The sequence below is a fragment of the Sceloporus occidentalis genome, unplaced genomic scaffold (genome assembly GCF_023333645.1).
Source record: "Sceloporus occidentalis isolate IW3139 unplaced genomic scaffold, rSceOcc1.0.p SCAF_9, whole genome shotgun sequence".
NCBI lineage: Eukaryota > Metazoa > Chordata > Lepidosauria > Squamata > Phrynosomatidae > Sceloporus > Sceloporus occidentalis.
In genome coordinates this window covers 10,749,596-11,028,450 of record NW_028316989.1, presented here as the reverse complement: position 1 = coordinate 11,028,450, position 278,855 = coordinate 10,749,596, and the positions used below count along the sequence as shown (strand labels likewise).

At 48.3% G+C, this 278,855-nt stretch overlaps 15 protein-coding genes across 34 annotated transcripts; 7 read left to right on the top strand and 8 right to left on the bottom strand.

Moving 5' to 3' along the window:
• The first annotated feature begins 32,291 nt into the window (after positions 1 to 32,291).
• Positions 32,292 to 36,374, top strand: LOC149306899 (uncharacterized). Its single transcript, XM_089538223.1, has 8 exons — positions 32,292 to 32,442; positions 32,551 to 32,687; positions 33,152 to 33,326; positions 33,534 to 33,708; positions 33,799 to 33,937; positions 34,932 to 35,117; positions 35,947 to 36,088; positions 36,213 to 36,374. Exons 1-8 carry the CDS (start codon positions 32,292 to 32,294, stop codon positions 36,251 to 36,253), a joined length of 1,146 nt encoding a protein of 381 aa, XP_089394349.1. The 3' UTR covers positions 36,254 to 36,374.
• A 168-nt stretch (positions 36,375 to 36,542) lies between these two features.
• LOC149306898 (BUD13 homolog) lies at positions 36,543 to 44,523 on the bottom strand. Its single transcript, XM_089537753.1, has 11 exons — positions 44,381 to 44,523; positions 43,304 to 43,400; positions 42,609 to 42,693; positions 42,374 to 42,431; positions 41,009 to 41,679; positions 40,525 to 40,877; positions 40,181 to 40,292; positions 39,438 to 39,576; positions 38,693 to 38,877; positions 37,906 to 37,987; positions 36,543 to 37,336 (listed from the first exon to the last, which is right to left on the bottom strand). The coding sequence occupies exons 1-11, from the start codon at positions 44,521 to 44,523 to the stop codon at positions 37,243 to 37,245; spliced, it is 2,019 nt and encodes a 672-aa protein (XP_089393879.1). The 3' UTR covers positions 36,543 to 37,242.
• A 1,799-nt stretch (positions 44,524 to 46,322) lies between these two features.
• Positions 46,323 to 54,113, bottom strand: ZPR1 (ZPR1 zinc finger). Its single transcript, XM_089537678.1, has 14 exons — positions 53,885 to 54,113; positions 53,248 to 53,409; positions 51,624 to 51,714; positions 50,754 to 50,824; positions 50,059 to 50,145; positions 49,808 to 49,930; positions 49,467 to 49,520; positions 49,244 to 49,310; positions 48,857 to 48,927; positions 48,675 to 48,764; positions 48,254 to 48,364; positions 47,846 to 47,932; positions 47,593 to 47,658; positions 46,323 to 46,934 (listed from the first exon to the last, which is right to left on the bottom strand). The coding sequence occupies exons 1-14, from the start codon at positions 54,062 to 54,064 to the stop codon at positions 46,800 to 46,802; spliced, it is 1,395 nt and encodes a 464-aa protein (XP_089393804.1). The 5' UTR covers positions 54,065 to 54,113; the 3' UTR covers positions 46,323 to 46,799.
• Positions 54,114 to 54,718: 605 nt separating this feature from the next.
• Positions 54,719 to 64,947, bottom strand: APOA4 (apolipoprotein A4). Its single transcript, XM_089538221.1, has 6 exons — positions 64,798 to 64,947; positions 63,725 to 63,851; positions 62,081 to 63,050; positions 59,643 to 59,709; positions 58,907 to 59,021; positions 54,719 to 57,789 (listed from the first exon to the last, which is right to left on the bottom strand). Exons 1-6 carry the CDS (start codon positions 64,847 to 64,849, stop codon positions 56,847 to 56,849), a joined length of 2,274 nt encoding a protein of 757 aa, XP_089394347.1. The 5' UTR covers positions 64,850 to 64,947; the 3' UTR covers positions 54,719 to 56,846.
• A 3,260-nt stretch (positions 64,948 to 68,207) lies between these two features.
• On the top strand, positions 68,208 to 71,926 carry APOC3 (apolipoprotein C3). The gene is made up of 4 exons (XM_089537993.1): positions 68,208 to 68,256; positions 69,968 to 70,043; positions 71,180 to 71,303; positions 71,611 to 71,926. Exons 2-4 carry the CDS (start codon positions 69,986 to 69,988, stop codon positions 71,702 to 71,704), a joined length of 276 nt encoding a protein of 91 aa, XP_089394119.1. The 5' UTR covers positions 68,208 to 68,256; positions 69,968 to 69,985; the 3' UTR covers positions 71,705 to 71,926.
• Positions 71,927 to 73,913: 1,987 nt separating this feature from the next.
• Positions 73,914 to 80,565, bottom strand: APOA1 (apolipoprotein A1). 3 transcript variants are annotated; one of them, XM_089537596.1, is made up of 4 exons: positions 80,549 to 80,565; positions 76,939 to 76,999; positions 76,421 to 76,577; positions 73,914 to 74,909 (listed from the first exon to the last, which is right to left on the bottom strand). In XM_089537596.1, exons 2-4 carry the CDS (start codon positions 76,979 to 76,981, stop codon positions 74,282 to 74,284), a joined length of 828 nt encoding a protein of 275 aa, XP_089393722.1. In that variant the 5' UTR covers positions 76,982 to 76,999; positions 80,549 to 80,565; the 3' UTR covers positions 73,914 to 74,281. The 3 variants fall into 3 exon arrangements, with proteins under 3 accessions (XP_089393722.1, XP_089393724.1, XP_089393723.1); XM_089537598.1 differs by lacking the exon at positions 80,549 to 80,565 and adding an exon at positions 77,711 to 77,863; XM_089537597.1 differs by lacking the exon at positions 80,549 to 80,565 and having other exon boundaries at positions 76,939 to 77,388.
• A 684-nt stretch (positions 80,566 to 81,249) lies between these two features.
• SIK3 (SIK family kinase 3) lies at positions 81,250 to 148,290 on the bottom strand. 6 transcript variants are annotated; one of them, XM_089537590.1, is made up of 25 exons: positions 147,845 to 148,288; positions 113,003 to 113,119; positions 109,628 to 109,691; positions 103,520 to 103,681; positions 101,780 to 101,904; positions 101,379 to 101,502; positions 99,181 to 99,299; positions 98,652 to 98,762; positions 98,399 to 98,548; positions 97,999 to 98,076; positions 97,770 to 97,879; positions 96,927 to 97,080; positions 96,418 to 96,573; positions 95,491 to 95,561; positions 92,708 to 92,845; positions 89,586 to 89,736; positions 89,143 to 89,268; positions 88,906 to 88,991; positions 87,404 to 87,513; positions 86,754 to 87,078; positions 85,287 to 86,185; positions 82,563 to 82,711; positions 82,240 to 82,372; positions 81,670 to 81,844; positions 81,250 to 81,339 (listed from the first exon to the last, which is right to left on the bottom strand). In XM_089537590.1, exons 1-24 carry the CDS (start codon positions 148,247 to 148,249, stop codon positions 81,687 to 81,689), a joined length of 4,221 nt encoding a protein of 1,406 aa, XP_089393716.1. In that variant the 5' UTR covers positions 148,250 to 148,288; the 3' UTR covers positions 81,250 to 81,339; positions 81,670 to 81,686. The 6 variants fall into 6 exon arrangements, 5 of the variants coding, with proteins under 5 accessions (XP_089393716.1, XP_089393720.1, XP_089393718.1 ...); XM_089537594.1 differs by lacking the exon at positions 147,845 to 148,288 and adding an exon at positions 129,035 to 129,055; XM_089537591.1 differs by having other exon boundaries at positions 81,254 to 81,339; positions 81,666 to 81,844.
• Positions 147,842 to 166,259, top strand: PAFAH1B2 (platelet activating factor acetylhydrolase 1b catalytic subunit 2). 3 transcript variants are annotated; one of them, XM_089537599.1, is made up of 6 exons: positions 147,842 to 147,862; positions 159,406 to 159,493; positions 160,660 to 160,749; positions 161,821 to 161,937; positions 162,249 to 162,371; positions 163,145 to 166,259. In XM_089537599.1, the coding sequence occupies exons 2-6, from the start codon at positions 159,413 to 159,415 to the stop codon at positions 163,421 to 163,423; spliced, it is 690 nt and encodes a 229-aa protein (XP_089393725.1). In that variant the 5' UTR covers positions 147,842 to 147,862; positions 159,406 to 159,412; the 3' UTR covers positions 163,424 to 166,259. The 3 variants fall into 3 exon arrangements, with proteins under 3 accessions (XP_089393725.1, XP_089393727.1, XP_089393726.1); XM_089537601.1 differs by lacking the exon at positions 147,842 to 147,862 and adding an exon at positions 158,673 to 158,777; XM_089537600.1 differs by lacking the exon at positions 147,842 to 147,862 and adding an exon at positions 158,868 to 158,981.
• A 1,409-nt stretch (positions 166,260 to 167,668) lies between these two features.
• On the top strand, positions 167,669 to 188,097 carry SIDT2 (SID1 transmembrane family member 2). 3 transcript variants are annotated; one of them, XM_089539132.1, is made up of 27 exons: positions 167,669 to 167,916; positions 169,993 to 170,114; positions 170,826 to 170,990; positions 171,264 to 171,309; positions 171,724 to 171,825; positions 172,123 to 172,206; positions 172,764 to 172,863; positions 175,373 to 175,438; positions 175,570 to 175,663; positions 176,674 to 176,735; positions 178,390 to 178,461; positions 178,735 to 178,809; positions 179,018 to 179,065; positions 180,447 to 180,565; positions 181,142 to 181,215; positions 181,338 to 181,404; positions 181,726 to 181,799; positions 182,067 to 182,190; positions 182,951 to 183,068; positions 183,303 to 183,439; positions 183,745 to 183,853; positions 184,448 to 184,524; positions 184,703 to 184,749; positions 184,903 to 185,008; positions 185,181 to 185,291; positions 185,636 to 185,749; positions 186,425 to 188,097. In XM_089539132.1, the coding sequence occupies exons 1-27, from the start codon at positions 167,731 to 167,733 to the stop codon at positions 186,485 to 186,487; spliced, it is 2,562 nt and encodes an 853-aa protein (XP_089395258.1). In that variant the 5' UTR covers positions 167,669 to 167,730; the 3' UTR covers positions 186,488 to 188,097. The 3 variants fall into 3 exon arrangements, with proteins under 3 accessions (XP_089395258.1, XP_089395259.1, XP_089395260.1); XM_089539134.1 differs by lacking the exon at positions 167,669 to 167,916 and adding an exon at positions 169,098 to 169,219; XM_089539133.1 differs by lacking the exon at positions 179,018 to 179,065 and having other exon boundaries at positions 167,670 to 167,916.
• Positions 188,098 to 189,533: 1,436 nt separating this feature from the next.
• LOC149306890 (palmitoyl-protein thioesterase ABHD10, mitochondrial-like) lies at positions 189,534 to 192,211 on the bottom strand. The gene is made up of 5 exons (XM_089538621.1): positions 192,131 to 192,211; positions 191,198 to 191,391; positions 190,963 to 191,074; positions 190,489 to 190,626; positions 189,534 to 190,204 (listed from the first exon to the last, which is right to left on the bottom strand). The coding sequence occupies exons 2-5, from the start codon at positions 191,365 to 191,367 to the stop codon at positions 189,806 to 189,808; spliced, it is 819 nt and encodes a 272-aa protein (XP_089394747.1). The 5' UTR covers positions 191,368 to 191,391; positions 192,131 to 192,211; the 3' UTR covers positions 189,534 to 189,805.
• A 2,152-nt stretch (positions 192,212 to 194,363) lies between these two features.
• On the top strand, positions 194,364 to 202,818 carry TAGLN (transgelin). Its single transcript, XM_089537415.1, has 5 exons — positions 194,364 to 194,449; positions 197,920 to 198,134; positions 199,744 to 199,921; positions 201,136 to 201,238; positions 202,111 to 202,818. Exons 2-5 carry the CDS (start codon positions 197,955 to 197,957, stop codon positions 202,253 to 202,255), a joined length of 606 nt encoding a protein of 201 aa, XP_089393541.1. The 5' UTR covers positions 194,364 to 194,449; positions 197,920 to 197,954; the 3' UTR covers positions 202,256 to 202,818.
• A 524-nt stretch (positions 202,819 to 203,342) lies between these two features.
• On the bottom strand, positions 203,343 to 223,900 carry PCSK7 (proprotein convertase subtilisin/kexin type 7). 6 transcript variants are annotated; one of them, XM_089537404.1, is made up of 16 exons: positions 223,303 to 223,449; positions 220,004 to 220,567; positions 219,578 to 219,712; positions 217,963 to 218,128; positions 216,406 to 216,496; positions 215,629 to 215,683; positions 215,250 to 215,388; positions 214,066 to 214,166; positions 211,474 to 211,641; positions 210,208 to 210,315; positions 209,387 to 209,489; positions 206,723 to 206,879; positions 206,501 to 206,595; positions 205,933 to 206,026; positions 205,096 to 205,213; positions 203,343 to 204,811 (listed from the first exon to the last, which is right to left on the bottom strand). In XM_089537404.1, the coding sequence occupies exons 2-16, from the start codon at positions 220,511 to 220,513 to the stop codon at positions 204,410 to 204,412; spliced, it is 2,442 nt and encodes an 813-aa protein (XP_089393530.1). In that variant the 5' UTR covers positions 220,514 to 220,567; positions 223,303 to 223,449; the 3' UTR covers positions 203,343 to 204,409. The 6 variants fall into 6 exon arrangements, with proteins under 6 accessions (XP_089393530.1, XP_089393531.1, XP_089393534.1 ...); XM_089537405.1 differs by lacking the exon at positions 219,578 to 219,712 and having other exon boundaries at positions 223,303 to 223,450; XM_089537408.1 differs by lacking the exons at positions 219,578 to 219,712; positions 220,004 to 220,567; positions 223,303 to 223,449 and adding an exon at positions 219,318 to 219,571.
• On the top strand, positions 223,102 to 234,653 carry RNF214 (ring finger protein 214). 4 transcript variants are annotated; one of them, XM_089537411.1, is made up of 16 exons: positions 223,102 to 223,202; positions 225,031 to 225,180; positions 226,110 to 226,635; positions 227,531 to 227,590; positions 228,068 to 228,208; positions 228,778 to 228,917; positions 229,215 to 229,283; positions 230,009 to 230,105; positions 230,365 to 230,453; positions 231,284 to 231,374; positions 231,813 to 231,911; positions 232,136 to 232,512; positions 233,430 to 233,568; positions 233,734 to 233,835; positions 233,961 to 234,056; positions 234,369 to 234,653. In XM_089537411.1, the coding sequence occupies exons 2-16, from the start codon at positions 225,041 to 225,043 to the stop codon at positions 234,432 to 234,434; spliced, it is 2,232 nt and encodes a 743-aa protein (XP_089393537.1). In that variant the 5' UTR covers positions 223,102 to 223,202; positions 225,031 to 225,040; the 3' UTR covers positions 234,435 to 234,653. The 4 variants fall into 4 exon arrangements, with proteins under 4 accessions (XP_089393537.1, XP_089393538.1, XP_089393536.1 ...); XM_089537410.1 differs by lacking the exon at positions 223,102 to 223,202 and adding an exon at positions 224,245 to 224,347; XM_089537412.1 differs by lacking the exons at positions 223,102 to 223,202; positions 233,961 to 234,056 and adding an exon at positions 224,244 to 224,347.
• Positions 234,654 to 237,287: 2,634 nt separating this feature from the next.
• Positions 237,288 to 251,016, bottom strand: LOC149306886 (beta-secretase 1-like). Its single transcript, XM_089537414.1, has 9 exons — positions 250,620 to 251,016; positions 244,932 to 245,020; positions 243,548 to 243,764; positions 243,076 to 243,213; positions 242,632 to 242,766; positions 241,904 to 242,005; positions 241,152 to 241,301; positions 240,796 to 240,967; positions 237,288 to 240,228 (listed from the first exon to the last, which is right to left on the bottom strand). Exons 1-9 carry the CDS (start codon positions 250,947 to 250,949, stop codon positions 239,987 to 239,989), a joined length of 1,575 nt encoding a protein of 524 aa, XP_089393540.1. The 5' UTR covers positions 250,950 to 251,016; the 3' UTR covers positions 237,288 to 239,986.
• A 5,789-nt stretch (positions 251,017 to 256,805) lies between these two features.
• LOC149306885 (kunitz-type serine protease inhibitor PILP-3-like) lies at positions 256,806 to 259,859 on the top strand. Its single transcript, XM_089538220.1, has 3 exons — positions 256,806 to 256,902; positions 257,798 to 257,962; positions 259,855 to 259,859. The coding sequence occupies exons 1-3, from the start codon at positions 256,806 to 256,808 to the stop codon at positions 259,857 to 259,859; spliced, it is 267 nt and encodes an 88-aa protein (XP_089394346.1).
• Positions 259,860 to 278,855: the final 18,996 nt, after the last annotated feature.

The following is a 278,855-nucleotide window of genomic DNA, read 5'->3' as shown; positions in this document are numbered from 1 at the left end:
AATCACATCACCTGCCAGCCACAAAAAGGAGCTGCCAGGGAGGAGTGCTTCCTTCCAATCTGATTTTGTTCAGATAAAAAAATGAAGGGAAAAACCAATTTTGCTTCTCACTCTCAACCGCTGTCAGCAGGATGCAGCTACACAGCTATGCCTGGCGTGGGAAACGGTGCACACTTGTTGCTAATGGCTACATTTGCAGGCAAGCGGCGGCGAAAAGGACTGCGGCAAGTGAAGGAGGAGATGAAGGCGGAAGGGAAGCAGGGAAGAGGTTCAGGCCCACAGATCTGCCTCCATGCACCCATGTTTCCAGTTCTCTGGTCCTCAGCCCCCTTCCCCAGTTCTCAAAATGGGGTGGAGGAATCTCAGGGTGAGAGCAGTGCTGGAAAAGAATTGCATGTGTGAAAGAGAGAGAGAGACAGATGATGGATAGATGGATAGATGTGCAGCTGCTATAGACTCTCCAAAGGGGATCCACCTGCTTTTAAAACAGAAAGTCTTTAAAGAACTGCTGGGAGTATTGTACTGTTTTAGTTGTCTTGTTTTTAAGTGCTTTTACTGTATCTAGCCTGTTTGTTTTAGCATGAGCTTCCATGCATAGCAATCCACAGTTTTAGGAAGTGGGTTGCAATCCAGAGAAGGTCATGCTAAAACAAATTGGTGACTCTGCAAGGGTTCATAGGATTCTTCACACACACACCTACAGAGTACCTTTTATACATTTTGTGTATGTCACTTGGCTACTCCAGGACCAGAATGTGTCCTGGGATTTCATTTAAAAAAGTGAATCCAGGGCAGGGAGTTGCTTCGCAAGAGTAGCAGGCTGGCTTTATAGAGTCACCTCTCTATTCTGTTCCCTTTGTTTAGCCAAACATTTCACAACCTGCATGGATCCAAAGGTTTGGGGGGAGGGAAAATCTCCAGGAGAAAAATCCCCCCAAAATGTCAGAGCGAGACAGAGAGAGAGAGAGAGAGAGAGAGAGAGAGACTCCTTCTCCTTCAGATGCAAAAAAAGTGCAAGACCTTTTTCTGAAAGAAAAAACAACTTGGTTTACCCTGCCATCAGGATATTAGACAGCTAAATAGCAGTGTGCCTGTTTCCTTCAGATAACCAGCTCCCAAGGAGGACCCTAATTGTCCCTGGAGTCCCTCTGCCTCCATCTGCACCGAGTCGGTCGTTTACCGAAACATATACATGGCTAAATAAAAATCCATTTTCCAAGTCAAAATTCTATTCTTATCAGAGTTCTGCAAGAGGGTTGCAAGCGGGCCGTGTTAATTGAGGCTTTGATGTCTCTTGGAGGGGGACTCTAATCAGCTCCACAAAAGGAGCCCAGGCTGGGCATTGTCTGCAGGAGGATTCACCCAGAGGCAGCAGCCAAAAGGGGGAGGCAGGGACCCCCAAGTGGGGGTACAGGGGCAGTTGTGGGTGGCCTTCTCAATGGGAAACCCAGCTGAGGCCTCTCATCTCCAGAGTCAGAAGGGCAGAGAAGGTGAAGCTGGCAGACAGGAGAGAAAGGAAGGCCAGTATCTTCACTGTTGAAGATGTAGAAAGAGATAGATCCCTCCACCATGAAGGAGTGCTCTTGTATGAGTGAAGAGGGATGGTGGCTCCCCAACTTTGATCCTTTGCTCCCAGAAGTCTTGACTGATAGCCAAGATGCCTGGGGCTATTAAGAGTTGAAGTCCAACACATCTAGAGGACAAAAATTTGGGAATCACTGGAGAATGCAGTCCAGGATGTCCATGAATCCATTCTTGGGTTATAGAGCTGTCCACAGTGCTGACGTCTGTGCCACCCAAACTTGTTCGTCATCTGTGTTAGCTCCCTTATAGTTCGGACTACAACCCAGAGCAGAGTCGGCCAGACCCATTGATGTGTGGAAGAGCATCATGTAAGTCGTCTTGCGTGCCCAAGGGGACTTTGAACTTGGGTTCCTCCTCCATCAACACTCTACCAAAATACTGTGCATCACAACCCTTTGGAAAACCCAAGGCAACAATTTGCTTTTGTTCACCCCAAAATCTCTGCCCTGTTATTTTGTTTGTTTGTTGTGCCAATGCCAGAACAGTAGAGCTGCTACTGCCTGCTTTTGTGATGGCATTTCATTCATTCATTCTCATTTGCAGATATTCTATTTCTGTGTGTGTGTGTTTGTGTGTGTGTGTGTGTGTGTTATACTTTTCAATGTGAGCTGCTTTGAGAGCATTGCGTCTCAAAGGCCACCTATGAATACTGTAAATAAACACATAAATGAATGGGTCTATTTGGGAAATAAATAAATAGCCTCACCAGAAAAGTGCACAAAGCACGGAGCAATAAAAATCATAAGCCGATAAGACAATTTAGTACAAAACAGTTATTAAAACCCATTAAAAGGATGCAATAATGTGGCTGTAAGATTTCCCAATAGCAGAAGACATTGGAAAGGTTTTATAAATATTTTCACCTCATGTATAAAATGTTGCAAATACAGAAAGAGAGAGAGAGAGAGAGAGAGAGATACCAGCTGAGATCCTATATCATGCTTGTGTCATGTGAATTTACACACACATAATTACACAATGGTAGCACAACACCAGCATGGTGGAGTGTGGTGGTCAAGCCAATGTGGTGTATTTATTTCATTATTTAGATTATTTGTACTACACTCTTCAACCACAAAAATTCTAAGAGTGGATTACAAATGTTAATTTCAATCCATGGAATAGTGGTTTGAGTGTTGGACTCAGACACTGGGAGGCCAGGGTTTGAATCCACACTTGGCCACTTTGGCCAGGGCACTGCCAGGCTGGGGCATCACAATGGGGTGCAAGGATGCAGACCGTATCAGGCATCACCTCAGAAAGGGGTGAATGCCTCCCGGTGTGGCATGTACCACCCTGCCTCCCCATGAGTAGATCAGGACTCCTGAAGGTCCTGGAAAGGACACAGGCCACCTGCCCAGATGCACCAAGAAGGCTAGCTGGAACACTGTTGGCATGCCATGGCAAACTCCTGGAGACCACCCCCTTTTGTTGAATGGCACTTGGACCCCTTTAGGAGTTGCAAAAAGGCAGGTAGACCAGAGCAACCCAGGACCCTTCACTTGCCCTGGTCCACCAGCCATTAGAACCTTGTGGTGGAGTCTCCTTCCTTGGAGGTCTTTAAACAGAGGCTGGACAGCCAGTCAGAGGTGCTTTGATTGTGTGTTCCTATATGGCAGAAGGGGTTTGACCAGATGGCCCTTGAGGTCTCTTCCAACTCCATGATTCTTCCATAGTGGCCCAATCTACACATGAGGGCCCTGCTTCCAGAACATGGTCATGGACTCTGACTCAAAGACTGAAGCATCTGCTGCAGAAACAGAGCAAGAGGGGGTTCCAGAGCCACACTTCTCAGAGACAGACCAGAACGCAGGACTAACTCTGGCAGAGAGTCCTGCTGCCCATTCAGATACAGAAGACCACTTATCTCTACTTACCCTTGCCAAGACAACAGAAAGTGGAGGGCTTTCAGAGAAATTATAACAAGCATCCACTAATTAAGCATCACTGCATTGAGCTGATTATCTATACATTCCCAGCCCTGATCTCTAGGAGTTATCTGACCTACATGGCTCCCCATCCCGTTCCTGAACTCTGTGCTGACATGGACTGTATTAGTTGACTCTGGATGCCATGTACCTACAGAGCTTTGTAAATAAATCCTGATGATGATGATGATGATGATGATGATGATGATGATGATGATGATGATGAACCTGACTAGGATATTGCTGGACTCTCTTGCTTGACTTGAAGCTTGTTGGGCCTTGAGGCTTATATTTACTAAAGTAAAGTAAGTACTATTTAAAATAAAATAAAAGTTTATCTCATTGAATGTTAACATGTACTAAAACGTATTATATTTAATTATTTTCATAGAATGTTTGCCACAGGCAGGTTTATTTTCTCTATTTTCATTGATTGTATGTCCAGCGCTGTGTAAATTTACATGCAATTCAGTAATTCATGCACAAAGGAAAGGAAAGCTAATGCATGCACCTAATAAACAGGTGCATCCCACAATATCCCATAGCTTACATCCCAAAGTTGCTCACCGGGTCAAATGTATGCACACACCCATGTACAACATAATCTGCACCTTTGCACCATTAACAATACAGCATAGATCTCCCTATATGACCACACACAAAAAAAACTGTCCTACATTCAGATATCACAAACTCCTAGACAACCTTCACACCATCAGGACAGCAGCTTTTCGAACGATAACATGGTTTTTCTTTAACCATTTTGGCCCGTCTTCTCCAGCAATATCCTCTAGCAAATCAAGCAATTCCCTTCTTGGGATGTTTTCAATCTGTTTTATGTTGATTTTAATTAAAGAATTTGAAACCGAACAAACAGTTCGTAGCAGGTGGCTACACAAGTGTGAAATAAGCAAACTGTTTTATCTGCCACAAAAGTCCGCCAGTAAATTTCTTCAAATTAATCTGAGCCTTTGAAAAGCCGGTTGATTCCGACTGAAATGTTCCATGATCTGGTCTCTCTGTTTCCAAAATATTTCTGTCTCCATCCCCCATTTTTAGGGATTGTCTGTCAAGGATAATTGTGGTACTGTTCTGAAAAACCAGAACAAATGGTCACAGTCCTACACTCATGCATACGTTCTTCTATGGGAACGACTAGACATTTTTTGTCAAATATATAACTTACGTTCAAAGTTACAGAAGTGGAGTTGCAATGCAGTATCCAATTTCCCTTCTTTGGCCTCTGCTTCTATCAATTGCTGCAAAGTGCAAAAGTAGTGCAAATGTTAATGTGGCAGAGAGGAGAGGCAAAAGCAAAGTGCTGCAGCCTTTCCTAATTTGTTTGTTCTTCCACATTAATAACCTTTGCAGTCTTGCCCACACTCTCATGTTCTTTTAATACATATACCCTAGTTTCTATTTGTGAAATAGAAAATGGCGGGGAAAACCCAAAACAGAAGGGGCCAGATGTCTACCTCTGGTTTTGATAAATATTTCCCTATATTAAACAAGTCAAAGTGGGCTGCTATCTGTTTAAAAGTCCAGGGGAGAGAATTGTCCTTTCTTTAGGATAGCAAATGATGCCTTGGCTAAACCAGGCTTCACCATTCCCCAAAGCGTTGAATCACCAGAAGGGATGTAATCCTCACAATTGTTCTTTCATTTTAGCAAGAACGAACAACTACTGTGATGTTGTTCCCATTGCAAGAGATTTGCAACAACAACAACAACCTGGGAGGCTGGTCTGTGATATTTCCAAGTCGGGCTTTTTGGGTGTGCAGAAAAATAGTTTATCTGCACTGTGCACAGGAAAAACCTAGTTTTTGTGCCAAAAAAAAAACCCTCAAAGAGTGAATTTTCTGTGTGGATTTTTTTTTTCTCCCCTGCCTCATTTTTGGCACAGATAAAACCACATGGTCAATTTTTGCACAGTAATCTTGACTATGAAGGAACTCATTGCATGAAGGATTCTCATTGCCTAGGTTTCCCAATGTTTAGGAACTCCTTTTTCACTAATGACTATTCCTTCCATCTCTGCTACTATCTGGCCTGTCAACCAACCTGGAATATGGAAGGAAGGAAGGAAGGAAGGAAGGAAGGAAGGAAGGAAGGAAGGAAGGAAGGGGTGGCAGACCTGCTTGCCTCCTCCCTGCTCAGTCCTGAAGAGAGTCTGCCTGCATTCTGGCAAGGTGGCCTTTCTCTGCAAACAAGGGCCCTCTTTCTGCATTAACCTTGAGGATACAAAGGCAGCAAAAAGGCCCTTTATCTCAGCAACAGGCTGCGCATGCTAAACAGCCACCAAGGAGGTCCCCAGTGCCCACAAGAACTTCTTCTAGAAAGCTGGTGCCAAGCAGAGCTACAGGTGAAACAGAGGCAAGCCCAGCCCTTGTTCCCCCTTAAGCAGCTTTGATGCCCTCTTTCGACAAATCAGAAACCTGATAAGCATCTCTCTCTCTCAATCCCTCTCCATCTCTCTTAGCGAAAATATCAGTTGCAACAGATAAAGTCTAAAGGGAGTGTTCTTGGGTATATTGGGAGGGTAATCATTAGGTGCCACCATCTCATTCCAGCAGAGCACATGGACAGAGGCTGCAAACAGTAGCTATCCTCCCCTATCCTCCAACCGTCCCAAATTGGCAGGGACAACCCCAGCTCATCCTCTGTTGTCCCACTTTTCTAACCACTCTTAAAATACCAGTTTCTCTCTTCTCCAATCACTTCTTCAAAACGTAATGGGAACAACGATCCCCATATGCATCAGCAAAGCAATCCACATCTCCTTGGGACAAAAAATTGAGTGTAAATGCCCCCTGGGGGGGAGGGTATAAAATATCATGGGTTAAGCGGGGGGGTTGGTAGCCACACACACACAGAACCCCAAATGAAAAGAATTTGGTGCAAGTATGGACACCAAGGAAATAACCCATATTCATCCCAGATTATTTTTGTAGTGTGAATGGGTCCCTCTTCAGCCCAGAGAGAGCTCTGTCTTTCACGGAAGCAGCACCTACAAGGGGAGATGCATGAAGTCCCTGCCAGCGGAAGAGCATCTTTGGCTTGTCTGCCTACTCCAAGGTGTTGTCAATGGAGCGAACAGGGCCAGATCTCGCCTCCGTCTTTCGCCAGGTGTGTCAGAGGAGCTCAAGCAAACAGGTAATCTGGAGGTGGCGGGTCCTGGGAGTGCAGCTACACCTGTTCCAGCCCTTGGCAGAAGTCAGGTGGGAGGCTGGCAGGGCATCACCTTTTGCCGGCGCAACAGCAACACAACAAATTAAATTAGCGAAGAGTGAGAGGAGTTCTTGACCTCTAACCGGGCTCCATCCAGGGGGAAGGCTGTTGTCTGTCAGCTTTGTTAGTTGCACAAACACTCAGCAAATTCAACACACCTTCAACCTCTCTTGGCTTCCCCAGAAGGCCTCAGGTTGGGAAATTAGAGGCACAACTTGTGGCTAGCTTCAATTGTGCCAGCCATAAGCTTTACAAGCCGTGAGGCTGCCCTGGGATTCTGCTTCTCCGTTTCTCTCTTCTTTCTTCCCTACTCTCAACACACACAGTCACACAGACACAAATACTACACACACACACACACACACACACGCAATCCCGGGAAGGATAAATACAGAGCAAGAGTCTTGAACTTGCTTTATGGCTGCAGCCGGCCAAACAGACATTAGTCAGAAACCCAGAAGGCATTGTAGTTGTAATTCCAAGTAGGAGCGAACAACCTCCTCTTAACTTCTGCCTAACAGCCAAGTTGTAATAAAATTTTCCAGCTCCATTTCTCCATGTCCCTTCGACAGATCTTTCCTCCTGCAAATCGGCCCTGAATGCCATCTGTGTCTCCTCGTTCCTAAAAAAAAAGAAGAACCAAGGAGAAAACACTAGTCATCTACAGCCCTGGGATATGGCCCATTGGCTCAAAGCAGCATGAGACCAGCACTCCCACATTGCCACTTCTTCAGCACCTATTCTTATTTCAGTTTTCTGATCCAAAGGTCGACTGCCTTTCCCTTTTGCCATTGAAGCATGAGTCCTGATTTATACGAGATCAACATGGAGTCTCCAGAAGCACATTAATGGCATTTTCCAAGCCATTCAAAAACATCCATCCAAACCTGATCAGTTTAAACCATTTGCAGAAGCAGGTGGGATTTTACAAAGAGCCCAGGAACATTGGACAGCTCTCTCTTAGAGAAAGAGAGAGAGAGCAAGGAAAGATATTTAGCCAATTGCAGGAGATGCATTTTGGTACAGTACTGAGGTTATTAGCCAGGCCTGAATGGAAGAAGCTTCTAGAGAGGAAAGACTGGCCCAAAAAAGAGGTACCTCATCACAGCAACAGCACAACATGTTCAGTTTTGCCATGATATCCCCAGAACGACATGAACAGCAGCAGGGGGCGTTCTGCGTGCAAAGTACGCAGGCTTGCCTGAAGTCCATGCAAGATTGGTCTCCCACTGTGCTTCATTTCAGAATCTGGGGGTGTCATTACAGGGTGTGGGAAGAGAGCGAAAGAAACCCAGAACTGTTTGCTCACTGATCTGTGCACCAATTTCCATCAAAACCTCCCTGCTTGTTGCTTCATCTGTCTGGCCCAAGGGGACGATTTAGACAGCGCACCTCCCTCCCGGCAGAGAGAGGAAACCTGCCTGGGCCTGTTTGACATCAAAATGAAGCCCACCCGCCACAACCGCCACTGCCATCTCCTCAGACAGTTCAAGGAGAGATGTGCAAGAAATTCAGAAAAATTCAGAAGCAAGGGCAGAGAGCCTTCTGATCTTCAGCAGAACCTCTCCTCTGGCTCAGGTCTCACTCCTCTCCTGACTCAAACCCCCAAATCAAACCAAGTATGAGCCACGGTTACATTAGATCCTGGTCACAACAACCACTTTATCTGGCCAGATGGTAGGAATTCAGGCCTGATTCCCACTGCCTTTTAAACCAGATCGCAAATTGGTTTGAACCAGTTCAAATGACTTTGGTCCCCACTCGAATCGATTCATTGGAGTGATTCAGAGAGGGGGGCATGTGCTAGACTCATTTAACCCACGTCTTTTAGACACTGATTTTTTCTGTGTCTTTTTGGATAAATCGATTCCGTCCAAATGTGAACCAGTTGTGGATCGGAATCAATTTAAATTTGCCCTTTGGCCAGCTGGAACGGATCCATTTTGAATTGATTCATTCATCAATGTGAACCACAAGTGGGTTATTTTATTTTATTTTGCAGCAAGAAAATGCGATTGGGGCAAATGTAGTGTGAACCACGCTCCGATGTTGAATTGATCCATCAATTCAGACCACACACCGATTTATTTGTAAGTAGGAATGAGGCCTTTATGTAGAGAAAGAAATGCATTTCTGTCCCTGACCCTGATAGACAAGTATCCAAAAAGAATGCCCTGAGTCCTGAGTCTTTACATCCTAATATAGTTTGCCATGACTGCAAAGTACACGCATTGGGTAAATTCGATGGAGCTAACAAATTCTTTTAGACATCAGTTGACCGTTACAGCCTCCTGGAAGGTAAACAAACACTCCCTAGTCTTTGCTGCATAAACCATTCCCCATTTTCTTGGTGCCATTAGAGAACAAAACATGCTGTGCAGCTTTCATGTGTCAACTTGTTCTTTAAAGGAATTTCCATAGCACCAGAATACAGAAGGAACAGAGATGCAAGCATTTTTTTGAGTCAGCACATAGGAAGCCATGATAGGATTCCCCTACGGTCCTACAGTCAGGTTTGCATAGTATAAAACTCTGCAGGTAAAGTTATGCCTTGACACTGGTATGTGACCCTTTTGTGGAATGGGAACACGGCACTGAATGTGCCACCAAATGCACAACCAAATGCTCAGGTTCATCCACGTGCTATGTGCAATGCACATCCATGCACAATGTGCATAATGCACTATGGGATCTGCATGCACAACTCTGCTTGAACTGGATACAGCTGTTCTGGAACAAACAAAAAAGTCCAACAGCTTCCATGGCAAACGTATGTATGTGTATGTATGTGTAAGACATCAATAGGACCCAGCCCAAAGCTGCAATCCTGCATGGCTCATAGTTCTACAACCAGAACCATGATATGCTGAGCCAGTTAGGGCTACCATAGAGCCCTTGAAGCCCCTTCCCACAGCCATGCCATGTTTAGGGGGGGGGTATCCCAGAAGCATCTAGCTATGTCCCTGTATCCATCCACTAAGGTCTGTAGCTGATGTGGTCATTTCACATATGACAATAGGGACACAGTCGGACAATTCTACGATTCCCAGCCCAGCTCTCCTCCAAATACAAATGGCCATGGAAAGTGGTCTTCAGTGGCTCTATAGTAAGTCAAGTAGGGGGCTTTGGTCACTCCAGAAAAAGGAAGAGAATGTCACCTTCTGCAGTGACCAAAAACAGGCAAGCACAGGCACAAGCTTAATTTACACCTGTGCATGCCACTAACAAGATGCCAGTCAGTGTGGTGGGAGGCAGCCTAAAATGCCTGAGGTGTGCTCTTGTTCCTCCAGCACCCTGTGTCTAGCTTTCCTCAACCTACCACATACACACACACACACACACAAATCCCTGCATTCTCTCCTAGCCTCCAGCTGGCTGCTTCTTCAAGAGATCCTCCTGCCAGGGAAGAGGCTGTGTTCTTTGATGCACCTTCAATCATGCACCTCACCTTGAGCATGGGAAGCGGGGGACCTGCCATGCTTCCTCTTGTTGCAAAAAAAGAAAATGAAGCAGTGGCGAGGGGTGAGCTAGTCGGTTGTTGGATGCACCCATATTCTGATAAGAGAGAATAATAACTTGTCAAAGATATATATGAAGTGAGTTTTCTTTCCAGACAGGCTATATATTGGAATAATTTATCAACTGGCTTGGTGCTATTGTATTTGGGGGTGTCTTCAGAGAAGAAGGGATGGACATAATAAAGGGAAGCAAAGGCTTTAGAGGAAAAGGTGTGGGGCGGGGGGTTCCTTTGCACTTGTGCGCGTCTTCATTGCAATGCATGTCTTTATTAAGGGCTTCCTATCTGACTCTATGCCTTATCACGAAGAAGTGGCGATTGACCTTACTAACCAAAGAGGCTGCACTTGGGGCTGGAAACTAAAGAAGAAGCATGTAGAGAAGAATCCCAGTGCTGGCATGCTGCAAAGCCGGCTGGTTGTGTACCCACCAACATTTTGCAGATGAAAACAAAAACACATGTGGCTAAGTGAGGAAGAACACACAAGCCAGGAGAGGCTTAAGCTGGTTGCTCTTGTCTGAGCCTCTTGGGAAGGTCTTTATATTTGTTTTTAGTTTCTGCTTAATTGATTACTATGTACACCTCTGTGTAAATTTACAGTGCTTTACAAGTAAACAACAACAACAAGAAGACTCTGCCTCTTCCCCTCCCTGTCAGGTTGATTGCAACCTACTTTGGATTCTGTTTGCAGCAACTGAAGTAAGAAGAGGACAAAAGAGGAACATGGAAGGAAAAGAAAGAATCTGGGACATCTTATAAGCAGCTGAAAAAGTCAGATGTCAGAGGCTTACTCGGGACCATCCCTACCAGAGCAGAACAATTGGAAGATGCATGTGAGAAAAGCAATCTCACTAAAGCTGACTTATCTCCTCTCCCTCCTTGCCATTCCCTTCTCCAAGGTTGCCAGGTAAAATGATTGTTCAGGGATTGCTTACTGAGCCCTAACATTGCCCAAATGTCATTTATCCAGAGGAGGGCAACCAAAACAGTAAAGGGTCCATTGGAAACCATGCCTTATGAAGAACAGTTGGTGGACCTAGGGGTGTTTGGTCTTGAGACTCAGAGGAGATGCTATAGTGCCCACCTTTAAATCTTGGTGGTCCGCCACCACATGGAAGAGGCAGAGAGAATTTTCCCCAGAAGCAGAGCCAGAAGAGAGCTCTGATCTTGGCTGGGGGGCACAGGTCTTCCATGCAGATGTTAGGATTCCCTACAATCCTACAGTGCAGTTGTGTAGTATAAAACCCTGTATGCGGAGTTATGCCTTGACACTGCTATGTTATGCCTTGTGTGGAATGAAAACATGACACCAGCAAACCAGGAATGTGCCAACAAATGTACAGGCACACCCATTTGCTATATACAATGCACACCCATGATGTGCATCTTGGCTCTGATCTTTGTGGGTGGGCGCATATCTTCCATGTGGATGGTATTACCTGGTACTCTTTGCCCATGCCAATGGGTCATGCCAGCTGTGCCTCTGGCCAAAAAGAGGTTGGCTGTGCCATCCCAGCTCCTGTCAGGCTATGGGATACACCTTGTGTAAATACAAGTGTCTTTCTCTCCATCCCTCCACACCTCTCCTAGCTGGTCTGCAGCAGAGTTTCTCTCCAAACACAGCAGCCATGCAGCTGGAGGGCATCTCCCCCTCTTCTTCTCCCCTCAACCCCAGAGAGCTGCTCCGCTTAAAAAGGCATCAGAGCACTGACCTGTGAAAGAGACAAGAGTCAGGTTTTGCCAGTGGGGTGCATTTCTCCACTCCTGGCCATTCAATCTTCTGCTCTGAATCTTCCGCCTCACGAGGGAAGAGGAACACAACCCAGCTTTCAGCTTCTCTCCCCAGCTTCCCCCTCCTGAAAAATGATTGATGGAGAGGCTGTGGGGTGTCTAGAGGTGGGGAAAGGGGTCACCCCACAGAGCGGAGGTTGCCTCCATTTAGATACAGAGGGGTTAGGTTGCTTTGCCTGCTCAGGACCATCCCAGGCCCTGGGCCAAAAGCCAAGACCATGGCCCCAGGGATCCCATTCTGTGCTATGCATTATGTATCAGCCACAGAAGTGTGCAGCTTGTCATTCAAACCTACAGAGAATGAGAGAAGACAGAGGGAGAGAACCTATTTTCCTGATTGAAAATGAAGATAGAAATCTTTGCTAAAGGAGTTGTTCTCAGATCAGGGTGAAATGAGGGGGCCATTCTTTCTCACTTACTTAGAGAGACAGGAGAAGGAGCATTTAATCTCAGCTTCTGGAAAGGAAGAGGATGCAGAGCAGAGGTACAGCACCGTAATGACTGATAATAAATGAGGGAGCTAACTAAATAAATACTTAGACCCTTTGGAGAGTTTTTGCAAGTTGCAACACATTCCGCATTGTAGCAAGCATTTGCTATCCTAGCTGAGCATTTTTATATGGCTAGTGTTCACTCAAGGGTTCAATTACCCCTCACACACATGTATTCCCTTCCTTCCTTCCTTCCTTCCTTCCTTCCTTCCTTCCTTCCTTCCTTCCTTCCTTCCTTCCTTCCCATTTCCTCCGGAGGATCTATGAGCGCCAGGAACATATGCAGTGAAACAGCCAAATGTGCCCATCCGCAATTACCTGCTCCAGGCCCTGGACACCTGCTAATTATTTTCAAAGAGCCAGATGGCATATTCATTGCATATACACTTGCGCCCATGCCCACACAAACCCCGAGCCACCAACAAAAAGAAAAAGGAAAGAAAAATGGCCTGATTTGCTTTGCAGGAGCTCAGGGATTAGAAGTCAGGTTCCTCGCCAATTAATTAGTAATTACTTTGTTTGAAAAATAAACATTCTGGTAAATAAAAGTCATTGCGTTGTGTGGCAAGCAGCAAGTGGTGCCAGGAGCAAGAGCTGGCGTGGCAGGCTTCCCTGGTCACCATTGCAGCTGAGGAAACGTAGCGAAGAATCTCCACTTAATTTGGGTTTGGAGCAAAGAGGATGCCATCTTGAAGGCAGCGAGGTCAAGAGCCCAGATGAGTAACCTTTATGTAACATGGCTCCTATCCTGCCTTTTGCTGCTGACCAGAAGTGACATTGAGCCAAGCGTGTTGAAATCACTTCCAGCCGTAAATTAATAGGCTTGTGGAGGGTCTCTGGGGTTTGGAATAGACCAAGAAGGCTCCAACATTGGCACCGTGATCTTAGGAGTGCTCTTTCCTCCAGCCGGCTGCATCTATTATCTAACCTGAAAAATGTTCTCTGGGAACCTCCCCATCGCTCCTCCTTGAAGATCCATCTCTGGGGATGCCAGAATGACACACAAAAGATGCTCTCTGTTGTGGAAGCTCCATGATTTTTTCAACCCACAACTAGGGAAAAACACAGAAACCATTTTCCCTCTCCTGGCCTGTTACTGGTAGTGGTGCTCTCCAAGAACCTCTTCACTTCTCTCTTTCAAAGGTGCATTCCCTGCCAGGAAAACTTGCAAAATAAATTAAGATCAAGCCATCAAAATGTTGGTCTGGAACTAGCGATCAATCGTTAAATATGCCAAGCAGCATTTGCAGACATCTACAGCCCAGCCACAAGCCAAGGAAAGCTCATCGATAATCTACATCGCTGCCACAGAGTACAAACAACCTCCAGTGTAGGTGTGTTCTGTTTGCAATACAGAGTCCCTGTTTCAGAAACCACAGTAGTGCAACAGATGTGGATCGCATTCACTGCTGAATGTGCAAGGCTGACACACCGCTGAGCTATTGCAATATGCTGTGTGTTGTTTCACAGCTGTTTCACAATAAAAACATTACACATGCATAATGCAACTTATGTCTGTGTATGCTACTGAAATTATCTCTCCAAAGCTATATTAGGCATATAGCATATAGTCCCAACTAGAGCAGACCCATTGAAGTTGTGCAATGTATATAAGTGTTGAAACACCATGGAACAATTGATCCAGAGGGCCTACTTGAGTTGGGGCTAACCAGTATGATTCAGGCCACAGATGTCCATGCTTCCTTGCAAACATTTTGCCCCAAAAATGCCTTAAAATGCCATCTAGGCACCCAGGAAAGCTCAAACATGTTCCTGTGCCTCCTAGAGAGTATTTTACAGCAACTGTAGGCTGTCTGTCTGTCTGTCTGTCTATCTATCTATCTATCTATCTATCTATCTATCTATCTAATTTTTCCTGGAGCAGATGCAGCCCTCCAAGATCTCCTGGAGGACTAAAGCAGATCCCTTGTCTTCTAAAGTTGCCCACCCTTGACTAAAAGTGACCTTATGAATGAGAGATCTCCAAGATCCCTGGTCAAGAAATGCCCTCCTTAGGCCTTGCAAACTCAAGACAGTTGTGGCTTCCTTGACTCAATGAACCCACCAGTGGTGCAGTCCCCTTTTTTACCTTTTTGCCTTCTACTTTACTGAGCAATATCATCTTTTTCAGTCAGTCACGTCCAAAGTGCAACAGCCTCAGTTGAGTCATCTTGGCTTCTAAGGGGAGTTCAGGCTTGATTTGCTCTAAAACTCATTCATATGTCTTTATAGCAGGCTGTGGAATCCATAGAACTCTCCATCATGATAGGTTCAGGGACAGAAATCACCCCAAAATCATCAACTCAGAAGAGTACAAAATGTAAGGAGAGGAGAGGAAGAAGAAGGCGGTAGAAAACAAGCAGACGCCTAAGTCCCCCGCTGTGCGATCTCAGTGGCTCAATATGAAGCTGCCAAGGAACAGGTACAATTGAGGGAAATGATAACAGCGGTTCATCTGGAATACACAAGAGAAGGTGGGCTTTTGGGGGGAGGAAGCCAAGGTAAGAGTGAGTCTCTGCAAGGCCCCCTTGCCATAATGGAGACCTCGGAGAGGCGGCCTTATAACATGATTTGCCAACTGACAAGTGGCTCTCTCTCGTACCAATTTGGGCCTCTGATTTGCCAGCAACTTTTTAATCCTTGAGTTGTTGTCGGATAGATTAAAGTGTCTGCTTTGATACAGCCCGTGGGATGGAAGCATAAATATATCCATCACTTGTTCTTTCAGCACCGTAGACAGAGATGTCAGGGCCCATCAGAGAGGCTTTTGCTCCGGCAAAAGAGGAGCGCCCAGCATGCAAATCGCTCCTCCTGGCCCTTCAGAATTTTTAAAAATATATATCTGTTATTATTTTTAAAAAAGCGTTATGACAGTGTTAATAATAAAACAATTACAGTGCACCCTTTTCTTATGCAGGGGATCTGTTCCGAACTCTTCCCCCCCCCCCCCCGCGGAAGGCAAAAATTGCGTATGCTCAAGCCCCATTAAAAACAATGAGGCTCTTGCATGTGGTGCAGCGTGGCGTGGCACGCACACCATTGCCTCTTCCGTTGCACGGCTTTCAGCATAAGATGAAAGCTGCGTATGACGCAGGCGCACTGTACAATGTGTTTTTTCTTATTTTACTTCTACCACCCTATTTTCAAAATATGTTATAAAAAATTCACCAGCCCTGTCTATGTCTATCAGGGAAATCTCCATCAATTGTTCTTGACAGCTTATCCACTTCTATTGCTTCCATCATTTTTAAAATCCAGTTTTCTATTGAAGGCATTTCTTCCCATTTCCATTTTTGTGCAAGAAGTATTCTTGCCATTGAAATCATATATAAAATTATTTTCCGATATCTGAGTCTGTCCTTTGTTTGTAGCTTGTGAATCATATTAAGTAAAGCACAGCTCTGGGGCAAATTCATAAGAGATATTAAATATTCTGAAACTCCCAGAATCCATCACCACTGGCGATGCTGGCTAAGGCTGATGGGAGGCGCAGTCCAGCCAGCCATATCCAGAGAAAGTGTTTCCAGGTGGCTCTTATTATAAGGGATGTCCCTTATATGAGCACTGGAAAGTTTGTAGGGCTGGCAAGTGGTCCCTTATTATGCTCTCAGTTCTATGGGTTACAAAGGTTTTTTTCCCTTTTATATAGATCGAACAAGACACCCCCAGAAAATCCTGTATTTTTAGCCTTCTTAAAGACAAAACATGTGTGAATAATGTGATTTAGGAAAATGGACAATATGTTAATTTTAGAGCAAAACGCACAGCTGAGTTATCTGAAATCAATACTTACATTTGGTATTTAAATGGAACACATACTTGCTAATAGCAAGACACTTCTCAGTGCCTTATAGAAGCGGATGCACATTTTTGTCTGATGCTAAATTTTGTGCATGCAATTAATGCAACTGCACTTGGGTGTTCATTGTAAATGGATGTGCATCACACTCTGCACACAGGTGCATATTTCACATGGATGTGCACAGGCATTTGTTTGCGGATTTAGTTTCACATTTGTTCAGTGTTGACATTCAGCGCAAGGGTTGCACAGTGCAATGAATGCATGACTCCACATGTGGAGATTTGCCCTATGCCACCCCCACTAGGCTTTTGGTCCTAGCCTCTGTATTGGGTTTGCTACAATGTCCATGGTGCTCTGAATGTCAGAGGTTGCCAAGGTAAGGGGTTCCTCTGGCATTTCACTTAGTGGAGGGCCGTCCCAACACCATGCCTCCACAATCCCCAGGTTAAAGGTGGAGTTTTTCCAACCGGAAGCAAGACAGCAACGCAAGAAGCGTGCCAATTCCCTGAAGCTGGAGCAGAGAGGGATTTGGGTTGTAATCCTGTCTCGTCTTGGTACATGCTTGGCTGGTTGTCAGACTCCGAGCGCAGGACTGACTGCCGTTTGGGCTGCTGTCAAAGCAAATCCTCCTTACACGGAGCTGTCAAGCCCAGTTACTCCTCCACCATAGTGAGATCCCTTTCCGCTCAGATGGATCCCCAAAGGCCTTTCTCCTCCTCTTCCTCCTCTTCCTCCTCTTCCTCAAGGTGGGGCTGCAAGGCCTGGCAGAGGATTTGGGTCCCAATGGGATCCCAATGGGGTGGGAGGTGCAGACCAGCCAGGGAGGAAACGGAGCTTCCGTCATCTCTTCACCACATATAATACTACCACTCTTCACTACTGCCATGACTAAAGCTGATGCTTTGTTGTTGTTGTTGTTATCTTTGTTATCATCGGGATAACAAATCTAACCAACAGTACAGAGTGTCGAGATGAAGGGAAGTTAGTAGTGCCACTCTTTTCTGTTTTGGTCAGACCGCACCAGGAGGAATACTGTGTCCATTTCTGAGGTCAAAAAGGATACAGACATGACGGTCCATGTCCAGAGAAGGGATGCCAAGATAATCAAAGGTCAGGAAGCCCTATGAAGAACAGCTTAGACAAGTGGATATGTTTAGCTTGGAGAAGAGAAGACTGAGTGGAGATATGAGAACCATATTTCAGTATCTGAAGGGATGCTGTGTAGAAGATGGAGTGAGCATGTCTTCTGCTTCTCTGGAGGCTAATGAGCCAAGATGCTATGAATCTATGAACCAAGAGTGGGACCAAACTGCTATAATTGCATTATGTGGAACCATCCACTCCGTTCCCTCTTGTATGAGGCTAAAAGTTATGTTTCCCAAAGCAAAGCGAGTTGGATTAATCCTGTTTGGGTTCATCTCTAAATCAGCTGCCACCAATGAGTCAGTGGTCTGCATGAAGGGTTCTGATCAAGCCCACCTTTCTGTCCCTCTCTATGCAGAATAAGCCATTCTCACAAGATGAGGTTTAAGGGAATTACGCCTGACTCCTGAATCCTCAAACTGCAATGATGATGAGCAGAAAAGGGATTCTGGTTTCAGCAGAAAGCACAGGCGGACAGTCTCCCTTCACTGGCCATTGGGTGTCAGCCTTGCTTCACAAGAGAATGGGAACATTTGTGTTCCTGCCTTCAGCATCATGAGAGCCTCTTTTGCAAAGAGGGGATGGATGCTACTGGGACCAAGTTTTATTACCTTCCTTTTGGGGTGACAGGGATTGCCACCATTGGAGGGGTCCCCAAGAAAAACTTGCAGGGAGTGGACTTCATGGCTTTCCACCCAGTAATTCTCATGTCTGCAAGTGAGGAGACCTTTCTCAGAGATTAGCAGTCTCCCTGGAAGGAATATATATGGTACTAGAGATTTCTATGTGCCAGATCTGGATGATTGGAGGACTAGGAAAAATACCTTACCATATTGCAGCAGCTTGTCTGCTGAGACACCCAGCAGCCACACTTTCATTGTAGTAAAACCACACTTTGGCAGCCATGGTGTGTCTATGGTGTGTGTGTGTGTGTTCATTGACCAACTTTTCAAGGAAGACCCCAGCTTGAGGATGGGATGTTGGAAGGACCTTCCTTCCTTCCTTCCTTCCTTCCTTCCTTCCTTCCTTCTTCTAACCACTTCCAAGAGGCGCAATGCCTCCGGCTGACAAGAGATTAATTGAAACTTGCTGTCAAAATGTCACCGAGGAAAATGATTAAGTTAAGGTAAGCCTCTTCTCCACATCACAAGGCGCGGCAGTCAGTCCCTAACGGATCCCTCTAGGAAAAGTGCGGAGAGTAATTAATCAAAAAGCTAATGAGAAATGTGTTTTCTTTTCTGGCCTAACCCCACATCATATTCTTATTAGCCAAGGTTATTACAGTCATAATCAGGCATGCTCCAAGTTCAAAAATGGGTTTCCTTGCTCCAGTGCCACCAATTTAGAAAGCCATTAATAGAAAAGATAAGTCCCGATAAGACAAATCAAGAGGCTTTGTGTTTATTCACCTGTCATGTGATTAGCGGCGGGTGTCACTCATCACTGAGCGCCATCGATTGCCTCTTGATTTATGACTATCTGCCCACCTGATGCCCGGCAGCCATCTTCCCATCATGCACCTGGAGTTGGATGTCTGTGGAGAATTATCAATGCCTATGGACTGGTACGCTTCCCCAAAGCAAAAGGAGAACCCATGGAAAAGCATTGTGAGTCCCCCACCCCCAAAAAACAATATATCACCCAGTCAACTAGCATGGCCCTACCTTCTCAGCCTCAAATATTCAGCATTAAATTATTCATTCCTTGTGCCAAGCGAGGCCGACAAGCAATGGGGGAAACAGGCCCTGTCAAATAGTTTAAAGATTTCCAATGTTGGGTTTAAAATGTGTTGCCTTGATTCGTCTTTACTTAGCTGTAAAGAGGTGGAAGGGAAAGTCAGAAAGAGGGATAGATTTTGTGGAACCCAAAGAGAGGGACGGAGGGAGGGAGGAAGCCATCAGCGATGGAAAAGCATTTCCTCAAAAACTGAGGCCCATATTCCTAGCACAGCTTTTCAAACCTAGCTTTTTTAATTCAGAATCTCGTGACCGTCTCGTGAAATGCACCCCAAAAGAAACCCTTTTTAATTGGTTTCTTACCGACAACATCACAGGATGGGGATGCTGGAAGTAAGCTGCCAAGATCTCAGGGCCTGGTCCTTCTTATCTGGTCCTAAGGGTGAAGAGGGAATGCCCCTTCCCACCGTCTCCCCAGTTCTTTCCAGTTCTGTCCCAGCACCATCAGGAAGAGAAGTGCCCTTGCAAACCTAGCAGGAAAGACTGCCTAAAAGCAAAGAAGAAGAAAAAGGAGAAGGAGTAGGAGCAGATGATTCTACCAGTTTGGAAACTTTCCCCCCTGAGCTCTTTCTTTTAAAAAACGGCATGTTCTTCTTTGTCACTGAGGTCAGGGGAAACTAATGTGAAACATACAGCGAAGCTGATCACGTTCATCTGGCAGGAGTGCAAAGATCAGCTAGAGAGAGAGAAAAAGAAAGAGAGGGGCCTACAGAAGATGCAACAGGCCAGCCGGATCAACTCCTTGCCAGCCTGGGTTGCTTCACGGCGCCTCATGAATATGGATGCCCAGCTGCCTTGGCTCCTGCACAGCTGTTTATGGCGTTAGGATAGGAGAGCCAATGATGCCGATCATCAGAAGGGTGTGGGAGCCACAACAGAAGGAGGAGCCCTTGGATGAGAGAGAGACAGATGGGATGGGAAACCCCAGAAACAACAGGCAAAACAGCTGCAGGCAGAGGCAGCAAAGTGGTGCCCCGTCTGGCAAATTCAGAAACTGGGAGCAGAAGACAGTCATGGAAAGACACAGAATCGATGGGTTGCCTTAGTAGAACAGCACCTTCTTCTCGTGTGTCTCACTGTCTATCCCTAAGGTGCAAAGAACCAAGTTCTAACTGGAGAGTAGTTGAAAGCAAAAGCCAGAGGGTCTCCCTAATAAAAACTAACCAGCATTGAAAAACATACCAATATTCCCTTTATAAAATGTCTGGCTTCAACACCTTGGACAGCGTGGAGTTTGAAGAGGTAGATCAGGAACCTCCAAGTTTAACAGAAGGTAAATTAGTTCCTTCAGAACCGCCAAATGGCTTTTCTCTGCTTCCAAAACTGAAACCACTAACAAACCAAAGTGAATCTGAGGAAGTAGACTGAAGCTCATGCTGCCAACCTTTCTTTCAGTGAGTCTCAAAGGTGCTGCAAGACTTCTCTACGTACTGATTCTACAGACTAACACGGCTATATCTTTGAAAACCAAAGTGAAGCCATATTGCAGAGTCCTGAGGAACAACCCCGAACAATACAGTTGCAGCGGCAGGACTATGGAAGACTGCAATTTCCCAGCATAAAATGCTCCTCTTTTTGCAACATTTGGTTAACATGGGATGGTGAAGGGAAAGCGAACTGAATGTTCAATTGTTGATTGTTAGGAACTAACACTTAGATTCCTAGAGTTGGAAGATATCCCAAGGGTCATCCAGTCCAACCCGTTTCTGTCATGCAGGAAGACACCATCAAAGCCATTCCCAGGAGAGGCCTTTTTGTAAATAGGGAGTGACTTCCACTCTTTTCCTGTTGAAAAACAAAAGGCCTCTCCTGGGCCTAAAGTGACCCAGAAAAGCCTAAAAGCATGGAGAAAATGCTCCCATATTCCCTAGAGGACATTTAGGGGGTATTTATGGGCAAAAAATGTTTTATATATAGATACAGTGGGGGATGCAGCCCTCCAAGGCTTCTTGAGGGGCTAATGCACCTGCCTATGTTTCCACCTTTGCCCACCCTTGAAGTGGGGAAAGCATCTCTGGTGAGAAAGAAATCAATGGGGGGGACCATTTCCCAATACACCACATGGCTTCTCCTGCCCACCCTGGGTCCCTTCCATCCGTCCATCCATCTGTCCTTCCTTCCTTCCTTCCTTCCTTCCTTCCTTCCTTCTTCCTTGTTCACCTTGATGAGTTCTTCACATGGAGACAGACAGGGAGACATCCTTTGGTCCCCCTTCTCCGTCTGCCCCCAGCCCCATCCTCAGCTTTGTCTGCCACGTCCGGCTGCTATCAGGGCCTCCATTGTAAATGCATTGTGTGCTGGCTTTGAAGCAATTATCTGGCTGTGGCAGAGCCCTGGAGAAGCTTTGTGTGCTGGAGACAGCAGCATCTCAGGCGCTCATCTTATCAGCCTGCTGTTAGGTTAATGAGTTTTATTGAATTTCATTCCCTGTGCATATGAATGGGCCTCCAGCAAGAAGGAGGGAGAGCAGGACGGTCAGAGCAAAGGTCTCAGCCCTGCCTGCTGCATCCTACACTGCATCCTTTGGGAAGGAGAGTGCCTTCGTCCCTCTTGCAGAAGAGCAATGGAGGAAAACGGGCAGGAGGGACCCCTGAACCCCTTCAAGGTGGCTCAGGCCTTAGGTCAAGGGTGGCCCATTTCCAGCAGCCCTGGGACGAGTCTTGCAACCTCTAAGCCCAGAAATGCTGGAGAAAAAAATCTTAGATGTGACCAGAGCTCCATTTCTGACCTGCTCCCCTATACTTTTCAGAGCTCTCTGCCCCATTTTAGCACAAGTTGTTTCCGACTTATGGTGGAATACAGGCAATTGTATTCCTCATTACCATGCATGGATGCAAGAGTTGGACAGTTAAGAAAATGGACAAAAAGAGAATAAATTAGGGTTTTTTGTGGGATTTCCGGGCTACGTGGCCATGTTCTACAAGAGTTTATTCCTGACGTTTCGCCTGCATCTGTGGCTGAGCAAAATAGGACACCACTATTTTGGTGACTCAATGCTTGGGAGATGCAATGCGTCTTCTGAGATTTAAGAAAAACATGGATGGACATTGCTCCAAGCCGTCATTCACCAACTGGGCTCTTGGTACTTTCTAAGTAGAAAACCCCTGGGCATCATGTGCAAAAGAAGGAGCATCCTTCTAAAAATTTGGGGTCGGAGGAAAGAACATGCTTTTTGGAATGCACTATATCTTTGGTAAAGGTGACCCTAGCATCCAAGCTCCCCTCTGCCACCATGCTAAAGGATACCTTCCCTCCCGACGTGTTTATTTCCACCCAGGCTGCTTTGTAATTTCATTATTTATCTCCCATTTAGCCTTTTGACAGATCAAAGCCTCAGCCGAGGCAGAGCGAGGTGCCGCCTGCATGCAAACAAGCCTGATACATAATTAATTGCCATAAAACAGTTTCATTAGGAGATGGTGTTACGCGGTTGTTTGTCTTAAAAATTTTAAGCTGTGTAAAGAGAACAAGGGGGAGTGTGTCTTTGCCATCCCCACCTGTGTGGGGATTTGCAGAATCGGGCCAGAGAGAGAAAAGGGCCACACACACAATGCACGGTTGTGTGGCAAAGCCTGGGGCCAAAGGGATCTGGGATGCAAAAAGGACTTCGTGTGCAAGAAGAGGAAGGGAAAATGCAACCCAGGAGATCGTCCAATCTCACAGACACTGTTTGCTCCAGATTGCAACAGAAATTAATTTCAAGAGAAAACACCAAACCCTCCAGTAAAACCATCAGACTCACCTTTGTGTGTCAAAACAATCTCCTATATTTCTGAATGCATGAGATCGTTGTTAGAAATGCAAGGTGCTAACACTGAATATGGAAAAGACAGCCCCAAAAGTGCCTTTTCACATTGCACAAATTATAGCATTTGGATCCCACTTTAACTGCCATGGTAAGAATGGGACAAGGACCTGCCCTCCATATTACTGTTTGTAAAGCACCATCTCTTTGACACATCAGAAATACAGGCGTTCCTCCTTATCTACGGATTCAAGCATTCACGGCTTGAAAATGTTTTTCAAAGATATAGTACATCCCAAAAAGCAAACCTTGACTGTGCCATTTTATATAAGGGATACCATTTTGCTATGCCATTGTGTTTAATGGGACTTGAGCATCCACAGATTTTGGTATCCACAGGAGTCCAGGAACCATACCCAGTGGATACCAAGGGCCCACTGTATTATTAAAAATAATAATAACAACAACAACAACAACCCATTGTATGTAATATTAATAATAGTAATATATTGATAATAACCCAATAATAATAATAATAATAATAACCTATTGTGTGCAATAGGACTTGAGCATCCACAGATTTCAAGATTGATAAGAGGTCCTGGGACCAAACCCCAAGGGCCCACTGTATTAATAATAGTAATAATAATAACAACCACAACCCATTGTATGTAATGGGATTTGAGCATCCACAGAAGCAAAACCCAACAGATATATCAAGGACCTAATGTAACGTTTTAAAACACAAAATGGAAAGGTCTTGCAACCCATTTTCTTCCACTTTCTAATCTCCTCCGTAACAGTACCAGATCTTCCCCATCTTTGCTTATTATCTGGTGAGGTTTTGGGGTTTTTTTGTATTTTAATTCTATTAAGAAATGGCCAGGAGAAAGAACATCCATTCTAGATTAACAGGGTTATTAGCACTTAATTATGTGAGGTGCCTGTAATTGAAAAGGGAAAAGAAGGCACTCCATCAATATCCCCAGATTCTCTAAGCTCCTTTGGGCTACTTCTGTAGGGCTTCTTTTTTTTTCCCCTTTTTCTTTTTTAAAAATACTATTCACAAGAAACTATAAATATTAAAACATCTTGCAAAAAAGGGGGGGGAAACTTCACAAAGGCAGCGAGATGGAGAACGCACTTCCCTCTGGATATTCCAGTGCAATGAATGCTTCTTGCATTTACAAATATTCATTAGTGAGGATTTGCTAACTACCTCGATAGCGCACATAAACTGGGAGGGGAGGTTTATTTGCTGGTTTTGGGGGTTGGCGGAGGAGATCTAGAGTAAATATTATTTGTAGGTTTGCCCTGAGCAGTTTTCCCAGCTTCATCTGAACATGAGAAGTGGGCACATCTAACATTGCACTCCATTTAAAATTTTAAAAGCAGCTAGAATAGGCTTCACATTATTGTGGGGCTGAGAAGTCTTAACCTTCTCTTCTCCAGGCTAAACATTCCTCATAGGGCTTGGTGGCATCCACACCTTTCAGCAGTTTGGTCCCAAACCCTGAGATCACTGCGCCAGGTGATGCTAAAGAGTTGATGGCCCTTATCACACATGGGGGGTTTGCAGCTCAGATCCACAGTCACACCCGTTTTAGCAATGCGAAGCATGATGTTTTTTCAAAACCAGATCCAGAGTCACTCCTGTCTAGCAATGCGAATTCACATCAAAATGTGATATTTTACCACACCTGGTTGCCTTACGAATCGAGGGGGAAGCGGAGTCAGTTCTATTCCAAGCAAGTCACGTGATGCGGATGCAAGCAAAGCAGAGTGAGTGCACACTGTATTACCACACCGGAGGGTTCAATGATTCGAATTGGCACCCTTGCGTATGCTCAGTGGGGCTCTGGTAGGGTTGCCATAACTGTCATCCTCCAAACCGGGACAAATGTAAAAAAAAAGTAGGACAAATGTAGGACAAAACTTAGCCGCCCCCAATGTAGGACATATTTTTAAATGGAGGATATGTGAACAACTAAAAAAATAATAATAATTTTAAAAAGCATTAATATAAACACATGTTTCTTAGGCATGCTCAAAATGGAGGACATTTTGGCATTATTCCTTGACAGATGGCAGTAATGTGCTTCCCTTTCTGGCCAACCCCCCCCCCTCCACTTCCAAAACACACACGACAGCACATTTGGGCATTGAACATGGCTTTATTTAACATGGCCTCTTGCATATTTCAGAGGCGTATTGCATAACCAAACTCTTTGGGTTAAACACTGAACATGGTTTCACATGGCTATGCATATTTAACATGTCAAGGTGCCCCCGGTTTCAGGTTTCTTACACCAACTGTACTTCTCAGAAGTGTGTACTTGGTCAAGGCACTTTGATTTTTTCTTCACTGCGCATGAGTTTATAAAAATCGGAGCAACTTACATTGGCCATGCCTGAGAGCATTGCTGGTATCAATATCATCATCATCATCACCATCATTGTCACAACAAGGCAGACTTGTTGGCATTAAAAGCACCAAAAATACACAAAAAACACACTTGTCACACTGTCTCGGCTTCAGAAACAGTGGGCACATGCCTCAGAAGCTGGTTGATATCAATATCATCATCATCATCATCACTATCATTGTCAAAATAAGGCAGACTTGTTAGCATTAAAAGCACAAAAACACACCAGGGTTTGAGCACAAAAAGCCCATCGATTAACATTGGCCAAGTCACACTCTCTCAGCCTCAGAGGAGTAAACCTGTAGTAAACCAGAAGAATTCTATAAAGAAAACCCTATGATAGGTTTGCCTTAGGATTGCCATAATGACTTGGAGGCACACAAGAACAATATGCAAACTGTTTTTGTGTCTCTTTTGTGCTTTTTTGGTGGTTAAATGAATAAAAATACTAATTTTCCTAATCTCTTACTCTTAATACATCTAACAGCCACTGCAAAAAGCCAGAGAGAAGGAGCATGAGGCCTGCCATCTTTTAATCTCATGGAGAATGAAGGGCCATGGCAGCCATTTTGGCCACGGAACGCAGGGCCACGTTCCAAAGACTTCATTTTGAAGCGTTTTCGACCCTATGGATGAGGAGAGAGAATCAATTAAAGAGTGTTAATGAGGGATGTGAGAGGGTCCTGGGTTCACAGGTCAGAGGATGGCAGTTATGGAGGGAGGAGTCTCTTTCTTCAGGCTAGAAGATATTTTTCAAGGTAGCGCTCTCAGCCAGGGATTCCTCCTCCTCCCCCTCTCCCTAAGTGTTGGAAAAAAGGGTACAGCCCATGAGATCCAGGGCCCCAAGTCCCATAACATGCTGCTGGCAGGGATAGGAGTGGGTTCCCCTAGGCTTTTCTACTTTAACAACACAAAGGCCTTGTTGCCTGACTTTCTGGGCTGGAGGGACAGCTGAGAACAACCAGCTGCAGGCCTCTTTGGAAAGAGGCTCTTGCTTCTCCATCAGCAATGAACTGTGCCCAAAGGCATCCCTGCCAAGCCAAGCCTCATTGATGAGAAGGGAAAGCAGGGCAGGTGGGCACACTTACCTGGGCTGGCATTTGCTGCCATCTGCTGGCTGCTCTGCAGGTTGCAGGTTGCATATACTTTGCGATACCGAGTGTGAGACACTTTGCTATTCTCTCCCTGTTATTTTGGATGGATGTGAGAGCTGGATAGCAAAGAGAGCAGATAAGAAAATCAATTCATTTGAGATGCTTTGCTGGAGAAGAGTGCTGAGGATCCCATGGACGGCCAAAGAGACAAAAAAATGGGTACAAGAACAGATCAAGCTTGAACTCTCCTTGAAAGCCAAAGAGGTTCAGATTGAGGCTGTCGTACTTTGGCCATATAATGAGAAAGCATGGATCACTAGAGAAAACAATCACGCTAGGAAAGGTAGGGAGGAAAGCAAAGCTCTGGTGCTGCGAGAAACTACAAATCCCAGAATTTCACAGCATGGAGCAGCGGCAGGTAAAGTGGTGTCAAACCGGATTATTTATGCAGTGTAGCTGTCCCAATTGAGACAGCTGGAGGGTACGCAGGAGCTTCTGAATAAGACCATGGTTTGGCCAGAGAAGTGGACAACATAGCAGCCCCTCTCTGGATCATTTCCCAAGATGGAAGTCCTGTTTAAGGAGAAAGAAGGACCTAGAACCAGCCAACCTAGAACCCACTGCTGTGTTCTCTGCACCCAAAAGTCTTCTCAAAGCCTTGGCAAACCATCCTCTTTGCCTTCTCCTTCCTCCCATCGTCCACATTTCTGGAACGCGCAGGTGAGGAAGATGGCTCCGAGCGAGGAGGAGGACGAACCCACTGGGCGATGTTGTGCACCGGGAACTAAGCCCTTAATCTTAACTAAACACATTACTGATGAGCTCATCAACAAAAATCTAATTATTATGTGTGAGGCCAAGCTTAATTGCTTGTCCTTGACATGCATAATGTGCCACATAAGCCTATTACCCAGTGTAAGCCTATTATTATTATCATCCAGCTCCCTGTCAAAAATATAAAAGTAAAACAGTTAAACATTGTGTTTGGAGGGGGGGATAATAATGGGCCACAATTAACAACCAAACCCCCAATGAGGAATCTCAGTTCTCTATGGCGCCTAGGCTTTACCCAACCATTGACCCAAGGGCATCAAGGAGGATGAGCAATAAAAGGGGGCACTTGAGCGTCTGGCATTTACCCCCCAAAAAAACTTTGCAAAAGGAGGCACAGAGAAGCTCAGAGCCCTTTAGTCCAGTTTATTAAACCCAGACTGTCTCCTTGTTCTGCACTGAGGCTGAACCCCCCGCAAACATGCAAAACTCTGCTCCTGATCCGATTACCTGGATTTCAAGTGTGCGGAAGTGCTACAGAAGCTGCTGTTAAGTCTTCACTTTAATTAACAATTGGCTGATATTCAACTCCGTTCAATTTATGGAAGCCTCTTGCCAAGCTGGCATCTCCAGTGGCAGAAATGGCACCAATGGGCTTGGCCATAAGTCAGAAGCAACTTGAAGGCACACAACAATATATATTAAAAGCAATATATATATATATATATATATATTGTTGTATGCCTTTAAGTTGTTTCGGACTTATGGTGACCCTAATGGGAACTTACCATGGGATTTTCTTGGCAAGACTTGTTTTGGGGGGGATTGCCTTTGCCTTCCTATGACTTCCCCAAGGTCAATAAGTGGGTTTCCATGGCTGAACAGTGATGTGAACCCTGGTCACCAATCATAGGGGCTCTTCAGACCGGCCATTAAGGCCAGCCTGAGAATGGAGTCAGGTCATCGCATCCACATGATGCATGCCCTGACTCTGTCCCCCAGGGCACCATGACACTGCTCCACATGGTGCGTGGCATCATGGCGTTCCTCGGCCACTGCAGCTGCACAACACAGCACTGGAGTACTGTATGGCCGCAACCACTTTTTGTGGCTCCTTTTTGCACCCTGGGAAGTCCCAGTCAGGGCTGCGGTGTGTGGTTGCCGCAGTCCTGATCCAGCTAGGAAAGGCACAGAGTTATGCCATCCCTTAGGTGCCGTGTGTACAGCCCCATAGTTAAACTCTCAACCCACTACACCATCCTGGCTTTCAGCTGGAATCTGGGGGGGGGGGGGTGGTACAATTTCTCCATGCATTTTGCCTTCCTTGGGCCATTTCAACCTTAGGAGATGCCCATTTTTTCCAACAGGAATTGACCCAGAGATCCATGTCCAAGTCACTTCTTATAGGAGGAATGGTCTCTCCTGGGCTTAAAAGTGCCCAAGTAGAGGCATAATGTTCCAAAGTTGTCCCCTATGCCTCCTGATGGGATGTGCGATAAGAGTTATTGGGTAAAATAAACCACAGGACTCCTGACCCTTTAGTGCAATGGTTCCCAAACTTTGGCCATCTGTGTGTTTTGGACTTCAGCTCCCAGAATTCCTAACTGTTGGCCTGAGGTGGTTGGGGCTTCTGGGAGTTGAAGTTCAAAACACTTGGAGGACAAAAGTTTAGTGGTTCCTATTCTGCACAACTATTAAAGGGCCAAGAGTCCTTTCCCTTATTCCACCTGACATAAGCCCTAGTGTTTAGAGACATTTAGGGGGCAAAGAAGTAGGGAGGGCCTTTGGGAGGACAATGGGGGTCACAAATGGTTGTATCTGTTCCTCTGTCCTGATTGTAGGACAGAGGAGCAGATGCAGTTGTATGTCCAAACCTGTTGCACCTTCTGGCAGATCCTGGGCACCCAACCAAGCTCTGGGCAGCAGATGTCTGGGGTCCATCTTCTTTGGGTTTCCAAGCCCTCTTGGTGAGTCATCACAAAGCTCCCCATCCCCATGCCAGCCCAGCCATTGCCACCCCAGGCTGTCCCTTGACCCCATGCCCAATCCCTCCAACTATCCCTTGGCTCCTGCACCATGATCCCTAATTAACGGCCAGTAATGAGACAATCCAGTTGCCAGAGCGGCTCTCCTGCCATGGTCCCTGCCCGCCTCCTGGTGCCATGCAGACTTATCACTACTCGCAGGATGTTTACAATAATTTTTAATTTGTACAATTATTAATCATTTTTTTCTATCTGCTTCATTTGCATAATGATTAGCCTGCTCAGTGCTTGCCATGACGGTGAATGACAGCACTTTAAATTAAATTAAGATTTTAATATCCTTCCTCCTCCACACTTTCCTATGGCTAAGGCTAATCAAAGTCAACCGGCGATGCTGGAGCTGAAGGCGGCAGCTGTCTTTCCAAAAATAGCGCTCAAAAGGGACGTGACGGACGGACTTCAGCGTGGCGCAGGAAACACTTGACGTCTTTGGTCTCCTCTGCACTACTCAGTTATAGCGCTTCAATTCCACTTTCACTACCATGGTTCCATTCCATGGGATCCTGGGATTTGCAGTTTAGTGAGGGAAACCTAAAATGTTCAGCCAGGGAGCTCTAGTGCCTCCCCAAACTACAAACCCCAAGACCCATTCATACTACATTATGGTATTTTGATCCATTTTAATTATCATGGTATGGCATGCTGGGGTTTGCAGCCCTTTGAAGCACTGGAGCTGCAATTTGTAAATAGCTCATTAAATTACAAATCCGATGATTCCACAGGATGAAGCTCTGACGGTGGTTAAAATAAGAGTGTTATAACTGTGTAATGTAAAAGGGGCCTTGGTCTGTGCAAAACGCATAGCAGGGAACAGTATATTTCCTGCAGAAAACTCATCAAATTCAGTTTTACTTGTATGCTTCTCTGAGATCTTGTGATATGGGAATGGTTATAGAAACGTTTTAACAAATAAAATGCAACAACCATCTCCAGAGAGACCACCCTGCCATTTTGCATGCTTGTTTCTCCTTCTCTGGTTTCCAGGAGCAATTCCAGAAGAAGTCTGCCAGAGCAGAGGGCCTCTTTTAGCAGCAGCTTTGACATTCAAATCATTCCTGGCAAAGAGGAGGGGGGAAAAGGAGGGAGATTGAAAGGACCTTAGCAACCGCCACAAACCCTCCCAACCAGCCAAAACTCAAGGAAAATCCCTGCTCCAAATCCCAGTCCTAAACCCTGAGCATTTTAGATTTGCAGCTGCTAGAGCAAAGGAGCCGCTGGATGCATCCCACAGACATGGAAAACCCTCTTTTTAAAGAGTGTCCCTGCGAACTCTGCGACTGTGGGTAAGTGCTATGGAAACCACTGTCCGATGCTGCCCTTTCTATCTCTTCAGTTTGGTCTGGCACTTTTAAAAGCCTAAAATGCACCAGCAACAACAAAAGCCTCTTTTGCTGTCTCCATAGGATGAAGCCCACCCCAACACCAGTCAGGACAGTTGGAGGGTATGGAGGAAGTGGTGAGAAAATAACTGTATTTAGTCATATTGGCATCGTAGGTGAAATCTTGGTAGGTAGGAAAGAACTAGGTAGGTAGGTACTGGAAAAGATATTGAAGAGCAAAGACATACAACTGAACGCTAAAGTCAGGATCATTCAGGCCATTGTATTCCCCATCATCCTTATGTATGGATGTGAGAGCTGGACAGTGAAGGAAGCAGACAAAAAGAAAGTTAACTACTTCAAAATGTGGTGCTGGAGAAGAGTACTTAGGACCATGGACAGCCAAGAAGACAAGCAAATGGGTTCTTGGAACAGATCAGGCCAGGGCTCTCCTTGGAAGCAAAGATGGTCAAGCTGAGGCTATCGTACTTTGGCCACATCATGAGAAGGCATGGATTACTAGAAAAAGCAATAATGCTAGGAAAGGTAGAAGAAAGAGATGAACAGACTCAATCAGGGGGGTTATTATGGGTAAAGGCTTATTGCAGGATCTGGGCAAGACTGCAGTGGAAGATAGGGATTCTTGGAGATGTCTCACCCACAGGGTCACCATGAGTTGGAACCAACTCCAGGGCAGCTAACAACAACAAAGGATGGCTCAAGAGACTCTCGTCTTTCAGGGACTTGGGTTTCTTCCACCTACGAAGGATATTATCGACAGATGCTTATTCTACCCTGACTTAGGGAAGGGACCACCAGGTCCCATTCAGGAGCAGGAAGCCTGGGATGAAAGGAAAGTGGTTGGAAGGCCAAGGTTTTATGGGATGCCTGGCATGGACTTGAGAGCTCTTCCAACCAGAGTCCGTTCCTTCCTTGGTGCCACTTGTCCAACCTGTGCTAAATCCATTCATCCCTTTGTTTCCTCACATTCTAGAACAGTGATGGTGAAACTTTTACAGACCGAGTGCCCAAACTGCAACCCAGACCCCACTTATTTATTGCAAAGTGTCACATCCCTCTGGCTTTCTAGTAAGAAACTCTGGCAAACTCTGTGCTAGGGCGACAGCATGTGTGCCCAAAGAGAGAGCTCTGAGTGCCACCTCTGGCCCGCGTGCCATAAGTTCGCCATCACTGTTCTAGAACAACAGTTCCCAAATTTTGCTCCTCCAGATGTTTTGGACTTCAGCCCCCAGAATTCCTGACAGTTAGCCAAGCTGGCTGGGTCTTCTGTGAGCTGAAGTCCAAAACACCTGGAAGAGCAATGTTTGGGAACAACTGTTCAAGAAGGGCAATGGAGGATGTCTGGTTCTAAGGCTTCCTATGACTTCCAAAGCCACAGAAAAAAATCAAGAAAGTTACTGGGCACCTAAATGCTTGCCAACTTTCCCACACCCAGGATATTTTAGTCTCATGAAAGACCACAAAAGAAGGCAAAGGTTGGCTCCTGTTTTGAAAAACTGCCTGGAAAGGACCCAAATAGTGGCAGAATTGCCCCATCCCACATCCCCCTGGAAACATAAGGGAACATTTGGGGAGGCACAGCCTTCCAAGGTCCCATGATAGTGCCCCAACCCCTGCCAGTTGCCCAACCTTGTACTCAAAGGACAGGCCATGGAGACACCTAACCCTTGGCCACCTGCTTTCTTCTCCTTCAGCCGTCACAAGTGCCACTGGGACTGCCTGAAAAAGCCAGTGCTAGCCCAGTCGAAAAGCAGGCGAGAGTGGCTCTCCCACTACAAGGCCACTTACACATGCCCACCAAGTAAGAGCAGGGGGAAAGCTCCTGGACAGAGTGGGGTGGCTCCTGTCCTGGTTGCCAGGACTTCAAGTCACATCACTCAACTCACCCACTCTCCTTCTCTCTGTCCAGCTATCCAGCCACGCAGCAGCAAGAGGCCGCCTTGCACTCCTCCGCACCCAAATCCTCCCCCGATGGACCTCCAGACCACACAACAGACAGCATTCATGGCCTGGGATCCCAAAGGGCAGCACCCGACAGAGATAAAGGCAAGAGGGAAGGTGGAGAGCACCTCAGAGGACCTTTTCTTTTGGGGCAGCCAAGACAGAACAGAACCCCAGAATCACAGAGTTGGGTCAATACTTTAAGAATTTAGAGGACTGGGGTGAGGAAAGATTATGGCATGGAGCTATTTCCATTCAGAAAAGCAGATGGAAGTTGTGCTTCCTTTGTGCACCTCATCTTTGGGTAGTACCATCTGTTTGGGTTCAAACAAGTAACCATCTCTAGTGTAAAGCTAACAACAGCTGACTGCGGCCTACTTTTATCAAATGCATGGAGTCCTTTTCTCCATAGGCAAAGGATGAAACACATGCATGGCCTACAGGGAGGGAGGGAAGGAAGGAGGGAAGATGAATGTGCCAAGGTTTTGCAAAAATATGCCACCTGCAAGGCCGGGCTGAAAGTCTGCAAGAATGCCGAGTGAGATTCCTAATCAGGCTGTGCTTTGCAGGGGAGTCCTCACCAGCTTCCACGGGAACCATCCCGGAGGCAAGCACCCCACAGCCATTGCCACTCATGGCCACCCGCCAGCCCCCCAGGCAAACGCCCGCCCCGCCTTGTGAAGTACACCTCACCAAGCAACCAGTGCTCCCTGGGACGCAGAAAGGAAGAATCAAATCTGTCAGGTAGAGCTAAAACCAACCTGTGACAGTAAAGGAGCAGCTAAACGCAGTTCTGAAAAGGGGGGAGGGTCTGAAAAATAGAAAAGTTCCTTATTTTATTAATTACCTGCCTTTCTCCAAGAGAGAGCCCAAGGTGGATCAAAGCATAGGTCAAAACTAACTAAAGCTCTGCACACTTCACATGCCAGTAATTTCTTTTTTGCCTTGCAGAAAACGCCCTCGTCTTTGGAGAAAGGCAAGGAGGCATTGCAACCTCTCTGCAACCCACACAAGCTGGATATGTGACCAAGTACCAAAGCGATTTCCCACCACGAAGGTCCTTCCCAGGCAAGGCTGCACCAGCCCTGCCTCCTCTGGACAACCTGGCCATCAACCAATCCTTCAGGTGGGTGCCAGTCATTGGAGGAATTTTGGGGACAAAACAAGCCCTGGTGGTTCCAGCCCAAGGTCCTAACCTTCTTCTGGTTCCACACAGCACCAGTTTCAAGACCGTCCAGAGGGAGAGCTACCGCCGGTGGAACACCTCAGCTTACTTTCATGCCATATTCACCCCACAGAAGGAGCGTCTGGGCAGAGAGAGGGGTGAGAAGTTTGAAGGAGACCCTGCAACAAAGGTAAGGAAAGCACTTAAGACAGTTGCAGAGAAGGGTCTTAGAACTGGGAGGAAAGCTGCTGTACATTTATCCACATTGTTATATATTTTTAATTGTTTCCCGTAGTCCTGTTTTTAAAAGGATAATTTCTTTAAGTGCACCACTTTGAGTCCTTATACTGGGAGAAAGATAGGATATAAGTAAATAAAATAATAGTTTTTAACTTTTGGGGGGCTTTTATCAATATTTTGTTTTAATCCATATTGTAGGACATCCTGGGTCCCATATAGGGGAAAGTGTTTCTCAAACTAGTATCATGTGCGGTGGTCAGGTCTTCCATTGCTCTTCTTAGCTCTTCTGAAGGTCCACTAGCAGAACAAGCGGCCTTTCCCATACAAAAGGCCTCATTACTCACCTGCACATAGTCATCGGCCATCCCATTATGTCCCAGCACCTGTCTTTCAGAGATAAGAGGCAGCCTTGCAATAGGGAGCTCAGGTCTTCAGTTGATATGGCCAATTGGCAACAATTGTCAAGCTTCCATGAAAGTCCTGCAGCAAAGGAACTAGTACATAACCCTTGAGACATCAGACCTGGCCACAGTGACACATGATTTGGTTACACCCAAATCTGTAATTTGGGCGTAATGGCTGTAATGGATTCAACATAAGACTTGCCTTTGAAGCAGGCTCGGAAGCTTCTGTTGGCCCAAAGAGCTGCAGCCAGATTGCTAACCAGAGCCGACTACAGAAAAAACACAGCACCAGCTGCTGATCCATTTCCCAACACAATTCAAAGTGCTGGTGATGACTGGTAAAGTCCCATAAGGCCAGGTCCAGGCTATCTGAAGGACCACATCTTCCCACGTGAACCTGCCTAAACTCTAAGATCTACAGGGGAGGAACTTCTCTCAATCTCACTGCCTTCATAGACATTTGGTGGGAACGCAAGAGAGGGCATTACCTGGCACTGCAAGGAAATGTATTTGCAAGTTCAAGATTCTTCTCTCTTGCAGCTCACACACCTCTTTCCAGCCTCGGCCAAGGGCACAGAGTACTTTAAACGGTCCACCACACAACTGAAGTCACCAACGGCCAAGTTCGATGCCACCACAGCATACAGGTTCTTCTTCCAGGACTGGGGGGCTCGGCCCCGTATTCGACATGGAGACCCTCGGGAAGGAATCCATAATCACTCTTTGGTAAGGCACTCATCAAAGGGTGGTTTTGGGGTGGGTCAATGAAGGAGGAAGCTGGGGTTGAATGATAGCAGACCAGATTAACATTCCTAGAATCCTATTGCCAGAAGATGCCTCATTGAGCCCAATACCCTACAAAATGGAGTAAGTCCAGCTAGTTTGGAGCAGGCAGCTATCCAGACTCTTTCAGCAGATATCAAGAGAAGGAGGCCCCACCACACCTGTTCAGAGGGCTGCATGCCTTCAACCTTATTAAAAGAGTGAAGCAGCAGGGAGCCAGGGCACCTGCTGTCCCTCCAGATGCTGTTAAGGATTGCAATTCCCATTAGACTCCAGCCAGACTGTCCCAGGGTGATGGAGGATGGGAAACATGGTAGGGCCCAGAAACACCATTACAAATACCCCCATCTCTCTGAAATGCTCCAGGTGCTGGGGAAGACAAGTCAAAAAGATGCATTTCCTAAAAGCAGTTCTGTTTGTTTCCTCACTAACCCATGTGAAAGGGGAAATACAGCCATTTTATCTGGGGCAGCCATTTCTCAGAAGCAAAACCCAGGCTCGATAAATTTGTACCCTCCTCCACCTGGAGTCATGGAGGTGCTGCAACATTTTTGAGTTTCTTCCATCTCCGAAGATGAGGAAGCGGACCAACTGCCTCCATCCCCATCTCCCTGCTCTCAGCACTGTCATTTTAGCTGCTACTCTCTCTTCAATTCCCAGCTTGAACAAATGGATAAGAGTCCTTCTCATGTCCATGTATGTTTTTACACTATGACACACACCTGCCACACTGACTTACTGCCTGTAGTTTGGGTATTGTTTCTTCAAACAGGGTCCTTTTGAATGCCAAACCACAACAAGCACTGCATGGCTGCTCAAGAGAAAAAAGAAAGCCAGCTGTCCCAGGCTAGAACCAAACCACACCAGAGAGAGGGAAAGCATGACTTTGCCACTGTCCAACAGGAGGCATACAGGTATTCAGCCAAAGGGAACCATGGGGGGTGGGGGGCGTCCCCAGGTTTGGCTTGAGGGTGATGGGCAGTGGTTGGAACAACAGTGGCAGCCTGAACCAGTTCCGCCTTCTCTTCCCACCTGCAGGCCTATCCCACTTCCTCTCTATTGGTTCCAAAAGTACTTAATCCAGCAAGAAATGTCACACAACCAAAGTGTGAACATGGCAGCCACAAGGACCAGATGCCAGTCACCAAGAAATCAGAATCTTGGATGTTAAAGTGGATGATGGGGCTTGCAAGTTTTAAAATGGTGCTTTCAACTTTTGCTCATGAGTGGGGTTCTTAAGAGTCATTCACAATTTTAAAAATGTGTTCATTATTAAAAAAGTTATAATAGCTCCAGCCCAGTGAGGTGTCATCCTGCTCATTTCCTGCTACCAATATGACACTAGCATTTAAAATATCACACATGTGATGTTTTTGTAAAAAGCTGTTATTTACAAACTGTACGTACAAATTGCAAAGGATAGAAGAAATATTATCTGTGAAGAGCCCTCCCCGCCCCATCCTTGTCCCCTGAGCTGCACGGAATCCAGATTCCTATGAAAAAGTCATTGTATTTAGCTTTTCAGTACACTTCCAAGAGAAGGCCCTCAACAGCAGGCTGTTTGTTCAACTTCTCCAAGGACGCCTAACTAGACACTGCACTTAACTGAGTGCTCCAAGTGCCCAACCGCAAACCTGTTAAGGGCATCAAAAACCCATCTAGCACAACAATACAGCCCAAACCTTCCACACTTGGGCATGAAAGGAAGGTTCACTGAAGAGGTCCCTGCCAAGGTCAGTGGCAACATCTCTTCCTGCTTGGCGAGATCAAAGCTGTTTCATTCAAGTGTTGCAGTCTAGTCAAAAACGTCTGTTCATCCTGGACTTGGGACATCTCCACCAGGACTGACTCTTCCAGTCCTTCTAGCACAGTCTATGCCCCAGGAACCTTATAAGCCTCCCCTTCTGCCGGGCTGAAGCCATTTCCCTGCCTTTCCACGAGCTTCTGGAAGGAGCCTGGAGCCCCTTTGAGTTGTTAGGGACAGTGCTGTGGCAAAGAAGATTGTGCCTGGCAGCAGATCCAATGTGGTGAGCAGGTTCTCCCAGGTCGCAAATGGGCCACTCATTCCTCACATGTCCTCCACACTCCATTTGTAGGCCAGCTCCTGCACAGCCTTCTTGCTGGCAATTCTTGCAAAGCGCTTCTGCTCAAAACCATTTGATCTACAGAGGAAAGGAAAGCAACCAGGCAATTTGTACACAAAAAAACTGAAGACACATGTTTCTTTCACTGAACAAGGGACTCATCTGGGTAGAATTTGTTTAAGGGTCCAATTCTGCCATTGGTCTTCAGGCAATGCTGAGCCCCATCAGTGAAAGGGCTGAAAGGCTTCTCTGCTGTGTATCATTTACTGCATTACTGGCCATCAATAAAGCTTATGCTATGGCAGTAATGCATACCAGTTTTCATCATACTGGAGCTGGTGCTTCAAGAGCCATCTTTGGACTTGGCTCTCCCCATGCCTTCCTAAATTCTCCCCCTAAAACTGACCCACTGCACTCACTTGCCCAACTGGGGAAATGCAACAGTTTCTGATTAGCAATAATGAGGATCCTGTGGACCCTCCCCCTCCCAAAATACATCCCCAATGGGGCAGAGTTCAACCTCCATAGAAGCAGCTTTCTCAGCCATGAGTCAAAGCTGTGTGTAGGGAATGCAGCTGGTACCTATCAGTCCCACCACTGGCACAAAGTGGCATGTTTTGCTAATACTTTCAGAAAGCAAGACTCACCTGTCAACTCCATCCCAGCGATACCCAGGCCAGATATTAAACCTGTTGAGTGGGGGTGCTGGTCCATTATACCTTGGCTTTTCTGAACAGATGAAAGGAAATAAAAAAAGCCAACAACCTTGTAAGAACAAAATATCAGTGAAGCCAGAGCATTATGTTGGTATTGACTTTAAACAGAGACAGCGAAATATTAAATGTGGATCTTAAACTCTAAATGCTAACATAAACTGGCTAAAAGCAACCACAAGACATGAATATAAACCAGCCCCAAAACATATGATATATGGAGAAGACATTGTGGTCACTTGCAATTGTGTACAAGGAACATTTGAAAAGTCAGAAAGCATGACGTTTCCTGGGTGTTACCTACTGTTCTTTAATAAAAAATTTAAAACCCAGCTGCCAGTCCCTTTTGTTGAGGCGCCTAAAAGAGGGCAATGAGAGTGGGCTGTAATTCAGAGAAAGGGGGCAAAAAAGCCCTTGCAGGTTTGCTTGCCATTTCCACAATCCTTTGTTCCTATCAATGTACTGTTTCTAAACCCTATCTATCCTAAGATGCAGATGCCTCAAGAAGTCTATGTTTTTCAGAGTGGCTTTCTAGGGACAGCATTCACTCTTACCCTTGACTGTGGGCAAGATCAGACCATACCTACTCCTGGTGGTTACCAGTTTAACAGTTCTCCCTGGGCTCAGCAGCCTGCCAGCCAGCCAGCCAGCCACTCACCCACCCATCCACCCGCCCACATCACCCCATTGCCAGGAGGGCCGCCCAGTTATGAGCCCTTACCTTTTGTGTCTTTCTTCTCCTTGGCCTTCTTCTTCCTAAGGAAGTCGGCCATGGGGTCGCCTTCTCTCTCCTGCTCCCGCAGCATCTTGTCCAAGTCTTGGTCATCAATGTACCGGGCCAGGGGCTTCTGCATTTCCTTCACAGCATCCTCTACATTCTGCTGCTGCTGCCTGCTCTGTGCGAGGCTGTGAGACACACAAAAATAAAAGCAAGACAGAAGTGGTACAGCAGGAGTTTTTCCCCTTGACTGTTTGCCCATTGTGAATGGGGAAAGAAGGCAACAATGCACTTAGGATATCTTCACACAGTCCTCCTCACAGGGCCGTGATCAGGATGTGTGCTTTGGATGCACATCCAAATGTCCCCAGTATAATCTCTGGTCAGACCAGCTAAAATGGATCATGGAGCAGATATAGAAAAAGACCCTTCTCTGCTTAAGACCCTGGGCAACGAAAAGCAATTAAACTTGCCAGAGCAGAAGCAACAACTGCGTAGCCTTCCACATCCTACTGAACTGCAGCCCTAGCCAACAATGAGGATTGCTGGGAGCTAAAGTCCAACAGCATCCAGGCAGCTGCGTAATTACTATCTCTAGAACAGAGGAATAAAATGTTTCATCTGGCAGAAGTCAGCTGCCCCCATCCCTTGTTGCTACCATTAAGCCTTCCTGGCTTTTCTCTGCCTCCCTAGCCCTTCCTGAGGACCTGAGTCTGATACCCTGAACTCCAGAATCCAGCCAGCTTACCCCTTCCCCCACTTGGCATACTGCTCCTCTCGCTCAGATTTCTCTTCTGCTTTCTTCTGCTGTTCCAGCCTCTCCTGCTTCAGGTCCCTCTTTCGACCCGATTTATCCCGGAAAACAGTTTCGGCATTTTGCGATTGAGCTGAAAAAGGAGCCACACATTCAAATCAGAGCATTGTCATCGTTGCATCACCAAGGCAACTCTCTCTGATTCTGTGCCTCCAATAAACCCTTGCATAAGTGGGTGGGGAAATTTCTGTAGCATCCAGAAAGTAAATAATCAAAGTGAACCATTTTTTTTCCACTTCCAGGTAATATGACTTTCTGGGCTGCAAAACATTATTTCCAGACATCTCCCAAACAAAGGCTGGGCTGTCTACTCCCATTATTGCTACTAAAAGTGTGCTTCGAGGTTAAACTGGACAAGATCCATTTGCATTTCTTCTAGATCTGCTGCCTGTTAGTGTCAATGGGCTTTGCACAACTACTGAAAAACCGACATCCTTTTATCTATAGATTTCCTCTTAGCAGAGGTTTCTCCTCACTTCCCTGCAGGCTGGTAAGTAAAAGAAAATAAGGTCCTTCAAATAACCTGAACCTGAGTCACATAGTGGCCCAGACTTAGTTCTGGGAGAGTCTGATTCAGATCCTGTTTGTGCCACAGATTCACTGGGTGACTTTGTACAAACCAGCCTCTCAGTCTCCCTTCCTGCAACCAAGACAGACAGATGCTGCACAGCACTCACCTTCCAGATGTTTGCTGCTGCTTCCACCCTGCCGCCTCAGGTCCTGCTGCTCCCTCCGTAGCAACTCAGCTGATACCAAGCCAGCCTTGCCACCTGAGAGCATTTGAGGGCCCTGAAAGCCAAAACCAGCACAGCTGTCACACACATAACAGACAAATGCCATCTTTTTGACAGTTCCACCCAAGTGTTAGATGCTTCAGATTCTGTAGTATAGCTGCCTCAACCAAGCAAGGCACTGTCAAGAGCAGCACGTCCCCCAAGCCCAACAACAGTACTGACCAGGCGTACTGAGACTTCCAAACTGAGCTAGAGCAAACCCATTTCCTGCTGGGCACCCCCCTCACCCTTTGGCTGCTGCCCCTCTCTTTGGAGTCCACAGTCCTATGAGGTGATGAACGGTCAGGAGGACTCCTGGATCTGTGGGTTTTCTTTGGGGCCACTTGACCCCTTCGGGGAGGAGACAAATCAGAGTCTGAAGACCCACGGTGCTTCCTTCTGGGTGGAGAGAGATCTGAAGGAGAGTTTTGCCACTGCAACATGTTACGACTGGGCCGTGGTGGGGAGAGATCTGAGTCAGAGGAGGCTCTGGCATTGCCCCGCGGGAGTGAGTGGGAATCAGAACCAGAATCAGAATCGTGCCTCTGGCGCCTCCTTGGGGAAGGTGCTCTCGGATGAGATTTCTTATGGCCTGGAGAGCCTGTGCACAGAAAGACCAGAGTCAGAACGCATGTGCAAATCAGACTGAACATTTTCCAACATTTTTATAAGACCTGGATTATTCAGAGTTCTTCTCTAAAAAAGCACAGCACTTTTCAGAAGACAACTCACCTTGGGAGGATGGCTGTTTTCGAGGAAACAACTGGTCTGCATCAGAACTGTGTGTTTTCTTCCGAGGTGCTGACGCTTCAGGAGTAGCCGGCCTCTTCAGATGGGCCGAGTCCTTCTTTGGGAAGCGCTCCTGCTGGCCTTCACTCAAAGGTCTGGAATTATTTATGCTTGCTCCAGAATGGAGCCTTTTAACAGATAAATTAGGTAAGTTGTGGCAGCTTCTCCTGGGTGGAGACTGATCCGATGAATCGTGGGGGGCCCTCCTGGGAGGAGACTGGTCTGGTGGATCATGGCGGCTCTTCCTGGGTGGGGACCGGTCTGGGGTGTCATGACGGCCCCTCCTGGGTGGGGACCTGTCTTTGGTGTGGTGGTGGCCCCTCCTAGGTGGGGACTGGTCTGGCGAATCATAGCGGACCCTCCTAGGTGGGGACTGGTCTGGGGATTCATGGTGGCCCCTCCTGGTTGGAGACCGGTCTTTGGAGTCATGGCGGCCCCTCCTGGGTCCAAACTGGTCTAGCAAATCATGGTGGCCCCTTCTGGGAGGAGACTGGTCTGGGGAGTCATGACGCCCCCTCCTGGTTGGGGACTGGTCTGGGGAATTATGGCGGCCTCTCTCAGGTGGGGACTGGTCTGGAAAATGTAGTGGGGTTTTTTGCTTTGCAGCTTCTGAACTGGAAGGCAAGGTCACAAGAATGAACACAGTGTAAATTAACCACATCTTGTATAGAGGAGACTAAATTCACCTAACATTTGGTTATCAGATGTGATTTTGCCAAGAATCTTCACCCCGTGTGTGTTACACAACAAGCAGCAGAAAAATTCTGGGAACTGATCTCCTGGCCAAAGAACTCCTTTTGACCATGCAACACAACCGTCCGCCAGGAGCTTCTTCCCATTCACGCAGTGCAAGGAAATGGCATATCAATGGGCCATCATGCACAGGCATTCTTCAAAAACATTCAACAATTAATAATTTTGTATGCTATTCCTCTCCAATGCTATTACTTCAGCCCAAGCCAGTTAAAGACACTCGAAAGAAATTATGTTGGAGACTTACTACCTGCTTTTTAGTGGCACAAAGGCTACACAACCTGTTTTCAATGAGGCTGCAACAAGCTTTGTTTCTTACATTTGACTATTTCATACTGTCAGCAGGTTACAAAAGTTCCTTCCACCCAAAAGGTATTTCTAAACAACTGTACCTACACACAATGCCAAGGACACCTATCAGTAGAAAATTAAATGATCTGGTAACACTTTACCCCCAATACTAAAATAATAATAATAATAATAATAAAATTTAAAACATTAAGTGACAGACATAGCCAAGAACAGAAAATCAGACTACAAACCACTGTTCCTCACCTATTTGTTGATTTTACAAAAGCAGAATGGTCAGTCCTTTGGGTCACTTCATTTTGCTCTAAAGGGAAAAATCAAAATTCGTCTTTACATGTGTCTAAGCCAGTAACTCGTAAAGCGTAATATGATCACCGCAAAGCCCCTTTAACTCCAGACACCAAGATTAAGTCCCCAACGTGGGGAAAAGTCAATGTATAAATAAAAGTACAAAACTTTAAAAGAACAGCAGAATGCTAACCTCCCAACAGCTTCCATTTGTTACTGGTGCGGAATACTTCCATCCATTTAACTTCATCCGGGCGTTCATCAATGAACTCTGCCACCTGGAAACAACAGGCAAAACAAGGGATCCAGACTACATCCATTTGATCCACCATAATGGAACCTCAGTAATACCCTGTCTTCCACTAATTTTATATAGGTATGGACTGTATTAGTTTTATGAATTTGTCTTGTTCATTAATTGATGTAATTTTAGACAACTTGTGCTTGTTGTAATGCTGATTTTATGTGTTGTACTCCTGCCTTACATCAAGATCACTCTACAAGATGAAACATTCTCTAAGCAGGCAAGTTTTTACTCAACGCATCTGTGTGTGCCCAATAGCTTATATTCTGGTGCCTCCCTATGGGAATTATAATCCCACACAAACAACCCTTTAAAAGCATCCAAGTCCTAGACCAGTGATGGCGAACCTATGGCACACGTGCCAGAGGTGGCACTCAGAGCCCTCTCTGTGGGCACATGTGCCATTGTCCCAGCACAGAGTTTGTTACTAGAAAGCCAGAGGGACATGACACTTTGCAATAACTAAGTGGGTTTTGGGTTGCAATTTGGGCACTCGGCCTCTAAAAGGTTCGCCATCACTGTCCTAGACATATCCTTAGTAGCCACTATTACATCCAACTAATACACAGCCTTAAAATGCTCACCACAGGCAAGTCTCCCTCGTCCCCTTCCTCGTCCTCTTTCTCCTGCTCCACAGGAACGCTTTTCCAGCTCGTGTCGTCGTCATCCACTATGCGCATCCTGAGGGCCGAAAGAGAGGGAAACAAATACCCAACTGATCAGCAACAAGAACAGCATCTAAACACAGCTGTAAATCCTGGACCTTTCTAGAACAAGAAGCCTGGCAATGGCATGGCATACTATGCTTCCCCCAGAGCTTCACCTCTATAAGATACTAAACTGTTAGGGAACTCAGAAGTGAGGCTGCTATATCAGAGGACTTATTATTATTATTATTATTATTATTATTATTATTTATTATTATTATTATTATTATTATTATTATTTATTTTTAAAACACTTTTAGATGTATCCTAGAACATTACATATGACATTAAGACAAAATGATGTGACAACGACAAGAGAGAGAAGAAACAGGAAAGAACAAAAACCTATGAGCATTAATAAGGGGAGTGTGAATAATCCAATGTATATACATATAGACACGCACACATATATTTATCTACCTATATATATATATATATATATATAAACACAAACACATATGTATACATATGTGTGTGTATATATATACACACACACACACAAACAGATATATCTATACAGATTTGTGTTATACGTATGTTGAAATATATAAAATACAGATGTTGAATATTATTGTATTATAATTATATATTACTAGGAAAAAATTAGATAATAACGTTTGGTGCATTATTATGTGTTATTTTAGTATTTGTATAACCAATTACAGATAGATAGATAGATAGATAGATAGATAGATAGATAGATAGATAGATAGATAGATAGATAGACATACATACAGACACACACACACAGACACAGACACACACACATATCTTGCCAAGAAAGACCCATGATAGGTTTGCCGTATGAAGGCACACAACAACACTGTCTCAGCCTCAGAGGAAGGCAAAGGGGAGCCTCCTCTGAGCAAACCTTGCCAAGGAAACCCCCACAGAGGTCCACTTTAGGGTCGCCATAAGTCGGAAAGGGCCTGCCCTTCCAAGAAGGTCCCTCACCGGCCCACCGCCGCCTCCTTCGCCCCTTCCTCCTCCTCCTTCTTCTTCTTCCTCCTCCGCCGCTTCTTGGCCTCGGACTCCTCCTCGCCTCCCAAGTAGCGCCGCCGAAGGTACTCCGCCTTCGACAGGCCAGACGCCGCCATTTTAGCACACTGGCCGGAAGCGGAAGTGCCGCTCGGGACGGGAGCGAGGGGAAAATACCATAGAGACGAGCATCTCTATGGTCGGGACGGAGGCTGCGTGCTGCGCGCCCTCTAGAGGCAGCCTCGGTTACTGCCCAAACATTAGTCCTCCGTTCGGACTCCAGCTCCCAGAGTGCCTGACTCTTGGCCGAGCTGGACGGGGCTCCTGGGAGTTGGAGTCCAGAATTACCTGGAGAACCAAAGCTTGGGAATCCCAGCTCCATAATTAATCATTAATTAATAATTATATCATCATCATATGATTGTATGATTCAATCATCATCTTGAATCAGTCCAAATAGCAATAGCCTGAGTTTAATCTTTTTGCCTCCTAGGGCAGCGGTTCCCAAACTCTGGACCTCTTTTGCATCCAAAACACACTGAGGAAATAATCCAGTTTGAGACCGCTTTAACTGCCCTGGCTCAATGCTGGGGAATTCTGGGAACTGTCGTTCTGTGAGACATTTAACCTCCTGTCAGAGAGCTCTGGTGCCTCACTTCCCAGGATCCCCGAACACTGAGCCAAGGCAGTTAAAGAAAGCAGTCTCAAACTGGATTATTTCTGCAGTGTGTTTAAGACCTTGGACTTCAGCTCCCAGGATTTTGTTGGCCAAATTGGCTGGGGCTTCTGGGAACTGAAGTCCAAAACACATAGAATTAAAGTTGGAAGAGACCATAATGGCCATCCAATTCCAGTCCAAACCCCTGCCATGCAGGAACTCTCAATCAAAGCATATCCTGTGACAGATGGACATCCAGCCTCTGCTTAATAAGGGGGACAAGACAATGGGAGATGGCCATCCACCTGTAGGACCAAACTTTGGGAATCACTGTTCTAAGGAGAGCTCAGGCTTGATTTGCCCTTGGACCCATTTATAGGTCTTTTTGGCAGTCCGTGTTATCCATAGACCTCTCCTCCAGCGCTGCATTTCAAATGCGTTCTCTTGCGGTCAGCCTTTTCCAGGACCCAGTATTTGCAACCATACATAGAATTCAGGCAAGAATTCTCTTCTACGAAGTCATGTAAAACTCTCAGTGGCTAGCAGCCAGGATGGCAATGAGCCTCCACAGGAGCTATTACAGGCTCTTGGATGGTTTTTACAACTGCATTTGTACTTTTTAAAAATATCATCAGTTTTAGCTTCCTTAGGGAAGATACTTTTACTAATTATCTTAGTAAGTATCACTAAGTGGTGATTACCTTTCTTGTGGGGTTGCCGGGTGGGGGGGTGGATTTCTGACAGGCCACAGGATTGGCCTCTAGGCAGATGCAGCAAGGCAAATAATAATACTCTATCTAGCTCCACTGCAAGCAGTCTGTCCTCTACTCACCCACCAAGCAAAGATTTTTAAGAGGACATTACCCCAGAATCTACATAAAAGGCCCAGATAAACTACACTTGAGTACCTCACACACAACCAGAGGAAACAATACAGCAACACTGTTTGGGTAAGGCTTTCATTTTTCAACATCAGGACCACTTTTTACATTGAGCAGGGAACTATTTTTTATTTCCATTTATTGAATTTATACCCCACCTTTCTGCCAGGATGGAACTAGACTTGGTCATTACAACCCTATTATCCCTTTAGGCCCTTATTATTTCCTTATAGTACCAGCTCTAGCAAGTCAGTGGTCTTCTTTTTAGCTAATGTACCCCTCGTAGTTTGTAAGCCAAATTGAGTCCCACCTTTGAGGAAAGGGATATAAATAAAGTTGTTCAACATCCTCCTCTCATAGCAAGGCAGTCACTCTTCAATTACGAGAACAGATCCACTTTTTTATTGCTCAAAGTAGGTAGACGAAAAAGACAAACATTTGCAGAAAAGAGGGCAGTAAAGGGCTGTCAATGTTGCAGAAATGGTAGAAATACAAGCCACCATCCATACACTGGACAGGACCCAAAATGCAACCGAGTGCTGAATAACCCAGTCAGACACCAGGAAGACTGCAGTGCCTGGACAAGGGTGGCTCATTTGTACAAAATGGATCCCCACCCAGCCCAAGCCCCAAACAGGACATCAGCCTACAGATAAGCCAGTCAGATTCCAACTCAGCCACAATTCAGCTTTAATACGTAGGCAGGCACTGCTGGCTGCTGACAGTAAGTGAAAATCAGTCTTGAGAGGTACAAACCACAGATGCAAACTACTCCTTCCCAAGGAGAAATCTCTGCCAAGAAAGTTCCTTTCTTTCTCCGTTGGTGTCCTTGGGTTGCACTTGAAGTGGGCTCTTGCTACCGCTTGGAGGAGGGCTCTGCCTCATAGCCCTCCGTCTTCATATCATTGAGGCCCAGCTCTTCATTCTGTTCAAACCGCCGCTCATAGCGTTCCACATTCATCTCGGGGTCTTCCTCAGGAGCATAGACATTCTGTAGGCATCAGGGAGGCCGGGGTAAGCAGAGGCATGACATGGATGCCTTTCCCTCCCAGCCCATAATGCCACCCTGTAACCTTCACTCCTGCATCTCCAATGCCCTCAGTCATCCAGAGATCTCTCCCTCCCTCAAACAACTCTTCCATTTCTTCTGCACAGCCCCCTATGCTTAGAAGTGCATTCGAGAAAACCCAAGCAATGCCACCTCTTGCTTCCTTTGAAGTGCTTCTCAAACACTGTATTCTCTATGATGCTTGGTTCCCATGGTATGGAGTAACTAAGCCCAGGTATGGTATGACTGTAGTTATCTCCTGCTTCTCCCTACAATTTGTCCATAGGCTCTTTTAAGTTGGGATTTGTCCTCTCAGAACTCCTTTATATTACCCAACATGATTTTTCAAAAGGAGCAGGATGCATCCGTTTGGTTTTCCACACTCAGCTATGCAGCTGGCAAGTCCTCAGGCCAATGTTTCAGATTGCTTGTAACCAACCATTTCCTACACATTCCGAAGGATACCCAAACTGGCATCTTTCGATAGACCACTCCACCTATCTCACTTTTACTATTTTACTGCACCTGAGATATACCTGCTGCTTCCAACAGAACTATCTGCTCATGATATTCTCCCTCTACCCTTCCAATTTCACATTACCTGGAGATAACTGTTCCCTGCAGGGTCATCAAGGACAAAATGTACCTTCAGCTGCCCATCCAGGATCTGGGAAGGGAGGAAAAAGGCAGACTCATCAAAGAATGAAGGAAAGAGTTCACCATCCTTTCCGTCTCAGAGAATCAGCCTGTGTCCAGAAGAAGAATCATTCCTAAGTGCCTAAAACTATTTCCAGTCAGGCAACAGCACCACAAGAAGACACAGCAGGGAGCAGGTAAACAGGGAGGTGCCTGACCTGCTGCAGCTTCTTGATGAACGCATGGAGTCTCTCAGTTCTGTCAGGGTTAGAGCTGTCTCCAAGGGTGAAGGGGTTTTTTTCCACCTGTGGAAGAGATGATTCAGTGTCAAGGTGCTGGTCAAGCAGAGTCTCGTTGCCCCTCTTCTTCACAATCACACACACTCCCAGCTTTCTCACTCAACCGTGAATGTTCTGCCAAGATCTCATCAGCCAAGAGGAAGAAGTAACTCCACCAGCTGAAGGGCAGCCAATGAGGCAACTACACTTTTGCTGCTTATTTTCCTTTCCATGATCACATCTTGATTTGACATAATATTTGATAGGCTGTTTTATTTTTCATGCACTATACATAGCTGTGTTAGGTTTGCCTTGAATATGCTGCACTGAATAACAAAGATAGCTCACCAGACCCTGGATATCCTTCAGCAGTCCTTCCAGAGTTGTGAATTTGCCACCCAGGGCTCCCATTCCTAACTCGAACTCTAGCTCTGGAATCTCCACTCTGCAGGTTTCAGACTGTGGACAAAGAAATCTGAATTAGTTTCTCAAAGACCAGAAGCTAGGCAAGTTGGTGGCAAAAATTTGCAAGCCAAAGAACAGGAAAGGTGCACTGCCTTCAGAACTGTAGCACTTTTTGAGACTGGCTATGTGAAAGAAGTTGTGGCATAGACTTTCATAGACTGGGTCTTCTTCCTCAAGTGCATGGACTGTTCATGCATCTGAAACACTCTGCATCTGATGAAGTAGACTTAGCCAACAAAAGCTTTGTGCTACAACTTCACTGTGTGTGCTAATTTCAAAGCTGCTACAAGACTCCTTGGCATACCTTCAGAAGGTCTCTCGTCAGATCCGATGAGTCCGTTACATGAAGGGAGATCTTGGTTCCCAACGGCTCTATGGCTCCTCCTGATTTAACCTGAGGACAGGCAGGCAAACTGTTAAACAGAGTCGGGACAGAGGTGTGGAGTCCAAGAAGATCTCAGTCTGCTCCAGAGCACAAAGCCTCACCTCGTTCGTTCTATGCCCACAGGCATCGCAGTTTGTGGCCATGATAATGACTTCTTTAAAGTGGGGAATCTCTGAGTTGAGAGACGTCAAGGAAACCTATGTTCAGATTCAGGCAGCCAAGTTCACACACACCACCCTGTCTACCACATACAGATGCAAGCCCTGCATCCTTTTTTTACACAAAAATATTGTTTCATTACCTCCATATGCTGTCAGAAGCTCAGACTAACACTTCCAGCCCCAGCAGCATGCATTCTGGCCACTGGTGCAACTCCCTCAGAAGATGGGTATGGTTGCAATGTGCTTTCTGGCCATGAGCAATCCGTCTCCTCCACATGGTCCTACCTGAAGCTGGGTATGTTGCTCTTTCACCAGCTCAAAGGATACGCACCAGCTTCATGTTTGTAATGGCAGGTGCATTACATTCAGAGCAATTTGTGTTGAACTGCAGCACCTGTGACAGCATGCAAGAGAAGCAATGTTGAAGCATTCTTCCAAAGACCACACTCTTCTCAAGTCAAGAAGCAGACTCACCCAGGGAACACTGCAGATCCAACAGGGGCACCTGCTGCTTCATCAGAACCAGCCAAGCAGCAGACCACTCACTCACCTCATTTCTGAGATCATCAGCAGAGTCAGGTGAGTTTTCATGGGGTTCCTCAGCCTGAGAAATAAGACAGAGATTAGAACCACATTCCTTGCCACGCCAACTTAGGAGCTACAAGTGAGGTCAGAGGACAAGAAGCTCTACAGTGCCACAAAAGTTGGAATGATTTCCAGAGGAATACAACTGTGGCATCTGTAGGAGCAAAAGCAACCAAGTTTTAAAGGAAAATTCATTTAAATGTATGCTGTCACTGACTATAGCCCACATTACAGTAGTTCAGAAGTAAGCAGTGAAAGAGCTTTCATGACTCTGCCAAACGCAGATACCCCTTAACTCAATGTCACCTCAATTCCCAGCATGGCTGCCTGCTCAGCAGTTCTCCAGTAATGGGTGACCACCAGAACTTCATCTCGCAGTGGGGCATGAGGGTTCTCCACAAAGCTGTTGCCAGAAGGGTCATCTAGGATCTAGCAGAAAGAAAAGATGTTCATGAGAAAAGCCACCACATCACCCTTCTTGCTTTTGCAGGGAAAACTGGAGTACACACTTGTACAGACCAAATCCTTGCTGGCTGCCCTGCCCAGACAATACTTACAAAAGTGAAGGGTGATTCCACTTCCTTCAAGCGCTTCAACTTGGAGATGAATCCATCTATCTTTTCAGCCAGAGCTGTATCAATTTCCTGTCATCAACAAGAAATAGCTGCCTTTAGCCCAGGAAGAAAGGGGTTACATTTGCAGAAAAGACCAACGTGCAAATCAGAAGCTGTTCCATACCAGGTCACATAATTTGTATACTATAGCTGGGGACTGCCTACTGTTCTGCTGTCGGCAACTGTCCAGAAAGCAGGCTATAAACTTTACCACAGATGTGCTATATGTTATTACTAGGACTATTTAAATGTAGCAGTTAAAGGTCTAACCAACCATATTATGAGCCTATAGAGCTGTTAACAATACTATTCAACAAATTAAAACATTTTGGACAACTGACAATGTCAGAACTACCCAAGCCTCAAGTTCTTTTAATGCTTCCAGATATCATCCAAGTTTTGTTTCCCAAATGTTTTAATAAAAAAAAAACTTTAAGGCAGGCCAGTGTTTGTTTTATACACAGGCTGCTCTTCAATCATTTCTGCAGCAAAAATAATGTTAGAAACTCATTTTAGTTAGCAGTTAATACTTAACCCCAAGGCACATAGCCTGCTCAGCAGCAGCACCCTCAGCCATCCCAGAAACCCAAGAAGCAAGAGGAAAGCACTCACAGATAGATCCCTTGCAAGCCACTTACCTGGCGGCCCGGCTGGTCCTGCTCCAGTCCTGCTATGGCTCTGTCAATTAACCCTTCAAGGGTGGTCAGAGCTGGGAAGAGGCAAGAAGCCGTAAACGTTACTACTCCATTCTCAAGCTGAGCAATTATGGTTTTCTCTCCTGGCTTATACAAATGACTGTTATGACTGGAAATAATGAGTCTGGCTCATTAGCTGGGCTTCACAGGTTAGCTACTTTAGGACTCTGGGCATTAGATTCCCCATGTTGAGATAGAGCCTGGATGACAACTGTGAAGAGAAGCCACCGCAACCTCTGTCCTTCAAAGAGCACATGCCTTCTGTTGCTCTTCTATTTGTGATTCCTCTGTGAAAGTGCTCCCTTTCTCTATTCTACTTCATGTCTGACTTCACGGGGGGGGGGGGGGGGGGGACCACAGCAGCTGTAACTATCACACAAACTGCTGCTGCTGTGGACACCCAGATTACACAGAGAGGTGGCATACACAGCTAAACATCAACACTGTTTTGAAAAGCAGCCATTACTTCAGCAAGAGAAAAACAAGAGCAATATTGTAGGAACAGAGAGAAAGGTTTACCAGAAGTATGGATTCCACAGAAAGTTTAGACAGAAAGGTGTTCCAGAGAGAATCTGGAACACAGAACACTGCTATTTGAGCCAGGATCCCTGAACCCCTTGGCTGAAGCCTCGACTCTGCACAACCCACAACCCCAAAGCCCCCCATGGAACAAGTCCCTTTCACACCCCGAAGTCAGGGCCCCTCCTCTGTGAAAGGCCATCTCGACAGCATTGTGGCTGTGCAAGAAGTTCCAGTGTCCCAAGACTACTGCCAACGGCCCCAAGACATACCAAAACGACCATATATACCCACCTCCCTTCTGAGAAAAAGCAGGGATTTCAAAGTCTAGCTCAGGGACTCTAGCTGTGGCACAGTCAGTCTTCACCACTTCCCTATTCATATCCTGGAGAGAATGATTTACAGGAAAGGTTATGCCAGCTTAAGAGGCCGCCCTGCAGCCCACCCAAAGGGCAGGACCGAGGACAGGCCCAAGGCACCAACTCAAGGGCAGCACAAACCAGTAGATAAAACCATCCCAACCCAGACCAGGCGTGAATGCCAGCCCAGTCATGGAAACTGCGCATCCCTCTGGATATTGAGGCACTGCAAATCCCATCAGCCCTGACCAGCACAGCCAATGGTGAGGAATGCTGGGAGCTGCGGTTCAACAACATCTGGAGGTCTGCAGGATTCCCATCCCTCTGCTAGGCTGCTGTTGAGGAACCTCCAAAAAGCCTTCCACTGCATCAAAAGACAACTCACAAGTAAAAGAGCAGGCATTCTTTAGTCTAACAAATATGACCCCTTGGTTTTAATCTGCACCTTTGGTGGGATATAATTGTATTTGAACCCTTGTTACAGTTTATACAATACAGTCAATCAATCCATGTTTATTGATTAGCCCATGGGCCATCTCAAAATACAACAAACAGAACTGTATATAAAAACTCTATATAGAAATAAATAAAAAGAACATAAAAATGAAATGTGTAAGAGTATATAAATACAATAGGCAATAATACATTAAATAGACATAAAAGAGATACATTTATACACCTTATTTCTTCATCATCCCTGCAATTTGCCCCAATCAGCCCCACTTCTAAAGATCTCAAACGCATCGTTTTGCTTAAATACCGAGCTGTAATGCAATATATTTTTGATTCTTGGCCGCTCATAAAGTATGTTGTTGTAATAGGCCTATCCCAGTGCATTGTTTGTTTAATATAGGGCCTGAGATACAAGTCTCTTGCCTTCTAATACAATTTGCACTTAAACAGTGTGTGTGCTATATCCTCGATTTCATGCCCTTCACAGATACAGTTTCTCTCATTATAAGGCAGTGGTTCTCAACCCGTGGGTCGCGACTCCTTTGGGGGTCGAATGACCCTTTCAGAGGGGTCACCTAAGACCATCGGAAAACACATATTTTATGTGGTTACGAAGTAGCAATGAAAGTAATTCAATTGTTGGGGGTCACCACAACATGAGGAATTGCATTAAAAGGTTGAGAACCACTGTTATAAGGGATGCCATTAAACCTCCCATATCTTGCCATAGTATTACACAATACAAGAACCACAGAATGGAGACCCAGGTATATTTATAGGGTACACCATTTCACAGAGGGTGACCCCCCCCCCCCCACCATACAATTATTTTTGTCCTCCATCCAGATACTAATCGGACCCAGACTGGTTACTTCTAGCACTATTAATGAATCACATCCTTTGAGCTCCTACCCAGCTGGGCTGATGATATCTGATGGATGAAAAGTCACCCAGCCCACAGCGCCAGCCTTGCCAGGAAGGACCGATGCCATGACTCTTAAGCGCAGGCCCACCGCTTTCTCAGGAAGGATTTGGGAGGCAGAGGCGGTGTCGACGCTGGCCTCCCAAGCTGTCCATACGGCTTCAGAGGCCAGGCTCCAACTCACCTGCTTGTTCCGCACGGCCAAAGTATAGCGGACGCCTTGGTCCTGGATCCGGCCGGCCGACTGGATCTCTGTGTTGGTCCAGTTGCAGCTGCCGCAGGCGAACGAACTGACAATGATCTCCTTGAAGAACGGGATCTTGGTCAGCAGCAGCCGGGTCACTCCCTGCGTTCGGAGGAGAGAAAAGGGCCTTAGTCCAAACAGCAAGAGCTCACAACTAAGAAGACAAGGAAGGCCTATTTCCCAGCCTCAGCCTCAGCCTCTTCAGGGGAGGGTCCGCAACCCACTGACTGGCTCTACCCACTTCTGATGTCCTTTCCTCATATTCCAGGGATTGCCAAACTTTAGTGCTCCAGGTGTTTTGGGCTTCAACTCCTAGGAGCCCCAAGGGTCAGGGACACTGGGAGCCCAAGCCCAAAACCTCTGGAGGAACAAAGCTTCTCTGCCCCTACTTTGGAAAGCTTACTGCCCAGGAGGACTCCCCAAACGCCCTCCATTTGAAGCCCGGGCTCATGTTTATATCAGAGCGGCCAGGCACGTCCTCCTTTTCCCGGACACGTCCTCCATCTCGCCCTCCGCTTCGAAGCACGGCTTCACCATCTCCGTTTGTGTTTCCAGCCCTTACGTCTCCCTGGCTCACCTGTCGGAAGCAGGCCATGCAGAGGGACTCGATCTCGGCCGGCTGCTGTTCCTCGTCCTCGGCGCTCAGGGGCCGGAAGAGGCCTCCGGAGGCGGAGGAAGACGAAGAGGCCGCCCCGGCTCTGCCGCCTCCGTCGCCCGGCTCCCCTCTAGCCGGGTCCAGCGCCCGGAAGGCCGACATGACTGCCTCTTTGCCTCTTTTCCTCCTCTCTGGCAACCGACCCGGAAGCGTTCCTCCTCAGACCGGAAGTTGCGCCCCCTCCCTCCCACGCATGCGCGCGCCTCCTCCCCTCCTCTCCCGCCTCCGCCCGTTTCCATGGGCAACCGTGACGTCACGCGGCCTCTCTACTCCCAGGCGGGCTTCAACCCCCAAACTAGGCCTCGGCCCAATAATGGGTGCATGAATGGCCAAAATGGCCTCGCCAAGTTAAATAAAGAGGTTTCCCCTCAGAGAGCTTGGCCAAGGGTCAGGAGGAGGATGTGGGGCCTCCAGGGTTAAGGGCAGTCTACCACAGAGGTAGACCGTCGACCCACATCCCCCTCTTGCCCTCAGAAATGGCAAAGGGTCCCCATTAAAATGTTACTCGGTCACACAAAAGCCATGCACAGTCCACTCAGTATGGTTCGACATGGCCTCTGTATTGGCTCAGTGTGGTTGTCTTAATTCGCATTCGCTTCCCTTTTGTTGTAAAGCTGGTTAATAAACAGAAATAAAAATCATTATTCAGTACACCAGAAATGTGCCTTTAGATTGCTTGGAAAACAGGATTTGACGCCTTTGGCTCAGCAACTACTGCATCATGCGGCAGGAGGATTAATGCAGTTTGACATCGTTTTAACTGCCATGGCTCCATTTGTAGTTTTTTTAAAATATATTTTTATTACATTTTGCAAATTGAAATAAAATACATTGTATATGTGTACAATAATATATTCATTTACATTTAGATTTCACTCCACCCCATTCCTTCCTCTATTCTCTGTCAGAACCGTGTCTATTTGGTTAATCAATTCATCACTTTCTATAGCTTCTTGTTCCTAAATCTTCTTTACATGTATATTTCTATACCCTTAATGCTTCTCTCTCTTTTCTATTTTTAGCAAAGTCGTACTTCAACTTATTATTAATACCACATATTTCCTTCTAATCACAAGTGAAATTGAAACCATATATTGCATTTTAATTAAATATGATACTTGTATAGATCCCTTTATTTTCTTTCATATAACATATCCAGGGTTCCCAATCATTCTTGAACCTATTTATCGACTGTTTTTTTAGAAAGCAACTTAATTTATCTATCTCCATATAGTCATACATCTTTAACATCCAACTTTCCATGTCTGGGACCATCTCTGATTTCCACATTGCTGCCAACAACAATCTCGCGGCACTAATCATATAAAATAGAAGTTTTCCATACTTTCTTTCCACCTCTTCATTCTCTATCATATTTAGCAAAAACATTTTGGGATCTTTATTTATTTTAATCTTGAGTATCACCTGTATTTTTTGTTGTATTTCAGTCCAAAAATTATTTACTTTTTGGCATTTCCACCAGCAGTATATCATATTTCCCACTTCTTTTTGACACTTCCAGCATTTATTTTGGCTATTACGTGCCATCTTAGATATTGTCTCGGGGGTTAAAAACCATCTAAATTGCATTTTGATCAAATTTTCCTGGATTGCATAGTTTTGAGTATATCTGATTCTCTTCTTCCAATTTTTTCCCATTGCTCTGATTGAATATTCTGGCCAAAATCTTGTGCCCATTTAATCATGCAGCTTTTTATGTGTTCCTGTTCTAGCTCTTGCTTTAACAGTAATTGATAAATTTTAGAAATTTCCCACGTTCCATCCTGCATAATAATCTTCTCGAATTCTGTCTTGCCACTCATTTGTAGTTTTATGAGACATTCAACCACTTCAGTCAGAGAGATCTAGTGCCACAACAAACTGCAGTCCCCTTGGTATCCAGGACCACACTGGATACCAAAATCCATGGATGATGCTCAAGTCCCATTATATGCAATGAGGTATTTCTTGTTGTTGTTGTTATGGGCCCTAAGTATCTGTTGGGGTTTGGTTCCAGGACTTCCCCCTGGATGGATACCAAAATTCATGCATGTTCAAGTCCCATTAAACATAATGGCATAGAAAAATGGGGTCCCTTATATCAAGTAGCAAAATCAAGGTTTGCTATTTGAAATTTATATATATATTTAATATGTTTCAAGCCATGGATGCTTGAATCCATGGATACAGAGGGCCAACTCTACAGCAGCATCTATACAGGGCCAAAGGTAATTATCCTTCCACACAGATTCAGGATCTAACCCACAATCCATGGTGGGGACTGATATCTTGGTTTTCCTTTCTATTTCCTTTCTATTTATGCAGCAACATCTAGAGGGCCCTCTATCAGGGTGAAGAAACTGATTTAACAGCCCTTTATTTCATGCACCTAAAGTTCTTCTGCCAACCTCTGTCAGAGGAAACGGTATAAGAGTTTCCATCCACTTTTTCTCTTTCCATCCAGCTGCTTTCTATTGGAGTCTGATAGTCAAAAATCAGATGATACAGGAGATTATTTCTCCTGGACTTGATATGCTAAAACACACCTGTATGTATTTGTGTGGTGAACATGACTCTTTGAATAATGGGATCCGAGATATACCATATTTCTCTAGGTTTTTTCATTTCTGTTTATATTTTCTGCACATGGTAAATCTCAGATCTTTGTCTCTCTGTACAATGGTGTATTCAGGGAGCAGAGAGAATCATCTCACTGCAAAAGCAATGTGTAAAATTTAGATACCTTTTGTCACAACAATAAACACAAGAGCCTGGCATCACCCATGTCTCAAAAAGCCTAAAAGGTCAGATAGTACTTTGCCCTGCAAGCCAAATAGTTCCCAAAAGCAACTGGCCGCCTGGCTGTTTGCACAGGGCAAGGGTTTCAGGAAAGGCTGCTGCTCAGCTCTTTGAGACCCTGGGAAATGTCCTTCCACAGGGAGTCAAGTCTTGCGTGCAAATCCTCCAGGGGTATGGGGTTTTCCTGCAGCTCCCCCAAATAGGAAGGGGGTGTTGACAGCTTGAGCTTCATTTCTCCCATTTCCCTGTCCAGGGCCCTTGTGAAGTTGTCTATTTGAAGGACGGTGTCTCTTCTGAATTCCTCAATCCTTTCCTGGACCTCCTGACCCATAGCATCCAAGTAGGTCCCTGCGTCCTGCCCAAGACTTCTCTGCCGACCAGAGGCGGAGTGCCATGCAGCCAAGATGGTTGAATGAAGGCTCAGCTGTCCTTTCAGGTGCTCCAGGCTTCTCTCAATGTTGAGGTGGAGGTCCTGAACATTGAGGGTCAGCTTCTCAGAGAACTCTTGTATGTACTGGCTGAGTTGTTCCCGAGTGGCGGTGGATTGAGGCGCCACGTTTCTGTGGAGCTCATCTGCACTACGGCGGATCTCACTTACAAGCCGGTCAACGTAAGGGTGGAAAATGGCCTTCACATGGTCAGTGAGAAAAGCCATCTTTTCCCCATAAGAGGTTGCAAACATCTGGACTTCATCCACATTGCCAAGCGAGTGGCTCATCAGGCTGAGGTCAAACCTGACCTGCTGGTGTAGCTCCCTTGCATGCAAAGAGACCTGGCCTAGCAGCTCCTCCATGACAGGAGTCAGGCGGGAACGCAGATTTTCCAACGTCCGGCTGATTTGTTGGCCCACCTCATCCATGTAAGGAAAGAGCTTCATGCGGAGGCCTTCCATTTCCCTCTTGATGAGCTTCTGAAGGCCATCTGCATCTTGGTAGAACCAGGGTTGGAACCCACTGCTCAGTGGGGCCAACTTCTCAAGAATATTGCCCATGTGGTTGGCTCCATCTTGGAGGCGTTCCTTCAAGTTTCTATGGAGGAAGGGGGAAAAAACAATGCACACATCTGCAGAGAGGTAAGATAGTCTTGGAGTCTTGGAAACCCATAATTGTGACTGCTCCCAAGCTGTGAAACACACACACACACACACACACAACTGGGATGTGTAGGGCAAGACAATATTGAGGGTCAGAATCCCATTCTTTCCCAGCGCTAGCTTTGTTGCATTGTTTACTATAGATATGCTTCTGCAACCTGACTTCGTGTTTCTCCAGGTCTCCTTCATCACTCTCCCAATGTTGGAGCTGCTAAAAAAATCCATCTAGACAGAGGAGGAGGAGAAAGCAGGCTAGGCAGCCATAAATAGACACTGTGAGAAGGAGCTGCTTTGACAGAGCCTTTGTTAACTGAGGGATGCCTGTTGCTTAAATCCATTTGCTTGACTCCACTCCTCTGGACCAACAGAAAACAAGCTTGCTCTGTTTTCCTTACAAAAGCAGCCCTTCAGGTATTTGACCATTTGACCAATGGGTCATGCCACCCATTTCATTCTTGTCCTCTTTGAGCTAAACATGTCCATTTCCCCCATCATTTGCCATAAAACCTGGTGGCTTCCAGACCTTTCCCCATCTTAATCATTCTCTTCTGGGCACCTTTCAGATTGCTGACAGCCTTCTTAAACTCTGGTGCCCAGAACTGGATACAGAGCTATTCCAGGCGAGGTTTGATCAAAGCCAAATAGACTGGTCCTGTCACTAACTATAAATCCTACATCTGGCATATTGTGGGGTAATCTGGCTGGCTTGTTTGCTTGCTTGTTTCAACCATCACAGCAAATTGCAGTCGCTCTGTCTCTTTCACACATACACACAATGGTTGCCCCATTTGCAAGTGGACACCACCAGCCCACAGGAAACGCTGATATCGAGAGCTTTCTACTTAAGCACATCACAACTGCTGCTGTTATAAATTATAGGTTATAGAGGAGTTCCTGGTTCTTGCCCCCTCCAAAGATATAGCAGAGTACAACTCCCATTAACCCCAGTCACTGTTTATTCTCCCTGGGACTCATGGGCATTGTAATCTGACCCATCTGGGAGGTGGGTCTAAGTTGGGGAAAGGCTGGAACAGATAGGAAACCCCACTCACTTTGTTGTCCCTTGCCCTAGTTTGAACCTCTGGGCTTGTTCCGCACCATCCTTGTCATGCGTCAATTGACTGATGTAGTCCCCGAAACTGTTCTGCAAAGGGTGAGACTGAGAAACTGCAGGGAGAGAAAGAGAAGAAGGAAGGAAAGCTGCATGTTAGAAAAGCTGCCATCAGTAGGATCACTTCACTTCCCTGGGCCTGCAATAGATTGCACCTGTCCAAAATCACTATTTAATGACAATATTTCCAGTCACGATATGGCATACCTTCCTCTTCCATTATGAGCTGAATATGCCAGTGTTAATCACATTAATAAACAGTAAGATGCATGCATGTTGGAACAGGCTGTCCTACAGAGTGGGTCAAAATTTTCCTAAAGTAACACCATCGGGTATTGTAGATAGCAGATGGGTTACATAAATCCATAATCTGGCAGCAGAACTTGTATTTTCATTTGAGTTATAACTGCAAGGAGAAGAGAAAGCTACTGAGCTTATCAAACAACACAGGATGGATTTAGATTTCTATTACTGAAATCAATATACAAAGATGAGCTCCCAGGGCTGGGTATTAAGGGCACTTTTCCATCATATGTAACCAGACTTATGCACCCAAAATGAAGGATTAATTGCTCAGGAAAGAATCCCCCCGTTCATTCAGAGGTCCAACCCAGAGAGGAACCCAAACCTTCCACCTCCCCAAATGCCTCCCGGTTATCAAAGGAAGATTCTCCAACCTGAGAAGGTCATCAGGAACACTGCTAGAAGTGTCCTTTGGGGGGACAACATGATAATCCTGGGACTCTGCAAAAGAAAAAGAAAGGATGCATCAGTACTGTCACCTCATCACTCTTGAAGGGATCTCCTCTGTTCTCAGACCCAACTGCGGATGGACACCAGCTATGCTGCTTCCATGAGGCAACCCCCTCCTCCATCTGTTTATTCTCCTTTTATACTAAAGGTTCAGCACTGAAGTGTGTTTGCTGTGTTCAGAACCCCAAAGGGGATAGATATAAATTACTGGTGCAGCTATTCTACTCGCAGATGGTGGGACTGTGCCCACTGCCCCCTACCTCTTTGCAGGGTGTTGGCTGCCTTCTCTTGGGTGAATCCTGGGGATGCTGTGATTCTCCTTTTATATAGCGCACCGTCAAAGTGCACAGGGGCCTTTTGGCGCCTTGACTGCAGCCCCCAGCCAGCCTGACTCTCATTCCCTGTCAACACAACGTGGAGGTTCAAAGGCGCCGGTGCGGCTGTGACGTCCCTGTGGCGGTCAGAGGGGGGCCATCGAGCACTTACTGGGCCAGCCCCCAACCCATGGACACGCCTGGGCCAGTGCACCCTCCTCAGCTGTGGACAAGGGCAGCAGATGTATATGTATGTGCTTCCAGTCTCCAAACATCCAGGTCTCTCAGCGGTCAGGGGGTCAACCTCAGTGGCCAAGGTGGAGATAAAATGGGGTCTCTCTTTGCTCTATTCTCTGCATCTGGGGCAAAGCAGGAATGGAGAATGACCTTTGCCTTCCATTTCCATACATAGACAGAGTTTTCCCTCTAACACCCAACCAACTGCAATGGGAAACAGTGGGTACAAACTGGGGACTTCCAAAATGTTCTCCATTGTGAGCATGGCTAAGAAGCAGGGGGTTCTATTTCTATGAGTGTTTTTAGCTTTTGTTTTGTAATGCCCTCCATTTTCTTTGAATACCCTTCATTTTACAGTGCCTTATCTTCCTTTGAGGTCACCCTGAGTAAAGTTCAACAGAAGTCATGGGAAGAGAGTAGACTCAGGGAGAGTTAAGCTTGGGCAAGGTAGACTTGCACCCCTGGCCACCTTGCAGTGGCTGTGCTTAATTCTTTCATTTATAGTCTGCTTTTTACCCAAGACCTAAGATGAGTCCATTATTCTTGGACTACAGCTCCCAAAATCCCCAGCCAAGTGATTCTGGGAGCTTCAGTCCAAAGGGTAAGTTTGCTCTGCTCCTCTCCAAACCCAGGAGGAGACAATTGGGAGCCTTCCATCCATCACTCTGCTCATTCTGGCCACTCTGAAGTCCCCTCTGGGACAAAGGCCTTGGTGACATCCAGCAAAACCTCTTGTTTGTCTGCAAAGAATTGGAACAGGTCAGAGTCTGCACAGCCAGCAAAGTCCAGCTCATCGCCTGTTTCTACGCAGCCACTGACCCTGGGGCATTTTTGGGGAGGGATTTATTTCCTGAAGATGACCTCTGGCCTTTCCCCAACTGGCTTCAGCTGCCTTCCATGGGTCTTCCCCCTTCCCAAAGACAACAGCACCCAAAGCAAAATGGCCAATGCTCCCCAGTCTGGGAGGCTACCCAAATATGATATGGTCATCCCCAAAAACATCCCATTTGTGCTCTCATATCCCATCTCCAGACCTTGCTCTTTTTCTCCTAGTCAGTTTCTTGAACAGTGCAAACAGCCATCCAGATGATAAAGTTTTATATTGCTTTTAATTTAGTTTTTTAAAAAAGATAATTGGTTTGATTGTGTTTTAATATAAAACCTTGCTGTGTTTTTAGTTGTATCTTTTTTTTTAAGAACCATGGTATGAGTCTGGGAGGGAGGTCAAAGCAATGTCTATTACCAGTATTGCAATGGAGGCAACACTTGCAGAACAGTAAATGACAATGTGAATAATCCTATATGTCACTGACAGACTTTTTAAAAAACTATCATTAAATGTCTTTGAGAGTGTTTCATTCTTTGTTTCTTTTTGTGAGAAAAGTCTATGAAATGGGCCTGATCCTACTTTGATCATTCACACTAAGCCGCCCTGCGGACCCACTTGAGAGACAATCCACATATACACAAACCCTTCCAAGAGAGCAAATAGCCACTAACACCATGAAAGAGACAGAGTCACTCTTCTGAATTGCTGAGTTGCTCATTTATTATATCTATTGCATCTGGCCTGTGCCTGCCAGGTGTGCTTGTGTGTACACAAAAGTGCATGGAGATGGCTAGCAGCAGCTAACAGACAAATGGAGTAACAGAGGTGCTCAATCTTTGGCCCATCATGCAGGCATTCTCCCTCCAAGGTTCCTGCGTGATGTTTTGGATTTTCCCTTTCAGATGTAGGTCAGGAGGACCTCAAGCTTTGAAGCCCAAAGAACACTGGAGTCATGGAGTAATAGAAGAAAGGGTGGGTTCTATGAGCTGTCGCTGTCCAAGGAGGGGGACGCTGGTGTTTCCTTTTCCTCCATCTGGTCCACCTTCTGCTTGAGGCTGTTGAAGAAGGAAGCGAGATTGTCCCTCACGTTCTTCTCCAGGAAGCTCAGGTGGTCTCCTGCCCCATCGGCGTAGGGCTCCAATGTCTTCCTCATCTCATCCACCTTCTGCACCAGGAGCTGGTTGAAGTTCTCCCCATAAGGCCCCACTGTTTGACGGAACTCCTCAATGCGTCCATCAATCTTCCCGCTCAGGCTGTCCACGTAGGGGGCCAGGGATTCCTGCAGGTCCTGCTGCAACTTCTCCCTCAGCTCTTGTGCCAGAGGGCTCAGCTTTGCCTCCAGGTCTTCAGCCCCCTTGGAGAGCTTCATCCGCAGCTCCTCAACACCCTTCTTCATTTGGAAGGAGAGACCCTCCAGCTGGTGATTGAGCTGGTCCTGAACGTCCTGGGCGAAGGGCGAGAGGCCTGCACGCAGCTCTTCCAGGGTCCGATCCGCCTCAGCCTTGAGCTTGTTGGCATAGGGGTCCAGTGTCCCCTTGACCGCCGCTACCTGCTGTTCGATCTGCTGCTGTAGCTGGTCAGCGTAGGGGGAGAGGGAGGCTTGGAGGCTGCCCGCGTTCTCACGCAGCTTGGCCTGTATCTCTTGTACCAAGGGCTCCAACCTCTGGCGCAGCTCAGCAGCATTTTGGTTCACCTGTGTGCGCAACTCCTCGGCATAGGGTGTCAGCTGGGTCTGGAGGTTCTGGATGGTGCTGGCTATCTGGCGGCGGACCTCTTCAGCGTGGGGAGTGATCCTGGCTCGGAGTTGGTCCAGCTCCCGCTGGATTTGCTCCTTCACCTTCTCAGAGTCTTCTGCCATCCGACCATGGAGCTTGATGGCAAAGGGGACCACCTGCTTCTGGAGTTCCCCAGCGTAGGTGCTGACAGCCTCAAAATTGTCCTGGAAGAGGGAACTGAGAAGGATAGAGAAGGAGAGATGTCTTGTCAGGTGGCAAGGGGAGCCATGCTGACTATATAAAACAAAACCCCAAGTCCCCCTTGCTGCTGGTAATGATGCCTTTATTAGGCCAACCAAAAGAGCTTTAAGGAGGTTCTTAAATAATGGGATAGAAGCAGGATTGAAACTGTAATCGTATTGCATGACATTGTGGCTAGGCAGTAGGTATCCTGTAATCAATCCGTGCTTCCACCGTTGCTTTTAATGAACAGGAAAACCCCATGAATAGCTGCCAGTCCTGCAGTTAACCCATTATTGAAGTACGTGCCATAGGTCATTAGGGGGTAATTCTGAGAGAAAGAGAATTTAACGGGGTTTGACTGCACCCCTTCCCTTTCCCAATGAAAGCAATACTTCTTGGTGCTGAGGCAGCAACCCTTTAATCTGGTGCACTTTTTCAGCTGCTCCTAACATTTCCCAGCTCCTCTCTCCTCCTCCCACTTTTCTCCTTTGTCTTCAATTGCTGCAAACTGAGTTCACCATTCAAAAGTAGTTTGCATTCATTTAACATAACAAGATGGAGAGGAGGGGATGGCCGTGAAAGAAGGAACATCGTGCTATTGCCTCAGTGTGTAAAGGGGCCCCAAGGCGCTTTCCGCAGCACCACTATCCCCAGGAGCCACTACTCACTTGAGTTGCTTGCTGATCTCCGACTGCTGGAGCTGGTCCACTGTCTCCTTGGCATTGGTGCTCAGCTGGGTAAAGTAATTCCAAACCACATCAGCCACCTGGTCAGCGCTGACCTCGGCCTGGGCCCCTGCAGGGAAGGAAAGAGGTCAGTGTGGTGGACAACCAACATAGGCACCCCTTTGCCACCGGCCCACAAAACTCCCATCATCCTGCTACTTTTGAACAGCCTTGGAGTACACTAAACCACTCCATATGTCACCTTAGATCTAAGCTGTGTATGGTTCTTTTAGAAATTGGAACAGAAATTTTAGCTGAAGGGGCTACTCCCAGATCAGGTGAAATGAGGAGGTTGTTTCTTCTTATCTAATTTGTGTGGCAGGGTAAGAAACCTTTAATTTAATTTAGCCTCTTTTTAACCAGAAGATGGATGCAGAGCAGAGCAGAGCAGAGGGTGAGTTTTACTTTTCTGCCAGCTGGTTTTACTAAGTTGATTGCTATAGCCCCCAAAATGGTACGCAGTCCAATTTTTGAAAAATAATAATAATTGTGGAGTTATTCCGTTTTTCCATCTTCTTCCCTGAGGCAAAAAGAACTCAGTGGAGTTACAAGCAGAAGGACAACAATGCCCTTTCTTCCCTGATTGAGATAGAGCAATGGCACAGTAAAATAGCCCTCTTTCAAACATTGTGGTGCGATAATTGCAATATCTGGGCTGCCCAGTTCCTGACCAAGGGCTTTCACAAACACCTTATCCATTTTACATGCCTCACTTCTGAGATGGCTTTGCTAACCTTGACTTAAAGCCCGAACCTTTACCATTCAGGCTACTTGTTAGCAGTTACACTGGGATTCTTGATTACATTCTGCAGCCAGCAAACTAAGCAAGAAATGGTTCAGTGCTGCATCGCAAAGACAAAGCAGTATTTCAATTCAGTGTTCAGCTTAAACAAATTCATTTAAGCAATGTGGCCTAAACAAACATGGAAAGTGGCATATCTCACAGGAGTTTATTTCCTTTGCTGGAGACCGAGAACAGAAGTTACCCCAGGGAGAATGTCCCCATTCGGAGTTACCTGCAATGATGGCCAAGAGGCCAAGGAAGAAGGCAGCTCCCTTCAGAGACATGGTGGTCTGCGGTGAGCAACTCTTTGTTGGCGTTCCTTAAGGGAATAGCGGTCCTGCAAAAAGAGAGAAGAGCATTAACAGCTTTTGTTGCTGTTGTTTTCTGCTTCCAAGTCCTTTCCGATTTACGGCGAACCTAGCCTACAGCACCTGGTCTTCCCTAGTGGTCTCCCATCCAAGGACTAACCAGGTCTGATCCTGCTTGGCTTCCAAGATCAGAGGGGATCTGATACCATTTGAATGTTCAAGCCCTATAAGGTGTAAAGGTCAGACTAGGTGGACATTGTGTTGCCCACTGAAGCAAGAGGCTTGAGTAGATGATCCCTTTCTCCATGTCCTCTGCAAGGAAAGCATCAGTCCCCAGACCAAAGAGAGCCAAAGGCCCTGACCCAGCATCCATCCATCCTGCCTCCCTCCAGGAAAGGAGAGGGACCCCCATCCAAGGCATCTTCGTCCTAAGCTTCTTCCCATTGTCTCACCTCCTCCAGGGTTCCTTCTGCTCTGCTCTGCTCAGCCTGCCCAACCCTTCCATATTTATAGCCATTTCTCCTGAGGCTTCCACGCAGGCAGGCCGGTGACACATCCTCCAGCCCGGCTTGGACTTTAGCAGGAGCGCAACGTGGAGGGCCAGTGATGGCCACCACCAGGCAGCCTCCTTATCTGCCAGGCCAGGAGGGCTGTTAAACTGCAGCATCCAGACTTTCAGACAGAGAGAGCAAGATTACAGGAGTCTCCAATCTGCTAGGCAGGCAAAACGTGGCTTGGGTGGCCATTGTGTGGCCATAAAAACCATGGGGACTAGTATCTACAGACTGAGAGGGACACCTTAGGAGAGTGCAGGGTCCCCCGGCTTCTCTCTTGGGGAGTGTTTCCATGGACTATGTGCATGCTGGACACCATTTTGAACACCTGGACATGTCCAACCGTGTCTCATTTTGAAAGGGAAATAATAGGGCTCAGAGGGATTATATCAGGAGAGCGGGGGAAACCCCACAAAGTCTCCAAATACAGCTAGGATGCAACCCCGCTTGCAACCCTAGAGAACTGGGTCTCAAAAGCTAGCCTAGACTGAACACACATATACACCTAGACAGCAGCTATCACTCAGTGACAAGGGCTACTTTCTGTATTCCTCATTTTATCGACCACCTTCCCAGTCTGAACAAGATGCCTATTTTTGTCTGATTTGGGAAGCTAAGCAGAGTCAGATCTGATTGGGATTTAGACAGGAGAACCCCAGGAGGCAATGCACATATTAAAAGGGAGGCTTGTTTTTGGAGTTGTTCTGCGGTGCCAACTGCTTTAATCCAGCCTTGCATAGAGCAGACATTTTTTAAAAATTAATTTTATTTCACAACTTTATCCAACAAACAAAATCACCACATATTCCAAACTTATTATTTCACTATTATATCTAACAAACAAAACCATCATATATCACATCTCAACTTTATCATCCCAGCCTCCCTTTCTTCCTTCCATCACTTCTTTCTCTCTTTCTCTTACACGCTCCATTCTTTTCATCCTTCCATTATCCATCTTTATTCTCCTCCTCCTTCTCCCAAACTTCACCCACTTCACCTACTCATCTCCTCCCTTATCCTATTTTCTTCCTATTCATTCAACTCTTTACCTCTCAAATCCTTCAGACCTTCTCTAACCTTCTACACTTACTCGTACCTTCTTAAATCTACCCCTGTCTTTCCTAGATACTTAATCTGCCTAACCCAAACCCTACCCATCTTATATTCTAATTTCACTAAGGATTCTTTCACATCATATTGACTTCTTTCCTCCCTTAGGGCAGACATTTAACGCTGACATCATTCTGTCCCAGCTGTCCTGGTTTATCAGAGACAGTTTTAATTAAATCCTCTGCAATCCCACGTTTTCAGCTGCTTTTAAAAGGTCCCAGTTTCCCTCTCCTCCTTCCACTTTCCCCCTTTTGTCCTGCAAAATGAGTTCAAAGTGCAAAAGTAGTTTGCACCCAACTAATTCAGCAGCAATGGGAAAAGGGGCGGAGGCCCTTTCTCTGCTAAACAGTCATCTCTCGAAGCCTGATGCAACAGAAAGGTCTTCGCTGCCTAAAAACAAATAGCAGAGAAGGCACTGGGTAATCTCTCTAGAGCCTGGGAGCAACTGAGAAGGTCCTGCCTCCCCTTCTCCTATTAGATATATCTATGAGGGATGTGAGAAATGAGCAGGGCCTCCTCAGAAGATCTCAAACATGGACAGGTTTGTATGGGAAAATGCAGTCCTGGGCCTGAGCCACATAGGGCTTCGTAGGTCATCACCAGCACTTTGAATTTTGCCCAGAAACAGATTGGCAGCCAGCAGAGCAGTTGCAACAAGGGACTTAGTTCTTTGGGCCAACAGAAGTTTCCAAACACTCGTCAAAGGTAGCCCCAAGTAAAGTGTGTTCCAATAGTCCAAATATTCCATAAAGCAATATTAATGCAATGGGCTCTACCTCTGAGAATGTCCAGAGCGCTTCCCCACCACCATCGCCAGTGAAAAACACCAATGCAGATGCTATTTGCCTGCCTCCAAGGGTCAGCTTTCCTGGCATTTCTTTTGGTTTCAGAATAAACCTGTTGATTTTGCTGTTCCCTGGGGCCCTTCCAGGATGGAGCGTTATCTCAGGGTCACAGTCCAAGGTGATATGGATTTGATGCACAGGTCAGAAGGGCAAAGCGTAGCTGGGCATGGCAACCAGCAGCAGCCCCCAGGGTCCAACGATGAGGCTCTTGTGAACCTTCAAACCTCCTGTTTTGGATGAGACCAAGACGGATGAAACCTCCAAGTACCCATCTGAATAAATCCCCATCCCATATGCACACCCCATTTGAAGTGCTGAGAAAGCATAAGGCTACAATCTAAGCCCTAAACTGACCAGTTGTGTGCCCAGCAGATAAAACGAAGGACCCAAACAGGGCAGTTGCAGAAAGTTCGAGTGGGAATGGTGGGGATGCTGGGGGGAAGAAACAATGTTTCTTTGGCCTTGCAGTGATGGAGCAGTGTGCAAGCCTCTGAGCTGCACAGAGCTCTTCTTCCAGACTTCTGCAAGGGAAGAAGATTCAGCACCAAGCCTCTGTCCAAACCCACACCTTGGCCCAAGGCTGGCTTAGGGAGCCAGGGGAGGATGATGAGGAGGACAGGGGGGGCTCTTTTCTCACCCTCCAACCATGTTTTCCATTGAGCAAACTGGGCCACTGAATCATGTGCCAGGAGCAATAGGTGCTTCTCCCCCCCCCCTGCATTCCCCAGCTCTGCTCCGCTTGCAGGTCTCTTGGCCGAACTTTGGCCAAATAGCCCCAGCGGCCTGGACAGGGTGGGGGCAGGGGGGTACATAAAGGTCAAGCTGCCCAGGAGGGATCCAGGCAGAGGCTCCTGGGAGGCAGAAGGAACAGGTGAGCTCTGGGGGAGCAGCATGGGGAGCAGGCAAAGTGGGGTGGGGGAAGGTGGGAACCACCACTTGAGGAAGGGCTATTGCCGGCTATAGCCCAGGGGGCAAAGCTTGTATGTATCCCCCCCCCCTTTAATCAGTTTGGAGCCTAGCAGACGTGTAGCTGTGGGGGGGGGGAGGTTATTGCACACACACACCCAAATAAGAATTCTGGCCTCCCATCCTTCAGTCCCCAAATTTCTATCACTGCAGAGAGTGAGAAAGTGAAGATGTCTTCTCTTCTGTTTGCAGTATTTGGTCTCATCCAAGTATCATCTTACCTTTTTTCCTTTTTCTGGGATGCCTAAACTCTGTTTCTAAATGCTCTGCTGAGGTTTGAAGTTTCTGCAAGGCTATAAATTTGGCGGGTGAAGGAAAATTTCATTGGGGAGCAATGGCCAAAATCCAAGAGGCCCCCAGAACAGCACAAGGAGGCTGTGGCAACAGAGGGGCAATTGCTTAGTCTGCAGGGCTGGAGGAGGGGCACAATAAAGGCATTGCCCCCCAATAAGATTTCTGACCCTCCGCTATAGGATTTTCCTTAAATTTCTAGTATTGCATTATCCTACAATTTCAGTTGAGCAATTATCCTTATAGTTTAGGTGTCCAAAGAAAGGAGCAGGCAGAGTGACCCAGGGAATGAGAACAGAGCAAACAGAGGAGTCCCATGTGCAAATGGTTTTCAGTCTCTCTGCAATGCTAGTAATTTGGGGAATGAAGGGAAATCATGATTCATAGAGTTGGATAAGACTCCAAGGGTCATCCAGTCCAGTCCTATTTTGCCATGCAGGAAAACACCATCCAAGCTCTTCCCGTGACAGATGGCCATCCAGCTTCTCTTTTAAAACCTCCAAATAAAGCTCTCCAAAATGTCATTTGGGGAGTATAATTCTTATTTGGAGGGGCCATGCCAGTATTGCTACCTCTTGCAGTCCTGGTGCTTGTTTTTGAGCTGTGCCACATCCAGGAGAAAGGACTGCTTGGGCATGAAGGGGAACCTGCCCGCCAAACCTGAGCCCACTTCCCAGTCCCTCCTGGCCCCAGTCTCCCTACTTAGATTGGCAGAAGCCCTCCCAGGGTCAGGCAAAAAGAGATCCCTTGGCTCCCATTAAATAAACGAATGCACAAAGCTTTGGGGTGGCTGGAACTGGACTCTGCAGCCAGAGACGCCGCTGGGTGGGCCTGGTAAATCTCTCAAGCTGACACTGCAGACTTCCACAGCGCCTCCATTATACAATGGATGATTGTGCTAGAAGGCAGTCATCCATGTGGAAAGGACTTTTCCCAGGGACCTTGCGCATACGTGTCTCGCTGGGCCAATGTGTGTCACTCAAGCTTTGTGCATTTGCCAAACGCGTCAAGGACCAAATGAGCAGAAAACCTTGGCAGTGCTTTGGCAGCAGATTCCTGCATGGCATGGGAGATGCTCCTTGGGGTCCCTTCCATCTTGACCCCTGGAGCCCTGGTTGTCTGGAGGCAAAAGACAAAGATCTTGACCAGGGGCAGGGTTGGAGAGCAAGGCTGGAATGTCCAAGCCACACCTGGATCATGGGATTCAGAGTCCTTGCTGAGTGTCCTCCTTGCACTCAGTCCCCTCAAGAGGAAAAGGGAAGGGGGCTTCTTCTCCCTGGAGGTCTTTTGATGCCCAGTGACATGACTCCCCTTTCCTGGCGCAGGTTCAAGCAAGTGACACAATGAAGGGCCCTCTGCTGCTGCTCTTTGTCCTCCTGGCGCTGATGGCTACTTTTGCACGTAAGAACCTGGAGTGCCCTTGGTCTGGATTGGGACCTACACACATGTGTGCAAGGGGGCAGGATAAGGGGCCAGTCTGCATCCAGATGACATAGCCATCAAGGGGAAGAGAGAAGGGGGAGGAGAGAAAATGGTCTCCCTTTCCCTCCCCATTCAACACTGGCCTCTGGGGGCTTCTACATCAACAGGGAGATGAATCTGCTCTGGGTCCTAGTCTGAACTTTGTAATAGCTATCCACAGTGCTGGAGTCTGTCCTTAACTAGTTCCATATCTAGAGAAGGTCTGAAGTTTAGACTAAAACCCAGAGGAGATTCATCCTCCTCCTCCACCATCAAGGGAGTCACCATCTGCTGCGAGCAGGTGATCCCTCTTGGCTGGGATCCATCCAAAGAACCACTTGAGCTGAAGACCAGCAACTGGATTTCCCAACATCTTTGACTTTTGTTTAATGCTGCAGGGATGGGGTCCAACCCCGACAGGGGTATAACTCTGGATTTTTCCGGCATGTGGGCGGCAGGAGAAGAGGGTTAAGCCTATCCCTCTGGACCATTTCCCAACTTAAATTGCACCTCATCACACTGCTGTTAGAAAAGTTAAAAATATTGTGAGAACTAGGGCCTGAATACACTAAAGGCACCCTGGTTAGTACTTGGATAGGAGATTACCAGCTAATATGGGATGCTATAGGCTCTGTTTCAGAGGAAGCAACTGGCAAACCTACCTGTGAGTCTTCCTTGCCTAACAAAACCTAATGAAATTTATGGGGTCTCCATAAGTCAACAGGTGACTTGAAGACACATTGTGAGATCTGCTCCTGCATCTGCTGCTTCATGAACCAAACACAGGCACCTCTCACAGCTTCCCCATGGGCATTGCTTCTTAGCAGAAGCCAGGAGCAAAACATCTTTCTTCCTAAAAGGGCAGGGGTGGGGAAAGACTAGTTGCCCAGGATAGCCATTTGACTCCCTTCTTGGTCTTGGTGGGCAACCAAGAGGCTCTCCTTGTTCTCCAGGCACCATGGATTGTGCTTAGTGGTCCAAGTGGCAGAGACTGATTTCCCAAGAGTCCTCCCTCCCCAAGAGAGAGAAAGGGGGTGTCCATCTGTCTTGTGTCTCCTCCTTTTCTCCCTCAACAGGGGCCGAAGCACCCCAAGAGGAGAGCCTGGTGGAGAAGGTGCAGATCTATGCCCAGCAAGCTGCCCAGAAGGTGCAGGAACACCTGGCCACCATCCGGGAGTCACAGCCTGCTCAGCAGGCCAGGTGGGTAATGTTCCTCCTTCCAAGAAGTAAAGAGGGGGGCAGAAGAAGGACCCCCACCTGGTGCTTGTGGGGCTACCTAGTGTTTGGCCAAAGGAGTTTTGGTCCCCCAATAACTCCTTCCTCCCCAAAACACTTTGATCCACGACCAGTGCATAGTAGCCTTGCCTCCCAGTCATGGACCACCATCCCTTGGCCAAGGGCAAGCCCTGCAGCCCATAAATGTTAACTGTGGTGGACAATGTGCTGAATCATGTCTCTTTCTCTCACCCCCATTCCTTCCCACCCCACTGCTGCCCATTTCTTTCAGGGAATGGTTCTCACACACCCAGCAGTACCTCAGTCAGTTGAAGGACAAGCTGACCAGTCTAGTGGAGAAAACAACAGTGTCCTCCAGCGCATGAGTTGCTGCTTCAACTGCCTGGCTCTGGGTTGATCTCCCCCAGAAGAGCCAAGAAGAAGGGGTCTCCGTGTAGAGTGTGCATCTTGACTCCTTTCATTCCTCCCACCTTCTCCCCTTTCCTTAACAACACCTCTTTCTTCTCCCCTCCAAACACCTCCTCCTTAGTGGCACCCGGTTGTTCCAGGTGTGGCGAGATTCCCCCCATTAAACTGTACAAACACTCCATCTGTGTGAGTTTCTTGCAGCAGACCAACAAAACCAATAAGGAGGGAGCAAAAGAGAGCCAGAGTGGTGGGATTAAGTGGGTTGAATGCTAGTTGTTGTGTGCCTTCAAGTCCTTTTTGATAGCTGGAGACCCTAAGGCAACCCTATCATAGGGTCTTCTTAGCAAGGTTTATTCAGAGAGGGTTTGTCATTGCCTTTCTCTGAGGCTGAGAGGGTGTGCCTTGTCCAAAGTCACCCAGTGGGTTTTCATGGCTGAATGGGGATTCAGATCCTGGTCTACAGAGTTGTAGTCCAACCCTCAAACCATGACACCATGCAGGCTGTAAGACAGAGGGACTTGGAATTCCAGGCATGAGGCCTAAGGATGATCTTTGGTGATATGATGGGAGCTAGCACTGGCAACGTTGGGAGGATACAGTCAGAAGGGGCAACATGTGGTGAAGTTGTGAAGCACACCACTTTAAGCATTAACCCCGCACTTGCACAGAGTATGCTTTTGAAACCTAAAACACCCAAATCTTAACAAATCAAATAAAAATACCAGAAATTCCTCCCAAGGATATGAGAAGAAGGGACACACCTGAAACTCAGGACCAGGCCAGAAATCTGGTCACTCCAGGGAAACATCAGAGTGGGTTTGCAGCGATCCTAGACTGAAGGGTTTTGACCAGGAGCCGAATTGCATAGGGGCCAAGAGGCTCGCACACGCATCCCCTCTACAGCCAAGGTCACCTGTTCCATTGGCCATCGCTGCTACTATGCTGACCACCCTTGGACTACTCATCAAGGGAAGTACCACCATCAAGTTGCTTTCCAATCTGGATGCCCAAAGAGGAAAGAGGTGGCATGCCTTTCTACCTACCCCTGCCCCCCTTTCATTTTGCTGGCCTGAGAATCTCCAGATTACATCTGCGCAATGCCTACTCCTTTCCAGAAGACAGAATCTGCGGTCTGAGCTCCAGACGCTGCTCAGTTTGGCTCCTTCCCAGAGCTGTCAGCCTGCCCAGCAGCAGTGACCAAGGAAAGGCACATTCCTGGCCAACCGAGGAAAACGGGGCAACTGCTCTCCTTCTGGCGGGAGCAAGGTGGAAGGTGCTCCCTTGCACAGTGCAGGACTTGTGGAGGATGCACCCAGCGATCCCATGCACCCTTGCAGGACCCATACAAGTCAAGAAGTGGCACAGCTTGCTCAAGGCGCCCATTCCTGGCACAGACGGCTCTCTTCATCGACAGAATTGGGTGAAGGTGGGGAGGCCTTCCAAAGCAACACAGAAAGAGATGCTTGAAGAGGCACTGCAAAAATGCACCAGTTTGAGTGTTGGATGAGGAATCTGGGAGATCAGGACCCAAATCTCCTCAGCTCAGCCAAGGACACCCATTTGGTTAAGTCACAGTCTCTCAGCCTCAGGGGAAGGCAATGGCAAGCCTCCTCTGAATAAATCTTGCCAAGGAAACCCAAGGAGAGGGTTCCCATAAAGGTGGAATTGACCTGACTGTGAAAAGTAGCCTTCCTAACACAGGTTAAGATGCTCACTCATGTCTGGGATGCTGGAACCATGGATTTCCTGTGTGGAGAAGGGGTTGGGTCAGTGGGCCCTCAGAGGTCCCAGTGAACCTCTCACTTCTATTCTCCTACAACACTTCTGGGGCCTAAAACAGCCTTCCCACCCTTGCCTAGCCTCATTCCTCCAGGCTTCAGCATTTCTCCTTGTGACTCAGTCTGCAGGCATGCAAACAGCCCAATGGTGGTGGTCCTTACTGGAGGGGGGGAGGCACTCTTCTCCCAGCCCCCTCCTCAGTTCCCTAGCAGGCAATGTGGGAGGGGAGGGGAGGGGGCTTTAGACTGGGGCAACCTGCAGAAAGGAGTAGCTACTGCCCTCCTCCAAAGGCCAGTCTCTGTCCTCCATTGCCCACCCCACCAGGCCTGCCTCCCCACAGCTCCCGGCACCCTTCCCCTGTTTGCAAGGAGTAGACACTCTGCAAAGTTCAAATGCCACAACCTCCACTGCTTTTTTATTGTTATTCTTTGACAAAAAAGAAAAGGAAGAGGGAGAAGAGGTATTGCTTGTGTGAAAGAGAATGTGCGTGCACATGGACACACATGGGCCTCCACTCCAGCTTGGGGGGCACGTGGTGGGACCCTTCCACCCTCTAACTCCCCTGGGATGGAGAGTGGAGTGCTTCTTGCCCCCCAACCCCACCCCTCTTTCTCGCATACATTTCGACACCTTAGGAAAGCTCAGTGGCAAATATCAAAGTGGGAGGGAGGCCCAGAGTTTGAGGTGGGGTCGCTGGGACTCTGGGATTTAGGAAGGGGTTGAGAAGGAGGACAGAGATGGCAGCATCAGACCCACTAGGACTGCTGCTGTTGCTCCTGCTGGGGCCCTTCCAGGCTCTTCTGCACCGCCGCCACAACCTCCAGCAAGCGGGTCTTTGCCTTCTGGACCAAGGGGGCAATATCCTGCCGCAGCTTCTCCAAGATGGGGGCAACCCTCTCCCGGAAATCGTTGACATGCTCCTGGACGCGGGTGTGGTACTGGGCCACCTCGGGCATGCCCTTCTCTTTGATCTCCTGCAGCTTCTCACTTATTTTCTGGCGCATCTCATCACTGTAAGGGGCCAGGTTCTTGCGCAGCTCATCTACAAGGGCACGGGTTCTGTCCCGGGCATCTTCAGCCATGGGGCGCAGCTTCTCCTGCATGGTCTCCAGGTTCTGGCGGGTGAGTGCCTTCATCTCGTCAGCGATGGGTTGCATGCGGATCCGGTAGGCCTCGGCCTCCTGTTGGAGCTTCTTACCAAAATCCTCGAAAAAGGGCTGGACCTTGGCCTTGACTTCCTCCATGTCCTTGGTCAGGGACTGGCGCAGGGCCTCCCAGTCTGCATTGAGTTGAGTCCGGAGGGTCTCCACTTGCGGGGAGAACTCTTCGCGGAACTTGGTCACTGTGGCGCTTAAGATGTCGTAGCTCTCAGCCAGCTTCAGGCTGCAGACCGGAAGGGAAACCAAGTCAGAGGGCAGGACAGTGGTTGAGAAAGCTACTATTTAAAAATTTTATTTATTTAGCATGAGTGATCACAGAATCTCTGGATGGGGGATTTTGGGACTGTCATACAAAAGAAAAAGCATCTCCAAGTTTTGCCAGAACACAGCAGCAAGAAAAGAGCTGGAGAACCAGCCCATCTTTGTCCAGTTGCTCCTTCATCTTCTAATGCAGTTTGCTTTGGGCCACCTTCCTGCCTGGTGTTTGTGTTTGGACCCTGAGCCTTTGCCCTCTGCAAGACTGGAGAACCTCTCCACCCGAGCAAAGCACAGCCACCCTGCCAGGCTTTGGACGTCAAGATAAAAACTCTGCTCCGGTCACATCATCTCTTGAAGAAGAGTAAAGGTTGCTTGCACAGACTTCTCTCCAATCCCTCTAATACCCCAGCCATGGCCCTGAGCCGCCCCTGGCCTTTCACACAAAGACTTCTCTTTCCAGCTTTATATTTTTTTTAAACTTCAATTCAGCATTATATTTTGGCTTTGCAGGCTGGCTTTGCAAGTGTTGCTGTGTTCTCTCTCAGAGTACAGCAAGCTCTCTCTGCCTTTTGTCCAGTTGCTGTGTTCTGGCAAAACTAAAGGAGAGTAACTTTTGAAAGGTAACAGCTGCTAGGATCCCACACCAGCTATTTGGAAAATGTTCACCTATTGAGTTAATGTGACATAGAGGTTTGAGTATTGGATAAGGGAACTCCCTGGGTGACCATGGCCAAGTCACACTCTCTTAGCCTCAGAGGAAGACCATGGCAAGCCTCCTCTGAAAAAATTCTGCCAAGAAAACCTTATGACAAGTTCGTCTTAGGGGCCTCAGAAGTCAGAAACTACCTGAATCATAGAATAATGTTAGTGTTGGAAGGGACCCTCAAGGGTAGTCCAATCAATTTGCATGTAGGAATACTACATACAACTAAAGTACTCCTGAAAAGTGTCTACTCAACCTCTGTTCAAAGATCTCCAAAGGAGGAAAGTCCACCACCCTCTGAAGCATTGCATTTCACTGTCAAACATCTTGAACAGTAAACAAGTTCTTCCTAATGTTCAGTTGGAATTCTTTACTTGCAATATGAGCCCAAGTCGAAGGCATAAAACAACAACACATTGAGCAATCTCTAAATTTTTCTCTTGGGTACTCCTCTTGGTTTTGGTGTGCACCCAGAGGAAGGGTCGTGCCCAGCCCTGTTTCATGGGCCCCTCCTGACTGAAAGAAACTTCCAAGAACTGGGGTGAGCTGCCTGCCAATCTGATCCCTGGCCTTTGGATGACAGCTTGAACAGAGTCCTAGTTCTGGGCAATCCTTGGGACAGCAGAGTGCCCAGGCAGAGAACATTCTTCCCTCCCCACACATATGGGTCCCCAGGAAGAAAAGCAACCCCCACCTCCAAGCCAGATGCTGAGGACAGAGAAAGAGAGAGAGAGAGAGAGAGAGAGAGAGCCTTCCCCAAATACACCACTCACTCAAGTTTCTGTGCCAAGGCAGAGGAATCGAACTGGGCCAGGGCTTCGTTGGCTCCAGCCTTTGCTGTTTCAAAGTAGACACGAACCGCATCTTGGAGGTTCTCGAGGGAGGTATGTTGGGGCTCATCACGCTGCCAGAAGTGGCGAGCCTGGGTTCCTGAGGAAGAAAGGCAACCCACCCTTTAGAGCAGGCCAGAGGGGTCCTCTGTGGAAGGGGCAGGTGGGCACCAAGCCAAGCCTTCCTAGTTTGGCTCCCATGGAAGAAGACCTCCAGCTGGATCCTTAGCTCCAGGATGTCTGGATCATGTACTAAGCTTCTCCCTAGACTGCTGTCTTCTCTCCGTCACCTCTGCTTTCTCCATCACCTCTTAGGAGCTCTGCTTTCCCAGAAGGATACTGAGCACCCTCAGGGCCAGACCCTCGAGTAAGGATCGACATTAAGGCCAAGGATGCCAGCGTTGTCCTGGGGCTCCCCAATTGTTACAGACCCCGATCAACCCATGTGTGTCACTACTTACCGGTGAGGAACACCAGAAGGAGGGTCACTGCGATGGCTCTCATCTTGCAAAGCGTTCCAACCTGGAGGTTGCAGAAAGATTTCAGGCAAGGGGGCAAAACATCCACAGAAAGGTTTTTAAAAAGGCTGGGAAAGGCTTCCTTCATTCCCAGAAACACCCAGGCCCATAACAAAAGATAACCAAGCCCAGGAAAGATGGCAGAAAACCATGGAAGCTCTGTGGCAAGGGGAAATTGCTATGGGCCATGCAAAGATGGGGAAGTTGCCCTCCTGCCCTGCTCAAGAGCTTCTGGGTTGCCTGGCTGGCCACTGTGGCAAGAAGGCATCTGGCTGAGATGGACCTGGTTCAGTCCAGTGTGGATGCTCATCAGGCTTTTGAACATGAAGGGCTATGGATAAGACACACAAGCATCATCCTGGACTAGACCAAAGAGCCATCTGCTTTCAGGTTTGCCAGCCATGGAAGAGAGGACCATGGAAGCTGAACACCAGGAACCGCAGAGGTTCAGCAGCTCATCTCCAGAAGGGCTTGCTGAAAGGCCATTAAGAGTCCATTTCTCCAAGATGTCCCCCTTAGTCATTTGCACTGCTCTCCAAAGATGGTCAGCACAGAGAACAACCCACAGTATCAAGAAGAAGAGGGGTACAGATTCTCAACAAAAGTTTTTCACTGGGTGGAAATGCAAAGAAGGGAAGAAGAGGGGAAGGATGGAGAAATGTTGAGAAGCCCAAGTTGGACAGAGCCTCAGATACTGGGGTTCCCAGTTTCTTACCCGTTCCTTTGCCGTTGGCTGCTCTGCCCGCTGCTCCCAGCACAGCAAAACTCTCAGCTATTTATACTGGAGGTGGTTGTTTATTGCCGGAGATAAGTGAGCACTGTTAAGGGGGAATTCACTCCCAAGCTGTGACTATGATGTGGCGCTTAGAGTTCAAGGATCAAGCACACATCCCCAGAGGGGACAGGCACAACCAAGGAGCAATGGGGTGGGGATGGGGGATGGAGGCAGCCTGCTGATCTGGACCAGGGCCAGCTCTTTGACCTGGATTTGCACCATGGGCTGAGCAGGGACCCCACACCTTCCTGCCTGGATGGTGGCCAAGAGGGAGATTTGCAAGCCCTGCTGGTTCTGTTGTTGTTCTCAAGTGGCTTAAGGACTCTGCCCTGTGTGGGCTCAGCGCTCCCTTTGGGAGAACAACTCCCTAACCAGGCCCTGCCAGCAGAAATCATCTGAGCCATTAGCGTATGCCTGGGATCAGACCCGGACCTGGGCATGATGGGCACAGGCTGCTTGGTTCGGAGGGAAGCTGGCAGGTCTTGGTGCCGTTCCATGCCATCCTCAGCCTCTTGGTGCTTTCAAAGCAGGGTCAAACCTTTCCCTTAGCTCATAAATAATTGGGATGTTTGCAGGACCCACTGCCCACTGAAAGACACGGTGCAACAGCTTCTGAGGCAGGGAAAACAGCATGGAGGGGAAAGATTGTCTGGAACAGGATCCCACCAAGTGTCCCCCATCTCCTTTCCCCAAGTTGACTGATCACATCCTCTTTTGCATAGAATCACAGACTCCTAGAGCTGGAAGAGACCCCAAGGGCCATCCAATCCAACTTCCTTCTGCCATGCAAGACACCATCCCAGTCTTCCCTGTGACAGATGGACATCCACCCTTTGCTTAACAAGGAGGACAAGACGATGGGAGAAGTTGACACTAGCAGTTGTTGCCACGAGGCCTGGCCACTTACTCCACACCTGCCGAGAAAAGCAGACGGAGCAAGTGGTAGGTAGGAGGCCATCTTTAGCCACAGAGGCATTGGCTCTGTCCCCCTTCCTCATGGGAATAGATCACCTTTTCATTTGGCCCCAGCCTCAGATTTTGCCAAGGTACCTCAGGCCAGGGCTACTCAACCATGGTAGCTTATGGGCCAGTCCATTCCATGAACCCTGAAGGAAGAATGTTTCAGCCCATAGGTACAATATGAGACCTGTTCCTGGCACACTGGAAGAACATAGTGTAGGCGCTACTGCCAAGCTAAGGACAAGGCTGGTCTTCCTCATTTCTGGAGTGAGGGCTGTACAACTCTACGCTTATGGGGTCTTATCCAGTCTCAGAGCATTGGGAAGGTGGGCTCCAACTAATCATTGCTCAGGATGGGAAGAAGAGATGGGGGTGCTGGAAGAAGCCATTGCCCAGCATATGGACCAAGGTGATGCCAATTCTGCCTTCATGGATGGAGTTGCTTTCAAGGACTGTGACTTTTCTGCTTCCATTTCTAAGGAAAGAGGAGATTATCAGCCAAACCCTGAGAGAACAGACAGAACAAGAGCCAGAGAGGAGCGAGACCAGAGCAGAGAGTCAACCATAATCATGGGTTTATTTGTCATGATCCCACGTCCAACTAAGTTACTAGTTGCAAATGAACACACACACACACACACCCTTGCAAAAAAAAAAAACCATAACAAAACAAAAACCTGAACTAAGAGTTTGCTGAAGATCTGGAGGAGTTTTCGTTATGTGGATTCTTGTTTTCAGTCCGACAGAAATGAGGGGTGGAGGGAATACTTTGGACATTTCCCAATAACAGAAATAATAGCAAAGTATATCATACATTCAACATATACTGCGAGTATTGATTACTACAATACAAAGCAATGATTTTTTAAAAACCCACAAAAATAAAAAGTGTGATACTGCAAAAGAGGGTGGCTGGGCTAGTCACCTGGTGGCTTGTTTTGCAGGGCTCTGGAGAACAGCCGCTGTCATTGGCTCCCAGGATCATGTAAACAGAAGCGGAGGGGAAGGGGGACACAAACCAAAGGAAGAAGAGTCCAAGGCCATGTTGGTGGGACCCCTCTGAGTGCCTTTGGGTCCCTTCCCTCTGGAGGGACAAGTGGGGAGCCCACTAAGACCAGCACCGTCCCCTCTGCCCTCAGGCTTCCCTGGCAAGGGACCGGTAATGCCAGCATGGAGGTCCAGGCACAAGCCAGCCACAGCCTGGGGTAGTTAAGTGGCTTCAGAACCAGCCCCTGCCCCACTTGGGACTGCTTCATCTCCAGATGCCACGGAAGCCACGGTGGAGGCAATGGGGAGCAGGAGGAGGAGGAAGATGGCGAGAGCAAAAGAACCTAGGCCATGCTGGTCTCACACTTCTTCTGTGCAAATTCAGGAGGGCTGCATTGAGAGAGGTGTATATAGCTATCTATATATATCTATATATCTATATATATTTCCTTTAAAAAATTATTCCAAAAAGAGTCAGTCATAGGAATTTTCTATGGTAGCGTTTTCAAAAGGTCCAAAGGCAGAAAAGATGACAAGATCCTTACCCCCCGCCACAAAGCCCCCACCCCAAATCTTGGGTCAGTCGCAGAAAATAAGGTTCCCCCAGGAGAGAGCAGAAAGGTCTCTGGGAGGCCTTGGCGGGAGGGTCAACGCTCCCAGGGGTCGGCAAGAGAAAAGTCAATACTGGGAGGGCAGCGGAACATTTGGGGGGGAGGAAGCAGCCAAGCGGGTGGGAGGGAGGGAGGAGGGCTTGCGGTCTTCTCTTAACAATTAATTTATTAATAATATTAATATCAATAATAATAACAATAACAACAACAGAACATTTACCAAAAGCAAATTCCTACATGATCTGGAGGGAAGCAAGTTAAAAGAGGAAAGCTGGTTCTCACATGGTTGATCTAAGAAAGAAAAAGAAAAAAGCTGGGGGTTGAGGGGTGTTGAGATGTGTATTTGACAGGAAAAGATGTACAAAAAGAAGGAGGGGAGGGGAAGAGAGAGAACTCTGCAGCACAATGATTTTAAGCTTTAAAAACAGAAATGAGACGCACAAATTAAAGAGACACACAAAAGCAATATTGCACCACTGCTGGGGGGGAGGAAGTCCAAATTGCCACCAGGGGAGGGGGCAGAGAGCAAGGCAAGGAAGGCCGCTGTGACTTTGAGGTTCAGCCCCCATGCCCCCCACAAATACTGCCCCCAGCCTCCCCACCACACTATACCCCTGGTCCAGCCGTGTCGCTGTGCGGGGGAAATACGTCCCAAGCGTCTGCTTATTGCTGGCGGATGGCCAGGGCTCCTCGCCGCCACCTTCCCCAGGCCAGGATGAGCCCCTGCAATGGGGCAGCTGGTGCCGCTTCAATCCAGCTCCCCAGAGAACCCGCCTAATGGGCTCTCCGGCTCTCTGCGAACAGCTGGTATCACAGGTGAATATGGTAATAATGAACATCCAAAAGGAACAAGTACACTGTTGAACTGAGGAAGAGGAGTAGGAGAAGCTGCCGCTGCCATCGCCATCGTAAAATTTCCATCCAGGAGAAACGCTACGGCCATTTGGCGCAATGCTGCAAGATATTGTTGGTTTTGAAATGGACCTTTTTCTTCCAAAGCTGTACATACCCCTACCAAAATAGAACAAGAAAGAGGAGTGGCTGGCTGGGATGCTGCCATTTCTGTCCACTGTGTGCATACAGCCCATCCCATGCCTACCCCTATTCCTGGCACAAAGATCTGTGGAGTGCCACTCACTTGGCCAGGGAATGATGGTTGCCTGCTCCTCTCCACACCCATTCTCCATTTATGTTTATCTCCACTGCTTCCAGGGTCCCAGAAACTAACCGGTGGTTGAGGCAGAGTGGGAGTGGATTAGAACAGGGTTTCTTGGCTTTGGTACCACATGCCCCACCCCCACCCCAGCCGGGGCACTGCCAAGGGCTCCCCACAATACTTACTGTAGCCCACCAGGTCTTTAGACCCCAGCTTGCTCCATCCCAAAGGGAACCTCTGGATGCTTGTAACTCAGGAGGACATCCGTAATGCACGTGGAGGGGTAACAAGAGGCATTCAGGTGCTGGCTGCTATCCCCTAGTGCTGGGTGATCCTCTCCTTCCAAATTATCCTCATAGTCTGAGAAGGAAGAGGGGAAGAGGAGACATTCAAGGCAGCTGCAGGCTCAGTGTCAAGGGCAGCATTCAGCTCCTCCTGGCACTAGGTGGGATTCAGACCCCAGCATGTGCTAAGTAGAGAGGGCACTGCCAGCACATGGAGACAGCCTGCCTTGTTGGACAGAATTCCCTTCACTCAACTAACAGGACAAATAGAGTTGAGTTGCAGGACCAAGTCAGATTTATTTGCACCTCTGTCATTCCTGCCCTGAGGTCCCACAAAGGGAGAAGTGTGGGGCTTACAGGTAATCCCAAGTTTGCAGGTGCCTCCCGCCCCACCTCTTTCCAAGCCTGGATCAAGGCCCATTGAAGGTGCCACTCTGCCTGTTCCATGCCTGGAGGGTGCCCACCGCTCACCTTCCCTCTCCCCATCATGGAGAGGTTGGCTGCCCATCAAGGATGACTGGCTGAGCACAGCGTCAGACATGCGGGCGGAACTGAGCGCCTTCCCTGCCATGAGGCTCATGCCAGGCAGGGTGTCCAACTGCACCTGTGGTTGGGAGAGGGGAATGCATTGTCAGGGTGAAGGGCATTGAGAGAACCCAGCTTCCTTTTCTGAGCAGTGGGGCATTTGCCCAGGAAGTGTCTGAGCCTATGCCTCAGCCAGTGCCCACCCTTCAAGCCGCAGGAAAGAAGATCCTGCCCACCAAGCCAACCACCCGCCTGCTCCCATAACGTACGTAGGCATCCTCGCTGCCCTGAATGGTGTGGTGTCTCTGCAGAGGCCGGGATCTGTGGTGGGGTCCAGGGACAGCCCTGGCCGAGTACGCCCCCAGTGCCTCCGCGTCTGTCATCTCCACCTGCCTGGGCGAGTGCCTGGCCATGGCATCTTTGGGGGGGAGGGAGAAGAGTGGGCAAGCAGAGAAAGAGAGTTAGGCCTTGTGTGGACACCCGCCATTGCTCACCCTTCTGGCCCAGGTGGGAGAAAGGAAATGGAAGTTGGTCGCTCCCCCTTTTCCCTACCTCAACCCTCTTTCCTGCAAGAAGTTGGTGCTTAGGGATACCTATTTGATACCTTGGCCATTGGACTGTGGTGCCCCTGGTATTCAGTTTCTTTCCCTTGCTGTTCACCATACACACAAATCCACTAAGGGAGGTTATCTGGAGTTTTGAGGTTCAGTGTCACCAGTATGCCAATGATACTCAACTCTCACTTCTGTCCATCCAACTCCAAGGAGGCTATTCTGGTATTAAACCAGTGTCTGCTGAGAGGAACTGAATGGATGCTGGCAAACAAGTTGAATCTTAAGCCAGACAAGACAGTCATTAATAAGTCCGGTCAGGAAACAGTAATTCAGCCTGTGCTGGGTCGGGTTGCTGTACTGGGCCTGAAATCTCATCTTCACTCCTTGTGCATACTCCTAGATCCCATCTGGATCTTGGAGGCCCAGGTTTTGGCAGGAGTCAGGAGTGTGCACGCACACACACACAGTTAAAGCCAGTGTTCTAGTTGCACCCATTTGTAGAGATGGCAGATCTGGCTATGGCAACACATGCCTTCATTACATCCCATTTGTGTTCCTGCAATGCTGGGCTGCCTTTGAAAAGGTTTGGGAACTTCAGCAGATTTAAAATGCTGCAGGCAGACTGCTGACAGATCACTCCCTTGTTGAAAGAGCTTCACTGGCCACTGGACCCTTACCGAGCAAAATTTAAGATGCCAGTTATTACCTATAAAGTCCTGTAGGGCTTGGCCTCAAACTGTCTGAAAGACTGGCTGTCTCTTCCTCTGCAAGCCTGCTCAAGTCCTCTCATATTCAAGGGGATTGCTGTCAGTCCCACCAGTCGCAGCTACAGTTGGTAAGGACACAGGAGACAGAGCCCCCTGAGCAGGGGTTGGCCCCCTCTTTGCTCTCTTTTTGTTGACACATGAAGACCAAATTGGCATTTGGATTTTTAACCAGGTAAGACAGAAGGGTCTTTTAAAAGGAGGGTGCTCCACTTTTATTTCCATCTTGTTTATAATGGATTTTAAATTGGTTTAAATATTGTTTTTATTTAAATGCATTTTCACTTCCTCTATAAGCTGCCATGTTCCCATATGCGTGAGGGAGAGAAACTGACTCATAGATTGATTATCTGCCAGGCACAGCCCCACGCCAGCCAATTCCCAACAGTGGGTCCCCTTAGAGGCTGGAAGCTAACAGTCCCTGACTGTAGGTTAACACAGGAGGGCAAAGTGGGGCTTATTGATCCCTAAGTAAATGCCCACCCTCTGCACAACCAGGGCAGAGGGATGCATTGGCAGTACATGCACATGTGTTCTTTTGCCAATGGGCTGATGTACCTGCTGGGAGACTGCCACATAGGAGGCAGCTCCTGGTCTTTGTCCTTCAGCCTTTCCACAGGGCCTCTGCTCCTGCTCCTTCCTCCTCTTGGGAACTCACTGCCAAGTGGAGGAACCGTCCCAAGGGGTGTTGTTCCTTGTTGCAAAGGAGTCCAACCAAAGGTCAGCTTATGCTGTGCTGTGCTGTGCTGGGGGGGGGGGGGGCAGGGGAGGCGGAGTAAAGGCTGCCTTTCTGTCAGGCCTTTCATAGCCTCAGCGGAAGGGAGGCTGAGGAGCAGACTCATAACCAAACCTTACCCACCAGGGATGCAAAGAATGGGCAGCAGGGAGCAAGTAGATGGGTAGCACTTCCCCATGCCCTGGGAAGATGATTCCCATCTTCAGCCAATTCCCTGGCTGCGCAGGCAGAAGTACACAGACCCCACTTAAGAGCTGGCAAATGTGTCCTTCTTGGGCTACAACCCCCCCAAGTCTAAAAAAGGGAAAGGTGCAGCCTTCTAGTGCTATGGGACTCCCTGTACCAGCCCTTGTTAGCCCCAGAGGAATTCTGGGACAATGAGGAACGCCATCCAACTCCACCTAACCGGGGGGAGGCAAGATGGCCAATGATCCAGTATAAGGGTTCTGAGTGGAAAAGCAGAAACAGGATGGGAAATCTTCTTTGTGGCATCACTTCTCTGACTTCACCTGACTCTGGGACTTCCCAGAAGAGATTGATGGATGAGAAGAATCCACAAAACGTCTCCAAGAAGTCCCAGATGGCAACACCACCCTCCTCAGGTCTCTTGGTCCTGCTCCCACCTACTGGGGCTCAAGGGAGTTGCTAGCTCAGGAGCTGGAGGTTCTGCTAGGTTCTGAGACACTGTTAAGCCACTCTGTTCCTCAGGTCTAGCTAAGCCATGTTCAAAGCCATCCAAACTAGAGGCCATTGCCAGGTAGGCAGTGGCCGATTCCCGACTGCCACAGTGGGCACACCTAATTCAGCAGATGAGACCTAGGGCAGGGGCAACAGAACCCTACCCGGTTCCCTTGAGGCTGCCCCTCTGCCTCCAAAGCCAATCCCTTTTGCCCCCCCCCCCTCACCCAAAGCATCCTTCTTCCCCGTCACCAGCCTTACCTCGGCAGGGTGCCTCATTCCGACTGAAGGCAGCTGCCATGTGCTGGTGTCGATATGGATGGGGCCCCAGTTCCTGCTCATGTTTAGCGGTCCCATAAAAAGCATCCAGATCCCCCTGGCCGCCAATGCTTAAGAGCAGCCGGGGGTCATGGTGGTGGTGATGGTGATGGCCACCTTTGGTCTTACTGCCTGGAAAGTTGTCCCTGTCCCCGTCACACAGGCAGTCCACTGCTACTGCCACCGCTGCCTCCTCGTCCTCCTCTTCCATGCTCTCAGAGTGGACCAGGGCGGGTGTGGGGGCATACCCATGGGCCGCCACCTGCTGGATACAATCGTGTTCTCGCACTTTCAGGAGGTGCTGGGGGCTGGTGTGGTGGGGGTGGTGAGCATGGTGGGGATGGTAGGAGTCAGCGTTTTGATAAGGCAAAGAGAGAGAGTGGCGCTCTGACAGTTTCTGAGCCATGCCAGCGACCACGTGGTGTCCACCCTCCCCGTGGCTCATGTGCCGGATCAGTTCTTGGAGCTCCTGCTGCTGCTGCTGCTGCCGCCGCTTCATCAGCTGGGCGACCTCCACCTGGGGCAGCCGCAGGTCTGCGTGGCCTGTGAGCGAGTGTCGGGGCGAGAGCAGGCCCTGTAGGATGTGTGGGACTTGCTGGTGCCGGGTGTAGTCAGTCGGCGTCGGGGACAGCAGGGCCTGATGGAGGGCTGAGGTGGCGTAGTGCTGCTGCTGCTGCTGAGTACTCTGGGAGAAGGCAGGAAACTGCTCCATCGCTGGGACTTTCAATGCCTGCACGGGGGGGAACCCCGTGGCCGGGCCATAGCTGCTGGGAGAGACCCGGGCCTGTTCTGGAAACAGGTGGGGATGTGCGTGCACCTGGTCGTAGCCAGTGGAGGGATACCTGCGCAAAAAAGGGGCAATAATAAGAGGCTTCAGAAGCACAACAGAAGACAGGCCAGGGTGGCCAGAGTGAGGAGGAGTGGAAAAAACAGCAGGACCCCCTCTGTGCTATGGCTTATCCCGAGCCTTCTCTGTGGAAAGTCAGCCTGCTTTGGGTGAAGAAGAGCTATGCAGAGCTATCTGGGCTGACATTATGCCTTTATGCATCCAACTAATGCACTTCAACACATGCACTTCAAACACATTTACTTCAAAACCCACCACCTTTAGAAACTAGGGGATCATTCTGCTGACAGAGAAGCAAAGCAAGGCAAAGCTCTTTATTTCTTTTATGGACTACAGTTAGTTCCCAGGAGCTGCCAACCTGAACAGCCACTTGGATTCTGGGAACTTTACACCCCCACCCCCAAAACAAAGGAATTTTCCCAAGAGTTCTGGGAAAAAGGACGAAGCACCCTGGGTCCAGTGCAAGTTTTTGGCTGGGCAGAATTGCCCATTCTGTACAGCACGATTCTAGATGGCCTCCAGCAGGTGAAGCAGGCATAGTGAACCGCATCCATAGCTGTTACCTGTGTGGCTCCGTGCCATCGGCGCTGAGCTGCTTGGAGAGAGGCCTGGGTCCATAGGCAAGGGAGGCCATCAAGCTGGCACGGTGGTGCATCTGCAACTGGTTGGCACTGGGATTGATGGGCATGCCCCGTCCGGCCTGCAGGAGGCTGCTGCCCATCATGTCTGCGGGCTCCTGCACCTGCATGGCGACCTGCTGCCCCTGCCCTGGCTGCTGCATGCCCAGGCAGGAGAGACCCAAGTTGGGGGGAGGAGAGCAACTGCCCGACTGCGGGAAGATGGCACCATGAGAAGGCATCCCTTGGAACAGTGACTGGGAGGCGCCACCTGCAAAGAGCAAATCATCTCCATTAAAGCCCCGCCTGGCCTGGACAAACATAGCCTGGGGGCTGGGGAGGGCATTAGCCATTCTCACAGTATTAGCCAAAGGACTAGTTTTGGTTGTTACAGCCTGCTGTTTCTGTGTAGTTGAGCCTGAGCAACAATTACAGTGGCTGCAGCTCCTTCGTATCCCAAAGGTGACCATCAGTGGGAAGGGTAGAAAGCCCCCTGAGTGGCTCCTCCTCCAGCACCCAGAAGAATGAGGAGCAATTGTGGTTTAAATCAGGGAGGGGGATAGCCAAGAGTCCCATTCACTGACTGATATGCTTACCATGGCTCTGGTGCACACTGCCGCTGGTGGGAGGGGGGCTGCTGTCTGCCTGCCTGAAGAGATGGTTGCTGGGATGGTTTGGAGGTGGACTGGATGGCTGTATCCGTAACCTGCACAGACACACAGTGAGCATCTTTTTGAAAATGTTGGCCCTTGGGAGGCATCACTGATGCAGAGTGAACGGAAATCTGGAAGGCTCTACTTTTAGTTCATAAAAACTTGAGAGTAGCTGCATGGAATGAGACCAAGCCAGGTCTAACTTGTCCCATGTTCTCTCCTTCCAGCAGTCAAACCAAGGCCCTGATAGAAGCCCGCAAGTAAGACAGGCACACAAAGGCACCTCTTCCTTTTCTTCCCCAGCCTCCAGTACTGAGAAGGCCACTGCCTTCAATACTGGAGGAAATAAGTGTCCAGGATGGCTAGTGACCATGGTTGGCCCTGGCCCTCATCAGCTTGTCTAACACCCTTTCAAAAATCTTCCACATTGATTATGGCCATCACAATGTCTCCTGTAGAAAAAAAAAATACTGTTTTAACTTTGTGGGGTGTGAACTAGAGCTTCTTCCCCACTATCCTGAATGCTTCACCCCTATGTTTCACGGTATAACCATAGGCTTTGTTGTGAGAAGAGCCAGGGGAACCCTCATGTCCTTCCTTTGCACCATGTATCATCTTGAAACTTGCCAGTCTGGAGGGTGAGATGTTATGGCACAGAAGAACCTAAGTTGTACTGCACCATGTGTGGGCTAGCAGAGGCTGCAAGCAACCACACGAGGATGTGCAAATGCCTCGACAAAGTCTGTGTGACATGTCAGATTAGGGGGACAGGAAGAAATAGACACACAGACTGGTAAGGACTTGGCTCAGGAGAAGGCATCCCTTCCTACAGATGATTCCCCCCTTATAGCCTTCCTGTACAAATGAAGGCCCAGAAGTGAGAGGCACTAAGCAAACCCAACTGCTTCCTTAAATAAAAAGGTGTTGCTAGCAGGGAGAAAGCTCAAGGCCTCCAGGACATGAGGGCACAGCCAGCATCTCCCACTTACCTTATTTGAAAGACCATATCTCCCCATATGAACCACCTAGAGCCCTAAGATCTTCCGGAGAAGGCTTTCTCTCGGTCCCACCACCATCCCAGGCTTGCCTGGTGAGGACCCGAGAGAGAGCCTCTCAATGGCTGCTCCTTCCCTGTGGAACTCCCTTCCATGGGAGACCAGGCTGGCCCCCTCACTGCTGGCCTTTCGTAGGCAGGCAAAGACATTTTTGTTTAAACAGGCCTTTTGAGATCTGGCAGGATTGGTTTTATTGGGAGATGGTTGGACTTGGACTTTTTAATTTTAACTCTGTATGTTTTTAAAAAGTTTATACTTGTAATTTTTATATTTTTATGATTTTAATTGTACAATTTTAACTTATGTTTATATATGTACACCGCCTTGGGTCCCATTTTGGGAGAAAGGCGGGATAAAAATAAAATAAAATAAATAAATAAAAAACATTACCTCTGGAGCTGGTGGGTAAGCAGAGCAGGCTGGTTTTCCCCTGGAGCTTGGAGGGGTGGAGAGGGCTGAGGAGGGCAGACACAGTCCTGTGTGAGGAAGAGAGGGACCTCTTGGTTATCCATAGTGGCAGCCACTGCAGATTGAATCTGGTGGGACCTCCATCACATAAAGGATGCTGCTCAGATCCCAGAGGTACTAGAAGACCCGTACGAGAGCCCACCTTGGGCGCCCCAGTACCTGGATCTGCTGCTGAAGGATCTGGTGATGCTGCTCCTGCTGGTACAAGATGTGCTGCTGTTGTGTCTTCTCCAGGGTCCGCTCATCCATGTGGCCCCCGTACATCTTCTGGAGCTGTTCACACTCCTGAAACAAACCATCAAGTGAGGTTCTGCTGCTTCTCCTCTTCAGCAGAATCTTTTTTGCCAAAAATATTTTTGTATTTCTTTCTTTCTTTACTTATTTATTAAAACTTTGGAAAACGGTAAGAGTTGCAAAGAGAACTCAACAAAGCCTGGACCTCCTGGAGCTACTCTCTAACAAAGCTGGTCGACTGCAGGATTACAGCCTCAACTAGTATCATTCCCTGATTGTGGAGGACTGCTCCCACTCCCATGGAGGGGCTACCCACTTTCCCAGGCAGCAGCCCTGGGTTTAGCTCCTAGTCAAACCAAACACCTTACCTGCTGGAGCTGCTTAATGCTGCTGTGGTTGCCCATCTTCTCCAACTGGGCCTTGAACGCCTGGATGCTGGCAGCCCCATCAGAGAAACGGCGAACTGGGGAGAAACGCTCCGTGGGAAGGTGCAGAGTATTGGAGTCCTTGTAGACATAGCTGTACACAGGCACAGACACACAGAGGGTGGAATCCTTGCTCCCTGTAACCTGGGCTCCCCAAAAGCAGGCCAGGGAAGCAGCCACTTTTCCACAGGCCCAGCTTGCCCATTTGTTCTGTGTGCACAAACACCTTGCTCTGAAGCACAACTCTGGAAGCAGTAACTGGCATCTTTGCTTCAACATCTCTTGAATCCATTGACCAAACCCCCGTTCTCAGGTCAGAGGGAACACTAGCTTCCAGGGCCCTTGGCATTAACCTCTCGCTGGCCCTGCAGCATCTGAGAGGAACCAATATGAGTCACTCCAGGACTGAAAAAGGGAGCTGGCTCGGCACTCTTCTTCCCTCTTTGGCACATACAAGGAGCCAACACAGGCAGGAATGGGGAACTGGGGAGGTTTCCCATCCAAAGAAATAAAGAGAATGTCGAATTCCTCAGCACCAGGGGCACATTCTGATGGACAAGACTGGTAGCATGCCAGCCCTGAGCCCAGAAGCAGTAGCATCTGGGTAAAAATGAGGAGGAGGAAGAAGTTACTAGGCCATGGGGTGGGCAAAGCATAGTCCTCCAGCTGTTGTTGGACTGCAAAGCCCAGTGGCCCGGCTAATGGGAAGTCATAAACCAACAACATGACAAACTAACATGAGGCACAGCTCACTTTCCAGTCATCTCAGGAGAAGAGGTATAAGCTGTAGAATCTGAGGCCAGGCCAAAGCAGGCTCCTCTGACTTCTTCAGCACCGAAGCCAGCTCTTCAGACCTGGGCTCTCAAGCAATTTCAGGACCCCCACTCTTCCCCTTGCTCTAGTGCCCCCCTCCCATGATACACAGCCAACTACTTGGGGCACAAGAGAAAGAAAAGCCCCACCAGAAGATACAGAGTGGCCCCAATTCCACAACTCAGCAGGAAAACAGAGGACCTGGCTGTGGGGCACACTTCTTCCTGCTCAGAACATCTGGCCCAGGCTCTAACCACATCACAGCCACCAAGGACTAAAGAAACCAGGGACGGGGAGAGGGGTTTGATGCAGGGCCATTTGGCATGCTTTTGGACTCCCAGGCCAATCTTGCTGAATACTGAGCAAGGGCCCCCAGGGTGGCTTTGGCTGCAGAACTGGCAAAACAACAGAGTGCCCCTGAGACTGTATAGAGTATGCCTCCCTCCCAATGCCAACATAGGACAGGGCAGAGAGCATGATGCATGGCTTAATAACATGGGCCCCTCTGCGACAGACCATAGCCCCCTGCCCTTCCTGCCCATCCCTGTGTCTCTCAGCTGCTTCAACACCAGTGCCAAGTATCTCTTTCAGCTGCCTATGAGAGTCCTTCTGCCCCCTAAAGTAACATCCAGGCAGTTGCTGTCTGCGATGCCATTCCGAACAGCGGAAGAGCCATTCCACGCAAACAGTTGGCTGCCTGGTGCTCAGGGCTGTCCCAGACACAAGGCATGGTGGCTTTGCTGAGGTCTGCGATAAGGCACAAAGCCTCCCCACCCCAGCCTCACTGCCCCTTTGCCAGGCGAAGGTGAGGGGCCCTCGTTCTGACATGTAGGGCAACCAACACCCGAAGGGGCTTAGCTGACCTCCACATGAAGCGACCATCTCCCAGTAACATCATATCCATGTGTGTGTCTAGAGCGGCAGAGCCTTAGAAACTGAGGAAAGGAAAGCTGGTTAACATCCCAGCACGAAAACATATGAGCTCAACCCAGGCCCTGAAGTCAGTGGGAGGCAAATGCCAGGGCAGCTCCAAGAAAGAAAAGGTGCTCCATTGTTCCCCAGCAGCACCTGAAAATATGGTGCTTCCTGGCCTTCTCAACTACAAGGAAGGGGTAGAGAAGAGGCAGTGCCCCCTATCCTTAGCCCCCAGTTTGTTCAGCCTGATGCCACACAGGCTCCCATTCCTGCGTCGAAGCCAGTTAACCCAAAGTTATTTAGGGCCAGCACCCCTTATCTCTGCCTGCTCAGGTTCCAGCGTGGCACCTGCATGACTTCTGCTGGCTCAGAGTTCAGCTGCTCAGGCTGGTGACGTCTCCATCCAGCTCAGCAGCTACCTGAGGACAGAGGCAGAAATGGCTCAGGAGGGAGTGTGTGAATGAAAGGCTAGTTGAGGAAGGCAATCTCGACAGGGTCTGTCTGTGCACAAGACTAATGTCTGATCTGAGATTAGGGGGAGAGAGGGCTTCAAGCAACTTTATCGGTGGCCAGGCTTCCAAGAGCAGCTCAGCCTCTCTCTGTCCCAGCTTCCTGAGAGCTTGTTTTGCAACAGGCAAAGGTCACTCCTGTGCTCCTGCCACAGCGTCCTTCTCTGTCACAACCACTGTTTCTCCTTTCCCCTTCCCCCACCAAGGGATTTCAGCAAGGAAGCACTGCAGGCAAGCACATCCTGCACTGGTGGAAGTCCCATGACAGCTGTTGACACAAATAAGGTCCAGAGGTTCCTCCTCCGCAGGTCTCTCCAGGGGGCATTCCAGGGGTATTTTCTCACTGTGGAAGAGGTCGAACTCTGCCCACCAGAAGGAACTGTCCTAACCACTAGGTACCGGATCATGGATCTTCTGGCAAGGAGGAGAATCAAATCAGGTGCCCCTAGGTCCCTGACACCCTCATGCTCATTCAGGGCCACCCTCTGCTTAGATTCACCTCCAAGGCATGGCAGGGGTCAGAGAGAGCTTGGGGTAGTTGCTCTCCCAAGAGGGCCAACTGGGACATCCCTTCCTGAAAGGCTCCCCACTTTCCTTGCCCTGCCTAGGTGTCTCCAGCTGAAGGGAGGACCCCTGGGGGCTAATGGCAGGAGAGGCCCTGTAGGAAGGATTTCCGGTGGCCAAGCAATGACTTGTTCCTTCACTAGCCTTTCTCTCTCTCTCTCTCTCTCTGACTCTCTCTCCAGGGGATTCGGATGGCCTTTGGCCGCCCTAGTCAGCTTTCCCTGAAGGGCAGCACTCTTCCGAGTGGCCGGTGCCACTACTCACCGGTGCTGATCGGGTGCCAGGTGTGATGCCCGGGAGCGGAAGGGCTGCTGTCCTAGCTGCCTCTGCAAGTCGGGCGGGATTTCCGCGGTGGGGTTGGTCATTGCCAAGGTGTGCCTTTTTGACCTATTGGCCAAGTATCTGCAACAAGCAGGAGCACATTTCATGAGAGGGAGAGGCACGTGCCTGGCGGGAGCGCCAGAGAAGGAGCAAGGTGGGCAGTGGCAGGGTGGGGAGGCACCCCACTGGGCCGCTCTCTCACAAGAAATGCTTAATAGGATTGGGGCTGGGTGCGGGTGGGGGGAACGTGAGAGAACGATTGGCTCTTTGGGGCTGGGGGGCAACTCTAGAGAAAGCAGAAACACCAGCCTACAGAGATTTCAAGCAAAGCAAGGGGGAGGTTAAGAGCAGGCCCACCCGCAGGGCTGCAGCAGGAGAAGGGAAGCGAAAGGGAGGGGGCGGCCTGGACTCTGGCTCTGAGTAGCCCTTACAGTTTGGAGGCCTCTTCCAGGAACTGAAGCAGAATGACCTGAGCAGGACAACTAACAGATATCAGAAGTGGGTCTCACAGGTACTCAGGCAGAAGGGCAATCCCTTCTCCTCAACACTTGGGGGCATTTCCCAGAAGAGGAAAACCCCTGAGTTGCTTTTGGAAGAAATGAGGTGCAAGGACTCTGGCATTGCCCACCCCACCCAGCTAATGGTGCCTAGTCTCAGCTGGGCTGCCAAGAGCACCACCTAGGCTCCATTCCTGTGTACTTCCACTAAAACCTGGACATCTCAGGTCACACCTTCCAAAAGCTTAGGCCCAGCCTATCTGAAAGGTCATGTCTTCCAAAACATGCCTGCCTGAATTTTATGATCCCCAGTGGAGGGCTTTCTCTGAGGCCCACCACCATCACATATACAGCTGGTGAAGACAATGGAGACGTGGCCTTTTTGGTGGCTGCCTACATGCTATGGAATTCCCTCACACGACAGACTTGGGTACCTGCCGTCTATGCTCTCTTTCCACCGGCAAGGATCTCCTCATTTGCCGAGGCCTTGAACTATTAACTGGCCCCTGCAGGAAGTCTTTTAAACTGGGCTGTGCCCCATTTTTACCATCATGACTATGATATTTTAATCTCTTTTCCTACTGTTTTAAATTAAATTGCTTATTGCTTTTTTATTTTAACTTACATTGCAAGCTGCCTTGGGCCCCAGTCGGGAAGAAAAGAGGGAGATAAATCCAGCTGCTGGGTTTCAGTAACAATCAGCCAGAAGGGCCAAATGAGCAACCAGGAAAGATCCCCATCTCCCAAGGAAAGGGGATCTCTCCTGCTGCTTTGCACTGTGGGCCAGATCAGGCAAGGCTCTATCTGGGGAAGGAGTGGGCAAAGTGTGGGGTGCAAGTGCGCCCTGGGGTCAAACAATCCTGATGTAAAAAAGACTGCTTCTGTGCCTGAGACAACTAGGGCAAAAGGGAGGGGGCACTGGAAGTAATTTTAAAGTTATTTTTCACAAGGGAATGCAGATGGGAAGGGCAGTCCTCCAAGGTCTTTTGGGGCCCAGTACAGCACAGAGGTGAAGTGATGGCAGGGACCAGGTTGCATAGACTGGCCAGGTAGAACTTGAGCCATTTCCTGAAGGGCTTGTAACCTGCTGGTGGCCAAGGCTGCCTCCTTTCATGCCTTCTGGGGTGGATCTGGCCATCAGCAACTTTGCTGCAGGCACAGGCTGGATTTCAGGGCTCGGAATCTCCAGCAAGCCTGGGTGTGGGAGGACCACCGGAGAGAGACCAGCCAGGGGTCAGTCCTGTGTTCTGGGAAGTGGAATGGTGCTCAAATGGTGTTCCTGGAAGGTCAATATTTGCATCAACCCACCCACCCTGCAGACACAATGTTGACTCTTTCAGCAACTGGTAGCACAAGGGAACATCCAGTGCAGAGGAGAGGACAAGTGGAGGAAACAGAGCACCCTCCTTGGGAAGAGGGGAGAGCCAGCAGTGTGGAGATCTGACATGTCAAGGGAGTGGGATATCCCCTCTTCCCAGCAGAAGGCAGCCCCCTCTAGGGTTCTACAGGCTCCCAGAAGATGGGGTATTAAGAGCCAGTGATTAGGGGTTCAAAGGACTTCTCTATTACTGCAAGAGGCCCAGCTACCTCACTCACCTAAAGGCATTCCAAGTCTTTGCATCTCCTTTTGCTTTCTCTGCCTGCCTCCTTCTCTGCAGGGGAAGAACTAACAAGGCACCTCCACAAGGAAGTGTTTGCTTCAGGCAAACCCAGACATCTTTACTAGCAAGGCCAGTTGCCAGGAAATGAAAAAGCCTGGTCTCCCCAATACTTGGCAAAAGCTGTGGTTGGGGCAGCCTGCAAGTCTTCCCCTAGGCCACAAGCTCCCAAAAGAGCAGGCTGGATGAAGGGAAGGGCAGCGCAGCCAAGGCCAGATCCCGCTAGCCTTGCAGTTGGATGCTCTAGGACCTGCCAGAGAGCACAGATACAGCCAGAAGCCAACCTGTGGGCATCTTGGTTTTGAGACATATACTTACAGCTGAGCCCTGGATGCTAGTGGAAGTTCTACCTACCCATCCAATCACCAGAAAGAGGTTAGTAGGAAGACCAAGAAAAGGAGCAGGAGCAGCTCAGAGTTGTAGCAGAGTCCATATGGAAAACCAGCTCTCAGAGAAGCAGAGTGAAGCAGAAACCACAAGCCAAACAGATGCCTGTTATTGTTAGGGTAGCTGCCAGACAAGAGAAGGGATCCTCCGACGACAGGAAGGGGAACAGGGGCAGGAGCATTACCTCTGCACAGCCTCCTGGTCTGGCTCTCCGTCTGAACTCTCCTCATCCACAGGGGTCACGGCGGGCACTGCCTGGAGGAAGCAGAAGGGCAGAGCTGGGTTTGACAGAAAGGGTCCTTTCCCCTTACACCAGGTGTAGGCAACTGTGGAAGGCCAGGGGCTATACTGGACCTCCAGAGATCATGGAGAGCCACTACCCTCCCATAGCACCCACCTTTGCAAAAAAAATAAATAACAATACTATTTTTAATCAAGTAATTTCTAGAAGGCATAGAGGCCATTTTCACTACATTTTGGGGCTTTCCTGGGCCATTTTAGGCATAGTAAATTTTTTTTTTATCAATAGGAAGTGAGTGGAAGTAACTGTTTCAAAATTGGCTCCTCCAGCAGTGACTAAATTAGACCAGCCCCTCCCCAATGTGGTGGAAATACCCCATGCCCCCTAGAAGGCATTGTTTTGGGGGTAAATGTTTTTGAATTTTTTTACAACTTCTGGTAGTGGCAGTGCCCTGCACACTCCCCAAAAGCTGTTTTATGGGATTCTGGAGCAATTCCTTTAGACCATTCCTCCTCTCAATATCCTCTCCCCAAGTCATGGAAAGTGCAGCTCATCACTTCCACAACAACAGATATGCTTGGCAGGACTGCCCAAGCCTCAACAAGCAGATTGGCACAGCCTAACTTCCCAGAAAAGCTCCAGAAGAAAAGATAACCAAGCCTTTAAAAGAAGAGCAATGGGGAAATTAGACCCTGGCTTGAGAGGTGCCCAGGAAACACCAGCTCATCCAACACACACTTCTATCACAAGAGAGACCCGGACCATCCTTAGGCTTACCTCCTAAAAGATTAAGACACACAAAAAAGGAGACTCAGGCGATGGAGCTAAAAAAATCAAACTTGTGCACTAGTCCTTCCTTTTGCTACTTACTGGTGTCATGGTAACGAGTGGAGAAGGGCCCCGGGGACGCTTCAAGAGCTGCTGGGCATGCAACTGGATGTTGGCTCCTCCATCTGATGCCCTCCGTCCAAGGGGTCCCATTCCATTCAACAACTGCAGAGTCGGGGGCTGCAACAATGACTGCTCCTGCAAGGAAATACTCTCGTCTCTGCCAGATCCCAACTATGCACTGCAAAGCCAGGAGTGAGGGCAGGGCCCAAAGGGCACGAGTGTGCCACCATCCCTTCAGAGCATGTGCTGGCATGGCGGGGGGGGGGGGGAGGTACTAGTCCTATGGCTTGGCAGCAAAGTCAGCAAAGACTCTGGCTCTCCATACTCAATAACTGTGCTCATCAGGTGGTCTCAGTGTTACTCAGGATCGTCCACCAAGCAGGCCAATGGACCCTCAAAGGAAAAAATAAACCAATATCCAAGGCTCCCTGGCTGAAGCTATCATCCCTGTCTCCTGCATGGAGGGCCTCACCGGTCCTTTGCCATACCTTGTACTCCAACTGGCCCATCGGCTGGAGGTGATGCATGGGCAGCATGTTGGCTGCCATGTTCATGTTTGGTGCCACCTGCAGGAAGGGGGCCTGTGGTGCAACACGAGGGAAGCCTGGCAGTAGCTTCTGAAGATCTTCCATCACCTCAGTGCTGCAAAGACAAACACCGCCACTCACAGAAAGGGCTGGGCAATGCCACTGCTTTACCCAGGTAGTGCCGACAGGTGCAGTTCTCAACTCTGAGGACTGCAAGTGTGAGGACAGTCTGCACACCCACCTTCTTCTCTAACAGTTTCCTGGGCTAACAGTGGCCTGGTCATTTTGTTTCACATATGCATATTGTTAATTCTGAATGAAAAGTTTCCTGAAACTGCTCCTTGTTGTGTAAATCTACCCCTGCTCTTTCCCTGTTATTTCTCCCTCTGATCCAAATATTCCATTAAAACAATGCCCAGGAACACATCAGTCTCCTTAACTGAGGTATAACTGTAAAGGATCATCCCCAAAGTAGGGCCAGGAATCCACAAAGCTACTGACTTGAGAAAGGGATTGTGTTTACCTGCCAGAGGGCTACAATAATGGAGAAAACCCACACCCATGAGTCACCCCTGGATCACCTGGACAGGGTGACCACATTATCAGATGATGATAATAACAATAACAATAATAATAATAAATTTTATTTATATACCGCCTTTCCAACAGATGAAGGCGGTTTACAAAAATGCATAGACAATTACATAAACAATTACATAACAAATACACAACTAAAAATCCATCCCCTTACCTTAACTAAATACAGTTAAATTATTAACCACACGGCTAGCAAAGCAGACTTACCGAGGATCAGCCACTCCCACTGTGTGCCTCCTCATGGAGAGATAGCGGACCAGGGCTTCAGGAGATGGCTCTTCCCCTTCATCTGAATCCAGGTTCATGGTTCCATCCGTCTGGAACAAGGACACACACACACCCACGAATGTTTGTGAGAAGGAAAGCTGAGAGGCCTTTAGGGACACAACAAGGGCAGGTCCCAAGGGCAGGAATCAAGGAGGAAAGGGACACTGACCTCCACAATTTGGTTCTCCGGGTTGATGAGCTGCACTTGGGGAACACTGATGCTCACTGTGTTGCCTCCTTGCTCTGCCTGCAGGGGGGACATTAAGCCAAACACTGAAACCCGCAGGAATCTCAAGGACCATTCCTCCAGCTCAGCTGCCAGCAACAGCAAGGACTGCCCAAATACTCTTGCTGCAGCAGACACACACAAACGCACCAGGATTCTGCCCTACTCTCCTTGCCACGATTCACAGGAGGCTCTACCAGGGATGTTGAGAGAAGGCTCTCATCCCAGGGCTGACCAACCTGCCAGCAATCATTCCCAACTGTACAGAAGGAATGACTTCTCTTCCCTTCTGAGAGGTCATGCCTACATGGCACAAGTGGCCGGTCTCTTGCACAAAACAGACCTGGATGTTGGCAGCTGTGACTGCTGGGAAGGTCATGGTCCTTGGCAGGCCAGGCTGAGTGCAAATGCGCAGATTCTTATGCCTCTTCTGGCGGTCACAGAGTAGGCTGTAGATGGCACTGTAGTGATCGTATGCCTCTGTCCTTAATGACTGAGAGAGCAGGGGAGAGCAAGGAAGAGATCACCTTTCTCTTTCCAAGGCCCAAGGCAGGTCGGCCCCTTTCTCCCCAAATGCCCAGCACTCCCAGAGATACCTGCAGGGTGTGCTCCTTATCCAGACCCATCTCTGCCATGGCCAGCAGCACGTCTTCATTCACGGGCTCCATCTGCCGCTCGATCTTCAGGTGCTGGCACTCAGCTATTAGCTAGAAAGCACAAGACATCTCAGTAGTGGTTACTTGCCCACAAGGAGGAAAAGCAAGGAGGAGAAAGGTGGTTTGGGGTTTGCTGACCATGAATCAGCCAGGGATGCCACCTTCACATTTCTGCACCCAGCAAGTTTTGACACAGGCTCAAGTCCACTACTTCACCCTACTTGCCTGTCCTTCCTCTCTTCCCTCAACCGCTTCCTCAAGCTTAGACATTATATTTCATATCAAGCATGTACAAGAGATTTACAAAACTGATGACATTAAAATTGTACTCCTTATGGTGTAACACTGGAGTGGGGGAAGGGGAGGCAAAGCTTCCCCTTCCCCCACTTGCCACAAAATGTGGAAGGTGCATGCACACACTCCACACGCACACACACACACACACCACCCATTCTGCCAACTTACTTACCGTGTCAAACTCAGTATCCACCTCCCCAAGCTTCATCCACTTGTGCTTGCAGATCTGCTCCATGGAGAGCCGCCTGCTTGGCTCCAGCACCAACATGTGGCGGATCAAGTGCTCGCACTCTGAAAGACAGGAGCCAGAGGGTACACTGAGGAAACGGAGGAGCCAGGCTGTGGCTGCCAGTCACACTCACCTCCAGCCACAGGACATTTCAGCAGTAGGGAGGGCAGATGTTCAGTTCTGGACACTCACAAGGTACGTGTGTATCTCAGGAAACCCTCTGCCACCTCCTACTCCCTGTGGCTGCATCCAGTCCAACTCAAGAATGCTCCACCTCAATGTGGCCATGAGGCATTTGGTCCAAACCCCAAGTGTCATCAGGCCTACCAGCCATGACTGGCTTCTGCCAGGGACTCAGAGAAAGCTACCAGCTAACAGTCAGGCAGGGCCCATTGCCAGAAGAACTCGAGGAAGCCAAAAAGCAAAAGGGCTCAAGCTTGACTCAGGCTTGCATCCTTCCGAGATCGCTAATTTTGTTTCCCCTTGAAATGGTTGGCTCTACCTTGCCTCTTCCACTCACTATCATTTCTTTCACTCTTTTAGGCCACAAAGGAGCTGCTCGCTGGGAAGCAATTGAACTCTTGCTTCTTGGAAACTTATAAAGCCAGGCTTGTGCTACATCTGCTACTACTTGTCCAGGTGGATTTGGAATGGCTCTGGTGGCACACCAGGCAAGACTGTGATTGGATCAGGACCAGGAAGCAAGGTAGCCTGGTACATCTGCAGGCCTCCAGTCATAAAAACAGGAGAGACAGCCCGTTCGCTCCCTCCTGTTTTGCAAGGTTCAACTGTGTGCTGGCTCAGAAGGTTGCCCTGTCTATTTACAGCTTTGCTCAGGGTTACTGATGTGTGAAACTGGCTGAGAAGGTAGGCAAACCCCACACATCCCATCACTCCCACGCCCAACACCTCAGCCTCACCTAGACTCTGCTTTTGGGGGCACTCACAGTGTCTGCTTGTTGCCATCTTGGTGCCTGAAGCAGTGACGGCTCTCCCTCCCCATAGCTGCCAAACAGGGTTGTGAAGCTCTATCTTATTCCTTGACTGGTAACAGCCTTGCACTGCATCACCAACCATTAAGTCACAATGAGTTCTGATTAATAATGTCCACAGGAAACTGGCAGTTACGCCTACGCCGTTCTGCAGTGGGCTGAAAATTAATTTTCCTCCAGCGAGAAGGCAACCCCCTGATCACAGCAAAGATGGATGGGAGGATTACTGGGAGAGCTTTGCTTTGCTTTCCACAGTCTGAGCTAGTGGGTCCAAGGGAGGCTTCTCCAACCTGTTCCTAACAGTTTCCCCACTCACTGTGACCAGGCTGCTTGGGCTTTTCCCCTAGATGTACAAAACTGCTCAAGGTTGCCTGTCCCAACCAGAGAGCATTAAGAGCCACTATCCAAAGCAGAGGACAGGAACCCATCCTCCATAAACAGGCCTCTCCTGGGTGACCGCCTCTGCCAGTAGCTGTTTGGGACAGGTGTCATGAGTGGTTTACTGGGGCAGAAGGAAGGGCAGCTGCTTGGCCTGCCAGGGGAAGCAACCTCCTTCTGAGCCTCAGGAGAAGAGAAATGCCTCACTGGAAGACCAAACAACCTTTAGCACTGTCAGAGATCACAGATGATCCTCCTACAGCCTCCCCCTTATAAAGAGAGGCAGGAGTCATGAGCCTTCTTACTACCACAAGAGGGGGCAAGGCAGGATGGGAAGTATAAAAGCAGGGCTTCCACCCAATGGAGGTGAGGGGCAATGTTTTCCCAATGTGTCAGGGACTGGCCTGGTATTTTTACCCACCAGCTACAGCTGCTTCTTTTTCTCCCAGAAATTCACTAGGGCTACATGCTCTACTCTGGACAGAGAAAAGAGAAAGCTTTCCTTTTTGCATATAGAAGAGATAGCGGCATCACTTCCATTCTTTATCAGAAGAGCATGCCAGCCTAAGGCAGCCAAAGCCAGCTCCTGTGCTGTTTGGGCATCCACAAGGGATACTGGCCAGCATGAGCACTCAATGCTGCCAAGGGATCCAGCAGCCAAATGCTTTTCATCAGGAAAGGGAGCCATGGATGCTAGCCAGCTCTGGACAGCTTGCCTGAGGACAGTGTATTTCCCGCCTACTGAGCTGGCAGCCTCACGGGACGCCTTACCTGTGGACATGAAAAATGGAATGCGAAACTTCCCACTCAGCACCCTTGCCCGCAGGTTCTGCAGTGTACTCCCATCAAAAGGCAGGGCCCCACAGACCAGCACATAGAGCACCACGCCAAGGCTCTGTGAGAAAGAAGACCACAGGTACTCACGTCGACCATCAGTCCCACAGTTACAGAAAGCCAACTTTCACCTGTGGTGGACTTTTGCCCCTCCCTCCCCACTTCCCTCACTATTTCTAGAGAAGTCCCTTCCTATGAAACCAAAGTAAAGCTAACAACAACATTTAAACATTGGCAAATATGTCATCACGAGAGTCTTTTTTGGACAGAGAGCGACAGCTATGCTCCTGTGAGAAAACAGTAATCCTGGCAACACAGAAGCAAACCTCAGCACATACCCAAATGTCCACCTTCGGTCCATCATACTCCTTCCCCTCAAAAAGTTCAGGAGCCGCATACGGTGGGCTTCCACACCAGGTCTTCAGCAACTGGCCAGGTGTGAATTTGTTACTGAATCCAAAATCTGAAATGAGACAAGGAAGGAATGGGTTCAAGCAGCTATCCAGTGGCAAATGATTTCCCATCAAGGCTTAAACCATTTCTTGGCCTTTGGCACCTGCTTAGATGCTGGACTGTAGCACAGAAGGCTAGCAACAGGAGGAAGAGAAGGGAGTGCAAATGGCATGAGGCAGCAGAACACCCTGCCAGCCTGTTCACTATCAGAAGGGGCAAGACCAGCTGCTTCCCCAAACCATTTGGCGGGTTGGCACCAGAACGGTGATTGCCCCACAGATTTGCACAAAGCATTATCATAGAAATCAAACAAATGCTGGAAATGTCAAAAGAATATCAGATCTTGGTTTCACGTGTGGTGGAGATGCACTAAACTAAACACTTATTGGAAGAAAATACATAACACAATTCAAGAAATCACAGGAATTAGATTTCAGTTAAAACCAGAAATATACCTACTTAATATGTTAAATATAATTCCCACTGATATATAAAGGAAATGATGGAGAATGTTATTGTACATGACCATAATGATAGCACAACTATGGAAAAAAGCAGAACTCCCAACGTTAGATGACTGGTGATTGAAAAGTATTGGATATGCAGGAAATGGACAGGTTAACTTTGTGGTTAAATCATAAGGATATAGATAAGACAGAAGAAGAATGGTTCTGATAACAGAATTTTGCAGAAAGCGATGGCAAGGACAAAGCAAGTCAGAGAATTAAGAAAAAGAGATGTTATGATAAAACAATATGAACAATAATAGTAGAAACAAAGAATTGTGCCTAGGAAATCTTGATACTTTGTTCAGGGGAAACAAAGACAAATAATGCTTAATAAATAGCTATAGGATTTATTGCCAAGAAAACTGTGGAAGTTTACATAGATATAGTGTAAATATTGTATCGTACATTATAAAAATTATAACATATAGATTATATGTTATATATAATATAAGATTGTACAATATAAGATTGTAGTAGAATTATAATGAGACAATTTGTGATGGTAATTGTGTATTAACAAAACAGGTTTTTGTATTTTATATTTAGAAAATAATTTATTTTATTTTATTTTTTAAAAAAGCATTATCATAGGAGCAGCATTTGTATTTTCATTTTCTTTCTCTCTCCTCGTGATCTCCAACATGGAATCTTCTTTTTTCACAATAGCCACATGCTAGTTCAAATGTTTTTACTGAGTCCTCCCACACCAACACAGGATTCCTTTCCAGATCAGTTTAATGCCCCATGTGCAACACTTCACCCTTACTAATGTTAAATAAACCTGCTATTTTAACGCCCATTCCCTCTAGCTGAGAGAGGCTTTGACAGCTCTTCGCTGCTGCTTAAAACAGCGTAATTCCACCAGCAAACATGGCTACCTGACTGCTCATTCCAAACTCCAGATCATTTATGAACAAATCAAACAGGTCCCAGTTCAGATCCTTGGGAGCTGCCACTGTTAACACTCCTTCAGAACTGACTATTTACTCCTAATTTTCTGCTTCCTGATCTTTAACCAGTTACTGATCGATTAAAGAACCTCTCGAAATTTGGTGAGGGAAAAAGTTTGTAAAAATAAAAGTAGAAAATTAGAAGGCCAAGTAAAGAATGACAGACCTGCAATTTTGATATTCAGATTTGCATCCAGAAGCAAGTTCTCTGCTTTCAAATCTCTGTGGACGATGTTATGACAGTGGCAGAAATGCACAGCTGCTACGATCTGCTTAAACTTCTTCCGTGCTTCCTTTTCAGCCATGCGTCCATGGGCCACCAAGTGATCTGAGGGAATAATAAGGCAGGGGGAAGAAAGAGGACAATGGAAGTTGGTTGTTGGAGCACCACACAGTTCTTATAGAGGACAGTAGAACTTGGCAAGTACTACTTACCCAGAACTGGCCTGGATCAGCTCCCCTTAAAAAAATAGCACCAAGAGCTAGTGGCACACCTGTCAGTCTAGATAGTCCCAGAACAGCAGTGACAAAAAGGAAAATAAGAATGATCCTCTCCTGTCTGGATATTTCTACCTAGGTCAGCATCAATAGCTAACAGCCACAGATCAGGTTGCAATATCTACATTAATTTCCCAATCTCTTGTTTGAATGCACACCCTGAAAGGCTAGAGGGAGATGTATCAAGTCCCAAAAATTAGTTTAACCCTGGCCCAAATGGAAGACAGTTTGAACATTTCCGAAAGGAACTCAGACTTAGACTTTGGAGAGTCTCCGTGGGAAGAATAACGATGCAGCAATCTCTGAACATGCTTCTCTATGCAAACATGCTGATCTAATGCCTTGCAGCTGCCATTTCTAGCAGCCCTCAGTTGAACCCACAGCTCCCAAGGGAGCAGGGCCCAAGCTCTTGCGTTCTGGGTCCTGCATAGGTAAAGGGTGGCATCATGATGCCCTTCCTTCTCTTTGGTTGGGGAGCAATATGTGCACCTGCCAGTCTCCCACCAATTTACTAATTGGTCAATTTGCCTCAGAGCAGAGAGAGATGTAAAAGAAGGGAAGGGTCTCAGGATGCATTTTTTTAAAAAGGTTGATAGTCCTAATTTGAGGGATAAAACCTATTTTAAATACCTTGGGATTCAGTCACTTTTTCACATCTACAATTGTGCAGTTAGATAGAAAGGGTCCCAGAAGGGCAATGCCAAGGAAGCCTGAGCAGAACCAGAATACACTGAAGGATCCCACCTTTGCCTCTCATCATCTGTGCCAGGTCAAGCCAAATGAGCATATATGTGCATGCAGATATTGTGATGCAGATTTAAGAAGCAACGAGGCTCCAAAGAGAAGGCAAAGTTTGGCTGAGGTTCCTATTAAGTGACAGAATGGCGTGGTTTTGGAGTTCTCTTTGTCACCTGGACTTAACACCCAAGCCAGTAAAGTTGAAGACGGTGATGGCAGCCAAGCCATGGCTATTTTGTGTCTTTAGCTGGCAGCTTACCTTGATAGGTCTTCTTGGCTCTAGCTTCCCTTCCCAATAAAGTAAGAAAATGGTTTTGGTTTTGGCAGCAAAAGAAAACCTTCTGCATATGATCACAGAGAAATCGTGGCAGGAACTAGCCAGCCATTAACCTAACAGCCCCTGAGACAAAAGGCCTGTCAGTTTTGGTTGTTGTTTTTAAACTCCAGTCACCCAGCTTGGCTGATGGGCACCTCTGAACTCAGTTTATATTCAGAGATGGGTCTAGAAATGCAAAGACCTGGGGGGGGGGGGGAGTGTTTCAGACAAAACCCACCAACCCCTATTCCCTGCCGAAGCCTATTTTTCCTGAAAAATTGAGAAAATGTATTATGGCATATTATCTTTTATAATGATGAATAAAATATTTAAGAAAAGGTATTCACATATTTACTGTCCCAAAATTTTTCTAACAGCTATGTACTGATGCAAAATTTCCAGAAATTTTACATCTCTAGATGGGTAAAATTCACAGTTTGTAAAATATTCTTCAGTAAATTGGTCTTTGCTCAGAATCTTACACAAAACAGTTGCTTGGCCTACAAGCCTTTTTTTAAAAAGAGAGTTGGGCCTCCTCTCTTCCAGATTTCTACCTAGGCAGTAAAATTTCACATTTGAGCCTAAAGATATTTGGCACAGATTGTGTAAAAAAAGGGGGGAGGGGAGGAAAAGAAGTAAGGGAAGGACAGACAGCAAGTGAGAAATACAGGGAGGACTGGGAGGACTGCATTTTAGCATGCAGACACTAAACACATACACACACACTTGCATAAAAGTCCAAAAATGCTGAGCAGGAAGAAGCAATGGCCAAAGACCCAGTGCACTAGGAACAATCCTACTGGCAGGTGTCTGGTGGTTGCATGCATCTGCTTAAAATGTAAAAATAGTTTATATGATGATGACATGACTTAAAGCAGCCCAATGTTTCAGGAGGAGGGACCTGGCTCAAGGCTTATGGCCATCAATCCCACAAATCAATCATGTGTTGTGGCACAAAGTCTGCCTTGAGCCATCAGTTTCACCTGATGACCCCACAGGCATGTCAGACGCGGTCATTCACACAGCTGGGCCTTTGGGGATCTACCTAGTCCACTGTCCATGGTGACACTAACCATGAGCAACAGTTCTCTGGGATATCAGGCAGGCAGCTGCTTCTGGCACCAGGTGATGCTTGGGGTTGAACCGGGGACTTTCTACATGCACAACAAGTTCTCTGTGCTTCCCCCACCCACTTTCCACACCAGGAGGTAATGAATGGCAACCTTTTTTTAAAAAAAGCCCTCCACAAATGGGAGTGTGAGGTTCAAGATTCATTTTCACACTGACAAACTGGGGGGGGGGGGGGGGGGAGCTGGCTGCCACAAAAACATGTCCAGGGCAAGAACGGCAAAGGTGGCTTAGAAACCACTTGGAGTCTGAGGAGCAAAGGTTTGCAGGCAGGTCTTGGATCTGGCGCTCAAAGAGTCTTACTGGAAACAAGGTGATGCCTTCCATGGGTGAAGGGAAGCTGTTCCAGAGGGCAACAACATGGCATGTCACCATCCCTACAGAGCTGGTTAGTATGCAAAGTCCTTTGGGGCCCATGAGGAAAGAGAAGAGAAGATACTTGAGGCTTTCATGAAGCCACTACTGGAGTGCCTGGCTCTGCTGGGATGTTAACTCGCACCCCAAACCAGAATTGTGGCTGCAGCCCAGCCAGTTCTCTGCACCTCTGCATGGGAAGCCTCACCGAAGTCACCTGGCCTCAGTTTCGGGAATGTGTGAACAGGACTGACGTCTTGGGCACTGCCTGCACTGAACAGCTTTTCAAATAAATGGCATTTAATTGCGGAAGAGAAAGAAACTGGATTGCTCAAATCCCTATCAAAATACATTAGAAATGCCACATCAAAGGAAATAAACTGCCCTTTATCGGGAGAGGCAGAAGGCTTTCGATGGCTTTGTGTAATTAGTATTTACTGCAAACCCATTGTGTCTGGGCATTTTAATTAGTGGGCACTTGGGCAAAACCACCACCTGATGGGAAAACTTCAGCTTTATTTTGATTTCGCTACAGCAGACTTTCCTCTTTCATTCTATAATTAATACTGTTTATAAAGGAGAGCAGGATTGAATTGGCCCAAACAAGACAGCTGATTTGAAGAAATGGCCTTTTTGAAGGAAGAGTCCAAGGCACTCCCAGGTCCATGTCCAAATTCAGATCCAGGGGTCTGCATCCCCAGATTGCTGCCTTTACACAGCTTTCCCCAAAAGAAGCCTCTGAAGTTGCCCTTGACAGTCAGAAGAAATGGCAAGATGGCAGCAACACCATCAACCTCTATGGCAGTGATGGTGAACCTATGGCACACGTGCCAGAAGTGGCACTCACATGTGCCGTCGCCCCAGCACAGAGTTTGCCAGAGTTGCAATAAATAAGTGGGTTATGGGTTGCAGTCTGGGCACTTGGCCTCTAAAAGGTTCACCATCGCTGCTCTATGGGCTCCACCCTCCGTAACTCTTTGTGGGCTTGGCTGTTAACGCCTCATGTCTGGCCCAGGCAAGAAAGAGGGGAAAGGAACAAGACCCTTTTGCAGCCATCCCATCAAGGCGGCCCAGAAGGACCCATTCAGTACTTGCGGTAGTACTGGATGCCCTGCCTGCCTACAGCTGCCGCTTGCAAGCCACCCCATTCCTGGCAATGGGAGAGGGTACCTCCTCCCTATCCTCTCCCTTCCCCAGATGTTGGGCAGATTTTCCTTTTTTTAACAGAAGATGCAGGGTAAAGAAATGACTGACTTATTAGCACAGCTGCCCCACAAGGGTAGCCATCCAGCCAGTGATTGCAGTGAGAAACAAGTCTCCTGTAGACACTGAGGGTAAGGCGGTGTGGATAGGACCGGGACCAGATGATGGGGCTGCCCAAGAGGACCCTTTCTAGCAGCCACAGGAGACTCCTCTTGTGCCAAAGCTGTCAAAAGATGACAGGAACTGATGCTTTCCAAAAGGGGCTCTTGGTTTCCTGAAGCAAATCACCCTTTTGCCTCTGGAACTCTCTAGTGATTCTTCATTACAAAACACCAAAGGGGGTCTGGTTTCACTGGCCCATGAAATGTGGGCTTCAGGGACAAAACAGTGGCAGCAATGGTAGACAGCTGGGGAATGGTAGAAGCAGCACAGAGGCAGTGGCCAACCCTGGGTCAGAAACAAGAGCAAAAAATTGCTGGAAGGGGTGGCAATGCAGTGGTTTTGGCTGCTGGCTGTAAACCCCCCTCAGCTCCAAACAAGCTCAATTGACTGCAGCCTGAGACTCTTCCAAAAGCAAAGAGAGGAAGGTTTCTGCCTGATCTGCACGTAACCTGGTTATTTTGGTACCTGACCAAGCCCAAGACTACGGGCAGTTTGCTTGAGAGCACACAGCCTCTCTGACTACAAGGCAAAAACAACTGCAAGGTTGGAGAGATACATAATGTTAGTCTGCTTCAGCACATTAAAGCTGCCCCCAGTGCCAGGTCTGACCTGTGTGTGTGTGTGTGTGTGTGTGTGTGTGTGTGTGTGTCCGTCCATGCACAACCATGTATCCTTCACCAGACAGCTAGCCTCCCAACCTCAAAGGAAGAAGTATCAACAGGTCACACAGGTCCTCTTCAAAAAGCTCTTGGCTAATGGAGAGACACAGCTCTCCAGCCAGGAAGCACAGATAAAACTGAGCTAGATGAGCCACTGTGGGCTTGGTGAAAGGCAGTCCCATGTTTCTTCTCCCAACTGCTCTGCCCCTGAAAATGCTGACACTGGAAGAAGATTCTTCAGAGACAGTAGGGTTTCTTCAGCCAGTGCCTACCATATCATTTAAAGCATGTCTTCCAATCTGTGATTGGGGCTTGGCTTCCTTGCTTGAGCCACCCCCCAAACGCTCTCACCCTCTGTTTCACCAGGACTACGTCTAAGAGTAAGGATGGCTTTCTGTTGTTGGAGCATGCTAAGATCGCTCATCTCTCTGCCACTTCCCAACAAACACTTGCTCCAAAGCGCCTGCCTATAGCAATTGTGACTAACCCCTGACAGCCCTCCATGAAAAATGCAGAACAACTGTCTTGAGTCAAAGGCTTGAGTGTATGTATGCACTCACACATGAGTGAGATAGGAAACAAACAAACAAACAAAAAAACGAGAACCAAGTTGCAAGTCCAAGTCTGTATGGAAAAGACACCAAAGGCACATGTGAGATTAACTGAGATCTCTGGCAACTCAACGAGCCACAAATTTCAGCCTGTTCCCAGAGACAACTTATTTCCTCCATCTCTGCCCCCTACCAGAAAATGGCATTTTCAAGCCACAAATGCACTGGATTCATCTGTATGTCTTGGGGACTTTTTACTGGTGCTACAGCTGCAGGTCACCCATTCCATATTTCCCGTGGTGGTGTGGGTCCAACCCAGGTGAGTCCTGTGCTAACCAAACAAACTCAAAGACTTCAAGCACAGTAGCTATGAAAAGGATTATTTTAAACTGCTAGAACTGTTGTTGAATCTTAAAGGTTTAGGTCTTTCAACTATGGAAGGTTCCTCAGACTCCTGATTTTCTTTTCCATTCAGGGAAGGTAACAAGGCTGGTGTCTTACAGCCTGCCAGTCCTCTTTGCCACCAACTGCTCTGATGGACGGAAAGTTCTGAGGCCTGAAGGGCATTGCCCAACTTGAAGCAGAAAGAGGGCAAGCCATTTTATGCTGAGTGTAGTTAACTAAATACATTATCTGATTAGGAGAAAGGCAATAAAGGCACTTACCAAATATTTCCCCTCCGCTTGCATATTCTGTCACCAGATAAATCATCCGCTCCGTCTCCATAACCTGAACAAGGACAAAAAAATCGGCAGATAAGGAGACCGCCCAGGACAAAAGGAGGTTGTGGGCTTCTCTTTTGTGACTTGCATCTCTGATACGCAAGAGCTACTTCCGACAAATTAGAAGCACCCAGCAGCTGTGTTTTAGCATGCGAGGCCGGCTGAGGACAGCCACTGGGACCTTTAAACCAGGGTACAAGAAAAAGAGAGATGGAACCAAAGTTTGAACTGCTGGAGTCAACTTCCAAAGAGCCTATTTTCCATGCTAAAAAGAACCTGCTCACCTGCTCAGCACTACTTTTTTAATAGGGCCATAAAAGTGTTTCCACAAGCTGAACTACTGCTGCCATTTACTCCCAAATTTTAAAAGAACAACTTGTAAATGCAGTGACAGGTCAGCCATTTTGATTCACTATATAGTGCAGAGAAGTGGGCCATTTAACTGATTAATGAGAGAGATGTCTGTGGTTGGAGGAGGACTTATGAAAGGCTTCCAGGTCAGATGTTTTGATCTCTGGCATTTCCAAAGCTCCACTGCTGGCCTCACTTAGCTCAAATTATTCAGCAGCTGCAGATGCACCAGCAAGGCAGAAAGGCCCCTTTGCAAATGCAAGGAACACATTCTGAACAAGTCAGCCATGTCAACAGCAGAGGCTTGGCAGTTTGCTTCAGAGGCTGCTTCGTTTAAGAGAGAAATCTGGCAGAGGAAGAACACAGCCAGCTCAAAGCTTCTTACTGCCAACACCTTTGGCTTCTCGTTGAACTGGCAGATTAAAGATAGCCAGGGCTAGCAGAACCACTGCTTTACTCCAGGTTTACTCTTGCTGCTGCTACTGGAAATCCAGTAGGAGAGTTCTTGGGGAAACAACCACAGAGACACAAAGATTCTCTTCCACTGAGAATCCAGGTTGGGGGAGTTGAGAGAGGCACAACATGGTGCTGGGCACATTGAGCTGAAAAAGAGAGCAGGACCGGAGAGTGCAGGGAAGTCTCCAAGTCAGGTCATAAGAGGAGAAACTGCATCACTGTCTTCCTGCAGTCTCTCAAATATGTGGTCAGCCATGTCTCACCACCTAAACCCACAACAGCCAAAGCAACAAGATGGAGCAAATAAGATTCATGCTGCCATCGGAGTTGTTCCACAGGACTAGAAGCCAGGCAGTGCTCCAAAGTCTGCTCCCTCCATCTACTTCAAGTCATGAGAACAAGCCTGTCATCAAACACAGTTGTAATTCTGAATATAAGCTAGTCCTGGGGGAAGCACTACAAGATGAATGCATTTAGGTGGCAGAGTGCTGGTGGCAGAACTCCTGCCACATATAAAGGGCAGCGGAGCAGCAGGTCATACACTCTCCCCTCTGGTGGAGGGAAAGGAAGAGCCGAAAGGGAAAGTTCAGATCAATTATGGTGTTTCAGCATAAAGCATTCTGGAAACACACACACACCAGACCTGCTCCTTTTATGAGCAAGATAGAAAAAACCCTCTAGCCAAACACTGTATTGTGTTTCAGACTTTTCATTGTTAACTCCCCTGGAAACTGATGTCTAAGGCCAGTGTAGGAATCTGTGAATAAACCTCCACAAGAGGACAAGTGCAATCTGCCAAAGGCGGCTCTTTTGTTCCTCGGTGATTTCGAGGAGCTGTTATGAACCAAGAAGGCCCTGGAGCAACAGGGTCAGGGAGGTACACCTGGATCCATGCCTGGGCACTCCAGGAACCAGGAATCCTGTGTCAAAATCAGGGCCCAGAAGAAGTGGTCTCTGGTTTCACAAACACACACACACACAAATTCCCACTACAGGAATACTCCAAATAATGTAACTATATGCAATTAGCAATCAGGTAGCCTTCTATTGGAGAAACAGTTACTTTTATAGCAAAGTTATATAACTATAAACCTTTAAGTTGTGTGTGAACATAACATATTTAACAGTATAAACACAATGTATAACTGTAAATAGTTATATACTGTGTTTGCATTGTTAAATATGTTATAACTGGTTATAATTACATTGTTGCATTGCACACGTGTTAACAAGGTCATGGCAATTTGCTGTAAAAGTAACTGTTGCTCCAACAGAAGGCTGTGTTTGCAGTTTGGGGGTGCTTCTTGACTCGTCGCTTCAGATGAGAAATCAGGTGAATGTGACGGTCAAGCACGTCTGCTATCAGCTTCAGCTGATACGCCAGCTGTGCCCTTTCCTGGACCTGGGGGACCTTGAAACTGTAGTACACACACTGGTAACCTCAAGACTTGATTTTTACAATGCACTCTACTTGCGGCTACCCTTGTGCCTAGTCCGGAAACTTCAACTGGTACAGAATATGGCAGCCAGATTGATTACAGGAACAACTAGCAGGGACCTTATTACACCAATATTGAAATTATTCCACTGGCTGCCTATTAGTTTCCAGGAACAGTACAAGGTGTTGGTTATTACCTTTAAAGCCCTTCATGGCCTGGGCCCAACCTATTTAAGGAATCGCCTTCTTCCATATAATCTGCCTCGTACCCTCAGATCCTCTGGGAGGAATTTGTTGCAGTCTGTAAAGACGAGATTGACTGTGACCTCCCAGAGGACTTTTTCCGCGATCGCTCCCACCTTATGGAATGGCCTGCCAGATGAGATTCGTCAAATTACCAACATAGATAGCTTTAAGAAAACTGTCAAGACGGACCTCTTCCAGCAGGCCTTCCCAGAATAGCACCCGGCCACGTAAAGATCCCCCCACAGACATATATAAGTGATGCCTCTGCCCACTATTGTTCTATTGTTTTTAGATTTTAGTCTTTGTAATTTTAATCGCTAGAACTGTTTACTCCTTTTTTTGGGGGGGGGGACTGTATATATTATTGTATTATTTTAATGTTGTATGCCGCTTAGATTGTTGAAACAAAAAGCGAGATATAAATACAAGTTTTATTTATTATTTATTTACCTGATTGCTAATTACTGTATGTATAGGTCTCTGTTTTCAGTCTGTTTCCCTCAACTGCTGTAGAAACCTTTGCTATGCCAAAACGTAACTCCCTGAAAAGTGCCCAGGGAGTATGACTAGCCTACTGGCAGGTCTTGCCAGAGTAGAGGCCAGGCTATGTATTGGGGAGCAGCTTCACTTTGGCATGGTTTGGGCACTGAGGTGGCAAGGAGCTTCTCACCCTGCAACACACCCTGCAAAAGCAGCCCACTTTGCAGAAGCTCCATGTATGCCCTTAGATGAGATGAAGACTCACCAGGAGTGGACCTAGGCCCCAGCGGGAGAATCCCATGACCTTTAGCACAAGCCCTGGCACCCCCATTGCACAGTTGTCCTACCTGATACAATCGGATGATGTGTGGGTGGCAGAGCATCTTCATAATCTGAACTTCCCTGAATATCTTCTTGAGGTTCTCTTCATCCAGCTGAGTTTTATCAATGATCTTTATAGCAACCTGAAAGAGGACAGCAAGACAAACAATTAGGAACAGCATTGTCAGAATGACTATGTGGAATCTAGAAGCAACACAACATCCCAAAGTAAAACTTCTCTGCCCCCAGAAACAGTTGTAAGAATGTACGTCATCAACAGGATTCTGTCCTTAGCATGGAAAAGGTCTGCCACAGATCTGAAACTCAAGATGATGTGAAAAACTGAAGTTGTGACCTGCGTAGAACTAGAAGTCCTCCCACCTGCCTATGGGGAACATTCAGGAAGACATCCCATAGAATGTCACAGGAGGTTTTCCAACAAAGGTTAGAGGCCTACCTCCATGGCAGAGGGTTGGGCCCTTCCCACAATATGATGCTAAGGTTATGGTGTCCCACATTAACTCACTTTGCTGCATGAGTACTAAAAGTATGATATCGAGCAGGCTGCAAAATCAGTTCCAAAACCCTTTTTCAACTGAACAAGTGTTACAGAGGCAGTCCCAATAAAGTGGCTTTTCACCAAGAGAGCATCATTTTAAATCCAAAACATCCAAAGGAAGCCATTTCAAGAGGTGTGGCTCAGCCACTCGTTCCATCTTGTAGAGTGAGCTATCTCTCTGACCACACACACACACACTAGCCCATGTTTACCATCTTGATTTTCAGGAATGTTGGGCTGTGGACCAAGAAAAGCTGGGTAATTCTAATCATAAAATCATAGAATCGTACAGTTGGAATAGACTGCAAGGGCCATCCAGTCCAACCCCCTGTCATGCAGGAAATCACAATCAAAGCATCCCTGGCAGATGGCCATCCAGCCTCTGTTTGCAGACCTCTAAGGAAGGAGACTCCATTACACTCCGAGGGAGTTTGTTCCACTGTCGAACAGCCTTTACTGTCAGGAAATTCCTCCTAATGTTGAGGTGGAATCTCTTTTCCTGTAGTTTGCATCCATTGTTCCGCGTTCTATTCTCTGGAGCTGCAGAAAACAAGCTTGCTCCCTCCTCAATATGACATCCCTTCAAATATTTGAACAGGGCTATCATATCACCTCTTAACCGTCTCTTCTCCAGGCTAAACATCCCCAGCTCCCTGAGTCGTTCCTCAGAGGGCATGGTTTTCAGACCCTTCACCATTTTAGTTGCCCTCCTTTGGACACGCTCGTTTCTCCACATCCTTTTTTAACTGTGGTGCCCAGAACTGGACACAGTATTCCAGGTGAGGTCCAACCAAAGCAGAATAGAGTGGCACTATTACTTCTCTTGATCTAGACACTATACTTCTATTGATGCAGCCTAAAATCGCATTGGCCTTGTTAGCTGTCGCGTCGCACTGTTGACTCATGTTCAACTTATAGTCCACTTGGACTCCTAGATCCCTTTCACATGTAGTCTTGTTCAACCAGGTGTCCCCCCATCCTATATCTGTGCATTTTATTTTTCTGCCCTAAGTGCAGTACCTTACATTTCTCCATGTTGAATTTCATTTTGTTGGCTTTGGCCCAGTTTTCTAGTCTGTTCAGGTCATTTTGAATCTTGATCCTGTCCTCTGGGGTATTAGCTACTCTTCCTAATTTGGTGTCATCTGCAAATTTGATAAGTATGCCCCAATTTTGTCCTCCCAAGTCATTGATAAAGATGTTGAATAGCACTGGGCCCAGGACAGAGTCCTGTGGGACCCCACTGGTCACTTCTCTCCAGGATGAAAAGGACCCATTGTTGAGCACCCTTTGGGTTTGGCTGGTCAACCAATTACAAATCCATGTAACAGTTGCCTTGTCTAGCTCACATTTTACAAGCTTGTTTGCAAGAATATCATGGGGAACTTTGTCAAAGGCCTTACTGAAATCAAGATATACTATATCCACAGCATTCACTTCGTCTAACAAGCTGGTAATTTTATCAAAAAAAGAGATCAGGTTTGTCTGACATGACTTCTTTCTCTGAAACCCGTAATATGGGGTACTAGACTCCTGCCTGTAATCCTCCACTTTCTTCCTAAAAAACAAGTCTTTGCCAGAGCACTGGCTGTGAAAGTCTTATTTTGCCCAGCTCCATGTAATGTAAGGAATCAAATCAAGGCTGCCAGCAGGCTCAAGTGTGTGCTCCCATTTATTTTAATGATGCAACACTTATCTTCAAATGGAGTCTTGCACGAACACAAGGTTTCCTAAACCGAAGCCAACCTTCCAGCACTTGCTTATTGTAATCATGGGATTTCCTGAATGTAACTCTCGCTTTGTCAGTGCCTGTCCTTTTCCCAAAGTGGAACTGCAGGGGTGACACCAGAAGAAGCCACCCACCCAGAGGAATCTGCCGTTTTGCACTTCTCCAAGAAGTCATTCATTGCTGCTTCCTCCAGTGCTTTCCCCAGGACAGCCTGTGTCCCTTCCACATACTGATAAGTGCCCTCACAGAGGCATCTTCTCCAGCGTTTGAAGCCACCTGTTTACATTCCTGTTTACCCATCACCATGGAGATGTTCAGGGCCACATGAAACCCAAGTCAGTGTCACTTTCCTGGCACAAATGTTGGAGCGCAGCCATTTGTTCATGAAGCAGGAAAGGGATCGAACAAAGTCACCCTCTCCAGCAAAACAGATTCCCAGTCAGGACTTTGCCCCAAGCCACACTAATACAGACTGCAGGACTCCCTGTTTTTCCCCAGTGCTGTATCTCTAACCTCCCTTTCTCTCCCCCTTCCCACCCCTCTCATGGCTGCACTGCCCTTTCCAGGTGAACAAGGACCCTGCCTACCCAGCAGCTGGCCCCAAAAGATGTCCTCAGATCTTAGCCTGGAAAAGCAGTTTTGGTAAAGCTTCAAGGGCAGAGGAAGAAGTCTCAACCATCTCACTGAGAAAGCAGACTTTCCTATTTATGGCAACCTTAAGCGAACCTATCATGGGATTTTGGCAGCAAGATTAGTTCAGAGGGGAATTGCTGTTGCCTTCCTCTGAGGCTGTGAGGATGACTTGTCCAAGGTCACCCACTGCCCAAGTGGGATTCGAACCCTTGTCTCCCAGCGACCAACACTCAAATCACCAAACCACACTGGCTCTACTCCTTCCACCTGCATGCTTTTATCTTTAAAAGTGCCTTCTATCCATTCATGTAGAACAGACATTAAACAAGCTGACCCACAATCTCCTAGATCCCGTTTTTTTTTTAAATGGTGTTACATATTGACCATTTCCCAGATTTATGATACAGAAGCCAACTATTGAGACAAGGTGCATATTTAAAAAAAATTGGAACAACATTTTCACATTTTTCACTATCGAGAACTCTTGGATGGATACCATCTGTACCCAGGGACCCATCAATTTTTCACTTGTCAGCAGGGCCTAGAGCATCCTTCTCTAATCTCCAGTATTCTCTCCTCCTTAGATTTTCAGCTTGAAATGCTGAATTTGGGCAAGAAGTGATGCTTTACATACCTTCTATGTGAAAATAATGGCCTTTTTCCTGCACCTTCTACAAGGAACAAAGCTACCCAGACCGTATGCCTGCAAATTAAACAAGTCTCCCTCCACCATTAGAAGCTAAGCCCCTCTTGGAAGTTTTCAGCTGGTTTTATCCACTGCTAGCTGCAAGAGCACCTTCTTAATAGTTAGTCTCAGTTCAAAATTTTGGCTGGCAGTGGGTGACTACAGAGAAGCAAAGGGAAAGACTACCCCGCTGTGGGCATCCCAGGAGGATGAGGGGTGGCCAGTCCCATAAACCCTAAGGGTGCCTCAGGTTCATGCAGAGGTTGCTTTGGATGCTGCTCAACACGTTGGAGATTAAGTTGGGCAGCAATTAAGAGTCACACTAATCTATGACAGAATTCTTTCAGTGAACTCCAAAACAAAAGCCCCGGGAAAATAACAATGATAACAAAGCACAGCACCTGCAGAGACCCAGTCAGCTGCCAGCAAAAATACTGGCACCAATTAGGAGAAGAGCCCAGAATCCAAACTGCCTCCCCTTGCCCAGCACCTGCTTGAAGTTCAACCTGGTAATTTTGAGACACAAACTGCAGGAGGAGAAAGGCCAGCTGAGTTAGCCAACAGTCCACTGAGGAGGGGGTTGTGGGTACGACTCTGAAGCAAAGTCCCAAGCCCCCCTTGGACTAGTTATGAGAAATGCCAAATTCCTAGGTTATGGTGATAACAGAAGCGTGAGAGCAGGAATGGCCCCAAAAGGGCTGCTCAAACGGCCGCTGCTCCTCTCTCTGCAGGGATACAAGGCAGTACCTATAGCACAGAACAGCACAAGGCTAAGGTCCAATCCTGTGGGATCCACAGCGGAGCCAAAGACCATTGCCTCCATTCCCAGCAAGGAGCACACAATATCATCACCTCCAGATTCAGTCACTGAAGTCTCAAGATGGCTGCAGAGAGAGAAAGACAAGCACTCTACTGCTCCTGCTCCAAGGCCAGCAATGGTCAAGCCAAGAGGGCCTTCTTGTTGGCTGCTCCCAGGTAGAGAAATTCCCTTCCTATATAAACTTTCATAGATTTGCTCTACTTCCTACGAAAGCTCACGCTACCAGCTTCTTTCTTTCAGTTAGTCTCAAACTACAAGATCCCTTTGCAGACTGATATTCCAGACTAACACGGGTAGGTCTCTGTTTTAACTTTTGTTAAGAGATCATGAACAACAGGGCTGGGGGAAATGGCAAAATCTACACAAGGCTGTGTGGAGGTGGTACTGTGCCCCGGGACATCACCTGCTTCCTTCCCTCGCTTCCACCGCTGTTGTTGTGAACAACTACTGACTCTCACACTAGAGCAATTTCATGTGTTTCAAGCCTACTTCCCTCTCCAAGACTGTGAGGAAAACATTTAATCTATGCCAGAAGCATGAGCTCCAGCGCATATGAGAAATGTGGAGAGTCCTGGCTCTGCCTGACCTGGCTTGGCTTCTAGGCTCCCTATGCCTCTGTCATTACAGAACAGAATGCCAAGGAAGCTACAGAGGATCTGTGTTTGACTGCCGAGTGGCCCCAAAAGTAGGTCAGGACGGTGTGTCGCTACTTGGCTCGACTTCCTCCAAAAAGCACCAGAGTACAGAGACCCTGGGGGGAAATTCTCCAACTTTCCACACCGCCGTTTTGACCCAGACAGTTGGAATAGACACTCTGAAGAGCTTGCAAAGCACACAAAACGGAGATCTTCTTGGCTGCCTCATAACAAAAAATGCACGGCAGCAGCCACAAACCCTGCTGGCTTATGACACTGGGTGCAAAACCGCCTCTGGATGATGCTCCGCAGACTTCCCATAAAAGGCTACTGCTTCACCAGCTCTCATTACCAAAAAACCCTCAGTCGCTCTCCCTTTGACACAAATGGACTAGGACATCTGGGTACAACGGGTACTACTTTCCTCCAAAGTGGGCAACACATAATTTTGGAAAGAAGAGGAAAGGACAAATGCCAACAAAAACATTCATTTCCAAAGGAAGTGGCACATGGACATTGCCCGTCCAGTGAGGGCATGCAGCTTCCACAGAAGCAGATGGACCCATGAGATCTTCCAAAATGCTGGAACTTGTTTTTAGCTGCAGGTATGGGGTCAAGGGCACAACACAGGGGGGAAAAAGAGAGGGTGCATGAAGGACAGGGTCGCTGCCTGCTAACTTACGGAAATTCTTTGCTTACTCCCAAATTGTTCAATCTTTGGTGATCTAAAGTTTCCATTCCCTCAAGGAGAAAAACCAGGAGGAAATCAGCCAGTGGAAATCATGTCGCTTTGGGACATGTTTAGAATGCAAACATTTTGTTTGGCTAGCTCTGACCACATGCCTTGGTTCTGTTTGTTGACTGGTATTATGAGGGTGAGTTGCAGACAGGGCACTGTTGTGGCCATGTTGCCTGTGGATCTCTGCCTCCAAATCCCCACTGTATGCATCCAGTCCAAGTACCTCTCACAAGAGGCCACCCAGCACACCACTCAGAACATCACACACCGGGCAGCACAGCTCCCTGATATACGCCAGGAAGTGGCCATCCCCAGAATCGTCTCTGGTCAACTCACAGCCGCCTCCACTTGAGGAAAAACCCAGCCAACTCCTCAGGTCTGGATTTCCTGCTCTTTCACAAGCTAGGCTGTCAGGAGGCCAAGCCAAGATGATAAATCAACTCCACTACTCAGTGCAGGCTGTATCAGAGAACAGAGGTGAGCTAAATTGAGGAAGGGGAGGAGGAAGCCAACACCCTCCTGGCCCCATTAAGAATCAAGGCAAACATCCTGTTTACCTGTTTTAAGAGCGAGTCATATTCAGAGAGGCTTCCCCAGAACTCCTGCTTACCTGTTGACCACAAACAAACTACAGCCAAGCCAAGACAAAGGAGAAAGAGTAGAATCCAGAGTCTTCGTCTGCTGGCCCGCTCCCTGAGGACATGGTTCTGGCTGAAAAAGAGAACTGCCTTCTTGTCCTTCTGCCTCTTAATAGGGAAGTGAAAGCCATCAAGCAGCTCCCCAAAGTTAGCAAGGGCCAGAATTCAGCAAGAGCCACTGAACTCATAGGCACCTTCTCTTTTTATAGGCAAGTAATCTTTCCCTGATCAAGGAAGAAGGGACCCAAGCAGAGCTCAAAAGGCAACCGAAAAGGGTGAGCCGCAACAGTTTTAACATATGCACACACGCACACGTTGCATATGTTAAAACTGTTGCGGTCCACCCTTTTTGGAGCTTCTGCAGCCTCTCTAGGAAGGGAATTCCTCGACCTGGGAGCATACACACAAAGACATGAGCTGCAGCAACTGCCAGACAGGAATAGTATGCTTGCACAGATGATGGCCAGGTTGAATCAGAGCACGCAAGGTAATGGCCCCTGAGAAAAATGCAAGTATTCTTATCCCACCTTGGCCAAACTGGCTCCTTTGACCAATAATAATAATAATAATAATAATAATAATAATAATATTTATATCCTGCTTTTTGCCAGGCAATCAAAGCGGTGTTTGTTAAAATGCATCCATATATACATAGTGCCCCCCCTTAAATCAAGATTAAACCATATAAGATTAAAAACTACATATTAAAATCTGACTAATCCAAATAATAATCATCATGGGCAGAGTTCACTAGTCTTATTCGTGGTCGAGTATTTTATTCTGGGAAGGCCTGCCAGAAGAGATCTGTCTTAATGGCTTTTTTAAAGCTCTCTAGATTGGTAATTTGAGGGATCTTTGCCGGCAGGCCATTCCATAAATTGGAAGCGGTTGCAGAAAAAGATATCTCCGTGGCGACTTGCAAAGATGGGGACTGGATCTTTCTTTTTCTAAACAGCAGAGTTTCTATCAGCCCAGTCCTACATAGCTAAGGGCCAAAATGCCCACCAGCAGCAATTCTGCCAGCAGCAGTCACCCACCATCACCTTTTCAGCTGGTTTGGGCTGTAGCATATCACTTGCAGGACACGCTTCCCACAAAGTCCAAGGGCTCCTTATAGCAGTCAAAGAGATATTTTTGTTTTCTTCGGCTCCTGACTTCTGCCTTCTTGGTTTTGCTTTTACTTCTGTTGTGACCGCTTTCAGCACTGCCTTTCATTGTGACTTTTATTTTTCATTACTTTGCCAATGACTGTAAACTGCCAAAATTCTGATTTTGAATGGAATGATGGCATGTAAGTGCTGTGAATAAATAAAATCATTATTAAAGTTCCTTTTGCATTCATTTCCTTGTCACAGGCTAAGCCAGAATACTGTAATAGGTATCACTGAGAAGCAGGAAGAGTTGGAGGGGGGGGGGGGTATCATTCAGTGAAAGCTGTTGCAAGTGTGGATTTCCTTCCATTGTTCCAGGAGGACCGATGTGTGAGCAACCAACCGCTGGCACCCACCCACCCACACACTGCACATGCCGTGTGTGTGTGTGTGTGTGTTTGTGCCTTCAACTCACCTGTTGACTTATGTCCCCATGAATTTCATAGGGCTTCCTTGGGCAAAGAATCCTCAGAGGTGGTTTTGTCACCTCTGAAACATAGCCCACACTACCTGAGATTCCCTGGTGGTCTCCCATGCAAGGACTTACCAGGCTTAACCCTGCTTAACATCCAAGATCAGATAGAATTTGGTGCCTTTAGGGTCTTTAGGCCTATAACTATCATTTAGTACCAGTTAGGAAAACAAATCAGTCTTGACAATTCCCTGAGCCCTTTAGTTCCCCCCACCAAGTTCAAATACACCTTAAAGAAAAATGACCCTTTGGCTAAAGTCATCTTCCCTCACAAACACAGTCCTAGCACACATCTGTGTCACAGGAGACACAAGAGCTGAAAGAACCAAGGCCCCCGGTGCCTGAAAACCAGCAAAAGACTAAGTGTATGGAAGAGGTGTACTCCAGGCAGAAAAGGTTGCCAAGGACACCAAGTTGGCTTATTTTGAAACCCGATGCAGGTCTGGGGTGCAAGAAGGCCCCATACAACATAAGAGAGAAGAGCTAGGAAGAGTTTTTGGAAGGTGGAAAAGCAAAACCTGGAGCAGCATCCTTGGCAGGAAGAGGAGAGTCTCCCTGCAACAGTGGCTGAATTTCACTCTCCTCCAAGGACACACAAATACATACACACTCCACAATTGCTGCAGCTTTGCCTTTCCGCCAGGGGATCAAGCTACTACTGGAAGTTTCACTTTTCCTGCTCTGCAGCCTCAAATTAAATCCAGATCAAGCCAGCAATGTGCATCCACTCAAAGAGGCCTGTGTCATGGACTCACATCTGGAGCGCATTTTTATTGGCACACGCACGTCCATCTCAGCTGGAGACAAGGCTCTGAACTTAGACGCTTTTGTTGGTGACCTAACATCACAAGCACCAGGCCGGCATTGGGACCTCTCTCTCTCTCTCTCTCTCTCACACACACACACACACACAAACACACAAAGAGCTGCCAGCTCATGCTGCTGGACCATGGGCCAAGCACCAAATCCACTTTATGGACTTCCAAACAGAGTCAGATGGTGCCACAAGGAGGCCTTTGCTCACTCAAGGACTGTGCTGTCCTCTCTTGCTATGGCTCCAGGGATTTTATCACATGGGAGGAATTTCTCTTAATTTCGAATGAAAAGAAAGTGGGACCAGAACGCTAGTTCAGCAAATTTATGTGAATTCGAATTGCGTTTGAACTGACTTGCCATTGCCCAAAAATAAACTTGCCATTGCCCGAAATTGCATGTGATCATCTCTCATGCAATAACATGAAACCCCATGATTGCGTTCGGACTCACACCCCATTGCCCGAAATTGTGTGTGGTAGTCTATCACACAATAACGTTAAACCCCATGATTGCGTTCGGATTGCCATTGGATTATACTTCCAATTTCCCTTGTCTGATAACATCCCAGGTCTGTCCTGCCACCTTTTCTTACCCATTTGCAAACCCAACCAGAAGCCATCCAAAAGCTCTTAGTCCCTTGGGAAGAAGAACTGTTCAGAGCAGTGCTTCTCGGACTACTGATTGTGGGGGACCAGGAGGGTTTTTCCTACTGTGCCACCAACCAGCACTGCCTTTGTGCTCACTGAGCCACAATTGTTTCTTTCAAAAATTCTCTGTGATTCGGCAGGCGAAAGCTTAATTAAAAATAATAATTGTAAGCAGCTCTGATTGCCTTTAGGGCTGAAGGGCGGGGTATAAATACCATAAATAAATAATAATAAAATAAATTAAGGACTAGTGCTGGTCCAGGGATGACTAAGTTGAGCGCAAATTAAAGTATATGTCACTGGGTTGAGAAGGGTTTTGTTCTAGGTGGAAAAGCTGCACATGTCACAAAAGGGAAAAGAGGTTCATTGCTGCAGTGGCAGCATCATTTCTGCCTCCTGAGAAGGCAGCCTGCTGGCAGTTCCTCACTGAACTGCTGGGTTTTCCTCCTAGGGAATGGGTGCATTTAGTGACACAGAGGGAGGGAACTGCTCCAGCCTCCCTTCTGAGAGTCCTTCTGGATAAAAGGCATCCAATGCAGAGCTGTTATTTCCTGTGCCTCCCTCAGCCCACACTTCCTGCAAGCCTGCAATTTCCAGGCAATTGAAGGGGGGGAGCAGCAGAGAAGAGATGCATCAACAGCAGCAGCATCCAGGCCATCTGAATTGGTGATACAGAAAGTGATGGTCTCCACACTGGTGCTGGTCCTAGCTGCCTACAGATAGGAGGGACGCACTCTGGCCTCCCAAAGCAGTGCAAGTCTTCAGCCTTGGGGGTCAATCATGGCTGCCCCAAAGCCTGCTTGCAGATGGCTATTGCCACACAGGGTGTGTTATCTGCAAAGCCTGCAAACATTTTGGTTGCTCCTGGCCCAGAGCAAGGCTGGTTCCTGGTTCTGCACCTCTGAGGCTCCGCCATCCTCAGAGACAAGAGGGGCAGATACAGAGCATCTGCAAGCTTTGCCTTTGCTTGACTGGAAGCACTTCTCTGAATTATTGGCAATGCTTCCTGGGGGATTCTGGGGCTTTTGGTCCCCCCCAAAAGGGGAGAGGGATCTTCCAAACCTCTGGCCTGGAAATACCACCCCCCAGATTTGAAAGGCAGGCTCCAATGTCAGCAATTCCAAAACATCCTCTCTTTATAGCATCTGCTTTTTGCTTATGCTCAAACTGCTTGTGTTTATTTATTTAAATATTTATATCCCACCCTTTATGAAAACGATCTCAGGCTGATGCACAATAAAGGCAACTGAAACAAGATGGTCAGAATATCTTATCATCAGGACTATTATGAGGACAGCACAAATCTCAGCAAGCAGCAAATGGGCAAACCGAGCACTTTCACTCCCAGAAATGCCAAGGCAGAAAGGTCTGTCAGAAAGCAGATGATCCAACCGGAGCTGTTCCATCCCTCCAAGCTGCCTTTTCCCACACATGTACCAAAGAACGCCACTGAACAACGTGGGAGGGGAGTTGAAAAACAGCTCACATGTGTTCAGCCCTGAACCTCCGAGGAGGAAGGAAGGAGGGAGAGAAGAATGGGGTAGGGGAGATCAACACAGACGTCACTAGGGTGCTGTGATCCTGCAGAAGGCCAGGTTGCCTGGAAACTAAAGGGGAAGGAGAAGCCATTTCTTCAGGAGCAAAGACAATGCTTTTCATAAGCAGAGTTTTGATCAAAGAGCAAACATAGGGAGAGTGATTAGGGAAGCCCTATCAGGCTTGAAGATAACACTTCAGGGCACACAATCTGTCTTGCAAAGGTGCAGCGTGTACATCTCCCGGGCAGGAAAATCCACTGCAGCACATGGATGAGACGGGCAAGACAAGGCTAAGGAACCAGGAGAAGTTGCCTAGTCTCACTACCTGTCAGCTGAAGACATTCTGGTGCAAAAAAGGACCCACTCTGGAAGGTGAAATTGCAAGCCAGCATCCAATGGCAGAAGCTAGCCAAGTACAAGTCTGAATTAAACACAAAACAAAACAAAATCAACCCTATATTGGTTTCAGTATGCAGTATGCCCTCCACATTTGCAGGGCTTAGGGGTATAGGACCTCCATGAAAGTGGAACAAACACAAATAACCACCTCTCTAGGAAACTCTAGGTCCTCCAGCACAACTCTATTGTCAACATCTCCCAAAAGTGGACCATAGAATTAGTAAGGAGGACCCACAAATGCCTAAAGAAGTGTTTTTTGTAGTAATCTCTAGATCTTCCATCACAACTCTATGGTCAATTTCCTGAAGAATTTTTCTGGAGGACCAGAGAAAACATATTAATCAAATCCACAAATAATCAAAACTACAAAAGTCAAAGCTGTAAATGTGTAGAGCTGACTGTATATTAGTCCAACTTGGCTCTTGCTATGCTCTGTGTTTAGTAAAATGGAGGCTAAAGAGGTGAGGTCCTCTGGTATGAGGGACAGAAAGGCCTGCTCAGGATTTTGAGGAAAGAAAGGGACCTCACCCTCCCCCCAGAAAGACTTCCAGCCACTTGAAGTGAAAGCATTTTGCAGAAATAAATGCCAAATCACTGGAAAGCTGCGGAGTGAAGACAAAGAGCCACATCTGACTGTGTCCAACTGCATGAGTGCTGCCTAACCTTTAATAATAAAATATCACATTAAAAGTGAACCACTCTCATAAAAACGGAGGCCGTGAAATCACAAAGCGTCTCTTTTGCCCAGAACTAGGAGCAAGCGGGGGCCGACGGGCGCCAAAGCCTCCAGCCCCATGGCCAAAGCCTTCCTTCTCCCTGCCAGCGTCGGGACCAGCGTAGAAGATAACCCATCTCTTAATGAACATGTTTCTTAGATTACTAGGGCATCATGCTGCTGCTGCTGCTGCGGGCGGCACTGGAGCCTCGCATGGCTGCTACGGCTTGGCACGACATGAGAGGGAACTGGAATGTCAAGCCAAGTTGCTTAGCTGATCAGGAGGGTCACATGTCACAGGAGGAGAAGGGGGGAGCACAGCTCTTGCCTGGGGCATGCTGCGCACCAACAAGCCGTCCCTCCTGTCCACCTGCAAGAAAGAGCTCTGCTGAGGCTGCTGGATGGCGTTGCTGCAAGGACCACATCAGGACGACTGAGGGCTACTGCAAAAGTTAGACATGAGAACAAAGCAGACTCACAGAGTTCACAGGAGGTGAACACACAAGGAAAAGTGAAAAGGAAGGCCTTGGGCTGCTGCTTTAAACCTCCTCGGCAGAGTGGCCTACGTGGTCTTAGTTCCCATCCTCCCTACTAGCCACAGCCAGCACAGAGTAGCCAGCAAGCCCCCAGTCCTTCCCTTTGTGATTCCTATCAAGATCACCAAGGGCAGTGCAGGTAGAGATGAACCCAAAGCCACCTGGGGGACCCTGCCTTTGCTGGCCTGCTCAAGGGAAGCCTTTCCAGGTAAAGGATTCAGCACTCAACATGATCTTCCACACCTGGCCAGCATAATCAGGGAAGTGCGCCATCCCCACAGTCAGCCTTTTCAAAACAACAATTGATATGCAGACATGCTCCTTGGTATAATTAGGTTTCTAGGCACTGGCTACAGTGAGGGGCTCTGTCCAAAGTCTTTAAAAAAAAATCCTGACTAAAATAATGGTCTGTCTTGGTCAGCTCTCTGTGGGCAACATTACTACCACAGCAGAAACTATGCCAATCCTTCTTCAGCCAAAGAACTATTTCTATATGCCTGAATAACTTTTTAAAAAATCCTTTAAGTGCGCTTTCTACCAATTTGACCAGGCACAGGATTAAACAAATGGTTGACTGCCATTTTCTGGATCAACCCCCCCCCCCCCCACACACACACACACACAGACACAAACTTTGGCAACTGAAAGTATTTCCCTCTGCTTCCCTGAGGGATGATTCATCCTGAATCAGAATCTCCAGCTCCTAAAAACAGCAGCTTTAGCCCTGGGCACCTCCGCTACAGTCTCACCCCCACAGTGCCAAGCCAGGCTTTGTGTTCGAACCCTGTGCCAGGCAGGTGAGCATGTCAGGGCAGAGCCCAGGGCAGGCCTCAGAGGGGTTAAATGGATGCCTTTGCCAGGAAGAGCTGAGGCGTGGGATGCCTTGGCTGGCCCACCAAACAAACTAGAAGCGGCTTCCAGAGGAATCCGTCATGGCGTCCAAGGGCTCGGTTTACACAACGTGTGCCAGCAAAGCCGGGCAAACCATTAGCAGCAGCAGCAGCATCTTGCTGAGCTGTTATACTGAACTCTCCCTGCTGCTGTCAAGGAAGGGGCCAGGACACATTGGCATGCGCAAAAAAATTAACAAGTGTTATCACAACTCAGTGGCCAAGCTTAGAGCAAGAATACTGTGTGTGCATTTGTGCATGTGCACCTGCAAGGTTACACAACCTTGCTTTCAAATGGCAGGCAAAGTGGCGAGGTGAGTGTACTATGACTGATATTCCCTTGGGCCTCTCAACAGCTTGTAGCAGGACATTATTCTTGAGCAATGGGGTACAATGGTGCTGGAGCAATGCACTTTGGGGCCTTTGGTCATTTACTGACCTTCACAAATAGACTGTTGCTTCAGCCACTCTGTCTGTGGTCTTCTTCCTTTTCAAAACGTGGGATTTATAGTCACCTGTCCTTCGTCTACCTTGGCTTTTTTTCAGATATCAGAGAGTCAAGGAAGGATGGACTCAATCTGTAGTAAGATTCCTAAGAGGAAGAGACTGCGCTAATGATACCCTCCATGACAGCGGAAAAGCATGGACAACACAAAACCTTTGCCTACAAAAATACTTTTAAGTTGAACTTGTGGGGGGGGGGGGGCAGCAGCAAAGATTTGGAGGATGTGAGCCACTGCAGGGAAATCTGGAAGATTTCAAATTAATTCTGACAAGTATATTCTGTGCTGTTTGCAGCAATCATTCAACAGTTTCTATGGGAACCATAGAGACGCAAGAGCTAGTGGCAGAACCATCAGAACTCTTGAAAATCTGGGGGGGGGGGGGGGTTAAACTGCAATCACACCTGGGTTGCTGTTTCCTTAAGGTCCAAGGACCTCCATGGCTGCAAAACCAGCAGCCCACTGCACCAAATGCAATCTTGTGTTAACCCCTGGTATTATTGGAAGTGGAACTATTTCAATGAGAAAGAATAAGGGAGAACATGAAACAGTAAGGAAAAAAATATATACCTAAAACTAATATAGTAATCCCTTCACATTCACTGGGGTTGGGGTGAAGGACCCCCGTGAATGTGAGAAAAATGCAAATAAAAAAAATCTCTATTCTTTTTACCTTTCCAGAAATCTCCAGGTCCTCCAATGCAACTCTATGGTCAACATCTGTCAGAAGTTGATCATAGAATCATGCTGGAGAATGACAGGAAGATTCTCAGCGGCATTCCTACTTGGGCAGCAAATGTTTTGCAGAAGCGGTGGGAGACGGAAATGCATTTTCCAGGCTGAAGCGGATGGAGAAGGCAAGTGAACCTCTCTGTCTCTCAGAATCCAGTGGCCTTCAGAAAGCAAGAGCTTTCTCTAGCCTGGGCAAGCCTCCCTTAGGTGCTGTGCCTCTCTCTGCTGGCGGGCACATGCCTCACCAATTAGCAGGAGCCTTCCAAGACTGTCACAAGCTCTGGAACGGCTGCAAATCTACGTCCTTATGCAAGTCAGTGACGCAGATGTCCCTCCCTGGCATACCAAGGATGAGCCAGCCGGCAGGAATTTCAGAGGCCACATTGCTGTTCTTCCCTGGTTGTCAGTCGGTGGTGTTGGGATCCCTTCCTGTGACCTTGCTCAAGCCCCATTCCCTGCCAGCTTTGACCAAGAGCCAGAGAAGTCAGGGCAGGATGCTCCACCTAAGTGTACCCAGAAACCACTGTGCAAAGGGGACCTCAAATCTTCCCCTCTGAGTCAGAAATGGCAACCTCACCAACCACCTATTTATTTTCTGTTTATAAAGTGCCCTTCATCGGGAAAGCAGTCCCTTTTTAAGCATCCATAAGATTTTGATGCATGCTATTTGTTCCGTGTGTGTGTGTGTGTATACACACACAGATGTATATAGTTAAAATATTTTATATGATTGTATTGTAATTTGGTTTATGTAACATTACACAATCACATATTATTCTGCATTGCATACCTGCTTTTGTCTAGTATTGTCTGTTGTTATTAGGGAACCACGATAGTTCATCTTTTGGTTGACCACTCTCCATCCAGTCACATGGCCCCTGGCTGCACTGCCCCAATGGATTGAGTCTGTTGTGTTACTTTTGTTTTCAGGGCATGTTTCCAGACATTTCATTCCTTTAACAAAATTTTACTGTCTGAACTGTGTATAGATACTACCCTGGGATCTCTAATGATACACAGAAGTCTCAGAAAGTTAAACAAACAAGCACATGCTCCATCCTATGACAATGGGGAGAGGAGGAGGAGGAGGAAGAGTGACTTCTGCTTTCAGAGCCTTCCATGACATCCACCTGCCACTCTGTGCCACCAGCCCACTGATGTCACGTTTCATACCTATTATGAATAAGCAAAAAGGAAAAAAGATCAACTGCTGTGGCTCACCCACTTTCCATTGCTAGATGGCACTCCGTCTCCTGCACACAAAGGTCTACGGGTACCCAAGATGCTTCAGCCATACACAGGTACCATTTTTAGGTCAGCCTGATTAGCCCACACTTCAAAGTTCTGTGAAACAGAGACTATCTGGGCAGGAAACATGAAGGAAGAAGAGGGAAAAAATTCTGACACCAAATAGCATTAACGAGAGGCCAAGGCCAGGACTGGAAAAGCCTGAGTGCCCAAAGTGCTTGGTCCGCAGAATTCTTGCAGCAACTGAATAAAGTCCGAGGGCTTCAAGAACTTTACTGTGCCTCTTTTGTGGAATTTTATTGGCAGTCCAGACAATCTTGTCTTCCCCTGGTAATAATCTTCCTGCATTTCCTACTCCTCTCCTGTCTTTTTTCTTAACATAGGAAATCTTTTAAGGAGGGAAAGATGGAATAGCTGTGCCAGATCTTTCTTTCACCTGGTTGTGTTCTCTAGGACTCAAAAAACAGTGCCGGGTATTCTTGTGAGGTCACCAAGGCACTCACCCCTGCTGCCCCACAAGTTTTGGCTTTGGCAGAACAAAGGCAAGTTCATACTGCAGACTTATTGCAGAAAAGTACACAAGCACAGCCGGGCTTCCTCTGCAAGTGTTGGCAAAGGATGCCAAGAAACAGTTGGCAGTGCCACGTGGTGCCAAACTATTAAACACAGAGTGCACCTGCAGAAGTGAACCGAGTCACAAGGTCAAAACAAAGGGATTGTGCCACACTCTTCAGCTGAAAGCAGGTAGGGTTTTCTCTGCTTGTTCTGAAGTACAGGTTTACCACCAAAGCACTGCTGCAGAAGATCCTGGAGTGCAGCAGGGCATGCTTAGGAGTGGCTCGTTTCTATAGCAATCCTTCATCAACCAGGTTTTTAAGCCCTTCCCCTTCTTTTTCTCACTTCGGTATGCTTGGCTTTGTCTGCCTAAAGGAGGCCTGGCTCTGTATGACAAAGGAGGGCAAGCAGGAAAGAGATGGGCTGGTGGACATCTCCCCACTGGAGCCTATGGGAAGGTGGCAAGAGGGCAGGCAGGCAAATACACACAAGGTTTGTGATTAATGTGCCGATAATGCCAAAAAGTCAGCCCAAGAACCCTGAACAGTCAGAGAGTTTCATGGTGAAAGTCACTATCTGACATGGTCTTAGCCGAGAGAGAGAAGAGAGAGAGAGAGAGAGAGAGAGAGAGAGAGAGAGAGAGAGAGAGAGAGAGAGAGAGAGAGAGAGTTTACAAGCAAAGCTCTGTGCTTTCCCAGTGATTCATCTTACAGGAATGCTTCACCACTCCAATGCAATGGAAAAATCTAGAGATTAAAATGCTCCATCGACCCATCAAGACTCAAAAGGTTAGAGGAGCACTTCTTAAAAAGACACACTCAAACTCCCTATTACTCATAGTTTCTTCAGCCTGCACTCCACCAAACAGAGGAGGGTGGAAAAACAAAGCTGCATCAGCAGTTGGCACCGAGGAGTGGTACCAAAACAACAAGGATGAGCGAAGATACGATAGACCAGAGCTCGGCCACTTGGCTGCATCCTCCCACAACTGAAAGAGACTTCTTCAGACTTTACCATTCAGGTCGCCTGCAGCCAGGTTGCCCAGCAAACCCTTCCCTCAGTGGGCTTTGTCTGTATGTAAAACCTGCCCTGCCTTGCAGCTGTTTAAGAAGGCTCCCTCTGAAATAAGAGGAGCTTTGATTCCTGGGGAGAAACCACATTCGCACACTGTTCAGGGCTTCAGGACAAACATAACCTCTTGCAGTCACAGTGTCAATCTCACAGCCTGTGAAGGAGGCCACAGTGAAGCCTGAATGCCTTCAGGAAGAAGGCAAATAAAGTTTCCCAGCCTAAGCTCCACACAGAGCCTCTGCAGCTACTGAAACTGCTACTGGAGGAAGAGGGGGTTCCATTACGAATGGGTGCTTTTGAAAATGGTCTCTAGGTTGAAGTTTAGCACCGGATGCTGTTATCCCAACCTTTCAGCGATGATTTGACTGATTCATGACAGCGATGGAGAACTTGTCCTCCTTGTCTGGTGGCACTTAAGGGGTCAAAACTGATTGCACAGCCTGTGCTCACTCACTTATTCACTGGAACAAGTCATGCCCCGGCCAGCAAGGACACGAGAGGCAGCTACACACATACAGAGAGGAAGACCGCCTATGAGAATATGGGGCACACACATTTATGGATTCACTCTCTCATTCCACATCTCTGTTCCATCCATTTCCATTCCCAGTGCAAAGTTGAAGGGCCAGTAAGTTAGGTTTCCTCCATCAGAGGACTGATAATGTCCATCTACAGCCAGCCCTCGGTATCCACGGACTTATCATCTGTGGATTTGAGCATTCACAGATAGCAAGCCAACACTGTCCCAAATGGTGGCATGTGAATGCAACCGCACCACCATTAGAGACAACAAGACTTCACCTGAAGCCCTGTTGTACCTAATGGCTGCACGGCCAATGCAAGTGCCACCACTGGGGACAATGGGGGCTGTGCCTACTTGTCCTTTCTTACATATATTCCAATTTCTTACATGTCCTTTCTTACATATATTCTTTTTTATTACCCATCCTTCAGCCAAAAAGCCTACCAACCAGAGCCGCTTACCCACAGTTAAAACTGACCTTTCCCTGACTGCCTGTTTTCATCTAAATACTTTCAATTACCAATTATCTCTCATGAAGAAATAGGCATAGCTCAAAACTAGGCATAACTCTTTTAAGGAAGACGTACTTGTTCTTACTGAGTGTCCATTAAGGAATGTCTCTCAACACCTGTTAATATTAGCATCCTACAACTGACCAACCTCACCATCCTCCATCAGTCTCAGTCCAAATGAAATAATAATAACAACAACAAAAACAACAATTGCTCCCCGACCAGCAAATACCATGCCTAACACTTCCCCAAAATTACTATTGGGTTTTGTTGGAAAACCTATAGGGTGAATCTTGTAGGAGTTCCCTAAAAGAACTTCTAAGCAGTATCAATGCAGAGAGACTCACCCAAGAATCACTTTGCAAATGTAATTCCTCCGGGTGAGGGGGGGGGGGAAACTATCCAAATGCACTGCAATCCCATGCAAGTTCAGCTAGAGAGGCCAGTGAATTTAACAGGGCTTGATCCCAAATCAGTGCACATAAATCTGCAGTCTTTATTTGTGCAGCAGAAGACTCCCATCAAGCAGTCAGCTCTGGTTAACTCAATTAGCTTGCCTTCCATGTTTCAAAGACTTAATCTGCTCAACTAGATATAGATAGCTGGCTAAGCTTTGCAAAAAACAGCAGGTGGCTTACCTGGAAAGGGCTCTGAAGACATGGGCAACTTACAACTTAAACCAGGGAAGGATATCTCAAAGATCACAGATGGATCAGAGGTGCAACACGTTGTTGTTGTTATTGTTCACTGACATCAAGTCAGCTTCGACTTACTGCAACATCATCAATAAGAGTCCGCTAGTCACACTGTTATCAACAGCCTTGCTAAAGCTTTGCAAACTCAGGGGAGACATGTCTTCCTGGAGACTATCCACCTTTCATGCAGTCTCCCTCTTTTCCTACTGCCTTCCACTTTATCAAGCACGGTCTTCTTTTCTAATGAGTTGTGTGGTTACACCTTGGCTATTCAGCCATGTCACCAGAACGGCTCCCTTACAAAAGACAAGCCAGCCGGTCATGCTCAGCATCTCTCTTTCCCTGTTTGGGGCTAGAGGACCACACAGTCCTTTCGGCACAAGTGAAAGCCAAACAGATCTGATGTGAAGAATCAAACCTCTACAATTCAGCAACATCTCTTGAGTGTTATCTTCACTTGCCCAAATTTATCAGTGATTCTCCCAAAGTTTTGAAAACTCACTGAAATGCCTTGTTGATAAGCTCTACTGCTTTATTATGAGAAAAGAGGCAGTTCCATCACAAAGGCAAAAAATGCCCATGATTAGTTAATGTCCAAGACATCAGGGCTGGCCATCAGGGTAAAGCACTGCTCATTGAGAAACACTGTGTTTGTGTGTGGCTAGACAGCTGAAGGACAATCCAGAGTCGGGTGTCTTCCCACAAAACTGGCTTGTTTCAACTAGACCATCTCTCTTGAAGTGTGACTCACCTCCGCCAGCCTGAGGTTGTGCCTCAACTGCTGACTTCAGAGTTTGGGACGTCAGGAAGAGAGTGAGTTTTCCCCTTGAAGACCAAGAGTACAGGTTTATTTGCTTGACATGCTCTTCTCTGCTGCTGTGATTTACAGTAGCTCATTTTTAAAAACATGCCAAAAGACAGGTCTAAAGAATATCAAGGCAGGTGGGCAGCGGGAGTCAGATACCCAGACTGTCCACTTGGGAACGTCCACAGAAACCTCAATATGGCTCCTAGTGTGAGCTCCAGGTGAGCTCCACAAGTGAGGGGCTACAGCCAAAAAAGCCCCAAGCTACCACACTGAGATCTGAAGGAGGGGCACAAGTTGATGAAAGAAAGATGTTTCATCAATTATTCAGTCCCCAAACCAATGCCAGATCTTAACCACCAGGACCTGCACTTGGAAACAAGCAGGAAACCCCAGCACTTCAGGCACTGATCTGCCAGGCAGTTCCAGGACAGTAGCTCTCAACCCTTGGCTATTCAGGTGTGGGAGACTTGATTTCCCAGAATCCCTGACCACTGGCCAAGGTATCTGAGACTTCTTCAAGCTGCTGGGGCTTCTGAGAGTTGAAGTCCAAGAAACTCTAAGGATCAACGTTTGATAACAGCTGCTCTAGGAGATTACAGCTAACAGGTTTCACGACCTATCAAAAGGCTGTCGTTCTTGGGCACACATCTTGGTATCATGAGCAGAGACAAGAGACCCATGTTCTGCCATCGTGAAAGCGGCACTGCTGACGAACACCCATTTGTGTGCCAAAGGGGATGTGAAGCTGCCTTCGCTCAAGCCAGACTCCTGCTCTAGCAGCCCAGTTTTACCCACTTTGACTGGCAACATCTCTCCAAGGCCTGTCTTTGCAGCCCTGTCCCTTCAGTCAAATGGGGAAAGGCATGAACTAAGACTCTTCTGATGGCAGAAGTCAATCACGGGAAGCTGGGGGGGGGGGGGGGAAATACAGGGATACAAGAAAAGCCTGTTCCACAAAGAGAATACTTTCTCCTTCGCAACCAGCAGGAGGCATAAACCAGGCATTAACACTTTAATTGGTATGATCAACTCTCACTGAGGCTTTCAGCCCTCTGACACAACACATCATCGTCTTTGGTGCTCTATCTGTTTTGGACTTCAATTCCCAGAAGCCCCAAACAACCTGGCCAGTGGAAAGGGATTCTGGGAGACACAGATCCTTAGCACATCACAATGTTATAGAGCTATATTCCCCTTTAACGGCCAGGGCAACCTTTCCCTGTGACCACTCGCCATGGTGCAGATGGCACACCTGGGAAAACCAGTGGCATCTTCCATGAGCCCATGAGGCCTCAAAGCAAGAAATTTTCAGTGGGGATGTGGCCACTCAGGTATTCCCATCCAAGTGCCTCTCTTCCCATTTTTTAAAAAAGTGGGATATTTAGGAGGGCTTTGTTAAAACAAAAAGGGCATCCCAAATAGGGAGTGGCTCCTGTTGGCTTTTCAACACCTGTTCATTCACTTCCATTCATGTTTTCAGAGACAACGAAGCCCAAAATGGATTGCTCTTTCCAGCAAGTAGTATTTCTCTCTGGGAGGAGCATGCACACCGGACCTCTGTTAGTGTTTGTTGAACTGCCCAAAACTGCAGAATGGGCTACAGAGTGTGTGGCCATCTGACTGCCTCGCCGCCACAGCCACCACCATCACAGATCGGCAGGTTTTAATAGTCTAAGGCGGAAAGGATGGCATGCCAAAGCATTTGCCCACGCATCCCTAGGGGCAGCGTGGGAAGAGAACCACACCTACAAAGTCTGGGGAAAGTCTTTTGGGTGTGTTACTGTGGAAACACGCTTACTCCCAGTTCAACTGTTAAGAGACAATCAGATATAGACATGGTGCCATATTTCTTTTTTCAGCTGATCTTCCACATATTACCCAGCAGAACAATCTGGACAGGACAGTAGTTTTCCTCAACTACTGATATTGACAGCAAGGGAGTCTTTCCTGCAAAAACCCATCTGGCCAGGCATTAATGGCTCACCATTTGATGCAAAATAGTCAAAGCTAGAGAAGGACCAAGAGATGGCTGACCAACCATTGCTTTAGACCAATGTTTCCCAAACTTTGGTTCTCCAGATATTTTGGATTTCAACTCCCAAAATACTTGATTGTTGGCCCTCATGGCCAGAAGTAGGAGGGGCCTGCCTACATAAATAACTTCCATATCATCTGAACTGAAAACAACATCCTAACAAAATGTAGGCCTATGACTAACATCACTATTTTTTCTACTTTATGATTTTTAACACCCTTGCCTGATGTAGAAGCCGGTGGGGCTTCAAAAGCTTGCAACATGTATACTGTACATTTTGGTTGGTGCAGTAATTGGTTGGCGCAATCGTAATTGTGGATTTTGGATGTTATAGTACTTTGCTATATGGCCAACATGGCTACCCCTGGATATGCTTTCTGTTGTTGGTGTGTTCCTTCAAGCACATAGACACATATCCCTTTTTTAAAAGAGATGAACACTCAACTTTGTTTCTCATCCCTGAACAGCTCTCTTGCGCTGCTTAATCCCAGACAGTGGTTGTTATTCCTGAACTACAACAGTATTCATTTCAAACCATAAGCCTATCTAAGCTTCCTGGAAGCCTCTCTGTGGAAATCTTCCAGCGAACTCTACTTTTGTTCCATGAAGCCAGGAAGGTAGCTGCAGCCCACAGCAAGCAGCTGTATCAGGTTCCATCTTTGGCCAAAACGTTTTACAGAGCCACTCTCTTTCCAAATGGCAAGCCTTCAAGCAGCATACTTGGAGCTCAAGAGAGCTCATGTGTTGGGAACAGGTTGTCAAGATCCAGTTTCCGAGCTTCTGGCATCCAGGTCTGTTGTGGAGCATCATCAACATCCTACCTGGACAGGTGAGACCATGATGGCCAGAAAGGTTCCAGGGTTATTTCTGCAGCTGCAGGATGAAGCAAAGGCCTAGAGTTTATTTAAGAACTACATGGTACCTTGATGCCAATGGCTTTGGGTTCCTGCCACCAAATCCAGGCATTGAAAATGCAGAGGAGACTGCAGGTTCAGCACCAGGACAGCTGAACTTCCTGTGGGTAAACAAAATGCATAATCTGGGATTATGCTTTCATGAGATAATAAACTAGTGCAATTGAGGGCATTCCTCTTGAGACATGAAGAACCTAAAAAGAGGACAAAAAGGGTGGCAGTACCTGCCCAGAGGGCCAAGTGAAAGATCCACTGCGCAAAAGTAACAGAGACAACTGTCGTCATTCAGCAGGCTTTACATTATATATATATATATATATATATATATACATATATATATATATATATATACACGTATCTATCAGACCCTAAAAATCCATTCCATTCTGTCATCCTACCAGTTACGACAGCCACCCTCTCCAGGGTGCCCTCCCCGTGTTTCTGACTTGAACTCCTAAACAGCCAATAGTCAGGAATCCTGAGAGCTATAGTCCAAGATATGCCTATTTGGCAAGAAGAAGAAGAAGAAGAAGGAGGAGGAGGAGGAGGAGGAGGAGGAGGAGGAGGAGAAAACACTTGACTCATCATAGTGATGAAGTGACCTGTGGTAAAATCTCCCTTGTTACAGTCATTGAAACAGGGACTGCATGTCCACACATCCTGGATCCTGTAAGGTCTTCCTGGTCAGTAAGGGGACAGATTATTTCTGAGATATCTTCCAATTCTGTCCTTGTGTAAAACAGAACCTTTCCTATGGAAGGAAGAGATTAGTCACTAACTCTGATCATTCTGATTAATTCATGACTATCCCAATCTTGGGGGTGAACTTCAAGAGGAGAGATACCATGAGCCACTGAAGCAGCTGCAGCATCCTTCTTGGCTCCTCCTGCAGAAACACTGCACACCAAGCCTCCGGCCACCCTCAACATAACAGACCCAGAAAGCAAGAACTGCCTTGCAGAAGAGCATTCTGTGGCTTTTACTAATAATCTTGGAAAGAGAAAGACATGCTCTCCTGGCAAAGTGCCTGTTCCCAAATTCAAGAAGGGAATACATTTGGAAATGAGAGCTTTTTAAAGAAGTTGCAAGAGGTGGTGGTGAGGAACCAATCATATATCTGCCAGATCTTCCATACAAGTACCCCATACAGTCTGGGCTTACTTCCCAACACTGGAGCCTGGCTGGGGAAAAGATGTAGCAGCAACCAGAAGAGGATCTGATGGGGGAAATTAAGCAACCCATCAGCCACAACAAGAACAATATATGAGACACAACCCAAGGTAGGGAACCCTGCATGTGTGATTCATCATGGGCTTCTCCTTCCTCACATCAGAAGCTTCTCAACTTGACCGGAGTCTTAAATCTCCCACTACTGTGCAAAGCTGAGCCCTCTCTGCCTCTTCCAAGGCAATACTGTACTGCAGAGCAACCGACTTGCTTGCCTCTGCCTCTATTCACGCCAGAGGTTTACAAGGAAAGCTTTCAAATGCTGGCAGGGTACTTATGGACTCAGCATTATTGGGCTGGCTCTACTGGTTTATCCTCTCCGTGCAGCTGAAGCACAAAAATCTACCGGGTGGGATTTTGTAAGAACAGAGGGCTCCTCTGGGCACCCAGCCGTTATCACGAGGGCTGCTCCATCTCACGTGCCCAGGCAAGGAGAGTTTTGTGCTGATTTCACAACCACTCTGGAATGGCCCATGACATCCCACAGCTGGTCAGGACACAATCTCCATTTATCCTGACCCCATTCATCTTCTAGGAGCCCAGGTCACAAGGCCTGATAGCCTCAACTAAGATGTTTTCTCTCCCAAGCTGATTTAAATTCCCTTCCCTCCCAGAGCTCCTTTGGAACAAAACTCAGCTAAGCACAGTCCTTGGCATATTACCCAGCTATGCTTGCTTGGGCAGGTAACTAATTCCACAACAGCTCCACTGCGTGAGTAAGACAGCTTTGGTGCCAGCAGCATGGACTTTAGCTGTCAACTGAAGGAACAAACAAGCACCTCCATGGTCACAAAGCCAGACATACAAGTTCTAGTGCTGTCTACTGGGGGAGTGAATGAAGCACTCTCCATTCTATTTATTTATTTATCTATCTATCTATCTAAATATATGAATTTCATATGAAGCCGCCAGGACTAATTCAAGGGGGGGGGGGACTTTCTGCAGTATGGCAGACAGGTATGCTGGGAAAGATGGAGGGAAGTAGAAAGAGAGGAAGGCCACATGCTAGATGAATGGACTCTATTAGGGAGGCACGGGTATGAATTTGCAGGACCAAAGGAGAGCAGTGGAGGAAAGGGAGTCTTGGAAATGTCTCACCCACAGGATTGCCATGGGTCAAAATCAACTCAAAGTCAGTTAACAACAACAACAACAACAACAACAACAACAAGTAATGATTCAGCAGGATTTTGAAGCAGGGGCTACCTCTCCCCACTCACATTCACAAACTAGGAGCAATTTCCATAGCAGGGATCATCACAGTACTAGTTGTGTAGCAACTGGATGCTCACTCTTTCTGACACTCACAAGCAGACCACCCCCCTAAAAGTACTAACTAAACAGTAAAAGCCAGCATGGCGTAGTGGTCTGAATGTTGGACTAGGACTCCAGGAGACCCGGGTTTGAATCTGTTCTCAGCCGTGGAAACCCATTGGAGGATCTAGGGCAAGACACGCTCCACCAGCCTCACAGGACAACAGTAATAGCAAGCCTCTGAATATATCTTGACCAAAACAAAAAACAACCCCAGCAGAGGGTCACCTTAAGGCAGAGTCAGCTTGAAGGAACATAGCAACAGCAAGCTGCAATAAAAGAGTTTAGCTCCCTGCCAGTCAAAGAGCAACACAAATCCATTAAAGATTAAAAACCTGAGCAAACAAAAAGCTTTTAGCCTGGTTCCTAAAACCCAGTGCCAGCAAATCAACATGTGGACAATTATTCTGGTTTCAAAACCTCTTCTCCAGAAGTGGCAGCTGTAAACCTTGTCAAACATTGCTCTCCCCACATCACGAACCCTAGAGGTCCAGGGGTTTGGGGGTAATTCCACTTTGCCCACCCATGCTCTTAAGTCTGAACATTTACCCTCTTTAAAGACATTTTCCACCAGGTGGGAGAAGCCCTCCAGCGGCAAAAACCATTCAGAAGGATCCAGGGTGGTATATTTCCCCAAGAGATATCCAAGGGCTAATGTTGTGTCTCCTCACATTTAAGACAGCACTCATCAAGAACAACACCGCTGTCACTGCTTGAGAGAGAGGACAATACAAAACAACAAGAAGGGCTTAGAAACCATTTTACTTTGCAACCACTTGAGATGCATTGTTATCAGGGATCCACTTCTGTAGGAAAGTAGGGTTTAGAAATTTGTCAAATAAACCAATGAAATGTAAATGTATAATTGAACTGAATACACTGTTGCTGTTTTAATTTTGCAGTTGTTTTAGCTTTGCTGCAATGATTTTTTTCCAGTGGAGTCTTGGATGTCGTTCATGGGTTAAGACAGTGACTGTGTTATAAAAATCATGAGGATAACAAACACCAACAAGGGTTTTACAACTTTAGAAAAAGTGTGCCATAAACGGCAGCATGCCCTGGCCAACGGCCAAGCAAAATATGACAGAGTAGTCCAGACTGGTGCAAAGGGCTTCGCTACCAGTCACAAGGTTGATCTAAGTTACAAACAATGGGAAAAGAAGATCTCTAACACTTGCTGTTAGGACAGAGACACCCAGCTTTCAGTAAAAACACAAGGAGGGCACCACACGGACCAGAACATGTTTGAATTCTTTGTGAGTCCCAAATCCATGTAATTCTCATGACATCGGGTGCAGCAACTTTCGAAAGGCAGAGCCTCTGCCTCTCAAGACTGGTGACAATGCTAACAAATAAAATCTTCTTGGTTACAGAGGGAGGGATTACCCCCTGATTATGTCAGAAATCTGCTCCAAAGAAACTTGTTTTAGAAGACTTAGTAAAGGTCAGCCATCTTTAGAACCAGTGACTCATAACTACGCAGAAGCCCCCCCCCCCCCCCATGCTGCCAGGGAAAGGGAGGGATAGTGGCACTGACAGCGCCGGGTTTCTCCAGATCCTTTCCTGGTCAGTCTTTCAGGCCAGGCCCCAGAACCTGCAATCCAGTTCACAAGGAGGGTCCCTGGGGGCCTTAAAAGCCCAGGTGACCCAAGGGATATTGGTCCAAAGAGCATTGCGTCAGAGATACATGGAGCTTGAGAACAAGTTTCATTTTCATGTCAGCTGCAAGCTGGTGCAATGCGGAAGGGAAAAAGTAAGGGCAACGAGGGCAAATGCCCTCTCCCCAGGCCCCAAGCCAACTTGAAGAGACACAGAAGTTGTGGGTCTCTATTTGTCTCCTAGAGGCATTTTCCTATGGCAGTAGTGACTCACCATGGGCCAAATCAGACCTTTGGCATCTTAAGTGCCTCCAAGCTGATTCTGATTTATATCTCCCGTGAGGAGGCTTATCAGTCCTTCCTCAGCATAACCCACCTGATCTTGTAAGCCAACCAGGGTCAGTCCTGGTTGGATGGGGGAACACCAACGAATATGCCAGGTGCTGTAGGCTCTATTTCAGAGGAAGGAACTGGCAAAACCACTTCGGAGGACTCCTTGCCTAAGAAAAGCCTGTGAAATTCATGAGGTCACCATAAATTGTCAAGTACATGCATGCAACACAAACACACAAGGTTGAAAGAGTGCACCTTGCCCAAAATCATGGAGAGTTTCCATGGATGAGTGGAGGACCCTTAGTCCAATACTCCAACCACACTTGTTCCAGGCAGCTGGTGTGTAAGATTCAAGAGCCATTTGCACCTTCCCCCACAACCGCCTGTGTCTTCAGGGAACCTCCATGTATAAGCATACATGCACAGTCTGCCCAATTACCATTTCCCTTTCCAAAGGGCTACAACATAAGCAATGAGGAACATGCTGCCCACAAAGCAAGCCAACTGTGTTCTTCGCTTGGACCTTTCCCACACAGTTTCTGGCAGAAGAAAGGCATTAGGAGGTGTTACTTGTCCAAGAAGTGGAACAGGAAGATTTACCTGACCTGTCAAGTAAAATGTTCATCGCCTCCTGGACACCCGATAATGGAAATAAATCATTCAAAGACACAGCTGTGTTTCTCTGAATCAATATGCAAAGGGAACTTCTTGGACCATTGGGACTGAGAGAAAGAAAGAAGCTGATGGCATAAGCTTTCATAGACTTTAGTCTACTTTCCCAGACATACGTAGACTTACAGTAAGTTTACAAAAGATTATGCTACCAATGTATTTCTTACTCTCAGTTGGTCTCAAACATGCTACAGGAATAAATCATTAGCAGTTTAACGGCAAGATTTGACCTACCCCTTAGTCCCAAGGTGGCTCCAGATGGAGGCTTCTCAGCTGTGGCTATCAAAAGACACTGGCCAGCTATTTTATCTCTCTCTTCTTACTAGTCCTCTTATGGTAAGTGGGGAAAAGACAGAAGAAATAGTGAGAACACACAGAGGGGTACCTATGAAAGACAGCAGTGTCTAGATTCCTATGGGAGGGCTACTGCGTAACATACACTTTACCTGGAAGCATCCAAAGGAAGCAGTATCTGATAAGAGTTTAGGCTTAGGGAACAGACTTGAGTTTATCAACCCACCTTTCAATTTTTTTCCAGCTCTCAAAAACAGAAGTTTTAATACACAACCTATTCAACAGAACTAAACTGGATGTGCTGAACATTTTCAGTCCTTTTGCCAATACCAACGTGGTTTTTTGTAATAAGTTAAAGAGTTATTCAGAGCCCAGATAGGATAGTTAATAGCCAGATGTATTTAATGCACCTTCTAACTCTAAAGAGTGTCCAGGGAATCACAGAGTGAATGTGCTGGCAACAGCCCTCTGCCTCCTTTACACATCCCTCTTAAGCCGCCTTCTAGCAGAGCTCCAACCCCAAACGTTTCAGGATTCTTTGAGAAACCACAAGGCCCAGGAGTGCAGCTACAGCAGGTGTCTTCCCAATAGATGTCAAAGTCATAATTCACAAGACTCAATATTGAAAGCTAGAAGGGTAAGGAGCAAGAGGAAGAGCCAACCGCTGAGTTTACCGGGTGTAATACTTTTGCTTGGCAAGCAAACAGACAGACGGCAAGATGGTTAGCAATCGGAAACCAACTGGGAGCCCAGATAAAACCAAAATTCTGTCACGATCAGATAGCAGCTCTTACCTGGTGTCCATGCCCTTCATTGACCTCCCCTTGCCATGTAAGAGCAACATCTGAAAGCCTAGAAAAGGATGCCAACAGATTGTCTTCACACATTTGCCATCTAAGCAACAGGCCGACTCACAGGTGTGCTAGAGCCATGGTTAGTAAATGTTCCCAAACACAGACTTTCCCCACATGCCAAGTAAGACCTTCTGGGGATTCCTCTAAAGCAGTGGTTCCCAAAGTCTTATCTTCCAGGTGTTTTGGACTTCAGCTCCCAGGAGCCTCATCTATCTTGCCAATGGTCTGGGATTCTGGGAGCTGACATTCAAAACAGATGGAAGGCCAAAATTTGGGAACTACTGCTCTAAAGAGTAGACTGCTCTCTCTGGATCACTACCACCAAGAATGGTCTGTGAGTGCAGATGGATGTGTTTTCCTAGTATGGCTCCATGCAAAGGGGAGGCAGGTGGCTGCCCTGCCAGAGCACTTTGCTTGACAGGCAGAAGTTCTGTCAGGCAGGAAGCCACATTTATCAGCAGCAGCAGCAGCAGCCACCAAATGTGAAGAGTCAGCAGGAAAAGAGTTTCACTTTTATAGCTGAATTATTAGTAGAGAAGAGCCTGGGAAGGCTGTGGGAAGGGGGTGCCCTCAAACGGTCAACGTATGGCATGCTAGCCATTTTCTGCTTCAGCTTACAATTGGGTGGGAAGAGCCACACAATACACAACCCACTTCCCAGGCTGATGAGGCACACACTTTGTCAGGAAAAGGCTGCTCAATCAATGACACCTTCATGTTGTGGGGGCTGCCTTCAGCATATGGCTGGCCATAAGTAGTCCTTGCACATCCAGCCTCCAGAAGGAGAAGGAAAGAAAGCCAGGAATTAACCACAGAGGCTGTTTCAATAGAAACATCCCAGAGAGAACAGCCGAAGGCAGACAGACACAGGAAGAGCCCCAACAGAGCAGACCAAAGCCTTGTCTACCCGCTACCCTGCTTCCCAGGGGCCAGCCATGAACCTCTGAGAAGCCCACAAAGAAGAAAATGTGGGAAGGACCGCATGCTCCCTTCTCAGGCCCTCCTTCCCCTTCTCTGCAAGCAGCACTGAGAGGCATGTAGCTTCTGTTCAGGCAGGCAATATACAGGCATCATGACCAGCAACCTAAGCACCTCTGAGGAGCAACACCCTGGCATATGTGCAAAATGTGCTCTCCCTGGGCACAGAATACTATCTCATGCACAAGGACATATACACAGCATTATCTTGAGTAAATAGGAATGCTCCTCACACGTCTCCACCTCCCAAATTAATTCATTGCACTTATTTATTGCCTCACAACCCACCAGGGTCTCCGAGGTGAGACACAAAGCCCCAAAGTGCTTCTCCCAGCCGCACTGCAGGCACATACCACACCATATTTCCATAATCTATCCATACGCACGCACGCGCACACCCCTTCCGCCTGTGCACAACCCACCTGGTTAAGCATGCAGTGAACTCTCAGTGATGGCGCAAGGCCACCCAAAAGATCCCTATGCAAGAGCCGGAAAGAGCAGGGCTGTAAAGCATTTTCCCTCCTCCTCCTCCTCGTGCAACATCAGACTGTATCCCAGAAGAACGAGGTGAAAGGATACCGGAAACAGAAAGGGACACAAGCAGCAAGAGATCCTGCAGGTTGCTCACCCAGGGAAGCGAGATGTGCTCCTGCCTAGCTGATTGTCGCATCCTTACCATACTCCATAAAAGTTGCAGCCATACGCATGGCAGCATTTGTGTTACGGCTGAAATCATACGTCCTGCAAACCGTGCTCTCCTGCCCAGGTGCCCCAATCATTCAGCAGACAAATTCTGGTCTGAGTCACTGAGTCCTCCAGGGGCCCAATACAGGTGAGGATGTTTGTAAAACCTGGAGGTCATTTGGTCATCAAGCCTGGCGGGGGGCAGGGGGGAGCACAGCCACTTTGGCCTCCTGGCTCCTCTTTGACCTGTCCCTATTTCTGCAGGTCACTACAAGAACTTGCAAGCTAAGAACTACCACCAGAGCTTGCTTTTAGCCTTTCTGATCACTTTTTCCTTTTATGTGAGATGGTCTGATGTCTGATGACAGATTTTTGTAAGCCACTTTGGGAGACTTCAAATATATAATCAAACAAGCCTCCAGTGCAGTCCGATCACCTTGGTTCTCAGCTACTATGAGAAATGCAAGCTGCATCAAGGCCCTTGCTTGCCATGTCTGTTCCTATGGTTGAATTTTAAGATAAGGCCCAGATGAGATTCCTGCCAACAAACACTGACCAGCCTTTGAGAGGAGAGGTGGGGGTCTGACTTTCCCCACATCATATTTCTCCCCCATTTCAGTCCTAGTCCCTCCCTCAACCCTCCAGGCTTTCTGGTGGACTTTGTCAACAATCCTGCATTTGTTCTGAGGCTTGTTTGCAGCCAGCTAGCCAGCCATCTCTGAATCACTGCAGTGACCGCCTCCAGTCAAGATCACAGAAAAACACCAGGAGTGAGTGGAGAGACCCTGCATAAACAGGCATCTGCTGATCATGTCCTTTGCTGCTTGTCAGAGACAAAGGATGAGCTCAGAAAAAACAAGAACTCTGGAGGAAAATGCTTCGAGAGGCACAAGGAGAAACCCCGCCTGCTCTTTGCGTCTGTGCTTCTTCCCCCGTCTCCCCAACCCACACGTGTTTTGAGAAGAGCAGTCAGATGTTTGGCCTTCAGGAATTCACTTTGAACTCTGGACTAAGTTACAAATACAGGTCAGACTAAATATTCTCAGAATGTACCTTTCTCAGAGGCCCAGTTTAGAGGGAGCAACAATTATCCATCAGCTCCAACAGGAGGGAGGATCCATGGGTTAGACAGGTTTTCCAGATTCACATGCACCCACTTCCTTGATGCCAACAGCTACTAATTCCTTTCCGAAACCAAGAACGGTACTGACCATAACAGACCAGGGAGGAAAGAAGAATGGCTTTATACAATTGCAGCTTTGGAATGCAGAAAGATCTGGCTGCCACTAAGTCAAGAATCTCCCATGATACGAACCACTTCAAACCACAAGGGATGCCAGGGCAGCTGCAGGGAGAACAGCTCTTTTAGTTGCAGGTTCTTCCAACCACCACAGCAGAAAGGCTGCCATTCCCATCCCAAGTGCCTTCAATTCATGAACATCATGACAAGTAGCTTGCCTTGCCCTGCTTTCCACAGCCTTCAGATTCAACCATCCTCAAAGCTTAACTCAGAATGACTGGAAATACGAATTTTCCCATAATGAAGAGGCAGACTGCTCCGTTTCCTGCTCAGGGGGAAATAGCTTTCATCGGTTGAATCCGGCAAGCTCTCTAAAGAGCTAAAATAGCGACCAAGTTTTCTATGTGATTGGACTGTAGCGCTGGTGGCTCTGGCACAACATGCCCTGCCTGAGGCTGCCTCTGTCCTTCTTAAACTTCCCTGGGGCTCTTTGACCCGACCCAGGTCCTGCGCTGGACAGAAGCAAACTGTCTACACAAACAGAGAAGGAAATGGACCTGGCAGCTCTGCTGGACCAGCCTCAGGCACTGACCTAAGGCTTCATTCAAGTTTCTGCAGAAAACACCGCATAGCTGCCAGTGGATGGAGGCAAGGGAAAAGCAAGAGTGCCAGAGAATGGAAGCAGCCCTTCTCACCTGACACACTCCCAACAATGAGAGAATTCCTAGTGACGCACATGCGGCTTAGTCAGAACCATAGCCAAGCTTTTATCAACATGAGATGCTTCTGCTCTACATATTCCTGGTGTCTCAGAGAACATCCTCCATCCAAACCTCTGGGAAGGAATGGCCACCTCCAAAAGCATTCTGGGCCATATCCAGAAACACGCAGGTCCTACTTATCTGTCTGAGTCCTCTGATCTTCTTGATGAGATTAGATTAGCTGGAAAGTGGGATAAATGACAGATGTTCTGATTATTTTCCCTTGATATTAACCATGACAGTTCAGCTTCTCCCCTCAGAACAACCTATCTCCATGCCTTCACAACTCAGGGGTTTTAGTGGGCTTGGGCCAAAGCATTTTGTCCATCTCCCATCAGTCACAAATGGACACCTTTTGTGGAAGCAGGACATACCTTTTTGCACACAGAAAGCCAACAGGCTGCTTTAAAACTGTGCCCAGGAATATGGAGAAGAGAAAAAGAGGGGAGCATCTTACACTGACAAAAGGTTCACAGGGCCAGTGGTTGAGGTAAAAGGTTCACAGGGCAAACGGTCTGAGAGGACCCCTGCCACCAGCCCAGATTCACATTAGGGGAAGTGGGGAGCATGAGGCACCTGGGTCCTGTGCCCACCGAAGAGAAGATTGTTCCCTGCCCCAAGCAGTGCCCTGCCTAAAATGTATCCTCTTCACTTTAGCTTGTCATGACCCAAAGATCCAAGGCACAACTTCAAAGACTGGAGTTCTGGAGTCTATCCCTTTCTTGGGCAAAAGACTCAGCAGATGCGGATCTGCAGTGGCTAAGGAAGGAGAGACGCACCGCTGCATCACCCAGCCTGGCACCTGAGCAGCCAAAACAGGTACGCACTCATTCCCGCAAAGGCAGGAAGGAGGCAACGGGAAGAAGAAGAAGAACAAGGGCTCCTGGTCATGGCCAAGCGACCCACCAAACACGGCCATACTCCCGTGCCTAAAGGACGCTGGCTTTTTAGAGCTGTGTTTGTTCGGTTTAACAACTGTCTTGACCTGTTTTCAGACCATGCATTCCCTGGCCCCACTCTGCATTGCCCTGGAAGACCATAAATGAACGTTCCCAGTAAACCCATTGCCGCCCCTTCCTCTTTTCCTCAGAGGCCACCTGATGCAAGACCTCCCCAACGCAAGCCTTGCAGGCCTGTTGTGTGAAGTGTCTTTCCTAAACAGAGGTCCGAGACACATAATCCAGTTTGAGACCGCTTCAACTGCCCTGGCTCAGCGCTGCTGGGGAACCCTGGGAATTGTAGTTTTCTGCAGCCCCAGAGCTCTCTGACAGAGAAGGCTAGAATGGAGAAAAGGTGGCAGGAGGGAAGGAAGGAGGGAGAGGAGGAGATGAAAGTGAAGGGAGGGAGGGAAAAAGCTAAAAGAAGGGAGAAGAGAAGGAACGAAAGAAGGAAGGAAGGAGAGGGTAAAAGTAAAGGAAGGAAAGAAGGGGGGGAGGAAAGGAAGGAGGAAAGAAGAAAGGAAGGAGGGAAGAAGTAAAAGTGAAGGAAGTAAAGAAGGGGGGAGGGAGGGAGGGTAAAAGAGAAGGAATGAGAGAAGCAAGGGGAGGAAAGAAATAAGGAAGGAAGGAGAGCAGGAGAGGGTAAAAGGGAATGAAGGGAAGAGAGGAGGGAGGGAGAAGGGGCCCAAGAAGCCAGGGAAGGATGGTTAAAAGGGAAGGAAGGGCCTGGAGCGGAGCCTGGGGCTGCCCTGCCGTCTGCCTCCTCCGGTGCCTGACCTTTGCGCGGGTGACCAGGTGCGTGGCGAGCTTGACGACGGCGAAGTTGCCCTTCCCGATGGTCCGCTCCACTTCGTAGTGGCCGATACGCGCCGGGCCCGGAAGGGCTCTCACGGCAAGGGACGACGAGGAGGAGGAGGAGGAGGACGGGGGCGGCTGAGGAGGAGGCGGCTGCTGCTGAGGCGGCGGCGGCGGCGGCGGGCTCTTCTGCGGGGCCGACGGAGGAGCCGAGGCTGCAGCAGCAGCAGCAGGAGGAGGCGGCGGCTGAGGCTGAGAGGCGGACGGCGGGGCCTGGCGGGGGGCCGGAGGGGGGGCACCTGCCGCACTCACGCCGCTCCCTCCTCCTCCGCCGGCCGTGCCTCCTCCTCCTCCTCCTCCTCCTCCTGCCGCCGCCGCCGCCGCCATCTTGTTCCGAGGGAGCCTCTGCCTCCTCCTCCTCCGCCGCCGCTTCCTCCGGAGGCTCCTCCCCCTCCCGGGGCTGCAGCACCGCGTGAGCTCATCCGCACGGGGGCGGGGCCGCAGCCGGCGCCATGGCAACCGGAGGGGGAGGAGCCCGAAAGACGCGGCCCGTGACGCGCGACGACGTCACCGGCGCCCGATTGGTCGGGAGCTCAGCGGAGGACGGCGCGCGCGAAGGGACAAACCTCCCCGGAGCGAAGCGGAGGACAGCCTCCAAGTTCCTTTGGTTTTTGGCGCACCGCTCCCAGAATCCCTCGCCTGACTTGGCCACTCTGGGGCGCAGGGCATCCTGGGAGCTGCCATCTCAAAAGAAGCTGCGTTTGCTGTCAAGTGGAGAGTCTAGGGAGGTTCTAAGGCCAGACTGTCACAGGGATCTCTTGCTCTCAGGGAAACATTGAGGAACACGTGGCCATCGGGAAACATATGGGTCTCTATGGGCAAGTGTTCCCCCATGGTTCCCTATGGGTTAACAATCCCCAATGATTCCCTAAGGGCAAGTATTCCCCCATGGTTCCCTATGGGTTAACAATCCCCAATGATTCCCTACGGACAAGTATCCCCCATGGTTCCCTATGGGTTAACAATCCCCAATGATTCCCTACGGGCTAGTATTCCCCCATGGTTCCCTATGGGTTAACAATCCCCAATGATTCCCTACGGGCAAGTATTCCCCCATGGTTCCCTATGGGTTAACAATCCCCAATGATTCCCTACGGGCAAGTATTCCCCCATGGTTCCCTATGGGTTAACAATCCCCAATGATTCCCTACGGGCAAGTATTCCCCCATGGTTCCCTATGGGTTAACAATCCCCAATGATTCCCTACGGGCAAGTATTCCCCCATGGTTCCCTATGGGTTAACAATCCCCAATGATTCCCTACGGGCAAGTATTCCCCCATGGTTCCCTATGGGTTAACAATCCCCAATGATTCCCTACGGGCAAGTATTCCCCCATGGTTCCCTATGGGTTAACAATCCCCAATGATTCCCTGTGGGCAAGTATTCCCCCATGGTTCCCTATGGGTTAACAATCCCCAATGATTCCCTACGGGCAAGTATTCCCCCATGGTTCCCTATGGGTTAACAATCCCCAATGATTCCCTACGGGCAAGTATTCCCCCATGGTTCCCTATGGGTTAACAATCCCCAATGATTCCCTACGGGCAAGTATTCCCCCATGGTTCCCTATGGGTTAACAATCCCCAATGATTCCCTACGGGCAAGTATTCCCCCATGGTTCCCTATGGGTTAACAATCCCCAATGATTCCCTACGGGCAAGTATCCCCCATGGTTCCCTATGGGTTAACAATCCCCAGTGATTCCCTATGGGCAAGTATCCCCCATGGTTCCCTATGGGTTAACAATCCCCAATGATTCCCTATGGGCAAGTATTCCCCCATGGCTCCCTATGGGTTAACAATCCCCAATGATTCCCTACGGGCAAGTGTTCTCCAATGGTTCCCTATGGGTTAACAATCCCCAATGATTCCCTGTGGGCAAATATTCCCCCATGGTTCCCTATGGGTTAACAATCCCCAATGATTCCCTACGGGCAAGTATCCCCCATGGTTCCCTATGGGTTAACAATCCCCAATGATTCCCTGTGGGCAAATATTCCCCCATGGTTCCCTATGGGTTAACAATCCCCAGTGATTCCCTATGGGCAAGTATTCCCCCATGGTTCCCTATGGGTTAACAATCCCCAATGATTCCCTACGGACAAGTATTCCCCCATGGTTCCCTATGGGTTAACAATCCCCAATGATTCCCTGTGGGCAAATATTCCCCCATGGTTCCCTATGGGTTAACAATCCCCAATGATTCCCTACGGACAAGTGTTCCCCCATGGTTCCCTATGGGTTAACAATCCCCAATGATTCCCTACGGACAAGTATCCCCCATGGTTCCCTATGGGTTAACAATCCCCAATGATTCCCTACGGGCTAGTATTCCCCCATGGTTCCCTATGGGTTAACAATCCCCAATGATTCCCTACGGACAAGTATCCCCCATGGTTCCCTATGGGTTAACAATCCCCAATGATTCCCTACGGGCTAGTATTCCCCCATGGTTCCCTATGGGTTAACAATCCCCAATGATTCCCTACGGGCAAGTATTCCCCCATGGTTCCCTATGGGTTAACAATCCCCAATGATTCCCTACGGGCAAGTATCCCCCATGGTTCCCTATGGGTTAACAATCCCCAATGATTCCCTACGGACAAGTGTTCCCCCATGGTTCCCTATGGGTTAACAATCCCCAATGATTCCCTACGGACAAGTATCCCCCATGGTTCCCTATGGGTTAACAATCCCCAATGATTCCCTACGGGCTAGTATTCCCCCATGGTTCCCTATGGGTTAACAATCCCCAATGATTCCCTACGGGCAAGTATTCCCCCATGGTTCCCTATGGGTTAACAATCCCCAATGATTCCGTACGGGCAAGTATCCCCCATGGTTCCCTATGGGTTAACAATCCCCAATGATTCCCTGTGGGCAAATATTCCCCCATGGTTCCCTAGGGGTTAACAATCCCCAGTGATTCCCTACGGACAAGTATTCCCCCATGGTTCCCTATGGGTTAACAATCCCCAGTGATTCCCTACGGACAAGTATTCCCCCATGGTTCCCTATGGGTTAACAATCCCCAATGATTCCCTGTGGGCAAATATTCCCCCATGGTTCCCTATGGGTTAACAATCCCCAATGATTCCCTACGGGCAAGTATTCCCCCATGGTTCCCTATGGGTTAACAATCCCCAATGATTCCCTACGGGCAAGTATTCCCCCATGGTTCCCTATGGGTTAACAATCCCCAGTGATTCCCTATGGGCAAGTATTCCCCCATGGCTCCCTATGGGTTAACAATCCCCAATGATTCCCTACGGGCAAGTATCCCCCATGGTTCCCTATGGGTTAACAATCCCCAATGATTCCCTACGGGCAAGTATTCCCCCATGGTTCCCTATGGGTTAACAATCCCCAATGATTCCCTACGGGCAAGTATTCCCCCATGGTTCCCTATGGGTTAACAATCCCCAATGATTCCCTACGGGCAAGTATCCCCCATGGTTCCCTATGGGTTAACAATCCCCAGTGATTCCCTATGGGCAAGTATCCCCCATGGTTCCCTATGGGTTAACAATCCCCAATGATTCCCTATGGGCAAGTATTCCCCCATGGCTCCCTATGGGTTAACAATCCCCAATGATTCCCTACGGGCAAGTGTTCTCCAATGGTTCCCTATGGGTTAACAATCCCCAATGATTCCCTGTGGGCAAATATTCCCCCATGGTTCCCTATGGGTTAACAATCCCCAATGATTCCCTACGGGCAAGTATCCCCCATGGTTCCCTATGGGTTAACAATCCCCAATGATTCCCTGTGGGCAAATATTCCCCCATGGTTCCCTATGGGTTAACAATCCCCAGTGATTCCCTATGGGCAAGTATTCCCCCATGGTTCCCTATGGGTTAACAATCCCCAATGATTCCCTACGGACAAGTATTCCCCCATGGTTCCCTATGGGTTAACAATCCCCAATGATTCCCTGTGGGCAAATATTCCCCCATGGTTCCCTATGGGTTAACAATCCCCAATGATTCCCTACGGACAAGTGTTCCCCCATGGTTCCCTATGGGTTAACAATCCCCAATGATTCCCTACGGACAAGTATCCCCCATGGTTCCCTATGGGTTAACAATCCCCAATGATTCCCTACGGGCTAGTATTCCCCCATGGTTCCCTATGGGTTAACAATCCCCAATGATTCCCTACGGACAAGTATCCCCCATGGTTCCCTATGGGTTAACAATCCCCAATGATTCCCTACGGGCTAGTATTCCCCCATGGTTCCCTATGGGTTAACAATCCCCAATGATTCCCTACGGGCAAGTATTCCCCCATGGTTCCCTATGGGTTAACAATCCCCAATGATTCCCTACGGGCAAGTATCCCCCATGGTTCCCTATGGGTTAACAATCCCCAATGATTCCCTACGGACAAGTGTTCCCCCATGGTTCCCTATGGGTTAACAATCCCCAATGATTCCCTACGGGCAAGTATCCCCCATGGTTCCCTATGGGTTAACAATCCCCAATGATTCCCTGTGGGCAAATATTCCCCCATGGTTCCCTATGGGTTAACAATCCCCAGTGATTCCCTACGGACAAGTATTCCCCCATGGTTCCCTATGGGTTAACAATCCCCAGTGATTCCCTACGGACAAGTATTCCCCCATGGTTCCCTATGGGTTAACAATCCCCAATGATTCCCTGTGGGCAAATATTCCCCCATGGTTCCCTATGGGTTAACAATCCCCAATGATTCCCTACGGACAAGTATCCCCCATGGTTCCCTATGGGTTAACAATCCCCAATGATTCCCTACGGACAAGTATTCCCCCATGGTTCCCTATGGGTTAACAATCCCCAATGATTCCCTACGGACAAGTGTTCCCCCATGGTTCCCTATGGGTTAACAATCCCCAATGATTCCCTACGGGCAAGTATCCCCCATGGTTCCCTATGGGTTAACAATCCCCAATGATTCCCTACGGGCAAGTATCCCCCATGGTTCCCTATGGGTTAACAATCCCCAATGATTCCCTGTGGGCAAATATTCCCCCATGGTTCCCTATGGGTTAACAATCCCCAATGATTCCCTGTGGGCAAATATTCCCCCATGGTTCCCTATGGGTTAACAATCCCCAATGATTCCCTGTGGGCAAATATTCCCCCATGGTTCCCTATGGGTTAACAATCCCCAATGATTCCCTATGGGCAAATATTCCCCCATGGTTCCCTATGGGTTAACAATCCCCAGTGATTCCCTACGGGCAAGTATCCCCCATGGTTCCCTATGGGTTAACAATCCCCAATGATTCCCTACGGGCAAGTATTCCCCCATGGTTCCCTATGGGTTAACAATCCCCAATGATTCCCTACGGGCAAGTATTCCCCCATGGTTCCCTATGGGTTAACAATCCCCAATGATTCCCTACGGGCAAATATTCCCCCATGGTTCCCTATGGGTTAACAATCCCCAGTGATTCCCTATGGGCAAGTATTCCCCCATGGCTCCCTATGGGTTAACAATCCCCAATGATTCCCTACGGGCAAGTATCCCCCATGGTTCCCTATGGGTTAACAATCCCCAATGATTCCCTACGGGCAAGTATTCCCCCATGGTTCCCTATGGGTTAACAATCCCCAATGATTCCCTACGGGCAAGTATTCCCCCATGGTTCCCTATGGGTTAACAATCCCCAGTGATTCCCTACGGGCAAGTATTCCCCCATGGCTCCCTATGGGTTAACAATCCCCAATGATTCCCTACGGGCAAGTATCCCCCATGGTTCCCTATGGGTTAACAATCCCCAATGATTCCCTACGGGCAAGTATTCCCCCATGGTTCCCTATGGGTTAACAATCCCCAATGATTCCCTACGGGCAAGTATCCCCCATGGTTCCCTATGGGTTAACAATCCCCAGTGATTCCCTATGGGCAAGTATCCCCCATGGTTCCCTATGGGTTAACAATCCCCAATGATTCCCTATGGGCAAGTATTCCCCCATGGCTCCCTATGGGTTAACAATCCCCAATGATTCCCTACGGGCAAGTGTTCTCCAATGGTTCCCTATGGGTTAAGAATCCCCAATGATTCCCTGTGGGCAAATATTCCCCCATGGTTCCCTATGGGTTAACAATCCCCAATGATTCCCTACGGGCAAGTATCCCCCATGGTTCCCTATGGGTTAACAATCCCCAATGATTCCCTGTGGGCAAATATTCCCCCATGGTTCCCTATGGGTTAACAATCCCCAGTGATTCCCTATGGGCAAGTATTCCCCCATGGTTCCCTATGGGTTAACAATCCACAATGATTCCCTACGGACAAGTATTCCCCCATGGTTCCCTATGGGTTAACAATCCCCAATGATTCCCTGTGGGCAAATATTCCCCCATGGTTCCCTATGGGTTAACAATCCCCAGTGATTCCCTATGGGCAAGTATTCCCCCATGGTTCCCTATGGGTTAACAATCCACAATGATTCCCTACGGACAAGTATTCCCCCATGGTTCCCTATGGGTTAACAATCCCCAGTGATTCCCTACGGGCAAGTATTCCCCCATGGTTCCCTATGGGTTATCAATCCCCAATGATTCCCTACGGGCAAGTATTCCCCCATGGTTCCCTATGGGTTAAGAATCCCCAATGATTCCCTATGGGCAAATATTCCCCAATGGTTCCCTATGGGTTTAGAATCCCCAATGATTCCCTATGGGCAAGTATTCCCCCATGGTTCCCTATGGGTTAACAATCCCCAATGATTCCCTACGGGCAAGTATTCCCCAATATTCCCTATGGGTTAAGAATCCCCAATGATTTCCTATGGGCAAGTGTTCCCCAATGGTTCCCTATGGGTTAAGAATCCCCAATGATTCCTATGGGCAAGTGTTCTCCAATGGTTCCCTATGGGTTAACAATCCCCAATGATTCCCTATGGGCAAATATTCCCCAATGGTTCCCTATGGGTTAAGAATCCCCAATGATTCCCTATGGGCAAGTATTCTCTAATGTTTCCCTATGGGCAAATAATAATAATAATAATAATAATAATAGGATTTATTTATATGCCGCCCCATCACTAGGAATCCAGGCGGCTTACAACAGAAGGGATAATAGACGGTTCCCTGCCCTCAGGCTTACAATCTAAAAGACACGACACAAAAGGAGAAGGGAATGGTGGGAAAATGCTTTCTGCAGGATTTCCTATGGGCAAGTGTTTCCTATGAGTCTCTATGGCCAAGTATTCTCCAGTGGTTCTCTATGGGCAAGTGTTTCCTATGAGTCCCTATGGCCAAGTATTCTCCAGTGGTTCTCTATGGGCAAGTACTGTCATTTATTTTAGTAGATTGGTGACCCACTTTTAAAATCATGTGGCCTTCCCTGCTTCGCCTCCGATATCAGAAGGGATCTGATGCCTTTAGTGTATTTGGGCCACTTGCAGCTGCCTGCTGTGTCCCATCAAGTCTTAAGGTGTCCCCCATGGACCCCTTTTCTCCCCCTTTTGCCTGCTAAACTCACCCAGAGGTGCTTGATCCAGAAGTAACAGCGACCTCAGCTGGCTTTGCGCAATTAACACAAAGCCTTGGTTTGCTCATATATCAAAGGCTTTGAACATCGGTCCCAAAATGCAAGGAGTCACACAGCATCAGGTTTTTGTATAGACCACCTCTGGTGAGATGGGCAGAAGCAGGGTCCCTGTTGCAATCCCCCATTGCAATAGAGATTGCTCACACAGGGACTGTGAAGTCGAAGGCTTTCATGGCCGGCATCCATAGTTTTCCGTGGGTTTTCCAGGCTACGAGGCCACGTTTTGGAAGAATGTATTCCTGATGTTTCGCCTGGATCTGTGGCTGGCACCTTCAGAGAACCTCCATGCCAGCATTCTCCGAAGATGCCAGCCACAGATGCTGGCGAAACGTCAGGAATAAACTCTTCTAGAACATGGCCACAGAGCCCCCAAAACCCCCAGAAAACTATAGGGGTGTGACTGTCGGGAATCATAAGGCTTCATGGTTTCCAGACCCTTCACCATTTTGATTGCTTTCCCTTGGACACGCTCCACCTCCTCAACATCCTTTTTGAGTTCTGGTGCCCAGAACTGGACACAATATTATTCCACGTTATTATCCCCTTCCCCACCACCGTTCCCTTCTCCTTTATGTCATGTCTTTTTAGATTGTAAGCCTGAGGGCAGGGAACCGTCTTATTAAAAAGATTGTATGCACAGCGCTGTGTAAATTTAGTGCTATATAAATAAAGCGTAATAATAATAATACAGGTGGGGCCTGACCAAAGCAGAATAGAGTGGCATTATTACTTCCCTTGATCTAGATACTATACTTCTATTGATGCAGCCTAGAACCACATTGGCCTTTTTTGGTTGTTGTCTGATGCAGCCTAGAATCGCGTTGGCCTTTTTAGCTGCCGCATAAACTTGTGCAGAGGGCAGGGAGACAACGGAAGGAGATCACCAGTGGGCGGCCAAAGAGCGTCTTCCAGAGTCCTGCTGAGCCACAATGAATTGTGGTTCCAGCAAGCCTTTCCTGGACTGCAAGCACAGCCAACAACTGCTCTGCCGTGTCCCCCTTCTTTGTGCTCCATGTTTACTCAATGAAGCTCCTTCATGCTCCATTTTTATTCAATGAAGCTCCTTCGTGCTCAATTTTTACTCAATGAAGCTCCTTCGTGCTCCATTTTTGCTCAATGAAGCTCCTTCGTGCTCCATTTTTACTCAATGAAGCTCCTTCGTGCTCCATTTTTGCTCAATGAAGCTCCTTCGTGCTCCATTTTTACTCAATGAAGCTCCTTCGTGCTCCATTTTTACTCAATGAAGCTCCTTCGTGCTCCATGTTTACTCAATGAAGCTCCTTCGTGCTCCATGTTTACTCAATAAAGCTCCTTTGTGCTCCATTTTTACTCGATGAAGCTCCTTCGTGCTCCATTTTTACTCAATGAAGCTCCTTCGTGCTCCATGTTTACTCAATAAAGCTCCTTCGTGCTCCATGTTTACTCAATGAAGCTCCTTCGTGCTCCATTTTTACTCAATGAAGCTCCTTCGTGCTCCATTTTTGCTCAATGAAGCTCCTTCGTGCTCCATTTTTACTCAATGAAGCTCCTTCGTGCTCCATTTTTACTCAATGAAGCTCCTTCGTGCTCCATTTTTACTCAATAAAGCTCTTTCGTGCTCCATGTTTACTCAATGAAGCTCCTTCGTGCTCCATGTTTACTCAATGAAGCTCCTTCGTGCTCCATGTTTACTCAATAAAGCTCCTTTGTGCTCCATTTTTACTCAATGAAGCTCCTTCGTGCTCCATTTTTACTCAGTGAAGCTCCTTTGTGCTCCATTTTTACTCAATGAAGCTCCTTCTTTCATCTCTGAGTCCTAAATATGCCCTTCAAGGAGCCCTGGGAGAAGCAAGGCACAGGTTTGATTGTTAGGTTTATTTCCTCGGCTTTTCCAAGATAAGCTCAGCTGGTTGTTGAGAGCCGCTTCCATGAGGAAAGCAGAAAAGGCAGCAGCACAAGGGCCTTCAGCCTCCAGGGCAGAAGGAGGCGAAGAAAGGGAGCCTCGAAGCTTTGAGAGGGATCTTCTGGAGGAGCTCAGTCCCTCTTGAGGAGATAAGAGATGAGCTGTCGGCTTAGCAGCGTAAACCTCTTACATTGGAGGAATTAGTACGGAGGGGACATGCCAGTTGAGAAAAGATGACGCAGTCTTAGAAAGGCAAATGGAAGGGGTAGCCATGAGTTGGAGGGAAGACATAATAATAATAATAATAAGCTTTATTTGTATACCGCTTTTCCGTGGACAATCAAAGCGGTTTCCAATATCAGATTAACAATACATAACATATCATGACTCTGCTTCTCTCCCCTCAAGATGGTGGTCAGGAGGAAACATATTCCAGAACCCACATCGCACTAACATTGGCTGCATCCACACTGGAGAAATAACCCGGTTTGGCACCTGGCTCAATGCTATGGAATTCTGGGAATTTGCTCTGCTCTGGGCCCACAACTCCAGCTCCCGGAATTCCATAGCCTTGAGCCAGGATGCTGAAAAGCGGTGCCAAACTGGGTTATTTCTCCAGTGTGGATGCAGCCAATGTTTTCATTGTAGTCAAGTCCATTCCGGCTTATGGCAGCCCACGGGAACGGTGTTCTTGGTCAGGTTTATTCAGAGGAGCTCCTCCATTTCCTTCCTTCCTCTCAGGCTGGGAGTGTGGGGTTTGCCGAAGGTCCTCCAGTGGGTTTCCACGGCTGAGGAGGGATTTGAACCTTGGTCTCTGAGAGACCTAGGCCAGCCCTTGGAGAGAGATGTGCCACATCGGCTCTTAAGCTTCAAACCGACTCCATCATAGGGTTTTTGCAAAGGCCAGGATCCTCTAGTGGGCAGAAGCTGAAGGCAACCGTCCTCTTTTTCTAGGACAGGTCCTACATTTCACTCAGGAGGAATTTCAGAATGCCCTCCATTTTGAGCATGGATTTAGATCTATAATAAGGGTTTTCAGCTTTGATTTGGGCAATGTCCTGCATTTCCCCCCTGAATGCCCTGGATTCGTTTTCCTTTGTGAAAATGGAGAGAAGGGCGCCTTCGTCTCTCGCCTCTCTTAGGAAAAGGGTTCAAAATGGCTGCCAAAGAAAAAAAATCCATGTTGCGCTGTGACGTCACAGCGTGGCGTCAGCGCCCGGCCCCGGTGACGTCACCGCCCCGCGCCCAGCCGTCGCTCGTAGTCCCTCCTCCATCCAAGATGGCGGCGGATGGGGGGGTGGGGCAAGAGAAGAAAGAGAGGCAAGCAAAGCGCGGAGCGGAGGTTGTGTGGGCCCTCGGGCTCCCCGTAATCGGCCGAGCAGCGCCCTCTGGAGGAAGCGCCTGGGAACGGACCCCGCTGAAGGATGAGGTGGGCGGGACTTCCGCCTAGGGACGGAGCCGATTGGCTGGCTCGGGAGCCCTGCGGGAGGAAAGAGGCGGTGGCGCATGCGCAGTGCGGGGAAGGGGCTGCCTAAGGGGGAGGGGCGCGTCCGCCGGAGCGACGGAAAGCGAGCGAAGCGGCGGCGGACCGGAGCGCGATGGAGGCGCGGGGGGAACCCCAGTCGCCCTCGGCGTGAGTCCCGGGAACGGAGGGCGCCCTCCCCACAGAGAGAAAGGCCCCAAAGACGAGGGGTCTCCATGGCAACGGGAGCCGAAAGAGGGGTCCCCGAGGAGGGAAGGGAAGCGAAAGACCCCGGGTCCCGCGTGAAGGGACGCCGCTGAAGGGCTTGGCAGGGCCCCGAGAGAGTGGGAAGCGCTGCAGAAATAATAACCCGCATTGAGGCCGCTTTACCTTCCTCAGTGCTAAGGAGCCCTGGGAATTGTAGTCTCTCCTGGCGCCAGAGGAGGAGGAATGCCTCACAGACTACAGTTCCCAGGATGCTCTGGCGCTGAGCCGGTCTCAAACCGGGTTATTATTTCCTCATTGTGTGTTTTGGACCCGTGTCTCTTCTGCAGCAATTAATATAACGGACGTGCCGAAATTGCTTCCTCCGCAGGGACAGGATGAGCCAAGGGGACTCGAACCCAGCGGCAGTGCCACACGCGGCGGAAGATGTCCAGGGAGACGACAGGTGGATGTCGCAGGTGAGACAGAGACACACCGCGGGGATAGACGGCCCACATGGTCACCCCTGGATCTGTGCTGCTGAGACAAAGCCAGCCACCGTCTTTGGTCTGCCTCTGGCTATGTGGACCCCTCCATTTCCCAACGGAACAACCACTGTCACAGTCCTGAAAGCACTTCCTTCGGTCGTTGTGAAGGGAGGAAGAGAATGCTAGCCTCCATAACAACAACAGCAGCCCTGCACAAGGATTAGGCGAGATTACGCTTGTGTATGTGATTAAGGACCAGAACTGGCGCGGCGTAAGGGTTTAAGCCTTGGACCACAACTCTGGAGACCAGGGTTCAGCCTTGGAAGCCCACTGGGTGACTTTGGGCAAGCCTCACGCTCTCAGCCCAAAAGGAAACACAGGGGGACTTTGTTATCCGCAGGGGTTTGGTTCCAGGATCCTCCGTGGATAACAAAATCTGTGGATGCTCAAGCCCCATTAAATATAACGGCACAGCAAAATGGTGTCCCTTAATATATAATGGAAAACCAAGGTTTGATATTTGGGGTGTATACTTTCTTTGGAATATTTTCAAGCCATGGATGCTTGAATCCATGGATAAAAAATCCCTGGATAAGGAGGGCCGGCTGTATACCACAGAATCATAGAGTTGGAAGAGACCCCAAAAAGGGCCATCCAGTCCAACCCCATTCTGCCATGCAGGAAATCACAATCAAAGCATCCTCGACAGATGGCCATCCAGCCTCTGTTTAAAGACCTCCAAGGAAGGAGTGTGTTCCTCTGTCGAACAGCCCTTACTGTCAGGAAGTTCCTCCTAATGTTGAGGTGGAATCTCTTTTCCTGGAGCTTGCATCCATTGTTCTGCGCCCTAGTCTCTGGAGCAGCAGAAAACAAGCTTGCTCCCTACTCAACATAACATCCCTTCAAGTATTTAAACAGGGCTATCCTGTCACCTTTAAACCTTCTCTTCTCCAGGCTAAACATCCCCAGCTCTCTGAGTCGTTCCTCATAGGGCATGGTTTCCAGACCCTTCATCATTTTAGTCTCCCTCCTTTGGACATGCTCCAGTTTCTCAATGTCTGTTTTGAATTGTGGTGCCCAGAACAGCAATAGCAAGTACATTTCTATACTGCTTATCAGTGCACTTAAGCACTCTTCTCACTTCTCTCACTTTCCAGCATAACCGATTTGTCTTGGACTGCAAGGACAAGGAGCCCGATGTGCTGTTTGTGGGAGACTCCATGGTGCAGTTGCTACAGCAGTATGAGGTACGGAGAGGCTCATTGTGTGCCCATTTGCTTCACACCTTGGATATAATTGCAGGGATTCTTTTTTTAGCTGACATCAGAGTGTTACAGACCACCCCTTTGGGGTGGCCTGTAGGCGCTCCTTCCCCTGCCAGATCGGAGCCTCAGCTGCCAAAGCGGCAGCCTCCGAGGCCCCGATCTGCCGCTTTCCATGCCGCGGGGAAGCGGCAAAAGGCTGCTTCCCCACAGCCTGGAAAGGGGTGTCCTTGGGGCTTCAAGCCCCAAGGACACCCGGTGGCGGCAGGGAGGAGGAGGAGAAAGGGGCCGCTCGGCCCCTTTCTCCCTTGCGTCGCTGGCACAGCTGTCTAAAGGCTGTGCCAGCGACACAAATCGCGGAAGAAGCTCCTTCTAGTGCTGCGTAAAGGACGCTCTATGCACCCTCGCGCGGCACGAAGACGTCATGTCTGCGCCGCCCCGTTTGGAGGCGGCGCGTTCGTGACGCCGTAATGGCAGCACCTATGTGTATAGGGCGCCACCATTTTGTACGTCCTGGGGACGTACTAGGGTTAGGTGCGTGCGTAAGGCACGCACTTTCCCTAACCGTAGTACGTCCCCAGGACGCACTTTACGCCCATACGGAACGGGCCATTGATAAATGGTTTAGTATGCCTGTTTTTAACTGTTTTAAATTAGTTAAGTTGTTTTTATTGTACACTGCTTGAAATCTTTAGTTAAATTGAAGGGTATAAATATTTTAATAAATCCTTAAATTTTAATAAAAATTCATGTGTTGTATTAGTTCATGCATCCTTGCTACAAACATTTCCAGGACATTTTACAAAGCAAGCTTTAAATAACGAATGATAAATGAACAGAGTAAAATGGTTTCTGATTGAAGGTTAAAAGTATGAGAAACATACCTGTATCTCACCTTTTTCTCAGATTTGGAAGCTCAACGTGGTTGCAAGTAAAAACATGCAAAAAGGAGTATTTAATATTAAATACAACTATCGATAGGATTAAGAAGAGTTTAAGTTATCTGCTCCGCTTTTGTTTGGTTGGGTGGTTCAGCACGTTGTTTTCTCTCTACAGATATGGCGAGAACTCTTTTCACCTTTGCACGCACTGAATTTTGGAATTGGAGGGGACACAACGGGGCACGTTTTGTGGAGACTGAAGAATGGTGAACTGGAGAATATTAAGCCCAAGGTAAAACCTCTGTGTGTGAAAGAGAGAGAGGGGGGAGATTCTCCTCTCTTCATGAGAATAGTTTGCTGAATATTGTTCCAAACCAAATATTACTGCACTCTGGTTTGTTTGTTTGTTTTCCTTGTCTGTCTGTTGTCTTTGTTACATTTGTAGCCTGTGATCTATGTCTACCAAACAGAACTGTTGGGCTGCCCTTTGCTTTGAACAATTCTCTCACAAATCCCTAACGCACCATTATTTTCTTTTCCTTTGAAGCTATGTCATCCAGGAGTCATCCTGATTTCTTTCTCTTTCCTTTTCCCACTTTGCAGGTCATTGTTGTTTGGGTGGGAACAAATAACCACGGTAACACAGCGGAAGAAGTCACTGGTGGAGTAGAGGCCATTGTCAGGCTGATCAATACGCTGCAGCCCCAGGCCAAGATCATTGTGCTGGTATGCCTAGCTGTGGTCAGCAGCAAGTAGCACCATGGGGAATGTGTCTGTCTGTCTTGTACAAGCCCAGTGTGACCTGGGCAAGGGTACTACTCCCCCTTGCTCTCATCAGAGTGGTGGTCTGTTGCACAGAAAGCGCTGGTGCTGTTAGAATTGTCTACAGGAAAATTGGTTTTAAAAGAACATGAGAGTAAAACAGGGGTTTTAAACTTTGACTATTTTGTCTTTGCACGGGAAGACTGAATGTTTCCAAAGTTTTCTCTCTGCTGCCAGAGAAAACAAAATGTAACGTATTTCTGGAAACGCTGGTTTTTGTGGGGTTTTTAAACATTTATGTGCAAAAAAATCTTGTGTATCTCTACACAGAATATTTTCCCCCAAAATTGCAGGACGAGCAGAATTTTTGCTTCTGTGTTGTGCTTTCCAAATGGGTTTTCTGAAGCACCAGGAAGCCCATTTTTCAGCCATGAAATGCATAATGGTAAATAGTCCTTCCATCTCTCAAGAAGGACCAGCAGAATTCTCCAAGGGGAACCCACTGGGCGGTCCTAAGAGCAGATGGAGGAGAAAAAAGTTCCAGCCCATCTTAAAAATTAGGCAGGAGGACAGCAGGTCCTTGCTTGTACTGGAGGAAGTGGGTGGCCTGAGCAAAAACAAGTGACAGTGATGATGATGAAGAGTGGCTTCCTTAGCTGCAGGTGCTTCCAAGGTGGGCTTCCTGGGGGCCTGCCAAAACCAGAGCTAACGTGCTTTTATTCTCTTTCTCATTTAAGGGCCTGCTGCCACGCGGTGAGAAACCAAACCCCCTGCGGCAGAAGAATGCCAAGGTGAACCTGCTCCTGAAAACCTCACTGCCCAAACTCACCAACGTCCAGCTTCTGGATGTGGATGCGGGCTTCGTTCACTCAGATGGCACCATCTCCTGCCACGACATGTTTGATTTCCTGCACCTAACGGGGCCTGGCTATGCCAAGATCTGCAAACCTCTCCATGAACTGATCATGCAGCTGCTGGAGGAGACCCCTGAAGAAAAGCAGGCAACCCTGGCCTGACACCCGCAGTGTTGGCGGCACCCAGCTCCATCAGCACAATCCTCCTTCCCCAGGCACTACAGAATCCTCCGTACTCCAAGCGCTTTCCATTCTCGAATCTTACTGGATCTTGTGTTTAGCACTGGCAAGGGGAAGGGAGGGGACTGACAGGACAGAAGGTGGGGCAGCCAGTCAGAGAGAGCCGCCTGGGTGGGTGGTCTTAGTTGCAGGAAAAGGATGTTGTTGTTGTTGTTTTTTTTACTTTTAAAGTTATTTTTCTTGTTTACAGCCCAAACGCACCTGCCCTCCTCCCTCGCTCCTGTCCAGTTGTCACTCTGCTGGTCCTCCATTCTCCAGGCTGCACTCACATTCCACTCCCTGAACTGAAAAGTAGCTGCTTTTTTCAAAGATGGAATTGTTTGGAGAGGTTTTTATACTTAGTTGGGGTTGAGGTTTTGTTTTGTTTTTGTTTTAAGTGATACTAGCTGCTTTCTGGCTTTTGGCAGAAACACACACACATACATACAGGCACACCAGGATGCAGCTACATGCAACCATTTCTGATCTGTGAAAAATTACATCTTAAGCAAGGGAAGTCATTTAACGCTGCCTGCTTTTTGTCTCTCTAGCATCATGAATGTCACTGCCTTGCTGGGATGTGGGAGGGGAGGGGGCTGTCCACTTAAGCATCCTGGTAGACTCTGCCTCCCCAACCCACCCACCCCCCACCCCCATGGTTGTGTGCCCAGCTTTTCAAAGTCTACAGCGAGCCATTCCCACCAGCCTAAAACTGACACCTCTGCTCACTGTACTGTCTGGTGCTGTGGAATGCTTTTCGGAGCTGCTTGTGTACTTTTTATTTTAGAAGAAGCAAATGACTGTTACTTCCCTTCCCCTTCCCCCATAAAATTATCATCTACATTCATCTCTCTTTCTACAAAGCCTGAAGCAGGCTGAAGCTTTATGAATTCCAAGGTGTATATTTTCTATGTTGCGTCTGTCGTGTACAAGCATTTTATTAAAGCAGGCAAGGCCGCTGGCAGTGAAGCTAAGGGTCCAAGCTGTTCCCTCTGCTGAGCGTCTGCTTCGCCTCTCACAGAGGGACCCCTTGAGGAGTGTGGCCTGTTTGCAGGGACCGGGATGACTAGAGCTTTTTATAAAGGGACCAGGAATATAAAGCCTTAATTCATGCCTTGGGTGGATTTGAGAGAGATTTTTCCCTCTGAAGGAAAGAACTCTTTCAGATCTTTGTGGCAGTAGCGGGAGGGTCCCCACTCTCCAACACAAGCTTTCGCAAGCAACGGTGCCTCCTTGGTGGCTTACTTTTCATGGAGCAAGCAATCCAGCCAAGTCACCTACCTAAAAACTTGGCTGATTCAGTCATCACACAAATGTGTGCTTTTCTACACATGTGCATGGTGGTTTGTCTATGGGATGATTCTTTTTTCCTTGCTCTTGGGCTTTAGCATAGTACAAGAGGGTTATTCATAGCAAATAGACTCCCTGGTCAGCCCCATCTGATGCTTTCAAAGTCCATTGTTGGTTTGCATTCCTCTTTTCCTCTGGTGTAACCTTGTTCTTGTGGATTTTCTCCAGGAAAGAAAGGCCAGGCAGTCCAAAAAGTATAAGGCTGTTGCTGCTGCCCAGGCAGTTCCCTAGAGAGGAGCTGTACTTGCAAGAAGCAGAGCCTGGTGCAAATGCTGGCTCAGGCCTGGGAACCACGTCTGAGCTGGCCAGCCCCTCAGGCAGCCTTGCCAGGGACAGCTGTGTCGCTCGCCCGGAATGACCAGCTTTGTTGGGAAAGGTAACACTGACTTAATGCCTATTTAAATACCTCTGTGGTGTTTCTTCTGCACTAGTGAAGCAGCCACACTTGTGGAAACCAGCACTGTGTTGGTTCCAGAAGATCTCTCCCTCCCCAGAGCCAAAGGTTGTGGAGATTTCAGCTGGGACAGGCAGGAGCATTCACCAGAGGGCCCTGTGGTTTCTTGCTCCATGAACGGGCAGCGAGTTAGCTGTTTCTCTCAGCATCTTGGGCCTTTCATTTGGCCATTTCCCTTGCAGGAATGGGGTTCCTCCCTAAAGGAGGATGGGCATTTTCCTGCCTTGGCTCATGAGGAGGGATTCTTGGTGTCCACATGGCTGGAAAAGGCCAGAGCGTTCTCCCCCTGCCCACCCCTCCATTCTGACCACTTCCACCACTTACAGTTTTTCTTTCAAAAGCCATCCCATTTGCACCTGCAAGTGCCAGCGCCCAGCGTCCTGCCCCTTAGCATACCCAAATAGCGGTCCTGATCCTGGGAGGCACTGAGAACTTTTACTCGGTTGGCTCTCATGCTTCCAGGAGCACTGCCTGTTTATATATAACTGGCTTCCTCTTGGGCTTTTACTTGGAATCTCTCTCTTATCTAATCTCATTGCTGTTTACAGTTGTGTGCTGCAACCCAGAATCTTTTGTCTGTCCTGTGGTGTATGAGCATTGCCAATTTTATATTTATTGCAGCAAAAGGAGGGGGGGAAGTGTGAAAGCAAAGGTTAAGGAATGTTGTCTCTCTTGTAAATGTGTGTGTGGCAGTAATGGGGGGGAGGGAGGGAGGGATCCTGGGGCTGGGGGAGAGGATTTGGGGGGCTGGCGGGGGACACTGGCTCACAAGGGAGCCTTGCTTTGGAGCAGCCAGTTTCTGCTGGAAGAGGGAGGTTGCCTGGCCCCCCTCCTGCCCTGTTTGGGCAACTGACTGGACCGTCCACTCCACCGCCCGCCAAAAAAGGATGGTTCTGCTTTGGAAAAATGGCATTGATGAGTGGTAGAGCTCACTGTTTAGTGCATATTTCAATATAAATGTATATGTTTCACCAACCGCTTCTTGTGAATGTCTCTCATGCGTTGGTGGGAGGGGGAGAATGGACAATGATGGGGAGGCTGCTTGGACCTTCACTGGAAGGCTATTCCTGGACTGTATCTCCAGCTGCCTGTCAGAAATTGGGCAGCCCAGAGCTGGGCATGAGGAGGGGATAACTGGGCACAGAGAGGGAGGCCAGGTGATTGATTGTGTGTTGTTAGCAAGCCCCTGGAAGTGAGTGGGATGTGTGTGTGTGGGGGGGGGGGGTTGTTCCATAGTTTCAGGTGGGAAATCCTTGTTGGTAATTCAGATTTACTTCAGCTCTTTTATATGGGGCGTTTTCAGTCCCCTTTCCCAGCACCATTCAAGTACAATTGACTGCTTCACAGAGGATGTAAAGGTGTCTCCATTTGCAAGGTTTGTCATCAGCTTCTGGAAACATGCTAAAGCTGGTTCTGTGTGGTTTCCTCAGTGTGGATTGGCAAGCTGACCTTGCCCTCTGTGTAGTGGGCAGAGAGTGACCCTCTGGGGATGCACCAGGGAAGGAGAGAGCCCACCTGCTTCTCCTGCTGCAGCCAAGGGGCAGAAATGACACGGGTAACCATCTGCTGCAAAGGGGGAAAGGTAAGGTTTGCCCCTTGGCACTGGAATACTGCAGTGGCAGGAAGGGTACTGGCTGCCCAAAAGCCATGGAAGTGTGTTGAATATACCTTCATCAGGCCCAGCTCTGGATGATCCTTGTAGTGCGGTGGTTTGAGTCTTGGGTCACATCTCTGGAGACTAGGGTTAGAGTCTCAGTTCAGCCACAAAACCCATTGGGTGACCTTGGGTGATAAGTCACACTCTCTCAGCCTCAGGGGAAGTCAATGGCAAACTTCCTCTGAACAAACCTTGCCAAGAAAAACCCACGATAGGGTTTTTGCACACATATTACCAGCTCTGGGTTTTCAAATTTGGGGCATGTTGGGTCTGAAGAGCTCCCCCTTTAAGAAAAAGAGGATGCAAAGAGGTCTTGACTCAGTGAAAGCCAGAAGTTGGCAGCAGGAGCTTCCATAACAGTGAAGCCTACTTCCTCAGCTGCATTTGGAGGGCCACCCAAAGGAGGAGGCTGCCTCGCCCTCTGGGCCAGAGAGAACTGGGAAGAACCTCCTGACTCTGAGGGCTCTCTCTCTTGGAGGGAGCTTGTTTTCTGCTGCTCCAGAGAAGTGGGTGCCAAGTGCAGGAGGAGCTGATTGAGAGTGGGACACACTTTTGGCCGGCCCTGTCTCACTGGCAGCAGGGCCGCTTGGAGGCCTGGGACTGCTAGGGTCCGCCGTTCTTGAACGGGGCGCGGCCTAGTCTGTGACGCCGCGGTTCCGAGGCGGAGGCAGGGAGGGAGGGAGGCCGGGAGGCCGGCGGCGGCGGCGGCTGCGTCCCTCCTCCTCCTCCTCCGTCTGCCGGGGCCTCTGGGCCTCTCCTGCTGCTCCTGCTCCTGCTCCTGCCAGGGCCATGCCGGCCTGGGCGCTGGCCCTCCTGGCCCTGCTGCTCTGGGGCTGCCCTTGGGCTCGGCCCTGCCAGGCCCCCGAGAAGCGCGTGGTGCAGCGGGAGGCCGACTTCGACCGCCTCTACTCGGACTCGGTCCAGGCCCAGGCCCTGGACATCTACGCCTTCAACCACACCGTCACCAGGAACAGGGTCAGTGCCCAGGGGCCCCCAAAGGAGGCAGCCCCAGACTCCCAAAGGGCCCTCCTCCTCCTCCTCTTCCAGGCTGGGTCCTACATCCCAGCCCTCCTGTCCCTGGGGGACCCTCTCCACTAAGGGCCTCTCCACTGGGAGTAAACAGAGCGAAGCCCTGCTTCTCTTTACTATTATTAGTAGGATTGTATATTTTTTGTTTGGGAATGCCTGGCATTTCTCTGAGGGTCCTCCATGTTGCGGTGCCTTGTCCTCCTCCTCAGTGGTCATCCTGGGACATCCTCTGGCCCCTCTGTCCTCCTTGCCCTGGGCCTGCCCTACATTTCAGCCTTACTGCCCAGGAGGAAAGACCCCCAAAATGCCCTCCATTCAGGGCAGGACTAAGAATACATGTATATTATTAGTGTTTCTTGTGTAATGTCCTCCACTTTGCAGTGACTTGTCCTCTTTTGCAGTGAGGATCTGTGGCCACCCTGCTGCCCTCCACAATGGCATCCCTGACCCTCTACCCCACTTCCATCCTCCCTCCCTTCTTTCCTTCCTTTCCTCCTGGCCCCAGCCTTTCTGCCCACCTCTGGAGCTTTTTTGGGGCAGCCACAGGTGGCCCAAGCTGACCTTTCCAGCCACAAACCTGGACCTGAGTCCACCAAGTGCCCCCCAGATCCTCCCCCTTGGTGTCCAGTGCCCAAGGCTGGGACACCTTCTTTACCCACCTCAGCCCAATAACTAAGAATAATTACTCCTAATGGCACAAATGTCCCTTCTGGACCCTCCAAGTGGGACCCCCATGGCACCCCCTTCCAGGCTGGGAAGGCCCCAAAAAGTGACCTCTCACCCCTTGATTCCTAGGTCCTTGGACAGGATGGTCCAGGACCCCTGGGATGCCCCACAGCTGCCCCACGTCAGAGGAGTCTTTGGGCAGCCTGTAACTTTCCAGGCTGCCTGCCATGTTTGGGTTCCTAGACCTCAAAGTTGGGGAAATTCCTTTCCTCCCTTCTCTTTCCCAAGCGCCGTTTCTTCCCCTCCTCCTCCTGCCTTTTAAAACAACTGTGGCAAAAGTTGGGCACCTGGAGGTCCTGGCAGACCTTTGGCCTCCCAGGTGGAACTCCTGCTGCGTGGCTTTTGGGCTGATCCCCGCGTGGGACGTGGCAGGGACACCTGGCAGGACGGGGAGGAAACAGCCTCCCTGCGTAAACTGTGCAGCCACACTTTGCACAGGAAGCAAATGAGCCACAGAGGAGGAGAAGGAGATGAAGAAAGAGACGGAGAAGGCGCAGCTGGCACAGTCTTGGCTTCTGGGCAGGTGAGGCTCCACCTGGAGCACTAGGCCATCCACCTGTCTCAGGTGAGATGTGTTGAGAGGCCTTTCATCTCCTCTTGGGGGGAGAATTTTTTGCTAGCCTTTTTGAAATGGGGCAAACCATCTTTAGAAAACAATTTTTAAATCATACCTTTCTTAGGTTCCACGTTTCTCTGTTCAGATTCTAACCCTTTGCAGGACTGACAAAAATGGCACACCAATGCATACCTGGTGTGTGTGAGAAAGAGACAGAAAGGTGCCCATCCCCATGTATTTTTCCTTGGCATTTCTCTGCCAGACCAGTGTTCTACCCTTTCATTTTCCACTTATAGAACTAAATTAAAAATATAAATACACAGAGAGAGAGAGAGAGAGTAAAACCTCTTTCTCTGAAAATGCTTTGGCTTCCCTTTGCATCTGCAAAGTACCAATAACTGTTAGCCGTTGCTGGCCAGGGGCTACTGGCTCCCTGGGCTACTCTCGCTCTTTTCTTCCCAAGTCCACACTCCTGAGACAAAACCCTCCCTTGTTGCCTTGTGGAAAGTGAAGTCACAGGTGGCCTTTTCTGCATCTTGGTGGACCAAAGGGTCTCCTGCCATATACAACTGATGCCAGCCTGGGGGCAGGCAAGAGGCAAACAGAGAACTAAAGCAAAGGGGCCAAGGATGGAGCATGCTTGGCTCTACCCTGCTGCCCACACCAGCCTGTTTGTCTGCCCTATGGGTTCTGGTCCCTTGACCTGCAACCCCCTTCCTCTTGCTCTTGTCCCTCCACAGACAGAAGGGGTCCGTGTGTCGGTGAATGTTCTCTCGGAGCAGAAGGAGACGCCTGTCCTCTTCGTGGTGAGGCAGAAGGAGGCGGTGGTGTCGTTCCAGGTGCCGCTCATCCTCAGGGGCCTGTGAGTATCCATTCCACTTACGGGACAGGACAGGCCTTAGGGCTCCCTTTCTCCTCTGGTTGGGGGGCATCAACTGCTGGCTGTAGGCCTTCCCTGGCCCAGAGTAGCCACCTCTGCAACTTCTGGGCCACTGACTCATCCGCCTGTCCATTTCCCCAAAGTCACCTGCCTAAGCTGTAGCACTAGGAAGTCATCTTTGGCTCCCCAGTTCCCCTCTTTGAGAGGAAACCAAGGGCCATGATGGTCCACCACCACTACCACCCCGGCTACTGCAAGCATCCACCACTAAGGTACCCCTGAGAGAGGGCTATGCAACCTCTGCTTAACCCTCCAACAAAGGAATGTCCACCATCTCCCAAGGGAATCCCTTCCATTGCAGGACAGCTCTGACCACCAGGAGGTTCTTTCTAACACTAGAGTCAGAATCTCTTTTCCTGTCATTTGAATTTTTTGATTGAAGTCCTGCCCCCTGGAGCAGCCAAAAACAAACCCTTCAAATATGTGAAGGACAGCATAGTTGTGTGTGTGTGGGGGGGGGGGGGACTCAGCATCCTCCATCTCAGGTGCGGAGTGCTTGCTGAGTCCAATACCCAGGAGTCTAGACAGGGGCAGGGACTTTGGCTAGAATAGTCTGGGCAAAGACCCCTTTGTCCCAATGGGCACCAGCCCCCCATGTGGTGCTGACTATCTTCTGCTACCTTTATCCCTCAGGTACCAGCGGAAGTACCTGTACCAGGATGTCAGCCGCACCCTCTGCCAACCTCAGACCAAGAAGGAGGTGGACACACAGTTCTTCTATGTGGATGTTTCCACCCTCTCAAAGGAGAATGCCTCCTACCAGCTGCGGGTCTCACGGGTGGAGAATTTCGTGCTCAGGTGAGTGTGCCCTGACTTTGATGGTCTTCCGTCTTCCGCCTTTACTACCCATCCTTTTGCTGGAAGACCCATCTGGATTGGGGAGGTTGAGGCCATAGAGGCAACCATGCCCTGTGCTGAGGGTGGAAAAAAGATAAATGCAGAAGCAAAGGAGGAGGGAGAGGGAATAGAAAACCTAGGCAAACCCATCTCAGTTCCCCCTAGCTGGTTGGAACTTCCTCAATGCTTCCACCATGCCTTCCATCTCATTCTCCTCCTTTTCCTCCCTCACAGGACGGGGGAGCATTTCAGCTTCAATGCCACGGCAGCTCAGCCACAGGTGAGTCCCTGGCAAGTATTTCTACATAAAGCATAAAACCCAGAATTCCATAGCACTGAGCCATGGCAGCTAAAGCGGTGTCAAATTGCATTATTCCTGCAGTGCAGATGCAGTCTAGACAGGTATGAGAGGTTACAGAATAGTTGAAAATATACGAAAGGCCAAACTAAAGCCACCAAGAAGGCCTTGTCTATCATCCCCACCAGTGGTATCTGTGGACCTGAAAAAGGGTCTGTTTCTTTGGCTCTCAGGGCCTAGGCAGGCTCATATGGGGAGCAACAATCTTTCAGATGGTTTGAACCTAAGCCTTATGCCTTACAATGTTATCTTTTGTACATGGGGGACCAGCTGGCTGGAAGCGCTTACTTTTATCTTTCTGTGGGATTATCATTATCATTCTTCCTCTCCCTGCAGTATTTCAAGTACGAGTTCCCAGAGGGCGTGGACTCGGCCATCGTGAAGGTGACCTCTGCCATGGCCTTCCCTTGCTCTGTTATCTCCATCCAGGATGTTCTGGTAGGTGGAACGGGATAGTGGTCTGTGGGACAGGCCCATTGGCCATCCCTGCCCCTTCCCCTTTCAGAATTCTGGCTTTTCCTCTTCCTTCCTTCCTTGCCAGAAATTCAGAAGCAACTGGTGGCCTTTACACTAGGAACTTCTGAATCTGTCCCAACTTTAGTCCCGGGCTATTCAGGGTGCTGAACACAGTTCCAAGAATAGGCCCTGCTCCTTCCACAGCTCCTTGAAAATTCAGGCTAACATCCAGAATCCAGGACTCTGACCTTATGCCTTTGTTCCTTCCTTCTTGCCCAGTGCCCCGTCTACGACCTGGATAACAATGTGGCTTTCATCGGCATGTACCAGACCATGACTAAGAAGGCAGCTATCACGGTTCAGGTAAGGAGCTGAGCTGGGGACAATCTGAGCCCCACAAAGCTAGCTAGCTCGGCTTCCTACCTTGTCTCTGGTGTCAGGTGGCATCAATTAGCAGGCACTGGCAATGCTATTGATGTTATCGGTGCCCTCGGTCACTGTTGAAGCTGATCATTCAACTGGTTTCTGTAGTTGGCATTCAGGGCCTCTGGCTCAGCAGCTCGCAACTAGAGGTCTGTCTGGTGCCCCTCAATGTCTGTGGATTGATTCACTGCCTGTTGTAGCATCTAAGAGGAGTAAAGAAAGGCTGCTTCTCAAGTTCAGTTACCTGTTTTTTCAGTTGTTTTTTAAATGTCTGAGATGTTTTCTCCAGAGATCAGCATGGTGTAGTGGTGTTGGATTAGGATTGTGGGAGACCAGGGTTCGAATACCCACTCAGCCATGGAAATCCATTTTCCACATATGCAAGGACTCTGTTTTCCTGGCCACCTCACTGATTGTCACTCATGGTTCGGGAGTTCTCACTGTCGTTCTCCTGGAGCCCACATCTTGTCTCATCTTGCCCTTCTTTTTCATTGCAGAAGAAGGATTTTCCCAGCCACAGTTTCTATGTCGTGGTGGTGGTGAAGACAGAAGATGAAGCATGCGGGGGAGCCCTCCATTACTACCCCTTCTCCAAAGGTATGGAGACAGCTCTTGTAGGGAAGGAAGGAAGGAAGGAAGGAAGGAAGGGCTTTACTGTCAGTCTCCATGTTGTTTCTTTGTTTATTACACCTTCCACAAGATGGTGCCCAAGACAGAATCCCAACAAGGCAGAGAAGTCCAGTGTGGGTTGGTGCGATGAGGAGCTCTAAATTTCCTGTACTGATGACTGGGACTAAATAGTCTTTGTTTTGGAATATGATGTTCAGCCCTAGCCATTACTGTGAGGGATTATGGGAATTAGAATCCAGAAGCATCTGCAGGGCCACAGATTGCCTGGTTCTATCATAAAGGTTTGGGCTCATTTTCTGGAGGACACTCACAGAAAAGCTGTGCTTGCATTCTGGAGTGACCGGACTTGGTACTGTCCCAGAGGATGCCCAGATGCGTGCCTTGAGTGGCACTCCATTGCATGCTCAAAATTCTTTTTCTGCAGCAAAGTTCTTGTCTGCAGCTTTGTTTTGGTTTCAGTGCTTAATGAGTGTGGTTTATTGTTTTGCTGTTATTCCTGTGCTGATGATAAAATCTATCCTGGGAGCCCTTTGTTGCTGAAAGTACACTGTGGAGCAGGAAATGGTGCTTTGCACAATGAAACTACTTCAGGAAGTATTTGAGAATCTTCAGGTGGATGAGGGGGAGGGAAAGACAGCACTCTTATGTTGTGCTGAGCCAGTAACTTTGCTGGAGAGTCTTTGGGGATTTTAATTTTTTTACAGGGCAAAAAGCTGATATCCTAGTCTTGGCAGGCATGTGCTGCATTCAGGCAAAGTGTGTTAATTCTGCATTGTGTCCTCCTTGGGTGCCTACCCCTTCCTTGGAACTGCAGGCCTGCATTGAGAAACCTTGCTTAATTTGCTGTAATAAACCTGTTGTGTTCTCAGTGCCTGAGTAGAGACAATGAACCCATAGTTGATTGGCTACACTAGGCCACAGATGATCTCAGTGGAAGCATCCTCCTCTGTGAAAAAGACAAGAAAGATCCATGTGGGGTCCACCAGTGGCAGGATTTAAGGCACCTTACATATTAAAATAAATAAAATAAAGTTACATCACAGAAAAGATCAGCATCAAAACAGAAGTGAACTGTTAACGAAATTAAAAGCAAGTTTATTTTATTTGTTTATTTTTTCAACCAATTTTCCTCTTACCATAAATGCCTCATGGAAGGAAGCCCATTCTGGGATAGCTCTATACATTTTTTCTTTATAACATTTCCATATCCTTAACAACACTCTTCTAATTTTGTGTTCATTAAATTCCTTATTTTGTTCCAATTTTCCATACCATAAATATCCACGCGAGCCGAGTCTTATATTTCCAAATTTAACAAAAGGCAAAAATAATAATAAATGGGGGGGGGGGGGAATGAGTTTCACCCCTTTTATTCATCATGAGATTTTATGCAATAAGGTAAGAGAAAACTCACAAATAAAAGGCACACGGATAAAAAGAAACGGGATCAGAATAAAAGCCTATGCAGATGACATTGTGCTAATAAACATTGAAGATCCTTTAAAAGGAGTGCCAAGAATATTAGAAATTATAAAGGAATATGGGGACTGTGCCGGTTTTAAAGTTAATAAATTAAATCGGCATTAATGATGTTTAATATGTTTAAAAAAGACCAAAATTTAATACATAATATGTCTGAAATTCCAGTGAAAAAGAAAGTCAGGTACTTAGGAATTAATTTAACCAAAAAGAATGTGGAACTATTTGAGCAGAATTATGTAGCAACATGGCAAGATATAAAAAGCAAACTATTAAAGTAGTCTAAATTGCATTTGTCTTTGCTGGGTAAAATAACAATAATCAAAACGTGTTTATTGCCCAAATTGGTCTTTCTTTTTCAAAACTTACCTATTATTTTGAATGATGTTACATTTAAAAGGTGGAAACAAGAATTAACAAAATTTATTTGGGCAGGATGTAAAGACAGAATTAGATGGTCTTCCTTGATTGACACTAAAGAAAGAGGGGGGTTCGGAATGCCGGATTTAAGGATTTATTATCATGCCTGTTGTTTAGATTGACTTTATAAATAGGTTCAATTAAAAATGAAATTAAAAACAAGTTTAAACAGATAATTAAAAATTATTTTAAAAAGTAATTTAATATCCAGTGCAATTAAAGCAGCAGAATGTACTCCCTTTCAAACTTGTGAAAAGCTTCTGTTTTCAAAAGCCTGTCAGAATTTCCCCTGCTGACAGAATGACAGTCTAAGGGCAACTACCAAGGAGGCCATACTTGCATCCTCTCCGGCTGTGGCTGTGAAGGTTTTGGGGCACTGGAAACAGCCTCTCTTGAGGATCTGAGGGACCAGGCAGGCTTCTTTGGGGCAAGAGCTGTTGAAGCTCAGAAGGAGCAAGAGGAAGTCTGCATGTGGGTCAAGAGCTGTGTTGCTCCAGGACGTGGTGCCAACAGTGGATTGCAGGCAGGGTTGCTTTCCCAATGGACTAACTCTGGGCTAACCGTTTTGCCCATTCAGATGAGCCGGTAGACCAAGGCAACCGCCAGAAAACTCTGGATGTGGTCGTATCACCAGCAGTCACCTGTAAGTAAACCTGAGTGGCATCTGCACCCATTTGGATGGGTATGGAGGGAGGGAAGAATATGGCAAGGCTGGGATCACAATCCTGTGCATCATCTCTCCCTCTCTCCCCTCCACCTTCCCTTTCCCTGCAGCGCAGGCCTATGTCAGCGGGATGCTGTTCTGCCTGGGCGTCTTCCTCTCCTTCTACGTGCTGACAGTGCTCATTGCCTGCTGGGAGAACTGGAGGTGAGTGAGGTCCAGTAACATCCAAATTGGATGGGAAGTGGGTGGACAGGATCCCTCTGGGCCCCTCCATCAGCTGACTAAATAGCCCAGTGCCCTAGACACAAGAAAATCACCAACAATGCCTATGGATTTGCCAGAGCAAAAAGTGGAGGGGGCTCCTATACTTTTAATGGCTGTGTAGGAGAGGGACTCTGAGCAGGTGTTGCTTGTGACCTGGTTATAGGAGCTCACTCCAGTTTTCAAACGCAATCCTGGAGTTCAGGGAGTGGCATGGTGGTGGCAGCGTGGTTGCCCCATCCATCTGGGATGGCCCTTGTGACCGTCTCCACTGTCTGGAGGTTCTCTGGATCTCAGCATTGAGGCTCACATGCCAGAGTCGCCTGAAGTCACTTGTTCAGCCTTTTGGGTTGCTTGTCTCTGACAAGACAGTAGTTGTGTCCTTGTGGCCCAAAATGGCAGAGTTTGCTAAGCAGCCCCCTTGATGGCATGGTTGCCATGTAACTACACAGATGTGAGTTTCCCCAAGCCCCTTTTTTGGAGACAGTGATATCAACAAAACAGCTGCCTTGCAAGAGAGACAAAGGATGACAGGAGAGGCACCCTGGCCACCCTTTTCCTCCTCTGAGGGTTTTTCTGGGCAGTGGGATAGAACACATGCACTTTCTTTGCCACTCCACTTCTAGAGATACCTGTCTGTAGTCTAAGTCCGGGGATAAGAATCATGGTGCGTCCCCACCCCCCACGGATATTGTTGGACTGCATCATCTAGCAGCCCCTATGCTGGCACTCACAGCCAGTGCATGGGAATGCTGGGCACTGCAACTCAGCCACTGTCATTCCCATCCCTGTCTTTGTCCCAAGTGGAGTTGGGCCTGCTGAATTGGTGGGAACTGAGCAAGCCAACCCTTATGTAATTTTCTTTGATTCAGTAGCTCTACACTAGTTGTGACTGCCAAGTAGATTTAGGCCTGAGACTGAATTGTCTTTTCCATTTTTGGAACAAAAAACAGGCAACAGAAGAAAAGGCGGCTGGGTCTCTTGCCTGCCATCGACACACCCAGTACGGAAACAGGTATTTGTGATAGTGAGAGGGATGGGGGGCATGTGAGGGGTGGAGAAGGAGCTGGGCTTCGTGCCACTGGAACTTGGTGGGGTTGTCAGAGGTGTGTGGCTGGGTGGCTCTTACCCCCTTCCAAAGCACTAAAATCCCCATGCATGGCACATATGGAATGACCTGTGGTCCCAGGATGCAGCTCAGCTGTCCCATTTTATACCAGTGAACTTAAAACCAAACTTCTTCACAGTTGTCTGTAGCCAGCTCACTTTCCTTTATCAGGACATGGAAGAGGGTGGAGGGGATTCTGACATCTTAACCCCATAGATGCCAGCGTGTCTCCGTTGGCACCTCAGCCATGCACAGGCCCCAAATGTTTGACCTGGCAGGGTTGGGTTGACACAACCATGAAACTCCTTGCTTACTTGCTTGGCTGGTTATTTTATCATACTGGGGAATATGTTGCTGTGAGGATGGTAATCTTACAGTAGGTCTACCCCACACAGTTACAGCAGTCTGATACTGTCCTACAGATCCTGGGATATGCAGTTTGATGGAGCTACATAGATGCCTCTGCCAGAGAACTCTTGTTCCAATGCCTTTATACCATCAGTAGATCTCTCTGGCAGAGAATTCTCAGATAATTCTTTCACCAAACTACAAATCCCAGGATTCCATAGGATGGATCCGTGGCGGTTAAGGAGGTATTAGACGGCTATGATTTTACAGTATGGATACAACCCTGCTTGTTAGAAGAGGAATTTTAGGTTCAGGTGTTTGGTCCATGTTGTGTTAATCCTCACAGGCTCCTTTTTTCCAAATGCAAGACCTTTCACAGAGGGAGGCTGGACTGCTCTTAGTAATTTTAATTATTAAATGAGCTACCATATTAAAACTTAAAGTATTTTAGAACAATATTAAATATTTTTTGACAAGAAAAATACAAATGCATCATGTGCACCCCATTAATGAACTTTCCACATAGCCACTTAGTCATCAAATAAAAAGAAGTTCTTTGCCTGCTGCTGGAAGGAGAACAGGGAAAGGCCCAGCCTGGTCTCCTGTGGCAGAGAGTTCCACAGCCTGAGACATCCTTGGCATACCAAACCTTCCATTTTGGTGCAGGGTGGGAGATTCCCACAGCCAGGTGTGTGTGTGTGTGTGTGTGTGTGTGTGTGTGTGTGTGTGTGTGTGTGTGCGTGCCTTCTCTGTCTTGTTTCAGCATTTGCTTTCAAGCCAGTGGTTGCTGGGGTCTTACCAAGGGCATGGCAGTGACAAGCCAGGTCCAGTAGCAGCAGCCTGGCACTCGGACAGTGAAGCCTGGGCTTGTATTGATAAAACTGGTATCTGTCTCTTTCTTTCTCTCCTTTTTCTTCTTCCTTTTCTGGGGCAACCTCCCTTCAGCTTCTCTTCTTGGTAAGCATCAAGCCGCCTCTTTTTTTCTCAGCTTCCTAACAAAGAATGCTCTGCTTTTCTTCTCATGTCTTATGGGGGTGTGAAGGATCTGAGGTACCAGCTGTGGACCCCTGCTTGGGACTGGTTTATGCTTCTCTCTCCAGAGCCCAGCAGGGGTGGGAGTTGGGGCATTTGCTCCCCGGCTGTCCTCTGCTCCTGACCTGCCCTTTTGCCCGCGGTCACTCTCTGCTGATGGTTGTGTGGTGGTTTGTTGCAGGCCCTCCCCACATCACCCCAGACTCCTTCCTGGGACGCCCGCCTTACAATAGCTACAGTTATGGCTCCTTTGGTGAGTCTCAGGCTCAGGGTTGACCCTGGCTGTGTCTCACCCGGACCCTGGGGATTGCCCTGGCTCCTCTTTTGTCAGCCTGGACTTTTTGAGGGAGGGTTGTGTTGGGGTGGAGTGGGGATCAGGTTCCTTTGAGCCCAGAGAACTTGATAATGGAGTGAGCAGCGGGGTGCCAGTGGAGGGAAACCATCTCCTCTTCCTCCACTTGTGTTTCTCTGATCTTCCTGGGATGTCTTGTGCTGCCAAGGCAACCTTTGTGCTCCACTGTTGCAGACAATGGCTCCACAGCCAGTACGGAAAACGTGACGGACAGCCTGCTCTCCACAGAAGCCTCATACAGTTACACAGGTGAGGTGTGAAGCTGGCCTTGCCAGCTCCTCTAAGATGCTGCTTCTGGGTCCCTTCCCTACGGTGCCCCAAAGATTGCCCACTTTCCCCAGGAGGCCAGAGAACAAGAGCTGGTCTGGGAAGAGGTCTTGCTGGAAGGGAAGCTCCTGGTGGGCTGCAGCAGTGGTGATGGGGCTGCTTTTGTGTAACTCTCTGCTTTTCTTTCAAGGGCAGGATCCGTGCCAGCACCGCCAGAGACACTGGGCCATTCCTATGGGTAGATGCTGGCAGAGAGATGGAGGGTGGGGTCCAATCACTGTAATCAGGGCCATCCCATTCCTGGTGCCAATCTCCCTTCCTTTTTGGATCTTTCACTTGGACTGGAATGGTGGGGAGGGCAGGTGGGCAGGAAAGGGGGCAGCTTTGGCCAGGCCAATGTGTCTTCTATGTCCAGAGATAGCACCAGGAATCTGATGCCAACACCCTCGCCCCCTGCTCCCTCTTGAGCAAGCTGTAGCTTTCTGAGGGGGGTTCATGCATGATCCAGTCAGGCTAAGATTGCAGGGTGCAGGTAAAAAAAAATTGTGGTGTTGTGTCTCCCACAGAGATGCTCCAGAGGGTGCCTTGAATCCAGCCTTTTCCTTTGAGCCTGGAGGAACCTTTGCTTCTCCTAGTGCCCCCCACCTCAGAAAGCTAACAGAGGAGGCAGTAATCTGCATGGTGCCTCTCCCTGCCCTTAATTGCCAGACAATTGCACGCTTACCAGTCTGCCAAAGCAGGACAATCGCTGCTTGCCTGGAGGGTGAGGGAGAGAAGGGAAGGGAAGGGGGTGGGTGGCTTCTCTCACTAGGCAGAGGGAGTGTCTTTCCTCTCATCTGCAGATCTGGACCAACCAGGAGGCAGCCCTTGGCTTTTCCCTCTCTTGGGCCATGATCTGCCCCCAGCTGGAGATTTAGTTCTGTGTCAGCTCACCCTTCAACAGCTGACTGGACCTCCATGTGTTTGGACTAACCCATGAGATTCAGGCTTGGATGTCCAAAGACCCTCTTCCCCAAGGGATGGGAATCCAGCAGCCCTCCATAGTTTGTTGGTCTTCAGCGCTTATCATCCCTCACCATTGGCTGCACTGTCAAGGGCTGATGGGACTCACAGTGCAAAAACAACATATGCATGGGGCTGTCATACTCATCCCTGAGCAACATGGAACTCTGAGACCCACAGAAAATGGCCAGCCAGCTGGTTGGTAATTTGATGAGAAGCCATATGTCCACACTTCACAGGTGGAGGAGCTTGACCCTCCATCTTAACGGAAGGAATCCTAGGATTTGTAGTTTTAGGAGGAGGAAATGCAGTACCTGAGGAGAGTGTATATTGCAAAACAACAATCTCAGTATCCCTTGCACAGAGCCATGGCAGTTAAACTGTGATCAAATGGCTGTAATTTTGCAGTGTGGATATATCCAAGGCAATCTAAGCTGATCTCTGCTGGCCTTTGCCATGGTTGTTGACAGAGAAGGAAGGTGAATGCCTCCAGTTATTTCCACTTGGAGTATTCGGAGGAACTTGTGAAGCCAGATGGTCATGTTGGAGGGGCATGAGAGAAGAAAGACACACACACACACAACACATGATGACGGTAGCCCCTTCCCTGCCCACAGATCGCTCCCTGGAGAACATGGCGGGGCGGCCACGGCTAGACTCACTCAGCTCTGTGGAGGAGGACGACTATGACACCTTGGCCGACATTGACTCAGATAAGAACGTCATTCGCACCAAGGTGCTTTTGTGTGGGAGGAAAGGCCGGGCAGGGCTGCTGGCAGCTGAACTCCCATCCATCTCCTGGGGCCATATGGCAGCCAGGGAGGCCGTAGCTCTGACCAGCTGTTGTCTAAGGATATGGTGCCCAGCATGCCATACTCTGGGATAGAGAATGTGCTGAGAGGGCTGTGGGATTGCAATATGGGAGGAGGACCTTGGGTAACAGTTATAGAAGGCAATCATTTGGTTCCTGGAAGTGTGGAGGATGGTGCCAGTGTTTCTCCTTGGCCGGATGTGCCCTGGCTCATTTTTTTGAGCCTTACAAAAAAATCTGGGCACATCTTGGCTGTGGTGCCCTTTTCCTGTGGTATACCTGGGTATTTGGGGGGCAGCAAGGGAGCAAATAGCCTAGATTGGAGAGCCGTTGGGTGCAAGAGATCAGGCCTAGCTAGTGCTGGGAGCAGTCTGGACGGGCACTGGATTTTGGGGGGATGGAGAGTCCTGACTTCCCTCCTAGCTCTTTTCCCACGTGAGTATTTTTGGGCTAGAAGGGAGAACCAACATTCACACACTTCCCTCCTGCATCTCCATGCAGCAATACCTGTACGTGGCGGATCTGGCCCGCAAAGACAAACGGGTGCTGCGAAAGAAATATCAGATCTACTTCTGGTAAGAAAGGATGGGGAAGGGATGTTTGTAGGGAGGAAAGGCAGGCGTGTTTCCCCCAAGGGAATTGTGAGCGACATGCAGAAGCCGCCTTCACCCTCCCTTCCCAATTCCATCCTTTGCAGGAACATTGCCACCATTGCCGTTTTCTATGCCTTGCCCGTCGTCCAGCTGGTCATCACCTACCAGACGGTAATGGAAGACCAACCTTGCCTCTTCCCCAGTCCCTGGGCACTGCACATACCACACAAAAAACATCTGAGTGCCATCCTTGCAGAGTGGAGGGGTGGGTAGGGCATTTGGTTTTCCCAAGACCCAACAAACAAGACTACCTCAGCTAACTCCTTAGTCAGTGTGACCTCATTTTCCTGGTTGTGGTCTCTGCTTCCAGCCACTGACAGCCCAAGTTGGTACTGCAGGACGAGGGGAGGGAGTCAAAGGAGAGAGCTGAGGTTTTCCTGCCAGTCCAGTTCTATGCATTGATTACATTTGCCCTTCCTTTCTGACTGGCAGGTGGTGAATGTTACGGGGAACCAGGACATTTGCTTCTACAACTTCCTATGTGCTCACCCACTGGGTAACCTCAGGTATGAAAGGTCAAGGGGTGGCTGTGGGGGCTGTATGATTATTTTTTGTATCTAATGTTCTTGTAATCCGCTTTGATTCCATGGGGAAAAAGTGGTATAGAAATAAATCATCATCATCATCATTATTATTATTGCAGTCTCTGTGCCAGCCCCGGCTGGAGAGTGGGGTATGGGCAGGGCCTGGACAGGTGGGCACTTCTGCTCTGCACACTGTCCAAGATGGTGCCCAGAGGCATGCCTTCCTACTCTTCTTCTTCCTCTGTCCAGCGCCTTCAACAACATCCTCAGCAACCTGGGCTACATCCTGCTGGGTCTCCTCTTCCTGCTCATCATCCTCCAGCGCGAGATCAACTATAACCGGGCACTGATGCGCAACGACCTGCAGGCGGTGGTGAGTCATCCCACAGGGATGGGAAAGCCTTGTATGTCCCCCTGCAATGCTGACCATACTTTGTGCCCCTTCACACACACCCCGGTTCTTCTCTGCTCTCAGAGAGCCATTCCTGCTCCTTGTCTCAACCTCTATAAAAATTCAGTTAGCAGTGGTGCCAATCAAAAGCAGATGCTCTTTGAGGCCCCATATACATACATACATACATACATACATACATACATACATAATTTAAATGTGTGTATCTTGGCTTCAATCCAGAGATCTTGGTAGCATGTAATAAAATCAGTCTGACGAACTGAAAGCAGTGTCTAGAATAAAAAGGATTTCAAAACACTAAAAATAAATTAACTCAACAAGTTAAAAGGGCAAATGAAAACCAGTTTTAAAAAATCAAAGCAACTTAAAACCATGTACTTGGGAGTGTTTGTGTAAAACCCATTGGGCCCCCAAAGCTATTGTGAACAACCACATTTTAACTTGGTTCCAGAATGACAACAATGTTGGCATCAACTGGACTTGCAAGGGAGGGTGCCCCATTCCTGGGGTGCCACAGTGGTGAAGGCCCTTTTCAACATCCTCCCATCACATATTGCCCTGAGTAGTGGGACACAAATTAGGGCTCCTCCTCAAGTGGCCCTTGAGCCTCAGACACCAATAAGAATGGAGAAGCACTTCACTGCCAGGGATGCTCAAGGAAAACGGGTGCCAGGAAGGAAAGGAAGGGGCTTCAGTCTCTCCTTCCCCCTTCTCCCCCCAGGAATGTGGCATCCCAAAGCACTTTGGCCTCTTCTACGCCATGGGCACGGCCCTCATGATGGAGGGACTCCTCAGCGCCTGCTACCACGTCTGCCCCAACTACACCAACTTTCAGTTTGGTGAGTGTTAATCCTAATAAAAATAACATTAGTTCTATTGTTAATTGTAGCTGCAAACTCTGTTGTTAATTTTTTTTGTATCTGCTCCAAAATGTCCAGGCTTTCCTTCCACCATCCTTCCAGAACATTTCCTCCCAATAGGACAAAATAGATTCTGTTGTGTTCCTCCCTGTGAGGATGACATTCAAAAAAGGTTGTGAGCTTAAAACATTGTGCCTCTTGTGCGATCCACAGATACCTCCTTCATGTACATGATTGCTGGGCTCTGCATGCTAAAGCTCTATCAAAAGCGGCACCCGGACATCAATGCCAGTGCCTACAGTGCCTACGCCTGCCTGGCCATCGTCATCTTCTTCTCTGTCCTTGGGGTGGTGAGTAGCATGAAGGCTGGCCCAGGAATGGACAGGGGGCTCCCCCTCTGGGGCACCTGTTAAGAAGCCAAAGGGCAGGGGCTCTCCGATGATGGTGGTGCAGTTGAAAGTGGGCCGTTAATCTATTTGTTGAATTAATGTAAATTCAAGCAAGGAAGAGATTGCGTAGTGTGTTGGTTAGAGCATTGAGAGAGGCTGGAAATGAGGCACCTGGTGCCTTTTGGACCGTATCTCTTCATGCTCACCCAATCCCTTTGGCATGCTTTCTTCCACGGACTGCTGAAGATGCGTTCCTCCTCTCCCAGGTCTTTGGCAAGGGCAACATGGCCTTCTGGATAGTCTTCTCAGTCATCCACATCCTCGCCACGCTGCTGCTGAGCACCCAGCTCTACTACATGGGCCGCTGGAAACTGGGTGAGACTGGCCTGCCCCCCTTCACTGTCCCTTTGATTGTAAGGGTTAAATGTGGGAGGAGGTACAGGTTTGTCTCTGGCTATCTCTAACCAAACCATAAGATGAGCTCTAAGGAAGGGGGTTTGGGGAACAGATGCCCTGGCCCCTGAGTAACTGAAAAAGAGAAGGAAGCAATTCTGCAAGGAAAGTCCCAATGGAATCCAGCAATATCCCAGTGCATTACTATAGAAGAAGGAGTCAAATCATTTGGGGCGGCGAGTTCGTTAGATAAAAAGATGGTCTCAAGGAGTCCCATCCAGCTCAGGCAAAAGCAGGAGTGGGACCCAAAGAACCCTTACGCACTCCTGCACACACACACACACACACACACACACACACACACACGGCAGCACTCAAGTTGTTGCTCTTGGATGCCAACACAGACTCCCCTTCTGTTCACTGAGGGTGAGCAGGGAATGGAGGCCAACTGAGTCACAGAGTGATGAATCCCAAAAGCAACAGGTGGGGGGCACCTGATCCCAAGGACAACCATCCTCCCATCCCCTCCTTGGTCCAGACATCTTTACCATGCTGGGGTCTCTCTCTCTTCTGCAGACTCTGGGATCCTGCGTAGGATTTTGTATGTCCTTTACACAGACTGCATCCGCCAATGCAGTGGGCCTATGTATGTGGTGAGTAGATGCTCTCTCTCTTTCTGTCCACCTCTGGGACTGACCATAGGGGTGGAGGTGAACGAATTATCTGTGAGTAGGAGACAGATTCCCTCCCAGGTCTTCCTATCAGTTGGTTGTGGTTGCTCTGTTGTCCTCTCCTGCAGACAGCCAAAGAGTCTCCTTCTTTTGTCCGCAGGATCGGATGGTGCTCTTGGTGATGGGCAACATCATCAACTGGTCCCTGTGAGTAAGACTTTGGTTGTTGGGAGGGGAAATAACAATGGCACCACTGACCAGGAAGCATGAAGGCTGTCTGGAGCCCTGGATCCATCCTTGCAGGGACCCACATATGACCCCTCCCCCTGCCTCCTGATGCTAACCATCTTCTCTCCACAGGGCTGCTTACGGTCTCATCATGCGGCCTAATGACTTTGCCTCGTACTTGCTGGCCATCGGCATCTGCAATCTGCTCCTCTACTTTGCCTTCTACATTATCATGAAGGTGCCATAGCCGTTTTGGGAAGTGGGGATAGGGAGAAGGGGGGCAGCCAGCCCTTCCTGCTGGGCAGCTTCTTTCTATAGCCAAGGTGGGAGGAATGGGGACCTGTTCATTGTAGCCGGTTAGTGGTGCCCCTTGGGCTTATCCTCCATATGAACTCTCTGTTTGCCTACAGCTCCGGAGTGGTGAACGGCTGAAGCTGATCTCACTGCTCTGCATTGTCTGCACTTCAGTCGTGTGGGGCTTTGCCCTCTACTTCTTCTTCCAGGGCCTCAGCACCTGGCAGGTGAGCATCTGGCCCATCCCATCCCACCCCACTCCTCATCCCCTTCAGCCTGAAGGCCTGACGTGTAGCAGAAGTGGGCAAAAGCTGGCTGACACTTCCTGGCAACCCCTGCAGTGCCCCTTCTGTTCTGTGTGCCTGGGGGTCCCTTGGATAAGTTGATGGTGATGGAGGCAAAGCTCTGCTGAAAAACCACGCCTGGGCCATTGGAGGAGCCCCTCGAAGGCTGCTCAGCTCTGCTGTCCATGGCCTAGTGTCCACACTGCGTTGGCAGTGTTGGGGAGACCCAGGTCACCTGCCCTCTCTGCCAAGTGCCCAAGTGGCCTCTCTGCTGCTGGTCTCCACAGAAAACGCCGGCTGAGTCTCGTGAGCACAACCGGGAGTGTATCCTTCTTGACTTCTTTGATGATCACGATGTCTGGCACTTCCTCTCGTCCATCGCTATGTTTGGCTCCTTCCTGGTAAGGGTAACACCTCCCTCTCCCTGATCCCCAAAACTCTCCTGGGTGCTCATAATACCTAGTTAGTAATCCAGCAGATATACCCAGCACTCACCATAGTTCCCAGTCACTAAGGGGTGCTCCTCATGTGGCACATAACCTGGAGGTTACCAGAACATGGAGCCCTGAGGCCACTTCCCAAAGTATGGCTCCTAGAGGATGGGTAGGAACCAACAGATGCCTACCACACACAGAGTCTTAATTAATTAATCAATTTTTTTCCTCTTCTTTCTCTATATATGGCACCCAAAGTGGCTCACAAAATATATTGAAACACTAACTATGCTAGGAACCTGATCATAAAAAAATATTTTTAAAAAGCAAATATGCTATCTTATTAAGACACTGCAGTTTAAACAGTATGAAAGGCTTCTCCTGATGATGGTAAGACTAGGCAGGATTATATAGGGTGATAGCCTAGAACCTGAGTATATGGGGCGTTATAGGTCATAAAAAGCACAACGAACTGAGTCCAGAAATCAATTGGCAGATGTGGGAGCTGTTTAAAGCAGGGTGTTGGAATCTGAGAATGATAGTTACAGTTTGTTTATTGTATGTATATCCCAACTTTCTCCCAAAATGGGATATGACTCCCATATCCAGACTTAGCCGGCTTCCTCCTTTCTCTCATTACAGGTTTTGCTGACTCTGGATGACGACCTGGATTGTGTTCAGCGTGACAAGATCTACGTCTTCTAGATGGCCAGATGCCCGTTAGGTGCTTGGTGCCTCGAAGGCCTCAGGGTGCCTGGGGGCTGAGGTGGGCCCTCTGCCTGCTTCCACAGTCATCTGGTTGCAGCCACATCTGCTTTTGCCACGGGTGGCTTCCCTGCTAGTTTGATCCATCTTGAAGATACTGCATTTGGGGGAGGATTATTTGTGGAAGTGGGGCAAGGGGAAGCGGACTGGCAAGGGCACCTCTTCTATAAAAATTGAGGCTTTGGACACCGGCTCTCCCTCATGCCCACATGCTCCCTTGGGGCATTGGCAGCTTTGTGGGTAGAGCACCTCTTGAGATCTCTTGACCTCCAACTCAGCTGTGGCTGGAGGTCCCTTGGACCTTGCTGATTAATGATGTGTCAAAGTTTTCCCAGGGGGTTTTGGCCATCGGTATGGAGGGGCTGGGGTTGTGTGACACTAGCGTGTCAATCTCTTTTGCCCCCTGGAAGAAATTAGCTGTGGAAATCCTGAGACGTTGATGGGGGATGATGGGTCCATTCTTCTCCTGCCGCCTCATACAGCGAGGGCTCAGGGTCTCGACTAACAAGGTAGGCTTAGTGGCAGCTGTTTAAAACAAAGGGCAGACTGGAGCCATGATAGTCCATCCCAAGCTGGCAGTAGCCCGGCCAGCCTTGTGTCCTTCTGTAGCCCAGTTTGACCCTCTCACGCGCACATTTATTGTCAATCAGAAGCACATCTCTTGCACCTCTGGGGCAATTCTGCCCCCGCAAGCCCCCATGCACAAGGCTACTTGCCTGCCAGCCATGTGAGGCCTTCCTGTGGCCAAGCTGGAGGACGCCTGAGCTCATTTGCCAAGAAGTGGGACCCTTGTTCTGGTCAGCAGCCGTGGCCAGGCTGAGTGGGTGGGCAGAGGGGCCTTTGATATCTAGGGCATGGACAGTCTTTATGGGTTCTTCAAGCACATGCCTGTGCCATGTGGGGCTCTCTTCAGTGCCTATCTCCGGGAGGCAGATTGGGGCCTCTCAGCTTTCTCCTTCCTCGTCTCTTGCCTTTGACCCTGGACCCAGGGAGAGGTCTAGGGAAACTCCTCTCTCCCTCTTTTGGGGGGCTGCTGCCACTCGTTCCCCTACTGTGGCCCATGGCAGCCAGCCATGGCCACTGACGGTTTGCATTGTACTGCCCAAAATGACAGCTGTTTTCTGCTCAGAGCAAGGACCTGATCCAGGCCTCTGGGCCACCTCCGTTTTCTTGTACGAACTGCACAAATAACAGCCAAGGGTTGTTGGTGCTGGTTGACTGGCTACTATCCTGAGCTGTAAGCCCAAGAGGGCTGCTGTATCAGTAGCCCAGGGCTAGTCCATTGTGGAAAGGTGGAGGGTCTGCCAACTGCTGCTTTGGGGACAAAGAGGGGCTTCCTCACCTTCCCTTCTGCCTCCCCAGCCTAAAGTGGGAAGAGGTCCCTTCTCTTGTCCACCCATTCCTGGTTCTTCAGTTGTGTTTTAAATGGTTTTGGCTTGTTTTTTTAAAAAATTGTTCTTTGTGTACAACGTCACAGAACACTTCTCATTTCTACAAATTCTGCTGCCAAATGCAAAGAAATAAAAATGATGATGATGATGATAATAAAAGCACAGTCTGTCCTCTTTCTCCTGCCCCCTTTTATTATGGCACTTCCTCCACTTCTTTGTTTACTGAATTTCTACCTGGCCTTTTCCCCCAAGATGCGATCCAAGGTGGCTTACAGAAATTTAAATTTGCAAAAAATTAAAACTAACTACATAAAAAAAAAACCATGGGTAAAACCGTTTAAAATGCATTTAAAAACATAATTAGTAATACAAATATTTAAAAATAAAATAATGCACCGCTTCACACATGCTAGTCTTGCATAGCGTCAATACCAGAGTTCAAATCAGAGCGGATCTGAGCGATTTTATCCGTAACGTGCCGTGCAAATTCTTCACAGCGGGCTGCCGAGTGGTTTACATACTTCTCTTGTGGGAAAGAATGCAAAAGGCCCCAGACCACTTGAGAGAGATGCAATAATGGTGGCAGAAAAGGAGGTTTTCTCTGCCACTGGACAGGCTTTCCAATGGGCTGCAACACATGTTTGGTCAGACTTGCTCCAAATCTTCCACCATTGTCACTCTGGCTTCATCCACACTGCAGAAATAATCTGGTTTGACACCAGCTTCACTGGTGCCACAGCAAACTACCATTCACAGAATTTTGTAGCATGGAGCCATGGTGGTTAAAGTGGTGTCAAAGCGGATTATTTCTGCAGTGTGCATGCAACCTACATCTCACTTGTTTCATCGCCACCAGCTGCATAGTGAACCAGGGAGCCCAAAATGCCTCTTAATCCAACGGTCTTTGCTTTTGGTGGAAGGAACATTGGGGGAGAAGGAAGCACCTAGCCTTCTGCAGGAGGGGATCCAGACATCTGGGGGGCACCAGAGGGAGAGTGGTTGTTTGAGCCTAAGGGGCTTGTTGGTGCTTGACCCCTGAACTGTTTCAGTCTTAGGGAATGGACGTTCACCCATTGCAAGGAAAATTTAACCCCATGGATCAGAGGGGGAGCGAAAGACTGAAGAGATGGAGCACAGGAGGAAATAGGATGGCAGGGAAGCTGCCCTCTCCCCGAAAAGAGGAATCCAGTGTCGTCCAGTGCTTCCTCTTCACCTGAGCCCTTGTTTTGTTTTCTGCAGAGGTTGGGCTTGTTGGGTATTGCTTTGGGTGCTTCAACATGAAGGAAGGTAAGGGCCCAATGAGGGACATAGCAGACTCCTCGGATATTTTATTTTCATTCTTTGACATTTTCCTTAGTGCCACTGGCTTTTTTAGCCCTGGCAAAGTGTGGGCATAACGGGTGGTGGGCTTTGTCCTCAAGGCATGCTCCATGCTGGTCAAAAAGGAGCTATTGTCCTAATATCTAACCAGCAGAACCTACGAATGTCTCTTCCTCTGGGTCAGCTGGCCATCACATTGGCTGCCTAGCCCTGCCTCTGTGATGCTGAGGAGGAAGGTTAGAGACAAAAGGATGAAGAGAGCAAACTCTAGTATGATGGGACCAGTTGCATTTATTTGCTGGTTGTCCAGATCTTATCTTACACCAGAAGAACAACATGGTGACCTTTCCATGGCATGCAGAAAACAAAGCTGAGGGAGAGCATCTCTTGTTAGAATCCCAGGAGGTTTGGCTACACAAACACACACACAAAGATGTCTAAGCCCTCTGGCACAAGAGCACCCCTCTTGAGCTCAGAGCATCCCATAAAATACCCTGTGAGATACCCTCCTGTCTTCCATGCAGAGGAAGAGCATTTCACATGGATTTCACTGTATGCTCCTTGGGGTCAACTTTGAGCCAGATCCGCCACTGCTTCCTTGCCTGCCTCCATCCTCCCATGGTACCAATGCCAGGAGGTCATGCACTGCTCCCAAGAGTTCCTGCATCTCCTCCTCTCTTGCCAGGCCATGCTGCCCATTTTTGACCAGCAAGACCCGGACGTTGCTGCTCTCCAGCCGCTCTGCCACCTCCAGTGCCCGCTGCCAGGGCACCACTTCATCCTGCATCCCATGCAGCAGCCGGACGGGGCAGGCCACAGGGATGGTGGGGTGCTCCAGCAAGCCGTGGTGCTCGGCCTCCTCGAAGAAGTCCCATTGCATGAGCAGATGTTGGCCATTGGGCATCAAGAAGTCATAGAGGCCACTCTGCCGCGCTTGGCTCTTCACCTGGGTACAAGAGGGTAGAAAGGCAGTGGGGCTGAGTGGTCAAGCTCTGCTTCCCCGATGCCCTTTCCTGAGGCATGGGAGCTGAAATGCTGGCCACTAAAGCTGCCCTGTCTGGGGGCAGGAGGGTCATCCACAAGCCTCCATAATGGTAGGAAATGCCACCTGGATGGGCAACCAAAGAGATCTTCCCAGCTGCCCCTTCAGCCCCGTTTCTCCCACATTTGGAGAATTAATTAATTCAATCGCCCAATTAATTTGCTGGCTGGTTGCCTGCTGCCACTCACCTCCTCAGAGAGCTCTCTGGCATGGAGGATGAAGGCATCAACGCCAATCCCTGTGGCCACCAATCCTGCCACCCTCTCTGGGCGCTCCAGGGCCACCAGAAGAGCCAGCCAGCCCCCCATGCTGGCTCCCACAAGGATCTGAAGGCAGAGAGAAGACACAGCTCCCATCAGCTCTGGGGCTGCCCCCATGCCACCTGCTCCTTTCAACAGGTGGGCATTCTGCCTGCTTTCCAAAGCAGCCCCTGCCCCCTGGTCATCTGTGGTCTCTCCAGACATTAGTCAACTGAGAACCCAGCTCACCTGTTCCAAAGGAGGAGGTAGAGGCACTTGACCACCCAACTGCAGTCCTAAACTCCCCAGCAAGTATGCCAAGGAAAGTGGCCACTATGGAGCCGGCTGGTTCCATGCTTCCAAGGGGCAATCAAACTGGTAACCAAGGAGGGCTTGGTGTGCCAAGGGGGCATGATGGCCTACCTGGGGCCCATGGGTGAGCTCATCGAGGACAGCCAAGGCATCTTCCTTCCAGTCTCCAAGGCGGCTCTCTTCAAAGCAGCCTTTTGACTCTCCACAGCCTCGGTAGTCAAAGCTGGGAGAAAGAGGAATGGACCTGAGCAGAGCTGGTAGACTCTGCTCAGCCACACACCACCACCACTGACCTCTCCTAGGACCAAGAGGGTTCGCTCCACCCCCATGTCTGGCCGATGCCCACCTGACGAATGCCCGTCCCGTCTCCCGACAGAACTGCTCCATAGCTTGGCACTTGGGGTTGGTCCTGGTATCATTGAATCCCAGCAGGAAGATGATGCCGGGATCATGGCCAGGCAGCTGCTTGTAAGCCAGAAGGGGCAGTGATCCACGTGAGAGCAGCAGGGACGCCATGGAGTGGGGGCAATGCCAGTGTCTCTGTGGGTGACAGCAGAAAAGGGGTTACGCCTCAAGGATGATTCATGTTCTGGCCAAGCAGGGAATTGAATCCTGATCTCCAGAGTTGAAGTGCAACACTCAAACTACTGCTCCACACTGGCTCGCATAAATTTGCACATGGAAATGCTATGCAAATGTTTTGAGCTGTGTGTGTGTGTGTTCCTTTTTGGCAATGTATCATGTCTGCTGTTAAGGGCAAGAGAAGCGGCTGGTGGTCTCCTGCCCCCCGCCTGTAGCTTTGCCTGCTTTGCTGTTACCTAAACATCTCCCACTGACCTTTGTCTCCCAAACTCTGGTTTCCTGGGTGTCTGCCAGGCAGACTTTGGCCTCCCTGCTGGACAGTGGCATGAGCTGCCCTGCTCCCTGGAAGGGAGGCCCAGGGGACATGGCCAGCAGCCCCACTGGCCCCCATTGATGGGAATGGGGAAGTCTTGGGGCAGCCTGCTCCTTCTAAAGGGAGATGCCTCTAGCCTTCCTTTGCAGGTCTCTAATGGCTGACATAAAGGCTGGGCAGGACGCAACCCCAGACAAGTGAAGGGGCAGAGATGGGGGGTCAAGAGGAAGAAGCCAGGCTCACACCTTACTTGTCTGGGGCTGCAAAATGTCTTCCTTTGCCTGCCTGCTGTCATCACCCATCTCATTGTTCCTGTCCCTCTGGGGGTTATGCACAATGGCAGTACCCTCAACCCATCCTGCGGTTTGAATCCTTTGCACCCACCTTTGCAGCAGCAGCAGCACCAAAAAAGAGCAGCTCCAGAAAAACAGAGAGAGGGAGCACAAGTACAAGCTGACCAGTTGTTACTCTTCTCCATGCAGAGACAGACCGGAATTAAGTTGGCTACCTCTCCACCACTTGGTAGTCAGCTGTTTCAACAAGGTGAACAGTCATGAGGGGGTGTGTGTGTTTGTGTGTGATTGTAAGAGAGAATGAGGGCAAACTCCAAGCCTGGGTTGTATGGAACCAGGGCAGAAGGCAGGAGCTGATGTGGACCAGGATGGGTTCATCTCAACTTCCTTCCTTCCTTCCTTCCTTCCTTCCTTCCTTCCTTCCTTCCCTCACACACATACACACTCAAACAAACACCTGTGTCTCAGGTCTTTGGTTTTAGGTGAGGAGGGCACAAGACTGTGGAAAATCGCTCTGTACCTGCTCAGAGGCATTCCTTTTTGCTTCACACGGTCTGAACCATACCTGGCAATCCACATGAGGGAGGGAGAGGCAGGTCAGCTGTCACTAGTGTGGTTTGGCTTTACCGGCCACAAAGGTGGACCAACATGGCAACGTTTCCTGCAGTGGAGAGAAGGGCAGCTCCAGAGCAAAAGGGAGTTCTGAATCCCAGCTCAGCTTCAGTCAGGACAGGACCCAAAGCTAAGCCACCCATGTCCACTGGTGGAGACTGGAGGACATAGGAACTGGGAGAGCCAGCAGACTGGATTCAAACACACAACAACGTGTGAAACTCCTTGTGTGTGCTTCTTGAAGTAGTGGATGGCTGCTGTGCAAAAAAGCCTGGATTGCATGCAGCAGAGAAAGAGTCAGTCCTGCTCATTGGAGGAAAATGTTACCTAGAGGTGTAATTTAAATGTCATTTAAAAACACCTGCATTAGTTATAATGTGTAGCGTATATTTTATATGTTGCAAGTATTCAAAGCAGCATGTGTGTGCATGCTCACTCAGTTTTTGCAACAACGTTGCTCTCTCAAAACAGTAACCAAGGGGTGAAGTTGCAAATATGGAAAATTGTTGTATCTTCCCTGTCCTTTATTATTTCATGTTTAATGGGAGGTATACAAATACATACAGAGATGTAAAGAAATCCAGTAGTCCTTCTGTGGGAGACTGGGAAGAAGAAACACCTAACACAACATTTCATAGACCAGATGCAACTGTTTCTATGAATTCTCATGTTAGAAATTTCTTGTTCCCCGCAAATCTCAAAGGTGCAACTGGACTCCTTTGTCTCTTTTTATGCCACAAAAGAGTAACATGGTCATCTCTTTGAACATATATGCAGAGACACATGAGCGTTGAGTCTGAATTCAAATCCCATCCCAGCCATGAACTTGCTGTACTATGACTCTGGAGACCAGGGTTTGAGTCTTTTCCCAGCCATGTAAACCCACTGGGTGACTTTGGGCAAGCCACATACTCTCAGCCTTGGAGGAAGGCAAGGGCAAACCCCCTCTGAAGAAATCTTGCCATGAAAACCTCATGATAGGTTTGCTTTAGGGTTGCTATGTTGCAAACTACTTGAAGGTGCGCAACAACAACCACAAACCACATGCCCTGGTGTTCACAACTTCTCTGCCAGAAAACTTGGAAATCACCTTGGGATAGGATGAAGAAAGGGTTTGTCATTGTTTGGAGGGAGCTCTGACTGTTTGTGGCACCAAAACGCAAGCCTTATCTTGGAGAGTTGAGTTTGCTTTGGCCATTTCCCAACCTGGGACTTATTTCAGGATCTTGTTGGGGGGACCTACAACCAACCCAGTTTAAGGTCGCAAACTTAAAAACACCTTATGGGTCTCCCAAAGCAGAGGAAGGTAATATCAAAGGATTCTACCTATGAATACTATCCATGGATGGGACTCAGTCCAGCTGGAGAAACAGGAGTGTGGTTGCAAAGGGGGCACAAGGCAAGGGGAATAATGGGGCCCTCCCACCTGAAAGGCCTTTTCCTTTTGAGCCGTGAGGATGAAGTCAGGGCTGAAGCCTCCTTGCTCAACATCTGGCCCAGTCCTGCCTAAAAAAGGACCGGCTCCCCCTGGGCCAAAGCCACCGGGGATGACTCAGGCATGTGGGGAATGTCTCAGGAAGGCTCCTCCGTCACTCTCTTTTGGAGTCTTTCCCCAAATATGGTGCCTGAGCCGGGAGTGGGGGGCGGGAGGGCTGGGGGTGGCTTGGCAGGGAAGGGCCCAGTGATGTCAGCCAGGGCCAGGGGGGGCCACAGCCTTTTAGCCCAAGCCTCAGCCTCCCCCAGCTGCAGTCTCCATCGTCTGGGGAGGGAGAGTGCCAAGGCTGTGCAGAGAGAACTTGTGAGTCTGGGACACTTTCTGCATTGGGAAGAGGGTGTTGCTGTTGGGGTTGCAGGGCTTGCTTCCAACAACATTGGCTGGCATGGAGTCTCTGTGGGTAGGCGCATGGGTGTTTTGCCAGGGGGGTACCTATAGCACTGGCTGATATGGGTGCTTATTGTAATTATGGCTAAATTAGAGGGGTGATTGGCATTCACCATGTAAAGTCTCAATATTTACAAGCCACATGGGTCTGGAGTTTTCTCTTGGGACCATACGTAAAGAAAGGAAAGCCCAAGACTGTTGCCAGGGTTTTTTTAGGGGATGGGTGGGAAGGATTATAACAACCTTCCTGATGGTGATGCTGCCGTGGCACCTTGGTCTTCTTGCCTGGTCATAAGCCACCAAAGGATAGCAGTTGCCTTTGGATGGGAGACCCGTTCCCACCAAGTCACTCCCTGCACATGTGAGCTCTCCAAAAACATTTGTGCAAAGCAGGCAGCTGGACCTGATTCAGCCACAGGGTATTCCTGGTGTTGACTCCAAACAAGAAAAAGAGGGACAAGTATCCAGAGTACTTTGATCAAATTGGGGGACATTGACACTTGCATGGGGTGTGTATGTGTGAGTTGGTTCAGATAGATGAATGGGGGGTTACAGGTGGAGACCCCCTTGGCACAGATTGGGGAAAGGAAGAGGGCTCACTGATGCCCCCAAACTCATTTCTCCAGCAGTAATGAGACCAGAGGTAAGGCATTGCAAGCTGGGGAGGGGTCAGAGGTCAGCCATTGACCGGCAGGGGGTAGGAGGCTGGGGGTGGATGACTGGGTGTCCCAGAGACCCCCCTCACTGGCCTCTTTTGGCAGCCAAGCCCAGAGCTTTCCCCAGTGGATCTTTCCTCCCAGCCGTGCTTGGCAGCCTTCTCTGCCAGAGGTCCTAAGAGGGTCTACAGGAAGGGCCTTTGGGGGTGGGCTTGTTCTGCTTCCCACGGCCCAAAGGGTCCCAGGGGCTCAGCAGGATCAGAGGGCACTTGGATGGAGGAGATGGAGGAGGAGGAGGAGGAGGCCCCTGAAGAAGCCAAAAGCCCAGAAGCCAGGGCAACGGGAAGAGAAATCAGCAGAAGGCTCTCTCAGGAATGGCAGAGCCAGCCTCCAGGAAGCACAGCAGCTGAGCTAACATCGAGCTGTGATGCTAACTGAGAAGGACTCCCAAGCCCATCCGCCTGTTGGCAGAGGCCCATCTCACTACAGGGCACCCCAAAGCCTGGATGGGATTGTGTGATTACACACTCACATACACACACACTACAGGTTTGGTCTCATTCAGATGGGGTGGATGGGATAGTTTGCAAATCTTTGACATGCCTCCTTTCAACCCCTTCCTAGATCTGGGTTTCAAAGTCACGAAGGGCAAGCCGCTCATGGACCAAACTCTCCATTTTTCTCCACTAACATCCACTAATAGTTTGGGATATTGGGAGCTGGACTTGCAGCCACTCCTTCTGGCTTATTTGGTCATAGTGGGGAGTTGTGTGACTTCTTCAGATGTTGTTGGACTGTGTGATACCCAGCATTCCTGACCACTAGCTATGCTGGCTGGAGAGTTGAACTGCATGATCCCCATTCCAGCTGGTTTTGTGTGTCTGTTCAAGGAGTCCTCAGCAGCCCATCTCAGAATGATAAGACAGGCAGCCTGTTATATCTTTGGGGGAAACATACTCCCCAGTCTTGATGCTGCCACCAAGAAGTCCCCGTCTCTTCTTTCCACTCATTCAAAGTCATGGTCTTGGCTGGGCCCAGCATGTCTTTCCATGCCATAATGCCAGCCACTTTATGCCCTGCCCTGTCTTAAGAGGAGAGCCTGGTTCCAGGGACATGCCCAGAACCACAGCCGGCGGTGGGCAAGAAGGCTCACAGGCCCTGCCATGGGGCATGGTGATGGTGGTGCTTCAGTGCGAGAGGGCCATTCCTGGGGCTACTGGTCCAGTGGCTGTAGCTGGAAGGATGAATGAAGATCTGAACCAAGTGTACTGATTCCTCCACAATGCAGAGTTTTAATTCCTGTCCTGTCCTCAGCCAGGCTCAGGACAGACATGGCCAAGGTCTCAGCCCCTCTGGACCTTGCATCTCTACCTTTGGGGCTCAAAGGCTTCAGCCTCCCCACTTCAGTCAGGTTCTGACTTGCCTGAGCCTGGACCACATCAGTCTTTGAGAGAAAAGAAGTGCTGGGTAACTGTATCAGCAGCACCAACAGGGGAAGCCTCTCCATCATTTCAGAGGGTCTTCAGTGGGCACCCTGCTTTCATCAGAGGTTGCTTTGCTGGACTGAAGCCCCTAGAATCCTCTAGGGAGCATTGTTGTGTGCATTCAAGCAGTTTCTGACTTATAGCAATCCTACCATGGGGTTTTCTTGCCAAGATTTCTTCAGAAAGGGTTTGCCTTTGCCTTTCTCTGAGGTTGAGAGTGTATGCCTTGCTCAAGGTCACCCAGTGGGTTTCCATGGCTGAGAGGGGATTTGAACAATGGTCTCCAGAGTCATAGTCCAGTGCTCAAACCGCTACACTATGCTGCCTCTCTCTGGGAGTTATAGCCCCTGAAATATAATTTTTCCAAGGTCTAGCTTCGCACTATAATTATTTGCATTGCTTTATTGAAGAACATAAAGGAGTGTAAAGTTGGACTTTTTCCTCCATTAAAGCTCAGTGGCCTCAAGAGTCTAAACAACTTCCATGGTCTTCCTGGCTGCAGACTAACATGGATTTTGGAAGCCTGGTTTCTGCTGGCTCTTTTGGGGTATTGAATTGTTGTTAATTGCCGTCAAGTTGACTTTATGTCAACCCCATGAATGACAGACCTGCCAGTCACCCTGTCATTAGCCATCATGCTCAAGTCTTGAAGACTCACAATCAACGCTTCCTTGATGGAGTCCATCTGTCTGGAATGGGGTCTTTTTCCTTTCCTGCTGCCCAAGCATCATTGTCTTTTCTGGGGCATCTCATCATCTCATGATGTATCCAAAATATGACATCCACAGTTTAGTCATCTTCCATTTCTTGTATACAGTGCAAAGATCTGGGGCTCAAAACTCTCCTCACAGGCTGCTCAAATTAAGTATTTCCATTTGTAGAGAACAAAGTGTGTGGCTTTGTGTTTTATTGAGGTTTGGGAGTAGGAGACACCATGCCCAACCACTTTCTGCACCCCTTGGTCCCTTTCACATGGGATCAGATGGACAGGATGATGGGAAAGGTCCTTCTTGCATGTAAAGTGGGAGAGAAAAGCCAGCTATCACCATGTCTGCACATGTGCATTTGTGTTTATGTGTGTTTACTCTTCTTGTTTGATTCTGTGAGGGAAAGAGAGGTCCTGGCAGGGCAGAGGACTACCCTTCTCCCTCAGTGCCAGCCGCCCCCCCCAAAACCCCACAGCATCTCCAGCAGTGTCAAGGCAGTAGGTGAAACCAAGCATCCCCCTTCCTTCTCTGCTTTGCAGGATTTCCTCCTCTTTCGCTTCCTCCTCCGGTGACCATGGCGAACAAAGGACCTTCCTTCGGCCTAAGCAGAGACGTCCAAGCCAAGATCGAGAAGAAGTACGACGATGAGCTTGAGGAGCGCCTGGTGGAGTGGGTAGTGGCCCAGTGTGGGGCAGAAGTGGGTCGCCCTGAACGCGGCCGGCTGGGCTTCCAGGTCTGGCTGAAGAATGGCATTGTAAGCACCCAGGGATCTCCACCTCTCTCCTTGCTCCCGGGTTCAAGCCCAGCCCCACTGCAGGGCTCCCTGGGATGGGGGGCATGTGCAGAAGTTGCTTCATGGGTTCCCCTTTTGGAAGGACACCAGTTAGTAGTTAATTGGTTTAAAATGGCCAACGGGTGAAGTAAAGCCCTCCAGATGGTTCAAGTGGACTGTGACTCCCATCATAGTGAGGGATGCTGGGAGTTCCTGTCCCACTTGGAGGGCCCCATTATTCCTGGTGCCCTTTCACGCTACACAGTTATAGCATTATGATTCCACTTCAACTGCCATGACAACATCCTATGGAGTCCTGGGATTTGAAGTTTAGGATGGGGACTTAGAATTCTCTGCTAGAGACCTTTAGTGCCTTATCAATCTCCCTACCACAGGATTCCACATAGAATCATACAAAGGAATCATAGTGCTACAATTCTGCCATGTGGAAGAGGCCCCTAGTTAAAGTTACTTGTAAAGGATGGCATTCTCTTATCAAGCCCGAGATTGCATTTTTAAATTGCAAACATAATCACACACACACAAACACACGAGTAATAAGAAATGCAAAGACTTACTTTTTAAAATGTAGTAGTAGCAACTAATGACCATCAATTACTCTTTAAAGCATTGTTAACAGGTCATAGGAACAAATTACTTTGGCCCCATACAGACAGGCCAAAATAAAGCTGCTTCGGGTCACTTTGGAGGTATGCTATTTAAATGATGCATGCATCCTAAGAGTCCGGAAGCTGTGGCAAAGCTGCACCCCAATCCTTAGGACTAGATCATGGCTTTGCTGTGGCTTCCGGACTCTTAGAACACATGCATCATTTAAACAGCATACCTCCAAAGTGACCTGAAGCAGCATTATTTTGGCCTGTCTGTATGGGGCCTTAGTTTTAAAAAAAGGAACATTCCAAGTTCTGGGGCCATGTAGACTGTCTTAACAACTGATCAAGTAACATTATTATTCTCCCGCCCCCCGCCCCCAAAAATAGACATAGGACAGATGCCAGGCAGGTTTGGCCCCTTGTGTGCTGTTGTGTTCCTTTGAGTCATTTGGACTTCTGGTAATCCTAAAGTGAACATATCACAGGGTTTTCTTGGCATGATTTGTTCAGAGGAGGGTTTGCTGTTGCCTTCCTCCGAGGCTGAGAGAAGAGTGGAACTTTCCCAAGATCATGTAGTGTCCTTCCATGGCTGAGAGGGGATTTGAACCCTGGTCTCTAGAGTTCTAGTCCAGTGCTCAAACCACTTTAACACACTGGCTCTCTACTTTCATACGTAATTATTTTTTTGGTCCTTTTGGTGCCTGCAACCCCAGTTTGCTCCCTTGTTTGGAAATGCAAACCAGAGAGGCCACTAATCAATTGATGGACTGATTGATTGATCAATCAGTCTGTCAGTCGGAAAAGTGGGGATTGCAGTGCTTTCTGCTCAAAGACACTGGCGCAGTCTGCAATTGGGGGCACCCCCGTCTGCCTTTGGGGCAGCTCCTGGTGCAATCCAGCCATGCCCCTGGGAAGCTGTGTCCCTGCTTTCCTGAGCATTAAGGGTTCTTTCTTTTTTGCTCTTTCTGACCTGGCAGATCCTGGGCAAGCTGGTCAACAGCCTTTACCCCAGTGGCTCCAAGCCTGTGAAGATCCCTGACTCGCCTCCCAGCATGGTCTTCAAGCAAATGGAGCAAATCGCCCAGTTCCTGAAGGCAGCCGAGGACTATGGGGTGGTGAAAACGGACATCTTCCAGACCGTCGACCTGTTTGAAGGTGGGACAGAGTGAGCAGGTTGGATGCCCAGCCGTCCTTCCCCAGGGAGGGTCCTCACAAGAAATTGGGGTGTCAGTGATCTCCCCTAGGCCTGTTCCCTAGGCTTGGTGTGTGGCATTTGCCCCTTTGCAGTTGTGCTCCTTGTGTGGCACAGAACACTGGCATCCTGATGGGATGGAGGATGTATGGTCCTCTCAGATGATGTCAAATACCACCAAACCCCACAATCGGCTATCTAAAGCCAGTTGGAGTTGCTGTCCAATATGTTTTAGATGCCATACCTTCCTCACCCTATCCACCTAAAGCCATGCAAAACCAGGTGGGACTTGAACCAGCTTCCTAGTTGCTGGTCCATACGGTCCTGCCAACTCTGCTGTTGCTGGTGGCACTGACTACCCATCCTCTGTTGCTGCTCTCTTGTAAATCCCACCTGGCTGAATCCTTGCAATTCAGCTGGGGGCTATGTGTTGGGCAATGAGCAGCATCCAGTTAGTGACATTATGAGCACACAAGTGTGGCTTACTCATGCATGCATCTTTTTTGTATGGGAGGTGTTCTCTGGCCCTTTGTACTTTCTTTCCCATCTGAGTGGCCTCTTTCCTCCCGTCATGCAGAATTGTGCAGGTGAAGCATTATACTCTGCTTGCTTGAAGCAGGATCCAAGAGCAGAGAGGAGGCTGGAGAGCATCCATGGGGTGGAATGGAGGGAGAGACTGGCTTGGAGGGAGCAGCCTTTGGAGTTCACTGTTTACCTAACAAATATAGGAATTAAACTTTGGTACAATCAGACGTTTGCCATTCAGGCTTGCATCTTACACTAGTGGATCTCAGTCCCTGACCTTCCAGACATCTTGGACTCCAACTGCCAGAATCCCCAATCTTTGCTGGGAACTGGGTCTTTGGAAGCTGACGTCCAAACTATCTGGGAGGGCCAAAGGCTGAGAACCATCACTCTGTACTCTCTGGTGGCTGTACATGGGAAGGATTGTGAAACCACTTCAAACTTTTAAGGAGGTACTGAACCTTATCCCCAAAGGCACAAAAGCCCAGCATGCCTCAAGGCCTTCCTCTCTTTGGCTAAAGAGATGAGTGGCTTCCCTTCTGCCTCTTGCCCCAAGTGAAAGCAAGCAGAAGAGCCATGGCCGCCGAGAACTTGGAGCATGCATTGTTCCAGTCCCTGTTGAGAATCTCTCTTTGTCTTCCTCCTCTCCCAGCCAAGGACATGGCAGCCGTTCAGAGGACACTGGTGGCCTTGGGCAGCCTGGCTGTGACCAAGGACGATGGGCAGTATCGCGGAGACCCTAGCTGGTTCATGAAGTAAGTGGCCATGGAACCTCATTGGGAAGGGGCAACTGGCGGGTGTGCTCTCAGACCTGGGCAACAGGGAGTCCTAAAGGTTGTTTGAGCTGCAAAGTGTGGCTCATCCAGAAGCTGCAGGTCCCAGGGAAGCCATGCACACTGAAAACGCTGCAGCAAGGAAACCCCAAGCTTGAAATTTCCTGCCGTACATGACATCCATAGCTATAACATCTTTTACAGATGGCTATCTAACCTCCATGTTGTCTGCCACCTGCTGAGGGAGACTATTCTGCTGACAAGCACCATTTATGGTCAGAAATTTTTTCTTGAGATTTAGGTAGAAAATGTCCTTTCTAAACCTTTGAATCCATTAGTCTCTGCAGCAGCAGAGGAAGGCAGCCTTGGCCCCATCTGCCCCACAATGGCAGTCAGGCCCTTGAAGGCAGCTCTGTCCTGTCATGTCTGTCTCCTCTTCACCAAGCTAAACTTACAGAAGATTCTCAGCTGTTCCTCATGGAGCATCTGGTTTGCCTTTTTATCATTCTGGTTGCCCCAGTCAAATCACTTGAGTCCCCTCTGCTTGAGCCAAGGAAAGTATAGAGTTTTTTGGAGGGAGGTTTAGCAAGGTCGAGCTGGCCACCACTCCTGTGGCTCCTCTCTCAATCCAACTCTAAAGGGTTTGAAGTCGAAGGCTTTCATGGCCAGCATCCACAGTTTTTTGTGGTTTTTCAGGCTATGTGACTGTGTTCTGAAGGAGTTTATTCCTGGTGTTTTGCCAGCCACAGATGCTGGAGAAACATCAGGAATAAACTCTTCCAGAACCCAGCCACATAGCCCAAAAAACTCACAAAAACTCAAAAAGGTTTGTTTTTTCTCCCTTACAATTGCAGGAAAGCCCAGGAGAACAAGCGGGACTTCTCGGACAAGCAGTTGAAGGAGGGCAAGAACATCATTGGCCTACAAATGGGGTCCAACCAGGGCGCCTCTCAGGCGGGCATGACGGGCTATGGCCGACCCCGTCAGATCATCGGCTAAGCAGGGAGATGGCACCACTTGCATTCCAGCAAGATTGGCCCTTGGCACCTGCACCAGCAGTTCAAATGCCACCCACTGACCAGCCTTCCCTCTTCTCCTTTCCCTCCTGCTAGGGCAACGTTGGCTGCCAAGCTGGTATTTCCTGGAGAACCTTCCAACTTCACCTTTGAGTCATGCCCCAGAAGTGAGACCGCCTGGGAGCCAAGGGTCTGGACTCTAACCAACCCCCTGCGGGTGCCCGCTGCATGCCCCCTGCTTCACCAGCTACCCTCCACCCCTTTCCACAGCCGTGGTACCGGCCCTTTTGCAATGCCTGGGGAGGGAAACTTCATTACACCGGTCCCCCCCAGCCCCTCTAACAAAAGTGCCACCGGAAATCCTGTCCCCCTGGCAGAGCTGAACTAGGCTGGAGCAAAATGTGCACCAGAGAGAAGCAACCTTTTCTACAGAACCTTCCCATGAGAGAGAGGGGGGGGGGGCAATTATACCTCTCCCTCTATTTTGTACTTTGTTGTTGTTGTTGTCCATCAATTAAAAAGAAAAAAACTACCATTTTTTTAAAAGCTTTCTTGGCTATTTATTGGGCAGTCGTCCATTTTGTTGCTCGTAAGAAAAACCTGAGCAGAACTCCAGAAAGCTGAAGGGGGCAAGCTGAAGAAAAAAGACACACATGCACACCCCTCCCTATCATGTCCCTACTGTTTGGCCACTTTGGCTTCCTTCTCTTGACCCACGGCAACCTCCAAGCCCTTCAAAAGGGAAGGTGGACAGCTGTGACTCATACAAGGAAACCACCTGCCCAACACAGAAAATGTAAAGCTGCACAGAGGTGGCAATCTTGTGCTAATCATGGCTTCCCGCAAGGAGCAGCTGGGGGGGGGGGGGGAGGGACACAGCCCTTGCCAGGGCAGCACAGAAAAAGTGTGCCTGGTCTTATACGCTCCTCCTCAGGGCCCCAGGACATGCAAACAGAGCCCAGTGCTTTGGTGGTCTGACACTGGCTCTCCAAAGGCCATTCCACCTGCCCCACTTTGGGAAAGGGGGCACACTCTGCTACACACAGCACAAAGGTAGAGCCCAAGGCACCTTTGGTTTGAATGGGTTTATTTTGGAAAGCTGCAAAGAAAAAGGTTCTGCTGTTAGCTTTTTTTATTTTAAAAAATGCAAATTAAAAAATAATCCCCAAGCTTGATGACAGTGACTTTGGGAGAGAGGGCGAAGGGCCCGCCATCTCTTCAGCCTCACAGAGAATGAAAAACCCAAATCTATCTCCTTCAGCAAAGCAAAAAGTAGAGGCTCATTCAGCAACACAATCTCAGGGCCCAGAGCTGTCTTGGTTGCTGATGAGACCCTCAGCGCATGAAACCACCCCCCAGTCCTCCTGCTTCAGACATCAGTACAGAAAGGCAGGCCTATGGATGCCCACCTTGGCTTTGGCCGTGCTACCCTGCCTGTGCTAGCCCTCTCCCCATCTGCTGGCCACTGCAGGACCAGCAAGCAAGCAACTCAAGGGAGGAGAGAAGCACCAAGTGCAAAGAAAAGGCAGCAATGAGAATCAGAGCTCCAGAGAGGAGGAGAGGAGCTGCCACCAAGGCCTCGTGGTGGACAGCCCAGGATCTGCGGCTCCCCTCGAGTGCAAGGATTTCCAGCAGGCAGCAGGATAAGGCAGCAGGACTTGCCAGAGAGAGGGGCTCCTCTCGCCAGCTCCCCAAGGTTAGTGTGTGAATGTGCGTGCACTTGTGTGTGTGGGTGCAAACAAGGGCTCTGGAGGGCCACACTTCCACAGTGCCCTGTCTTCCCACCCCCACCTCTTGAGGCAGACCAACCCCAAGACTGGGGCTATGGCTACTCCTTTGTTCCAGCTGTGCAAGGTTCTCTCCCTGTTGCCTTCCTTGGGGAGGGGGGGAGGGTGACACCCCTCCAGCGAGTCCCCCTCAAGTGTGTCCTGGCAGCTATGCCAAGCCAGAGAGAGACTTGGATGTTGGGGGCTAGGGAGAGCACATGGCCAGCAGCCCCTTGCCCTTCCAAGGCGGGCAATAGCCTGGGAGAAGGCCATGGCATTACCCCAGAGACACTGGATTTGGTTGTATCCTTCGTTTGAGTTCTAAGCCATGGACACAAACAGCCAAAGGCGAGGCACATAATGCTGGTCCATCAGCAGGCCTGGAGCTCTTGGTCAGCTGTCAGTAAGCCACGAGTGAGGTAGACTGCTCCTGCTGCAGAAGGTTCAGTGAACTGTTCCTGAGCAAGGCCTTCGATGCCTCCAGTGCTCAGGAGGTCTTTGTCCTCCTCATCTTCCTCAGGGCCATCCTGGCAAGGCAGGAGTTGTTGTGTCTCTGTCTCCACCTCCTTTCTGCCATACAAGGGAAGGGTCTCCTCCATTTCTATCCCATCCTCCAGGCTGGTGGCAGTCCTTCCTTCTGTATACCAACGGCAGGGAGGGGACCCTCTGCAGGCCCCCAGGTCCAAGGCCTTGCTGTGATGGCGAGTCAGGAAGACCTCGAGCATGTAGTAGAAGGTCCAGAAGACAGCAAAGCAGCCCAGTAGCATCAGGGTCTGAGGGGAGAAACCAGGACAGCAAAACTTGAAACAGGTGGGCAAAGCAAGGAAAAGCTGCTGTATCGGCCTCATGGATGTCCAGTTCAGGGGTCTCCTCCCTATCTGGACTTCATCAGTGTCCCTCAATAGAACCCAGGGTACCTGGAAGCATCAAAATGCCACTGTCCCCTTCATTAGCACAACAACAACAACAACAACAACAACAACAACAACAACAACAACAACAAGAGATCTCCCCACCATAGTTTCAAGAGAAACACTAAATTTCTAGTGGTAATCACCTTGAGAGTGTTGGTGGTGATGGTGTAGACCTCTTCTTCTGGGATTTGAAGGCCAGGTGGGCAAGGCAAGGAGAAGCTGCTGTCCAGGTATCGGCCACTCATGGCCTCCTCCAGCAGCCTGCAAAGGGTGAGAGGGGTTTAAAAAAGATTTGTGTAAGTGCTCTCAATTCAACCAAGCAAGAAAGAGAAACAGCAGAGATTCCTTCCTTCCTTCCCTCCCTCTGGCCAAACTTTTGAAGTAGGTTACTTAAGCCCCCCATTCCTTGTGTCTCTCTCCCATCCAGGGCCTGACCAAAAAGATAAATGTAGGGCAAATAAAACTGGCCCATGCAAATGAGCCAAGACACATACTGCCCCACCTGGAATACTGTGTAAAGTTCTGGGCACCACAATTCAAAAAGGATGTTGAGAAACTGGAGCATGTCCAAAGAAGGGTGACTAAAATGGTGAAGGGTCTGGAAACTATGCCCTATGAGGAACAACTTAGAGAGCTTGGGATGTTTATTCTGGAGAAGAGAAGGTTAAGAGGCGATATGATAGCCCTGCTTAAATATTTGAATAGATGTCATATTGAGGAGGGAGCAAGCTTGTTTTCTGCTGCTCCAGAGAACAGAACACAGAACACTGGGTGCAAGCTACAGGAAAAGAGATTCCAGCTCAACATTAGGAGGAACTTCGTGACAGTAAAGGTTGTTTGACAGTGGAACACACTCCCTTGGAGTGTGGTGGAGTCTCCCTCCTTGGAAGTCTTTAAACAGAGGCTGGATGGTGATCTGTCGGGTATGCCACCCATTCTCTGCCCAGTGCTGGTGCTTACGCTCCTCTCTCTCACCTTACCTCTGCCGCCCCTTGATCTCACTGGGGGCCCAGGCGGATCCATAGAGCGTCAGCTGCCATTGCTTGAGCACGCCAGCTCTCAGGACCTCATCCCCTGGAAAGCAGAGGAAGAGATGTTGCACTGTTCCTGTTTGCTGCTGTTTTTATCAATATTAGAATCCTATTGGTTACCTCCAGCTAGAATAGCCCCAGCTAACCAACTGCTCAAGGATGAGTGAACACACAGGTAAATCCCATGGACTCAATGGCCCCACTCTAGTTGCAACTAGCAGCAAGATAGATAGCAAGAGAGGCCATGATGCTCCCAAAATTGGCTAAAATGTAAAAAGATCCACAAAATGGATATTGATATTGATAGAATCAATAACATTAAATGTTTTTGTTGTGTGCCTTCAAGTCATTTTTGACTTACAGCAGCCCTAAGGCAAACGTATCATGGGGTTTTCTTGGCAAGATTTGTTCAGAAGAGGTTTGTCTTTGCAGGACAGCTAAGGCAAAGGCTTCCTCCTCCTCTAGCCCAGAGGGTCCCCAAACCAATGGCAGTACTCTCCAGGCAGCGGGTACTCACCCACATCACGGATCCAGAGCCGGTAGATGCCTTGGGCTTCCTCACCCCAGCATCGCACAGTGGAGAAAGTCCAGTCCACAAAGCCACCAGGGTCTCTACCAAATGGAGTGAGAAGGAGACACAGAGCATACAACAAGCGTAAGGCTCTGGCCCTCTCCTCCCCTGGGGTCCCAATCCACTCTTCCCCAAATGGCCAAGCCCCTTCCCTGTGCCACCACTCACGAGTCCATGCTGCGGGGAGTGCCAATCAGAGACTTCATGCCGCTGGGGCAGACTAAGCGGATGTCCAGGTTCCCCCGGCGAGGGTGGGTGATGGTGACCATCACAGCCACGTGCTCCAGGGTCCTCATGCCGGATAGGTCCAAGTCCGCTTCGGTGACTGAGAGGGGAGGAAAGGGGAAAACGTGCACTCCACACCATGCCCCCACAACTGCCATCCTGGCACCAAGCTGCCCATATGGACAGTATGGGGCATTTGCCATTAAAAAAATATGCTGCCTCCTCCCACCCTATTTACAAACCAGAAAAATACCAGGAGGGAGCCTAGGCCAGACCAACACTCTGGTTGACATCTGGAGGGGATACCTGACCACTTGGCATTTGTTGGTGTGATGCTCAAAACTAGAGGATGGGACCACCTTGAGCAGCAGTGGAGGGTGGCGGGGAGGCACTAGGCTTGCCCATCTTGTCAGTCTAGATAGCTTCAGCCTTCCTAATCAGTTCTTTCTTCCTTCCCACTGGGCACTCCTCCAAACCAAGCCCCTTCCTCCAATTACTGCTGCCTCTCTGGGTCACTCCTCCTATAGGGAAGCAAGGGCAGCCCCTCCCCCCCATCTTGAGGAGATGTCAGAGTGGTTTGGGGTGTGTGGTACCCATGTTTTATCTTCTTGAAAGCAGTGCTTGCCTTTGAAGCCAGGAGAGAAAATTTAAAGTCTAGTTGACTATTAGCCAGTGGCCTTCTCCTAACTAATGGGAAACATGCCTAGACCTAGACATTCCTCCCAGAGTCTGTTGGACCCATGTGTGCTTATGGGGAGGGAGAGCTTTTCTCTCATTACACTCTCCCTCCCTAGTGCTTTTGATGTTTTTCCACCAACTTAAGTGACCAACATGGCCTGCTGCTGGACCCACAGGTGGGCATGAAAGGGCTAAATTCTGCCCCCCCTGCATTTCCCCTTGCCCCCCAAGTCTCCCTCCCCCCCTTGCAAGCAAGCCAACCCTTCCTCAGAGCAGGGCCTGACCCTCACATTCCTCCCTGGGGTTTGGCATTTCCCAGCCTCCTGTTTTATGGCTGCCTTTCATGGGGGGGGGGGGGGGGAGAAAGAGAAAGATAATTCCTTTTAGGGAAAAGAGGCACAGAAGAACAGCCATCCTGGCCAGAAAACTCCTTCCCTCCCTCTCAGGAAGGCTGGGGGGGGGGGGAATTTCTGCTCCCTCCCCTCCATTGCAAGAGCTTGCTGCTCAGATCTTGTTGTGTCTTGCCAGAGGAACTCTGGAAGCAGGTCTGGGACTCAGCGGGAGCCGAAAAGCTGATCCTTGCATGAGGAGGGAGGGAGGGACAGAGAGTGGCAGTACTGTTCTTGGACTGTAACTCCCAGCCTTTAGCTCTAGGATGGCTACATGGGGCTGCTGGGAGATGGGTGGCAGGATTCAAACTGTGAAACACTCTTTTATGGGGCTGGATTGTACACCAAATGGGATCCTTTCAATATGAGACAGGCTATAATCATGATAATAGATAAATGATTATGTTGATGATGATGCAAATTCATATAACAGTGAAGGCTGCCCCTTCAGTGCTCCTGCCTGGAGAGGAGGTCCTGTCCCCACACCCTGTCAGACCTCCCCTTTTCTATCAAGGCCCATCAAAGATCGCACAGTATGTGTGGATGGGGAACAGCAAATGGCCTGATCCTCTCTACTTCAACTGGGCACTATTGAGGAAATGGCCAGCTGATCTCAAGGAGCCCAGCTTCAACCAGGACTAGATCCCTGGCTCCTCTGCAGGGCTCTGGCTCGCTCTGAAGGAGCCAACAGGTGCCAGTCTATGGGAATCAAAGGGGGATCTGCCCCACCACTCATGGACCACTCCTCTCCCCCTCTGCCCCACATGGGGGCTTGGTGTTTTTGTTGTTGTGGGGGGGACCCATTTCTGAGAGATGTTCCTCCTTCTCATCAGTAGCTGGGGCTGGGAGGGAGTTAGGGGGCAGAAGGAGAACCTCTGGGCGTGTGTGTGTGTAGATGCCGTGCTTATGCAGACAAAAGGGTGGCCAAGACAGGAGCCACGGCATTGCCTAAAATGGGCCGAGGGAGCTGCAGGGCTGGGCCTCTGCCAGTCTTCCCCCGCCAGGGAACGCATCCTGCTGGGGCTGAGCAAGGTCCCACTGGCAGCCCGGCTTCAGCACCAGCTCCTTCCCAAGTCCAACCAAGCCCACACACATCCAACCATACATGTATTGAATTTTGAGTGTGTATATAAAGGTGGCAATTCCTTTTCTCCTGTTCATTAACAGGGAGCCTGATCCACCAGAAAGCTCTTAACCATATCACTCCCTGCTTTTGCACACTTTCCTTTCAATTCCCAAGTGCCTCCCTTGGACATGTGGACATGCTAGCTTGTACGACCCTCTCCTTTCCCTACATTTCTGCCACATTTTGGATCTTGGTTCAGGGACAGGGCACCCCCTTCTTCTGGTCAGTTCCCAAGGTGTCCCGGGGATTGGCAATTTCCCCTTTTCCCAGCCCTGCCACTCCCAGGATCTCTTGGGATGGAGGGTCATGGCAGTGGGACCAGCTCCTGAAAAGGGGCAGGGGTGCTCTCCTTAGCAATGCCTACTTTATTCCTCCCTTCTGCCTCACCTCACCCACCCTAGCCCCAACACAAACCGTTCCAGGTGACCTCCAGCTGGTTGGGGGACAGGGGGATGGCTCGGCCCTCCTTCAGGATGGGGCTGATGTAGGAAGCCAAGTAAGGGACTGACTCCCAGATCTGTGGGGAGGGAGCAGAAAGGGCAGGTTAAGCACTGCATAACAGCTGGAGACTGCCCCACACCCTCTAATATTGTGTGGGGAGGGATGACATTGCCAGCTTGGTATTTCCTAGACACCTCCCAACCATACACACTTCTGGCTTAAGGGCTACTATGTCCCTGGCAAGGGCTATTATCAGGGTGTAGCTATGTGTGAAAGAGCATTTTCCCCCTACCATAAGAATTTTATCTTCCCAATGACATTTTCCTTCATTCCCCAAATTTCTAGCATAGCCATAACTTAAAACTTTAGGCGTCCAAAGCAAAGGAGGGGGCAGGCCAAAGCAAAGGGGCAGCTGACCATTTAGGCATCCAAAGCAAAGGGGGCAGCAGGCCAAGAGACGCAGGGATTGAGAAACCAGTAAACAGGGGAGATCTAGATATGAGCAGCAGTCAATGTCTCACCCTTTGCAATGTTAGGAATTTGGGAACTGGAGGAAAATTTCATTTAGGGGTAAAAATTCTTATTTGGGGGAAATGAGGGTAGTGGGCATTCCCCCACCATCATTACACACCTGGCTACTATTGAGATACATTAACCCCCACATTCCCTTCCAGAGGGTGAGGGTAAAAAGGTCCCATTGAGCAAAGGAGAGCTGGAGAAAGGAGGGCAACCCCCCACCTAATGCAATCCTCAGCCCCAGCCATGTGGGCTTCCTTCCAGAGTGCCAGCACTACCTTGGCTGCGTTGACTAATCTCCAGGCGTTCAGCAAGCCAAATCCATGCTGGTGACTGTGGCTGAGTCCAGCACTGTTGGTGTCCCAGCTGGCGCGATGGTCTTCATACTGCAAATGAAGAAGAGCAGGGAAGGAGGAAGAGCAAACCACCAGAGAGCCGTGGATTAAGAAGTGGGACTCCTGACTCACCTTCAAAACTGCAAAAAGAGACCTTGGATGGGAAGGTGGCTTCCCATCCCCCATCTTCCAGAATCCCAGCTCTCCCTTATGGTCCATTCACATTACACAATGACAATGCAACAATTCCTCTTTAGATGCCATGTCTGCATCCTAGGGATTGCAGTTTAGTGACTGTCTCCTGGTGAAAGGAGAGCAGAGAGGGAGACAGCCAAGTCTCCTGTGGGAGGAGGTTCCATTGACTGGAGGCTACAGCATCCTCCTACTGAATACCAATGCTGTGCAATCTGACTGGCATCTGACAAAGTGTGGGAGCTGTTTCCCTTACACCAGTGAAAGATGTGGATACTTACAAAAAGTTATGCATCTTCGAAGATGCAACTACATGTGAAACAGTTATACTTGTGAAACGCTGTTAACACACCTGTGAACTGGACACGGATGTTACACCACAGCCAAAAGGAGGACAACTGTGTGCGAAAGGGAACTTGCATGCGCATAAACACCTGCTAGTGTTCTTAACAGGATTGCTTACTTAATTTTAAATTGAATAAATTAATTGTATTTTAGGGGGGGTGAGATATTGGGATATGGGACTGTTTGTTTTAATGTGTAAGCCGCCCCTGTTGTGTTACACAGAGAGGCAGGATAATAATAATAATAATAATAATAATAATAATAATAATAATAATAATAATAATAATAATAAATCCCATGTTAAACTTTAAGTTTAAAAAGTATAAATATTTTTAAAGCCATGTTTTGCTTTAGTCTATACTGTGAGTCTCCTAGTTGAGAGAAATGCGGATATAAATCATATAAATAAATGTTTCAACACATTATAGACCTACTTTAAAGTTCAAACCAAAACCCAGAGCAGACCCCTCCGACTTTAGATCCACAGCTGGTTTTGGTACTCAAGCACTGATAAGAGTTTCTTGCTGTAGGAGAGCACTGGGCAGCATTGAGTAGGGTGCTCCGACACATGAGGTCTCCTGTAGCCAGTTGGGGTTGGGAGAAAGGGAGCCCACGGCGGGAGGAAGAGGAAGGTGGGAGGAAGAGGAGGGGTGTCCCAGCCTCCCGTCTCACCTTGGTGGCTGTGAAGACAATGAGGTGCTGGACATCCCGCCAGGTAAGGCAAGGCCGCACTTGAAGCATGAGGGCGATCATGCCAGCGGCCAACGGGGCAGCAGCCGAGGTCCCTGTATGCCCCTCGGTGCATCCAGTGCCCCTCTGCAAATCCCAGTCTGTGGTGGCCTGGGAGAAAGCAAAACCAGGAAGAAGAAAGAGGGTTAAGTCAAAGTGGGAAGGCTTTCCAGGAAAGGTCCTAGGTTTGGGCTACAGAAGAAAAGCAAAGGATGCTTCCTGCAAAAAAGCAGAGGAGAAGGGAATGAATGCACAAAACTGAGGAGACTGGCTAAAAATGACACCCACAGACACAGGTTAGGGTTTCTTCCAATCAATGGCTGGAATTCTTCCAAGGACTGGTTGCACATGGGATCTCAAGCAATGGCAGGCTGGAACCTCATTCACACAGTTCTACTTCAAGCATCCCTAACCACATAACATTCTGCTGAAAAACCTGCTTGCCTATGCACGTTGTTTTCCAGTTTTATTTCTGACTTTTGCTTTGACTGCTCTCCCATACTGAACAACACACCCAATCTTGTCTGATTTTGGAAACTAAGCAAGGTCAGACCCCAGCTGATGCTAGGAAAAATCCCCACTGCGAGCCCTGGACAGAGACAGCTGCCAGTCAGAACTGGACGGGACGGATGAATTAAGGATCTGCCCAGCTATTAGGCAGCTTCCTCTGCCAAGTGAGAGAAAGCCCTTTCACAGTCTCCATTTGTCTCATCCTGAACACATTTATCTTCTCTCATTTTGGAAAATAAGCAGGGTTTGGGGTTAGAGACAATACTTAGATGCAGTAGGGAAGACCTGGAGGGACCTGACTCTGCTGTACAATAATTTCCTATGCCCCATTCCTATACCACTTGTAACTACTCTGTGTAGCTTGGAAACTTTGGCCCCGAACAGACAGGCCAAAATAAAGCTGCTTTGTGTCACTTTGGAGGTGTGCTGTTTAAATGATACACGCATCTTAAGAGGCCAGAAGCTGCGTCAAAGCTGCGCTCCAGTCATTCTGAACAGACGGTGCGATGATGTCATAACAGAAAGAAGGGAAGGAAAATGTGGGTGATTTGAACAGAGGAAGACTCAGTTGCCCTTTGCTTGGGTCTTGGGTGAGATCAAAAAGTGCAGTGAAAGTGCACTCTGGTCCTTACCTAGAGACTGTGAATGGACTAACAACAAAAGGAGAAGGCAGGCACTGCTATGCCCTGCATGCTAGTTTCAAGAAGTATCTGGCCCAATTTAGGAGGCCCTTCTCTCTAGCTTAGATGGGACTCTTCCTCTCATCCAATTAGATGGTTCCTTCATGACCCCATGAACTAAAACTTGCTTTTCTAAAATACTGCAGCCCCATTCAAGGTTCCAGGTCCCTCTTTGTGCCAGCTGGCTGGCTACTGTGGGATCTGCGTCTGCCTCCATCCACCTTGCCAAAAACAAGATTCGCCCAATTGACTTTTTTATGCCGAGTGTGGAACCATTTTGTCAGCTGTTAACAGCTGCGATTTGCCCTTGGATGCAGGATGTCCCGTTTTCAAACAAGGGCTTGCTTTGGCCAGGAAACACCAACGAGAGCGCCAAGAAGTTGGGTTAAAATTCTTCCCGTTAAGGAAGCAGCAGAACATCAATGTTACCAAAAGAAAAAAAGAAAAGAAAAGAAAAACCCACAAAAACACCAGCATAGGATAGCCAGCAGGAGAATTAACTCCAGCATTTCCAAAAGGCAACTCAAACACCCTGTAAATGAAAACATGCCAGGGAAAAGGTATGCTAAACGGAACAGCTCTCTCTCAACCCTTGGAGAAAAGCCAGAAACGTTTGCAAGAAGGTTGAAGCACCCCTTGCAAGCTCTGGCACGCGAGGCAGAAGTCCCTTTTCTCACATCCATTACCAGAGAAGAAAACAGCTCTGCCCTGAGCAGAGCCAGAAAGACTGCCTCCTAGCTTCTGTTTGCCCCTCGCTAGAGAGAACAATGCCAGTCATTGTTCCCAAGGACCCCACACTCCCTAGACCAGAAGTAGGTGGATGTAGGTGGGCACAAGCAGCCCGTGTATTGCATGAAGGAGCCCCCCACAGGTGTTTCTGTGCTCCCCCGGTTCAGAAAATTTTTTGTCCCCAAATGCCCCAGACATTTCCCCACATTTTTGGAAATGGTCTAATGCCCCAAACATGTGTTGAAAATTCTCCCCAAGAAGATATTTGGGGAAGTTTTTTGTTTGGAGGGACATGCCCACCCCCCCCAGATCTCCTGAAGGGCTAATGTAGCCCTTCCTCTCTGACACCTGCCCTCCTTGATCAAGGGAGGTCAGCAGTCAATATTGGGCCCCTCTTAGCCACAGTTACAAGCACAAGCTCTGGTCCTGAGTGATCCTCTGCAAAGTTTAAAAAGAGATCCCCCCACCCAACAACATTGCCAGAGAAGATCTGCAGGTGAGGAAGGCAGCTCAAGGGGGCCACGTGCCACCAAGCCCAACTGCCCCTTCCCTAAACGGCCACATGGCCAAGGCGGGGGCCCCAGGGAATGTGTGGCCCGCAGCATCTCCTACTCACAATGCTCCTCATGAGTTTGTCGCCACCGCTGAACGTCACAGCCAGCATGGAGGCACATTCCTCGGCATAGAAAGGCATGTAGCCCATCTCATCCACAGCACCTGGGGAGAGATAAAATAGGAGCCCCAGTGAGGGACTAGATGGGCCTGAGGCATGTTTGGCAAGTCTCAAGTTGGACCAGGAGAGGGGTGGCTTGCAGTGGGAAGAGACACCTTGCTCCCAGCACCCCAACCCCAGGGCTGGCACCTTGGAAGGAAACAAGAAAAGGGCAACTTACTTCTGCCTCATAATTTGGAATGGACCCCCTGTGAGCTGCAGGGGCTGGGTAGCTGTGCATTCCCTGCTCTGACAGGAGATTGGATTATTATTTTATTTTATTTCTATCCCACTTTTCTCCCAATATGGGACACAAGGCATCTTATAGTGGACACAGTGCAACTAAAATAGTGTATAATATAAACTTATTTTTTAAAAAAGTTAAATAGACAATACTATTAAAATCTAATTTTACAAATTAATTTACAAGTGTTTAAAACCATGTTTAAAACATAAAGCTCAAAGTCCATCATGCTAGATGAGCCTCTTCCAGCTCTGCAATTCTTTAATGATGGTGATGATGAAGATATTGACAATGAGGATATCCTGCCTTTTCCCCAATACGGGACTTAAGGAAGCTCACAAACTGGTATGATGCTTATCACTTACTCATAGAATCATAGCATTTGAAGGGACTGCAGGCCCATCTAATCCCACTAATCTATTATTGTTGCTGCTGCTTTGCTGATATTGTAGCTGTTTCACACCCCATACCAATGACATTATATTGTAACTATATTTTAAGTGTTTTTGTTTTTAACCATGTTTTTAATAACACTATTATTTAATTCTCTTTTCACTTCTGTAATCAATGTTTTAGTTGTTATTGTTTTTTAGACTATTGCAAACTGCCTTTATCCCATTTTGAGAGAAAAGCAGGATGTAAGAGCAATAGATAAATAAATAATGGCTGACCACCCAAAATATCTGCTTGGGAAGCAGCAGATTCCTAGGGCAGAAACTGCATCCCCAAAAGTGTAATGTTTCCCAGCTTTGCTGCCCCAGAACATCTTCCACAATGACAAATGCAGCTGAAGCCAAATGCCCCATGCCCAGATCCCACTCCATTTGGCCTGGGCCCATGTTACCTATGGTGACAGTGTAGATGGAGTTGGCATAGCCATCATAGTTGCAGTTGTCATTGTGGTGCCCTCCGTTGCCACTGGCCACCACAAAAATGCTGCCAAAGCCCCGACGACCAGCCATCACACCATGCTGCAAGGCGGCCTGCAGAAAGAGAGATAGAAGATGCTCTTTGTCAGCTTCACGTGTTTAGTCAAAACTTGTGTCTGTGGTAACCCTGGAAGACAGGGGACCACAACAGTGCTTCTGTCACCATTGCCCCGCTAGCTGTTGCACCACCCGGACCTGCCAAGTACAATTGATTTGGCATAAATCACAGGTGCAAAAGCATGTTCTGGACCCCCTGGGATTGGCGAGGAAAGAGAGAGACAAGTTTCTCTGTACCTTTCCAAGCTGGTGAGGACCATCCACAGTTTTGCCATCATCATCTGGACCCCAGCTGTGAAGAAAGACACCACTTAGGACCCCACAGGGGAGCAAAGGAGGTGACATGATAGATCCAGTTTTAATATTTGCAGGGCAGTCATCACATGCAAAATGGAAGGAAACCTGTTTTCTGCTCCTGCGCCAGAGATAGGATCTAAATAAACCCCAGTAGATTCATGTTGCATGAAAGGAGATTCCAGCTACACCTTAGAAAGAATTTTTTTCCTGATGGCAAGAGCTGTTCTACAGTGGAATACACTCTCTTGGAAGGTGATGGACCCCCCTTCATTGGAGGTTTTAAAGCAAAGGTTGGATGGTCCACATCTCACGGATTTGTTAGTGATGGATTTCCTCCATTTGCAGAAGGGGGTTGGATTAGATGGGCCTTGGTGTCTCTTTCAATGATTCAGTTCTATATGATGGCAGATCCTGGCCTGACCCCTGCAGGTTGAGTGGGCACAGGGTTCTTCCCTCCTACTGACCAACTGGTTCCAGGAAATGAGAATTTAGCAGGGAAGATCATGTGAGAAGCGAAGTGTCATGTGCTATGGAGGTTCCATGTGAAGCAGAAATCAAATCAACCCTCTTGCTATTCCTTCAGGAACAAGACACTACACTGCTAACGTTAGACATTTAATACGGGGCTGGGGTGTCTCAGTCCCACCCTGAAACACCTCCTTTCCCTTCCCATTAGACTCAGTGGTTCTTACTGATGGGCTCTTGGATCTCACTGACCTGCAGCTGTAGATATCATTGATCTGGTAATGCTTGTTGAAAGCAACAGCCTCCATGCTGTCTGTGAGTGGCCCGTCGAGCACACGGATCCCTGTGAAACAAAGAACAAGCAGGGTGAGTTCGCCCTGAGGCCAGCAAACCTCTCACAGGCGGCACACAGACAAGGGGAGCTCCTCCATCACTTCCAGGAGGAAGGAGGACTGAGCTTCAATTTCACTCCTACTTAAGATTCACTCTTGAAGGGAGAGCCTTCAGGGACAGAGAAGGGCCTCTCACTCAGAAAGTCACCATTACCTTCCCTAACATGCTTGTGTCCCCCCGCCCTACCCGCATTTATTTATTCTACTTTTTAGAAGAGCATTAGTATAAAATGATGGGGAAGTCAGAAATACTGTAGCAGCAACTGATGGGCTGAACTAGGGTTGCTAAATATTATCTCCACCAATTCTGTTTTTACAATAGTTGCACAACCAGGAATTGGACATGTCAGCAAGGGTCAAGTCACTAGTCCACCTCCACCTTCCGCTCCCAGTGCAGCAGGCGTACAACACACACACAAACAAACACACAAAATGTTCCTCCTTCCCAAGACTTTGGCTAGATGGATTTGAAAAACGCTTAAGGACATTTCAGGATGCCAGTCCTTCTGAGCCATACATTAACTTAAAGCTGTCCGACAGTAAACAGAGGCTGCTGGGCAGCTGGGCTTTTTCATGCCAAGGTTCTCCAAGGAATATGTTTTGAAAGAAAGCAAGGATGCTTGATCTGGAACCATATTTTCAATGAGCCAGCAAGTTGATAATTAATCCAATTTGTATGGGAATTTCAGATTGGCAGTCAGCAAATGTTGCTGCAGATAGGCACCATACACCAACCCCTGCTATGGGGCCCAGTTCAGTGCCCACCCTCTACTCTTTGGCACCACAAGCATTTTGCCAACTATCTCATCCACGGGTGCCAGGCAGAGAGATTGCAACAGAGAGAGGGAAGGAAGGAGACTGTCAAAACAAGATATGGTTCTCCTTTCCTGCACCAGGTTTGTTTTCCACTCCAAAAACATCCGGAAGGCAGCACTGAGCCCATTTCATCTGGACTGGGAAGAGACAAATATCTCTACAATACTGCTTCTGTCCAAAACATGGACAAAAGGTAACCTGAGATGGACCAAGTAATCTGCAGTATCCCACAACACAACTTTAGCACTGTGATTGCATTTTAACTGCCATGGCAACATCCTAGGGAACCGGGACTTGCATTTTAGACCACAAATCCAAGAATTCCACACGATTTTAATGAGGCTAAACAATCTGGTTATGGGAAAGGGTGCTGGGAGCTGAATTCTCTATTCAGGAAAAATAACACTGCTCCTTTTCAGGCAAAGGCGCCATCTCGTGTGCAAAGGGGAGAACAGCCGCCTTGCATCCCCTTGTGATTTCAGGGCAGCATACAAGAAAGATCAATTTAAGCAACTTAAGCAATAAAAATAATTATGACTCCTGCCCCAAACCCCAAAGACGTGTACAGGGATGGGATGGGGATGCCACAATGAATGAGTACCTGCGATCCGGCTCCCATAGGCAACGCCCACTGCGCAGAAGCTGTTATTGGAGACAGCCGCAATTTCCCCAGCGCACCGTGTCCCATGGTGGTTGCCGTTTTCCTCATCCGGATGAGGCATGGGATCTGGGTCATTGGAGTTCAAGTCATAACTACCTTCAGGGCTCTGAAGAAGAGACCAAACCCGGGCTGAGTTCCCATCCTTCTTTGCCCTGGTGTGTGTGTGTGTGTGTGATGTGAAACATAAAGGTCTTCCACACTGGCATCAGCCAAAGGACCCCAGAACAACAGACGTGAAGTTTGGAATTACTGCAAAGAGGGACTCAAGTGGAGCTCCTTCCCTTTTGGCCATAGGGCCAGACAATGGTGTCAGGGCACTCTAGGTTTGTAGGTTGCTTTACTCAGTGGTGGTGTTGCCATGGTGTTCCAGGTGTCCCCGTGGAAGCTCTATTTTACAGCAATTTCATCATATTTATATATTTGTTCTGTGTGCCATCAAGCCGGCTTCATCTTATGGTGACCTCTGAGAGTCATCCAAGAGGTTCCATTATTAAAGAGTACTATTCAAGTCTTGCTAACTCTGGCTTTCTTGGTGATTCAATCAGCCTCACACAAGCTCTACCAGATTTCCTATTGATTTCTGCTTTCCTAGCATTACTGTGTTTTCTAGTGACTCACATTATTTTATGATGTGTCCAAAGTTTACTCTTTATTCATAGTTATGTATTTATTATGTGTTGCAAGGCACCATGTTGTAAGCTGATATGTGAGGTAGCAATTGAGTTAATAAATAAACAAATGCTGCAGCACCCCATTTCCTGAGGACAGAGGGCAGAAACTGAACCTTCCCTACACTGACTAGGCCCAGGCTCAGACAGCAAGCTGCACTTATTGGCTCAGGATGGGACCAGTAGGAGCGTTTGGTGGATCTGTGTCTCCCAAGGGCCAAGCTCCTTCAGCCATCACTGGACGCTCCTGAGTCACAGGCCCAGCTCACCCAAGAAGGAAACTGGACAGGCCAGTTCCCTAGTCAAATCCCTAGTCCACCTCCACCTTCCTCTCCCAGCAAGAAGAATCTAGTCTAATCCAGTGAAATCTTCAGTCCCCAGTGAAGTATTCAGTTTAGTCCAGTTCATTCAGCCACTCTGGATGCTGTTGCAACTGCTATTTCCACTGATACAGCTGGTGAGGGATGCTGGGCAATGCAAGCCAACAACATCTGGGTCACTGCATGATTCCACCAGATGTGGAAGATAACAGCAACAGTGCCAGCGGGGCTTAACTGGCTCCATTCAACCATGGTTTTGCTCAGACCTGGCCCCCATTCAGGAATTTAATATATATGAGAGACTTACAAAACTCACAAAAGAGGAAGTGATGAGAAAGCCATGCAGAGAAAGAAAAATGGAAATGAAGCCCTGGATGCCAGGAAAGCAGGAAACGTGAGTTGGTTGGTTTTTCCTGGTCCTGCTCGCAGTTCCTCCAGGCTCAGTGTAATGTCCAGTTCCTCCAGGCCTGGACATTACAAGCCATCCTCTCACTGAGTGGCCTCTTGTCCAGCCCAGGCAGCACTTGCTCCTCTGCCAAGTGGCTGGATGAGGCCATGGCTACTCACGTAGTTGGGTTGGATGTCCTTAATGGTGTGCTCCACGCCATCATCCACAACCACCACTGTCACGCCCTGGCCTGTCACGTTCCTCTCCCACACACCTGTCACATTGATGTCCATTCCGGGACTCTTGCGGTTGTTCTAGGCCAGCCGAGGGAAGGAAGAGGCAAAGCTCAGAGGGCATGCCAAGGCGGGCAACTGAATTTACTCTCTGAAGCTTCCAGGAGAGTCAACCCACCTTTTAAATAGCTTTCAAGCCCTGCCCACTCTGCTGTTCAACAACACGAATGCCCAGGAGTGAGTGCCCAGGCATGTCTACATGCATGCACCCACACAAAACATACACCCAGAGCATCTCCAGGGTCCCTCCTTGACATTCTCAGCCTAGCTTCTCACACCCCCATCATGGGCAGTGCCCCCAAGCAAACTCACCAGATGCCACTGCTGAGGGTATTTGGGATCATTGAATATCAGGCTGCGCTTGGACCGCTTCAGGAGCCTCTGCTCCGCGTGCCACCTCACTCCGCCATGCTGTGCCAACACCGACTCCACAGACTGCTGGATGGCCTCAAGGCCCTGGTCCGCACTCTGGCCAGCCACTTGATAGCCAAGGAGGTAGTGGCCCCGGAGCTCCCCAATGCGGCCCATGTTCACAAGTCCAGCTTCCTTGGCCAGTCTGTCCGCTTGCCAGTCCAGCTCCTCCTCGGAGGGAAGGGACCCCTCCAGCCCACTCAAATGCACTGCCCAGGTCATCCTCCTGGTACACGGGGGTCCCCCAGTGGCAGACTCTGTCCCAGGCCCCAATTTTGCCCCCCAGGCAACTCCGTTTGGCAGCAGCAAAGGGATCCAGGCCGGCATTAGCCAAAGGCACATGTGGACGCGCAGTGTGGCCTCCATCACCGCTCTCCATGGTGGCGCCTTGTTGCCTCGCCAGGGAGGCATCCAACAGGCCAGCTGCAGAAGGCAGAGAAAAGAGTCCGCTGGAGTGGCATCGGCCTGGAAATGAATCAATAGCAAAGAAGCTGTTTTGACAGGTGAGTGAGACGTTCCATGCACACAGTCCTGGGAGGGTCACAGCATTTTGGACCAGCTAGTTTCCAGAACTGTTCCTTTGGCATGTTGGCTGCCAATTGACTTTGCAATCACAGACCCTCCCCCTCCTGAGTGGATAAAATTATGCAGGATGCAGAAAAAGGGACAGGGAGATGTTTTTGTGCCTTTCATAAAATATCACTGCCCAACCCAGTGTTCATTCATGTTGAACCATTATTGCAATTTGATACCACTTTAAGTGTCAATGGAATCTTGGGATTTGTAATCTGGGGAGGCACATAGGAATCTCCTGAACTATAGCATCAAAGCTCAGGCGCAGAGAATTCTAAGAAGCTGACAAAACTACAAATCCTAGGATTATGGAGGACATAAACATGGCTACTTGAATGTAATGAAAACGCCGTGTTTGCATAGTGGGTGCTCCCTAGGACCCCAAGCAGGTGAGATGTTTGTACACTACCACGCATAATATGACCCTTTTGAGCAAAACCCATAAAACCCCGTTCATCCTTTTGGATGAAAGGTGTTACAAGCTCCTAAGGAATCATTAACCTGGGCTGTAACTAATTAACAGAAACAATAGATAAGTCAGGTAATGGGATTATACCAGTGGGTACAGCCATACTTTGTTATCTACAGTCATATTTTCATATTTTAAAGTCCTGTGTGTATGTGTAGAAAGGACTGGTGCGACTCCTGTGCAAGGAAAGATGACAATAGTCCAAAATACACTGCAGAAATAATCCAGTTTGAGATCGTAGCACCAGAACTCTCTGACAGAGAAGGCTACATGTCTCACAAAACTAGCTTCCAGGATTCTCTAGCACTGAGCCAAGGCAATTAAAGAGGTCTCAGACGGGATTATTTTTGCATTGTGTTTTGGACCAATGTCTGGGGTGGTTTAGTTTAGGAAAAAATTGAATAGGGGGGACACAACAGAGGTGCGAGGAATTAGGGGCGAGAGAAATGAGGCGCATACGGTCCCCTCTTTTGAAACCTGAACCCATTCTGTGGGAGATCTGGGCAGGCAAAGCAGATGAGACCTTTGCAAGGGTCAGCATTCACCTGAACAACTCACTGCCCCAAAATGGCCAACTTGGGTCTGCTCTTTCAGTCCTGATGTGGAGTCCCTACACTTTGAACTGTCCCTATGTTGAGATATAAGATAATAAAATAATAATAATACACTTGTCCCTCCACATTCGTTGTGGAGTTAGGGGCACAGGACCCCCGTGAATGTGGTAAAACCACAAATAATAAAAACACTGGGAGAACAGCTCTCTAGGAATCTCCAGGTCCTGCAGTGCAACTCTGTGGTCAACATCTACCAAACATTGACCAGAGAATTGCACTTGAGGAGCTGCAAATGCCTAGCGGAGTGTCCTCTCTAGGAACCTCTAGGTCCCTCGGTGCCACCTTTGGTTAAAGTTGACCATAGAGTTGTGCTGGAGGACCTACAAACGCCTAGCGAAGTGTCCTCTCTAGGAACCTCTAGGTCTTTCAGTGCCACTTTTGGTTGAAGTTGACCATAGAGTTGTGCTGGAGGACCTACAAACGCCTAGCGAAGTGTCCTCTCTAGGAACCTCTAGGTCTTTCAGTGCCACTTTTGGTTGAAGCTGACCATAGAGTTGTGCTGGAGGACCTACAAACGCCTAGCGGAGTGTCCTCTCTAGGAACCTCTAGGTCTTTCAGTGCCACTTTTGGTTGAAGTTGACCATAGAGTTGTGCTGGAGGACCTATAAACGCCTAGCGGAGTGTCCTCTCTAGGAACCTCTAGGTCTTTCAGTGCCACTTTTGGTTGAAGCTGACCATAGAGTTGTGCTGGAGGACCTACAAACGCCTAGCGGAGTGTCCTCTCTAGGAACCTCTAGGTCTTTCAGTGCCACTTTTGGTTGAAGCTGACCATAGAGTTGTGCTGGAGGACCTACAAACGCCTAGCGGAGTGTCCTCTCTAGGAACCTCTAGGTCTTTCAGTGCCACTTTTGGTTGAAGCTGACCATAGAGTTGTGCTGGAGGACCTATAAACGCCTAGCGGAGTGTCCTCTCTAGGAACCTCTAGGTCTTTCAGTGCCACTTTTGGTTGAAGCTGACCATAGAGTTGTGCTGGAGGACCTACAAACGCCTAGCGGAGTGTCCTCTCTAGGAACCTCTAGGTCTTTCAGTGCCACTTTTGGTTGAAGCTGACCATAGAGTTGTGCTGGAGGACCTATAAACGCCTAGCGGAGTGTCCTCTCTAGGAACCTCTAGGTCTTTCAGTGCCACTTTTGGTTGAAGCTGACCATAGAGTTGTGCTGGAGGACCTACAAATGCCTAGAGAGAAGCTATTAATAAAACCCGCCAAAGTGGAGGGACAAGCGCGCAATGCTGTTCCCTGCAGAAGCAACGCAGTTTGGCACCGCTTCCAGGCCCCGTTCCATGGAATGCTGGGACTTGTAGTTTAGGGAGACGCTTGGCGCTGTCTGCCAAAGGACTCTGGGTCCCCTGCATGGAGCCAGGGCAGTGAGAGCGGCTTCGGAGCGCCTTATTCCTGCAGCGCAGATGAGACCTTGGGCTCGATCTCCCTGAAGCCTGGCCAAAGGTCTCCTGCAGCTGCTTTGGGGCCCCTTTTGGAGCGCCCTCCTGGGCTGGGGCTGGGATGTAGGACGCGTCCTGGGAAAGTAGGACGCGCCTGGGCCTACCGGGGCGGCGGAGCGGTCCTCCCTGTCCTCCTCTTCCTCCTTCGGCTGCTTGGCTGGCTCTCGGGGCCGGCGAAAGAGGAGGAGGACTGGAGGCGGCGGCGGCGGCGGCTGCGCGTCACGTCCGGGGCGGACGGAGGGAGAGGGACCGGGACGCCTCCCGCCTCCGCACTCTGCACATGCCCCGGAGACCCTGCCGCTGCAGGACATATAGGATCGTAGAAGAGACCCCAAAAAGGGTCCAACCCCATCCTGCCATGCAGGAACTCTCCACCAAAGCATCCCCTTTGACAGGTGGCCCTCCAGCCTCTGCTTCAAGACCCCCAACGAAAAGGAGCCTCAGAGGCAGCCTCTTCCGCTGTCGAAGAGCCCTTTCTGCCAAGAAGTGCCTCCTGATGCTGAGCTGGAATCTCTTTTCCCACAGTGTCCCATTCTCTGGAGCAGCAGAAAAGAAGCTCGCTCCCTCCTCAGTCAATGTGACGCCCCTTCCAATGTTTAAATACGGCTGCCATATCTTCCCCTTTCCTCTTCTGTAGGCTAAACGTCCCCAGCATATTCCTCTCCTCAGAAGGCTTGGTGGCTTCCAGGCCTTCCACCATTTTGGTCTCCCTCCTATATATATATATGTATATGTATATATATATGTATATGTGTATGTACACAGACAGCTACATAGATAGAGAGGGCCTTCGTGGCTAATAATGTGACTGGCCCTTAGGCCGGGAAGGCAAGCCCCGAAGCCCTGCCACTCCCTCAGACTCTCTTCGGGGGAGGCCTTGGGTTTCAAGAGCGGGCTTTGGGCGCTGGGACGCTCCCTCGGCCTTCAGGGGAAGGACTGGGGCCTCCTCCTCCTCCAGAAGCGGCAACGAAAGGCCCAGAGCCTCCTGGCGGACCGTCCTCGGGGGCGCTGTGGGCGCGAGCCGGGCCTCTAGCCTCGGCCGTCGCCGCCTCCTCCTCCTTCCCTGCCGCCTTGTCCCTTCTTCCTTCCTGGGCGGAGCGGGGAGGCCGCCATCCCAGCCGGGCTCCCCTCAGCCCCCCTCGGAACCAGGCAGGTCCCTGTGGGGCTTGGGGGCTTCTCCCTTCTCCCCGTGGAGGGTCTGGGGGCCTTGAAGGAGGAGAGCCCCCTCGGAGGGAAAACGGGCCTTCCTGCATCCCCCCCCCCCCATGGTTTGGGGCCCCTCTTTCCCTCCCTCCCCCGGGTCTGTTTTGGGGGTCCCTTGGCTGGACTGCAGCTCCCATCAGCCCCTGTTGCTGGGAGCCCATGAGCCCCTCCAGTCAGAGGGCAGGTTGGGGGTCTTGTGGCTCTCTTTTCAGGCCTGGCTTAGCATGGGGGCTGGAGGGGGCACTTCGTGGTCATCTAGTCCAGCCCCTGACAAAGTGCCAAATAGAGAGGGATCTGGGGGGGGTCCTGTAGGGGGATCCTGTGTATGTGAGCCCAGATCCTCTTTCTGTGAGTAGGGGATCCTGGGGGGATCTTGTGGAGGGTTCCTATGTATTCATTGGATCCTGTCTCCACTGCTGGCCCAGCCTTTAGGCACCCCAAAACCCCAGCACAAAATCACATTGCACAAAATGGACATTTGCTCCCTGGCTGTGTGTCTGTGTGTGAGAGAGATAAGGGCAAATCCTAATCTTCTTCCTGCAGAGATCCATCTGAATGTGACTTTGGCCCCAAAGCCGTCCATCTTTGTCAGGGGGGCACTTGTGACCCTTGGGCTTCTGTCCTTGCAGAGGAAGGGCGATGGCATCGGAACAACCGAAGGAGGAGGAGGAGGAGGAGGAAGAGGAAGAAGAGGCAATGGCGGTGGCGAGTGACCCAGCCAGCCAGGCGGCCCAGTGCGACCCTGACCTGCCCAAAGGACTTACCAGTTTGCCTCTCAGGTAGTCCGCTGGGCTCGCCCGCCTTGCCTCAGGCCACTGGCCAAAAGGGGGTCTCTTGCTTCAGGAAGGAGAGGCACAGGGTCTCATCCAGCAATGGTGCCAAGCCTGGAGAGTCCTTATTCCCTGGCCATCATTCTCTGCTCCTTTAGGAACCCACCCTTCGGTGGATGCCAACTTTGGAAGCCTAGGGACATCCCATAAGCAAGACAGGGCCCTTTCTGCAGTGGCCCCTTGTTTGTGGGATTCCCTCCCAAAGATGGCCAAACAAGGCCAAGCATTGCTAGCACTGAAAAAACACACCCACCCTTTTCTTGCTCAGCTTTTAGTGAGTTTGATGCACGAAGGAGGTTTGAGCGCTTCCATGGAGGCAGAATTCTTGGGTACAGAGGATCTGCTGTAATTTCATTTGGTTCCTCCTTTGGATGACTGCCCAGTCTCAACCTCCTGGCCCCTTGGGCCTCAGGGGCTTCATTTTTGTTCTCCTCCTTGGTTTGTGACCTTAGGATCCCCCTATGTGCCCCCGATCCAGAGATTTCAGTTGGGAGGTGTGCATGTTTTAACTCCCAATGCCAGGGCTCTTTGCAGAGTGGCATCTGGCTCCAGGAAGCCCTTGGTAAGTTATTAGGGAGGGACAGGGAGTCCCAAACCCATCTGCCTGGTGACAGGGGCCCATCTCACTGCCCTGTGTCCTCCTTCATTGGTTTCTGAGCCTTCCATGTCCACATTTCCAGAACTGATAAATCAAGTTGAGGTAATCAATATAATAAGGGAAAATAATAATTTGATGTTGTTTGGTCGTCTGTCAGGGTCACCTGGCCAGGTGGCTTCTAAGGTGTCAAAGGGCTTTCTGTCATGACTCTGGGGTGAAATCTTCACTGGAGTTCTTGACTGGCCTCTCATTTTTCTTCCCTTTTCTTTTCCTGGGATAGCACAAGCGACCTTTCCATTCATGAGAATGACGACCTGGTTCTGGCTGCTGCTAGGCAGACCCTTCTGACCCACAAAGAGAACTCCGACGAAGAGCCCATGGAAGATATAGCAGGGGATTCTGGACTCCTGGAGAGGGACTCATCCTTGCTGGCTCCCAAGGGTCCCAACACCTCAGAAGAGCCCTCCATTCCTGGCCCGCCACCTTCTGACCCCGGCCCTTCGAGTGAGGAGCTCTCTTTGCCTAACTCGGACAATGTTGTGGGAGAAGAGAGACCTTCCTCCCCCTCTGAAGAAAGCGCACCGGTGGCTCAGCCGCTGCCACAGCCGGAGGACCTATCTGAGGACCAAACTGGAGTCATCCTTAATTGCTCCAAAGCTGAGCTGGGATCTTTGATCTTGCAGCATGGCAGAAGGCAGAACGGGTGTCCAGACTTGGAAGACACGCCCCTGGCAGCACCACTGAGCGGGGAGAACCAAGAGCAAGATGGTGCCTCTCCCAAACCTTCCCACAACATGGCCATCCAGGTCAGAGGCCTCTTTGTGGAAGAAGCCCTGATGAGATTTCCCAGGGAAGAGGAGGAGAGGATGCCTTTCCACCAAAAAGAGAGTCATAGAATCATAGAGTTGGAAGAGACCACAAGGGCCATCCAATCCAACCTCCTTCCTACCATAGACTGGGGTGAAAAGCTGGGCAGGGCAGGGATCAATTTGCCCCCAGGCCTCCTCATGAGCCACCTCCCCTAACACAGCAAGCCAAAATGCTTTTATTTTCCTCTGTGCAGTCCCTCTCAAAATGGCGATAGGAAGTAGCGTCTTACCTCCACTCACCATTTTGAGAGACACTGCAAAGTAAAATGTATTGGGAGACAGCATAGGGTTCTGAGATGTTTGTGGGGGTGGGGGGATATTTCCATGTGTTTTCAGCATTGGGCTATTGGCATGGTTTGGGGCAAAATTACCTGTAAAATGAGATGGGTTTTTAAAGTTGAGGGGCTTCATGTGCCACAAATGTTGGTAGGAGGAGTCCAGGGGCCACATTTGTCCTGCAAGCCATACTTTGTCCTCCTGTGCCATGCACCAAAATGAGACCCAGCCAGTGGGGAGGCACCCTCTTTGGCACTGTTCTTGTCTTTGCAGTGATGGCCACCCTGTGGGTCTGGACTGGGGGAAAGCTAAGGTAAGCTGGGTGGCTACAGATGAGCCCAGTCCTCTTTCCACTGGTCCAGCAATTTGCTTTCAATTTGATTTGGCAAGAGAGGGCAAAGGGAGTTTAGGCTTTCTTGATCTGGCAGAGTAAGAGCACCAAAGTCCACTGGGAGAACGGCAAGAACAAAACACGAGAAATGGAAAGCTCAGACACGTGCACACTAGTCTCAAGGACATATTTTAACAGGCCAATTTCTCTTTTTTCTCTTTGCAGACAGACTTCAAGACAGCTGACCTGGAAGTGAACACAGATCAAGACATTGAAAAGAATCTGGTAAGAACTGGTGTCTTCTTTTGCCCAACTAGCTCTTCCTCTGCTTGGGAGGAGGACAAGCGCTCCCCTTCTCTGGGGCTGGGAAGATAATGCCCTCTTTCCATTTCTGGAAAGTCTTCCAATCCTTGACAAAGCATTGGGTTCACACTGGGCAGGAAATCCCAGGCTGGAGCAGAGAGCAGGATGGAGGAACTGCAGAAGCAGCAGCTGCAGAGAAGACTTCTCTGGTGGTGGAAGAGTTCAGAGAGAGAGAGAGGGAGATCTTTCCTCCTCCACATAGTTTGGACTTTTCTGGAATGTCCCAGAATTCCTGAACATTGTCAGTGCTGTTCTTGTTACGGAAACTCAGCAGTTTCACAGAAGCCTAAGGGACCCAGGAGCAGATTACCTGGGATCAAGTGGAACCCGTAAGTTCTGCTTCTCCTCAGTGACCTACCTTGTTTGTTCAGGTCAATGTGTCTTTTTGGGCTCTGGCAGGGTAAAATGATGTCTGAGCGAGCTTTGCTGAAGGAGCGCTACCAGGAAGTGCTGGACAAGCAGAGGCAGGTAGAGAACCAGCTCCAGGTACAGCTGAAGCAGCTCCAGCAGCGACGGGAGGAAGAGATGAAGAATCACCAGGTAGCAGCCTTCTCCTTCACTGATGCTTTCTGCAGCTGCTTAGTCCAAAGAACAGCCTGCCTGGTTGTCTTTCTTTCTCTCTCCCTCCTTCTCTTTCTCTCTGGATGCAGCCAGAAAGTAAGTTGCCTGACACCAGACCTCAGGCAGATTCTCCATCCAGCCTGGGTCGGCTTCTGCTTTGTCTGGCAGCAGCTCTTCCAGATCCTAGAAAGGTGGAACATCCCCCACCTCCCCAAACACCGACACACACACGTGGCAATCTCTCCTTCTCTCCATTCAAGTCATTCTGATATTCTCAGTTGGGCTTGTGAGAGAAACAGCCAAAGGGTTTTGGAATGGGAACTGTGGATAGTTGGTGTGTTGTTGGTGGCTGGAGCCAAGCCAGAAGGAGATCCGAGAGCAAAGAGGCCTCACTGAAATCTTCTGGGGCAACCTGGCTGCAAAAGCAGAAGGGATACAGATTGTGGGCAGCTGTCAAAATTGCTGGATATACCTTGTGTGAACATAAACTCTGGAAGCACTGCATAGATGTTAACTCTACTGCTCTTCTGTATCCCCCTCCCCTTCAGGAGATCCTGAAAGCCATTCAAGATGTCACTGTGAAACGGGAAGAGACAAAGAAGAAGATGGAAAAGGAGAAAAAGGAATTTTTGCAAAAAGAGCAAGACTTGAAGGCAGAAATCGAGAAGCTCTGTGAGAAAGGGAGGAGGTAACTTAGAGCATCAAAGGTCTCCTTTGTGGCTCTCCCTGGAAGTTGATTTGGAGTCAATGAGAGAGGAAGGTCTTTGGTTGTCACCAGTTGTGCTTTTGCTCAGCTGCTTTGACTGTCTCCCTCCCTCTCACCCCTCTCCCCTTTGCCCCAGATCCAGCTGACCCAGGCACCTTACATTGGGGGGGGGGAGGGTGGCACACCTTAATTTGTCCCCTCAAAAAGTAGGTTTGAACCTCAGCTGCCTTCGCTGGGCTTTAACTTTTTCACCCTGGTCTTTTCTCTCTCTCTAAACAGGCTGCTGAAAGAGCAAGAGGAGAAGGAGAGCAAAATCGTTTCACTCATTGTTGAGCAGTCCGAGGAAAAGTAGGGCTCTTTCTTATTTGCTTCTAAACCAGGGGCAGGCCTAGGGCCCATTCTCTCCCGTGGAACTCGCCTCTCCCCCAAATCAGCAAGCCCAAATACATCCTTTTCATCTCTAGCCTCTTTCAAAATGGCAACATGAAGTGATGTCAAGTGACTTCCTGTCACCATTTTGAGGTCTGCAGAGAGAACAGGTGTTTTGGGGTAGTATATTTTTTTGGCGGTGGGTGGAAGTATTTTTGTATATTTTCATGCTTGTGGGGGGCTTTCTGCATGGCTTTAAGGCAATAAGTGCTCAAAAACCATGTTTAAAAAAATTGAGAAGTTTGAGAGGGGCTTCAGGGGCCACAGAGAAGATGGGGGGGGCACACTTTGTTCCCCCCAAGTTGTTGCTGTGGGTTCTCCAGAAAAAGTAGAACAGGAAAATGTTATGAATAATAATACCTGATTTAGCATGTTTGGATTGAATATTGTATTTATACACATTCAGTGCTTCATGTCGAACTTACTTTATTGAATATATGTAATAATGTAGAGAAAAATGTATGCTTCTTTTCCATGGGTTTCTAGGGGGTTTCTCAGTTCTTTCCTTCTTAGAAGACTATCTAGAACTTCACATGCTAAATTTAGCACATCTAGCATGACTGCTTGCAGCAAAACAACTCATACAACTGTGGCTAAAGGTAAAGAAATGTGTGTGTAGTCATAAACTCTGGTTTTCTCCTCAGGGAGGTGTGGGAGCTGGAACTGGACAAACTGAAGAACCAGCACAATGAGATCAACCAGTCCATTTTGGAGGAGACGGAGCGGGCCTGGAAGGCTGAGGTAGGTCTCCTGAGCATCCTCAGCCTGCCCCAAACCTGTGGGGTGCACTGTGCCATGTAACCCCCAAGGGAAGGAGGGAGGCATGAACTTATTTTCAGCCTTAAGTTGAAGGCATACCTCAGGATCTGTCAGGAGTTGCCACCCAAGAAGAAAACCTCGGAGGACTACCACACTATGGTTTATCTGTCTCCAAGGACTACAACCACTCTGGAGATGGATGGTTTCTCCTCCTATATGTGTGGAACTTTCTCCTTCCCAGATCCTGTCCCTGGAGAGCCGAAAGGAACTGCTAGTGCTGAAGCTTGAAGAGGCAGAGAAAGAAGCAGAGCTGCACCTCACCTACCTCAAGTGAGTAGATGGGCCAGGGCTCCCTTGGGGCAAAGAGGCCACATGGTGTGGGGTCACAGGCAGGCCTGGTGGGTCAAACTCCTCAGTCTGATATCGTCCACTGTTTTCCTACCCCCATCCCCTCTTGGGTCTTCCAAAGAAAAGAGAAGAGTGTCTCTTACTCTTCCATTGCTACTTTCCTAGATGCAACAGGCCAGGGCAGCCCATGTGCAAATGTAATTTGGGGAGGACCTTTTGCAGTGACCAGGCAGTGGCCCAGAACACAGCCAGCACTGGTGCTCAGCAAGCCTCTGTGCTTGATTTCAGACTCCTCCTATGGCCCTAGGATGCATTTTGGGAAATTTCACTCTGGGCAATGTAGCCCTGGTGGAGGGAAGAACCTCCATCCTGCTAGCAATAACGTACATCAGTTATTTGTTGTGACTAAATTAGACCATGCAAATCAATGGAAACTTGTACAGGCAAGGCTTATGTATGCTTCATTGAGTCAATGGGCCTACTCCCATTAAGACACCCAGTTAGAGGTAGACCAGTTTTCCCTGTGTTTCTGTCCCTTGGAGTAGGAACCAAGGTGTGTCTCCCCTGCAGTACTACCAGTATTACCTGTCCTGTGACATCACACATGCCCATCTGTGACTGAATGTGTGCAGCGCCTTACACAGAACCTCTGGTCAAGAAGAGCTTTCCAGGGCTAGGCAGTTCAGTGCAGGGCAAGGGAGAAAGGCATCTCCTTTTTAGCTGGAGAGATTCATGCTTCTTTCTGTCTTGGCTTTTGGCAAGAGTGTAGCTGAAGTCTCCATTTTGCCTCCACTGACCTTGTGTCTGGACAGGTCGGCACCACCCACGCTGGAGACCATCCGACCAAAGCAGGAGTGGGAGACAAGGCTGAACAGGATACGAATGACCAAAGAGAGTGTCCGTGTGAGTACAAAGCTGGCTTCTCCGTGGAGCAGGAGAAGGAGCTGGAGAGCAAGAGGCTCTGTAGTGGTGATGGGATGCCTGATGCAGAACAGCCCTGTCTTCTGCAGTCCAGTGAAAAAGCGTCATGTGGGATCCACAGGAAGCAGTGGCCCCTATGAACACTGAACTGTCCAAGAGGAGGGCTTCCTCTAGTTTGGTGAGGCACTAATGCTCCCTAGAAAAGAGTTTTAAATAGCCCTCCGTAAACCGCATATCCTAGGATCCTGTAGGATGGAACCTTGGCAGTTAAAGTGGAATCATAGTGCTATAATTATGCCATGTGTCAGGGTGCTAGGTGGGGCTGATGGCTTTCTGTTTGGTTGCCCTGCCTGCTTCCAGCCCCTGTGGGTTCTGGGGTGGGGCTAATACTTGCCAATTGTATGTACCATTGTCTTGCAGGACCAGTTCAACGACCACATCCAGCTGGTGCGGAACGGGGCCAAACTGAGCAGCCTCCCTCAGATCCCCACACCCCCCCTGCCACCACCCCCTCTGGAGGTGAGCCTCACTGTTCCCCACTGTTGCCCCCCATGTCTTCTTATGAGTGGTGGGGCTGCAGAGAATTCTCTGAGGATCCCCGAGAAACTGCTTTTGTGAGCAGTTCTTGATTCTGGCTGGCTAGCTACAGTCCTTCAGGGCCCAGGCTCTGCCCCGGTGGTCCCTGCAGCTTTAGGGTCACCCTCCAAGTAACTGGCATACCTTCTTGTCTCTCTCCCTCTCAGACAGACTTCCTGCTGCCCGCCTTCCAGTCCAACTCCTCCCTGGCCCCGCGGCTGCCTTTCCCCCTCGGGACAGTCCCTGTGCCCATGGTCATGCCCAGTGCAGACCCCCGGGTGCTTGCTTTTCCCCTCCTGAACCCTTCCATTTCCAGGCCCAACCAGCCCTCGCCCCCTTTGCCTACTTCTCAGGGCCAGAGCAGCCCTGTCCTCGGCTCTCTGGTCGGCTCCCGTGTGGCACCCGGGGCTTCGCTCCCTATCCCCCCACCACCGCCGGGCCTGGGCAACATCAAAGGGGCCTCGGACTTCCACAGGCCCCCACCAGTGGACAAGCTGGAGAAGATCCTGGAGAAACTGTTGACTCGATTTCCCCAGTGTAATAAGTGAGTGAGCCAGTTTTGCTCTCTGTGGGTAAGAGAGGAATTGCATCATGGGGGGAATGATTGAGGCATGAGCCTCAAAGAGCAGCCCCCAGAGTGGAGCACAGGTGAGCCAACCATTAGTTTAACCAGGACCATCATCTCCCATGCTGGCCCTCCTCTGAACAGAAACAGTGGGAGTGGGATCTTGGAAAGGGGGCTAGAATTGAGTCTCAGAATGTTTTACTGCAAGGAGCATGGGAGGGCCTTGGACGTTGCTTTCTTCTTCAGTTTGTGTGTTGTTGGATGAGGGTCAGCCTTTTCTGCTCCCTCCTCAGAAGCCAGACATTCAGGAGGAGAAGGAGGAGGTTCTCCCCTATATAAAGCTTTCTTCCAGAGCTTGGAGAAATTTTTTTTTAAATAACCCAGCCCCATCCAACATGGCTGTGCTAATTGGGAGAGCTGCAGTGCAAAGAAAAAGGATTTTTCTGTCTTCTACTTTCACAAGGTTTCATTTGGAGTGAGAGAGACAGCCTTCTTTCTTCCTATTCCCTGGGGAGGAAGGTGCTCAGGGTCTCTATTTGGGTACCCTTCACCTTTTAGGGATGGAAAGAATATTAGAAAATATTTGGGAAATGGTTGAAAAGCAGGTTTCTTGAGTGTCAGTAAGCTCTGATGAGAGGAATCCTGAAGGGCGGGGAAATAAGTCGGCATAGAAAATGTACGTGGATCATTTGCACAGAAAACACTATTTTTTGTACAGAAGTCTTTAAAAAAAACTGCAGTTTTTTACAAATTTCAGCAAGGGAAAAAATGGTAAAATTATCCCTTCCTTTCTACAAGAATAAAATTTGCAAATACGTTTTTCCTAACCCCTTTTGCAACATCTGATTCCCTCTGCCATTTTCTCCCCCTCTTCCACCTCCATGGTTTGTCTCTAGGGCACAGCTGACCAACATCTTGCAGCAGATCAAAGCAGCACGAAGGACCCTGGCAGGGCTCACCATGGAAGAACTGAACCAGCTGGTAGCTGCCAAACTGGCAGAACAGCAGGAGCGAGTGGCAGCGGTTGGCACACAGGTAAGCCTGGGAGTTGGTGAAGGGGCTTGCGGAGTGGCTCAGGGCTGCCTCTGCAGACATTATCCTCTTGGCCTCTTGAAGGCAGTGGGCTGGGCACTGCTGCCTGCCAGGAATTGGGGCTGGGGCAATTTATCTAACCTGCTTGTCCCTCTTTCTCTGCTGCAGCCTCACGGGCGGATCTGCCCTCCTATGTTCCCAGCTCCACAGATAAGCAACCCAATGTTCTTGCCTTCTGCCCAGGTCTCCTATGCTGGAACGCCCTCCCAGGTGAGAGGGGGTAGCTCTTTTGAAGGGGGGGGGGCTCTTGACTCAGCTGCAGGGAATAGCCCGGCCAACCAAGCTCACGGCTGCTCTCCCCCTCCCCCCTGCCCTCCACTGTCTGTGCCCACCAGACCCCTGCAGCCTGCAAACTGTGCCTGATGTGCCAGAAGCTAGTCCAGCCCAGTGAGCTTCATCCCATGGCCTGTTCCCATGTACTTCACAAAGAGGTGAGTGCTCAGGAAGGCCGAGCTGAGTCCCAGAGGCAGGCGGGTGAGGACGGTGCCTTAAAGAGGGTCCCTGAGAGCAGGTGGGGGAGGTCTTCACAGTCGTTGAGCCTAAGCATCTGGCAGCAGAAAAGGAGGCCACAAGGGTTGCAAATTTTCGCACTACTCTTTCACATGCTTTGATCCCACTTTAACAGCCATGGGTCCATCCTCCAGAATCCTGGGATTTGTGGTTTGGCACAAATCTCTCTAGATCTCTCTAGGTGAGAATCCTAACTACAGTGAAGCTTCCCCCCCCCCCCACCCTTTTTGCAGTGCATCAAGTTCTGGGCTCAGACTAACACAGACGACACTTGCCCCTTTTGCCCAAGCCTGAAATGACTCCTGGGGCATCCAGGACACCAACGCCATCACACAGCACTTGCCTGGGGAGCTGGGGAGGACTCAGCCAAGATGCCCACAGACACCTGGATTTCTACAGCTCTATATTTATATGGCCATGTATACACATGTACATTTTTATTCTATAGGGAATGTGTGTATAGAAAGTCTGTATACATACCAGTTCATAATAATAAAGTGTGTATATTATGCAGAGCAGAGCTCGGTGGACACTGGCTTCTCCCTTCTGTTGTCATCCACTGGGGGGGGGGGTCCCTCTGGAAGTTTTGGGACAGACAAAGGGGCTTAGTGTCATATTTTACTCATGGCAATGGGTTCCTCTTCCCCTTCCCTAAGGACACCATTCTCCTTTGGAGAAGAGAGTTGCTGCACCACAAATAACTGGTTGGAGCAAAAGGCTTTTCTCTTTTTAATGCAATAATTTACTTTAGTAATGTTCATAACTCTGACACAGACATGTGATGGGTGGCTGGAGGAGGGGTGGCTGAGTGTGTGGGAAAGAGTGCTGGGATCTCAGTGGGTGCCTGCCACAAATACCTCTCACACCCAAACACAGACCCATACCCATTCCTAACACTGCCATGGAGATCCTGGCATGAGCATACTCCTTCCCTCCCTTTCTTTTTCTCTGTTGGAGGCAAACCTTTAGGACAGGAAGTAGAGGGGCTCTTGCCTGGTCCTAGACACAGCAGCTTTTGTGAATTGGGTCCTTTGGTCCCCTTGGTGGTCCTTCTTCCAAGCTGCCTTGGAGTCCCTGCTGAAGTGGCTTTAAGGTAGAAGTGGTGGCTGCAGGAACACTGGCATCCTGGGTGGGGTTGTATGGGAGTGGAGGTGTCCTGTGTGCCATTTTAGGAGGCAGGGAATAAGTATCTGGTTGGTGCTGGGGGTGGGTTAGGCTGGACCCCTGGACAGCGATCCTTTTGAGGTCTTTTGTATGCAGAAGTTCCCTCACACAAGTGGGTGGACATTTCTGGACAAAGGATAACAACCATATTCAGGTGAAGGTTATGGAAGCAGCTATGTGTTATTACACACTGGTTGTCTGATGTCACTCTGTAATAAGGTGACATACTGCAATTACTTTTTTCTTGTGTGATAGGGACCGGCACTCAATTTGTGCCCATTGATTATTTCTTTCCTGGAGGCCCACAAGGGACCACCAGTCCATGGACCACAACTTGGGAGCTGCACTGACCTGACACAACCATTCTGAGAATATGAAGTTATGTGACTTCATTTTGATGTAAAATCTCAGCCCTGGGTTTCCAGGTACTCAGTTACAGCTGGCTAGGGTTTCCAGAGTGAAAACTAGACACAGCTCCTGTGCTTTTAGTGTTGTGCAGAAGAAGGAATTTCAGTAGATATTGCTTGCCACGCAACCAAGTAACACCTGCTGATATTCCTTCTACAGTTATCGTCCCGTTTTCACTCTGGCAATCCCACAGCTTAGACACACAACACACACACTTGTACTCATGCATCCCAACCTATGACGGCAGCACAACTACAAAACAGTATTGGATGAGATTAAGAAATAAGTTCCCAAATGCATGTTAGGACTCAAAGTGGTTAAGTCTGAAAAAGGAGATCATTTGTCTTAAGGCAGGGGTGACCCCTGGAATCCCCTTTTCTGGCCCTGAGCCCCTCAGTCTCCAAATCCTGCCCAATTTTATTTTTTAAAAAGTTCAACACAATATTAGGACAATTTTTGCCCAAAAGCCACACAGAAAGCCCCCCCCCCATATGAAAACCTGTGAAAACAATCTCCAAGAACCTCAAACACTTCCCTTTTACTCAGCTGCCCTTCCCAAATGGTAACAGAAAGTGTGGGAACATCACTTTCACAATTTTTTTGGGGGGGGGGCACCCTGCAGGGTGACATTGGAGAGGAAACTGGATATTGCCCCCACCCACACACACACAAGTGCCAAGCCCCCTCTGAAAAGAATATCATTTAAGGAAGCATTTCCCAAACATGATGAATTGGGGGCGCTACTCATCTTTGGCCAGCAAACATAAATGCATAAAGACCTGCAGGCGAAGGCTTTATCCCACTGCTTTGGAGAAGGAGAGTCAAGGCAGCATCTGGCATCCAGAGAGAAGGGCAGAGAATGTGACAGACATGCCCCCAGCCCTCTCGTGTTGGTGTCCTTCCAAGGGCAAGCATTGCCCCCCAGTTCCAGCACTGCTGGCCAGAGCAAGGGCCTCCAGCCCGTGCTGGTTAGAGGCGCGCTCTGCCCCATCCAGGAAGAACTCTAAGATGATGGCTGCTTTGCAACAAAGCTCAAAGAGGCCTCTGACACCTCAGAGGAGGCCATGCAATCTGGCACCACCTGGGAGGAAAGACCCCTGAGATACAGAAAACTAGGGTTGCCGCCAGAGTGCAAACTAGAAAGGGCTCCTGCACCTTCAATGGCTGTGTTGAAGAGGGAATCCCAGCAGGTGTTGCTCATCAGGACTCAGGTTAACACAGCAGCACCTGCTGACATTCCCTCTTCTAGAGGACCATTAAAGGTACAGGAGCTCTCTCCAGTCTGCACTCTGGCAACCCTATACAAACATATGTACAGTTCCAGAAACATTGCAACGAGTTCTGTTGCCTGAAAGATCCTAACTTTACAAACCATTTGAGCTGCGTTGAGGGCAACTGTGGCTCTGCTCCCACAAAACAACCCATTACAATACCAAAAGGGAGAGAGAGCACCTTCAGCACCACATCAAACTGGGTACAGGCCATAAAGTGCATACCAACCCCGCCCCGACCTGCCTGCCCGCCTGGTACAAAGTCCACCTCCCCGTGAAGCCTAAGCAAACAAATTAAAAAAGCAAACAGACCTTTTCCAAAACAACCCAAGTTGTCTGGCTCTTCTTCCTGCACTTGCATTTGAGACAAAACGAAAGGCATGTGGGAACCACCAGCATTGCAAATATTTACAGAATATTGTACAAGCAGAAAGCACCTGTTCTTCCAGCATACAGAAGGCAGCCCTCGATAACTGCGCTGAAGGAGCTCCAAAACTAGGCAAGGGAGGAGTTTCCTCCCTCACCTCCAAACAACAAGAACGACTTAACTATGTATTTTTTTTAAAAGAGAAAAGAATTGGAAATGTGGAATGAAGAAGGTAAAGGAAACAAGCCATCTCTTCCAGTGACCCTGGACTTAAACAAAGAGCCTCTTCCACAGAGCAATGCCAGGGGAAGGGCTCAGCCCTGCAGGGGGGTGTCAGTTGCTCCCCCTATCACTTGGGGAGATGGACAGGCACTATTTGGTCCCCATCGCTCCTGCAAGCTGCTGGGGCTCCTGTCTCCTCTTCCTGGAAATAGGGAGATGATGTGGCAGTCAGAGTCTCTTGGACACTGAACCCTAAGGTACCAGCAGCCACCCCAGGAGGAGAGATGGGAAACAACACGAAGTTTTGACCCTTCCTTGCCTTGGCCCCTCTGTCCCAACCTGCAAGAAAGAGCTTCTGGACTCAACAAGGAGGAGGCCAGCAAACTGAAAGGTTAAAGCTCGCATCACTCCCTTCCAGGGGCCAGCCAGCCCTCTCATCTTTGTAGCCACTGCCCATGGCCAAAGTGTGCCACCCGCATCTCCAGGAAGGGTTCCCAAAGGCCTTGGTCTGAAAGAGCCCCCCTCTCAGAGAACCACTGGGGCCACTTGGCACAGACAACGCTCAACACGCAGGATTCCGACCCTTCACCCAGAGCGGCCTGTTTAGCAGAGCGCCTATGTTCACTTGATAATGCTTGGTGTGGACACAAACTGGGCCACCAGCAGCTGCCTAGAGCTGATCTGTGGGGTGCTGGCCTCAAGGTGTCAGCCACTGGAAGATGAGGGAGATGGGAGAGATGGCCATACTCTGTTATGGACAGAAGGAGAAAAGGATTTGTCCCAGGAGGGCAGCTGAGAGCCTCACACTGTCCTGATGCACAGCCAAGAGTCTCCCAGGAGAGCCATGAAACATGAAGCCAAACAACAGAATGGAGCTCAGGAAGGGGTGATGGGGAGACCCCACATTCCTTTGGGGAAGGAAGGAAGGAAGGAAGGAAGGAAGGAAGGAAGGAAGGAAGGAAGGAAGGGGAATTTCCCCTGGTTCCACCTAGGGTTCACCTTTGCCTAAATGCTGGGAAGGGCAGGCAGCCACCCGCAGCAGGTCATGTAAAGTATTGTCTGATGGAATGTATGGGGGCTATCCCTTATTTGGGGGAAGGGTCCAGACCTGTCAAGTCTTCCAGCGCGGTGGAGAAGGGGCTCTCTGTGGGACTCCAGAGAAACCGAGAACCTGCCTGTCACTGCAGCCCCAGAGGCCAGCTCATGGGGAGACAAAGGGGGGAATCTGTGGAAGAAGGGGAGTGGTGCCAGTCCAAGCAGAGTCCACCTGAGCCAGAATGGGGGCCAAGACCCCCTTGAAGATAAGAGAAGAAATAGGAAAGGCAGCGAGAGGACAGCTAGAGAGATGGGGTCCTGAAGAGGGGAGATGTTACTCCCCCATATCACTGGCTACAGAAAAAATACACGGACCTTTAGGCTCCTGAAATGAAGGGGACCATCTTCTAGGGGCCCACAAGGCCTCTCTCCAGCTGGAGGGAATCCTCTGTCTGCCACCTGTTTTGACTCACAAACTGGGTCTCCCTTGTGCCAAAATGGACACTGTGGAGTGCCAGGTATTGGGCCCAGATCTATTCTGGGGGTCCTTGGATCAGGGGCCCCTGGCAAAGTGCCATGGGGAGAGCCTGCATGGACCCCCCCCCAAAGTGGGCAACAACAGGGACCCCTTTTCTGTTTCCCACTTTTGTACATATATATATATATATATATATATATCTGTATATCTATATATATATTTTAAGAGAGAAAGATGTGCACTCACACAAAGAAGCCCCTTAAGAAACAACAGCTACTCTCGCCAGCTCTACGCAGAAGCAACATGGAGGGCTCCTCCCTGTTAGCTTTCCCCGGAAAGCCTTCTACGTTCCTAGACTTCATGGACAGTCTCCAACATCAGCTGCCTTTGGGGAGTAGAGGGAGAGCAGCACACACCAACAACTTCAAAGCAACAATGGGAGGAAAGTGCATCCTGGAACTCCCAGAGCAACGCAAGAGCTCCAGAAGGCCACACGCGCCAAGCCCCACTCAACCCCATTCACACATTCCCAGCGTGGTGCTGGCAAGAGGCATCTCCCACCCACTGAAGGGGTAGAAGAAGAATATGGAGGAAGAGGATGAAGAGGAGCAGGAGGAGGGGAGTCGGTTGCTTTTGCTCACCGTGGGGAGCAGAGTTTGAGCATCTTTTTGCCACAAGCTAACCAATCCCCTGCTGTCAGGCCCCCCACGGCCCTGAGAGATCGGCAGCAAGGCCCCCCATGGAAACGTAAAGGGGGCCCTCAAGGGCAGAGCAGGGAGTGAGTCTGTTGTGCCCCTTAGAGTCCATGTCCATGCCACCGTTGCCACCATTGTCACCATAGGCTTAGGGAGGGCACCAGTCGGGCGGCACCAGTCGGGCGGCACGTGGATGGGGGAGAGAAAGGTCTCACTTGAGCAAGGAAATGTCATCAGCAAAGTCATCGTGGCCTCGCTGAAGGCATCGGAGGCAGCGCCACTGGGAGACCATGAGGCAGAGTGGGAGCATGAAGAGGGCGCAGATGGCGGCCATGACGTATGCGATGGTCATCAGAGTGGACTCGTCTGTCTGGGGGATGTTGTACCCACAGTCCTCCATGTCGCCGTGCAGGAAGGGCCCCTCCACCGCCACTGTCCGGAATTCATCGTGGACTGAAGTGCCGAGGAAAGGGCAGGAAGAAGAAGAGGCAAGGGGTGAAAACACCCCCAGGAACCCAGCGCTCTGCCCCTAAGCCCCCCATGGATGGAGGGGCCTCTGCTGTATCCCACTGGCCTGCACAGTGCATGGCAGGAGGGCAAAAGAAAAAGGCCTTCTCTGCATGGACACCCTAACCAAGGAATACTCCTTTCACAGAGCCAACTGGCACTAAGGGTGCTTTCTAGCATAAAGTTGCACCTTCTGTATCAGAGTCTTTGTTGCTTCTGTTGCATGCCTTCAAGTCATTTCCAATTTATGACAGTCCTATAATAGGCTTTACTTGGCAAGTTTCTTCAGAGGGAGTTTGCCCTTGCCATCCTCTGAGGCTGAGAAATAGTGACTTTGGGACCCTAATTGATCTCATCCAAAGCTACCCACCCAGCTATGGTCTGAGGCTCTTTCAACTTGTTAGAAATTATTCCACTATTTTAAATATAATTTTAGTATTTCTAGATTATTTGGGTAAGCCGCTCCCCTGATGCCCGTACTTTCCTGCCCCCGTCCCTCGCCGGCGTTCTTACCATGACAGGTGCTGACGGCAAAGCCGATGCGCCTGCGGGCCCGGTCAAAGACCACATAGAAGCCCTCCATGATGACGGCCCCCATGACGGTCCCGGTGGAGGACTGGGAGATGGCGAACTTGTAGCACTCGTCCTGAGAGGTAGCCACGTCCTCTACGGGCCGCAGGTATTGCTGTGGAGGAGGAAGGGAGAAGAAGGGTCCTCTTGGTCAACACAGGGAGACACCCCTTTGCTCTTGCTACCAAAGATGCTCCCTCCCATGGTGCACACCATACCCTCCTCCCAACCCAACTGTCCTTGAAGCCCACCCACCCCTCAACTCCCCTTGCCCAACTGTGGTGGATTTGGGCACCCACCTGGGGCAGGATACTGATCCGGAAGGACTGGTTGGTGGTCTCGCCCATCAGGTAGAGAGAGATGACTGGGAAGATGTGCCAAGGGGTGGTGCCCACTTGCCAGCAGACCAGCTGCTCCCCCAACCAGAAGCCGTCAGGGAACTTCTCTGTCTGTGGAAGAGGGAGGAAGGGACTCTCTTAGACCAGGCCAAACAAATCTTGAGGGGGCCAAGGAGAAGATGGGTGGGAAGGGGGCAGCCTTCTGTCCTATCCACCTTACTCTCTAAAACCCCAGATATAGAGAGCCACTCCAAGACAGGTTCTGGGGGCCTCTCCCTCCCCAAGGTGCAAGCAAAAGGATTAAATTCCACATTGTGACATCTGTACTGGGAGATGTTCATCCCTTGGGAGAAGGACTGGGCTCAGGAAGATGTCATGCACCAGGCATATATGTTGGCGAACATCATGCATGAGGGTCTGGGGGTTCCCACATGTTCTCCCTCTACATATCCCAGCAGCCCTAGACCAAAATCCTGTAGATGGTTTCTATAGGCATAATCCCCAGTCACTTCAGCATATAATGACGTTGTGGCACAATTCCTTGGCACTGGGTGCAGAAAGGTAATATGAAGCGAAAGGCAGGCTCTGAACTTTCTGGCCCATCTGGACACCATGCATGATGCAGTGGGCCTGGGGTGGGGTGGGGTGGAGGACAGGGGTTTTGTTAAAAGATATATGAAACCTCAGACATGCCCCTCTTGCACTTCTCTCACCGAAGAGGCCGTCTTGATAGACTTCACAGCTGCATCAAAGACCTTCTTAGGCAGACGGAGGTTGGTGGTGCCACTGTCCACGATGCTCTTGTCGTAATTGTACTGTGGGGAGGGGGCAAAGTGGCAACCTTAGGCTCCCACTCCCCTCGCCCCTGCAAGCATTTATGCATGCAAATCATCTCCCCCCTTAAGCAGCACATTAGATCATGCTCACAACTCAAATCAGTGGGACTATGGTGAGTTTTAGCCAAGCAGTGTGTTGTCTGCACTGGCAGAGGCTGACACGCTACTAGTGACACACCCAAGCATTTGTTGCACTAAGCACATGTAGCGAGATTTTTGTTGTGGCATGAAGCACACAGAACTACTATGCAAGCCATAACACATTAAAATATACAGAACAGAATACAAATATGTATGGCCTCTGGGCACTGTGTGTTGCAACTGTACAACAGGTTGTCAGTTATGTGCATTGGCCACTGAGGCACACACATTATGTGATATTGGTATGCAGAGTAGGAGCTGCATAATGTAACTCAGTTGGCAGTTAGTTATCTATGCTATACTGAAATGAAGAATAATCTCAGCCACAGCTTGGAAAAACTGGACTACAACAGCCAAAATCCCTCCACTGGCAGCATGCAGGACTTGCACCTTAATCTGCCCACTGGAAAGGAAGACAACCCAGGACCTTTCCCTTTGTGTGTTGCACCCCAGGCCAGCCTCACCTCCTTGCAGTCCATCTGGAGGTCCTGCCCATTGATCTCAATCTTAACAATGATGACCTCGTAATACCACTCCTTCCGGATCGGGGTGTACCAGACGCTCCCCCGGTAGAGGGATGGGTCGATGCCTCCAATGATCTGGGGGAAAGGGGCAGAAGAGAAGCATCAGAGGAAGGCACGGGGGAAAGGGGTTGTCTGCTCATGGCTACTCTCAGAGCTCATTGCTTCCAAGCAGGGAGCCCTCCTCTCTTGTACCAAAATACTTGGAATATGGCTGTGGTCACTCGGCGATGAGAGGAAGACATTCTATACATGCTCAGAGGTGCTCTTGTCTCTTTCTAGAATGAGCCCAGGCACAGAAAACAGACCCATTGCTGGGCTGTTGCAACATTATCTCCCCTCAAGAATAGAGATAATAGGGCCCCTTGCTGCCCCTCTGCCACTCACCATGCTGCCCCCCACGGATGCCAAGGCCTCGGTGTCATTGGGCAGGAAGCCTGCTCCACAGAGCTGCAATGAGAAGATGTTGGGCACCTGTGTCTGCTTCACCAGCGAGTCAAAGAAGGGCTCCAGGGAGTCATCGGGCTGAGAGGAGAGAAACGAGGGATGTGGCATCAGTTGGCCCTGGCCAGGGTCGGAGAGCCGTGCAAAGAGAATTTTTGGTTGGTGGGAGGGATAATAGATTTTATTTTGTATTGTTGTATTTTTACTCTTACTGTAAGCTATCTCGATCCTGCCGGAGAGGCGAGATAAAAATAAAATATTATTATTATTATCATTATCATATACTAAAAAGCAGTTTATAAAGCGTAGTTATCCCTTGCTATTTTAATCAGTGCCAGAAGAGTTTGAGCTCCTTTTAGTACATTGTGTCCCAGGAACCCACTTCCAGAGGAATCAAAATGGATGCCAAGCTTACCCGGGCAATCTCCGCATAGGCCAGTCCCAGAATCCCTTCCCAGTTGGAGCCGTTGATGAAAAACTTGTCCGAATCCGTGATGGCAGCGATGTTGGCACGGACGGTGACGTTTGGCCCATGGGGGATGGCCACCAAGTCGGTGCCCAGCTCTCCTTGCCACTTCCCTTGCGTGTAGGGCACATAGACCCCTTTCCGCAGGTCCCGGTAGGTACTAGAGCTGGAAGAGATTCCCGCAAGAGGCCAGAAGGCAGTGAGATGATGGAGAAAGTGAGCCAGCTGGGAGCAAGGTTGCCAGAATGAAGGCTGGTGCTGTACCTCTCACAGTTGCATGGAAGAAGGAATTTTAGCAGGGAATGATTTTCAAACAACCAGGTAAGATGCCTTCTCCTGCACAACCACTGAAGGTACAGGAGTCCTCCCCAGGCTTCATTCTGACAACCTGATTCATAACAACAGTGGCAGTTAAGATTGCCAGAGTGAACAGAGTGAAGACTTTGGTGAACCTCTGGAGAAGAGCTCTGCAGGGAAGGAGCACCTCACATCAAGCTACTTTATACAGAGTGAGCAAAACCTTCAGAGGGCACTTTTAGCAAAAGAATGAAACCACAAACGGACATGACTAAAGTGGGTGGATGGGTGGATCCTGGTGTCTCAAGACATTGGTTGGAATAGAGTGCAAGGGCAACACAATAGCCCTCTGCGACTGTCCAAAAAGGGCCTGGTTAACAGGATGCTTGCCGGTGTGTATGTGTGAACCTATAGATCTCCCCTTGCACATCCCCATTGCCTGTCCCACTTCTCATTAGCTGGAGGGGCAAAATTCCCAGAGGCATACCTGAAATACACCTGGCCCCAGCAATGCCCTTACTAGTCTCACCTCAGCTTCAGGTCACAATTCCCGCTGGGTGCCATGGCTCTGCCCAGGCTCTTTCCCTTCTGCCTCCAGCTCAATGCAGCTCCATCTAACACACAGATTGTCCATTGTATCTCAGGGCTGGAGTTCCTAGACTGCCACTCCCATCAGCCCCAGCCAGCATAGCCAAATGGAGAGGGATAATGGAGAGTATCCCTTCTCCCCACCCAGTCCAGGACAGAGAATAGAGCTGCCTGTGTCCAGACAGTCTGTGTCCAGACAGCAACTGGTGTCAACCTGGCACTGCCTGGAAAGGGAAACCAAATAGCGGCAGAAGAAAAGTGGCATATGAAAAACACAGCACTCTTGCTAAGACCAAGGCCGTGGACACCAGGGACCCATACGTGGTGCTGGTAAAAGACCCAGGAGAGGTGGGTGGGAGGACCTTCCTGTCAATGGGGGGAGGGGCTGCCTCAGTAGCTGGAGTCCTCCTCGCTCAACCCACATGGACCTCTGTCCAGCCATACTCACAGCTGACGCCGGTAGTACCACCTGAGGAAAGGGTGAGGAGCTGCTCCCACAGCAAAGTTACTGCTCCCTGTGTCTACCAGGATATTCAGCTGCAGAAAGAGAGGAAGAAAGGGAGATGAAGTAGATGAGAAGGAGGACATCAGTGTATTACACTCAGAGGAGTCAGCGAGAGACCTAAAACTTGTAAGGGATGGCACCACACAGACTCCATACCTCCAAGAAGGCAAGAAGAATGGCCCACAACAACTTTTATTTTTTTTTTGTGCCAGTATTAGGAATAGGTTCTCTTCTTCGGGCAAAAATGAATTTAAACACAGAGCTTTAAAAAAAAAAAAAGGAATCCCAACAGAGATAAAGGTAAGGCAGGAAAAACAAAATGCACAAATACAAGGTGGATGATACCCAGCTTGATAGCAGTACATGTGAGGGGATCTAAAGGTCTTGACAGACCACAAGTTAAAATGAGCCAACAGTGTGATACAGTGGCCAAAACCCCCCAATGATATTCTAGGCTGCATTAACTGTGTCCAGAAGTAGTAAAGCCACTCTGTTCTGTTTTAGTCAGCCCTCCTTTGGAACCATCCTGTGTGCATGTTTGGTGACCACAGCTCAAGAAGGATATGGACAAGGTGGAACATGTCCAGAGGAGGGTGGCTAAGGAGATCAAAGGCCCATAGACCAAGCCTTGTGAGGAACAGGTTAGGGAGCTGAGTTATTTTAGCTTGGAGAAAAGGAGAATGAAAGGAGATATAATCTGTGTTTAGAGTCATCCTTGGCTTCGGGCGGCAAATGCCACCCTGCCTCTTAAAGAGCATCTGAAGTGCTTGAAGTGCATGCCCAAGATTCACCCCACCCAAGGAGTATCGCTGCTGTGCCTGGCTTTCCAGGCAGGAGGGAACAAGGGTCTGGGAGCACTCCATCACCAATCATGCTCCACATCCTTCATCCGGAGCAATAGCTGGGCCCTTTCACTCTGCTGCAGCCTAGCAGGAGGCCTGGGAGGAAGCCGCAGGCAGATCGGCTTCCACTTGTGCTGGAAGAAGGTCAAATCTCCCAGGCATTCCCCTCCCGCCAATGGCACTGCAGCTGAAGAAGCCTTGCCTTGCTCTTTGGCAGATATACACAGCAGCCCCAGGACCAGCTAGACCCACCAAGTCCAAAAACACCAGCATCTGGGAGGGGGGCTGCAGCTGCTTGAGAAATCTTCACTTTCTTCCTCCTGGTGAGGGAGAGTCAGGGAGTGCCACTCCATTTAGGGAGAGCTCCTTGCACTAAGGGTAGCTTCTAGCTGTCCTTGTGTTCCTAGACTGCCACTCCCATCAGCCCCAGCCAGCATAGCCAAATGGAGAGGGATAATGGGATGTGCACCCTCAACAGCATCCAGGGGGCTGCTAAGTTATCTCCCCTGCCCTGAAATACCACCTCTTTTTCTTACTTGGCAGCCAGGCAGCAAAGGCCCTTGGGGTGGGATCTTGGGGTCGCCCCTTGCTTTGGGTGGAAATTCCTTCCCAGTTCCAGGCCCTGGAAGATCAGCAGAATCACTCCAACACACTGAAGCAGCACCAAAGAGTAACACACACAGCCCAGGAAAAAAAAATCCAGTCTTTGGATGCAAGAAGTCAGGCCACCCCACAGTTCTGGGAAGGACCCACGTGCACATCATCAATGTGAGATCATGAGCAGCCACCAGAAGCTCCCCACCTGCTTCTCTTTCTGGACCGTTCACATAGAGTCCTTCTATATTTATCCAGCCTTTCACTAAAATTCATCATCATGCTGTTCCATGATGCAGCTCATTTTAAAAGTCCATCAAAAGCCATTAGCCATTGTACATAGATTGCCTTCCCCGGGTTATGAGCATATTGAGAGTGGCTGCACAGAAATGTGTCACGTTCTTTAAGTACTTTACACATCATAAGGCCTTTTGCACCCAACCCCCTGCACTTTTGCTTAATAGTGCTTCACAGAAGAGTCAGCCCTTTTTTTACAACTGTATATGTGTATAGACACACACACACACACATCAAACAGCAGCTTGCTCTGGATTCTTGTGATTTTGAAATGGCCCTTTTAAAAGGAATCCTCAGCCCCCTGGCTGTTCCTTTTCATTTTTCCATGGGTCTCACAGTAAGAGAACACCTGTAGGGCTGGAACTGAAAGGGCTGGCCTAGGATTATGGGTTTAGCAGTACTCAGAAATTGGGGAGAGACTGTGAAGAGTCAAGAAAGGAAGAACAAATTAAAAGATTTAAGAATACAGTGCACAGCAGATTGAACTTTGAACGCCCTGCTCATAAATGTCCAGTCAAATGAGTTGTGTGTGTTTACATGTCGTCTGTCATTTTTATCTTGCTACTTGGGTTTAGTTAGAGAAACCATGGTGTAATGGTTGGCGGTCTGAGTGTTAGACTAGGACTCTGGGAGGCCTGGGTTCAGCCATGGAAAGCCAGTCGGTCCCCTTGGGCAAGTTATGCTCTCTCTGTCTGCAAAGGAGGTAACGGCTCCAAACCTCTTCTAGTCTCAGGAGAAGGTTGGTGTAACTTGAAGACACATAACAAGAACACAACTTGTTTTGTCAGGAAAAGAGATAGAAAAGTGTGTTTTATTGGGCTTAAAATCTTTCAGGTTGCCTCCAAGTTCTGTTCCATGTTGACTTTGGGTACAGGAGACCAAGAGGGCGGCAGCAGAAGACTTCCATTCCAAACACAGCTTTGTTGCCTTGGAGGTCTCTTGCCTTCCCTGGCAACTGAGGCCTTAACTATCCTTGCTCCCACAATTTGGTTTGCAATCCACTCTCTCAGACCTTTCATATCTCTGACCAAGTCAGCCCTGAGATGCCAAACCTCTTCTGGGCCCTCTTGCAACCTGGAGCATGGAGGACGATGTCCTTGGGAACACAAACCCAGACAGTTTATTTTTGCCCATGAGAGCGGAAGCAGAGGGAGGCACTGCATCAGGACATGTCTCTTTCCTGCATCCCAGAGGAAACCGCAGCAAACTCCCACTGGGTCCTCCAACAGCACTCAAACCCCCGGCTTCATCTGCTCAGGTGCCCAGACACAGCGCTGAACCGCCCGCATCAACACGCTCAATGCTCCTCTGCTTGGCACTACCATAGAGAGGAGTGTGCCAACAGAGTCACCCAGAGATGCCTTGGGAGTGAGCTTTGGTGACCAGTCATTCGGACAGCATCTGGAGAGGCCCAGAGCAGCTGTGGGAAATGCTGCAGCCCTCCAAATGTGGTTAGACAGCAAGTCCCAACCTCCCCCAGTCGGTTCACAGCCAATGGTGAGGAATATGAGTCATGGTCCAACAATGCCTGGAGGATGGCATGACTGCCCTCCTTGGACTAAAGCATCACAGACCTATGGATTAAAGAGAGTCCAGCCAGCCTTAATCCAGACCTCACAAGCCCTCCCATCCCCTCCTAATATCTCAACCAGCACATGCCAGGGATCAACTTCTGCACAGATTAGCAGACCAGAGGGGCCACAGATGCAAAGGGGTTGTGTGTGCATGGATGCTCTTGTGCTGGCATCATTTTTGCCTCCTAAGCCTGGTTCTTTCTCGCCTCTGGGCACTGCTTAAAAACCAGTCCTGTCCTCCTTCCTTTTAAACACCTGGCCTTCATCCTGTACAACATGCAAGCTTCAGTCTTCCCGTACATTGTAAGCAAACACACATGCAGACATGAGCGTGGGCCACTTCCCCAGACAAAGCAGCCTCTAGGGGTACCTGCGCCTGCTGGATGCAACCAGCTTCCTTCAGCCCCTTGTTTGTATATGGTCACCAGGTGCAAGACGGAACCATTACATACTCATGGCTACTATCAATGCATGAAAAAAGATTCTTCCTAAATGTTAGGAGGAATTTCTTGACTGTAAAATCTATTGGACAGTGGAATAGACTGCCCCAAGAGTAATGGACTCTCCTTCCTTGGAGATCTTTAGACAGATGACCTCTCAGACTGAGGGCCGCCCCACAAGTCAAAGAGCAGAAAACCCCATCCCAATCTGGGTAGTGGTGGCTGGTGGCTCCTAGGTCACTGAGGTCAGGAACCTGTGCCAGGGTCTTATCTGCACTTTCAAGGTGCTACGAAAGGTACTAAGCACCCAAACTCTGCCAGGGAAAGGCACAGAATAACTTTTAAGAGGCTCTCCTGGAGATGGTTGCTGGCACTTGTTCCCTGGACAAAATACATGTTGTACATCTGCTTCTACCTGTGGAGGAGACAGGGCCACAAAGAGAGCCCAGTGGCCAGTGCTGACTCCTGTGTCAGTGGAGGAGGGGAATCCAAGATTTAGACTGCAAAGACACTCCCCATGGTGCTGAAGTTCTTCATGGAGAAAAAGTCCAGCACCTTGGAGAGCGTCTGTAGGGCCAGAATGAACCCCTGGTGTGGCTTTGTTGTTCCATGGAAGCTCCTGGGGTCCAGGGACCCTGCTCTGCCCATGGCTCCCACATTGCCCTAAGCTCCCAGCAGGGCTCAGCTTCCAGACACAAGGCTCACTTGCGCTCATGCACCGGCCAGCCTCCAAACCCCCTCAGATCAAATCTTGCACCCAAGACGCCTCCCCAACCAAGCAGGGAGTGAGCCCCTGAGCCTTAGGATGCACCAATGGCCCTACAGTGATCCTTCAGAGGGACTACATCCCCCATCATGCCCAGGCCCAGACAGCTTGGCACTCCGTTCCTGTGGCTGGGGATGATGGGGCTGTAGTCCAGCACAACCAGAAGGTGCCAGATTGAGAGAAGGTGCTTTACCGCCTGCCCAAAATGTTTTGAGTCTGTGCATCGTCCAGAAACCTGGCTGGTGGTGTTTCATGGGAAGAATGTGGGGAGGGGGCTGGACTGATATTTTAACTCCCATGCCATTTATTCACCCTTCCCCTGTGCTCCCAGGGTCATCTCTGTGGCCCTCAACAAGCAGCCAGGCGAACCTGTAGCCAGGCCTGGAGCTAGGCTTGGCCCCTAGGCCCAAATATCCCCCCGTGCTCCCCTCCTCACACTTGCTTCCTCACACACAAACACAAATGCACACACACACACACACTTTATATAAGGAGCCTTTAATTCCACGGAAAGCCCCATATGTCGCTGGCAGCTTTCGCTGCTTGGCCCAGCGCCAGAGCCAGCCCTGGAGCAAGTGTCCAGGCCTTCCTGGGCATGGGGCACATGGGGCACATGGGGCAGATGGGTCAGCCCACCGTTTCCCCACATGGCAGAGGCAGGGGGTGCATGCAGATGGGGGGGGGGCTAGAGGTGCATGCACAGGAGGGGTGCTCTGTGGCCTTTCCCACAGCCAGAATGGAGTCCTCTGGGGAGAGGCGTTGGCAGTGGCTCCCTGTCCCTTTGCTCTCTTTGCACTCTGTGCATGCTCAGAGACACTTTTGGGGGCAATCAGCACTGGGGCATTTGGCCTTGGCCCCAGAGCGAAGTAGCAGCTCCTCCTAAGGGTCTTCGGAGGCACACAGCCGAAGCCCCCTCCTCTCCCTCCCCATCCAGGCAACAAGACGACGCCCCGAGGAAGGCCCCCGAGGTCCCCGGGCAAGGCAAGGCAAGCAGGGCAAGGGGGGCCCCGTCTGTCTGCCCCAGGAAGGGAAGAAGGCAGGGAGGGAGAGCCAGCCCCTTCCCCAGGCCTAATCCCTGGGCTGCCCTTCCCTCCCTTCCCTTGGCGGCTGCTGCTGACCTTCTGCGGGGGGCTTCCCAGCGCCATCTCCAGGTAGTAGCCCTGTCCGGACTTCCCGCGCAGGTTGTCCTCCATCCTGGCCACGAAGCTGCTGCTGCTGCTGCTGCTGCTGCCGGTGCTGCTGCTGCTGCTCTCCTCCTCCTGGGCCCAGCGCCTGCCTCGGGCCTCGGGCTCCCTCGCCTCCAGCCCCGGGGAAGCCGGGGGAGAGGGGCTCCCTCCGCGCAAAGGCAGACGGAGGCCCAGCGGCAGCCCCGACGGAGCCACGCAGCCCGGACCCACCACCAGCAGCAGCAGCAGCATCAGCATCAGCATCAGCAGCCTGGGCCTCATGGTGCTCCTGGCCGGAGGGAGCCAGGGAGGGTCCGGGCGGGGCTCCCCTCCGGAGGGGACACCGCCAGGCCGACGGACCCAGCCAGGGACCCGGATCGCCGGGAGTTGGAGGCCGGATGGGGCTCCGGAGGGGATGCAGCGCCGCCTTACGCCCGCCCTGCGCCGGAGGACCAGCTCCAGCCAAGCAAGGAAGGGAAGGGGAGGAAAGAAATAGAAAGGAAAGGAAAGGAAAGAAAGAAAGGAAGAGGAAAGAAGGAAGGAAGGAAGGAAAAGGAAGGCAGACAGAAAGGGAGGGAGGGAGGGAGACAGGCTGAAAGAAAAACAGAAAGGAAGGAAAGGCAGAAAGAAAGAAAGACAGGAAGGAAGGAAGGAAGGAAGGAAGGAAGGAAGGAAGGAAGGGGGGCATACTAAAACACAGGACAAGTACTGTCTTCTGTTTTAGTATGTCCTCCTGCAGGGCTCTCTTTCTTTTAAAGGGCAGTTTCTTAGGGCCCGAACAGACAGGCCAAAATAAAGCCGTTTCAAGTCACTTTGGAGGTATGCTGTTTAAATGGCACATGCATCTTAAGACAACAGGATTGGTACCCTCCTTGGCACCAATTTCCTCTTGTAGCGTTGGACCCAACTTCCCTTCCCTTGCAGATGCAAGCTTCCTCAACTTCCAGCATGATGACATCTATGCCACTAACTCCTTCAGAGCCACCGATACAGGGCCCTCAGTCCCTTTGCTAGTCTTCACTGCAGAGGACCCCTGACTACTCATCTCTTCTTTGAAGAGAAGGGTCTCACTCATCTTCCCAGACCTTTAGCTTTGGGGCTGACTCACCCTTTACCTCTGTTTCTATATTGATAGGTACAGACTGGTCCTATTGGTCCAATTCTCCCTTGTACCAGGATCAGTACCATAGTTGTGACTCACGAAATCTCCTCATCGGTCTCTGCCTCAGTCTCACAGTCAATCCCATTCTCGATCTAGATCACCTGGTCACCATTGATCTTCCCTTTCTCAATAGATTCTTCCTTGAGGTTGAGTCACTGATCCCAAACCCAAACTGATCCCAAACCCCTCCTATGCCCTTTACATCTCTGTCTTCATTTCTCTGACCTTCAGTACCAACTGCTAGGATTCCTTCACCTCTTCCAAGAGTCATGGAGACTGTCCCCAGGCCTCCATTGGCGACTAGGGAGGTTTTGCTCTCCTCTTCTGTGGCTCTTTCTACAGCCATTACGGCACCAATTCTGAGCGTTCTACCTGATACTTTGACTCTATTCCAGCACTTGGTATCAACTCTGGCACCATCTTCTGCTGCACATTTGCTTCTACATCTGTGGCTACTATGTTGACCCTGGCCTCATCTCACACCTGACAAGGTCCTTCAATGGAGGAACTCAATGATTGTGACACTGAGACATCGGCACCGGCCTCACCTTCACGTCACCTTTACATGGCACTGTTTTGAAAGTAGAAAGTAGAAAAATTTCTACTGACGAATTAAATGTAAACTGTGATACTATAACATCTTCTCAAAAATGTCAGTCCTTTTGAGCTTGCATTTGTTGAACACGGCTAAAATGCCCACCACAATCTCATTCCACAACAAGGAAGCAAGATAGCTCATGGGTCGAGAGCCTATTTCAGTGGAACTGATGTGTTGGAATTGATGCTCCAGCATCATCTGCCCAGTTTTATTGACTGTCATGCTGATATAGAACATGCTTATGAACGAAGGGGGCTACTCGACTGACAATAAACATTTCTTAAGCTGGAAAGGAGACCACAAAAAGCTGCCTTGCAAGTCAGATGTGTGGTATAGGAGAATTGTGAATCCATATCTTGATCTTGTACAAGGTTTTACAACCACTGGATGTCGATCATTCTTGTCAAATGCTATAGAAATGGTGGAGTCTGAAACAAATGGGTGCCAGCGTTGTCTTACCTTCTGTTTTTCTCCCCAAGTGGGTTGTGGGGGGAAGGCACAGCTTGTGGAAGAAACAGAACCCACAAGATGCAGAAAGGACATAAAGGTTTATTGGAGAACATACAGGAATCTTGGCCAAGTCTGGTAGAGCAGATTTTTGGAGACATCATGGTTTGAGAGGAGTGGAAGACGCTTCAATGGGCCAGAAAAAGTTACAGGCTCAGGTCTGTGTGGTGAGGCTGAGATTATGCTGGGGAAAGAAGGGAGAGAGACTGTCACAAAGGAACAATAGCATGATCAACATCTCCACCCAGCATTGAAACCACAGTAAACTAGAAGCACAACTTTAACAACTGTAATGAAAGGCTTTAATAAGGGCCTTATAGCGCAAAGCTTCCGTCCTGCTATTATTGCATTCTCTTCAAAATGGGAGTAAGGGTTTGCCCTCTTACCCTTTGCATTTGCAGAACCATTGTGTCTGCTGGCGCAATGAGTTTCCACACACAGCGACTTCTCACTACCTGTTCCCTTTTTATTGTTTGGCACACACTCTGTGCTTGGGAGGTGTAATTTTGTTTTAAAAGTTCCCAGCAGAGAGTAGATGTGTGTGTGTGTGTTTGTGCAGGCAGTAGTCCTGTGCTCATTTACCTGAAAGTAAATAACATTGAATTAACTGGGAATGCTTTCTGGACAAAGCTGTAGGGATCTGATGTCTCATTGCTAAACTGGCTCAAATCTTTAGTGGGCCAGACATCATTTTGTTACTGCCTACAATCAGATTTTGGAACTGTATCACAGTGATGGAATTCATGCAGCCCTCCAGATGTTGTGTTGAACTACAACTCCCAACATTCCTTCTCATTGTTTATGCTGAGTAGATCAGGTGGACGTTGCTGTTCAATAAACTCTGGAGGGTCACATAATTCTCACCCAAGCATTTTCACTCCAAGGAATTGTGCCACCAATCTGGTCCTCTTGTAGGTGTTTCTGCCTGGTCTCCCTGCCGCCCACCTCACAAAGCTAGAAAAGAGATGTTTGTTTTCATTCCTGGCAAAACCTGAGTATCTTTCATTTTAATTCAAGGGGAAATCTGGGACTTGGGAAGACCTTGGACACATTCACACCACACAATTATAGTGCTATCATTCAACCATATGAATAATGCCATGGTTGCACACTGTAGAATCCTTGGATTTGTAATTTGGTAAAGTGTTAGAGCACCCTGACCTAGAATTGTAAATGCCTCTCTCTAAATTGCAACTTCCAGGATTGGATGGATCCAAAGACAGTTAAAGTGGAATAATGGCACAATAATTGTGTAGTATGACTGGGCCCCAGGCAAGGGCAATGGGAGCCTTCAGATGTTTTGTGCCTAAAAATCCCTTCAGCTTTAGTCAAAGTAGGTAAACGTGAAGGTTTATGAAAGATGTAATCTAAAGCATCTGGAAAGCCGCATTTCTTCATCCGTCGTGCAACCCATACTAAGCTAAAGGATGGCTCAATGGTCTGGATTGTCTATGGTGGCTTCCTATGTTATTGCATTTCACTCCCACCCAAGAAACTCAACTTTCTTCTCTTAGGGAAAGACAGACTAGCACATGACTTGAGATGAATAATATTAAGTGCAGTTGATTTCTGGTGATTGGAGAAGGGTCATTCCTCTTACCTTAGTCTTTACATGTCTTGACACAATCTTCTTTACGCACGAATCTATTTGAATTGCCCCCAGAACCACGGTACCTGAATGACTCACACCTCTTCTTTGGAAGGTTGTAGTAGAAGACAGTTATTTTTGCATTGCCAGATCCAGGATTCATAGGAAGCGTACATATGTCGGGCAGTGCTGTTAGGAAATAAAAGAGGGACAAAGACTCATAAATATTGTTGTTGTCTGTATTGAAGTAGTTCTGGGTCCTAATCAAGAATGTTAATGAGCCAGATAGAAAAATGGTTGATGGCTTCTTTAGGGAGCTAGGAAATGTGGCTCTCCAGTTGATTTTGCACTACAACTCCTTTGAATCCCCACTGGCTTGAGCTGATGTGAACTTCAGTCAAATAATGTCTGGAGAGCCACTCTTTCCTAACTCTGGACTAGTGAATCATTGCAAACTTCTATAATGCTTTGAATAAGAAAGATTCCCTTAAAAATGAGGGAAATGATTTCTTCTTCATTTTTCCCAACTGGGGTGGAACACAAAGTATGCTGTGCGTCTATGTGCAAAGCCAAGGGAATAAAAGAAATGACAATTTGGGACAAAGAGACACAGGGGTGAGCTACTGAGGTGCAGTAATCCTTTTCTGCACATCTGAATCATGGGAGTCTTCTGCTCTCCTCTTATTGCTCTGCCAACTGCTTCCCAGTTGTTCTATTTCTCAATTCCTAAATAAACTGAGCATGGAAAAACATTTTAAAAGAAAACTAAAATTGATATTTCAGTTATGCCACTCAACAAAACACAGAAATTAGCATTAACTGGAAGGCCACAGGTTTCAAGAAAAGCTAATATTGTTGAATGCTTGGTGTAAGCATGGTCCAAAAGTGAAGCTCTTACCATTAGCCTGTCCTGGAATACCCAGCAGATCAGACCATAGTGTGAGGAAGACTCCTGCAGTGAGGATAGAGAAGACAAAGGGACTACCTTGCATCATGGTTGCTTGATGTGAGTCCCCAGGGCTGAGCTAAATAGTTTATAATGTGCTTCATAAGGAAAGGGAGAAAGGCCTCCAGGCAGCCATAAGAATTAGTCAATTGGTAAGGACATTGTGGAATCCTGTAGTCTGGCTGAACGTCCTGTGTTCAAGGATGCCATTGGGTTGTATGTGCCTGTTATGTGCCCTCAGGTCAGTTTTGATGTATGGTGACCCTATGAAATGGTGATCCCTAAAAGATCTTATCAGGTCTGCATATTGGGGCCTTTGACTTCCTTTGTAGAATCAATCCACCTTTTCGGTGGCCTTCCCCTTTTCCTACTGTCATCAGCTTTCCTCAGCATTGTTGTCTTATCCAATAAGTTTCCCTCTGATCTGGCCATCATGCTATCACCTTAATTTATACATTAATGCCCCAAGGGACAATTCAGGGGCTGGAGGTTTTCCTGCCAAGCTACTCAGTTCTAGAACTTTCCATATATATATATATATATAGAGAGAGAGAAAGAGAGAGAGAGAGATATTTTATTGAATTAAAAGAAAAGAATTACATGGTCACATATAGCATCATATCAAGACAATAACACTAAAAACATCTTACAAACATGTCAACAGACATAACAGGGAAAAAAGCCCTTACATCTCAACAAATAACACCTTTAAACAAATACAATTACACATACATCTCCCACAAAAACAGATACAAATACATAACTTCCTGAATTCCAACCAAATCATAGTTTATCATAAATAATCTAGCAATTCTACCTTGTCTCAGGTTAAATAGAGTTCTTCAAAATTTAATCACTAATCTAATGCAAACTTTATAGATTATAACTTTATTTTAGTAACAATTTAAAGTATTAAACACTTTCTCTAATCCTTAACCTCCTAAAGCTGAATTACACACCATCTTTATCATCCTTAACCTTACATTTATTGATATAATCATAAAAGGGTTTCCAGATTTCACCATATTTCTCCAAATCAAAGAAGAAGGTGGATTGATTCTATAAAGGAAGTTAAAGGTCCCAGTAAGGAGCTGATAAGATCTTTTAGGGATCACTGATTCATAGAGTCACCATACATCAAAACTGACCTGAGGGCACATAAGGGCACATACAATCCAATGACATCCTTGAATACATAGGTAAGAACAGGACATTCAGTCCACAATGTCCTTACCAATGTCTTAATTCTTATGACTGCCTGGAGGCTCTTCTCCCTTTCCTTGTGAAACATCTTATAAAAGGCTTAGCTCAGCCCTGGGGACTCACATCAAGCAACCATGATGCAAGGTAGTCCCGTTGTCTTCTCTATCCTCACTGCAGGAGTCTTCCTCACACTATGGTCTGATCTGCTGGGTATTCCAGGACAAGCTAATGGTAAGAACTTCACTTTTGGACCATGCTTACATCAAGCATTCAACAATATTAGCTTTTCTTGAAAACTGTGGCCTTCCAGTTAATGCTAATTTCTGTGCTTTGTTGGGTGGCATCCGGGATGTAGCCAGGATTTTGGGAAGGAGGGGGTCCAGACTAAGTGCCGCCATTATAATGGGGCTTGGGTGCGGCGGCGCAGCAGCACACACCATTTATTTTATCTAACGGGGGGGGGGGGGTTCTGGACCCCAAGGACCCCCCTTGGCTACGTCCCTGGTGGCATAGTTGAAAAATCAATTTTAGGGGCGGGGTTTAAAGCTTTTTTCCATGCTCAGTTTATTTAGAAATCAAGAGTTAGAACAACTGGGAAGCAGTTGGCAGAGCAATAAGAGGAGAGCAGGAGTCTCTACCCATTATTCAGATGTGCAGAAAAGGATTACTGCACCTCTACAGCTCACTTTGTGTCTCTTTGTCCCAAATTGTCATTTCTTTTATTCCTTTGGCTTTGCACATAGACACACAGCACACTTCGTGTTCCCCGCCAGTTGGGAAATATGAAAAAGAAATCATTTCCCTCATTTTTAAGGGAATTTCTTCTTCAAAACATTATTGAAATTTGCCAGTGATTCAGTAGTTCAGAGTTAGAAAAGAGTGGCTCTCCAGACATTATTCAATTACAATGCACATCAGCTCAAGCAAGTGGGGTTTAAAGGAGTTGTAGTGCAAAAACAAAAGGGCCACATTTGCTAGCTCCCCAAAGAAGCCATCAAACATCCTTTCATATGGCTCATTAACATTCTTCAGTCCCAAAATTAGGATCCAGATTTTCTTCAAGACAGACAAAAAAAAGGGGGAAAAAAGGAATCTGAGTCTTTGTCCCTTTTTTATTTCCTAACAGCACTGCCCCAAAAATGTACACACCCTATGGATCCTGGAACTGGCAATGCAAAATTAAATGTCTTCTACTACAACACTAAAACCAAGAAGTGTGAGCCATTCAGTTACCGTGGCTCTGGGGGCAATGAAAATAGATTCATGCGTAAACCAGATTGTGACAAGACATGTAAATAATAAGGTAAGAGGAATGAGCCTTCTCCAATCACCTGAAAGCAACTGCACTTAATATTATTCATCTCAAATAATGTACTAGTCTGTCTTTCCCTAAGAGAAAAAAGTTGAATTTCTTGGGTGGGAGTGAGATGTGATAACATAGGAAGCCATCCTAGACCAAGGCAGACCATTGAGCCAACCTTTAGCTTAGTATGGGTTGCATAAGGATGAAGATATCTAGCTATCCAGATGCCTTAGATTGCATCTCTCATAACCCTTAACATTTACCTATGTTGGCTAAAGCTGAAGGGAGTTGTAGGCAAAAAACATCTGAAGGCTCCCATTACTCCACTTTAACTTTAACTGTCATTACTCCACTTTAACTGTCTTGGTTATATCCAATTCTGGAAGTTGCAATTTAGAGAGGCATTTACAGTTCTAAGTCAGAATGCTCTAATACCTTCCCAAATTACAAACCCAAGGATTTCACAGCATGCAACCATGGCATTATTCACATAGTGGAAAGATAGCACATTAATTGTGTGGTGCGCATGTGTCCCAGGTCAATATTGCCTGCCTTCCCAAATCCCATATTTTGCCCCAATTTTTAAAAAAAATTCCCAGATTTTGCCAGGAATTAAAACATAAATCTCTTTTCTGTACAATGTATATGCTCTGCTCATAGTGCCTTTGTGATAAGAGCACCTTTGGTTGATGCCTCCCGCACGACGCCATTGCCATCATTACAGAATGAGACACAGTTGTAAAAGTGTTCTTTTAATTTACAGAAATAATCAAGTAATGATCTCTATTAATGTGTCTGTCAGTCCTAAGAATGACAGTGTAGACATTCAATAGCGATTTTCTGCTGATTTTGGTTGGGATGATTAGTGGCAGTCGCATCCCACAATGAGATGTCACCGGGCTTCAGAGGCAAGGCTTCAGGGGCAGGGCTTCAAGGTGCAGGGCCAAAATGAGTCACCCTCACCTCCCTGCCTAGTGTGCCTTTACACGTGTGCATAGTTGTGCCAAGCAAGGAGAGAGGGAGAGGCCCAGGGCAGCCCTTCCTCCCAACCCATCTCGGCTTTGCACATGTGCAAAACTGTGCTGAGAAGGGAGGATGGGGTGCAACAGCCCTTCCCTCCCTGGTGTATGCTGTGGCATATGACAGGGAGATGGGGGGCACTCAGCACTGGGAGATACCCCTTCTGGGGTATCTCCCAGTGCGGTCTGCAACCCCTAGACTCCCCAGGTGACTCTACTGGTTTGTGGATATTCTTTTGGTTGGGAAACATTGTTTTAATATCTTATTCAAACTCACTATTGCCAGTGCAAAGCCACCCCTTCTTCTTGCTGGCTCAGTTCTGCTACAAAGCTCTGCTTCACATACACACACATCACACTTTGCTCACATGGTTCTGATACAAAGCTTCTGACACATACACAGACACACAGACACCCCCCCCCCCCCCACTCACTCAATTCCCAGGCAAAGTTTCTACCTTTCTTGTGCACACAGAAAGACATCCCCCCACCCCCCGGGAAGGCTGGGACCTTTTAAAACAAAATTACACCTCCCAAGCACAGAGTGTGTGCCAAACAATGAAAAGAGAAGGGGTGGTGAGAAGTCACTGTGTGTGGAAACTCATTGCACCAGCAGACACAATAGTTCTGGAAATGCAAAGGGTAAGAGGGCAAACCCTTACTCCCATTTACCCTTGCTCCCATTTTTGCAGAAAATGCAATAATAGCAGGACAGAAGCTTTGTGCTATAAGGCCCTTATTAAAGCCTTTCATTACAGCTGTTAAAGTTGTGCTTCTAGTTTACTGTGGTTTCCCTTCTGGGTACAGATGCTGATCATGCTATTGTTCCTTTGTGACAGTCTCTCTCCCTTCTTTCCCCAGCATAATCTCAGCCTCACCACACAGACCTGAGCCTGTAACTTTTTCTGGCCCATTGAAGCATCTTCCACTCCTCTCAAACCATGATGTCTCCAAAAATCTGCTCCACCAGACTTGGCCAAGATTCCTGCATGTTCTCCAATAAACTTTTATGTCCTTTCTGCATCTTGTGGGTTCTGTTTCCTGTGTAGCTGTTCTCCTGATAGTATTTTTGATTTTAATCTAACCAACTGCTTTTGAATGTTCCTGTTAAGTTTTGAGAGAGGGTTTGGTCACTCTTACCACAACGAAACCACTGAATAGCACATCCACTGCTCCGCACAGGGATCACCTTGAGGACCAAGTGCCTAATCCAGGGAGGGATCTTGAGGAAAAAGGACAAGGTGCGTGACAGGATCCCCCAAGGGTTGGAAGTGCGGGACCAGCCTGGTGAGAGGATCCATCACATTAGACTGAATTTGACCTTGTCCTGCTTTGCTATGTTGTAGGCCACTATTTCATATTCTGACTGGTTAGGGCAATCATCCAATATTGTGAAGCTAACAGATACAGTGGTAAATATAAGACTAGAAATGGGATGTTTTCTATGAATGGGGGTCGTGGCTAGGCCTTCTGTAGGTCTTCATCAAATATTGACAGACACCAGTACCCCCAGTTAGGAAAGGCAGTATTTCACACACCAAATCTGTTCTTTAAAATAAGCAGTTTAGTAGATGCAGCTTGCTGCAGCTCCATAGAACAGACAGCATTCTGGGCCAATGGTAACAGCAACACCTAGAGTCACAGCATCTTAAGTTATAATTTATAGTTCAGCATCTCCTCATTCTCAACACCAATTCAATTCCCAAGAGAAGTACCACAAAACAGAAGAGAGCTACATCACACAGGGCTGTCCCACATGGCTCAGAGAGTCATGGCAAGAAACTGTGAACCATTATTTTCCATGGCAAAAACATGAGAAACATGGCTCCACCTCCATATAGGCTCCTTGCAATCTCAAACCCAGCATGAATTATTGTGAGGCTGCCAACTGGGGGAGTCCCAGAAGGAGAGGAGGAATGGAAGAAATGTGGAGAAAGCTCTTAGAAGCTCTTAGGCCAGGCATATACAATTATCCATCAGTAACAGCATACTCAGCAAATAACCTGCAAAGCTTTACCTCTTGAGGTTCCACACTCTGACTGCATTTCCTGCAGCTCCATAAATGAAAGTTCCTGTTGGATTTAGGGCTATCTGATTTCTCTGGCTGAAATCATTGGAGAGAAGGAAAATGCTGATGAGCAGGTGTTCAAGTTAAAGAACAAAAAGGTGAACTGTTCTTTTCTATACGGTTGTATGGCCATAACCCTGGCCCATCTCATGCTGTACTTTATAAACTGGAGTGGCCTGGCCATGACTGTCGGCTTATCCACAAACTGACAAATATTCTGTTTTTTAAAAAATAAAACTTTGCAAATATCCTCAGCAAAGGAAGGACCTTTGTCTCAATTGAACAGATTACAAGTTGTGAATATTTGTTTTGTAAAAACAAATCTGATGCCCTCAATAAAAGAAGGAGCTGATTATGTATTAGGAGCTACAAGTCTAAGAAGAAGAAGGTCTTCACCCCACAAATATATTAGTTTCTTTTAACCACTTTACTAGTTCCTCCACCCTGACAGGGACGTAGCCAAGGGGTTTTTTTGGGGTCCGGACCCCCCCTTCCGTTAGAAAAATGAATGGTGTGTGCTGCTGCGCCGCAGCACTCAAGCCCCATTATAATGGTGGCACTTAGTCTGGACCCCCCATTCCTAAAATCCTGGCTACGTCCCTGACCCTGAGGAATCCTGGGGACTGTAGTTTCAAGAAGTACAGTGAATTCCCTCTGCTAGAGAGCGTTGGTCTCCTCAAACAACTCCCTGGGCACCTTGAATGCCTGTAAACAGATTAATCCTCAGTTCCTTTTCTCAGGGTCCTTTGGGATCTTCTACATACTACAGAATCTACTCATCCCAGCACTCCTTAGGGTGCAGCTAGGAACTTTAAAGTGGTAGAGATCTTGTATAACTATGGAGGGCCAATACAACTACGGACACAGACCTGAGGCTCACTATGTGAAAACAGATACTCCTAATTCAACATTCCCACTGGTTTTTACACCCCACTGTGTACCTTTCAGAGACATCCAGAGGGTGTTTTACCACAAACATCTACAATGTCAATTATCTACAAGGTCAATGATTCTAGTACAAACCATGAGCCCAACGTTTTCTGTCAAGAATCATAGGACTTTGAGTTTTATGTCATGTATAATCCAGTTGATTGAGTTGGCTAACAGAGCTTTGGGACAAAGGCCAACCCAACAGGGGTTCTTTGTGCTGGAGTTTAAGAGGGGAAGCCCACAGTATTGTTTCTGTGCCTCTTTAAGACTTCTCAGTGTGTACACTGAGAGACCTGCTGCAGTCACCTGCAAGACTTGTGGGATGTTTGTCTTCTTGCCTAGGGATGTGGGGAACTTCCCCTGCACCAAGTGCAAGTTGGTAGCTCTCTTGCAAGAGAAATTTCGAATTTAAAACATAGGCCATGGCAATACTGATCCAATGTAACCACTGCACTCTGTTGATAATAAATGTCTACATACTTGCAATGAAGAAGAAATCCAAAATCAGAAGCCGATGGGCTGAACTGGAATCATACACTGCTAACCTCATATTGAAGAATCCAAATGCAGTTGTAGTCCTGGGTGGAAATTTGAATGCCAAACTGGTCCCCAAAGACCATACACTATACGCCCAGCACAAATGCCCTCCTTCTAACCATGGGGATGATAGATCCCACCTCAGCCAATGTTCAAAAGACAAGAAATCAAATTTTGCAGATCAGTGTCTGGCTCAATCAGTCTTGAGTCTAAACATTTGTGTCCTAAATGGTGTTCTGACAAGTGACTGTCCACCGAATTCACATATCTCTCTGGCTCCAAAATGAGTGCCATTGACTATATAAACATTTCTAGGCACCTTATCCCCTCTGCCAAAGACCTCAGACAAGTGTTTGCAACTGCAATATTTGCATGAACACCAAGGAGTTTGCAGCAATATCATAGCATTTGTCTATTTTGATATTACAGGGTTCAATTATCCAATATTACGTGGTAGAGGAGGAGAATTTCATGAATACCTTGCACTGACAGAATAAACAATCCAACAAATAAAAGAAAAATGAACAGAAAAGCCACCCCAAATCAATCAATCAAACAAACAGAGCCCAACAAATCAATGGACTTATGAGGACAGCAAATCTGAACTGTCTCTTGAGGTATTGTTGAATAAATTAAGGTGATAGCATGATGGCCAGATCAGAGGGAAACTTATTGGATAAGACAACAATGCTGAGGAAAGCTGATGACAGTAGGAAAAGGGGAAGGCCACCCAAAAGGTGGATTGATTCTACAAAGGAAGTCAAAGGCCCCAATATGCAGACCTGATAAGATCTTTTAGGGATCACCATTTCATAGGGTCACCATACATCAAAACTGACCTGAGGGCACATAACAGGCACATACAACCCAATGGCATCCTTGAACACAGGACGTTCAGCCAGACTACAGGATTCCACAATGTCCTCACCAATTGAGTAATTCTTATGGCTGCCTGGAGGCCTTTCTCCCTTTCCTTATGAAGCACATTATAAACTATTTAGCTCAGCCCTGGGGACTCACATCAAGCAACCATGATGCAAGGTAGTCCCGTTGTCTTCTCTATCCTCACTGCAGGAGTCTTCCTCACATTCTGGTCTGATCTGCTGGGTATTCCAGGACCCGCTAATGGTAAGAGCTTCACTTTTGGACCATGCTTACACCAAGCATTCAACAATATTAGCTTTTCTTGAAAACTGTGGCCTTCCAGTTAATGCTAATTTCTGTGTTTTGTTGAGTGGCATTGTTGAAAAATCAGTTTTAGGTTTATTTTAAAACGTTTTTCCATGCTCAGTTTATTTAGAAATAAGCAGTTGGCTGAGAAATAAAAGGAGGGCAGAAGACTCTCTACCCATTATTCAGATGTGCAGAGAAAGATTACCGCACCTCTATAGCTCACCCTGTGTATCTTTGTCTCAAATTATAATTCCTTTTATTCCTTTTGATATACACATAGACCCACATAATACACTTGAAGATCCACCCCAGCTGGGAAATATGAAGAATCAATATTTTCCTTCATTTGGGGGGGGGGGGGGGGGAGAATCCAATGATTCACTAGTCCAGAAGTAGGAAAGAATGGCTCTCCAGAAATTATTTGACTGCAATGCATATCAGCTCATGCCAGTGGGATTTAATGGAGTTGATGGATTCTTTGGGGAGGGCTACATTTGCTAGCTCCCCAAAGAATCCATCAACCATCCTTCCATTTGACTCATTAACATTCTTCAGTCCTAAGATTAGGACCCAGATTTACTTCAAGACAGACAACAACAACAACAAAATCTATGATGCTTTCTCCCTCTTTTATTTACTAACAGCACTGCCTGACAAATGTACACTCCCTATGAATTCTGGATCTGGAGGTAAAAAATTTACCCACTACTACTACAACCCTAAAACCAAGCAGTGTGTGTCCTTTGTTTATTATGGCGCTGAGGGCAATGCAAATAGATTCAAGCATAAACCAGAGTGTCTCAAGGCATGCGGAGTCAGAGGTAAGAAGAAAGACCCTTCTCCAATCACCTCAAAGTACACTTAACATTATTTATCACAAGTCATGTACTAGTCTGTCTTTCCCAAAGAGAAGACAGTTGAGTTTCTTGGATGGGAGTGAAATGTGATGACATAGGAAGCCATCATAGACCAAGCCAGACCATTGAGCCAACCTTTAGCTTAGTATGGGTTGCAAAAGGGATGAAGATATGTATCTTTCCAGATGCTGTAAATTGCATCTCTCATAACCCTTCACATTTACTTGGTTTGACTAAAGCTGATCGGATTTGTAGGCAAAAAACATCCAAAGTCTTCCATTGCTTTCCCTGTGGGCCATTCATACTACACAACTATCCAATCCTGGCAGCTGCAGTATAGGGAAAGGCATTTACAATTCTAGGAAGCTTATCGCACACGTATTGTGTAATGCTTTGAGGTTTGAACAAGGATGGAACGGAACAGATTTTATTGCAAAGCCTCATTTACATAATGTTCTTCTCCAGGGCTCTTTCTGTTTCATTTGCGTGAAATGTCTCCGATGATTGTATTCAATTTTCCCTTCCCAGAAAATGTTCTGAGGCCATTACTCCCACTGTGTGCAATATCTATGGTGTCCTGATTGTGTCCCCATCTCAAGGGTCTTGGAAGGACCAAGGCACCTCTTGCCTTCTCCTCCCCGATCCTCTCCTTGAGATGCCCATAGAAAGGATTGGGGACGAGAAGGGACTCGGAGTGGCCTTCTGCATTCCTGCTCCATCATCAAGAAACAATTCACGGTGTGCAGAAGGATACCCAAAATACTCGAACCCATTATATGCCTATACACAGAGAGACACGCAACACCAAAGATCACAGCACAAGGCTATGAGAGACTGTAGAAAAGCCCTCCCTCTGAACTTCGCGCCCAATCCTCTTTTACAAGTACACATGCGCAGAAAAATAGGGAAGAACGGGTCACACTTGGGAAGAGGCTTGGCTGTGCGGTGATATCCATTCACAGCCAGGTCCAAAAATGATAACAAGCCATCTTCTCCAGTACCGCTGTGCGATAGCAATCGTTCCCAGAACGTTTACATATCGAGTGGTACAGTGAGTGCGGTAGCATCAGCCCTCATCTCGTTTCGCGACCTGTCCGCTTTGTGAACAGGAACAGAATGGGAAAAAAGTGAGTGCAATACGCTGGTAGGTCAAAGTGCTCTAATGTTTTACCAAACTACAAATCCAAGGACTCCACAGGTTGGAGCCATAGCACTATCCACAAAGTGGAAAGATAGCACAATAATTGTGTGCTGTGAATGTGTCCCAGGTCTATATTGCCTGCCTTCCCAAGTCCCAGATTTCACCCCAAATTAAAACAAAAAATTCCCAGATTTCCCCAAGGATTAAAATAAAGACTCTTTTTGGTACAAAGTATATGCTCTGCTACTAAACTGTAGCCCTATCCCAGATCCTTGTTTTCTATTTTTGAAAAGAGAAAGAGAGTGAGTGAGAGAGAGAGAAGTAAACTATGTCCTCTAATTGGGAAAGTGCAGAACCTTGAAACAAAGGGCAACAGAATAGAGCATAGGGGACATGACAATGGATCTCATTCTTCTGAAGGGGAATGCCACAGGTTGTTTAAGACACTGGTGCATACACATTACACAAGAGGGATCCAGTGCTCATCTTTTTTGTATTGATATCACAGAGCAGTATATGCCTTTGCTTTCTAGAGTGGCAGAGAGTCACTGAACAAATAGTTTTGTGCGGGTGGGATGCGTGTGGGGGAGACCAGACAGAAACACCAAGAGGAACATCTTAGTGGCCCAATTCTTTGGGAATGAAAATACTGGGGTGAGAATCATGTGGCCCTCCAGAGTTTATTGAACAGCAATGTCCACCTGCTCTAGCCAGCATAAACAATAAGAAGGAATGTTAGGAGTTGTAGTTCAACACAACCTCTGGAGGGCAGCATGAATTCCATCACTGTGATACAATTTCAAAATCTGATTGTAGGCAGTAACAAAATGATGTTTGGCCCACTAAAGATTTGAGCCAGTTTAGCAATGAGACATCAGATCCCTACAGAAAGCATTCCCGATTAATTCAGTGTTATCTACTTTCAGGTAAATGAGCACAGGACTGCTGCCTGAGTTGTGCATTACAATATGTTGCTCCATAGCTCACGTCTATCAAAAGTATCTTTAGGAAAGCTTTCCTCTCTGACATTTGGAGAGTTAGTAACACCTCTTATTACCATGAATGTTCTGAGATGGGGCATCTATATTACTCCAGATATTCCTGGACAGACACCACATTTTGCTGGTCCTAGACAGCCTGGCCAATGCCAAGGGATTGTCAGAACAGCAGCTGAAATGAGAGCTTCTTTACCTAAAATGCTCTTAGAGACTTATCACATGGGAGAATAGCATGGAATAGTGCCAGGATAATACAGTGGGCCTTCCTCTTACGCGGGAATCTGTTTCCTCCACATAAGGGGAAATCAGTGTATGCTGGAGCCCCATAGCAAGTAATGGGGCTACTGTAGTTTTGTTTCCGGCTACAGATGCTGAGAATGCTGTTATTCCTTTGTGACAATCTCTTTCCCTTCTTTCCCCAGAATAATTTCAAGCTTTACCACACAGACCTGAGCCTGTAACATTTTCTGACCCATGGACATGTCCTCCACTTCTATCAACCTATGATATCTCCAAAATTTGCTATACTAGATATGGGCAAGATTCCTACATGTTCGCCAATATTTTTTTCTGTTTTTCCCTGCATCTTGTGGGTTCTTTTTTCTGTGTTGTAGATCTCCTGATAGATTTTTGCTTTAATGTAAACATCATATAATGTGGGGGCATCATGATTTCCCTAACGAGACCATCTTCCCTCCCAAGGGTATCCTTTCCTTCCCAGCCCTTCCCTTCCCACTTCCCACTATGCCCACCTCATTGTTCCTCTATGGTGATCCTGCCTACATTGAAACTGCACACCTGAGCAAAAAATGTCACAGTTCATTCATAAAATAAACAGTTCATTGACAAACAGTGTCCGATCATACACCTACGCAGCTGCGCCAAAGAAGGAATCAATCAATCAATCAATCAATCAATCAATCAATGATTTTTTATTTACAGTAACAATAACAATATGAAACAGGGGCTGGCAGGGGAGGGGAGTGGAGAGGAGGGGAGGGGAGCTGGTTCAGGGAGAGGGAAGGAGGGTGGGTTGGGCATTTGCTGGAGGGTGGCCTACATGCATTGCTGGAGCGTCTGCATCCCCTCAATCATCTTCTGCAGGCCATCTTCCAATGCAGACACCCTGTCCTCAAACCGGTGATCTGCAGGGGAAAGAAAAATAGGATGGTTAGGAGAGGGCTGTGCATCCGATCACCCACTCTCACAGGCAGGGTTTCTGGGTACCCCCCCCACTCCCTCCCCTGGTTTTTATGCCACTCTTACCTCTCTGCTGCTCTTGCAGGAGCCAATCCAGGGCCCTGGCATTAAGGGCCATCTCCCCCTCCTTGCGTCTCAGGCGGCAGCTAGGGCCAGGCTCTTCCTCCTTAGCAGCAGCAGGTCCTGTAAAAGGGGGAGACACATGTTATCAAGCTGGCATGGGGGGAAAGGGACAGGAATGGTGTGGAGGCTGTACTCATGCAACCCCCACCCCATTGGGGACCTACCTGCTGCCGGAGGAGCCTGTTGTGGCTGCAGACGGGCCACAGCAGCTGGCCCTGGCTCATCCTCAGGGATGTCACCGTCATAACCCCCCCCCCCCCATGAGAATGAAGGAGAGGATGACGGACCACACAGTCTCACAAGTGATATATTACCCATACAGTGCATTGGTGTACCCGGTGACACATTGGCAAAGCACAATCATAGAGACAGTCCCCTATACTCACTTTCCTCCCTTCGCCCCATGCCCCCCTGTTGGACTGTCTGGCTTGTGTATGTTTTAATTACAGTTCGTCCTTCGTATCCATGGGGGATCCGTTCCGGAACACCCCCCCATAGATTAAAAAAAAGGGACCTCGAGACCCATTGGTTTTAATGGTGGGGGCAACATGCACCGCCATTCAAAGTAACTTGGCTTGCCGTCCTCAGATGGTTACTCATCCCCCACCCCCCCAAGGAGATGAGGATTGCCATGCTGATGCATATTGGGTTTGTTGTTCCCATTTTGTTTTGGGTTTGCAAATCTCTTCGAGTCATTAGGTTGAACTAAAAGTACAAAAATAAACTAAAAAGGGTTGTGGACTGTGGAAAGCACAGTTGGGAATGTCATCCTCTATGTAATTATGAATGGGAAGGTTTGTGGCCAAGCAAGAATCTGAACTTAAGTCTCCTTGTTCATCTAAGTCTAATACTGTGATGAGTCACTAAGCAGACTTGATTTCCGAACAGCCAGTCCTGGTTCAGGCTGACTGTGGGGCTGCTGTGGAAGGAGTGATTATAAAAGGAAGGAGTGAGTGACACAAGTCAGTCAAGAGAGTTGTGAGTCAGTTGATGTCAGTTGAGATTCAGGAGTTTATCAGACAAGGGAAATTGGAAGTATAATCCAATGGCAATCTGAACGCAATCATGGGGTTTAATGTTATTGTGTGATAACCCACTACATGCAAATTCGGGCAATGGGAAGTCGGACCGAAAGCAATCATGTGGTTTCACGTTATTGTGTGATAGACTGCCACACACAAATTAGGGCAATGGCATGCTATTTTCGGGCAATGGGAAGCCAGTTCGAACTCAATGTGCATTCACGTAATTGCGCTAAACTAGCGACTTTAAGTGAATGCGTTCTGGCCCCACTTTCTTTTCATTCGAATTTAAGAGAAATGGCATGGAAAAAACCACCATAGCCTACAAAGAAGAGGAAGGGGCAGATGAAGTCAGCTGAGTCGCCATGTTGCCATAATGGGAAAAATGAATCTGACATATCCCAGAAGTTTAGATGCACCATTGACTAGGACATCATATTGTCCTGCATAACTGTTATTTGTCATTAAGTGCTAAGTCACTGGTTCATAGGGTAGCCATAATTTGAAATTAACAGCTTGTAACATGCACACATATCCAATAACTTCCTTGAATGCATTGCCACAGATAGGACATTTGGATTACTACAGGATTCCACAGTGTCCCTGCCAATGGACTAAATGTTTTGGATGCCTAGTTGCTCCTTGACATTTCCTCATGAAACTCCTTATAAAATGGCTTGGCTCAGTGCTGGGTATTGGCATCAAGCAATCATGAAGCAAGGCAGTCCTTTTGTTGTCTATCTCCTCACTGTAGGAGTATTGTTCACACTGTGGGCTGATCTACTGGGTGGTCCTGGAAAGGTTGAAGGTAAGAGCTTAATTTTCAGAAGAAGGAAGTTAATGGATGTGTGTGCATGTTGCATGCTGTCAATTTCAACTAATGGCCAACCTATGAACCAGTGATTTAGCACTTAGTGACAAATAACACAGTTATGCAGGACAATATGATGTCTCACTAGTTAATGGTGCATCTAAACTTCTGAGGGCTCATTCCCACTTTCATTTAAACCAGTGTGCGATTCGCCTTCGCTCTATGTTGGTAAATCGATTCCAAAAGGTCTGTCGTTCCCACTATGAAAGTGGATCTTATCATTATCGCCCTGTAATAGCTTCTATTTTGGCACGATTATCATCCCCACTAGTTAATCATCTGTGTGTCATCAGTGACACAAGTGGCAGCCCAGCTTAGGAACTATATAATAAATCGATAGAAGATTCAATTGAGTGATTTTGCAACTACTTGCAATCAGTGAGGCAAGTAGTTGCAAAACCAATGAATTGGATCTTCTATCAAATTTTTGTCTAAAAAGATTGATAGAAGATTTGATTCATTGGTTTTGCAACCACTTGTCTCACCAATTGCAAGTAATTGCAAAACCAATCAAATCGTCTATCAATTTCATTTTTAAAAAATTGATAGAAGATTCAGTTCATTGGTTTTGCAACCACTCGCTTCACTGATAACAAGTAGTTGCAAAATCAATCAATTGAATCTTCTATCAATCTTCTATCAACCACAAGCACAAAGGCAGTGCTGGGGGGACGGGGACGGTGGATCTACCAAAAACTGAGGAGGGATGGTAAACACCCCTCTGCCATTAGTCTCTCCCCTCCAGAATGATGTGAATCAGATCTGTCGTTCCCACTTGTTGAACATGCTTCAGAATAGATTCTTTGCAAAAGAACTGCTAGAAAACTAGTGTCTGGAAAAATCGAGTGTTTTGCTTTTGCCATACTTTATCACAACAGAAATCGATCAAAGTAGGATCAGAGCCAGTTTCAAATGAGAACGATGGTCATATAAACTGATCAGCAATTCACTTTAAATCATAGTGGGTACGAGCCCTGGAATAGGTCAGATCCATCATTCCCATTATGTCAACATGGGGAAACAGCTGACTTTGGACCTTATCGCATTACCTTTTAACCCGGCAGCAGTCTAATCTAACGGGCTGCAGCCAGGATGCGACATGGAGGCGGGGATTGTCACATTGTAAATCGCAGCTGAATCAATGGGCCTAGCATCCTGTGTCCCACCTGTGCTCAGCTGGCCCCTTTTTGAAAATGAAAGCTTCCCGAGTTTTAAAACAGGCCATTTGAGCACAGCTGGGACACGGGATGCTGGCACCCAGTGATTCTGCAGGGATTTACAGTGCAATAATCCTCACCTCCATGACATGTCCCAGCTGCAGCCCATTAGGCTGCTACTGGGTTCAGAGGTAATGTGATAAGGTCCTTCATCTGCCCCTACCTGTTCTTTGCGACCTTTTTTAATGCCATTTTGGGAGCGGGATCCCCTAGCCCTGGGAAATGTGAAAGATTAGTTCCTTCCTCAATTTCAGTGGAATCTCTCTCTTTAGAAACATTTTTGAAAGTTGCCAATGATTTAATAGATCACAGTTGAAAAAGTCTAGCTTCAAAAGAGTGGATATGAATGGAACGAATGGGCTACAACTGACATCAACTCAAGTCCGCATAGCCAGTGGTGAGGTTTCATGGAAATTGTAGTCCAATACCAACTGAAGGGCCACATTACTTATCTTCCCAGAGGAGCCATCAACCACCCATCCAACCATCACTCCTTTCTTCAATCCCAGCATTGATTCAAGACAGACCACAAAAATATAAGTCTTTGTCCCTCTTTTATTTCCCAGCAACAATGCCTAGCAAATGTTCATTTCCTATGGATCCTGGAACTGGCACTAAAAAAATAACACAATACTACTACAAAGTTGAAGTCAAGAAGTGTAAAGTATTCTATTTTCATGGCACTGGGGGCAATAATAATAGATTCGCACGTAAACAAGATTGTGCCAAGACATGTGGAATGTAAGGTAAGAAGAAAGATCCTTCTCCAATCTCCAGTCATGTACTAGCTTCTTTTTCTCTAAGAGAAGAAAGCTGAGTTTTCCTCTTGAATGTGAGTGAGATGTGATAAGACAGGAAGCCACCATAGACCAAAACAGACGATTGATTCATCCTTTAGCTTAGTATAGACTACACTGGGGTGAGAAACTTTGACTGTTCATATCTTTTTGACTGCATCTCTCCCCATCCTTCACAGTTGTCTGTGTTGGCTATGATGGGGTTCCCATAGGAGGGAACTGTAAACAATCAAAATCAGAAATCAAAAAGACCAATGAGGAAAAAAAAAGTACCAGAACAGTGGTTTGAGATCCTGTGCAGAACGGCACTTTGGGCCAGCCTGGGGGCAGAACCGGGGCAAGACGCATGCTCTGGCTCCACCCCCTGGGCGCAGTGATGCTGTGTGACGCATCATATGGTGTGCGGTGTCATGGTGCTCCTCCGGCAGTGCATGCATATGACGCAGCACCAAAAGAATGCTGTAACGTTGCAGCACCGTGGCTATTGCGCCCTTTCCAGGGCACAAAAACGAGCTGCTCTTTGCAGCTCCTTCCCGCGTCCTGGAAAGGCCAGATTGGGGCGGTGGTGTGCAGTTTCTGTGGCCGCTTTGGGGCTTTCTGTACAGCCCCTAAGTCTTTTGAGTGAAAATTCTGGGAGGGGAACTATGTGGCCCTCCAGAGGTATTAGACTGCAACTCCAACCAGCTCTAACCACCATAATCAATTAGAAGGAATGCTGGGAGTTGCAGTTTAACATTACCTCTAGCAGGCCACATGAATTACATCATTATGACTAAGGGGCTTGTTGCAAAATAAAGCTACTTACCCCTGCTGAATTACAATTGATTTCAGGATGCACTTGGGAATTATCATATTAAAAATGACACTGAATCCACCAGGTGACTGCATCCTGGCTAAAACCCAGCTTTCAGCTGTGCTCAACAGGCCAATTTTCAAAAACGGGAGTGTCCCATTTTTGAAAATTGGCTGGTTGAATGCAGCTGGTAGTCGGGTTTTAGCCGGGATGGAGTCTCCCTGTGGATTCAGCAGCATTTTTAATGTGATAGTTCTCGAGTGCATCCTGAAATCAAATTTTGAACCCAAAATTCAAAATGACCCAAATAGACTAGAAAGCTGGGCCAAAGCTAACAAAATGAAATTCAACAGGAAGAAATGTCAAGTACTGCACTTAGAACAGAAAAATGAAATGCACAGGAATAGGATGGGGAACACCTGGCTGAATGAGACAACGCATGCAAGGGATCTAGGAGTCCTCTAGTAGACCACAAATTGAACATGACTCAACAGTATGATGCGGCAGCTAAAAAGGCCAATGCAATTTTAGGCTGCATCAATAGAAGTATAATGTTTAGATCAAGGGAAGTAATAATGCCATGCTATTCTGCTTTGGTCAGGCCCCACCTGGAATATTGTGTCCAGTTCTGTGCACCAAAATTCATAAAAGATGTTGAGAAACTGGAGCCATGTGTCCAAAGGAGGGCGACTAAAATGGTGAAGGGTCTGGAAACCATGCCCTATGAGGAACAACTAGAGAGATGGGGATGTTTAGTCTGGAGAAGAGAAGCTTAAGAGGTGATATGATAGTCCTGTTTAAATATTTGAAGGGATGTCATGTTGAGGAGGGAGCAAGCTTGTTTTCTGCTGCTCCAGAGAACAGGACCCGGAGCAATGGATGCAAGCTACAGGAATAGAGATTCCACCTCAACATTAGGAGGAACTTCCTGACAGTAAGAGCTGTTTGACAATGGAACACACTCCCTCGGAGAGTGGTGGAGTCTCCTTCTTTGGAGGTCTTTAAGCAGAGGCTGGATGGCCATCTGTCAGGGATGCTTTGATTGAGAGTTCCTGCATGGCAGGGAGTTGAACTGGATGGCCCTTGTGGCCTTTTCCAACTCTCTGATTCTATGATTCTATGAAATTAGCACTGGACAGCAGCTTTTGCTTGCATTTGAGAAGAAGTTGTGTTTCTAATCTCATTGTGTTTGTTAAAAAACAAATTCAGATAATAGTAATGTCATTGTCACAACTGATAGACCTCCTTTCTTTCCACAGAAAAACCACGAGGCATATCAGGCTGGAACATATACAAATCCATTAACCTTTCAGGGTGTCTTATGAAATAAAGGTCCCAGGGAAAATTCTGATGCTTTCCAATCTTGGTGAAGATCCTTACATAGTCTTCAGTAAACACTTTTCTTTTTCCTGCATCAAATGGGTTGTTTTCCTTGAGTTGTATTTTCCTAGATTATGTACCATTGTCTCAATATGGGGCAGTTCTGAATCAGAGCATTTTGCTCTCGTAGGCCAAGAACAAAACACATTGCTCTCTTTCATGTATAGAGGTCAAGCAGGCTCACAGTTACTTCACATTTCAACATAATGATAATATAATAATATAACAGCATTCCACAGCACAGCTAAGGGCAATGTGCTAGTTTAGGGGATGAAATATAGCCTGTCTAGCACACTCATCTCTCTCTTCTAAGAAAAGGAAGTGTCTGGGGTTCTCAGAAGGTCTGGCTGGGAGGACACTACTGCTGATCTCCTGTATTTCGCCACCTTTCTCCCAGAATGGGACCTAAGGATAGTCACAAGATGAAACCATTTTAAAACTTTACAATAAAAATTTAAAAACAATTAAAATCACCTGGATAAAAATAGTATAAAATTACATAAAACATACAAAAGTTTTTTTAAAAAAAACATAACTAAAGCACACATTCTGTATAAAAGCCTCCCCAACACACTTATGTATTAAAAGCCTGCTTGAATAAAAATGCCTTGTCTGCCAGTGAAAAGAAAGTGGGGAGGAAGAGTCTAGCTTGCCATGGAAGGGCATTCCAAACTTCATCCGATTACAGATTTGTAGCTACTTGGTCTTGTTACCAAGGTCTGGCCCTCTCCACCCCTCCTCTTTTTCAGTATCTAATTTATATCGAAAGGGATGCTGTAGGTATGTAGCCAAGAAGGCACCCCCAGAGAAGAAAACTATCCATGCCACATAACAGTGGTGAAGAACCTATGGCCAGAGAAGTCATGCAGAACCCTCTCTGTGGGCATGCACCAATTTGTTACTAGAAAGCCTCCAAGTTGCCATTGCTTCTCACCCAGCTTCACTGTCAACATCACAATAAAGAAGCCATCGCCCCGTCCCTCCCTTCTGACAGTGAAGCACCAGCTGTTCATCTGTCAAAACCCCTAAAAAGATCTAGATACTATACTTTTAGATCAAGGGAAGTAATAGTGCCACTCTATTCTGCTCTGGTCAGGCCCCACCTGGAATATTGTGTCCAGTTCTGGTCACAATTCAAAAAAGGATGTTGAGAAACTGGAGCGTGTCCAAAGGAGGGTGACTAAAATGGTGAAGGGTCTGAAAACCATGTCCTATGAGGAACGACTGAGGGAGCTGGGGATGTTTAGCCTGAAGAAGAGAAGGTTAAAAGGTAATATGATAGCCCTGTTTAAGTATTTGAGAGGATGTCATGTTGAGGAGGGAGCAAACTCATTTTCCAGAGATTAGAAGATGAAACAATGGATGCAAGCTACAGGAAAAGAGATTCCACCACAACATTCAGAGGAACTTCCTGACAGTAAGGGCTGTTCGACAGTGGAACACATTCCCTTGGAGTGTAATGGAGTCTCCTTCCTTGGACGTCTTTATACAGAGGCTGGATGACCATCTGTCGGGGATGCTTTGATTGGGAGTTCCTGCATGGCAGGGGGGTTGGACTGGTTGGTCCTTGTGGTCTCTTCCAAATCTATGATTCTACGATCCTATGTGCATGCCTTACATTACACTGCACTAGACTCCTGTGATCCCTAAAATCCCACCTCTTTCCTCTTCCCATTGGCCTGAACATCTTGGATTTGCCAGAAATGGGATGGGCTGGGAGGTGTGTGGCAGCTCCAGAGCAGAGGGGAAGGGAGCATGTGATTAGCATAAACCTTGCCCATTTCTTGTATGGCACTCTCTGGTTTTGCCCTCCTCCCTTCAGACCTGGCTTGGCCTTTTGAAGCGCCTTTTAGGAGGAGGGAAGTGGCAGAAGAGCAGCAACAATGGTGGTGGTGGAGGCAGGGGGGAATAAGGTGGAGGAAGGAAGGAAGGAAGGAAGGAAGGAAGGAAGGAAGGAAGGAAAAACAGTAGGGAGGAGGAAGAGTAGCAATGGCAAGGGTAAGAGGAGGAGGAAGGAACACAAAAAGCAGGAGGGAAGCAGCAGTGAGGATAGGGGAGGAAGAGGAGGGAAGTGGCAGCAGGGATAATGTAGCCAAGGATCTCTCTAGTGGAATTTCATTTACCTCAATTTATTGGTCCAGCTACAAGGATCCTAGAAACCCTTTCCCTTATGTATACCGAGAGAAAAAGATATCAAAGGAATACTGCAGAGGCAGAATTCTCTGAATGAAGTGTTTCTTTTATTAAGGGGGAAAAATCACACAACAGTCCACATTCACTCACTCTTATCTGCTAGGACTAAGGAAATCAGGATTTAGCTTGGAATAGCTGGAGGATGAACTAATGGTGATAACTTACACAAGATGAGGCTTGATTCCAGATCCAATTGTGAGGGTGGTAGCATAGGATACAAACGTTTGGGTGAGTGGAGGGGGAGAATGGACATACTGGGACCGGTCAGAGTTCACAGTGACAGAGTGTCCCAATGCCTTCCAACTAGCTCACTGGCTAAGGATTTTGGGGATCTTTTATAGACAAAAACTAGTCTGGAGGCAAAGGTGTTTGTGCTATATCAAAGGAAATCAAATCTGCATTGTAAAGGATGGCTTGGTCATCCCTGTTGGTTAGGATCAGATCTAAAATGGCTCATCCCCTTGTTGTCTCTTCCACCTTTGGGACAATGAAATTGTCTTCTAGGCAAGTGAGGAATTTGCTAGACCTTAATGTTTTGGCTGAGTTTGATTTCCAACAAATATCAGGATAGTTGAAATCTCCCATCACTACTATGTCTCTCATATCTGAGGGAGTGGTCTTCTATTCTAGAAAGGCATCATCCAATTCCTCTGTCTGACTTGGATGTCTGTAGTAGACTCCCGCAATAACATCATTGTTATTTCTCTCTCCTTTAATTCCAGGATGTAAGTCTTGAGTCTTTTCACAGGTGTAGATATCCCTGACATATAATCCTATTCCTCCTCCTTTCCTGTTTGGCCTATTTCTCTTTAAAGGGTTATACCCCTCCATTTCTACATTCCAACCATGAGACTCATCCCACCAGGTTTCAGTGATGCCTATTATATCATATTTGCCTTTTTGTGCTAGGAGTTCAAGTTCATCTTGTTTATTTCCCATGCTCTGTGCATTAGTGTAGAGACATCTAAGGCCATGGGTCCTCCCCCCTAGCTGCTTGTGTAAAGCTTTCCCCCTCCCACTGTTGTGTCCCTGCACTATTAGCCTTGTTCCCTCAATAACAGTTTGGCTATGATCTCCAGCCCTTGATGAACTACTAAAGTACTGTCTCCCTTCCCCTGATAACTCAGTTTAAAGCCCTTCTGATCAAATTTTTGAGATTATTGGCAAAAATGTATCTGCCAACTGGGTGAGGTGCAACTCAAGTTTGGCTCCGCTAAGGCCAAAAGCATATGCATGGAATCCATCTATTCAAACACTGTTCTCCCACCCCTCCACCAGTTGCATAGAGCAACTCCCACAAGCAACCTTGATAGAGTCTCTGAACGTGTCCAGAATTGGCTGGCCACCCCAAAGGCCTTTTGTGCTCCAAGAAAAGAAGAAAGATTATTTTTCTTCAAGGAGAAAATTGCTCTGTTGTTTGCCTAACTTCGCCAATAATTTGGCCTGTGAACAATGATAACTCACGGACCATGCAGGAAATGCCTCTCTAGAAACCTGAATGTGCCATTGAGCATGAGAGTCTAATGTCCAGCGGAACAACATTTTGCATCATTTAACGCCAAACTGTGCAGAAATAAGGGACAATGGAAAAGTGACAATTCCATTAAAAGGCAGCAGGTTTACACCAATTTGTCTGTCACAATATTTTGCCAATAATGTATCCAATAGAATGCGATAGAAGAGCAGAATTTTAAAGATACCATACACTACCAAAAAGAGCACAAATAAGTTGTTTTAGAGCAAATCCCATCTGAATTTTCACTAGAAGTAAAATAAATTAAGGTTAGAGTACTTCTGACAGAGCAAGAAAACCTGATTTGCTGGAAAAGACACTTGGGAAAGTTGAAGCCAATAGGACATAAGACTACACACACACACAGACACACACACACAAATGGGTTGGTTCAATAAAGGAAGTCATAACCCTGCATTTGCAAGAGCTTACTGCTCATCAATAAGTTCTTTTGGAATGCACTTATTCATAGAGTTGCCACAAGTCAAAATCAATGTGAAAGCACATAACACACATGCGTATTCAATGGCATACTTAAATTACATAATTAATAACAGAAAGTTCTACAGAGGTTTGCAGTGTCCTTGCCAATGGACTAATTGTTCTGACTGACTGCTGTCCCTCTCCATTTCCCTATTGCTCTCCATTATAAAGTGGCCTAATTCAGCACTGGAGAGCCACATCAAACAACCATGACACAGCACACCCACTTTGTCCTATGCATCCTAACTTTGGGCATCTTCACACAATGGCCTGAGATGCTGGGTGTCTCTTGCCAGGTTGAAGGTAAGAGTTCTTTTGAGCAACGCATTCTTCCACTGGCTGTAATTTCTCTGTTTTATCACTGCTGTGCATTTTGGAGTAGAGGCATTACAAAAATTGCAAGGCTAGTTTTCACCCAAAACGCTGAAGAATCTGATAGCAATGCTCTATCTAGGGATGCAAATAATATTTGCCCTTTTTTTCTCTCCTCAAGAAGAAGGAATTGGGACACTCCAAAAATGCAGCCAATCTTAATGAGATTTTTCTTCCTACATGAAGTTGAACAG

Coding starts and splice junctions, on each gene's coding strand:
- LOC149306899 (XM_089538223.1), top strand. CDS start 32,292: ATGGAGACACCTAACCCTTGGCCACCTGCTTTCTTCTCCTTCAGCCGT. Junction 32,688..33,151: donor AGCACCCGACAGAGATAAAG/GCAAGAGGGAAG, acceptor TGTGCTTTGCAG/GGGAGTCCTCACCAGCTTCC. Junction 33,938..34,931: donor AAGGAGACCCTGCAACAAAG/GTAAGGAAAGCA, acceptor TCTCTCTTGCAG/CTCACACACCTCTTTCCAGC.
- APOC3 (XM_089537993.1), top strand. CDS start 69,986: ATGAAGGGCCCTCTGCTGCTGCTCTTTGTCCTCCTGGCGCTGATGGCT. Junction 70,044..71,179: donor GCTGATGGCTACTTTTGCAC/GTAAGAACCTGG, acceptor CTCCCTCAACAG/GGGCCGAAGCACCCCAAGAG. Junction 71,304..71,610: donor CAGCCTGCTCAGCAGGCCAG/GTGGGTAATGTT, acceptor CATTTCTTTCAG/GGAATGGTTCTCACACACCC.
- LOC149306886 (XM_089537414.1), bottom strand. CDS start 250,949: ATGAGGCCCAGGCTGCTGATGCTGATGCTGATGCTGCTGCTGCTGCTG. Junction 243,765..244,931: donor TGGTACTACCGGCGTCAGCT/GTGAGTATGGCT, acceptor AATCTCTTCCAG/CTCTAGTACCTACCGGGACC. Junction 242,006..242,631: donor TCCAGATGGACTGCAAGGAG/GTGAGGCTGGCC, acceptor CCCTCCCCACAG/TACAATTACGACAAGAGCAT.
- LOC149306885 (XM_089538220.1), top strand. CDS start 256,806: ATGATGCAAGGTAGTCCCGTTGTCTTCTCTATCCTCACTGCAGGAGTC. Junction 256,903..257,797: donor TATTCCAGGACAAGCTAATG/GTAAGAACTTCA, acceptor ATTTCCTAACAG/CACTGCCCCAAAAATGTACA.
- TAGLN (XM_089537415.1), top strand. CDS start 197,955: ATGGCGAACAAAGGACCTTCCTTCGGCCTAAGCAGAGACGTCCAAGCC. Junction 198,135..199,743: donor TCTGGCTGAAGAATGGCATT/GTAAGCACCCAG, acceptor CTGACCTGGCAG/ATCCTGGGCAAGCTGGTCAA. Junction 199,922..201,135: donor GACCGTCGACCTGTTTGAAG/GTGGGACAGAGT, acceptor CTCCTCTCCCAG/CCAAGGACATGGCAGCCGTT.
- APOA1 (XM_089537597.1), bottom strand. CDS start 77,083: ATGAAGGAAGCCTTTCCCAGCCTTTTTAAAAACCTTTCTGTGGATGTT. Junction 76,578..76,938: donor CCTTCTGGTGTTCCTCACCG/GTAAGTAGTGAC, acceptor TTTCTTCCTCAG/GAACCCAGGCTCGCCACTTC. Junction 74,910..76,420: donor GCCTTGGCACAGAAACTTGA/GTGAGTGGTGTA, acceptor TCCGGTCTGCAG/CCTGAAGCTGGCTGAGAGCT.
- LOC149306898 (XM_089537753.1), bottom strand. CDS start 44,523: ATGGCGGCGTCTGGCCTGTCGAAGGCGGAGTACCTTCGGCGGCGCTAC. Junction 43,401..44,380: donor AAGGAGGCGGCGGTGGGCCG/GTGAGGGACCTT, acceptor TTCGGCCCTCAG/GATGCGCATAGTGGATGACG. Junction 40,878..41,008: donor AAAACAGCCATCCTCCCAAG/GTGAGTTGTCTT, acceptor TTCTGTGCACAG/GCTCTCCAGGCCATAAGAAA.
- ZPR1 (XM_089537678.1), bottom strand. CDS start 54,064: ATGTCGGCCTTCCGGGCGCTGGACCCGGCTAGAGGGGAGCCGGGCGAC. Junction 49,931..50,058: donor TGGAATCACCCTTCACTTTT/GTAAGTATTGTC, acceptor TCTTTCTGCTAG/ATCCTAGATGACCCTTCTGG. Junction 48,928..49,243: donor TACAAACATGAAGCTGGTGC/GTATCCTTTGAG, acceptor CTCTCAACTCAG/AGATTCCCCACTTTAAAGAA.
- PAFAH1B2 (XM_089537600.1), top strand. CDS start 158,947: ATGGAGGCGCGGGGGGAACCCCAGTCGCCCTCGGC. Junction 161,938..162,248: donor TGGAGAATATTAAGCCCAAG/GTAAAACCTCTG, acceptor CCCACTTTGCAG/GTCATTGTTGTTTGGGTGGG. Junction 162,372..163,144: donor AGGCCAAGATCATTGTGCTG/GTATGCCTAGCT, acceptor TTCTCATTTAAG/GGCCTGCTGCCACGCGGTGA.
- PCSK7 (XM_089537404.1), bottom strand. CDS start 220,513: ATGCCTCCCTGGCGAGGCAACAAGGCGCCACCATGGAGAGCGGTGATG. Junction 215,389..215,628: donor GTCCTCACCAGCTTGGAAAG/GTACAGAGAAAC, acceptor CTCTTTCTGCAG/GCCGCCTTGCAGCATGGTGT. Junction 205,214..205,932: donor GAGATCAAGGGGCGGCAGAG/GTAAGGTGAGAG, acceptor CACCCTTTGCAG/GCTGCTGGAGGAGGCCATGA.
- LOC149306890 (XM_089538621.1), bottom strand. CDS start 191,367: ATGGCGTCCCTGCTGCTCTCACGTGGATCACTGCCCCTTCTGGCTTAC. Junction 191,075..191,197: donor ACGGGACGGGCATTCGTCAG/GTGGGCATCGGC, acceptor TCTTTCTCCCAG/CTTTGACTACCGAGGCTGTG. Junction 190,205..190,488: donor CCAGAGAGCTCTCTGAGGAG/GTGAGTGGCAGC, acceptor TCTTGTACCCAG/GTGAAGAGCCAAGCGCGGCA.
- APOA4 (XM_089538221.1), bottom strand. CDS start 64,849: ATGTCTCTGAAGGGAGCTGCCTTCTTCCTTGGCCTCTTGGCCATCATT. Junction 63,852..64,797: donor CCTCTTGGCCATCATTGCAG/GTAACTCCGAAT, acceptor CCTTCCCTGCAG/GGGCCCAGGCCGAGGTCAGC. Junction 59,710..62,080: donor CCTTGGACAGCGACAGCTCA/TAGAACCCACCC, acceptor TTTCTTTTGCAG/AGTCCCAGGATTATCATGTT.
- SIK3 (XM_089537590.1), bottom strand. CDS start 148,249: ATGGCGGCGGCGGCGGCGGCAGGAGGAGGAGGAGGAGGAGGAGGAGGC. Junction 113,120..147,844: donor ACCTGGTCACCCGCGCAAAG/GTCAGGCACCGG, acceptor GTCCTCTTTCAG/GTTGCTATAAAGATCATTGA. Junction 86,186..86,753: donor GATGGCACGGAGCCACACAG/GTAACAGCTATG, acceptor TTTTTTGCGCAG/GTATCCCTCCACTGGCTACG.
- SIDT2 (XM_089539132.1), top strand. CDS start 167,731: ATGCCGGCCTGGGCGCTGGCCCTCCTGGCCCTGCTGCTCTGGGGCTGC. Junction 178,810..179,017: donor AGCCTCATACAGTTACACAG/GTGAGGTGTGAA, acceptor TTTTCTTTCAAG/GGCAGGATCCGTGCCAGCAC. Junction 181,216..181,337: donor AAATATCAGATCTACTTCTG/GTAAGAAAGGAT, acceptor CATCCTTTGCAG/GAACATTGCCACCATTGCCG.
- RNF214 (XM_089537411.1), top strand. CDS start 225,041: ATGGCATCGGAACAACCGAAGGAGGAGGAGGAGGAGGAGGAAGAGGAA. Junction 226,636..227,530: donor CCCACAACATGGCCATCCAG/GTCAGAGGCCTC, acceptor TTCTCTTTGCAG/ACAGACTTCAAGACAGCTGA. Junction 232,513..233,429: donor CGATTTCCCCAGTGTAATAA/GTGAGTGAGCCA, acceptor GTTTGTCTCTAG/GGCACAGCTGACCAACATCT.